The sequence below is a fragment of the Chaetodon auriga genome, chromosome 2, assembly GCF_051107435.1.
Source record: "Chaetodon auriga isolate fChaAug3 chromosome 2, fChaAug3.hap1, whole genome shotgun sequence".
NCBI lineage: Eukaryota > Metazoa > Chordata > Actinopteri > Chaetodontiformes > Chaetodontidae > Chaetodon > Chaetodon auriga.
Window position 1 is genome coordinate 9,892,147 of NC_135075.1, and position 281,734 is coordinate 10,173,880.

At 41.7% G+C, this 281,734-nt stretch overlaps 20 protein-coding genes and 13 non-coding genes across 45 annotated transcripts in view; 13 read left to right on the forward strand and 20 right to left on the reverse strand.

Moving 5' to 3' along the window:
- The first annotated feature begins 425 nt into the window (after positions 1–425).
- Positions 426–8,001, forward strand: LOC143334388 (bactericidal permeability-increasing protein). Its single transcript, XM_076753168.1, has 17 exons — positions 426–496; positions 1,349–1,453; positions 2,183–2,290; positions 2,380–2,494; positions 2,603–2,734; positions 2,825–2,980; positions 3,084–3,147; positions 4,159–4,219; positions 4,299–4,390; positions 4,514–4,690; positions 4,767–4,826; positions 4,907–5,074; positions 5,162–5,229; positions 5,334–5,376; positions 5,458–5,521; positions 6,576–6,652; positions 6,807–8,001. Exons 3-17 carry the CDS (start codon positions 2,188–2,190, stop codon positions 6,846–6,848), a joined length of 1,422 nt encoding a protein of 473 aa, XP_076609283.1. The 5' UTR covers positions 426–496; positions 1,349–1,453; positions 2,183–2,187; the 3' UTR covers positions 6,849–8,001.
- cdk5rap1 (CDK5 regulatory subunit associated protein 1) lies at positions 6,349–12,449 on the reverse strand. The gene is made up of 13 exons (XM_076753159.1): positions 11,952–12,449; positions 11,763–11,866; positions 11,647–11,681; positions 11,360–11,460; positions 11,072–11,282; positions 10,833–10,953; positions 10,057–10,287; positions 9,849–9,946; positions 9,703–9,758; positions 9,389–9,519; positions 9,130–9,279; positions 8,409–8,549; positions 6,349–7,782 (listed from the first exon to the last, which is right to left on the reverse strand). The coding sequence occupies exons 1-13, from the start codon at positions 12,235–12,237 to the stop codon at positions 7,633–7,635; spliced, it is 1,815 nt and encodes a 604-aa protein (XP_076609274.1). The 5' UTR covers positions 12,238–12,449; the 3' UTR covers positions 6,349–7,632.
- A 1,302-nt stretch (positions 12,450–13,751) lies between these two features.
- Positions 13,752–16,062, forward strand: ghrh (growth hormone releasing hormone). Of its 3 annotated transcripts, none has more exons than XM_076750105.1 (6): positions 13,752–13,798; positions 14,026–14,134; positions 14,915–15,019; positions 15,429–15,533; positions 15,653–15,784; positions 15,904–16,062. In XM_076750105.1, the coding sequence occupies exons 2-6, from the start codon at positions 14,058–14,060 to the stop codon at positions 15,914–15,916; spliced, it is 432 nt and encodes a 143-aa protein (XP_076606220.1). In that variant the 5' UTR covers positions 13,752–13,798; positions 14,026–14,057; the 3' UTR covers positions 15,917–16,062. The 3 variants fall into 3 exon arrangements, with proteins under 3 accessions (XP_076606220.1, XP_076606229.1, XP_076606237.1); XM_076750114.1 differs by having other exon boundaries at positions 15,653–15,778; XM_076750122.1 differs by having other exon boundaries at positions 15,465–15,533.
- Positions 16,063–17,659: 1,597 nt separating this feature from the next.
- Positions 17,660–24,211, reverse strand: rpn2 (ribophorin II). 2 transcript variants are annotated; one of them, XM_076753182.1, is made up of 18 exons: positions 24,148–24,211; positions 23,613–23,803; positions 23,364–23,459; positions 22,978–23,153; positions 22,783–22,858; positions 22,489–22,623; positions 22,214–22,390; positions 22,007–22,125; positions 21,785–21,890; positions 21,558–21,649; positions 21,346–21,460; positions 20,968–21,162; positions 20,765–20,851; positions 20,556–20,651; positions 20,035–20,110; positions 19,531–19,660; positions 18,793–18,889; positions 17,660–18,333 (listed from the first exon to the last, which is right to left on the reverse strand). In XM_076753182.1, the coding sequence occupies exons 1-17, from the start codon at positions 24,158–24,160 to the stop codon at positions 18,838–18,840; spliced, it is 1,932 nt and encodes a 643-aa protein (XP_076609297.1). In that variant the 5' UTR covers positions 24,161–24,211; the 3' UTR covers positions 17,660–18,333; positions 18,793–18,837. The 2 variants fall into 2 exon arrangements, with proteins under 2 accessions (XP_076609297.1, XP_076609305.1); XM_076753190.1 differs by lacking the exon at positions 18,793–18,889.
- Positions 24,212–24,867: 656 nt separating this feature from the next.
- On the reverse strand, positions 24,868–31,481 carry mybl2b (v-myb avian myeloblastosis viral oncogene homolog-like 2b). 2 transcript variants are annotated; one of them, XM_076748406.1, is made up of 15 exons: positions 31,234–31,481; positions 30,715–30,811; positions 30,540–30,611; positions 30,361–30,453; positions 30,028–30,248; positions 29,804–29,936; positions 29,656–29,715; positions 29,265–29,477; positions 28,059–28,331; positions 27,849–27,991; positions 27,441–27,540; positions 27,241–27,351; positions 26,374–26,490; positions 26,157–26,288; positions 24,868–26,053 (listed from the first exon to the last, which is right to left on the reverse strand). In XM_076748406.1, the coding sequence occupies exons 1-15, from the start codon at positions 31,251–31,253 to the stop codon at positions 25,925–25,927; spliced, it is 1,914 nt and encodes a 637-aa protein (XP_076604521.1). In that variant the 5' UTR covers positions 31,254–31,481; the 3' UTR covers positions 24,868–25,924. The 2 variants fall into 2 exon arrangements, with proteins under 2 accessions (XP_076604521.1, XP_076604511.1); XM_076748396.1 differs by having other exon boundaries at positions 29,265–29,480.
- Positions 31,482–31,976: 495 nt separating this feature from the next.
- On the reverse strand, positions 31,977–36,494 carry ift52 (intraflagellar transport 52 homolog (Chlamydomonas)). Of its 2 annotated transcripts, none has more exons than XM_076753201.1 (14): positions 36,360–36,494; positions 35,795–35,956; positions 35,569–35,656; positions 35,239–35,368; positions 35,046–35,121; positions 34,827–34,898; positions 34,610–34,736; positions 34,434–34,517; positions 34,252–34,320; positions 34,010–34,164; positions 33,841–33,928; positions 33,607–33,715; positions 33,343–33,488; positions 31,977–33,261 (listed from the first exon to the last, which is right to left on the reverse strand). In XM_076753201.1, the coding sequence occupies exons 2-14, from the start codon at positions 35,911–35,913 to the stop codon at positions 33,220–33,222; spliced, it is 1,305 nt and encodes a 434-aa protein (XP_076609316.1). In that variant the 5' UTR covers positions 35,914–35,956; positions 36,360–36,494; the 3' UTR covers positions 31,977–33,219. The 2 variants fall into 2 exon arrangements, with proteins under 2 accessions (XP_076609316.1, XP_076609325.1); XM_076753210.1 differs by having other exon boundaries at positions 36,206–36,381.
- Positions 36,495–36,857: 363 nt separating this feature from the next.
- On the forward strand, positions 36,858–36,929 carry trnad-guc (transfer RNA aspartic acid (anticodon GUC)). The gene has a single exon. It is a non-coding gene; the product is annotated as a tRNA-Asp (tRNA).
- Positions 36,930–37,151: 222 nt separating this feature from the next.
- trnav-cac (transfer RNA valine (anticodon CAC)) lies at positions 37,152–37,224 on the reverse strand. Its single transcript has one exon. It is a non-coding gene; the product is annotated as a tRNA-Val (tRNA).
- A 1,826-nt stretch (positions 37,225–39,050) lies between these two features.
- Positions 39,051–39,122, forward strand: trnad-guc (transfer RNA aspartic acid (anticodon GUC)). The gene has a single exon. It is a non-coding gene; the product is annotated as a tRNA-Asp (tRNA).
- Positions 39,123–39,336: 214 nt separating this feature from the next.
- trnav-cac (transfer RNA valine (anticodon CAC)) lies at positions 39,337–39,409 on the reverse strand. Its single transcript has one exon. It is a non-coding gene; the product is annotated as a tRNA-Val (tRNA).
- Positions 39,410–41,194: 1,785 nt separating this feature from the next.
- Positions 41,195–41,266, forward strand: trnad-guc (transfer RNA aspartic acid (anticodon GUC)). Its single transcript has one exon. It is a non-coding gene; the product is annotated as a tRNA-Asp (tRNA).
- Positions 41,267–41,484: 218 nt separating this feature from the next.
- trnav-cac (transfer RNA valine (anticodon CAC)) lies at positions 41,485–41,557 on the reverse strand. Its single transcript has one exon. It is a non-coding gene; the product is annotated as a tRNA-Val (tRNA).
- A 2,048-nt stretch (positions 41,558–43,605) lies between these two features.
- On the forward strand, positions 43,606–43,677 carry trnad-guc (transfer RNA aspartic acid (anticodon GUC)). Its single transcript has one exon. It is a non-coding gene; the product is annotated as a tRNA-Asp (tRNA).
- Positions 43,678–43,887: 210 nt separating this feature from the next.
- Positions 43,888–43,960, reverse strand: trnav-aac (transfer RNA valine (anticodon AAC)). The gene has a single exon. It is a non-coding gene; the product is annotated as a tRNA-Val (tRNA).
- A 1,058-nt stretch (positions 43,961–45,018) lies between these two features.
- Positions 45,019–45,090, forward strand: trnad-guc (transfer RNA aspartic acid (anticodon GUC)). The gene has a single exon. It is a non-coding gene; the product is annotated as a tRNA-Asp (tRNA).
- Positions 45,091–45,724: 634 nt separating this feature from the next.
- trnav-cac (transfer RNA valine (anticodon CAC)) lies at positions 45,725–45,797 on the reverse strand. Its single transcript has one exon. It is a non-coding gene; the product is annotated as a tRNA-Val (tRNA).
- A 1,440-nt stretch (positions 45,798–47,237) lies between these two features.
- On the forward strand, positions 47,238–47,309 carry trnad-guc (transfer RNA aspartic acid (anticodon GUC)). The gene has a single exon. It is a non-coding gene; the product is annotated as a tRNA-Asp (tRNA).
- A 210-nt stretch (positions 47,310–47,519) lies between these two features.
- On the reverse strand, positions 47,520–47,592 carry trnav-aac (transfer RNA valine (anticodon AAC)). Its single transcript has one exon. It is a non-coding gene; the product is annotated as a tRNA-Val (tRNA).
- A 1,527-nt stretch (positions 47,593–49,119) lies between these two features.
- acot8 (acyl-CoA thioesterase 8) lies at positions 49,120–55,193 on the reverse strand. 3 transcript variants are annotated; one of them, XR_013077734.1, is made up of 7 exons: positions 54,984–55,193; positions 53,205–53,341; positions 52,827–53,052; positions 52,513–52,670; positions 52,197–52,388; positions 50,427–51,187; positions 49,120–49,998 (listed from the first exon to the last, which is right to left on the reverse strand). XR_013077734.1 is itself a non-coding variant. In XM_076741691.1 (7 exons), the coding sequence occupies exons 1-6, from the start codon at positions 55,181–55,183 to the stop codon at positions 51,069–51,071; spliced, it is 1,032 nt and encodes a 343-aa protein (XP_076597806.1). In that variant the 5' UTR covers positions 55,184–55,193; the 3' UTR covers positions 49,120–50,957; positions 51,034–51,068. The 3 variants fall into 3 exon arrangements, 2 of the variants coding, with proteins under 2 accessions (XP_076597806.1, XP_076597795.1); XM_076741691.1 differs by having other exon boundaries at positions 49,120–50,957; positions 51,034–51,187; XM_076741680.1 differs by having other exon boundaries at positions 49,120–51,187.
- A 9,964-nt stretch (positions 55,194–65,157) lies between these two features.
- phactr3b (phosphatase and actin regulator 3b) lies at positions 65,158–109,842 on the forward strand. Of its 2 annotated transcripts, none has more exons than XM_076753225.1 (13): positions 65,158–65,384; positions 82,732–82,890; positions 83,045–83,119; positions 83,272–83,412; positions 84,894–85,124; positions 85,203–85,410; positions 85,873–86,063; positions 86,725–86,878; positions 105,684–105,739; positions 107,615–107,676; positions 107,869–108,009; positions 108,784–108,860; positions 109,293–109,842. In XM_076753225.1, exons 1-13 carry the CDS (start codon positions 65,276–65,278, stop codon positions 109,306–109,308), a joined length of 1,620 nt encoding a protein of 539 aa, XP_076609340.1. In that variant the 5' UTR covers positions 65,158–65,275; the 3' UTR covers positions 109,309–109,842. The 2 variants fall into 2 exon arrangements, with proteins under 2 accessions (XP_076609340.1, XP_076609348.1); XM_076753233.1 differs by lacking the exon at positions 65,158–65,384 and adding an exon at positions 78,955–79,243.
- Positions 109,843–114,108: 4,266 nt separating this feature from the next.
- Positions 114,109–115,032, reverse strand: ppp1r3db (protein phosphatase 1, regulatory subunit 3Db). The gene has a single exon (XM_076756138.1). It carries the CDS (start codon positions 115,027–115,029, stop codon positions 114,109–114,111), a length of 921 nt encoding a protein of 306 aa, XP_076612253.1. The 5' UTR covers positions 115,030–115,032.
- Positions 115,033–119,664: 4,632 nt separating this feature from the next.
- Positions 119,665–135,173, forward strand: LOC143334436 (solute carrier family 41 member 1-like). The gene is made up of 10 exons (XM_076753245.1): positions 119,665–121,080; positions 122,953–123,060; positions 123,506–123,577; positions 125,442–125,586; positions 125,726–125,872; positions 126,242–126,386; positions 126,535–126,614; positions 131,340–131,474; positions 133,182–133,330; positions 133,452–135,173. The coding sequence occupies exons 1-10, from the start codon at positions 120,886–120,888 to the stop codon at positions 133,629–133,631; spliced, it is 1,356 nt and encodes a 451-aa protein (XP_076609360.1). The 5' UTR covers positions 119,665–120,885; the 3' UTR covers positions 133,632–135,173.
- Positions 135,151–154,754, reverse strand: LOC143334445 (carbohydrate sulfotransferase 11-like). Its single transcript, XM_076753257.1, has 3 exons — positions 154,288–154,754; positions 144,293–144,372; positions 135,151–136,672 (listed from the first exon to the last, which is right to left on the reverse strand). Exons 1-3 carry the CDS (start codon positions 154,379–154,381, stop codon positions 135,827–135,829), a joined length of 1,020 nt encoding a protein of 339 aa, XP_076609372.1. The 5' UTR covers positions 154,382–154,754; the 3' UTR covers positions 135,151–135,826.
- Positions 154,755–163,232: 8,478 nt separating this feature from the next.
- On the reverse strand, positions 163,233–176,657 carry txnrd3 (thioredoxin reductase 3). 3 transcript variants are annotated; one of them, XM_076753277.1, is made up of 17 exons: positions 176,553–176,657; positions 176,260–176,424; positions 175,549–175,609; positions 174,253–174,362; positions 173,220–173,327; positions 172,894–172,966; positions 172,687–172,806; positions 172,402–172,544; positions 171,882–171,997; positions 171,001–171,226; positions 170,391–170,483; positions 168,921–168,997; positions 167,699–167,855; positions 167,234–167,341; positions 166,181–166,276; positions 165,927–166,061; positions 163,233–164,467 (listed from the first exon to the last, which is right to left on the reverse strand). In XM_076753277.1, the coding sequence occupies exons 2-17, from the start codon at positions 176,374–176,376 to the stop codon at positions 164,405–164,407; spliced, it is 1,803 nt and encodes a 600-aa protein (XP_076609392.1). In that variant the 5' UTR covers positions 176,377–176,424; positions 176,553–176,657; the 3' UTR covers positions 163,233–164,404. The 3 variants fall into 3 exon arrangements, with proteins under 3 accessions (XP_076609392.1, XP_076609384.1, XP_076609401.1); XM_076753269.1 differs by having other exon boundaries at positions 172,624–172,806; XM_076753286.1 differs by having other exon boundaries at positions 172,624–172,806; positions 176,260–176,574.
- A 1,851-nt stretch (positions 176,658–178,508) lies between these two features.
- bin2b (bridging integrator 2b) lies at positions 178,509–191,639 on the forward strand. 2 transcript variants are annotated; one of them, XM_076741261.1, is made up of 12 exons: positions 178,509–179,044; positions 181,170–181,250; positions 182,425–182,479; positions 182,947–183,041; positions 184,615–184,710; positions 184,880–184,987; positions 185,084–185,169; positions 185,766–185,841; positions 186,023–186,105; positions 186,290–186,995; positions 189,543–189,635; positions 191,140–191,639. In XM_076741261.1, the coding sequence occupies exons 1-12, from the start codon at positions 178,952–178,954 to the stop codon at positions 191,251–191,253; spliced, it is 1,686 nt and encodes a 561-aa protein (XP_076597376.1). In that variant the 5' UTR covers positions 178,509–178,951; the 3' UTR covers positions 191,254–191,639. The 2 variants fall into 2 exon arrangements, with proteins under 2 accessions (XP_076597376.1, XP_076597386.1); XM_076741271.1 differs by having other exon boundaries at positions 178,808–179,044; positions 191,143–191,639.
- A 9,406-nt stretch (positions 191,640–201,045) lies between these two features.
- On the forward strand, positions 201,046–241,220 carry LOC143330738 (integrin alpha-5-like). Its single transcript, XM_076747493.1, has 30 exons — positions 201,046–201,298; positions 208,150–208,274; positions 210,379–210,479; positions 211,389–211,512; positions 212,683–212,744; positions 212,910–212,955; positions 213,141–213,266; positions 214,520–214,564; positions 214,881–214,924; positions 215,085–215,141; positions 218,421–218,473; positions 219,520–219,728; positions 220,760–220,951; positions 221,044–221,089; positions 221,177–221,290; positions 223,068–223,123; positions 223,661–223,818; positions 225,355–225,492; positions 229,480–229,547; positions 233,408–233,558; positions 234,008–234,100; positions 234,476–234,555; positions 234,726–234,806; positions 234,922–235,027; positions 235,427–235,585; positions 235,681–235,788; positions 238,728–238,841; positions 239,384–239,485; positions 239,621–239,743; positions 240,376–241,220. Exons 1-30 carry the CDS (start codon positions 201,099–201,101, stop codon positions 240,457–240,459), a joined length of 3,165 nt encoding a protein of 1,054 aa, XP_076603608.1. The 5' UTR covers positions 201,046–201,098; the 3' UTR covers positions 240,460–241,220.
- A 2,717-nt stretch (positions 241,221–243,937) lies between these two features.
- Positions 243,938–249,820, forward strand: fbxo2 (F-box protein 2). Of its 2 annotated transcripts, none has more exons than XM_076753297.1 (6): positions 243,938–244,021; positions 244,971–245,041; positions 247,308–247,434; positions 248,539–248,631; positions 248,716–248,854; positions 249,300–249,820. In XM_076753297.1, the coding sequence occupies exons 2-6, from the start codon at positions 245,005–245,007 to the stop codon at positions 249,432–249,434; spliced, it is 531 nt and encodes a 176-aa protein (XP_076609412.1). In that variant the 5' UTR covers positions 243,938–244,021; positions 244,971–245,004; the 3' UTR covers positions 249,435–249,820. The 2 variants fall into 2 exon arrangements, with proteins under 2 accessions (XP_076609412.1, XP_076609419.1); XM_076753304.1 differs by having other exon boundaries at positions 243,948–244,021; positions 244,976–245,041.
- svbp (small vasohibin binding protein) lies at positions 249,808–253,330 on the reverse strand. The gene is made up of 3 exons (XM_076753314.1): positions 253,193–253,330; positions 252,536–252,670; positions 249,808–252,384 (listed from the first exon to the last, which is right to left on the reverse strand). The coding sequence occupies exons 2-3, from the start codon at positions 252,647–252,649 to the stop codon at positions 252,298–252,300; spliced, it is 201 nt and encodes a 66-aa protein (XP_076609429.1). The 5' UTR covers positions 252,650–252,670; positions 253,193–253,330; the 3' UTR covers positions 249,808–252,297.
- Positions 253,331–255,880: 2,550 nt separating this feature from the next.
- On the reverse strand, positions 255,881–261,138 carry LOC143334502 (interferon-induced GTP-binding protein Mx). Its single transcript, XM_076753325.1, has 12 exons — positions 260,870–261,138; positions 259,674–259,811; positions 259,393–259,547; positions 258,292–258,430; positions 258,005–258,203; positions 257,824–257,902; positions 257,611–257,733; positions 257,331–257,472; positions 257,098–257,256; positions 256,904–256,980; positions 256,516–256,782; positions 255,881–256,399 (listed from the first exon to the last, which is right to left on the reverse strand). Exons 1-12 carry the CDS (start codon positions 261,054–261,056, stop codon positions 256,175–256,177), a joined length of 1,890 nt encoding a protein of 629 aa, XP_076609440.1. The 5' UTR covers positions 261,057–261,138; the 3' UTR covers positions 255,881–256,174.
- A 2,252-nt stretch (positions 261,139–263,390) lies between these two features.
- On the reverse strand, positions 263,391–268,794 carry LOC143334530 (interferon-induced GTP-binding protein Mx-like). Its single transcript, XM_076753358.1, has 12 exons — positions 268,547–268,794; positions 267,897–268,034; positions 267,606–267,760; positions 266,176–266,314; positions 265,821–266,019; positions 265,647–265,725; positions 265,431–265,553; positions 265,159–265,300; positions 264,794–264,952; positions 264,618–264,694; positions 264,279–264,533; positions 263,391–263,848 (listed from the first exon to the last, which is right to left on the reverse strand). Exons 1-12 carry the CDS (start codon positions 268,731–268,733, stop codon positions 263,594–263,596), a joined length of 1,908 nt encoding a protein of 635 aa, XP_076609473.1. The 5' UTR covers positions 268,734–268,794; the 3' UTR covers positions 263,391–263,593.
- A 2,078-nt stretch (positions 268,795–270,872) lies between these two features.
- On the reverse strand, positions 270,873–270,955 carry trnal-cag (transfer RNA leucine (anticodon CAG)). Its single transcript has one exon. It is a non-coding gene; the product is annotated as a tRNA-Leu (tRNA).
- Positions 270,956–271,189: 234 nt separating this feature from the next.
- LOC143327065 (uncharacterized) lies at positions 271,190–274,550 on the reverse strand. Its single transcript, XM_076741215.1, has 3 exons — positions 274,359–274,550; positions 273,679–274,081; positions 271,190–273,150 (listed from the first exon to the last, which is right to left on the reverse strand). The coding sequence occupies exons 1-3, from the start codon at positions 274,548–274,550 to the stop codon at positions 272,303–272,305; spliced, it is 1,443 nt and encodes a 480-aa protein (XP_076597330.1). The 3' UTR covers positions 271,190–272,302.
- A 6,659-nt stretch (positions 274,551–281,209) lies between these two features.
- The window catches only part of synpra (synaptoporin a), a 23,067-nt gene continuing 22,542 nt past the window's right edge, over positions 281,210–281,734 (reverse strand). The window contains exon 6 of the mRNA XM_076753367.1: positions 281,210–281,612. Coding sequence (XP_076609482.1) covers positions 281,361–281,612 — 252 coding nt within the window. The 3' untranslated portion in view covers positions 281,210–281,360. The remainder of the gene's footprint in view (positions 281,613–281,734) is intronic.

Below are 281,734 nucleotides of genomic sequence, written 5' to 3' on the forward strand. Positions count from 1 at the left end.
CCTGTTGAAAGAAGAAGAAGAGCATGACTGGATGTTTTATCACCCTTTATGTGTAATGATGGAAACCACTGAAATAGGAAAATTGTCAAATACTATAACACAACGCCCTGTTTCGTGCTTAGTTCCTCATGGATTACAACTGACTGGAAATTTACTCAAGGAGATGAAAAGCAAACCTACTAGCCACAACACAAGCCAGAACTTGTTCAAAACCACGTCAAGCTTTAAAACTGTAGCTTTCAGTTTGTTCTTAATGCAAACAACTCTAAGATAAGAACAGTTAGTAGTTTGTGCTTTTGAAGAAATGATGGGAGTGCACGGCAGTGAATTCGTGAAGAAATTGATCAAAGACATTGTTGCTTCATCTGGGACAGTCCCCAAGCCAGCTTCAGTTCCTGCTTGAGTGAATTAAAAGCCTTGTGCCAGCCCTTCCTCTTTCACTCTGCCTTGTTGGTGAACAGACTGACACAGCAGAAACTGCCTGGTCCTGCTTCAGGTAAGAGTAGGCATATATGAACTGCATACAGCCAGATTTACACATCTTTATCACGATTGTCCAAATTTTTACCATATTAGCCTCAATATGTGAACCAGCCTTGAACTATAGGTATGGAGAAGCTGTACTAAGGTGCCATTGATTGTGATGTGTTTGGTGGGAAGGATGTGCTGGTCCACCTCTGCTTCAATTGTAGTGTTAAGTGTATTTAGTGAAGATTATAACACTCTACTTGAATACTTTAGTTTTTGTTTACAATGCATGTGCAGAAAGATTAGGTACATATAGAAGTCAACAAGTATTACATAATGAGAATTTGTGTTAAGCGGCTGCAACACGGATTAAGAAAATGTACCTAATGTTTTGTGCAACAGTGTTTTGGTCTCTACATTCAGATGAAACATAACTGCTAAGGGAGAAATTAAATGCTGATGTCTTGGTATGCACAAGAGAGTTTTCCACTGACAGTCACATGCCTCATATTTTGTCAATTCAGTCTGTTCTTAGACAAGTCCAGAGCCTAAATCTGTTCTTCGCAAATGCAGCATACTGTTCAAGTTCAAGTAACATCACCAAGAGCAAAAAGCATAAGCTACAACTGGTTAGATGTTTTTCATTCTCAGCACCTGATGGAGCTCTTGATTGTGGGGAAAATAGCAATGGACAGCCAAAGTGTTGGCTGACCCTGAAATACTGTAATTATGTCTTGAAACGTAATTATTTGAATGTTTTCCGTCGGTAAAATCTTGAAGGTTTCTACTCTGATTCAGACATCCATATTGAAAATGGACTAGACCTGAGCCTGTAATCTCAGCCTAATTGAATCATGTGGTCATGTGGTTTATTCTACAGCACTGACAGTCACCTCTTTCACAAGCCTCCCCTGAAGAAGAATCCACAACCCACGGCTGTGGTGGAAAGTACACTTATTCAAGTACTGTTCACTACAATTTTGAGGTTTGCACTTAACTTACTAACTAACCAACCATTTTATAATACTTTGTACTTCTACAGAGTTACTTTTCATATTAAGATCTTATATTTGAAAACATATGATAAGCTTATAAAACAACAATCTGTTGTTAAAGATTACACCAGTGGTTTTGTGGATTCATGGCTCAGGGCCCCTTGCCACATTTAAGGTGTCTGTATGAGTCCCGGGGCCCATTTTTCTGCAATAAAAGTGATTTTACCTTTGATACTTCATGTATACTTTGTTAGTAGCATTGGAGTATTTTTGCATGAATACATTGTTATATTTAGTTAAGTAAAGAATCTGAGTAATTCTGAGTACACTGTGGCTCTTCAAGTCTTCATATTGTTTGGAAAAAGTACTTTAAAAAACCTACGCATGCAACTAAGATGCATGCATCCTCGATGGTCTTGATGATGGAGAGTAGTAAATGTGGACAATTAATAAAAAAGGAAGGGGCTGTTCTTAAAGTAATATACATGAAGGTATGCTTCTCATCCATGAATGGGATGCATACATGAAGAATAGGGAACCAGTCATTTGTGATAAAGAGGAAACACACAGCTATAGATGAGGAGGCCTTTATCTCTTGCTTCCCAAGCATTCCTTGTTTAACAGCATGCATGCAAAGCACACAAACATGGACACTTTGCCTGGCTTATGGTCAGAATCCTAAAAAAGCTGATGACCGTGTCCTTTTTACCTCTCAACAGTCAAGATGTTCCTGTGCTGGTGGGTGGCTCTGGTGGCTTTGATTCCTACAACCCTGAGCACCAATCCTGGGGTAAAGGTGAAACTAACAGAAAAAGGCCTTGAATACGGTAAGCATAACAGCACCAGGTTCCTCTTTGAGATGAATAATACTGATCTCTCCAGTGTTTCATCATCAAACCCTCTTTTCTTGTTCTAGGCAGACAACTGGGGATGGCTTCAATCCAGCAGAAACTCAAAAGCATCAAAGTCCCAGATATTTCAGGCAAACAGAGGGTGTCTCCCATTGGCAAGGTCCGGTACAGCCTGTCAAAGTAAGGCACCTGTTTATCAAACACTCCTGTACATTCTGTTGGAAAATGCAATACTTAAGGTATTTTTCCCCCAAGTGTCTTTATAAAGAAGCATATTGTTTCTTCCAGTATGCAAATAGTGAACGTGGGACTGCCAGTGTCTGCAGTGAACCTGGTGCCTGGGACTGGTGTCAGACTGTCCATTGGTAACGCCTTCATCGGTCTGCACGGAAACTGGAGGGTCAAGTACCTCCGAGTAATGTGAGTGAGAAGACATTTCTTCCTTATATAGAACACTTAAATCTATTTTGTGACATTTTTGCTACAGCAGTGACCCCTCTGTCTTTACAGAAAGGACAGTGGCTCTTTTGATTTGAATGTGAACGGACTCACTATCGCTACAAGTATTGCCGTCAAGAGTGATGAGACAGGCAGACCTGAGGTCAGTAGTGCCAACTGTGATGCCACTGTCGGCAGTGTGCGCATCAAATTCCGCGGTGGAGCAAGGTAAAAGAAGACCTGTGTGCTACATTTGAACCCATGTGGATTTTCTGCTTTACTTATCATGTACTGCATCATCCCCTAACTACAGTGCTTGGTTTTGTTTCAGCTGGCTGTACAATCTCTTCAGAAAATTCATTGAAAAGGCTTTAAGGAATTCACTGCAGAAACAGGTGAGAGGAAAAACCAGTCTGACAGGCATGTTTTTCATGACTGCCTTTCCTGTCTGGGGTTGTTTACACAAAGTATTTTATTCTACCACAAGGACACCAGTGAAGAAGTATTCATGTCCTTTACTTAAGTAAAGTAACAATGAAAAAATACTTATTTACAAGTTAAATTACTTCATTCAAATTCATACTCAAGCAAAGGTGTAGAATATTATCAAGTAAATGTACTTAAAGTATCATAAGTACTGGTTTTGAGAGTGTTGTCAATTGTTAATATCAGTGCATTAATGCATGAATAGCATTTTATTGCTCTAGCTGGTTGAGGTGGAGCTACTTTTAACTACTTTATAGACCATTTCGTGGTTCAGTCCAATGGTTCCCAGCTTCAAGGTTAGGCTGCTCCAAAGAGTCACATGATAAATGGTCTTGTGATGATTAAGAGGAGATGAAAGGAGGAAATCAAAGTGTGACCGCAAAAAATGTTTTCATTTTTTAAGGCTTGTCAACAAACTTTTTTTTTTTTTTTTGCAAAATGTTGGACAGTTTTGGACAGTAAAACTGTCCAAACTCTTTGGGCCTTGAACAGTTTTTTTCAAATGAACCCATCTGAGAAAGCTTAGGGGTGAAATCATTATGAGGCAATTTATTGTACTTTCTAAACTTACTGAGTGTATTTTTATGTTAGGTGTTATTTTGTGAAGTAACTACGAGCTAAAACTGTCAGATGAACGTAGTACAGTAAGAAGTACAATATTTGCCCCTCAAATGTAGTGGAGTAGAAGTATAAATAAGGAAGATAGACATGGGAGCGCAATACTGAAAGAAACTTCTGGTCTGAAAATCAAAAATAACAAAATAGTGATATGAGTGGATGAAGTATTCATTGATTGTGATGTGCTTTCTGTCCATTTTGGGACATCATTTAGGAATCGTCTTTTCTGGTCAGAAATCACCTTGTAGCACAGTTTCTTTTGGAGTCTGAGTAAACAGCTTCTCTGTTCTTTATTGTTGCAGATCTGCCCTCTGGTGGTTGATGCCATATCAGACTTGAACCCTAAACTCAAAACTCTTAATGGTAAAACACTGTCTTTTTATCAAGTATTAGGATGCTTCATTGATGCTGAATATCTGAGAGACTCTCTACCTTCCTACAGTTGTAGCCAAGGTGGACCAGTATGCAGAGATTGAGTATTCCATGGTGTCATCGCCCACAGTTTCTAATTCTTCTATAGACTTCAGCTTGAAGGTAAAGAACTATACTATTATACAGTACATTTGATATATCTGACACCTCAGTCTGGTTATCAAAACAGACAGTTGTGGGTCACGACATAACCTTTTCTATCTCTGCTGTTTCTTTGTCACTTAGGGGGAATTTTACAACATCGGGAAGCATCAGGAGCCTCCATTCTCCCCCGCAGCCTTTTCCCTGTCACCCCAGATCAACAACATGTTGTACATGGGCCTGTCCACCTTCACCACCAACTCTGCAGCCTTCGTCTACAACAAAGCTGGAGCCCTCAGCCTGTACATCACCGATGACATGGTGAGCTTCAACCTCCCTAATCAATCTACTTTCATCATCACACTGATCTAAAAGCTTCCTGGCTCTGTCACCACAGATTCCACAAAGCTCTCCCTTCCGCCTCAACACCAGGACGTTTGGAGCCTTCATCCCACAGGTGACCAGACGTTTCACTGCTTTAAGAACAATCATTACCTTCACTGGCAACCTGTCAGCTATATCATCGTGTGTTTTCAGATTGCCAAGCGCTTCCCAGGTCTGATGATGAAACTGATGGTGAAGTCGGTGAAAAGTCCCGTCATCACTTTTGAACCCAACAACGTGACAATTCAGGCCACTGGCACGGTGACGGCCTATGCTATCCAACCCAACACAACACTTACCCCTCTCTTTGTCCTAAACTTGGTAGGTGACAAAGCTGTCATGATGTTAAAGTCATTTGTGTGGTTTTGAGAAACACTAACACTTTTCTCACCATCTTGTCTTTTACAGGAGGCCAGTGTCAGCGCCCGAGTGTTCGTCAGCGAAGCGAGGGTGGCTGGAGCCATTTCCCTAAACAAGTGAGTTACTGAAAAATAACTACTTGCTCTCAGAAGAGAAAAATGGGGCCAAAAGGTCCTTGCAAAGATGAATATCACAGTCTAATTTTACCTCATTTGCACAGAATTGATCTGACCCTGGGGACAAGTTATGTGGGAGAGTTTCAGGTGAGAGCTGCATTCTAAAATGAGTCGCAATGTGTACCATCAGTACCAAGCTAACAGGCTAACCCTAACCCTAACTTGCAGGTCAGGTCCCTGGACAACATCCTCCAAGCTGTCCTCAAACTGGTCGTGATACCTAAACTGAATGGTGAGTTCTGGCATTTTCAGTTTGTACTCTCTAACAACTAGATGCCACGTCATTAAATGCTCTATTGCCAGGCTTCAGTTGACTCAGAACTCTGAATTTGAAGAGCGCTACTGTGTATAAAACAGAAACAGGTGTCAAGCTAGTTGTGGTCAGGTTCCCATTTCCAAATTCTCAAATGTGTCATTTCCAAATTTTCCAAAGGTGTCAAATGGCAATGTGAAACCAATGTGACAACGTGAAAGAGGGCATTTGTAGCGACAAACCTACAAAGAATTGTGATCTGAATCTACAGCTCCCCTCAGCTTTACAGAGTTGTGACTTTCAGCTCATTGTTTAGCTGTCAGGCAGGTGTTTTTAGCACAAAGCTCTAAAATCTGACTGTACACTACCTGCTCATCACCAATCAGCAGACACAGTCAGCAACTAGCTGCTGAACACATCATAGGAGCTTGTGGAGACAAAAAAAAGCTAAAGGAGATAAAAATTGGACTTATATTCTCCAGATGGCTAGAAACGCAGCCCCAAGTGAATGATAATGTTAGCTGTAACTGCTGAATGTGTAAATAAGCAATTGTTTACGAACAAGTTAAAAAAAATCAACTTTGATTTGTTGATGTGTCAATTTTGAGTTCACAACTTCTTCCTGCACCCGGGTGGCTTAACAAAATGGTTAATTGCAGGATTAGACATTAGAAAGGCAAACCTGGTTGCCCTTTTTAAACAACTTTGTATTTATTAACATGATATTTATATATTTAAATAACCTCCATGCACATTGCTGGTGTCAATATTTCTGTATTACTTCCCTTTTTTGTTTCTTCATTTTTATCGTCAAGAGATCACATCAGTTTTAATTCTTCATTAATTCCTCTTAATTTTTATTATAATCTTGTGTGTCGAACTTGCTGTATTTCGTGTTTCTATCGATCTATCTTATGATTATTTTTTTTTGTCAAAATCTAACATAAAAGCCCCACTAATTGTATCATCAGAGTGTTTGCCTTGTTAGATTTTTGTGTCTAGTTTATCTAAATTCATGAATTTTGCTTCATAGTTCAACTTGCAAAGGGATACCCGCTTCCTACACTTGGAAAGATGAAGCTTGTGAACACCCAGCTTCAGGTCCTGAAGGTCAGAAACTGGATATTTTCTATAAAACTGCATGTTTTTGAGCGGCATTTATTGTCCGACATGGATTTTAATGAAGGCAGAGAACTTAAAATATCTTAAATGTCTGGGTGACAAAAGATGTTATTAACTGCTGCTGTGCTGTGTTTTTCTCTAGGATCATATTCTGATTGGGACAGATGTTGAGTTCACGAATTGAATGGCATTTCTGGAAACTCCCAGGATTCATTTCTGCACTTGGGAATGCCACCGTGAAGACATAGTCACAGCCAGAGTACAACTACCTGATAGAAATGTAAAAAAAATGAATCATGCGCTTTTATAGGCCTGAGAAACATGGAAACAAATCTCCCATTTGTTTCCTCCTTTGATTTTTGTTATTTTGCAGTTTTTATCCTACTTTTCTTGTCTTTTAAAAGTGAACTCAGACCAGGTTTTCTACATATAAAGTATAGATGGGGGTTCCTGCAGTCGTATCATAACAGGACACAGTCAGGACAGGGTTTGCTGTGTGTCACCACAATCATCTTTTTGTAATAACATGCTCCTTCCAAAGCAGATCACAGCACTTTCTGCTGCTGACTTTGACCAAATTCTTTCTCAAACTTTCTGACTTCGTAGCTCACGGAGCAATTCTACAAATGTGCTGATCCATTGACATTTTTACTGCAGTTTGCAGAATCCCATAAAGAACGCCAAGACATCAATCAAGTACCACAGCTTCAGACAAAACAAATCAATCACAGCAGTTTGTATTGGACACTATAATTTACATCATCCTCACAGAGTTCCCAGTCTGAGGTTGTTCATTATGTACATACACACTGTTAGTACTGTGTATAAATAACACAATGCAGTTTTCACAGCAGTCCAGTGTGACTGTAAGATGACCAAAATTCACGTAAAGCCGCGTCGATGCACCTTCAAAGTCACTCAAGAGAAGACGGAAGTGTGTGTGTTTCCTGTGGTGTCACCTGGGGCGATCAAGGGCACGTGTCAGTCATGGTCGAGCCTGAGGCCACGTGTCCATCAAGCAGGTGTCTGGGCAGAGTCTCACAGTGCTGCGCCATGTCTCTGAGGGAGCTGTGACGGAGGGCTCGGCCTCTCAGGCTCTGGGAGTTGGCTGACAATATCTACATCAAAGACACAAAACATCAGAAATCTCAGTATCAGATAATGCCTTGACGTACTTGGCTGTGATGATTCTGAAATGATGTCCACCTACTGAACCTCTGACTGGAAGGAAATGCTTTTTTCATGCTTGAATCTTGTTACCTTGTTTGTGATGTGGGGTGTGTTACAGCTCAACATGTGTTTTACATGATGTGATTAAAGGCGTGTCTAAATCTGAACACCTCTGAGTCAAATGTTGTTATATCCTGATTGGTGCCTCACCCATTTAATCTAGAGAGAAGAAAAAAAAGAAAAGCAGAAATCTCTCCTGCGAAATGACAGACAAGTTCTAACTTTGGCAGAATATTGTGTTCGTGTAGGACTCCAACACATATGATAAGAAGCTGACTGAGAAAACATGTTGTGCTGACACTGAGTGGGACATTTTACAGCTGAATAAACTTGTCAGTGCTCAGGGTGGAAAACTGTTTCACAGTTTCTTAATTACCTTAAACACACCTTTGGCATTTCTGTACTGATGATAATTATCAGCCAAGCAATACCAATGTATCTGTAATACCTGATAGTCCAGTCAGGCTCTGTTTTGACTCTTTAAAGAAGCGTTATGTGTGCGAACCAACCCTACCTTCACTAGGACATAGTCTCCAGCATTGACCGGTGCACTGTCGGACTTTGCAGGCTGAGCAGCAACATCTTCTTTGGGGAAAATCACTTTGATATTGCCGTCAGTTCTCCCACACATGTCCTTGGCAGATCTTTTACTTTCCTGCACAAAAATGGAAACCAGAGATGAGCGGTGTTGCCTGGTAACAAGTTACAGTAACCCAGTAGGGGTGCAGGACTATTACTTTTACTCATGGTGAGCAGTGTTACACATTCCTAATTCAATTTCTGCATTTCTATAGGAGCCACTCAGCCCTCTCCCTCAAACACTGGAATGAGGTTAAAGCTTCAATCACAGTGTGCAACCATGCCAGTGGCTCTGTGAGGCTGCATTTGCACAGAGCGATGCTTGAATTTAATGCTAATGCTACCATGCTAACATGATGAGGCTAAGCAGGTGTAATGTTTGTCATGTTCAACATGTTAGTTTAGCATGTTAGCGCGCTACCATATATTAATTAGCACAAAACACAAAGAGCAGCTGAGGCTGATGGGAGTGTCATTAGTTTAGCAGTGGGTGTACAGAGAGACAGCAGTACGTCTGCCTTTGGATCTGTATTGAGAGAAAATATGTGTTTGAGCCGATGTCCTATACTTGTGTTTAAGGTGATAAATATCCATTCATGCATTTTCTAAACCACATATCCTTTGAGGGATGCGGCAGTCATGCGTGCAGTACTCACTCCCTCCACCAGAACGAGCTGTGTGCTGCCGATGAGAGCAGCGTTGACCCTCGCAGCCTCCTCTCTGAACACACTGATACACTCCTCCAGCCTCTGATGCTTCACCTCTGCCGGCACATCATCCTGCAGCCGATGGAAGGCGTGGGTTTTCTGAGCGACAAAACAGCAGAGACATTTAAAGCTGAGGAGCTTGAATTCAGTTCTAAAACAGAGAACACTGTTATGGTCCAGCAGACATTACAAACACACTAGAGCTCACCTGTCTCATACTGTAGGCAAACAGGAATCCCACATTGTAGCCCACCTCTCTGATCAGAGACAGAGTCTGCAGGTGGTCGTCTTCTGTTTCACCACAGAAGCCTGAGATGAAGTCACTGCTGAGACTCACCTCTGACACACAGACATGTCATTTGTGTTAAACACAGACCACACACACACTTTTACACAAACACTTTTACTTTTATCGTAGCAAGATATATTTAAAGTAAGAGTACTTGTGAGTAAGATATTCTAGTTCTCTTTCCATCCATGTGAATTAAAGGAATACATTGAACCTAGGTTTTTGGAGCATACCTGGGATAATTTTCTTGATGTTCCTCACAAGCTCAAGGTAGGCCTCTCTCGTGTAGCTGTAAATTTTACACGAAAATATTTCTTCAGCTTTCCAAACTGAATTGCTTTGATGATTTAGATTGGAAAACAGTGCAGCGGTCTCTTACCCACGGCGCATTGCTTTCAGGACCTTGCTGCTCCCACTCTGGGCTGGAAGGTGGATCTGCTGACAAATGTTTTTTCGCTCCGCAATCAGATGCAAAACCTGTGAACAGCAGCACGAAGACCAGGTCAGCAGGCCTCAATCAGCCGAGTTTAAACAGGGAATTCTACACAGACAAACAGACGGCTGAACATCTGCATTTGGAATTCAACCTCGTCAGGGAAATCCTTGGGATGAGGGGAGGTGAACCTGATCCTCATATCAGGGTCGATGCGTGACACTCGGTCCAGCAGGTCAGAGAAGCGCAGACCTCCCTGTTTTGTCCTGTAGACCGTCTTGAACCCCCGGCTGAGCTGAGTCAGGTCTGAGCCACAGAACTGTTCTTCTGACATGTCTCTGTAGCTGTTCACATTTTGACCCAGCAAAGTCACCTCCTTCACACCCTGAACAAAGCACACACCAGACACACACAAGTTAGAGACCGCTGGATGTATTCATTCACTAATACACACGTTCACTTTCAGAAAACATGAATAATGTTGCAATCATATGCAAACAAACTGTATTCACCAACAACGGTTTTACAGTGTTCCTGAGTCCATGTATTGACCTCCTCCTTTATACAATCATGTGTTCACAAAGTGGTGAACCTCGCTCCATCCTTGCTTGTGAACGATCATACCCAATCATGATACTATCACCTGTTACCAATGAACCTGTTTACCTGTGGAATGTTCCAAACAGGTGTATATGTCAGAAAGGATTAGCTAGCTATCACATTCTGTTTTATTTCTGTTTTACACAGCGTCCCATATTTTTTGGAATCAGGGCTGTACATAGACTTTGGCTTTTTGAAGCACCACATGGGCAGAATGGTGGACAATGTAAAAGTCTTCCTTCCTATTCTAGTATTGCTAAGAGAGCATGTCCACTTGGTGTCCACCAGGTGTAGCAGTTGAACTGAGTAGTGTTGGAGGTTCTAACTTACCTGCTCAGACAGCAAACGAACTTCCTCTAGTATGGAGCTGACAGGTCGACTCCGCTCTCTGCCTCGGGTGAATGGAACAATGCAGTAACTACACATGTTGTCGCAGCCTCGCATGATGGATCTGCCAGCGCAAGAGATGCACACAAAGTCGACAAAGGTTAAAATCTAAAGACACGGTGTTGCTGTAGAAAATACGAGGTAAAAACCACAGCTGAGTGGTAAACAGCTTCCACACTTACACAAAAGCACTGTGCCCCTGAGGAGCATGGTGGACAGGCATGACGTCAGCATAGGTCTCCTCTAACGACAGCAGCACGTTGCTTGCCTGCTGGCCGCCGTCAGCTAAAGCCAAGAGGCGGGGGAGGTCGCGATAGGCGTCTGGACCAGCAAGAACATCCACCAGCTTCTCCCGCTCCAAAAGCTCCGTCTTCAGCCTCTCTGCCATGCAGCCTGGACAAACACAGCCATTGCTATATCATTGTGGCCTCTGTTGAGTCAAATGTGTGCACGTCAGTGGACTTATTAACCTAAAATCCCAATTTTCATCGGTGTGTGGGTCTTCAATCGCCTCTTCTTCAGAGCTGTTAGTTGTTGTAGTCGATTCCAAATTGTTTGTTCAGCTTTGTCTCTGGAAAGAGAAGAGGTGAAGTCTCTCCATTAGTTGGTGCACCTGATAAAGTTTGAGTGCTCTCATGAAAACCTTGTAATGCCAGTTTTAGCACTTTGGGTTAAACAGCTGTGATCGTGTCATTGCAGACAGCAGCTTCTCATGATATTCCTGAGACATTTTGAGGATTTTGCAACATGATCTTACCTGATAGAGCAGGTTACCAGGAGGACGACATCTGCCTGTCAGCACAAAGGATCGTTTAGTGATTGTTTTGACATAAATGATGTAAAAGCTGCAGAAAGAAAAAAACTCTTCTGTACCTGACTGAGGTCTATGGTGCGCTGGTACCCCTTCCTCTGGAGTATGGACCAGGCTATCTCTGTGTCGTTCACGTTCATTTGACATCCATACGTCTCAAAATACACTGGGGTGTTAAAACAAGACACCAGTTTAGCATTTGGCCCAAACAATCAGAGTTAACTTGAAGGTTTTCAGAGATGCAGACCAACCTTTCCGTGAATCCCCCATGTCCAGCTCCTCAGAAAGATAAGCATGTCTGTGGGAGGACTCTCCATCTGCAGCAGACGTCTGACCAGCTGAAACTCCTTTGATGAAATCCTGAAAACTTGGACCACACGAAATCTGGGACTTGAACTTGTCTCTAGTTGTCCTCCTCTCTCTTGAAGTTACACTGCTGTTAGCTAGATTAGAACAAGATCTGGGTTTGATGCACCTTATGGGTCTCCAGTGTGGGGCAATGCTAAACAAGGGCTTGAAAGTCCTGAGGTATTCCATGCTTCGGTAGCTACAAGAGGAAACCCAGGCTGTCGGCTGTCGCCTTTGGCTCTAACTGTGCAAAGCTATACTGTAGTTATCTGCTTTTAGCTTATTTAGTGGTCAACATGTTGTCCCTGGTTTGTCTTACTGAACAAACTGCTGTTTAAGTACTAGCTACGTTAGCTAAATGACATTTTGCCACTCATGTCATATGGAGGCAAAGATGTTTTAATATCAAGAGCGATATCTCCCCATTCCAGAGTAACGTTATAGAAACCCGGAAAAGCCTTAAGCTGCCAACAGTATGAATATTGCGAGATAATAATAATAATAGTTTTGAAACGGTGCTACAAATTCTACATTAAAGCAGCCACTGCATAACTACCACAACGACCATGAAAAATATTTTTCGTTCGACATTAGCTTGAATTCATGTGAACGTGCGTAAAGCACGCTGTCTCTTTCAATGATTTAAGGTTACAGACATGACGCAGCGTCACGAGGCAATCCATTATCGTACTCACTTTTTGTTATCAAACTGTTCGGTTCAATTCTAAAGACCATGACTGAAAAGGGGATCGGTAAGGACTTAATACTGTCCCGGGCAGCAAAGATGGACGTACGCGACAGAGAATACTCTTGCCTCCCGACTCTTCGTTTGCTAAAAGAAAAAAAAAGTCTCCCCGTTACGTCCAACTTCATGGTCCGTCTAACAACATTCTTCAAACAACGTTCCGGACATCGCCGACAGAGGTGAACCCGAACACGAATTTGTGAGAGTTCACACTTATTCGTCACGTAACGCTCCAAAACTCAGGTTCAACCTTTAAAACAATGCAGCCCTTAGCTGTGCAATTAATAATAGTTCATGAAACAGAATGTCAGCTTTTAAGCACGCTGACTACTTTTGTCTATGAACGTATTTCTGATTCGTTTTTGTTGTTTTCCCCACCAGGTTTCATTGAACTGAAATGAAGATCTGTGGATGTTTGTACTTTCTTTACAACAGTAAACACTATTCTAGAGAATAATTTGCATAATGGCTGTATAAATTGTATTACATTTAATTTTCTATACCATAAACTTTTTCTCATCCTATCATATGTTATTCTTTGAGTTTGATTAATCGTTTGGAGCAATTGTTTTTTCTTTGGTTATACTATACTATGTAGGCCAGCAACATGTTCACCAATTGTTGTCATTTTTCCTACATTCTGAATTATTATGCTGGTATTGCAAACCTAATACAACACAGTTCAGCATGTCTGTGTTTAATTAATTTAGTTTAATAATTAAATTAATTGAGAAAGCCAGAGAATGACAAAAAGGAGGAGAGAGCATGCAGACAGCTGAGCTGGAGGAGAGAGAGGGAGGGAGACACACAGATCATGTGTGATGTGGGAGTGACTGGGAGCTACAGGTTCAGTATAAACTGACCATGCATGCAGGGATGACAGGCACAGCTGTTCCAGTGTCTCTTTGGTCCAGTCCTTTCCTGGCAGTGAGAGATGATGAGAGTGGAGGACTCCAAATAAAGAGGAACAGCAGGGACACTCAACATTTCACACAACATATCTCGGTAACTCTTCCACCACATGTGCAAATGTGAAGTGTATATTAACCTTTCATATGCGTGCTTTGATCATTTTTAACATCTGGAATGAAATGTTGATGTTTTCTGTCATAGTATACATCTCTGCCTGCTGCAACTTCAGTGCCTTCTGCAGAGCGATGAGGCTGGTTGAGGAGAAGTGTGGTTTCAGCATTTTTTTCTAATGTAATTTCTACTCCTGTCATTTATTCTAGCCGTCCATTCTTCTCCAGGACTAGCTGTGAGGATGGAGAGATCTGCATTGCTGCTGTTTTGTTGCCTGGTCATGTCTTTATCAGGCTCCCCCCTCTACCCATCCATTAGGTAAGTCCTGCCAGATTTACTAAAATTCCTTACATGGTCTTCATTTACATAGTGGTAGTTTTTAGTAGAATATTTAAGTTATTTAAATGTTTCATGGCTGGTCAACTCATTTTTTCTGATCTGTACACAGCTGTCGATGGCAGCAGAAATACTGAAAAGTGGTTGACGATTACTACTTTGAATAATAAGAATTTACATAGAATTCTGACAAATGAAAACTCACTGCATAGACTCTCTGTATCATGAAATATTGCTCAGCGTCAGAGAACGGCTGAAATGGTCAGAAAGCTTCACCAAGTGAAATGGAAAGCATAAAGTTATTGTAACATTTACAAGCAGGACGTAAGTCTGACTTGATTCACGTGTCGGGTGAATAGAACGGCCACATCCTTGTACGTTGCCCACGATGTTTCAGACCTTTCATTGGTTACTTTGCATGTCATAGCTGTGCCCTCTGCACTTGTTATGCTAAAAAGGGTCAAGATGTCTGCATTAGTCACCATGTTACATTTCCACTCGGTGCTTTCATCACAGTGTCCTCTGCCAAAGCATCAGAATGTTTAATTTTACAAGAGCTTTTTGCAGTAAGATTGTGGATCATTTTTTTTTCTTTTTTTGTCTAAAATCTATCTTCACCATCAGAACTCTGTGTAATAATTAAATCAGTTTCTGTTCAGGGCAAGAATTTGAATACATTTACATATCAGGATGGTATAACGTGCGTGGAGATATTAGAGTATGACATCCTACATTCATTGAGTGAACGGGGATATTTCACAGGTTTGGCCAGAGGGACACATCCATCCTGATGACATCTTCTATGAAGAATCCAGCCGAGCAGCTGGAGGAAGACACGAGTCCTCCCAGGGAGCTGGCAGAGTTACGGTCAGTTAGTTAATATGGACTGAGCCGCTGATCTCAAATATGGCTTAAAGGGTCAGTTTACTCCAAAAAAAAAAACAAAAACAGATTGCTTCTTACCTCTAGCTGTATCTACCAATGCAGATAGATTTGATTCATGAGATATCAGCCTCCAAGATTTCTGCCTCCACCCCAATAAAGGAGAGGGGAGTAGACCTGCTCTTTATTTATTTGTTGGACTGTAAGGATATCTCTACACCTGGATGATTAAAACCAAAACAATCAGCACAGCTGGACCGTCAGTCTTAAGAGAAGAAATGTGCTTTTTTATAATTCAGGTGAACTGAACCTTAAAGCTGGATATTTGTTTTGAAAGCTACTCAAGAGTACTGCTGTGTAATATCTGAACAGATGGTCCACTTTCTGATTTTAGCTCAGGACGCCACGCTGATGCCATCTTTACAAACAGTTACAGGAAAGTCCTGGGCCAAATCTCTGCCAGGAAGTTCCTTCAGACGATCATGGGCAAGCGGCTGGGGTAGGTGGCACAAGAGGCGCGACGTCGCTTCAGTCTGCAAACCAGCAGTGCCGTGTGTTAGCAGGTTACCCACAGGAACGCACAGTGACGGGTGAATTGTTGATGTTTTCTTCCCACAGAGAGGAAAGTGAGAGCTACGTGAAACGTCAGTCAGATATCTATGAAGGGACGTACAAAGAAGATCTCACATCCATCCAGAGCAACCAGAGATACAGAGGAGTGCACGGGAAGGTCATGAGGCCAAGGTTAAGGTTAATCAATACCTTTCAGCCTGGTACACAGCAGAGCTCTCATGGAAACATTCAGAAATACTAAAGTGACTTTTCAAGTGTAGTCATGTTAGTCTGACCTGAGTCTTTCCTCTTCACAGGCCGCTGAGTTGAGGTTGTGGACATGTTGAAGCTCCTCGCCGCTGCACCATTCATAACATCACTGCTTTTTTTCTTCCACTTCCTCCAACCTGTTCTCTCCACATGAAAATGATTCTGTCATTTTTGTATTGCCATTAAAGCTGTGAAGAAAACCTGCAGCCCAGCTCATGACTGTGGAGAGAATGCCGATGATGGTTTTCACTCACGCACCAATATGAAACAATCTTCAGTCCAGACTCTGAAAAGCACCGTGGCCCTGCTGACCTGAGCAGTGGTGGAAAGTATCATGAGTGACTTGAGAATTTCCATTTTATGCAAACTTAAACTTATTCTTCACCACCTTTCAGGGGGAAATATTCACATTTTTACAGCACTGTGTATATTTGACAGCTAGTTATGACAACTGTAAAAAGGTTGGGACGCTGTGTAAAACATAAATAAAACACAATGTGATCATTTGCTAATTCTTTTGGACATATACTCAACTGAAACAGCACAAAGTCAATAACATTATGTACTGACATACATTAAATTACCCAATAGTATATAATATACATACATTTACACTAGGTACATGGGTACATTCTGCTGATAATATATGTACTTTTACAATGTTTTCATAATTTTTTAAGCCTCAGAAAAAACTGCTTCAAATCCGAAGTACTTGTTTTTAATATTATATGTTTTTGAAGAAATAAGCAGCTATCACAGTTAAAAAAAAAAGAAAAAAAAAACATCTTTAGGTTCAAAAACGCAGCCAATCTGCTTCATCGGAAGTGTTTGGGTGTAGTTTGACACGCAGCCCACCCACAGTCATCAGACTCTGATTCGCATGCTGTCAGTTCCTGATTGAAGCACACATGTGTGACATCACTTTTTCCAGCTGAGCCCCGCCCCCTTCAGAGCAGTACAGGACTCAGAGGAGCACATCAGTGACAGAAAGACGCTGATTGAGGAGGTGTTTTCAGCAGCTTTGCCTCTCCTACACACAGGTGTTTGCGCTTACGTTGCTTCATTTGACCTCTTGTCAGGACTCGGAGCACTTTGAGAGTGTGCTGCCCTGCTTGCACTTCTAAATGGGAATCTTTAGATCTCAATATTGCTCTCTAACAGACATTATCAAGTCAGTTTGCTTACTATATGACTCTTTTCTACTTATGCTGCTGTTGCTCTGTGCTTTTCTCATTAACATTACCCTGTGATTGTCACTTCTGGCCACAGTGGCCACATCACATTTTCTGAGCAGTGATGTGAGCAGTGATGTGAGCAGGGAGAAGTGTGGCTCTGCAGGCCCTTTAAATTCTGCCCTGAGACTTGTATTGCATGTACAGGGTTAGTCGTTGGTCCATGCCACTCCATACAGGCCATAGAGACATTATTTCCTAATGTGACTGTGAAACAGAGACAAAACAACCCTCATTCAGTCAAGAAATGTATTCAAGTATAGATGAAGTTAACATGAAACTTCAGCAGTCCGGGTTCACCAAATCAAGTGGCTCTTTAAAAGTTATGGTCTTTTTATTCTCGTTAGCCCTGCACAGCCCCTCAGTGAGGAAACATAAAGAGGGAATTTTGTCAGTCAGTTATTGGTATTTTTATTCCAGTAAAGAGTCTGAATACTAATTCTCCTGCAGCTCAACCTTCACAACTTCAGTCCCTTCAAAAGAGACACTCAGGAGGTATTTAACCTTGGACAGAAAACGAACTGGGTTCTTATTTTTCTCTACTAAAAAAAAAAAAAAAAAGACAAGCAACTTAAATTCACCTCAGATTCTTTATTTCCTCTCCTTCATTACAAAAACATCATATCCTCAAATTGCCCATATTTCATTATTAACAATCTTTCTTGGGGACACTAAATCTGTATCAAACAGGAGACTACAGCCTCCCTTACACATCTGATGCACCAAACAGGCAAACACACTGGCATAGTTAGTAACGATCAAAGTATCAGTGCTACCGCCAATGGTTTTTATCAGCTGAAACACGCTGACGAACAGCTTCTGTTATGAGGTGATATGGGCACTGAGTGACAACAGAGAGGAATGTACAAAAAAAGAGAACCACAAGTCAACGAAAAATCCATCAAGAAACCACAAATAAAAATCCCAGCTCACTTAGAAAACACTGGCATGTCGGACAATAAGAAAACAAATCTCACAGGAAGATGAAGTGCAATGATCAGTAGCTTTACAGCCCTCAGTAGGAGTATCTGTCAGTGAGCGCTTGTCCTCGGAGACGCTGTGATGTCTCAATTTCTTCCATTTGGCAACAGACACGCTGTGAGTTTAGACTGTCGATTGGATTCTTGAACTGCCACGTCATGTTTAAAGTCTGATTTGATGCATTGTTGAAAGACTCCTTGGAAACAAATAATGAGCTTTGTCAGTGTCTTCTTTTAATTTTCTTGCCCTTATTTTTTCTCAATTCTGTGGAGGACAGAAAAAAGACAAACATTAGTGACAACAGCAGACGAATGAAAACCTCTGTGTCTTTATTTAACACCTGATCTTCGACATGTCATGTAAGGGGTCGACCATGCATTTTAATGCGCACCCATCCAGAACAAACCGCACACGAGGAAGGTGTCATGACAAATGTCTCAGATCTGGACAATGCATAGCTTCACTCATGAACACAAAACATGACACTCAAATGTAATGGCACAGCCAGGACCACGGGTGTTAGACCACAATGGAGGGATTACCGAAGTGCTGGCATGGCTATGGCTGTAATGATCATGGTGAGATGAGTGAGAGGCAAACTGGAGGGAGGCGGCAAGTACATGTGAACACTCGGTGTTAGAATGAGTGAGCACCGCACAGCCATGCACGCTGCCAGCCATTATGGATATGCACTGTGGATGCAGTCTATGAGGGCGCCCTTACTTCAGCCTGGAAGCACGACCGACTCATTTCTTACAAATGAGGGCTCTATCGTAGGCTCCTATACTTTGCCAACCTACTACTTTGCTCTGCAGCAATCCTGAAAAAGGAATAAAGAGACAGCGAGGTGTGGATAGAGGGGTTAAAAAGACACTGGCACCAGCTGCACGGAGACAGAGATTAGCAGGACAGAAGGGACAAAAAGTCCTCGCTGGCAAAATGACATTTGGGAAATCATTAATTGCAATATTCGACTTGCTTGAAAGGGTTAAATGGGCTGTTGTAAAAGCAAGAAGTAAAAGTGAACAATTACAGAGTGACGTCGGGAGTCGGTGACACAGGCTACAAATTGCTCACTCTGGCTCTCTGAGGGCTCTACATATTGATGGTGAAGAAATTGCCCACTCAGATCATCGCTCTTGCACATCCTGCCGCTGCACTTCTTTCCTGGTACAAGTACGCACGAGCTCTCCTGGCAGAGAGCCTGGTATTGAAATCAGTCTCTGGGGAGCAACTGAGGAGCTGCCGATATGGAATAGGCACTTTGACTCAGGTTTAAGGCTACGAACGACCAAGAGGCCTCAAAGCACCAGAGTCCTCGTCGTCTGAGAGGGGCCAGGCTGTCTCTCTGGGATTAAGACTTTCGAGGAACTACAGTTGTCAAAAAGTATTGATACTTTTCTGGTATGGCGACAACATCACGTGGAACTATTTGTGCCAGGCGCCATCGGGAACACATACCTCTTCACTGCTTTCTGGGCCAGCATGCGGTTCCCAGCGAGGAAGGTTACACCGCCGATAATCGCCAGGTACTTCAGAGTCTGGAACATGTTCAGGTGGGTCCAGTAGACGTACATCAGGCCGAGCATGGCTGAAACGAAACAACCCAGCAAGCTTGAGCATGAACATCCAAACAAAACAGCTGCTGGAAAATAACTTTATAATCATTTCCATAGTAAGTATAATGATTTGAATATGTATAGCGAATGAAACACACATTAATTAGTTTTCTTTTGAGGATTTTCTGGAAATTCTGTGAACATTTTTGCTAAATTTGGATGGAGGCTCAGCTGTTTGCGAGATGTTATAGTCGGCGGGGACAATTCATAACGAGACTTTATTTGCGGAATTTCATGAATAATGTATTTCTGAAATTTATTATGATAATGCACAATGTCAAACACGGTCACTACTGCAATTCATCACATCTGTGATAAACACTTCATCTCAGAGACTGGGACTAACCTGCGTGTCCTACATGGAACAGAATGGTGCTGGGAGAGAAGCTGAAGTTGGAGATGTTGGCTCCGAGCTTAAACCACTACAGACGAGAGGGGGAATAAAAGACAATGTGATTTTCATCCCCTGCAAGGGCTGCAAACAAAAGGGCTGAAAAATTGTTTACCACCTAACACACAATGCACTGATCCACTGCAACAATTACTATTACTCAGCACTGCAAATGCCAGAGAAAAGAACACACCGTAGCTTTTGTGATTCCAAATTAAAACAAGCATTATATTCATGCAGTACTGGAGCCTCATTCACTGCGTATGAAGGCTTCTGACTGAAGAGCTTTTCTGGGAACACGGTGCATACGACAGGAATAACAAAGCTTAACGCTCGATTAAAACAGCTTTTGATCAATAATGGAAGTAGGTTAGTTTCTAGGTGTGCCTCTAAATACAATTACTTTCTAAATAATTTCCATAAATAAGTTGCTAACTAAAACAGGAAGCCATTGTGCACAAGATTTGCAATATTACCAGGATGAGCAGAAGCAGGAAGGGAGACAGGATGAGTGCAGTGAAGGTATTGGAAACCACCGTGGGAGGCTTCTTCTCTGGTTCTCTGAATAAGTGCTGCAGGGACAAGAGGAGACTTTAAACTTCTGGACTGGGAGCTCCCGCATGTGGCTTGATTTCCCATCAGCATGCAGTATTTCTGGTATAAATAAGGAGTACGTGAGTGTTACCTGGATCTCTGGTTTGGGTACATAAAGAGTCTTGGGCTGAACGGTAGCTGGAGCCTCTTCATCCACAAACTTCAGGACGACATCAGCCTTTTAAAAGATTACAACTCAATTTTAGAGCCAAACATCAGCCGCTCACTGGCTGAGCACTTGTTAGATCAATAAATAATCCTTATTACCGCCACCAGGTCTGAACACACACTCACCACATTCCACAAGATGGGGTTCTCCAGGGTAGCGTCCCCAACGATGAGGTAGAGGGAATAGGTACCAGAGATGGAGTCGAACTCTGATTTCCGCTCTGCTGTGTCCAACTCAAACTTGTAGAGATTCTTGCTGTCAGGTTCAGCCACAAACACAACCTCTTGGCCAGTCTTCTGATTGTGCAGCCGGACAAAAGTCTGGGACAGAGAAGGCAAATAGGTCTTAATCTGAACTAGAGCTCAATATTTCCTAACTGGTCACAGCAGTTTGCTGTTTCCATGATTGTTCTCGCCAACCGGGTGTAAAATATCACAAATGTACGGTGGTTAAAGTGTTTATGAAACCAAATGAAGTGCTGATGTCTGATGCTGATAACACACCTGGTGAGGTGTAAGCTCCACTCCAGTGTTGACATCAACCAGCTGGAAGGACATAGCGAAGTTTTGGTGGCTGTCTGCTGTGAAGGAGCTCTTGGCTTTGGAGGGATAGTCCACCCTGAGTCATTTAAAAAAAAGAGAAACGTTTAATGTTCTATTTTCATGCTAAGAGGGGTCAGAGAGAAAGGCTTCACATGGGAAACTTGTCTCCTTACCTGCTGGTCTTTGTGCCGATACTCTGGTCCTTATCCACCACAGAGAGGTCCATGTTAGTGACAGCCACCTCAGTGGACACCTTCACTTTAAGCTACAGGTGGACAGAGTCACAATACAAAGTTAAATTATGTAAGTATGACTGGTATCAGCCAGTGGTTCACTGGATACACAGTGCTTTTTTCCACTTTACTAAATGTTGTGACTCCGATATCGACTGTCACCTCACCTCAACATGATTGGCAACCAGCCGACTATCTCCGGTCACTGCGACGGTAAACTGGTAGTACCCGCTGGCTGGCTGGTTGGACATGAAGTTCAGTTCAAAGACGCCACTGAAAATCAGGGGAAAGAAAGAATAATAGTACTTTTTGGGGATTTTGGGCATTTTTGGGATCATTTTCAGGGAAAGTAGTGTAAAGCTAACAGCTATCTCTCCAATGATACATACTCATTAAGTGTGAAAGGTGCTTGGCTGAGTATGACGCTCTTGGAGCCCACAGCGTACGCAGATTCCACCAGCACGTTGGCAGAGGCCAGAGGTTGAGACATGACATCAGTAACAAGGAGCTGTGAATGAGACAGAGAAACAGCATCGCTATGAGTTGATTGGAAACCATGCAGAGGACTGTAGCTAGGCCCAGATCAACATCTGTACCTGCAGGGTTGGCTGGCTGTGGGACACTGTGGCTGGGCCCTGAGCACTGACGATGACCGGCACATGGAAGCGGTTGTTGGAGAGTGCAGCTGCAGCACTTGCCACACTGAAGGCCTCAGCCAGAGAGTCCCAGGATTTCTTGCTGAAGATAGAGTTCACCAGCTGGATAACCTGGTCCTGTGTGGAGAATACATCTTCTGTCAGTTTCAAAGAAAGAAAATACATGCAGAGAAAAGCCAAAACTTGAAGTAACATCTGATGAACAGATAACAAACCTCCTTCAGAGGGGGCTCCATATCCACATGATCTGACAGGGAATAGGCAGCAGTCACAAACAGGGCAGTCGCCTCAAGTCCCTCTTCAAACTGGAGGTAGATGCCACCAAGATCATCCAAACGAGCTGTCAGATCCTGAGTAGAAAAAGAAGAGTGGGTCAAAACTTGATTATTCTCAAAAAACAAACAAACAAACAAACAAACAAACAAAAAAAACACCTCTGTACATAATTATCTTGCTCTAAATCAAAAAACAGAGACACAGCACCCCCTGGTGGAAGTTAAAGAGCTCACCTCAATTTCCTCCAGTATTCCTCCAAGTTCTGCCTGCTGGGAGAGACGGGCTGCTGTGTGCAGAGCCAAAGTGATACTGTCCAAGGAGAACATATAATTGTAAATGAAATCGCTCAGATCATTTGCTCTTGACCACTGCAGGACCCTCCACACAGAATGCTACTGCACTGCCTAACCAGCACCACTAACACTTACGCCATAACGTTGTCCTCCTTGTTGATGCGACCTGTCAAGGCACCCACAACTTCCTGGGAAGCCAGAGGAAGACCGAGAGAGCTGATTGCGCTCACGGCCCGATGAATCTGAGTCATAGTCGAGTCTTCGCTGACTGCTGCCAGGAGGATGTCACGGGTTTCATTGGACACAGGGATCTATGTGAACAAAAATCTCGTTTAAAAGGTCTGGCACTTATGGGTCTGCAACATAGTACTGCACGTTCATGCCATGAAGTTCATGTAGGTTTGAAAAATGATTTGATATGAGAACAAGGTCCTTTTAATATTGTGAAATGAAATTCTTCTATTTTGCCCAGTGGCAGTGGGACAGATATGAAGGCCAAAGCAGGAACAATATTTTCATACCTCACATCCTGAAATGGCCTGACTGGTCTCAGCAGCAAAGAACAGAGAGTCAATGCTAGTGGGGTCAAGCTGGGATTTGACGAACTGGCATACTCCCTACAAACAAAAAACACAACAAAAGCCAAAGAACATCAACATTTCATGTTATGTGCATTACTGGTTTAACTGATTGGTGCCTTAGTGTTCATCTCAAGAGACCACGCTTCTATGAGCAGAACTACTAGCCGCATAATGGCGTGACTTTCTTACCTTGTGATCGGGAACAGTTGCTCCAAGCTTGGTCAAACCAACAGCAGAGTAGTATGCGGACTCCAGGTCGGTGGACTGTTGGCTCAGGAGGTTCTGCAGTCGGGCCACATCAGACAGGGAGAGGTAGTGCGCCGGTGTGAGCGCCTGAGCCCCAGCAAGAGCCAGGCTGAGGAGGAGCAACCCGAACAGCCCTGCGGTCACAGTAACACAGTTTAACTTTCGGGCTGGTCGAAAGGTATTTACCTTTTGTATTTATCACCGCCGAGAAGAGGGAACAATAATGCATTTTTCTACTGCACTCTCTTGTTACGATATGTATTCATTCATTGAGATAACGCTCGCCAGCTCATTGCAGGTTGAGCTAACTTGCGAAGCAAGCTAGCTACCGTCAGCAGGAGGCAACACACTGCGCCGTGAGGGATACTGTCCACCATTTCCAAAAGTGGCAATTCCGTAATATCATATAATAACTAAATAGCACGACCAAAATGCCTATCTATCGTTATATTCAAAATTTAATAAATAATTCACTTACTAAACCGGTCCATGTCTTGCCGTCTTATGCAGCGTCACCAAAACCGACGATTGCTTCCGGTGTCCCACAGAGTGAGCTGTCACCAGAAGTGTAATATCCGGTTGTATATTTGACGTTTCAAAATAAAAGCGATTTAAGTACACGTACACACAAAATCAGGCAGTGTGCCATTTAAAAATAAGAATGATGATTTAATCGCAATTGTATTACCGATTTATTGCCATAATTAATATGATCATTAGAAGGTAATAGCGTGAATCATTTGACAAACGGGCGTGATGGTTTACGCGTTTAAGAACCATTTGTGATAAATTGTGATACATTAATTATATGTACGTTAGAAAAAAAATCTCTGAAGAAAGTGTCTGTTGAATACAAATCACGTGTGGATGTAAAGTATGGACGGGTTCTGAAAAAAGCTGATTAAAAGCTGACAAACTACTCTTCTCTAACAGTCCTGTTAGTTGTCAGTCACCTGTTGAGCACATCATTTCACTTAGCTGAGCCTGTTATAACAACTACTCAAATGTCAGATGGCAGGTTTACACTTAATATGCATTTTAATTTAATTATTAAGCTGCTCTGTGCTCATAATTAGGAGGGAAAATGTGTATTGGACATATATTTTATTTAAGTTCTTAACAAAATGTTGTAAGATCAAGTAAAAACATACAACACTAAACACTTCCAAACAGTGCCAAAGAACATAATACCCTCAAAATCAATACTGGCAGAGCAGGACTGACCAGAGATGGCTCGGCAGGAAATATGTCATGAGGTTTGATTTGGCCTGCTAGGTTTTTCTAGCAGAAAAACAAACAAACAAAAACATTAAAATTAACTTAAAAATACAATATAAATTGCTGTTCATGCGGTTTTATTTTTTTGTGAGGTGCAATGCTCTTTATGTCAGATTCCTAATTCTTAATGATTTTTCATAATGCCAGCACAGCGGGCAGAGTGACACTTTGCACAGGAAGTTGGTCAGTTCAGGGAACCATGTAACATCATAACAATACAAGTAGAAAAGATTGGGCACCCCATTGGTCAGGCTTTCACGCCTCTGTTACATTTCAGCTACTTGGATATAGCAGAAAACTGTCCCCAGTATATTCATCACATTGACCTCAATAATTAGTAAACCACCTTGATGGATTATTGACGTGTGCTGCAGTTACTATCTGGAGCAGATGTCTAATTTTCCCCATGTGAGGCCTTCGCTCCTGATGTGTATTGAGACATATAAATCTATACACATGCTAAACTGATGTTACAACAAGACAATGTTCACTTAACATTTTCAACATGGATCCCTCATCTCTAAATGCACTACTGATCAACCAGGCTGAACGCACTCCATATTCTAGTTTTACAGCAGCACTTCAGATACAGAGGCGCAACCGGGGGGTTTGTACTCTCCACACGTTAAAAAACTGTTACATTACAGACACATTATGCAATGTAAAAACACGTCTTTTCAATGATAGCAAAAGTACATAACCGTGATTTTTCAATTTTACCGTCACTCTTTTCAAACATGTTTAGTGACAATAATACCATGACATGTGATTAACTTCTCTCACAACGCCACAGGAGTGAGACTAAACCTAAAAGCATCACTCTCTCTCTTAGTGGCAGAGCTTGATTGCTGATGACTTGTTCAAAAACTTTACTAAACCTACACATGACATGTTCTTTTCTCCACCACAGATTACAGCAAACAGCAGGGGGAAAAAAACAGCAAGATGAAGCTGTGTATGTGGAATGTGTTGGTGTCTCAGGACAGAATCAGGGCCCGGTTGGGAGCGTGGGATTTTATCGAGCGAAGGTAGCGCCTTGCTTTCTCCGTCATTATGAGCTGGTCTTTAGTTTGTCCACAAACGACCGTCTCCCATTCTTTTGACATCTGAAGAGAGAGGGAATAAAACACAGTAGAATTAGGTTCAAGTAGTAAAGTCATGTTAAATACTCCATTGATGAGGATATTCAAGGTTACAGGCGGAACTTACCAGAATCGGGGGCCCTGTGCTGGGAAATATGGCGCTGTCACTCGGTCCCAAAAGAAAGCCCTGATCCAAAATATTCTCATGCTGCTTAGTGCAAAATGAGGAGGAGCTGAGGGATACTATCACAGGTTCTTCCTGTGGCCAAAGAAATGGGACAAAAAAAGAATTAGGCTGCATCCAACCTAGAGACAGACGAATAACACATTTCCACACTGTTTACCTTGATGCTGTATTTGGCCTCAGTTTTGAGGGATTTGCGTTTGGATGTAGATGTCACTGGGCAGTCCACGACATCTAGGGCCAATGATTTCCGCACTTTCTTCATTGGAGGCCGATGCTGGGGATAAAGACGGTCAAAAAACAGAGATATGAATAAATAGCTTAAGCAAGAACAAGGTACAATTTCTGTCCAGGCAAAATGGAGCAAGGCCAGCACTGAGCTGTTCACGTTAGGTTCATTAGTGTTATAGCGTGGAAGCTAAAACATATTAGCTCAAAGCATTCTTGAATGGCTCTGGCAGCAGAGAGGTAGAAATATCTGGTTGGGTCAAGTGTGTGAAACCAGGATTTCACTCAGCTGCTCCTGTGCAGCCGCCTGCTGATCAGCAGTGGTAGACTGTCACTGTGCTCTAAGGTGTGAAGCTGTATGGATCTGAAAATCAGCAAGGCCTCAATGTTTCCAAGCAGTCAAACTTTCCAATTCTCCATCTACAGACAGTCTACAGCATTAGTAAGAGCTGATATTTGCATCTCTCCCTCTTCACAATGTAATTACACATTAGCATGCCAGATTCACCGTCCCTCCCGCCCCCCCGTCCCTCCTCGCCTTCCCTTTGTTCTGAACAAAAGCATAAACACCACCTGTTGCTGATTGGCTGAGATAGTGCTGTGCAGCTCAGTCTGAGCCACTTCACTTGCTTCCCTTTAACAGAGGTCGGGGTGGGTACAAAAACTGAATTTTTCCCAACACACACACACACACACACGCACAGAACAGCCTGTCAGCCGACCCTCTGACTCACCACACCTTTAACAGGGGTTGAAGGACTGAAAGAGGTGCTAAGCGTTACAGTTGAGTCATAGTTACCGCTGTTTTGCGCCTTTGTTCAGGTGGAGTAGAGCGTACAACAACCAAGTCAATCCCAGCGTCTCTTAGGATGACTTCATTTATGTCGTCTTCAAGGTTCGGAGTCTGAGGCTACGATTACACAGAAAACCCATGTTAATGCAGGGCTGCTGAAAACAAACTGAACTCACTGCTCTTCACTGACGGTCACAGGCACTCACCAGAGGCAGCAGAGCACCGTACTTCTCCATGGCGTTTTTGAACGGCGTCGGAGTTCGTGGGGTCGTACAGAGCTCGGACTTGTGGTTGGGTGTAACAAATCTACATGAAAACAAAATGTGAATCTTATTAGGTTTACCTTTAGACACTTGAAAGTAACTAATGTCCACAATCTGCATTTACAACCTCAAAATGCAGCTTAATGTATGAAACGCAGCTTCCTGCACATCACAAGCAACACATCCTGATTCAGAAGTACGAAGCTGATCACATTCAAATGTTGATATGATATGAAATAAACTGGCATGAGATGATCAGCTGATCTTTGCTAATAAAGAGGAGGGAGAGGAGACTGGAGGTTTGATTAGAGATTTCAAAATGGAATCAGTCCCTGGGTAGAGACCACTCACGCTGAGTTCTCCTTCTGAGTGAGCGGGGTCTTGTCACGCTGTAGCGGAGTAGTAACAATAGCTTTCTGGCTGCACACTGGTGTGGACGTGAGGGACGGGTTCTCCAGGTCGTGCGTGTCCTGCTTGGTCCACATGTTGAGGAACTGAAAAAACACATTAGTTAGTGGACCACCCCCTGTGACATCAGTGCTACAGGATTAAAGGACTTACTTGAGATGGAGAAAAGGGCAAGATTTTGACAGGAGTGCTCTTGGGAGTCATGGAGTTATTGGTATCAGGAGACAAGGCGATGCGTCTCCGGCTCCGGTGGTTCAGTATGGAGGGCGGTGTGACCCCTCTCGGAGAGATAGGGATGAGTTCCCCCTTGCTGCCTTTGCTCAGCTCCTGCAAGGCGCTGCCCTCCAGGCGGAACTGGTGGCGCTCTGGGCTCGGACTGTCTTCAGGCAGGTCAAAGGCTGCTAGGTTGCACCAACCATCGAGGTCCTGAGAGCAGAGGAGACATTTTACTTGTGAGTTGGACATCTAGTCACTATTCTGAAATATTACAGCTTTGTGTTTTAACACGTTTCCTGTGCCTGGATAAGTGTGGGGAAGTAAAAAGGTAAAAGGTCATAAAAGTTAATGTTCATCTTTTACAGTTTCAAATGAACAGAAAACCCTGCATGGCCAGTGCGCAGTAACACTGACACCAACAAAAGATGTTCCTTTGCAGACCTTTGGTGCTCAGTTTTGTGCTTCAGATGCAGGAAAGTTTTCTTCTGATGACTCTTCCATGAAGGGCATATTTGTGTTGCCTCACAGACGAACAGTACACCACCACTCCAGAGCAGGGGTCATGTTTACTGAATATTTTCCACAAGTGACTCATTTTTCTCTTACAGTGACACAAAAACCTGAAGGCCGTCCATCATTTTGACAGATTAGAACACTGAGTGTGATCTACCATAACGTTAAGTAACTCACAGCTAACTGTGAATAATCACATGTAAACCTCCTGCAGTAAACCCTCCGGTCCAGTTGGTGGTGAGAGTAGTCAGAGTGCTGGGCAGCTGCTTGGAGGAGCCCATGGCTGTTGAGTGTTGGGACATGGTTTGAGGAATAGGAGTATTTCTAAAGCCTTGAAATTTGCATCACCTCTCCTAATGATGACTGTGATCAAGGCATGGAGGTAATGCTTTATCTTTAACTTTATGCTTTTCACCAGGAGTGCCCAAACTTTTTCATGCCACTGCATCTTTCAAGAATGGCAATATATTAACACAGCACAGATTAGTAAACAGTCCCTTTTTGTGTCAACAGCGCTATTTGTCATTGATGGGTAAAAAGAGGTTGTAATGCAGCAGCAAAGATGTGTAGTATCAGCACAGCATGCATATTTAAATCACGTGCTATTGGTCGGTTATTAGGGGTACTTACACCGTCCACCATGTCCAACACTTCCTTCAGCACTGGGCCAGTCGGGGAGAGAAAGCCAGAGCTGTCCACCGTCCAGCTGGAGCAGCTCATTTCGCCTGTGCTGTCTGTCTCATTCTTGGGGCTTAAACTGTCCTTTGGAGAGGACACGGGCTTTGACGGTCCTGCCTTGCTTGGGTCGACTTTAACAGAGGCTGAGACCTGCGGCTCCTGCAACTGCTGGAAAAGGTAGATATCTATTACAACAACGACATTAAAAACATAATCACTGCTGTGTAGCACAGACAGTCTTTCTGTAGACTTCATTCAAACCAGTCTGTTGGCAGAGATGAAATTATCTAAAGCCAGTGTCTAAACTGAGACATTTTTCAAATTGCTGTGCTTGTTTGCTTACTGAAGGATGTGTTTGCTGCTCTGGGTCCTTCTCTGCACCATCTTGAGAGCAACTGGGCATCTACGTAATCAAAAAACAGGATTTTCTATCAGTACGGTTCAACAATGCATCCAGTGTTGGAGGAGAACATCGTGGGGGGACAGCTCACCTGCATGTCTTTATTAACACGGGCCAACAGCTCCTCAAGCTCGTTTGGCCTGAAGACCTCACCAGCATAGAAGCCCATCTCTAACTTGCGTTTGATGGTGGAATTCCAGTGATTCTTCACTGCATTATCAGTCCTGTGAATAAATATAAGAACATGAGTCCTCTGCAGAAGGGGGCGGCTTTATTTACACACAGCTGACTATAGCGCTGATGCAGAGTTTTTACCTTCCAGGGAGCAGCTTGGCGATCTCAGCCCAGCGGTTTCCGAGCAGGCAGTGAGCCTTGTAGATGATGAGGTCCTCCTCGGCCGTCCATGATGACTTCTTCACACTGGGGTTGAGGTGGTTGTGCCAGCGCTCTCTACACTGCTTCCCCAGTCTGCCCTTCAGATGCTTGGCTACCATTGCCCACTGTTTGTTGCCGTAAAGATTCACAAGTTCTATGACCTGAGGAATGAGGGGAAGGCATCTTAGTCACAACTCCTGATGAACTGCACTGGGTCTGCTGTTCTCACACCGATTTTAAACCTCTGCACTGCTAAGATAGCATGTCACCTACCTTCTCATCCTCCTCTTTGGTCCAAGGACCTTTAATCAATTCTGGATCCAAGACCTTATACCAACGATGCTGGCACTGGTGCTCAGTGTGACTCTGAGAAAAACAAATGGGATGGGATTAGAAAGCAGCTAAGCCCGAAAGTTTACTATGAGCAACCACAAAAAGGCAATCAAACTCACCGGTATGTAGCTGGCAATATATTTCCAATCATTCGTTCCCAGTTTTTGAACCAGCGCCTTGAGCTTGTCATCCTATAAACAGAAACAAAATGTGCACGTTTATGTCCGCTGTCCTACTGAGCCAGTACTTACTTTGACAGACATGCAAATGAGTGAGACAAGTCAGGGCAATCACCTCCTCTTGTGTCCATTTCACCTTCACTTTCCCACCATCTCTCTGTTCTGCCACATCAGAGTCGGTGTCTTGGTTCATGGCTTCCTCTCCATCCTCTCTGAGAAACACACAGCTGTGATGAGCCCGATAAAGCTGACAGTGAACGCAGAGACTAGCGTGTGAACCGCCCTTGTGGTGCGGCGAGGAAAAGTTGACTATCAGGTTTATTTCTTAGCGGCAATCCCTGCCATGAAGTACCGCTTGACAAAGTAACGTGCTCAGTGAGACAACTGTAATTAACACAAAGAGTGTCTGCGTTAAATCGGCCACTGAATCCTGCTGATCGTGATACTCCGGAAAAGGGCGGCACAGTCCGTGAAGTAGTCAGAAGCTACAGGAACGGGTCAAAAAGCAAACCTTTCACCTGAGCCAACTGACTGCCACTAATACTGTGACATGATTTAACGTTAAAATCGTCTGTGGTAAAATAAACACTATTCATGTTACTGTTAATTCGGGCAACAAAGATCAACATCTTACCCGCGCGACCACCAAGACATTTCCCTCTGTTTCTGTTGTTTACGGTCAGACGGTGATTTGTCCTGCTGCCGTTACCCGTCATGTACGTGTACATTCGGTATTATACCGTCGTGTTGTCTGTATGTCGTCTTTTAGAAGAGGTCAGTGGTGGTAAAGGAGGCTCGGAGCTGTGGTGTTGACCGGTAATGTTGCTGCTTGAACCCTGCTGGAGCGGAGCGCCCAGTTTGTCCGCGCTCCTGGATTCCTATCTCGCGCCCTTCTCTATCGTCGAAACCGGATAGTGACGTCGATGCGCATTAGATGTGCGCGTAGGGTCAAGCAGCTGTACGGAGAACTTCCGGTAGGAGCTTCAAAATAAAATCTTCACTAAAAAGTGCTCGTCCTAATGTCCTGACAAAAAAAGTTACATTTTCAAGGCCTACTCGGCAGGGTTATATTACGTCATAGCTCTACCTACAAATGGGATTATATTTATGCTTTTGACGACATATTGACAAACTCAATCCTGTTGTCATGTATACCCCCCCCCCCCATTATTAAAAAAGTGAGCAAAATGGAAAATAATTAAAAGAAACAAATAGATGTTTATAATATCAGTCAGAATTACGAAAAACCAATAATCTCATTTATTGATAATATTATATAACTTGTTGTCCGGAGTCCTAGTTTTATTTACTTGAGTGCTCAGTCAAATTTTTAGGTTTAAAGGAACAAAAACATTTTAAAAACATAACATATATAATCCAAATACCATTTTATTTAAAATGCTAATAAAAAGAACATGAAAAACAAAGGCTGAATGTTTCCACTCCTCCAGTCTGATGACCTGCTCAGCCTCCAGCTGGGTCAATTAACAGGCAGCTTCTGCAGTTTAAAACCCACCTGGAGTTCAGCTGACACTCACAGAGCCAAAGGAAACAATGGAGCAAGCTTTTGTTATTAAAGGTAAGAAAACTGGTTTTATTCCCAAAATGGATTTATTCATTTAAGTCTTATCAAATGATCTAATTCCAACTGGTATGAAACATTTTACCTCCCAGATATGAAAAGTTTTGAGTTTTCATCTCCATCAGAGCTTGATAGAAGGTTTTTTGAGGAACAGAGTTTGCTGTCTGCTTTGTCGCTGGAACAACTGTCCACCACAAGAGCGTCAAATGATACCATGGCTGATGGATCTGATGGCAAACAGTCCATCCTGGCTTCTCTCTGCCTGTCATCAGATGCCATTTCTCCCTCTCAGGCCTTTTCAATGAGCAGCTTAAGCGCTCAAGAGATGAACAATTGTCTCCTGGCTGTGCCTTCACAGGGAAAGTCCTCCACTCCCTTCATGCTCCTTCAAAAGCAGAAAAATGCTGCTTGTTTTGACCAGCTGTACAGTGATGTCCCAGCTTTTCAAATGCCATGGGATGTTTCTTTGATCAAACCTGACAGCAACAGCCCCAAACCCTACATTGAGTCCAGTGCTGTGGAGCTAACCTCAAGTCCAAAACCCCAGTCTTCACAGCATTCAGTCGCTGAAGTTTCTCCCTGACGTGGCCAAGAATGTCCCTCTACACAACCCTGAACATGGAGGAATTCCAAGGTTTGGAAGGAAGAAGTATGACGTTATGAGGCGTACATGATTGTTTGCCTCTGCAGCCACCATACATCGAGGATAATCTGACATGGATTTTAAAACTCTGCATGTACATACCAAGATGCTGTGTTTAGTTAACAATAAAGATTCATGTAAATGTCTTTAACAAAGATTTAAATAAAAAAAGTATTTTATTTAAGTGTATTTTACAATTTTTTTCCAAAATGGAATACAACCAAAAAATATAAAAATGAACTTGTACAGAGCTCCTCATCTGCACATGTTGATATACGGTCCATATCTACTGTAACAGTCCATTTACCTCCTCTGCTAAAAAATATAGTCATCTGCTCGGTCATGGTACACTGTATTGAAAAGGCAGAGTTGAAAATCATGTTTCATGAATCCAATCACAACGGAGTGAATCGTGCATCTGTGTCAACGTCATGTTCCTGCAGGGGGGAAATGTACATTTAGAGGAAGCCTTCAATGCAAGATACACTTTAATGGCAGGAGTTTTAAGAATGTCTCACCTGATTGAGTTTCTTGAATTCTACAACCTGGAAGAAAACATGTTCCAAGATGTGCTTGGCATCTCTCTGATCTTTATCCAACTTTGGTGTCACCCCCAGAATTTCCCCACATTTTCGCACATAGAATTCTAGATCATCGTCTGTACCTGGAAATGGAGCCGGTTTACAAAAAAAAAAAGGAAACAGATATATGTAGTAAGACCTTCTATCGCCAGTTTAAATCTAACCAGTGAATTATTTTGCTAAGTAAAGCACTGAACTTACATTTATTGGTGAGCTGTGCCAGTCGCACTTTCTCAGAAGAGAACGTTTCATCTAGATCAAACAGATCCAGCATGGGTGGAGGCAAATCGCTCAAGGCTGGTGGAAAGACCTAAAAGACAACACCCACTTCCTGTGTTTAAAGTTTTTGGACTTAAGAGCAAAATATTTGCTCCCTTAACATTTCAGCTGCATATGACTGGAGAAATGGATGTTAACAATGTGACTGAAACTTACAGCAGGTTGAAGCTGAGGCAGAGGGGTCTCAAACTGTGGTGTGATCAGCTGAAGTGGCTCATTTTTGACATTAAGCTGCTTGTAAGCACTGCAGAAAACATTTTAAACATGTTTTAGTGATAAAGAATCAGAGAGCAGCGACACGCTCAGGTGTATTTTGCATTCTCACCTGATGACTTGGGGTAAGGTGTCGGTTGACAAATTGAACAGAGACATATCAAAGAGAGAGGTGAAGTCCCTGGGGTTTTCATCACCCTCTTGTAAACACACTCTGAGCTGTTCGGACAAGCACCCGGTGTCTGGCAACATGGTGTAATCTGCAATCTAAGGGGCAAAAGGACAAGATGGGTGTTAGCTTATTTAAAAGACAATATTAGTGATGCTTTTCTCTTCTCAAGTATACTTTCTTACCTCTGGGTCTTCAGCATCAATCTGATTGAGCTGAATATTCTCAGTCATGAGCCACTGAAGAACAACATCCTGGAATGTAAAAGCACATTTATGCTTGACAAGTTCCACAACAGAGCAGAATACTCTTCTACCCATCTGATATATTAGTGGACAAAACATATTTAAATGTTAACTACACTCACCATGATTTTACTGTTCTCCTCTTTGTCTATGTATTGGTCACTGAACATGTGGCAGGAACCCAACACTACCAGCTTGCCAGCATCCTTCATAAGAGATAAAACAGCTTCCAACATCTTGTCACAAGTAGTATTATACAGTCTGGGAATGAGTATGAAAACAACATTGTGCCTCTGACCTTTCCTTGATGGAAGGCCAGGACGGGCCTGTTGAGGGGGAAGCAGACTGAGCCAGTTGAAAGAACAGCCACAGCAGGCTTCATCACACTCAGTGTGGCACCATATGGGTACACAAATGTGAGAGCCCTACACAAAGACAACAGTTTGCATTCAAAGCCCCTGCAAAACCGTAGCTGCAGTACATCACATAGAAGATTATGAAAGCAAATCTCTTACTGTGCATTGTTTCCAACATTTTCATCTTCAATGATTCCGGTGACCACTTTACCAGCAGCCCGACTAATCTCTCTGAAGAAGAAAAAGGCACAACATTGTGACTTTAAGTGAAGTACATTAATTAGACTAAATCTGAATGCATATTTATAGGCACAAACACTCAGGGACATATTCAGTACAAAATGGCTGTGTGGTAAAAAGAATACTGTGACAACAAACCTGTTCAACACACCATTGGACACAAGCGCCTCCTTAGGATGGAAGTATTTGTAATATACATTCCTCACAACAGCATCTGCAGCAGCGATGGAGAGAAAGAAATCCAGCAGCAGAGAATTCAATACAACTATCACAAACACCGATAAGTGCAGAGATGATGTCAACTGTCATTTCAACAAATCCCAATATGCACCATTGTTGACCATTATTCCAAACTCCTCCAAGAGAAAGTTGATATTGGTGTCATATTTCATTTCTCCTCCTTCACCCAGCATAACCAGGACATTTCCTCCTCCGTCCAGGTAGTGCTTCAGTACCTCCAGCTGAGAGAAAGTGGGACAACAGTGTGGAAATGTGCAGAATTTAAAAGCAGCACAGTAAAAGTTCATTTTGTTGTGGCTGGTAAGCTAACCATGTCTACCATCCCCCCATGTCAATGGCTGTTATGTAGAAATTAACAACACATATTTTACAACATTTTTAACTGTAAAATGCCATTTTTTTCTCTCTTTTGATACATCACCTCTGATGCTGTGAACTTCTCCCTGGGGCCTGCAGTTATCCACAACTTGACACCCTTCAGCTTCTCCAAAGACAGCTCTTCCTTCATACTAGGTGAGACGGCATTTAATTAGCAACCGAGGAGTTCCTCAAAAGTACTGTAAAACTATGGAGATTATGTCAGTTAAGTCAAAGAAAGTTGCCTCAGAGAGCAGAGACAGGTTAGAGTTATACCCCAAACATCATACCTTTGAATTTTCCATTGAGCTCTTAGTCTTTTCTGCATGGATTTGTATCCATTGTTCGTAGTAAACAGCTCTCTTTTCGAAAAATTGAAGACAACAGACGTGTGCTGCTCCTTCTCCATTCTTTCAATTACCAAAGTTCGCTCTTATTTGCATCCATACACCCTGAAACAGGTTGTGACACCAAGTTAGATACCATTTCATTTGCTATGTATAGTCTTCAGTACATTATTACCATTTTAGCCGATTGGTGATCAAGTTAGCATGGTGACTCGGTAGCAATAATTGACATTCCCATGAATAATTGAACAGTATTGACTCGCAAACGATATAATTCTTGGTCCCTGAAGTAGCGGCTTGCGTTCATCGACGCTAGCTAGCCATGTAGCTAATAGCTAGGCGTCGTTAACTTACGTCGGAGGTGGATGCTTACTGATAATGTTTCTCTTTTCTATGCATTTAAGAAAGTAGATAGCAGAAAGCTACGCTATCTGTTCACCTATAACACTAATTTCCACCTATTCCGCTATGTTGTCTTTTTTTAACAGGTTGACGTTGCCCAAGTTACCTTACAAAGCTCTCCCTACAGTGATGCATGATGGGTGGAAAGTGGTAACCAAGGGCGCTAACCACATAACAACCACTCAGCTCGTGCAGCACTGTGGCAAAACCAGGAACGCCAGGGATGGGTGAAGACATGGATTCACACAAGGACGGCAGTTATCTTCTACAATTCTAAACTGATTCAGAAATGCTGAAAACCGATATTTGTAATGACGTTAGATAGTTAATAACGTTGTGTCGACGGAACGATAAAGGGCGGAACTCAACCGCGAGGGCACCGTGCTACATCCGGACGGTGTACAGCGCGCACACAGAGGAGGAAAGGCGTATTCAGACCCATTTGTGAGTCCTTCTCTCACCTGAGCATCATCATCGCCACGCAGAATCTCAAGTGGGAGCTTCACGTCAGCTGAACATCAAGAAAAATGTTTCACTGTGATTTCCCTGTCTGCTGGAACAGCTCCAGCGTTCTGATTGGATGGCCATTTGTCCCTATAGGCTTTCCTCGTTAGTATAGTGGACAGTATCTCCGCCTGTCACGCGGAAGACCGGGGTTCGATTCCCCGACGGGGAGTCCTCTTTTTCTTCTTCTGCTGCTGCTATTAATTCACTGAGAAAGAAAAGTAGCTGAAGAAAACACGACGCACGCTCACTGTTCAAATGACCATACTGCTTTTACCACCATTGCGTCAGGTGCAAACAGGTTGCAGCGGTCTAAGCTACAGTACACCAGTGCGTCTGTTAGGCTCTTAATTGTTGGATTTATATCACGACTGTAACATTGGGTCAAAGAAGATGTTTCCGCCCGGTTTCGAACCGGGGACCTTTCGCGTGTGAGGCGAACGTGATAACCACTACACTACGGAAACTTCAAACACTTAACATGTGCAGCAGAAAAAATCGCAGAGAAATGACCGATGTACTGACATATATTAAGAGACAATGAAAAGAAATCTAGAAATCTGTTTTGTATCAGAACTCTGTTTTTCTTCTTTCCTCTCCCATGAATCATCTCAGGACCCCTCAGATTTGTCTTGTGACCCTGAATTGAACTGCATAAAGCAGTTTAAACACACTCCAGAGTGCTGCAGAGGGCTCTCCTGTTGCATGTGGACATTTGGCAGATAAATATAGGCTGTCCGTGCTGGATGGCCTTGACAAAGCGCACTGCGAAACTGCGACCATGTCGTGTGCGTCCCACCTGATACAACACTGGAATCTTGGGATCCCCTGAAAAACACCCACAACACTACATTCACTGGGACTGACTGTGGCCACATCAAATTGTTAAACTGCATTTGTTTGCTCATTTTCATCCTCCTATTTAGACTGACTACGCATAAAAGAAACTTCTTCCTCCCATGTCAGCTGCTGGACTGAAATGGCATGAAAACAAACAAGAGAAATATTGCTGCCCAAAGGAAATCTATATTTAATGGCCTCCCACTCAGTTCCCCAAGGTAAACATGCTTTTTGATGTGTAAACATTTTTGTTGTTGTTCAGAATCAGAATCAGAAAAAGCTTTATTGCCAAGTACGCTTTTACACATACGAGGAATTTGTTGTGGTGAAATTGGTGCATGACACATCTACTAAAATAAGAGCACAAAATATAACAATTTAAATATATATACACAAGTCTGCTTTTTGTTGTTTGCTATTTTCCGGAAACACAGTCTGTTTTTCAGAAAGAAGTCCAAGTTGAGCGTTAATGTAACACATAGAGTTGTATTTATATTAATGTGACAAAATGGTGTCGTCCGCAAACTTCAGGAGCTTCACAGACTGGTGACTGGAGGTGCAGCTGTTCGTGTACAGGGAGAAGAGCAGAGGAGAAAGAACACAGCCCTGGGGGGATCCGGTGCTGATGGTCTTAGCGTCGGAGACGTGTTTCCCCAGCTTCACGCACTGTTTCGTGTCAGACAGGAAGTCTGTAATCCACCTGCAGGTGGAGTCAGGCACGCTCAGCTGGGAGAGCTTCTCCTGAAGCAGAGTTGGGATGATGATGTTGAAGGCAGAGCTGAAATCCACAAACAGGATCCTAGCGTAGGTTCCTGCGGAGTCCAGGTGCTGGAGGATGAAGTGGAGGGCCAAGTTGACTGCATCGTCTACAGACCTGTTGGCTCTGTAGGCAAACTGCAGGGGGTCCAGGAGAGGGTCAGTGATGTCTCTGAGGTGTGAGAGTACAAGGCGCTCAAAGGAATACTGTGTCAGTAAGTCTGTTTGTAAGCATTGAAAGGAACTGAAATGTCAGTTGAAGAGAAAGAGATTAGTACATGTGACATGTTTACATGTATGTGTTGAAAGCAGTATTGTTACTTGAAGAGTGAGAGATGAGGGCAGTTGAAAGGTCATTTGGCATGTGACAACTGAAAGCAGTTAAGTGTCAAAGGTGAAAGCAATTGAAGCATCAGTTACACCGACTGCGAGACCTGGAACAGAACAGGTTGGAGCTCAAAGCTCTGAAGACATTGGAGATGGCTGTGAATTTCAGAAAGATCATAGCCCCACCACCCTGTTTTTGACGTCCACACTGTGAGTCCTTCTCTCACCTGAGCATCATCATCGCCACGCAGAATCTCAAGTGGGAGCTTCACGTCAGCTGAACATCAAGAAAAATGTTTCACTGTGACTTCCCTGTCTGCTGGAACAGCTCCAGAGTTCTGATTGGATGGCCATTTGTCCCTATAGGCTTTCCTCGTTAGTATAGTGGACAGTATCTCCGCCTGTCACGCGGAAGACCGGGGTTCGATTCCCCGACGGGGAGTCTGTTCTTCTTCTTCTGTTATTTATCCACTGCGAACGAAAAAGTAGCTCAGAAAAAGACGACGCACGGTCACTGTTCAAATAACAATACTGCTTTTACCACCATTGCGGCAAGTGCAAACAAGTTGCAGCGGTCTACACTACAATATATCAATGCGTCTGTTAGGCTCTTAATTGGTGAGTTATATCACCTTTGTAACATTTGAGGTCAAAGATGTTTCCGCCCGGTTTCGAACCGGGGACCTTTCGCGTGTGAGGCGAACGTGATAACCACTACACTACGGAAACTTCGACAGATGCAAAATACGCAACAGAGAAAAAAAATCTGCAAGTCACAAGTGAACGATGTACTGACAAAATTAAAAGAAGTCTGAAAATGAAAACAAATGTCAAATATCAGAAATTTGTTTTTTCTTCTTTCCTCTCACATGATTCATCTCAGGACCCCTCAGGTTTGTCTTGTGACCCTGAACTGAACTGAACTGAACTGCATGAAGCAGTTAAAACACGCTCCACCTCCACCAGCTACAGCACTTAAATACTGTTTACCCGAAATAATGTTTACTGATACATCAGTATTAACCTCATAATGTCATATTTAATATTCCATCAGTCAGATTGGAATTGTTTTTGTGGAACAAGTACCTCTGAGTACTTCTTCAACCACTGACACCAGCAGGATTTTATTTCATCACTTCCAGCATGGTGTGCTGTATGAAAACACACATTCAAACTGAACACATTTTGGAGGGTGCAAAATAGAGTTTACCCTCTCACACTTAATTTACTCAAGTACCGTACTTAAGTACAACTTTGAGGTATTTGTATTTTACTTAATTATATCCATTTCATTAATTTTAGGAAGATTCTCAAATATGATGAACCGCAGTATATCTAAGTAGAAGTGAAACGATTAGTCCATCAATCAATGAGTCAATTGACAGAAACATTAACTGTTAATATGTTGAGCTGATTTAAATCATTTTTGAAGAAAAAAGCCAAACATTTCATGTTTCTTAAATGTGAAGATTTACTGCCTTTTCATAATTTTAGTTTATTTAATTGCATTTTTTTTTTTTTAATCTTTTTAAACTATCAAAATATTTTTTGGACAAAACAAACATTGTGCTGCTGTCACTTTGGGTTCTGGGTAATTGTAACACTTTTTCAGTACGTTTACAAACCAAACATCAATTATCAAAAAATAATCAAAATATGCATCCATAAGGGACATAATCATTAGTTGCAGCCCTATAAGATGTAGACTAAAACGACCTCAGCCAACAGTAAAATGCTACTTCAGAATGAGGATGTGTTTGATTGGCTGCTAAAAAAAAGTCATCTTTCATGTGATTTTTCCTGGCTACTTCTGACCATTTGCTGAAATAGTCAATGTGGGTGATGGCAACTCTGCAGTCATAGTCCCCATGTTCAAATGGACCCACAATGTCAACAGCCACATGCTGGAAAGGGCCCCTGGAAACTCAACAGGCTGAATTGTCTCTTTTGCCACATGACTGACAGACTTCATGAGCTGAGTGTACTTCAGTGGCGACTCAACAGCAAGTTAATGTTGCACCAAGAGATTTGGCTGTGCATCACTTGGGGATGACTTCCTCACCTTAGGCCAGCCTTAAACAATGACTTGCTGCAGTCATGTCAGTTCAGTACAGTCCTCACATTCAGCCTTGAAATCTGCAAGTGTGTTAAAAGAAAACTGGCAATGCAGAAATAATCAATGTACTGTAAATTACAGAGAAACAGAAAAATAAAAAGCAATTCAAACCATGACTGAGTGAAGTTGCTAGTCCCTGTCTGTTGATGTCAGTGTACTTCATTGTGCTCACTCCTCTAAAAATTATTCACATTGTTTCCTAGTGTTTTGTAAAGTGCAGCTGAAGTTGTCAGTCACACCAACTGCGAGACCTGGAACAGAACAGGTTGGAGCTCCAAGCGCTGAAGACATTGGAGATGGCTGTGAATTCCAAAAGGGCACAGCACTTCCCTGTGTGTAGCTGTATACCGGAACAGCTCCAGCGTCCTGATTGGATGGCCAGTTGTCCCTATAGGCTTTCCTCGTTAGTATAGTGGACAGTATCTCCGCCTGTCACGCGGAAGACCGGGGTTCGATTCCCCGACGGGGAGTCTTTTCTTCTTCTGCTGCTGCTATTAATTCACTAAGAAAGAAAAGTAGCTGAAGAAAACACGACGCACGCTCACTGTTCAAATGACAATACTGCTTTTACCACCATTGCGTCAGGCGCAAACAGGTTGCAGCGGTCTAAGCTACAGTACGTCAGTGCGTCTGTTAGGCTCTTAATTGGTGGATTTATATCACGACTGTAACATTGGGTCAAAGAAGATGTTTCCGCCCGGTTTCGAACCGGGGACCTTTCGCGTGTGAGGCGAACGTGATAACCACTACACTACAGAAACTTCGAAAGGGAGAAAGAATGTTGTATCGGAACTGTTTTTTCTTCTTTCCTCTCACATGAGTCATCTCAGGACCCCTCAGATTTGTCTTGTGACCCTGAACTGAACTGCATAAAGCAGTTAAAACACGCTCCACCTCCACCAGCTACAGCACATAAAAACTGTTTACCCGAAATAATGTTTACTGATACATCAATATTAACCTCATAATGTCATATTTAATATTCCATCAGTCAGATTGGAATTGTTTTTGTGGAACAAGTACTTCTGAGTACTTCTTCCACCACTGACACCAACAGGTTTTTATTTCATCACGTCCAGCATGGTGTGCTGTATTACAATTAGTCTGTCGATCAATAAGTCAGTTGGCATAAATATTAAATGTTAATATGTTGAGCTGTTTTTAAATCATTTTTAAAGAAAAATGCCAAACATTTCATGTTTCTTAAATGTGAGGATTTACTGCCTTTTCTTTTCATAATTTTAGTTTATTTGCTATTTTTTAAACATTTTTAAAATATCAAAACATGTTTTGGACAAAACAAACATTGTGCTGCTGTCACTTTGGGTTCTGGGTACTTTTGTGACACTTTTTTCAGTACTTTTACAAACCAAACATCAATTATCAGAAAATAATTAAAATATGCATCCATAAGGGACATAATCATTAGTTAAGGAGCAAAGTGAGGTAAATTCTACATCTATTGGTGAGTTATCAAAGCAGACAAACGAACATGTAATCGACTTTGCTAAACTCTCAGCAACAGCTCACACCAGTCATGTACGTGGCTTCTTTTAGTTTTTCTTGACTCTCCCGCACTTGAGACTGACAGGCTGAGTGTACTTCAGTGGCAACTCAACAGCAAGTTAATGTTGCACCAAGAGATTTGGCTGTGCATCACTTGGGGATGACTTCCTCACCTTAGGCCAGCCTTAAACAATGACTTGCTGCAGTCGTGTCAGTTCAGTACAGTCCTCACATTCAGCTTTGAAATCTGCAAATGGCTGTGTGAAACAAAGAAAACTGGCAATGCAGAAATAATCAATGTACTGTAAATTACAGAGAAACAGAAAAATAGAAAGCAATTCAAACCAGGACTGAGTGAAGTTGCTAGTCCCTGTCTGTTGACGTCAGTGTACTTCACTGTGCACACTCTGCTATGAATTATTCACATTATTTCCTAGTGTTTTGTAAAGTGCAAGCTCACCAGCCAGACACTGTGTGTGCAGCGGCTGTGGTTTTAAGAAATGTAAAATAATCCATGAACTCCTCAAATACAGTTCATGAAATGCCCGAGCAGAGAGATGGTTGTTACACTTCAACCAGCAGCACCTGTCACTGAGCAAGGAGAGCCTACAGGCCCTCAAATTCAGCTCTATTGCAACAGTTTCATTCATTCAATTTCAATTTCATTCAATGGCATGAAAACAAACAGAGAAATAACGCTGCTCAAAAGAAATCTATATTTAATGACCACCCACTCAGTTCCCCAAGGTAAACATGCTTTTTGATCTGTAAACATTTTTGTTGTTGTTGTTGTCAGTAATACTGTGTCAGTAAGTCTTATTGTAAGCATCGAAAGGAACTGAAATGTCAGTTGAAGAGCAAGAGATTAATGCATGTGACATGTTTACATGTACGTGTTGAAAGCAGTATTGTCACTTGAAGAGTGAGAGATGAGGGCAGTTGAAAGGTCATTTGGCATGTGACAACTGAAAGCAGTTAAGTGTCAGAGGTGAAAGCAGTTGAAGCATCAGTTACACCGACTGCGAGACCTGGAACAGAGCAGGTTGGAGCTCAAAGCTCTGAAGACATTGGAGATGGCTGTGAATTTCAGAAAGAGCACAGCCCCACCACCCTGTTTTTGACGTCCCAGTAGACACTGTGAGTCCTTCTCTCACCTGAGCATCATCATCATCATCGCCACGCAGAATCTCAAGTGGGAGCTTCACGTCAGCTTAACATAAAGAAAAATGTTTCACTGTGACTTCCCTGTCTGCTGGAACAGCTCCAGCGTTCTGATTGGATGGCCATTTGTCCCTATAGGCTTTCCTCGTTAGTATAGTGGACAGTATCTCCGCCTGTCACGCGGAAGACCGGGGTTCGATTCCCCGACGGGGAGTCTTTTCTTGTTCTTCTGCTGTTATTTATCCACTGAGAACGAAAAAGTAGCTCAAAAGAAGACGACGCACGGTCACTGTTCAAATGACAATACTGCTTTTACCACTATAGCGTCAAGCAGCAGCGGTCTAAGCTACAGTACATCAGTCCGTCTGTTCGGCTCTTAATTTCTGAGTTATATCACCACTGTAATATCTGAGGTCAAAGAAGATGTTTCCGCCCGGTTTCGAACCGAGGACCTTTCGCGTGTTAGGCGAACGTGATAACCACTACACTACGGAAACTTCAAACAGTGCAGAATATGCAGCAAAAAAAAATCTGCAGAGCAGAAATGATCGCTGTAAAAATTAAGAAAAGTCTGAATATAAAAACAAATGTACAGAACGTTGCATCAGAACTTTGTTTTTTCTTCTTTCCTCTCACATGAATCATATCAAGACCCCTCAGATTTGTCTTGTGACCCTGAACTGAACTGAACTGCATAAAGCAGTTAAAACACGATCCACTTCCACCAGCTTCAGCTGTTAAATACTGTTTAGCCGAAATAATGTTTACTGATACATCAGTATTAACCCTCAAATTCAGCTCTATTGCACCAATTTCGTTCATTATTTCCTGGAAATAAAGTTGATATTCCAATCCTGAACAATCCCTAACAATGGCATGTGTAAAAAATAAAATGTATATGATGATAACGACAAATAATTGAAAGAAAAAGAAAAATGTGAGGCATGTGCTTATAGTCTGCTGGGCTTTGTGACAGGTGTCACTCTCATGACACCCTGGTGACGTGGTGCTGCAGGTAGCTCTCCTGTTGCATGTTTAAGGACATTTGGCAGATAAATATAGGCTGTCTGTGCTGGATGGTCTTGACAGAGCGCACTGTGAAACTGCAACCATCTTGTATGCCCCACTGTGGTGAAAAATACGGGACTTTATGAGGCTCCTAATGTCAGTGTGCGTCAAAGACAAAGCAGAAACAAAAGGCAGGCGGGGAACAAACAGTGTCCTAGTATCAGTCATGCATCTTCTCCACCCTGTGCTCTGTCTGGTAGGGAACACTTTACAACGTTTTCCTTTGACAAAGACTCAATGCTACATGCTAGAAGATAAACTTTGGGTTCCAGGTGGTTTTTCCTTCAACTTGCCAGACTTTAAGTGAACACTGAATACCCACCTGCTCCACTCTAACCACATCTGACCTTTGGACAAGAGTATGTGGGTGCTGAAAGGAAAGATGTTTGAGAAGCACAGAAGCCCTGAATTATTTTGGGGAAACTCCAGCAAAGAACTTTAACAGCTCCAGCGTTCTGATTGGATGGCCATTTGTCCCTACAGGCTTTCCTCGTTAGTATAGTGGACAGTATCTCCACCTGTCACGCGGAAGACCGGGGTTCGATTCCCCGACGGGGAGTCCTTTTCCTCTTCTGCTGCTGCTATTAATTCACTAAGAAAGAAAAGTAGCTGAAGAAAACACAACGATGTACGGTCACTGTTCAAATGACAATACTGCTTTTACTACTGTAACAGGGTTATTATAGATTATTGAAGTTCGCCAAAATTCATTAATATGTTCACTCACTGTTCCTTTAATTTTCTATTAAGTTATTTTGTTATTTTAATTGTTAAGGAAATGGAAGTAGTAGATACAAATATCCTATACCCTTGACTCTGTTTATTTGGTTAAAAACAGCGCCCTCATGTGGCGGTGGTGGTAATTATAGAGATCCGAGATCGTCAGCTCGCCCCTTTGCTTGCTGATGATCTTAATGACGGAGCTGGAGCTATGCTGTATGTTGCCACCACCAACCACATTTCTGTGTTTGTTTGACAGTTGTGTGTGGAGGAGTAAATGCTGTGAACCTGACCAAAAAGTCGCCACGTGATTCCTTCAGTCCATCAACGTAAATAAAAAGAAAAGGGGTTACACTACCATTGCGTCAGGTGCAAACAGGTTGCAGCGGTCTAAGCTACAGTAGTAGCTGTGCGTCTGTTAAGCTCTTAATTGGTGGATTTATATCACGACTGTAACATTGGGTCAAAGAAGATGTTTCCGCCCGGTTTCGAACCGGGGACCTTTCGCGTGTGAGGCGAACGTGATAACCACTACACTACGGAAACTTCAAACAGTGCAGAATATGCAGCAAAAAAAATCTGCAGAGCAGAAATGATCGCTATAAAAATTAAGAAAAGTCTGAATATAAAAACAAATGTACAGAACGTGCATCAGAACTTTGTTTTTTCTTCTTTCCTCTCACATGAATCATATCAAGACCCCTCAGATTTGTCTTGTGACCCTGAACTGAACTGCATAAAGCAGTTAAAACACGCTCCACTTCCACCAGCTTCAGCTGTTAAATACTGTTTACCCGAAATAATGTTTACTGATACATCAGTATTAACCCTCAAATTCAGCTCTATTGCAACAATTTCATTCATTATTTCCTGGAAATAAAATTGATTTTCCAATCCTGAACAATCCCTAACAATGGCATGTGTAAAAAATAAAATGTATATGATGATAACGACAAATAATTGAAAGAAAAAGAAAAATGTGAGGCATGTGCTTATAGTCTGCTGGGCTTTGTGACGGGTGTCACTCTCATGACACCCTGGTGACGTGGTGCTGCAGGTAGCTCTCCTGTTGCATGTTTCAGGACATTTGGCAGATAAATATAGGCTGTCTGTGCTGGATGGTCTTGACAGAGCGCACTGCGAAACTGCAACCATCTTGTATGTATTCCACCTGATACAACACTGGAATCTTGGGATCCACTGAAAAACACCCACAACACTACATTCACTGGGACTGACTGTGGCCACATCAAATTGTTAAACTGTGTTAGTTTGTACTTTTACATCCTCCTATTTGGACTGACTACGCATATAAGAAACCTCTTCCTCCCATGTCAGCTGCTGAGAGAACAGAGAAATATTGCTGCCCAAAGAAAATCTATATTTAATGACCACCCACTCAGTTCCCCAAGGTAAACATGCTTTTTGATGTGTAAACATTGTTGTTGTTGTTGTTGTTGTTGTTGTTGTTGTCGTCAGTAATACTGTGTCAGTAAGTCTTATTGTAAGCATAGAAAGGAAGTGAAATGTCAGTTGAAGAGAAAGAGATGAATACATGTGACATGTTTACATGTATGTGTTGAAAGCAGTATTGTCACTTGAAGAGTGAGAGATGAGGGCAGTTGAAAGGTCATTTGGCATGTGACAACTGAAAGCAGTTAAGTGTCAGAGGTGAAAGCAGTTGAAGCATCAGTCACACCGACTGCGAGACCTGGAACAGAACAGGTTGGAGCTCAAAGCTCTGAAGACATTGGAGATGGCTGTGAATTTCAGAAAGAGCACAGCCCCACCACCCTGTTTTTGACGTCCCAGTAGACACTGTGAGTCCTTCTCTCACCTGAGCATCATCATCATCATCGCCACGCAGAATCTCAAGTGGGAGCTTCACGTCAGCTTAACATAAAGAAAAATGTTTCACTGTGACTTCCCTGTCTGCTGGAACAGCTCCAGCGTTCTGATTGGATGGCCATTTGTCCCTATAGGCTTTCCTCGTTAGTATAGTGGACAGTATCTCCGCCTGTCACGCGGAAGACCGGGGTTCGATTCCCCGACGGGGAGTCTTTTCTTGTTCTTCTGCTGTTATTTATCCACTGAGAACGAAAAAGTAGCTCAGAAGAAGACGACGCACGGTCACTGTTCAAATGACAATACTGCTTTTACCACTATTGCGTCAAGTTGTAGCGGTCTAAGCTACAGTACATCAGTCCGTCTGTTAGGCTCTTAATTGGTGAGTTATATCACCTCTGTAACATTTGAGGTCAAAGAAGATGTTTCCGCCCGGTTTCGAACCGGGGACCTTTCGCGTGTTAGGCGAACGTGATAACCACTACACTACGGAAACTTCGACAGATGCAAAATACGCAGCAGAACAAAAAAATCTGCAAGTAACAAGTGAACGATGTACTGACAAAATTAAAAGAAGTCTGAAAATGAAAACAAATGTCAAATATCAGAAATTTGTTTTTTCTTCTTTCCTCTCACATGATTCATCTCAGGACCCCTCAGATTTGTCTTGTGACCCTGAACTGAACTGCATAAAGCAGTTAAAACACGATCCACCTCCACCAGCTACAGCACTTAAATACTGTTTACCCGAAATAATGTTTACTGATACATCAGTATTAACCTCATAATGTCATATTTAATATTCCGTCAGTCAGATTGGAATTGTTTTTGTGGAACAAGTACCTCTGAGTACTTCTTCAACCACTGACACCAGCAGGATTTTATTTCATCGCTTCCAGCATGGTGTGCTGTATGAAAACACACATTCAAATTGAACACATTTTGGAGGGTGCAAAATAGAGTTAACCCTCTCACACTTAACTAAGATAATTAACTCAAGAACGGTACTTAAATACAACTTTGAGGTATTTGTATTTTACTTATATCCATTTAATTAATTTTAGGAAGATTCTCAAATATGATGCACCGCAGTATATCTAAGTAGAAGTGAAACGATTAGTCCATCAATCAATAAGTCAATTGACAGAAACATTAACTGTTAATATGTTGAGCTGATTTAAATCATTTTTAAAGAAAAATGCCAACATTTCATGTTTCTTAAATGTGAGGATTTACTGCCTTTTCATAATTTTAGTTTATTTGCTATTTATTTTAAACATTTTTAAAATATCAAAACATGTTTTGGACAAAACAAATATTGTGCTGCTGTCACTTAGGGTTCTGGGTACTTTTGAGACACTTTTTTCAGTACTTTTACAAACCAAACATTAATTGATTATCAGAAAATAATCAAAATATGCATCCATAAGGGACATAATCATTAGTTGCAGCCCTATATGATGTAGACTAAAACGACCTCAGCCAACAGTAAAATGCTACTTCAGAATGAGCATGTGTTTGATTGGCTGCTGAGAAAACTGCTTTCATGTGGTTTTTCATGTCTATGTATATTCCTGATCATGCCTCACAATGTGACACCACTGTGGTGAAAAATACGGGACTTTATGAGGCTCCTAATGTCAGTGTGTGTCAAAGACAAAGCAGAAACAAAAGGCAGGCAGGGAACAAACTGTGTCCTAGTATCAGTCATGCATCTTCTCCACCCTGTGCTCTGTCTGGTAGGGAACTCTTTACACCGTTTTCCTTTGACAAAGACTCAATGCTACATGCTAGAAGATAAACTTTGGGTTCCAGGTGGCTTTTCCTTCAACTTGCCAGACTTTAAGTGAACACTGAATACCCACCTGCTCCACTCTAACCACATCTGACCTTTGGACAAGAGTATGTGGGTGCTGAAAGGAAAGATGTTTGAGAAGCACAGAAGCCCTGAATTATTTTGGGGAAACTACAGCAAAGAACTTCAAATGACAAAGATTGAAAGATGAAGAAGCATCACAGTGAAGAAGAATGACAGCAGTCAGACTGCAGCAGTTTTATTCTGAATGTGTGTATATATGTGTATATAGTCCTATGGTCACATTATTGGTTGGTCATGTTATGAGTGAGCCGGATTAATCTAACTGAAGGTGTTTGATCACATTAAAAGATGGACAAGAGTCAAATTGCAGTAGTTTTATGCTGTGTTATATATACACACACACATATACGTGTGTGTGTGTGTATGTGTGTGTGTGTGTGTGTGTGTGTATATATATATTCCTATAGTCACATTCTACATGCATTTGTTGTGTTGATGAGTTATCAAAGCAGACAAACGAACATGTCATCGACTTTGCTGAACTCTCAGCAACAGCTCACACCAGTCATGTACGTGGCTTCTTCTTTTGGTTTTTCTCGACTCTCCCACTCGCACTCTACTTGTCCCTCTTCTCCTCTCCTGTCTTACATCAGTCTCTCTGCTACCCACGGTCTCAAGTGTCAGTGTACTGTCTCTCTCCCATCACCACGTCGAAGGCTTGTGTGCACAAACATTCTGATGTGCTTCCTGTCCCAGTCTCTCAGGAACTTAGCAAAGGCAGAAGTAATGGCAAAGATGGAGGCCAGGAAGTTTCATGACTGTAGCTGCAGTTGCCATCGAAGGCTACTTCGCACCATTTGCTGAAATAGTCAATGTGGGTGATGGCAATTCTGCAGTCATAGTCCCCATGTTCAAATGGACCCACAGTGTCAACAGCCACATGCTGGAAAGGGCCCCTGGAAACTCAACAGGCTGAACTGGGGCAGGAACAGTCTCTTTTTCCACATGACTGACAGACTTCATGAGCTGAGTGTACTTCAGTGGCGACTCAACAGCAAGTTAATGTTGCACCAAGAGATTTGGCTGTACATGGTGGCACGGTGGCATGGTGGCAACACTGTCGCCTCACAGCAAGAAGGTCTCGATTCTCGCTGCGGGCACCGGGGGTGTGTCCTCCACCATGCCTTCAGTGCCTGCTGCTTGAGGAAAAAAGGCCTTTCTGTGTGGAGTTTGCATGTTCTCCCCGTGTTCACTTGGGGTATCCTCCATAAAAATATACCCCCACTAAAAACATGCAAGAAGATCACCACCTGACCAATGGTGACACAAGGAACTGGGTCCCCGGGCGCCGGTTGGATGGCTGCCCACCGCTCCTGGTCTGCCACGGAGGAAGGACGACCAGGATGGGTTAAAGGTGGAAGTTAAATTTCACCAGTGCATGGCGTGTTGGGCATGATGCATGTATCTGTGTGACCAATAAAGGGGATTGTCCCTCTGATTCTTCTAAAAACATCACTTGGGGATGACTTCCTCACCTTAGGCCAGCCTTAAACAATGACTTGCTGCAGTCGTGTCAGTTCAGTACAGTCCTCACATTCAGATTTGAAATCTGCAAGTGGCAGTGTGGAAAAAAAATGGCAATGCAGAAATAATCAATGTACTGTAAATTACAGAGAAACTGAAAAATCAAAAGCAATTCAAACCAGGACTGAGTGAAGTTGCTAGTCCCTGTTTGTTGACGTCAGTGTACTTCACTGTGCACACTCTGCTATGAATTATTCACATTATTTCCTCATCTTTTGTAAAGTGCAAGCTCACCAGCCAGACACTGTGTGTGCAGTGGCTGTGGTTTTAAGAAATGTAAAATAATCCATGAACTCCTCAAATACAGTTCATGAAATGCCCGAGCAGAGAGATCGTTGTTACACTTCAACCAGAAGCGCCTGTCACTGAGCAAGGAGAGCCTAGAGGCCCTCAAATTCAGCCCTATTGGAACAATTTCATTCATTATTTACTGGAAATAAAATAGATTTTTGCATGTCCTTTATAAGACAATCCTGAATTTGTTATCATATTAACAATGGCATGTGTCAAAAATAAAATGTATATGATGATAACTACAAATAATTAAAAGAAAAATGTGAGGAATGTGCTTATAGTCTGCTGGGCTTTGTGACAGGTATCACTCTCATGACACCCTCCTGGGAGCAGGAGGCAGCCAGCACCCCATCTCTTCTCCACAGTCGGCCTTGAACCAGCCCTCTGCTGCCCCCTATGGGACACAACACAAAGCACATGTTAGAAAGAAGAATATTCAGAAATACACAGTGATCGGCCATTATTAAGCAAATACAGGTCAAGGATCAAAAATATGTTTCAAAGTTTGAACCTGTTGTTTAATGGATCCACACTAACAACTGAAAAAATGTATTTCTACATAAATATTCTGATAGTAAATATGACACACAAAACACACAAGCTTCCTGAATCTTACATTCTTAAGGTTCCCGTTGAGCAAATCATTGAACTGTATGTGTGGTTAAAAACACAGATGGTGAAATCACATTGAAATGCATCAAATCGAGCAGAGTACAGCAGCACTGTGAAAGAATCTGCGGCTGGACAAAACAACAACCAAAACACTGTGGAGCTGCCTTTCATTATATATGAAGCCTTTTCTCCTACAGGACCTGAACGACCCGTAACTTCAGGTGCAGCCACAGTCACACTTTCTGCTTTTGTTTCCACTGTCTCCCCCCACTCTGAACCTACATTTCAGCACTACTTAGGGTGTCGTACCAAATCCAAGTTCCAGCCACTCTCAGGGGAAGGAATGAAACAGCTGTTTGCAACACAGCAAGCAGCACAATTATTAACACAGGACAAGTGTTTGGATAAACAGTGAAGGAGGTTTGCTTCGATATACGGGCGAGATTAACCAACATGTGTGTTCTGCTGCAATGTTCTGCATTTGTCTGTGTAAACTGCAGACTCAGCGCTCAGTGTCAGGCGTGTCAGGAAGTAAATTAAAAATCTTACTTGGACACAAAGCCAACCTCATAGGTCCTGTAAAGGGTTAAAGGTGAGGAAGGGTGAGGACGCGGACCAGAGTTGGGGAAGCAAGACACAGAGTGATCCTCCTGTACTGTTACCTCCACTCTCACGTAAAACATCAAGGTCCTCTGAACCTTCTTCAGTCTCGAGTTGACCAGCTCAAGATTTCTCTGACAGGCTACTTGTACATAAAGAACAGGCAGACAGGAAGTGCACAACATGCTGACCTGCCCACGGGCTCTCGCACTCATACAGCATCCACTCGTCACTGCGGAAAGTGCTGTGGAACCACATGGCGTGGTCTAGGGAGGCCATGAACTTGGCCCTGTAGTTGGGATAAGGCAGCAGCGCTGTGTCCAGGAAGGAAAAGTCTGACACATAAGCAGCGACGCAGCAATGCAGCTTCATGTTGCCTTCACCTGCAGACACACGCACATAAAATGCATAAACACATACTGCTCTGATTGTATTATACATTAGATTTTGCTTATATTTCCATTTTCACCTATTCTCATGTTACATAATGTTTTTGATGCGTTTTACCAATATATCCTCGCGCTCGCACCCAGAACAGCTTCTTGGGCTCAGCTGCACCAAGTCTGTAAAAGTGCGGTGGGTTGATCGGCTTTATCTCAATGGGGACCTCATTAGCCAGCAGTTTGTGCAGGCCTTGTTTTGCACTCTCTGCTAGGTCTGGTTTACTGTGAAACGATAGGAGGAAATACAGATCATGGCTGAGCACACCCATCTGCAAAGTACTTCATGGTCATTCGTGGAAAACTGGATTTACAGCGCGAGTCCACATGTTTGCTGTAGCTGTGACTGATTGATCAGTTGACTAATGGTAGCAGCTTTACCTGAGATAAAGGTGAATGAGCTCCTCTACAGTGAGGAGGTCTTCAGGCTGAGGGACCACCGGCATGGTGAAGTGGTGCTGCAGAGGGCTCTCCTGTTGCATGTGGAAGGACATTTGGCAGATAAATATAGGCTGTCCGTGCTGGATGGCCTTGACAGAGCGCACTGCGAAACTGCGACCATCTCGTGTGCGTTCCACCTGATACAACACTGGAATCTTGGGATCCCCTGAAAAACACCCACAAGACTACATTCACTGGGACTGACTGTGGCCACATCAGATCACTGCTTCTGATCACAGCATTGATTGTGGCAGGCTCTTCACTGTTGAATATTTCAGTTGCACCATCTCGGACCTTTAAACTCATGCAATATCTTACCTGCTCGTACAAAGTAGCAGTGGAGAGAATGGGCATAGAGGTTATCGCTGACAGATTTGGCTGCTGCTACGAGGGCCTGCCCGACTATTTGACCCCCAAACAAACGGCGGGTGCGGGGCACCCAGTGGTGCGTCCCTCTAGGGAAAAAAGGAGAAACAATTGAAACATATGCAATGCAGTCTCAATAGATGATGCTTATGCAGCTTTGACTGAATGGGTGATCTTTTATATTTACACTGAGTAATGAGTTTATTGGGTACCCCGATGCCCAAATTCATTGTGATCAAATGTAGTAGCCATATAATCAACCCAACCTTTGTGAAATGAATAATGTTGAGTTTTTCTTCACCACAGAGGTGCTGTCTTCTTTTTTGAGGCTGTGTATAATGAGACATCATAGCGACGGGAGTTTCTAATATGGTTTCATCCGTGTGTGTACATATGAGTGCAAAAACTGAACAATATAAGCAAAAATTGAACAATATAAGCTTCATAAACTGCATCCGCTGCACAGCGTCATCTCCAGGCAGAGGAGCAGCTTCAGTGACAGGCTGCTGTCATTTTGGAAAATCAAACAGAAACTATAGCAGCTACATAAACAGTTAAAAAAATAAGAATAATTTCCCTCTGAAATGTAGTTAAATAGAAGTACAAAACATGATAAAAAGAAAAGAAAACAATTTAAGTATTCAATTCAGTGTATAATTATAAAATTTTGCACTTGAATTTACAGGACAATATTTTTAGTAAAGTCCTACACACCATGTGTGTATTACAATGACATGTGCAATCTGTCTGTGCCAGTATCCATCATGGTCATATCTGAGTTTATCAGATCTATTTAAGATTCAAGAGATTCAAGATTCAAGATTGCTTTTATTGTCATTGAGCATAGCCATGTCAATGAAATTTTTGTTGCAACCCCCGTGTGAAAAAGAAAAGATAATAAAATAAGATAAAATAGAATAAGATGAAACACATCTAGATAAAATAAACTCACAATAAAATAAACTCACAGATAACATAAATAAATAAATAAATTTATCAGTCTCTTCCTCCACTTTTGACTTATGAGCTGCTTGTGAATTTCCCTAGTAGAGATTAATAAAGTTTATCTATCTTACCTCAGAGTTTGGTACACTGCATAGGAGAAATGTATTTTAAATGTGACACGGTGTAAGAGCAACAATTTGCTTCTTTTCTTCTATTAATCTGTATAATTACATGCACCGACTGTTAAACCAAAATAGTTGGAGCTAACCAGCTCAGTGGCTCCACTGTCTCAGAAAACATTGAGCCCTGAGGATTCTGTCAAAAACAAACATACAGAACAAGAAGAGGATGTGCTCAACCAGTTCAACCGTACTGGGATGGGTGGGGAATATCTCCATATTATACGTTTTTAGTGAGTGAAAGTAAACAATACTTCGTTGATGATGACAATACTTTTCTTTAGTTTTAACAGATAGCACAGTGGCACTGTCCAGTGTGCTGCAGGAACTACAAATCTGTGATGCGTTTCGTGACTTTTCTCTCCCCTCGACCAGCAGCCTCTGTGTGAAGACATGTCCTGCTTGAGCACTTACGTACTGTTAAGTCATCTTTAACTTAGCTCCTTAAAAATATCTCCGTTTCCCAGTCGTGATGGCGACTTTAACGATGACGTGAGCGCGATTTGCGAAACCAGTGATTGTCATATCTCCGAAAGCACTTGAACGCTGCAAGAAGTTCTGCGCTGTTGCCAAATGCGAAGTCAAAGTATCAAAGTCCAAGCGTTACCTGTACAGGTCTACGTCGAGCTTCTCCAGGTTTAACACGCTGGTGACCAGGACGCTTTTGAGGTCCTGAGCATAGTGAGACGCAGGGCTCTCCGAGCTTTCACCTTCAGGTGATTTCAGTGACTCAGTACCTGCTGAATAGTCACCATTATTCGTCGACCCGCTAGCGTCACTGCCATCATTCGCCTCTTTCTCCGCCATGCTTGTTTGACAATTTGATCGGCGTGTTTCAAAGGCTCCCTCCCCAGTGTTGACGCTCATTACTGCCACCTGCTGTTTGGACAAAATACATAAAACAAAAAGTGGCTGTGTCATTTTGAAAACACAACAGTTTTATCTTTAAGCTGTTCAGTTACATTTATTCTTCACATGATGACATTGTCACATATCTATAGCCTATTGTGTGTTATTGTTTCTTTTTCCAAATATACATTGTTATATTTTGCAAATATCCTCAGTATATCGGTATGTTCACACTGAAGGCCTTGGACTCCCACATGTGTGTTCTGGCAGCTCTCCATTTGACTGCTCTGTGCCGCCTCATGTTATGAAGCAGAAGAAGCACCTGAGGCCATTATGTTGTTTGTCTGACAGATGTTGCTGTAATGCTGCTGCTTGTTGACACTTATTTACAGACATACTATATCACAATAGAAACAACACATTAAATATGTGAAATCATTTTTTTCGGCAACTAGGTTTTATAGCCATTGAACAGTTTACAAGGATGTCAAAGTCAACATTCTGTCAGTCATGCTAAGCAAAGTAACTCGTAGTCAGTGTTTACAAAGCAGCTGGTACACATAGCATCTTGTTTACATGCTGCACAATCTGTTCATTATCAATAATTTGCATGGGTCATTCCCTGTACTGATTCCGATGTGTAGTACAGAGCATACTGCTAACTGCACTGTCATGTTTTTGAACCCACTCATGTATTTCGCCTTATAATGGAACAGAATTCATTGTTTTTTACAGCACATGGCAACAAGGAAGCCTTCATAGAATTTCAGGGACAAGAAATGATGTATGAAACAAAGTAAAATGAATAATAAGAAGAAGAACATACAGAAGTGAGAGATTCAGTCCACCATGAAACACTGGAAATGTTTGGCTATACGTGAAGCCCAAATAGGCACTTCACTGATCTTTAGTAGGTCCAAAAAAAGGCCTCAGGAGGACGTTCCATCCTCCAAACAACCTTTTAACCGACTGAGCATTGAGTCAGAAGATCTGGATTTACTCAGTCTTTTCTATGTGGAGTTTTAGCTGTTTTCCAATGCCTCACATTACATCTGCAGGCTGTATTCATTCTGACCATAATAACTGAAAATCCTGCACTTCCACCACAAATCATCCTTCATCAGCTTCATTCTGTCTTACTGGATTATGATAATATCTATGTAATATCTTTCATTGCATAAACTCTTTTTCTTCCTTTACATATTTATCCACAGTCTCCCGACATACTCAGCCATTTCTCATGTGTCCCCTCTCTTCTCTGATGTCTCTGCCATGACAGTTTCACATGAGATGAGTCATTTCTTATACAATTATTTGTCAAAAAACTGCAGCTGTGCAGCATATCCAAATATTCCACAGTGTGGTTGTCTGTAATGTAGAGGTTACACAATTTCTCATTTGTAGCCATTTCCACATTTTTTGTCACCTTTAAGACTGAATTGACAGATTAAATCTCCAAAGGACATAAATACACACACACACCTCCAGTCTGTATGCTGCTGAATGCCAATGCTTTCAGTATGTGGATGCATCACATCTTGTACATTTGGTGGATTTTGGACCATAGCTCCCTAGAATAAGTAAGAATGGGATTTTGTGTCACCTGACATTTAGATAATCTCTCACTTAAGAACTGAGATGAGCCACTCCATAGAAACTGTGTGACTGTGACAAGAATTTAGTATTCCACATAGGAAGAAATACAGTATTTCGCAAGCTCATACACTGATTTTTTCTTTATTTCGTAACCTCTTTTATTGACTCCATCTGGTGTTTTGGTGTTCTGTGATTTGACTTTTAGTATTTGTCATTTGTCAGAGTTTCTTTTCCATTTTGAAGTAAGATTTAAGTCAGCTCATAAATTGTTTGGTAAAAATTTGTCTCATCTTTTAATTGTCTCACATCGTTCATCCACCCTCACCATCTAATACTTCCTCTTTTTTTATCCATTTCATACCCCTTTGCTCATAGAAAGAAGCTGATGTTGACTGTTTTTCAGGGCTGGTCATGACCTCTGTGAGCCAATCACATTGCCGCTATCAGACTTTAGTATCTGTCACTTTCTCTGCTGCTGTCAGTTGTCAGTCTCCAAATTTTCTGTGTGTAAATTGTTAGACAAAAGTGGAAACACACAAACAAAACAGAAAACATGCATTCAAACTTGGATCAAAATGTATGCAATGACACCGGTGAGGAGTTCTGAAGCTAAAATGACCTTACAGGAGTGTTAAGACAAATGTATGCAAATCACACACCACTAAACAGATGGATATATTAAAGGTAAGTCACAAATTTGACCTTCACTGTGCAGAATGATGTATGATCAGACACTAATAGGATGTTCACATTCATCAGCTGCAGGGGGGAAGTTTCTCTGTGCTTTGAATGCGAGTTTATGAATATGTACAACATGCAGCTTCACAAGTCTGGTGCTGAAACTGGAAACCTCCAGTGCACATACGCTGAGAATGAGAGTGGACTTTTCAGTGAAGTAGGACACATCCTGTGTCCAGAAGTTAGTATTTCTGTTGTTAGAATTAACTCAACTAAACTAGCCTCAGTGTTCTGGCAAACCAGGTAAAAGCACTTTGCACCAAAGAGAGAGATACCTGTCCAATGCCTGCCTCACCCTGAGGTGCCCAGGTGTCGTCTCCCTGCTAGTACTTGGGGCTCTTGCATCCGCGGCTTCTGTATCTCTGGACTTCCCTTACCAGACCATGCTCCTGGATGGTGGAGCTAGGCCCTCAGTCCCCAGTTCCCTTTTGGAAACCCAGTATATTTGAGCACTGGACCATGGTACACCAGTTTTTCTTCTGGAGAAGGGGAAGACCTCCTGGCTTTGTCTGTCTGACCTTATCTGCTGACACATTTTTCCCAGTTTTACCAGCAACTCGTGATTTGAGAAACTCAGTTTTTGAAAACATAGCCCTCCACAGTTGACCTCAGTAGTCTGTGGCACTGTATTCCCCAGCGTGATGGACACCTTATCCCGGACACCATCACTGTGATATCCCATTACCTGTAGCTGGAGATCCAAGGCTTTACCCTGCAGAATTTGTGATTTCTCCTGCCCTGCATCATCACAGAAGTGACTCTCTTCACCTCTGTGGTCTGGTTCTCCAGTCCCTCCAGATGGTCATTGATGACAGTGCTGAAACCTGGTTCTCTTGCTATGGTCCCAAATCATTTTTGGCAGTGTCAAGACAGAGGGCCACCAATTTTTTTCAGAGTATCTGCATGGTTTACCAGGACTACCAGGTGTAGTTTACTCAGACCAGCAGCATTAAAATACTTTTTGTAGGTTTGGATTCACAGAAGATGCAATTTTGCAACCCTAACCTCCCTCTTGAAATCATTCGAGGTGAATGTCACAGAGACTGCTCAGCTGGTGGAAGGAGCACTTTGTACTATGCAGTCAAAATTTAATACTGTGAAAGGACAGTTAGTACTTTGAAATCCTGTACAGTTTCCTGCAAACAATACTGTGCTTTTACTTAATGAAATCAAATAAGACTTACCGCCGATGAAATATTATTCTGTTGTGACTTTGACACTTCTGTTCCTTGCACCAAACTACAGTATATGTAGGTTAAACACACTGTCTGACATTCCTTACATCACTCTGGTGGGTGTAAGAGCAGACCAACAGGAAAGACTTGTCCTTGTTGTTGAAGAGTATTTTGACCTTAAAATTTTAGACAGAAAATACCAAAACTAGTATTTTAGGTGGAGATTTGATGTGAGAAATTTTCACTTTCAAAACATTTTAATGTTTGAGAGCCCTTCTGGACTAAACAGCTGTTTCAATCTGCTCAGTTTCTTAAGACTCAGACTTTTGCTTTATTGATCCCAATCTGGGAAATTCTTTTGTTGCAGCAGCAGGTTAAACATACACAAACATAGAACACATACAATGAAAAGAGTAAGGATGAGAATAAAACTAAGAGGAAAAGAATGTTCTAAAAAATATAACTAGGTATATAAACATAGAAAAATAACTATTGTTAAAAATATAACAAAGTATAACTAAATATATAGTTATATAATATGTATTATAGAATATTATAATAAAATAGCAAAAATACAGTGGCACCAAGTATATAAACAAGTGTTAACAGCAGTTCTTGAGAGAGAGAGAGAGAGACTGAGCCAGAGCTATAAACTATATATCAGAAAATAAATGTGCAATTTGTAGATTAGAAATAAATGTTAACAATAAAACATATCGTGCAATATTGCAGTAGTGCAAATAAAATGTAACACTAATATTGGTGTTTGTGAGGTTGGTAGATTAACTGTTCAAGTTACTGTTGTGTAGTGTGATGACTAGTGGCAGGAATGATTTCCTAGTACTTTCCTTAATTGAAATTACGGGAAATTTCACTTTATCACTGTACTTAATTTTCTGTTTCAGTGCAGAAATGTACAGTCTCAATCTAAGAAAAGTAGTAAAGCAGTTTCTTAGAACAAAAGCTCCTTTTCACAGTGTTTATCCACCATGCTGAAGTGAAGTTACACCAGGTTGGATGGGTTGAGACTACCCAGTTAGATGGGTGGTGACAGTGTTCAGGTGACAGCTGGTATCTTTATGTTAATTCACACACAAATTTGCATCTTGTTGCACCTTTCTATTGACTTTCTCTGCAATTGTGCCACCTCTACAATTCACTTTGCGGTGTGTCTTAAAACACAGCAGGTGTTCAGCAAAGATGGTTACATGTAGCACCCCTGATGTGCTCATTACATTTATATCTGTTTCACAAAACTACAGAGTATTTGTTTTTGATTGCTTTTTTCTACTGTATAAATTTTTGCTGCAGTTTTTATGACTCTACAATCCATAGGGGCAGTTTCTTTATATCGCTGTATAATTCTCCTTTCCAACTCCAGCTGTGCACACAGCTGCCCAGAGGGCTGGGTCAGCCTGCATGAAGGAGTGTTTGTGGCTGAGAGTGATCCAAGCTGCGCAGTGGTTCTGGTAGACTGCTATACTACTCACTCCTCAAACCCCTCACTTACTCCAGACAATCAATCAGTAATCAATGCCTTGTAGTCAAACACTGGATATAGGTCTCATCATTCCACCCCCTCTTACTTCAGTTTTGCAGAGGAGGGCATATCACTCTTCAGAGATGATTTTTTTTGAAAGTATATTGACAGCAAAGGACTTCAGAGAGCACAAAACTAATTCTGACAGTCTGCAAGTCAACATGTGAGAGTGAGCAAGTACAGATTCTGGATTCATCTCTTTCTGAGTCTTAATTTTCTCCAGTTGTTTTGGCAGCTTCTGAACACGAGGTCACAAAAGGTTGCACACCAGCCATTTTTGACAAGAAAGCTGCAGCAGCACACACCCTCATCTGAACATCAGGTGCATGTCTTTTCATAAGAAAAAGGGAAAAAAGTCAGATTTTGAATAGATTGTTCTTTGTAAGTAGTGATTGGCAACCATGACTATTTCAGACAACATGAGATCTACATATTTTATGCCTACATGTCTTACCATTTCACTTACAATTTAAATCATTGTGGAAATCCATCTAATCTGCTTATAGTCACCTTGTTTATCCGTACCAGTATGTCAAATTTGTGCCACACCTACTCTGAAAATGCTCTCATTCTACATGTAGCCACATTTATTTAAATCACTCATGGAGTCAGATCAGATCAAAGTAAACCAAACCACCCCATATCATATTCTGAGGGCAGCATTTTATTCAGTGACAATGAACCTCATTCATAATGTTTTTTTAATAATGTTCTAAGAAATTTATTGAAATTATTCTTAAAAGCAGAAAAAGAGGAGAAAAAAACTACATCTATGCCTTCAGGGGATTCAGACTGCCAAAAGTGAGCACAAGCAGCTTTGATCATTACCATGAGAATCCCTGTTACTGGCTCAAATGTAGTTACACAATCACTCTTGCATGCTTAAACCATCTGTTAGGCTCATGAGTCTGTCCTTACTCGTGCACAAATCTAATTCTGTCCTTACAAATCTATGCCTGTGCACTCTCACTTCCATGATGTCTCAGCACTGTGAACTGTATTGAAGTTACAGTATAACAATGTTTCATTTTCCATCCATCTTGATCTTTGGGGCAGAGGTGACATGTTCATGAAGTGAGCTGGTTAACACATGTTGAGTGATTTAAATTAAATATAATCACCCTTTCCTGTCACTACATTTATCAGAAATGTGTCACAGACAAACAAGGGATTGAACCTAAACGCAGAACAAGAGGCAGAGCCGGTGCAGTTCAATAAATTGAAATGATCAATAACAAACGAAGACTTACAGGCAGGTGAGGATCAAAACCACAAAGTCCAATGTAGCAAACAAAATCCAAACCAAGGAAACAGAAGTCCAAAAATCACAGAATCATTGGAAAAAGACTCAAGGTAGAAACGCTTGACACAAGACGTAAAGGGACGAACAGGCCAAAATTAAGAGAAACACACAGACTTAAACACACTGGGAGGAAGATAAATGAGGCACAGGTGACAACAAATCAAGAATCACAAGCGCAGGAAAACAAAGGAAGTAAATCAAAAGATGACGCATGAGGAAACCTTTCAACATAAAACAGGAAATAACAAAACCAAACAAACCAGATCGTGGCAACATTATGAAGGCTTTGCTCAGTGCTGACTCTGTTTTGGCTCCCTAGCAACACGTTTTCATGTCTTAACTGTGAAAGAACTAAAATTAGTAAGGTGTGGGATCAAATTTGGGCAGCTTGTCCTGTGCACCAACGTTGGTACACATTATGATACAGTGGCTATGCGCTCTGTTATCCCTCTGAGGTGGACCATCTGTGACAGAGCAAGAGAAAGAAAATCAGATCATATACAGTGCTGACATGTCCGTCACAGAAGACTGGAATCTGATGAGTCGAGTGATTTCCACTTCAGAGTTTGATGCCACAATTAACCGCCACAAACAAATCATCAAGTAAGTTTTAGAGGTGACAGCTGTTGACGGGCCTATCAGCTGAAGGCACAGCAGAAGTTGTTTGTAAGTGATGAGGGTCTCAATATCAAAGCTGCTCTATTTACTGTGTGCAGTGCACGTGATCAATACGGCAGACTTCATGTGGGAGGTGATTGACCAACTAGCTAAGTGCAAAAACCTGGTCGGGTGCAACATACTTGTAGAAGTCTGTTAGCACACTCAGCCTTCCACATGCTGTACAAGAAAGCAAAACTAGATGGAACAGCAAGGCAGCAATGCTGAGCTCGTATGCCAAGCATCATAGGAAGATCCTGGACAAAGGGCAGTGCATGGAGGGCATCCAGGTGGAGGTTCTTAACACAACTGCAGAGTTCCTGTCCCCCTTTTAAAGATGCATCAAAAGATATGGATGCTACCCAACAATCAACACAGTCCTGTTGTTGCACCATTGGCTGAAAAGACATTGTGAGCCACATCTGCAACCACGCAGGAGTGTTCTTCAACGAGACGTTTACGATCACCTTCCTCATAAAATTGCCACTGTCCTCTCTCCATATTTCACGACATTGATAATGCTCCCCCCAAATGAAAGGTTGGCAGTCCAAGCCAAAGCACAAAGAGTGAAAGAAGACTCCATCTCAACCCTGCAGGCCTCCAATCTGAGTAAACTAATCAAGGTCAGCTTCAACCTGTAGTCATATTAACGCAATTTTATTTTTTAATGAAATGAGATGTTGGTCTAAATGCTAATTAATTTTGGGATACCATATGTAACACTAATGGGGAGATGAGTGCATCAAGCGTCCCCATGGAGGAGGATCTGGAGGGTACACATCCTGAATCATCCTTGCAATGATTAAAGTGAATCATAGGCCACAAAGGTAAGCTGATTTAAAACCAAAACATTTTATAAACATGTTAGATGTGTGTTTGGAATGGTTTGACTTTGACTTTGTGATGACAGCCAGTCATTCAGTCTTAACATTCATGGAGTGGGAAGACACCCCAGATGTAATTGAGGCTGATAAAGTACGGTGTTACCTGCAGTTACTTCACTGTTGAAGAGTCCCAGGAGGACGTCCTTATCTTTTGGAGGGATAACCTACACATACCTCCTCATCTCACACCAAGCCCATAACTGCTAATGTCATCTGACACCACAGTGGGTCTGGCGGCTGGTAGACATACAGTGCAGGCACACATGTTAAAGCTGACTTCAGTCTCTGCAAGATGGTCTACTGTGCAGGACTCCACAGGCTTCATCCTCAGCAACTACAGCAGTCTGTAGACGGGTTGTCCTGCTGTAGCGAGGTCTGGGATGAATTTGGGAATGTAGTTGACCATTCCAAGAAACTGCTTGAGCTATGATAAAGTTTGAGGTTGTGGGAAATTTTCCATCCCAGCCACTTTCTCTGGGTCAGGTCTCACGCAAGTCTTATCAACGACGTCCCCCAGGAAGCAAATCCGTCACTGTTTGAACTTTCATTAAGGTCTGTTCAATTTGAAGATGACTGCCTCGATCACTTTCAGTACATGCTCCAGGATGTCATCCAAATAGACTTCTGTTCCTTCCAGCTCCTGTATTGTTTCTGCTATTTAAGGCTGGAAGATTTCTAGTACTTGTTATCCCAAATGATCATTGACAGAAGACACACCTGGGAGTGATGAAAATGGTTAATTCGCTGTTATTCTCATGCAGGGGAAATCTGGGAAAATCCACTGATAACATTAACTCTTAGACCTTGAGAGTCATAGCACAACTTTCTCTGTTGTGCCTTGCACATACTTTTCCTGTTTCACTGCATGATTTAGTTTCCTTAGGTCTGCACAGCATCTGACCTCTTTTCTGTTAAGCTTGAGGAGCGGGAGCACAGCGGCACACCACTCTGTAGGCTGTGTCACCTTCATGAGGCCTTCCTCTTCCAGCTCCTTCTTTACTCGAGGCATAGATGGCAGTGGCATGCATGTAGCAGCAAAGCAAAGTGCTGCTGTTTCCTTTTATCACATCTTTTATCTTAGTCTCTTCCACACCAATATCTCATACCCTGATGTAAAACGAAATGAAAAATTACAAATTGCAAAATGTGCCCCGATGCCTTCAAAGTGCCATGTCTAAGGACATCCCAGTTATCACACCACACTTAGCATGCAGGTAAATGAAAAAGGATGTTTTATATTAATACATTTTAGAAATGTTTTAGAAATTTCATTTAAAAAAAGTTTTTCCTTTTTTTTTAGTTATGTTTTGGGTATGTTATGCTTGGCAGAGGAGTTCTTGAAAGAAAAATGTACTAATAGATCTCACATAATAAATCATGCTATTTGATTAACACATTTCCCATGAAGAGGGATGCATCCATGCCTCTAACAAGCACAAGATGCATTTAGCCTTATCTCACACATGAATGGGAGAAATGGTCAGAATGGACATGAGATAGTGACTATAGTTTAACAGAAAACAGTTGAAAATATGGAACTACGATTTTATTATTTAATTTATGCAGTGGGAAAATGTCATTAAGAAAGTTCTCATTTTCTGCCAATCCCAAGTGGTCATGAATCCTGCGCTGCCTTCATGTGCTGTAGGACATCTCGACTTTACAATTTGGCCTAATATGAGCCACCAGAAAGCGAAATTGCAAATCTTGCGTGCACCCACAAACATGAGCTGTGCAGGTCAGTAAAAAGCAGATTGCTTTAGCCCGAACATTTTTGTCTTTTCGTCTAAGTAAACCAGTATTGCGTCCAGTTTTCTGTAGACAGCACTTTTAATAAATGTATCTTTTTTTAGTTATTCTATATTATTATTATTATTTGATTCACAGACTTGATGAATCCATGCAATACCCGGTCACCTCTCACTCTTTTTAAACCAAAAGAAACCGTCGAGTCGAACTCGGATGTGCAAAAGTAGTGATTTACGAGCACCACTTGAAGGAGGCATGATGCTGCGCGCGTAATGGATTTCCCCAGTACTGCTCCTTATCGGGGACCAGGAGCTGCAGCTGCAGCAGCCCAACCACATTAAATCTGCTCCACCGGTGACCTTGGCTGACGGTGGTTACGCCTTTCGGTCTTGCGCTTTTCTGTTCACCATGGCATCATCGGACGGGCTGGATGAGGATTGCGTGCTGCAGCGGGGGAGATCTCAGAGTGACCCGAGCAGCATCACCGAGGTCCGCTTGGGTGAAGCGCACAGAGCAGGTAAGAGGGGAAGGGGGCCTAAACCCATGTTGGACATCTGTCATCTGCTCACTGGTTTGTGCTTTTGGCAGGTGGCTGACAGCAAACACATCACGGTGTCGGGACTCGCCTGCAGCCGATCACATCCGCGGTGATCCCATTGAATTTGTATGCAACAAGCGTAGGTTGTGTTGTACACGTGCGTCATTTACTATCCCCTACATGTAGCCACTGTGCTGTGCTGTAGGCCCTATATATGCTCTAATAATGCCATTCACAATGACATCATGAATCAGGAACATTTGTGTCATGCAACATACGAAACCAACTGGTGTCATAGTTTGGTCTATTCAGCTCTATGCATTTTGGGTTAATAATATCCTTCATTGATTTTCTGATCTTGGTCATTTGCATATCCATATGCTTACTGGGAGATTGCCACCCACTCATTGGCCAGAAATCTAGGCAATGAGTGGGTGGCAGTGATTGACATCCCTAAACAAACCGTATTGTTGCTGATTACTTGCAGGTGATGCCATTAGTACAGTCAGACTCAGCACGTCAAATCTGAATGCCCTCTCTGTGTTTATGATCCATTTTTTTTTGTATTTGTGAAATACGTTTATTTTGTTATTTTATTATTATTTATTTTGCAGCATTGGGAGACAGAATGTACAACTTGCCATTACACATGGACTGCAGCAGGCTATGCTGAGTCGAAGCTGATGAGAGCGCTGGTTGTGTATTTGGCTGTTTCCATGGTGATCCAAATGGCAGAAGGCAGCACTTGGCTCTCCAACTGTGAGCCGACATGGTGTTTGTCTGCTCCACTTACTGGTTGTTTTTTTGCCCAACACACTCGGTGATGTACAGCAGCCAGCCATATAAAGTGAAATGCCACTTAGACTGTGAATCGTGTTTATCTGTGAGGTGGGATTCACATTTCCACTGGGAATGACTGGGCAGGCATTCGCCGTCGCTCAGCAGCTACCAAGCAGCAGTCGTGAGATACAGCATTTTGAAAGGTGTTGATTTGTGGATTGATATGAAAACATGATAAATCACTCAATTTTAAGTCGCAGGCCCTCGACGAAGCTGTTCGCCAGCCGTCATCGCCCACGCACTGTAGATTCAACTGGTTTCATGACAGAGTGGCAGCAGAGAAAGTGACGAGTTGAACAGAGAAGTTGATACTCTACAGCTGTTGTATCTGTACAGATGAGGGGCTCAGTTACTGGATCATAGTCTGATGTGTGTGGGGGCTGCAGTGGAATATATGAGACAAGATCCCTGCCTTCATATTATAGCACACACACTGCACTATACTTTCATTTTCACTTGTGTGTGATGTTCCAGTCTGTTTGAGCATCAGACCATTTCACAGGTCCTGTTGTCTTTAGATATGAGAGCCACAGCAATACTGCAGAGAGGATCTTCAAGTTGTCTTGCCAACAGCTGATATCGTTGCATTCTTGCCCTCTGTTTCGAATCCAGTGCTTGTCACGTTGTCGTGGTTGTTATGGTTACGTAACAGCGTTGGTGTGAGTGCAACTCCGAGACAACGCTGGCAGGATTGTCCTGTGATGTACCGTTCTTTACCGTTTTCAACTTCACGTCAGATTCACCCAGATCCTCCTAAAGCGCGGTGGCAGATTTCATCCAAAGCTGACGTTTGCCGTGCAGCATCAGGCAGACAGGGCTCGGGCAATGCAGCAGTGAAAACCCGCCTGCCCTCCCCCACCCCTCCACCCCCTCCGCTTGGCGCTAACCCTTTCGTAGCTCTGGCACCCCTACTGCGGCTTTGATCCTGGCACTTGAAGAACCATCTCCATTAAAGAGGAGAAAAGAGGGATTGACAGATTTCTGATGGTGTCATTATCATGGCACCCAGCTGGACAATGTCACAGTTAATCAGCTGCACAATACACTCAATTTGCAGAGGAACGTCTTCTTCCATCGTCATGTTATGATAAGGATGTTGGAACAAGTGGAAGTATTTTCTCTGCAGCATGTGGCCAGAACCAAAACAGTGACATTGTCATTTGTGCTGAGGACTGAGCACTCACTGACTGCTTTCAAATCAGATTCTCTTGCTGCTCATTTTGATGCCATATAAAGCACACAGAGCACAGAGGACTCTGATTTAACCTGAATACATGTTTCGCAGAACTTGCCGCCTTACAGCCTGGTTGACAGTGGTTTGCTCTACCAGCTAAAGGTGGCAGAGTGAGAGCAAAACACAATGCTGTGGATTAAAATCTCTTTCTGTGGACTTCTGTGGATGCTTTCATTTGGTGCTGGTGGGAAGCAGCCACCTTGCACAGCACATACAGGTTACATTACTGGCTCTGTTAGAGATGATGCAGAACAGTAAGTGCAGCCAAAATGTTGTAGCCCAAAGGTGGAACTCATGCTGCATTCAAATGCTGGCATATGCAGTTGCCGGCAAACCGGATATTTTTTACTCTCATCAGGAGAAAGATGGCTCAGGTGCACTGTGACACTTAACACGCTTGCAAACAGAACTTGGCAGAATGACTCCAAGTCTTCCAACCGTTACAGTCTGCTGGCAGTGAAGACAAAGTGTGATTTTTAAAAATGAATCCGAATGGGTGTATCCACATTAGTTCTTTAATCAAGCAGTAACTACCGCATGAAATATAATAAACATCCAACATACACACCCAATTAATGGGTTTGAATTGAACTTAAGATGCACCAACCCATCATTTTAGATTAACACTGAATGAAATCACTACCTTTAACTGTCAAAGTGATGAACTCACAGAAAATTATCTCCCAGCTCTGTGATTCCCCTCAGCTCTACAGAGTTTTTCAGTGTCTTTCAACTCATTGTTTTGATTTTATGGCCTCTCTCTTTAGCATCGTTTCCAACTGCAGCAAGCAGCTGTTTTTAATGAAAAAGCTCGATAAACCTGCTACACTACATGCTCCAACAAACAGCAGACAAACAAAAAGCACAGCTATAGCTGGTGGAGACCAAAATGAGGATTATAGGATAGTGAATGTTGGCCTCATATTTTCAATGCAGAGAGAAACATAAATCCAGGCGGTCTGTATCTGCAGTAAATAAGCAACTGTTTGCTAGCAAAGTAAACCGCAGCATCTTTATGTCAGGGTTGTGTTTACAGCTTGTTGCATTCCTCCCAAGTGGCCAAATATAATGAATTAATACAGGCATAAAGGCCAATTATGGTTTATTGCAAGAGGTTATGATAATATTGTACTCACAAGTTAATTTCTAATATCAGGGAGTGCATCGACATTGCTAAGCAGAAGTCCAATGGGGCAAGGGTTGCAGTAAGCCAATTAGACAGGTTGGAAACAAGCCCTGAAGTACTGTGACTTGAAAACAGAGGTGAATGATAACATTATCACCCAGACTTCCTATTTCAGCCTATACTTACTGTACTCAAGTGCAAGTTCCTTACTGTCATATTCACAACAGTTACAGTGAAGTAGCCATTGGCAATCTCAGGCTCCCTACAATGCTCATACAAATATGTATGAAAAAGTCTTGTACATAAAATCTAATTAGAAAAATTAGACAACTAATAGTGCTGCAGCTAAAATAAAAGAATACATATGAAATAAATTAGAAGATAAAATGGAGTATAATACTGTGGCACATTGTGTATGTGTCATTGTTGTTGTTGTCCTGAAACACGTGCCAGTCTGTAGTGCTAAAGCTGTTAAATAGGGCTGACTAGGCATAGGAAGCAGAAGTGACACATGATCTGATTTGCTGGGGGGGAGTGTTAACATGGTCAAGAGCACTACCACCTTACCACCTGATGCGTTGGTGGTATGTCAGCAGGACTTTCCTCAGATCGGCGCTGTTACAGTCCCTGGCCACAACAGCAAACTCCGGCGATGACATCTCGGTTCTGTTGATAACTCCATACAGCTTGTCCAGCTTGAGAACAACTGACGTGAACTTCCGTGGAAGATAATAAAGTCGACATCTGATCATAAGGTGCTCTGGGTTAGGAGAACAGTCCGTAGAAATGAAGCAGACACCTTCCACCTTGCTCTTCCACAATAGTATTGTCGGGCCTGGCGGTGAATGGAGAGCTTCTGGAATGGTGGTCGAGCACAGCACTGATGGTACTGAAGCGTTGTGGCCTAAGTTGAGGCCGCTGTTTGAACACAGCATCAAACTGTGAGTATCTTTTTTGATGCACATCAATAGAAGTGATGGAGGTGTCTTGTCGGTCCCTGGTGTTGCCTCGAGCCTGAAGTATCTTCTTTTGCTCCCCTCATCTCCCTATTTGAACAGGTGCTGCCCCCCCTCCTCAGTCAGAGGAGGCAGAGGGGGACCTGATGAGGATATTAGTATTCCTTTTATGTGAATCAGGGTGCCTCATCTTTTATTAATCAGGAAGCCTATACATAAGCCAGTTTGTCTCATTCCATATTCAGAGCTGTGATTGAATGGCGAGAATAGCTAACCTGGCACCTGGCAGCCCACTCCTACATGCATGTTCATCTTAGCATGGAACATGTGCTACATCTCCCAACAGCCACGAGTCATTTCACAGCAACTGCAGTTAGAGATGACATTGGATAAAAGGTGGGCATAGCTGGCAATAGAATAATTGTATAGAGTCTCTATGGAAATGTCAGCTTTAATTGTTGTGTCATGGCACGTAGTAAATCCATGCCGTGTACTGGGAGCAAAACACAACGCAGCACGGCTGAGGCTGATCGGCTGTCAGCAGTTTTACATGTATTTGATCATGAAGCGCAAATTAAAAAAGAAAGCCACACAGAAATGTAAATGCTTAAGTTTTACTGATGAGATATAACTTAATCCTCAGCCTCTTATGAAGACTGTGTGAAAACAACATAGGATTCAACTTAATGCTGACATTACATGTTGGCTAATATGCTGTTAGCTTGTTATATATGGTGATATTGTTTGTCACTGGAGTTATGGCACCATTAACTTTTTATCCTGAATGGGAAGGAGTTAAATATTCTGGAAAATATGCTTTTAATTTTGTAATTTATCTGTATGTTCTGAGGCCAGTTTGAGTGTAAAGACACAGTATTTCACTAATATCAACACCTGATATTGAAAACACGAGAAAGGTTGTGTTTTACTTGGTTGTTCTTTTGCAGAGGGTCTATCAGAATCAGTTTCACATGGTTTTATAGGACTAACAGAAATGTTAGATGTGAGGTCTGCAGTTGAGCCCTCTTGAAAACACCAAACAGAAATGAGAATGGAGAATTGTTGAAAGGCATTTTTAACGTCTGTGTAGTGGGAGAGGTCCAAAAATGCTGTTAAGTGGGGTCAAGAGCAGTTGAAAGTGAATCAGTAGGTGAAAGTGCCACAAGAGGGCTCTATGTGGCAGATGGATAAATGTTGCATAAATGAGGTAAGCTGTCACTGTCACAAGGAGTCCAGCACTGCAGTCACAAGGAACAGGGACAAACGGTTTGTCCAAGGTCATGCTGCATATAGAGCGGGAATGGACAGACACTTACCTTGGATTACCCAGCACTATACTGCAAGGTTCAGATGAGTTGGAATTCGAATTAAGTGAGATGTGCTTGAAATGAACATTCACTTTACGCCAAATCAACTCTCAGACTGTGAGACAGGGATGAACACTGTGCAGGCAGCATGAGAAGGAATCTTTTGAAATTCAATCAGAGGACGTTAAAACAGAGCAGTCCACATAGAAAAGCGAACTTTGCTTAACTTAATGCCCCTCTGTGGGTATTTTTAGAGCTGGTGCAACTCCTCAGTGTTTTTTTGGATCTCATGTCTATTTCAAAAGTGGAACATCTGAAAACAGCGACCAAGGATTTAGCATGTACAGCGCGGTGATGATTAATGTGGAGCATTGCAGAAGTGATGTGATGCTAATCTAGGACTATAAATGAAAATGTGACTTTGCTGAGACGGTAATAGGCTGTTCCATCGCTGAGTTTACCCTTGAGTCTTTGGTGCAACATTGATTCTTTTTTATTAGCCGGCCAAGACACAGTGGCTAATTCAAAAGCACCTCTTTTTTTTTGTGCCAACTCATCTCTCATGCCATTATGCACTATGCAGAGCCGTCCCTGGGTCCCACTGACTACAGGGCCCCGCGGAGCAGCGCAGAGGCAGGACAAAACATGACATCACCCTCCACCAATATAATGAAAGGACAGAAGCGCCACTCTGTAGGTGACTTTCAGACTGTAGATACAGAGCTGCTGCAAGAATTTTAGAAATATTGAGGTCCTGACTCCAAATTATCTCAGCAGAACCCCACTGAATGACAGATATTTTAAGAACCGTCAAACTCTGTACAGCACTGATTGTCTCTTCAAAATGTGTTTTCTGGTCTGGGGAAGTACCACAGCATGTGTGAAAGAAAGGTTTACAGCCTTTTGTGGCGCTGTGACAATTGCTCTGTGCTGATCAGTGTTGTAATTCCATTACTTTGTCAGTGACTTGAAATATAACTAATTACTTTTTTCAAGTTAAACAGTGACTGGAATGTTTCTAATATCAACTGAAGAAAGTTGGGTTCATCAAATGTATTAATTTAATTAATACAGTAATTAATTTAATTACTGTAGTAAAACTTGGTTAATGAACAGTACATCCAGTACATCAGTACAGTACATCATCCATCATTTCAGTGTTGTTCTATCAAATCGTACAGTCTCATCAAGACAATACAAGTGTAGCTTACAGGTAGGAATGCTACTCATTGTTACCCTCTGGTGGTCAGGAGTGATTTTTTTTAACAGTTGTCCCACACTGCAACAGCGAAACTAAAATAATATAGCTATGTGTATTAATAAGAAGAGAAATGATGCAGGCATTTAAAAGTAAATCAAAAGCTACCAATTACTTAATTATGCAGAGATTGGTAATGTAATTCATTTACTTTTGAGAGACGTAACTAGCAATTGTAACTAATTAATTTTCAGTAACTTGAAAAACGCTGCTGCTGACTTCAACCGTACACTTGCATTAATTGATTTTTGAACACTTAGGGGCAGCAGAAACAAGCTGTAAGTTACATTTACCCATTGAGCTTTAATGTTACACAGAAATAGTCAAGATCATAACGTCAAGCTTTCAGGGGCTTTAAAGAAAGAAAACAGAAATAAAGGAATGGTTATGATTTGGAGTTCAAAATTGAAATCATGAGATTTGGATTACTTGGATGGTGCCAAAATGAGCTGCTCGCAGTGATTTGACCATCTGCATGAATCGGGAGTGAGCTGTCTGATATCACAGGATGTAATTAACATCAAAGCAGTAACATGTAATAATGTGCTAATTCTGTTCCAAGGCGGGTTCGCCCTTCAGAGAACAGAGAAAAAATGAATATAGATAGTCTTTGTCTGCCTGCACTGACTTGATTGAACGGCATCACAAACAGAAAACAGTGAACTGTACTAACCCCTCCCCCACTACACACAAACACACGCATACAGTGCACACACCCCTCCCCCAACAACTAAACATGGGATCTCTAAACAACAAGGATGTCACACTTGGACTTAAAAAATGCGGCTCTGGTGTGTTCAAGTTCCCAATAATCCAGGCAAAATTAAAAAGATTGTTGAAGCCGTGGCCAAAGAGATGAGGAGGGAACGGCTTATGGCCTGCACTGCGTGTTATCCACAGCCAACTTGCTGTTTTCTCTCCCAGCAGAGCTTTGCTTTCATGCTCCATTGTGCTCTCTATGTCTGTGATTTGTACTTGGGCAACACCGCCTTTATGGTTTTGAATGGATGCATGTGTTCCCTTTTGCGTCCTTATGGGGTTTAATATTCTGAAATTGTAGTCACATGTTTGGAGTTAGAGTGCGTGCTCCTGTGGATGTGCACATACCATAATATGAATTATTTTAAGAAAGGAAGACTGTGTGCAGCAGAGGCAGAGATCAACCCACTGACTGGGTTAGGCATGTTGGGGGGGGTGGGGGGGGCCTACGTGACTTAAGCTGTCAGCCGTTTACACATAATGTATCTTTTATGAATGTTTCATGTGCTGACCTAATTCCTTTCAGAGCCGAGTAAAAGCAATATGTTGCACATGAGAACACAACAGAGCATCCAGCTGATCCCTTTGACATCCTCATCCTACAACAAGGGGATTGGAAGGGCAGAGAGCCGTGATATGACCACTTGGAAGCCCTGAGAAGGCGAGAATAAAAGCTCTAGACCACCCTGGTCATTTGTTTTTACAGAAAGCTGTATTAAAAAAAGAGATACTTTGCTCTCTGTGGCAGCTGCAATTAGAGGAAACGCTTAAGCCCAGAGTAGGAATGGAGACACTGATCAGACTTGAATCCATCAGCAGTGTAAATAAAGCAAAAGGAGGAGGGTTGGTGGCAGCAGCTGCAAAAATCTGTCTGCTGAAACTGGTTGCTGGATTTGAAGCCCTGAAAAGTAAAAATGAATGTTACTGCGCTGGACTGATGTTCTGATGTGACTCAAGCTAACCTCATGAAATTCATGCACTTAAAGAGTATGGCTGATCGAAGGGAGCCACAAGATTCTGGTGTGTACTTTAGAGGAAAATTGATTCCTATCCCTTATGATAGTCAGTGAATCCTTTATCAATTATTTAAATAAATCGCTGGTTAGAGCCTTTCAGATGTGAGGATTTGCTGCTGTTCTCTGGTTGATACGATTGCAAACTGAATGTCTTTGGGTTTTTGACAGCTGCTCAGACAAAACAAGAAACCTGAGGATGTCACCTTGGGCTCTGGGAAATAGTGATTTTTCACAGTTTTCCGACATAATCAAAACAATGAAAGGATCAATCAAAAAGCATCCAGGGAGCAACAAGTCCAACCCGAGGAACCTGGCCTCCTCCCAACCTTGAACTATCCCCTTCAGTGGAATCCCAGAGACTGTTCTGTTTGCAGCTCACACAGTCAGTGGAGGCTGTGTCTTCCCCACTGCTACAGTCTGTGTCACTGTGACGCTGCATGGGCTCGCAGGCTGCACAGGCTGTGGCTGTACCTGATGAATGATTCAGCAGATTTAAAGGGAACAGTGCTGGAGCAGAGGAGCAGCTGGGTTTTATGAATGTAAGATTTATGCTTTTAAACTAATGCAGTACAATGTCTGTGTAGGAGTTAAATGTGAAACACGTCATGAACACACAGTCACTCTCCCTCTTAGTGTCTGTTGAGTAGCTCTGGGCCTTACATGACATCCTTGGGCTGGTTGAAGCACAGCTGGTCGTTACTTGACGTTCTAAATCTGATCTCCGGTTGCTAATAGTTACATTGGTTGCACCATCCAGGCTGAAAGATTCTTCTTGCTAACATATGGGCATAATGTCTAATGTCAGGAGCACATGTAAAGTCAAAATCTAGGCTGTGCATTGCACTAATATGTGCAGCTAATCAGCTGCTAAAAAGATATATCATTTATACAGTCACAGAGTCGCGCACTGTAACTGTGATTTTCTAAGGGAGTCTGTTATTACGTTGGACTGCTTGGCAGTCACTGTTTTCTTTAGCTGGCCTTTTCTTTATCATTGATCCTCTATAATGTTGCAGGAAAAATTAGAAATGATTAGCAACACATTAGCAAGACAGCAGGAGATTGTTAACAATGCATGCTGGCAATGCAAGCTGCTGGGCAATAGCCACATTTGCCTGGTCATTCACATGTGTGTGCATTGCTCAGACAGAGCGTAGTTAAGACTTAGCTTAAGTTCAGCTGGTGCAGCCCACGTAAAGTCCATTCTAAAGACTAGTCTTAACAGAGATTGACTTTATCAGTTAGGACCAAGCTTAGTAAAGACCAGTTGGTGCAACCCATCCCTGCGCTGTAGACTGTGATCCCAGCTTTAATGCTCTTTTGAATGTCACCAGTTACCCATTTTGCTGTTGTGTCCTCAGGCACAAATGAATGTTTATTGATAGAACACAGCAGACATTCAGCGCATTCATGCTGTACATATTTTGATGATGCAATATCTGCTGTCTAGCACATGGGTTCTTAAACAGAAGAAGAATGGTTGGTAGCATGAACACCATCATGAATGAACAGCTACAGAGAAGAGTGCCACCCTACAGGTCATCACGGAGTAGACACGGTAGCATTGATGATGATAGAACATAATTACTGCAACACTAGCAAGGTGCCACTAGTTACCATGCAAAAACAAAAAGACACTCTAAGCAATAACATCATACCAATGTTGAATATGAATCTGACATCGCAGACAGTAAAGCAACATGGATCACAATATGCTGTGGCAGCAAAGGCAAACAGACGCAGAGGACAAGCAAGCAAGTGAATGCAGATTTAAACAGACAGTAACCTGGAGACAACATGATGAAACAAAGGCAAGATCTTGCAGTCAGACACAGAACAGCAATCGTGTGTGTGTGTGTGTGTGTGTGTGTGTGTGTGTGTGTGTGTGTGTGTGTGTGTGTTACAAGGGACCTAAAGAGAAGGAGGTGATGTACTGCAATTTTAGCCACCATTGCAGAGCTACTGAGTTCTAATATGTCTAATATTAATGAACCATTACTTGTCAGTTCGGGACTTTACGTCAGGCTATCAACAACTGTCCTGTGATTCAGCTACTTCGTGGCTAATCTGAGCCACACAGACCGGCTCTGCACCATCACTGAGAATGTGAGTGACTGCTTTGTGATTGAGTTTCGCAATCAATTGTAAAATGCTTTGGAGCAAATTTTTCCCACAAATGGACTCTCTGTAACTGCAGGTTTGAGCTGTTTTTGCTGCTGATGTGGAGCATTTTCTGTCCTCTATCTTGTGACTGCACAACGCTTAAATGAATAAAGCTTCAGCCGCCTGACTTAATCAAATGAACTGTCTATTTTCCAGAGTTGCAGAACTCAGTTTTACTCATTTCAAATCATCCATACAAAACTACACAAAGCTGCAAGGAGACAGGTAGCTGGTCTGCTCATTGAGGATGTCTCTGAAATCAGCTGAACTGGTTCTGTTGGTGTTAAAATGGGATTTTATTAAGCTGCCAGCGATGGTCACTTTGCAGCCATGTTGCCAGCGGTTTGTTGACACCTCTAGTTTTTTTTGCGTGGGAGATGTTGTAGCTGTCTGAAAGACGCCGCATCTTTGATTCAGAGATACGGGAGGCTGAACTGTTTTTTGTTCGGCTGCTTGTAATTATGGTCTAAATGATATGAGGTGAACAAGTCGATCGCGGGGAAAGCAGAGGAGTAACTAATAACATTACTGACTGAGTTCCAGAGTCATTTAGATTAGTGTCCTGCTGATCCATGGCAGTGAGCCAGCACGCAGGTTCTGACTCAACCTACGTGGGATGCAGCCATCATTAATGTTATGAATTACAGCTGTGTTTCTCCTGCTAGAAGAAGTGTTTGCAAAGAATACAGTGCCTTTAGTTGATGTGAATACCAAAGACTGTGCCTGTGTGGCTCGAGCCACTGAGGCTCTGCCTGCTTACATTATGTGAACCATGCATGACTGCAGCCACATTTCTTCATCTCGGAGTTGGCAAGCTTCAGGTCATGTGTGATTTTTTTATGAAGTAATCATAATTTGTGTGCACACCCTTTTGGCACGCTCTCCATCGTCGGCCTTTTAAATACTGAATGAGATTCATGTCCGCTGAGTGGCCTATACCATTGTTTATACTCTTTGCTTACTGCTTGTGTCCCTGAGGAGAAATCCAGCCATTGACTTTTATCATCTCTGATGCAGCTCAGCCCTTCCTGCTGTTAATGTATGAGTGGCCCTCCAGAAAATCGATCTGAAACCACAAAGGCTTTGTTTACACACCAAGCGATGTTGTCTGAATAATTGATAATTAGTCTCCTGTGGCCATGGAGTGAATGCAAGCGGAGGAAAAAAGAGATTTAAAAATAGTTTTAAACAAGTGCATTTTTGGTTGGAAAAACGATAACATTGCACCAAATTAAAAACAGAAAGCAGTATTCTTATATTATTGTAATAGTGTTTGTGGTGTATGTGTCTGAATAGGGAGTTTGCACTGACCTCAGTGTGTGAGTGTACTACTTCTTGTATCACCTGTGGTATTTTCTGTGGTATAATTTTCTGACCTTAAGTAGCAGTCTGTCTGCCCACTTTGGTCCAGACTGAGAATCTAGCCAAGCCTGTTGATGGAGACATCTTAAGGTATCCAGTTATTAATTATGATCAGATATGTACTGAGTGGAACATTTCAGAGTGGAAAAATAAACTGGCCAGTGTGGACAAACTGTGTAATATATGTTAATGTTCATATATCTGCGATAAGCTCATATTGGCCTATATACTGTCCCCGATAATTTATCTGTATATAATGCTGATCTACAAACCCCCAATGTGCCTTTGTGAAAGCTTCAGTGTCCAGTTTGATCGAGGTGTCATGTTAAGTGCTTGAAGAGGACGTAAAACAACATGTCCTATGATATTTGGAAATCTTTTTCTAATTTTCATCCCTACTACATATCTGACATTATTTATTTCTTATCTAGTACTCAGTAGACTGTTTCACAAAGAATACATCCACATAGAAAGAAAGAAATATAGAGATGATTTTTAAGTGGGCTGTATCTAAATGACAGGGCTTTAGCTCAAGATAATTTTTGTCTATATTAAAATGATGATTCTTGTCTATGCAGTTGATGTTAGTTTCCAAATATGTTCGCATATACACTTGCCAGTATATTAGGTGCATCAAGCTAAAACTGAAGCAGTTTAATACAACTGTCTGTGAAACTGTTTTGGAGAAGTGTTCACTCAACTTCACGTTTCATTCGCTCATTTTTGGAGGCTGTATGTTGTGGTTTGTTGTGCCGTTAAGATGAAAGGATTAGTTCATTAATCCATCGGACAATCAGCAAAAAAACAAACTAGCAACCATTTCATTTGTTGATTTATTTGGGTCGTTTTTCCAGGAATGCCAGACATTGTTTGGTTCCATCGGCTTCTCAAATGTGGATATTTGCTGCTCTTCTTTGTCTTATGTGATGGTAGATTTGACATGTTTACGTTTTGGAATGTTGGTCAGATAAAACAAACAATTCAAAGATGTCAAATTGGCCTTTCATGATTGTGACAGACATTTTACACCACTTACTAACATTTTACAGACAAAATGATACATTAAATAATTGTGAAAATAACATTCAGAATGAAAACAATGGTCCGCAGCAGCCCTAAGTTATATTGCATTATGCTGGGAGGCGTCTTTAATATTTTGTCCACCCCATTTTCTATCAGTGAGCGTGGACTGAATATTAGAAACACTTTTCTGTATATGTAAATAGGCCTACAATTCAACTATACTATAAAGCAAAATGCACAGCCTCAGAAATGCCCAACAGTTCGAATCAACCTCTCGAATCGTTCATGAAGGGAGGATGTTACTGTAGACAGCACTAACACCCAATAAACTGCTTTAGATGAGCATGTTTTTATATGATATTTATGCAAAATACTACAGCAATAACAGCGTGTGTGCGTGTGAATAGTAACCTCCAGCAGGCAGCTGTAATACTATGTTTTGCAGCGGAGGAAGAGTGTGTGCCAGTTTATTTGCCCTCCTCCTCCCGTCCAGAGGGGCGGGGTCCACATGGCACATCAACACTAGCAGCTAGCCGCAGATGGAGCCCGGCCGCCCACACTTTGTTTCAGCTCGCTCGGGCTGCTCCCGCCGCCGATAAACTCACATTTGACAGCTTTTTTTCTCCTCGCTAATTGTTAGCCAGAGTGTTTCATTCGTGTGTTTGTTTCGGAAAGTGCGCCGCGGCTGGGACGCGTCAGTCTCCGCTCAGCGCGAGCCCGTCGGCGCTGTTTGGAACATATGATGTGAACACGCAGAGCTGGAGGAGGAGCGGAGAGCGCCGAGTCTATGATATGTGAGTGTTATCCTGACACGTTAGCTTTGGCCTCAACGCTGCACCGATTTTAGAGTCCATTTGCGGCGAAGCATCCCAAATATTTACCCTCAACATTATATTGTTGACGTTATGTGTCTGTTGGGACTTGTAGTGTTTGACTTTATGAGCATGGACTAGGCCTACTTAGCGGTGCTTTTTCCATCAAGGATAGCACTATAATATTCCTTTAATATTCCCACAGTGACTTGTGGTGTTCAGCAGAGAGTTTGTCGAGAGGAATATTTCTTCTTAGTGGTGATATAAACCTATAATGTTCCCTTGGGGGCTTTAATCATGGATATTCTATCAGATCCTTAAAACTTTCTCCTTATGATATAAACTTCTTTTATTTTATTCCAAAAACACTCAAGAGCAGTGAAGTCCTGATGGCAGGCTATGGGAGATGTGAGTAATGAGGATGCTGGGACATTTCCGGGGGCTGTGTTTGCCATGCTCAGCTGCCTCATGATGTGCAGCGTTAGACCTCTGCTTCAGGCCACAGCACAATGTTCACTATCTGACTTTTTTTTGGTGTTCATGCTTCAAAAGATAACTCTTTCACCTGCAGACCGAACATCTTAATGCTCACTCACACCCTAACATTTGAATAAATATTTCAGCATAACTTGCAAATTAAAAATACAGCAGCTCCCCGACTTGCATTATGCATCGTTCCATGCTCGGCCGCGATTGGCTGCAGATCTCCGTCTCTCTGTGTGGCAACAGCCTTCCAATCCACCCAGCAACTCCCTATTCCTCATGCCGTGGTGGTTCTCTCGCCTCTGAGGGCCTTTTCTGCAGCATCCAGCGTGGTAACCATGGCAACGGCGGCCTGACCCTGGGTGTGCTGCTGCAGCTGCTACAGGCTTGACCTGAATTCCTCGCCGCATCCAAGGCAGGCACACATGACTTGGGCGACTGACCTGCTTCTCATTGTTGCCGTTCGACAAGCTTTGGGTGTCAGTGAAAGCCAAGGCGCCGATGCCCTGCTGTGCATGTGCCAGTAAACTCTGTTATGATTGGCTCAGGGGTTTAAGTGCAGGCTATGTGTTTATTATGTAAATTCTTGAGCACCAGTCAAGGGTCTGCTCACATGCATTTGTACATGCAGTGAAAATGTTTGGTGAAAATAAGCTGCAGGCAGACGAGGCAGCTGGAACTGGGTCTCTAGATTGCTGGCTACTATGAAAAGTACAGCTTTTCAGGCCAAAATACCCAGAATTCTCTGGTTTTAGCCTCTCCAGTGTGAGGATTTGCTGCTTTTCTTTTTCTTCTGTGCTAATACGTTGAATATCTTTTGGTTTCAGGCTTTGAAAACATCACCTTAGGATTGCGATGGCTATTTTTCACTGTCTTCTAAGATTTTATTGACTAAACAATTAATTGATTAATCAGCCTTAGAAATAAATAAATCTGCAGATTAATTGATGAAGAAAATCCTCCCTGTGAACATCTTAACATTATGGGTTGTATCTGTGCTGAAAGTCTTGAAAGTTTAGATCTCTGGCTGCTCCCTGCACCACTTTGTGTAACTGGACAATAGTTTTCTGAGATTTTGACCTTGTTTTTAATGTCACTCTGTGAATATGTTGCCTTTTTGCTTGGGTTGCTATTAACTCGGCCGCCTTCCGCATGCCGACACCATCACCGTCAAATCCCTGCCAAATCCTTCCTCACCTGTGGAGTATCTCACCATGAATCACAATCCACTTCCTGCTGTATTCTCGTTATGTGACTGGGGCAGGAAGTAAGTGTATCCAGTTAGTTTCTTGAGGGATATAAATGAGCAGATGTTGTGGATTTAGACGCTGCTGACAGAAAATGAAAGCGTTCATGGAATGATCCCTGCACAGCCCACGGCTCAGCTGTAGGCTCCCTGAGGTGTCAGCTTGTTGTTGGAGCCAGACTGTGTGGGAGTGCCTATTTCTGTCCTTTCTCCAAGGAACGCCCCCCCGCCACTCCATGCAGATGTCAGCCTCTGTGGTTCTTCTGCCTGCCTGTCTGTCATTGTGCCTCCTCGACAGCTTAGCCTGCAGTCTTAAGAACGATTTGACTGACGGTATTTGAGAAAAGCTTCTGCACACGATTAGTTGAGTAGTCGACGTATCGATCAGCACTAAAAGACCAGTGTGTGGGATTTAGTGGCATCTAGTGGCGAGGTTGCAGATTGCAACCAACTGAATACCTCTGGCCTCACCAGCCAGTGTTTGATTTGTGTGTTCTGGGCTACTCCGCTGAAGAGGACCTCCAGAGAATTAGCACCTGAATCTGCAGCTCCCCTGGCTTTAATGAGCTTTGTAGTGAGTTTCAGCTCAGTGTTCACTCTCACTGCTCTCATAGCATCATTTTAGGCCTCAACAGGCAGCAGTGTTCGAGTGGCCAATAAAATCACTCATTGTACATTTAAAGTTGAAACTTTCTTCTTATTTTGAGCAGTGATTATTTTATTGATTATGCTTTTGATTAATTCATTGTTTAGTGTATATGCAGAGTTCAAGGTGACGTCTTTGAATTCTTTCTTTTGCTTGAGTAACAATCTAAAACCCAAACATATTCCATGTAGTGTTATGAAAGAGAGACAGCAGCAATCCTGATGGACCCAGAGACTGTTTTGCATGTTTTCTTTTGAAAAATCTTCAGTAGATTTGTTCTAAAAAGAATGCTGATAATTTATGCTGTCAACTGATTAATGTTGTGCTTTGACAATTAGTTGATTCATTTTTGTCTCAGAAATGAGACAAAAGAAAGAAAATGTTTGTGTAAATGATTTGAAAACACTTTTTAATATCTCTTTAAAAAATATTGTCAAGCATGATGTGAAAATGCTAAAATGTTAACCTCAAGACATCTTTCCCCCAAAAAAATAGCCCTTCCAAAACATTGGAATAAATTCATCTCAGTGCTCAAAAATATGACCAACATGGGAGAACAAAAGACAACAGAAACAACCAGTCCGTCAGCAGCACCGTGTAAGGTTCTGTCTCTGCTGTGTGATGTCAGACTGCTGTAGATTCCTTCATACAAAAATCAGTGGTGATTGCAGGCTGCAGATGTCTGCACCGACCTTTGAAAAGGCAGTTGTGCTGAAGCTGATTTTATTTATTCTCTGTGTGTCTTTGAAGAGGTCTTTTAAAAGCCCTCTATTGTCTGTGTGTTTGGGGCCAGGGAGGTCTGGCTGCCCTGAAACCATGTGAGTCACACACAAACAATGCAATTCTCTGTCTTCTCCCCTCCGCTCGCGTCTCCTCAGAAATGAGGCTGGAATCAATAAGGCATTTACAGCAAGTGACCCACATTTGCTCCTCTCACATGATGATGGTGTGTTAGTAGTATTCAGCCAGTTGTGTTAGAACTTCCCTCTGTCCTCACCCCGCTGGAGCACTGATTGATGGCACTGCCGCCTGTGTTCAGGGTGGATGTTGTTGCCTGCAGCCTGTTTTAAGACATCTGTTTGTTTTGTGTTGTAGATGTGATGGACCAGCAGAGGGTGCTGCATTCAGGTTACTTGGTCTCAGGGGTCCGTACGCCCCCCGTCCGCCGCAACAGCAAGCTGGCCAGCCTGGGACGCATCTTCAAGCCCTGGAAATGGAGGAAAAAGAAAAATGAGAAGCTGAAGCCCTCGACAAGTGAGTGTGATGTGAGACTCGTGCTCCCATCGGTGGCGGTAAACACCGGCTGGTTTGGGAGTAGAAACTTGGAGGCTGTATTTGCAAATAGACCCAGAGTGTTTCATGTTTTCATTTTGAGTGAATCGGTTTCATAGATGTTTGTGTTGTTTAGCGGTGGAGAAGAAGGCAGCTGTAAGGCAGAAGAAAGATGACCTCGTCAGGAGAAACCTCGGGGAGACAGAGACAGGTGCGAAATAAGAGATGAACACACACACACACACACACACACACACACACACACACACACATGCACAGATATGACTCCAGGCTGATCTCAGTTCACTTGTTCAGCCATGCTATGCAGACTCACTGTCCTCGTCCTGTGTGCGCTGTATGCAGAGTCAGATCTTGCCTGTGGGGGTAACAGTGAAGATCCCGACACCCCGACTCACTCTGATGGTGAGGACAGAGACGAGGAGCCCGTGGCACCTCTGGCCAGCACCAGTGAAGACCTGGGCAGTGATTTAGAAGCCTCAACAGGTAGAGTGCAGAACTGTGGTGTGAGGGAAGATGCTCACTTTTAAAGGGTTGAAGCTGCCTTGTGTTTTTGACAGTATAAAGAAATAGAAAAGGAAGCTGCTTAACTTAAAGCTGCTCTCATTAATATTTTCAGTGTATATGAACAGCAGATTATTGTGTGTAATTAACATGTGAGTCAGCCACCTTTTTGGTTCACTCTCTCAGCTCTCATCAACCTCGTCAGAGAAAAGGCTCTAAAAAGCCACTGTTCACCGCCTGCTCAGCACCAAATGGGGGACAGACGAAGTTAGTGACTAGCTCCTGAACATAGTGGAACATTTAGCAGCTAAAAAGTTAAATGTGTAAATAAGCAACTCTTTCCTAAAATGCTCAAGCAAGCATTGAGCTAGGCCATTAAATCCACTGATATTAGATGATCGCAGATATATCAGTGTATGTGTTGGCTGATAAGTAACAATAAACTGGAAAAGAGAAGTCCCCAACAAAGAAGGTTTGAAGTAATTTAGGAACAGTGTTCCATAGTCTGTCCACCAGAGAGCACTGACAACATGATTTTTCTCTGTTGAATGTCCTGCTCAGTATGTTGCTTGGCCGCAATAAATAAAAAATACAATTGGTTGATATATCATAATCAATACTGAATATTATTATTAGTATTGGCCTGAAATAACCCAGTTGGGCTGTAATTGAAAGACAGCCACTTAAAGTCATATTCACGCCAGTTAGCCAACCATGTCAATGGACTATGGGAGGAAAACCGTGACAACAGTCAAACCAGGACCTTCCTTCAATGAGGCAACACTGCTAACCACTGCTCAGTGGTTAGCGATCCTCCATCCATTGAAGACAGGAAAAATATGCATTTAGACAGCTGTTGGATAAAGGGAATGGCCTGAGGAATCTCACCATCTCACATGCTGTCAAGGCCTAGCGTGTGGTGAACAGTGAAGGAATAAATCATTTTAGACGGAGCCTTGTCTGTCGCTGGAGATGCCTCTTCTCTATGTCTAGTAGTGACAAAGGCAATGACAGGTTTTTTGGTTGTGTTTATGGATGTGCATTAAATGTTGTATGCATACACAACGAACACAATCAAAGGAGCAGATTAAATCTAGAAAAATAATGAAAATAGGTAAAATAAATCTCCAAACACTGATCAAAGAATATACTCATATTTAATAAATTAATGTCTTTTTAATTTTTTTTGTTGTAAATCAAGATGAAACACTTTTTGTTTACTTATTTTGTTTAATCTTATAAAAGTTCCTGTTTGTGGTTCAAGCTGATATAATGATTGATTACTAATAATAAAATGAATGATTGTGGTCGATTAAACTGGTCAAACTTTCACATAAAAAATTTCACTGCTGCAGCTTTAATGGTGCAGGTAGTTCGAGGCGCAAGGCATGTCTTGGATTGTCCACCAGGTGGAGACAGAGACTTCCTACTCAAACCAAGCCGTTGCTGATGTTTCATTTCAGTACAAGATATGACTGAAGATTCAAAGACAGTGGGAGATCCCAGCCATAGTGAAGACGGAGAAGATGAAAGCACCTCACTAAGCGACCCCAGCGACGAGCAGTCGATGGGGAAGCCGGAGGCTGTTGAAGGGAAACAGGAGGTGACGGCGGCCCAGCCTCCGAGACGAGCCAGCACCTCTTCTCCACCCAACCTGCCCGTCAAACTGCTCACCAGACTGGGCAGCCTAGACGGTGAGTTAACCAGGAGAGCCCTGATGTAAAGCCGCACCACTGTGCAGCAGTGTCTCACTTTGATGGTTCTCCTTCCAGCTGCTCCTCCAGTGCCAGTTAAGAAGTCCCCAGCCACCTTACCCAGGAACTTCACTCTCCCCAAAGACCCCCATGGCTCCCTGCTAAGAGGCAGGATCTCCACACCTACTGGGTCCCCCCACCTTGGGGCACTACACCCACAGCTGCCCCCTAGCTGCATCATTGAGGAATTGCACCGTGCCCTTGCCACCAAACATAGACAGGACAGGTCAGACACTAGATGTGCAGCGTCTCTAATACATGTACATGAAACACTGAGTTGGCTTTGTTGCATCGATTCTATATTGTAGGTATCATCACATGAGATATATTAAATAAAATCAATTAATAGATGTAATATGTTAATTAACTAATCAATTTTTTTTTAAATTGTTTGCATCTGGTCATTTTTACCTTTTTGCACATGAAAATAAAAACGTAGTTTTCTAAATATACAAGTTTGAAATATCTGTTTTCAATCATGAAACATTCATAATAGAGTAATCTTACAGTTTGGTTCATATGTGCAGTGTGAAGTGGATTTGATGCTTGTGTGTGATTTATATGAAGTTTGATAACACAAGCACAGCAGTAGACTGTTCATGTAGAAGTTGTATTGCTGTTGAGGACCAAAGAGAAGCAGCCATGGTTTAATAAATTGACAGGTTTGTTTCGTGATGTCTGATCTCAGTTTCCAGGCGAAGGAGACGCGCTCATCTCTGAAGCGCCGGCTGGACGGCCGTCTGTCACACACGTCCAGCACAGAGAAGGAGCCTGCCGGCGAGTCGGAGAGCAAGAAGGAGTCTGATGAGAACAAAGAGAACTGGCGTCTGGACGAATACTTGAGCGACCAGGACAGCTGGAACGAGTCCGTGATCTCTGGTAGGTCTGCTGACAGTAGGCACGTGGTGCAGTATTTGCTTTACTGTTATCTGCCTCTTAATGTACAAAGCCAGCAAAATCTGGGCACCCTGTCAGTGGATAATGAAGCAGCATAATCTCTGCTCATATTTGTTTACAGTCAGAGCATGACAGGGAGATTTACAGCTATGACAAATAGCAGACTTACTGGTGTTAAGTTTGAGCGGCCCGTCAACATCTGCTCTGGTGGCCTAATTCTTGGCCATTCATGTGGGTCAGTGGTGCACACTCATCTGCAGTTGACATGTCTGTGATTCTGGGGAAAAAACAACTAGACTGTAGACTGTGATGACAGACATGACGGGCGTGCACGCCACCGGCACGAGGGTGATGTCATACAAATGTCTGATGTCTGTAAATGAGAGGTGGCGGGAAAAAGCAGATTTACCAAACAGTTCCAAACAGAATTCATCCAAAACTGAACCAGAATCCAGAAGAAGAGTGACAAAAGCTGCTTTCATCTAGCTTTGTGGATGTTTCTGGCCAAAATGCACCCTGGGAGTCCAAGTTAACTTTAATTTATGTACAGAAGCTTGTACCTTTGCGATCAAAGAACCAGATACTTTCTAATGCAGTTGCTATTGTGTCGTTACTGACCTTGATTTGTGCTCAACAACCACAGGGACCCTCCCTCGCAGGATGAGGAAGGAGCTGCTGGCCGTGAAGCTCCGGAACCGGCCCAGCAAGCAGGAGCTGGAGGACCGCAACATCTTCCCCGTCCGCAGCGACCAGGAGCGGCAGGAAATCCGCCAGCAGATCGAGATGAAGCTGGCCAAGTGAGTCGATCTGTGTGGACCACCATTAGCCAGTGTCCCACATCAGAACCCCCCCTCCCGCTTCCCATGTATGTCTGTCATCACTAAACTAAATCACTGTTTACACTTTGGCTGCTTATCTGTTTCCCTTCCACCACCCCCTGCCACACACACTCAGTCCTTAAACATGTCACAAAGCCTTTCAATCTGGATTCTCACTGCAAAGCTGCAAATGGAATATTAACTGAGAATATTCTGAAAATATATTTTGATGTGCAGAAATGGTGCAGCGGAGGATAAACCCACCTAAACCATTTTCCATCCATCTAGTGCTTCTGTGTGGTATTTGTGCTTAAATTGTGGGTTTGTACATACGGTTGATGAACACAGGTTTTGACTTTGGGCTCTGTGTGGATACAGTAATAAATACACCTCACCTACAAATATGAGAAATATCGTATTCACGGCCCTCGCCCACTTCCAGCATCTGGTTGCAAAACATTCTGCTCCGCCCATCTCCATCACAGTTAGTTTTGTAGTTTTGAAAGTGTCTTGGTTTGTGAGAGCCTATAGCCCGCCATGCAGCGCAGTGATTCGCCTACCGAAATCTGACTCAGGGTCTTCTCACCTGATGTTGCCTTGGGGTTGGCCCTCGGAGGTGGGAAGCTTCCCATCAGCCACTGTGACCAGCTTTGTGACCAAATATTGTTCCAGCACAAAACTGCGCATAAAGCAAATTGTCGCTTTTATGTGTCTGTTTGTAATTGGGTTAAACATACAAACACACAGCATGTTAGTCACTTTGGTGCTGAGCATGTAGTGCACAGTTGGTTTATCCTCCCTTCACTGGGACACTGCTGCTGCTCGAAAAGGAGCATTTGTGGAGAGTGAATCTAAATATTAATGCTGCAGCAATAAAAGCAAAACAATGAGCTGAGGGATGCTCCAATGAGCTGAGGTGGACTGCAGCATTGGCGATAATCACATGTGGGTTTGTTACTGGAAGCAGCCTCTTTAACATCACACACAGGCATTTAATCCATTGTCGATATATAAAGATGTCGATTAGAGCAGCTTTAAATTGTTCTTTTACATTTTAAAAGCTCATTTGATTTTCATTTCTCCCCTTTAAAACTACTGTCTACGTTGAACTTCCATCACATTGACACTTTTTTGACCTCCAGTTCTGTGAAGCTGTTTGTACAAGTAGGTCCCTGTTTTGTTTGACTCACGTAGGCGCACGAGGATGCACATGGGTGAAACAGTACACGTTCCTGCCAACAGTTATGCCAGGATAAAAAAATTGCCACAAAGCATCTGTAGGTCTTTACACCTATCAGTGCATTGCGTGCTCATGTTTTATTGTGGGCCTGTTCGAAGAATTGACCATGTGTACTCGTGTCAGTGGATCATTGTCTGTCTCTCAATGAGCGTCATGCCTGATGTAAACCGTCCATGCATGACATGTTGCATTATCTCTTACTCTCTAACTCAGATTTTGATGCACACTGTCAGAGAAACGAAATCACGTGTTGACAACAGCCTCGAGTAACAAGCGAGAAACTGCAGAAAATGCTATCATGAATCAGTTCGGCGAAAACAGTCACAACAAAGGGTTTTTTAAACCGTTGTTCCTCTCCTTGGATGTAGCTTTTCTGGGTCAAGCAGTCTGATTTGTGGAGTGCGGAACAGGATTTTCTGAAAGGCAGAGGAGGAATGCAACACAGAACATAATCGTATTTGTCTTGTTATGTAAAAGGCCATAGGCTGTTCTGGTGGTGACTTTAATAGGATTAAGAGTCAAATCAGGTTCTTTTTTTAGTGAATAATACAGTGGCACAGTGTGCTGGTAGGCTCATGCAAAGCTCGGAGTGGGAGGACGAGAATGCAGACACAACACCAGACCTTGTTTGAATGTATAGTAACTTTATACTGAAGCAGTGTGGCTGCCTTCAGGGACATGTCAGGTGTGGGTGCTCTCTTGTCAGTGAATGGCCCTTTGACTTTTTAGACTCACACGGAGCTGAAGCTGCTTTTGTTGCTCTTTCCTCCGTACTCTATTAACACATGGAGTTGTTTTTCATACCTTTGTGAAAGCAGGCAGATGTGATAATAGCCTGTCAGTGAAACAGTCACACTTGACTGTGTGCCGAATGCTGCTGAGTGCTTTAACTGGAGCTTGACCCGCTTTCAGCTGCCAGTTTCGGTTGAAATGGGAGCTACTCTTCTCAGTGAGTGACGAACAAATTGCAAACTTCTAATAAGCATTTTCAAATGCATCATTACCTTCAGTGACTCATGGCTCCAAATAGCAGGTAAGCCTTGAGAATGAAGGCAGCTTGAAGACAGAAGGCATCACATTTGCATCTGGTAACGTCTGTTTATACACCGATTTACCTCATAAGAACGCATTGAGCACATTATAACTGCATCAGGAAACGTCAGACTATTACACAACATTAATCATAAATGTGGCATGAGCGCATTATGATGTATGTTTGTGCATTATGTATTTATCAGTGTATTATGTAATTGATAAACTAATCTGACTGCTGAAATAAGATAAAAGATGCATTTGCTGAGCTCGTGTAATTTCGCGGATTAACACAGTAAATATTGCACTTGTCAAATTCATGATGCTTTACAGCGTGTCGTGACATTTCCTTTATGATATCCTACTGTTCGTATGTTGTACAGGTGATGGCTACTATTTTGCTATAACCACCACTTGTTACATTAATTTACCTGAACTTGATGCAGGTGGCTTTGCTTTAAGGCTGCAGTTACTGCATATTTAAGTTGGCTGTAGAGTGAAAACGATAAGCAGGCAGCCACAGAATATAACCTAAAATTAGCTGTCGTAACTTTGCAAAGCAACTCCGGGAAAGTACACTCGTGGCTTGTCAGGAGTTTATGTAAAACTTTCACCGTCAGACTGCAGCATGTGATTTGGCATGAGGCATGAAGTTATTAAACTGGCCCAAAAGAAATGTTGTGTTTGCTGCTTGCATCCTGTTCAGGTGATTTAGTCAAATTTTCTTTAAAGGGGAAGTCAATCCCAAATGTCAGATAAACAGAGTAGTGCATTCAGTGCCTCGCAAAGTGTTTGCTTCAGGATGTTGTCTTCCCACGAGTCAAAAACGGATCCACGTAACTCACGTAGCTCACATAAGAGCTGGATAAAATGGTGGGAATAACCTCTCTTTCTTCCCATGAACTGTGTTTACTGTCTGTGCATGTCTGTCTGTAGTTAAAAAAGAAAGTGTTTTTTAATATTTCTAATGAGACACAGATGAAGAGCCATCAGCCTAAGTGTAGTATGGTATATAGAAAATATGCAGCACTCCTTGTGAAAGCAAAACAGCACACTCATTTCTTTCTATTTAGAAAGCTTTATAAACATTGCTGAATCTCCCCTGTCTGCTTTTAGAAACACTTGATGTTCCTTTTCCCAAGGATCCATGTTTTCATCCCATTTAACTGATCCCAGGCCCATTTTCTCTGCTCCAGGCTTCCTACACATGCCATCCTCAGAGGGCATCCAGGGAAGACAGTGTGCTGATGTTTACAATAGAGTCTGTCTGTGAACCCAGTGCACCCAGTGACAGCGAATAGGAGACTTTGCACTGGATCCCTGTGTGTTTTTTCCTCGCAGTGTGCCATAGCGGCTGCTGTAGTGTCATCTGTGAAATCAAAGTAATTTGATTGTAAGAAGTCAAACAAGCTTAAGTCAGTGTGTCTTTCGTCATCCCTGGAGCAGCTCCAGAAAGTGACAGAACATCAATGATGGTTTCCTTCACCGGGTCCCTCCTGCTCACATATATCTATTTTACTCTCAATCAAATCTTAAACCGAGATAGCCTGTAGAGTTAATGCCTGCAGTGTATTAAAAAGTAAAAGTAGCAATACCACAATATAAAAACTGTCTATTAGAAGCAAAAGGCCGGCATTTAAAATCTTACTTTAGTAAAATTAAAGAAGTATTATCAGCTAAATTTGTTATATATCTGGTAAATATCAAATTCCAAGGCTGTCAGATAAATGTACCCGAGTAAAAAGTAGAAGTATCAAGTAGCAGAAAATGGAATTACCTCAAATCTGTTAAGTATGGTACTACAGTACAGTTACTACTATAGCTAATCTAGTTACTTTCCACCACTGCATATGTGTAAAGCTCGTTAGGGTTAGGGAAGTAATATATGTAATACATGATTCTTCAGTTCGACCACAAAAATGTTTTGAAGCCCTTGTTTAAAGAAAAATATGGAAATTGAATTATTAATTGGCAACTAGAATGTTTTTAATATGAATATTAGTGCATCATTTAAATGCAAATTTGATGAATCACTTTTATTTATTTATTATAATAAATCGCTATAAAACCATGTGTGGCATGTTTGTGGGATAAAGGTCACCGTTGAGTCTGTGAGCTCCGGGGAGGTTGGCCCCCTGCGTGTCCTGGGTGTGGTCTCTGTATGTACCCAGAGCCACAGGTCAGAGCAGCTCATTACAGAGATGAAGACTTTGAGATGAGAGAGAAACAGAGCTGGTTTCCGTTCCTGCCTGACCACACTGAGATTTTGATGAAGCCTAATTAATTTACAGCCAAGCCGTTTGCTCCCCGCTTTGTAACTTAACTGTGAGAGATGACTAAGGCAGGCTGACATTCAGACAGGCTAAATAATACTGCTCATGAGCTTCTTTGAGCCTGGCATCACGCTTCTCCATGTGTCTTTTCCCTGCGCCTTCACCCGAGGCATTTCACAGCTGCGTGTCAATCTGGGTAGGCGGAGTCGCTCTGCGTGCTTCTGATGTATGTGACGTTAGCATAAACCAAAGCTGTTCCAAACACACCTCGCTCCATGTGAGCTTCTCCATGTGCACATGGACATATTCCAGCAGGTAAATGCAGAACAGCAAAAGGCATTATGCAGCATGGAGCATACTGTGCATGCCAGAGAGGATGCAGAAAGCACTTTGGCCTGTAGTCTGCAGGGGGCATTCTAGTGAGACCAGACTCCACCCCAAACACTCCAAACTGCTTATGTAAACTGAACTCCTGATTACTGTTGCATAATAAAAACAGGAAGTGATCAATTATGTGTCATAAGGGGGATGTGTGACAGTGGGATGCTGGGGTATGAACAATATGTACACAGTGCTTGTTAAGGACAGAGGTCAGAGCAGCAGGTCTGCTGTGAGCCAAGCTCCCCGCTGGTCGCACAGTTCACTCTGTGTGTTACATTAGTGCAGCGATTCAGTCTCTGAGCGTTTGGAACATCTGTGCCTACACTGCAGGTCAGTAATGAGAGGTCAGTGAGCAATGAAGATCAAGTATTCTTCTTTATGTCTACAGATCCCATGAGAAGACCAAAGCCAACAATGAAGTGACCCTCCGAACAAGATTTGTGTGTGTATCAAAGCCTGGTGTACCGTATCTCATTGCTCTGTGCCATAGAGCTCCACTGTTGTACAAAGACTATAAAAAGACGTCAGTGAGCCACACTGTTGCACTGGGTGACATGTCCCCTGATTCGCACGAACACACTCTGTGGTGTATTTTGAGTCAATCCCACATACACCATACTGCTGCTGAAAATACTCACGAGAGTGCCAAACGTATTAATCCACTGCTGAAAATAGTCCACAACCAATGTGCTGAAAACTGCAGCGCCCAGCTGGTTTCGAAAATTACCGAGCCTGATTTTAAGCGTTGATAGACAGACGAGCACGGTTTTGGTCTTTTCATGGGATTTGTTGACAATAAGAATGAACTAGCCTCAACCTTTAAACAGTCCCTTTAAGCAATTTATGATGATTGGTGATTGGCCAGATGTGAAGACAGAAGAATTGGTGATTGAGAGAAACTCTGACGGTGTGGGAAAAGCAGGTGTGACCGAGAATTGAAGGCAGGAGTGGGATAAGATATCAGTAATTCATTCATGGAGGAATACAAACAAAACATTATGAGCTGTCAGAGCAGGAATTCATGACAGTGTGACAGCGCGCACATCACACCTGAAACTGAAGCAGCAATACAGAATTCCACTATCATTGATTTCATTGTTTACAGTGTGTTTTCACCACTGTGACGTGATCGTGTCACTGGCCTCCTGCTCTCTCACTTCATATAAACTGAATGATAGAGCCGTGTGCTTACTTTAGAGAGAAATCCTCACAAGTTTACAACAGCGCAACATCATTCTGCTGTACTTCTCACGGTCTAGAAGAGAGAGGATGAAAGAAATGCAGTGTGCTGATGACTGTCCGCTGAGACCGGGAAAGTTTTTACAGCAGCAGACCATCGTCCAGTTCAGGCTATTCGGTTTCAGGCGTCTGGTAGCGTTTTCTCTGGAAATGTCCCAGGACACACAGAAAGTAATGGGTTTTATGTTCTTAATAGCAAAAGACTAAGAAATAGATAGTTAGCATTAGCAGTGAGAGCCACCGTGGGTGAACTGAAAAGAGAACCACCTACAGAAACTTAAACGTCCAAGTCCACGTAGGAGACATCACACCAGTGGACAAAGTTTCATCATTTCCAGGGATCTCTTTGACAAAACTACAGCAATTAGCACTCGAGATGGAGCCAACAGCATGCTACATCCACGCTGCAGATGGATTGTTTTCATGTAAAACATCTTCTGCTTGAGTCAGACATTGAAAGGGAAGGTTGCACAGCAGAAAGGCACATAGACACAACACATGTTTCCTGTTTACAGAAGCTTTTCCAGAGTGTTTGTAGCCCACAGAGGAATGGACAGTCGACGATCCTGTGCAACAAGCTAACAGTAAGAGCTTTGGCAGAGTTTTGCCACCCAGACGCTGTGTTTGCAGCCTGGCTCCGCTCTCTCAGGTGCCGCAGTGCTCAGCTCTGACTGTGACTGACGGCAGGACTGGCCGGTCGACATGGACTGACTCAGAGCTGTGGACAGCTGAGACATGCCATTGTTTGGGATGACGGCACCATGTGCTCGTCTGCCAGCGTCTCTGTCTTGCTGACCACATGGTCTGCCACAGGGCATGACCGGCCCCTTCTGGCAGTTCGCACAGCAACAACAAAAGCTGAAGGGACCCTCTCTAAACTCCGCTCTCTTAAACAGCCATCCTGCTCCAGCGATTGTGTGCACGCCGGATGAATCATACTGAATCTGTCGCATTGAAGGATTCCTGCTGAATGGAACAGAGCAGTGTTTGTGGAGGTGGCTAGCACGCTGCGTCCTGCCTGAAGCACTCGTGGCAGTGTTTGAGTGTTGTGAAGGGCCTTGGGTGGCGCAGCTGTTTGTACAACATCAGGAACAGAACAACCTCCATCACAAACAGAGAACAAGCAGTCATTTTCACCTCGACTCAACAGCAAACATGCCAGGCAACGTGATGCTGAGGCATTCACCTGAGTTACCCTGTGCAGCCAACACACATCCAGCCTTTATGTTGTCACTTTACTGTATCAATAATTGCAATAAGATTGGAAAACCCTTAAAATTAATCTAGTTTGCACATTGAATTAATAAAGCAAGGTATTGGAGCATTGCCAGCATATAGATTTTAATGTGAATACAGTTTTTGTGGAGCTCCTATAGACGAGTCCGATGGCTCATTTCTCTCTCTGTGGAGCTGAACACGTTTCCACTGACAGCGAGGTAAGAGATGTTTGGGTTTGTCACTGTCATTTACTCGCCCCCTCCGACGGATGAATGCTGTCTGCGTTATTGTGGAAGTTATTCATTCTCTAAACACTAGTCTGAAATATAACACAAGCTCTGGGAAGAAGTAACATTAACCTACCGCCTCAGTCCAACCTCCACAGTCTGGATGTCAAAGTGCTGTGTGGAATAAGGTCAGCTACACCCAGCAGGAATTACTAGCTTATGATTCGAAATGATCAAACATCATGATTTCATGCAATGTAATCAGAAGAAATGATCATTTAATACAAACTGGAAACACATGATGCTGAAAAACTGGAATTTTGACCAGGAAATGAACCAAAGGATATGCAGGGTCGTTAGTGGCTCGCCATTGTCCCCAGGCAGGCAGATGGCTCTGATATTAGCTGCTGGTGGCTTTGAAGTAGATCACACTCTGAGAATTTCATAAAGATTTATGACAGTAGAATTGATTTCATGAAGCTTGAAGCTTTAGTTATTGGAGCAGCTGATAAGAGCGCAGAGCAGAAAGACAAGGAGCTGTTTGTTCAGACCGACTGATCTGCTTTGAAAATGCTTGTTTTGTAGATTATAGCATTACGACTTCTAATGGCATGTGATAACTCTCGCCTGTTATTAAACTTCCCTCGTTAAAACTTACAGGGGTGCCTCTTCAGAGCCACGTTATGTGTAAATGTCTCCATTGCTGCACTGCAGTTGCATCGGACACAAAGATACGGAAAGCCACAGTGACCCTAACCTTATAAAATAACCACTTTAATCATCACATGCTAATAACACATTTAGATTTTTTTTTCATCTTCTCACAATTTATTTTTTTTTCATCACTTTGTCTGACATTTACTTCTTTAGACTTGAGTATTATCTTTCAAAATAGGCCTTAATCGTACATTTAATTCTCCCAAAACATCATTATGCCGTGCTATTTTCATTCGTGCTGTGATGTAAGACGTTCTGCTGATTGAAGAGCACATGGCATGTTGCATTGATTTACAGTACTTTAGCGTGGCACTCTGCAGCAGAATGCAGAGCAGTGGGCCGGCCCAGGATAGCAGAAGGGAACCCTCTCTTTCTAAATTTAGCTCTCACTGGTGAAATGCTGCAGCAGCAGCCATAATCAATGGCCTATCTACGTCACAGCCCAGCTTGCCTGCTCTCCTCCCTGGCCTCTGCTGTTAGAGAGATTGCATTTTCCTCCCACGTTCCTCTCTGATTGAACCATCCCTGCTTCCCTGCAGGGCTCTTCTGAGGAGCTAGATGTGGTTTATTGCAATGATCTACATCTCCATCTTTGTTCCATGCTTAATGCTCATGCCCTTAGCTGAGGACAGTGTTACATAAAAATGACACTGTGAAGACCTTCCTTTATAGCCCTGCTGAGATTTCCCGCAGCCCGCCTGATCCTCTGGGAGGTTGTGAAAGAGTAGCGATCATGTGTCTGCTGATTACTTAAAAATCCCTGAAGCATCAACGCCTTGAATTCCCAGCAAAAATGTGTGGTTTGTGTTTGTAGAAAGGCCAACTTTTCAGTCCTTTGTTTGTTACCTTGGGCCTGTCATGTGGTGTCCCTGTGGGAGACCACGCAGGAGAGGCTGGAAAGACAGCGAGGGAGGAGAGGAGCTCCTGAGTCACTTTTACCTAAGCGGTCTGACCAGATTGGACCAAGCAAGATTTCTCTAACACTTTGAACTCATTTCTTATGTTTTCATGACAGAGCAGTTTGTAAAAAAGGTTTTTTCTTCTCTCAGCATTACCTGCATAAATACATGGAAGCAGATGGTTCAAGACAGCCAATAAGCTCTGAAAATGTCCTCTATTTTTGACCTTCCAGCTTTCAGTTCCCTCAAAACATCATTGATCGCTATTGATCAATCCATGAATTCACTTTTACGTGAAAAAAATCACACAGATTTACTTTGTCTGTGAGCAAATCCAATAATCACAGCAGTTCCATTGGAATGGACTGATCTCAACAAAGTTGTTACCTTGAATGACGATGGGCTGTTTAAAAAAAGCGTCAAACCAGTGCAGAGGAACCAGAGATATCCTCTTTTTTATTCTGTACATTCTGCTTCTTTGTCATAACCTTGAGCCTACATTATCCACAATGCAACTGAACCGCTGACAGTTTGGTCAGAGTTTTTGAGTGTTTTATGGTAGTAGCAGCTAACCCCGCTTCTTTCTAATTCCACATGTCTGTATGGCCGAGAGAGAACAGGAGCTATGGTAAAGGAAGGGAGAGGCGCAGCAGTGACTGTGATGATGACAGGAGCCTACTCAGTATTTGCCACTGTCTACTGAGCAATTGTGGAACCAATAATTGGATATTTGTGGCACATAGACTAATTTCTGCTGACACCACAACTTATGACGTGAAGCAGGACAAAGCGGCTCTCCACAGCTGCTGTCCAGGATTGCTATAAATAACTCATTATTGCACTGACCGCTCAGCAGCTGACCGAAAGGCAGCAATATTCTCATTAAGGAATCCCAATACTTTATTTAGATTTAGTGGAAAATAATTTGTGCTGAGACAGATTTTCCTCTTCCAGCCAATGAGCAACGAGTGAAGAAAGATATATAAAAAACTGAAAGAGTCTGGAGCTGTATTGATCATTTCACTGTCCCCCTGCGTGTTGTTGATGCATGATCTTTAATCCCCTTTTCATTCACTTCCCTTTAAAATGATATTTCCATGAATGCGATTCAACACAATAGCAGTTTCCAGGCAACCAAGGCTGTCAGATGGCAGCTGGCTGCTCCTCTTGTGGAGAATATTTTCTGTTTCATAATCCCTTTCACCCCAGATGAAATATTAATGTATGCTCCGCACAGGCTTCCCTCCTTGTTCTTTTCCCTCCTGCGGGCAAGAAAACTCAGCTCGCCAAGTGATCGCTTTCAGAAAATCCAGAGATGCTGTGTCTGAGTGTCTGAGTGCTCAGCTCTCACAGCAGCGAAGAGCACAGTCATGTCTGTGACAACAAAGACTTGGCCTACATGGGCCAGAAAATGTCATCACCTAAAGAGGATACACTGTGTAATTGATGCAGAAAGCAGGTCCAGCAGTGTCAGACCAGCAGTCCAGACTGCGCCACCTATGGGCGAGAACAGTAACACCAGCATCTAAAGAAGTTAGAACTGCTGCTTTTTGACCCTTTCCACCTTGCAGGCATTTAGTGCTTTATTTCTTTTCTATAATGCTGTTTGCATGTTTGTGTGTGTTTGACCTGCAGAAGGTTGGGCTTCTGTTAACTGGAGCATATTTTCTGCTTAAGGGTGCAGAGAGTGTCCTCTGTCCACTTGGCTAGTTTGGAGAGAGATGGAAGCTGTTAAGAAATGCTTGGTTTCTTGTAACAGAAAAATGTTTAAACGAGATCCATTTCACAATAACAAGATATTTGTCAAGTTATGACATATTTTCTTGTTAATATCCTATACAAGATGAGTCAGTTTGAATAACAAACCACTTCATTTTGTCATACACAACATATTTAGTTAAAAAAAGAAACATTTCTCATTGCAATATCAGCTGGTATGTTGTTATAACAGGAAACTTCCATATATTGTTTTAAAGAGATCCAGTCAAAGCTTAAAGAGAGGACACTGTGGCCCAAAGTTCATGACATTTTTCACAATTTTTATATAACTTTTTAGGTTAAATGATATTACGTGTTAAAGTTACACATAATTATGGGCATGGCCGCTTTGAGTGACAGCTAACCACTATGTTTCAGCAACCAGGCTTCATTTGGCCTGCCTCGGCTCCACTCGTGCTCCACCTCTTTGCCCATTTTTGGATGAGCTGGGAGTTTGGTGGAGTCAGGCACTGCCAAGATGGCAACAGCTGAAGCCACTGTCACTGAGCTTCACAATGGCTTGACACTGAGACTATGTTTATGTTTTATGCAGTTTTTCGGCCACGTCTGCATGTCTGGACCGCTACTGTTTCTTACTTCTCCTAGCGGTTGCCCAGTTTGGTTGATGTTGGACTGTTCTTACAATGACCAAACAGAGAATCTGCCGCCTGTTAAATGGGAGTCAGTATTTCTGCTATTTATTTTATCATTTAGATGTTGCATCATTTTTGTGCAACGAATATGTTGCAGGAACACCAATGATTGTCAGGTTGCTGTTCTTGGTTAAGAACTGAATTTAACGAAGTCCCTTTTTTCGGGAGCGGTGTTCAGTATAGCTGAGTGTTAGTGCTGTAGGTGAGAAGGCGTCTGTAGTCAGCTGAGGGTTCAAATAATGAAGACAGTGTGTAGTTTTTGTCTCTGTGGTTTCACACAAGGAACGTTCCTCTCAGGATGTGCCTCTCCGGTTTCTATTTGTGCCTTTATAGAGAGCAGCACCAAAGCCGGGCATCAATCCAATTACAGGACTGGAGTTGGCAGATATTGTGAAGCAGTTGGGGAGACGTAAGCACCGGATGACACAGCCTGCACATATATGGCAAGAAGCGAAATCGTCAAATTACATGTTGTCACCACTGTAGACCATCCCTGTCCCACATGCAGTAATTAACGTTATACAATGGCTTTTTTTCGTGGGATCTAGCTGTGAGTACCCTCTAATTGAAATGTCAGAAGTCTCAAAGCCTCTGCACCCACTCACTGGCTGTTTTTCTCTCCTTTCTAACCTCATGCGAAATTAGGGTTAGATCACCAGTGATCAGAGACATGACCTGTGACATATGTGGCTAATTTTGCTTGCTTTTCTCCCACTGCTACATTTCTCAGGCTATAAATAAACAGACACAGTAGGATGTACAATTGTGGTCCCCCTCTGGACATTGTCCATCTCCACCATTGATTCTGGCTTCCCAGTTGAATGTAACAGCGTTCATTATGCAAACAGAATCAAATGGATTTTTAAATAGGTTACATCTGCCATGATGGCTAATGGATGTCCATTGTTTCAGAAATCAATGTTTGTTCAGTTGTTTCAGTACACTTAGTGTACTTTGAAATGATCAAACACTCAGCTCAAACTCAGATTTTAAGCCATGCTTGTGGCCTGACTCTGGGGATGGCAGTGTTGGTGTGTTGGTCCATCCATCCATCTGTCTGTAGTCAGTCCATTGCTTTGGTCTAGACTTAAATATGTCTGTCGTATGAATTACAGTTTCATTTTGATCAAACATTAAGATAAGATAAAATAGGACTTTATTGATCCCACACCGGGGAAATTTAGTCATTACACCCAGCAAGTTACAAAAAGCAAGCGCAGTGGCATAATAAAAATATAAAAGTATTCATGTTTTCAGTGACATGTAGTGACATTTTTATTAACTATTTGATCATTTATTATCGAGTGGCATAAAATTTGGTTCATGACCTCAGATGAAGAATGCTGATGATTTTGACTTTTCCTCTCGTGCCAGTATCACATTTGTGGTTTTGAGTGAAATATTTCCACTACTATTGGATGGATTGCCATGAACTTTAGTACAGGCATGCTTGTTTTTGGTTATACTCTAGTGTTATCTGCAGATCAGAATTTCATTTTGTCCATTACTTTGGTTTATCACCAAATACCTGCAGACTAATTATATTCAACAACAGCCTCAGCGGCACTTTTTGTTTTGTGCTAATCAGCAAATCTAAACATGCTAAAATGCTGTATATGGTAAACTTGCTTAATATCAGAATGTTAGCATTGTAAATGTGAGCATGTTAGTGTGCTGACATTGACGTTTACCTCAAAGCACCTCTGTGCTAGAATACAGCCTCACAGAGCTGCTAGCATGGCTGTCATAATGGATATGTGCTTTAGCTTACAGAGCCACCTGAAGTTTGTTTAGTGTGAAAGTTTATGGCTTACGTAAAGTAGCCTATAGTATTTGAAGCGGGACCGTGCTTTTTGAAGTTGCCTCCTCCACACTGTGCTCCCAGCGGGTTGTTCTAGAGCCAGACATGATCCCCCACATGATCTGTGGACCTGTGCTAAAGGGCAAAGCCTCGGAGACGAACAGCTGCCTGGATGAAGAATTGATTCTTGGTTTCATGTCTGAGTCTTTGAATGTGTCCCATTCATCTGTCATCAATAGCACAGTGAGCCTTTGAACAGAGGGACTTTTAAAAGGTAGGTGGAAGGCTCTTAAGTGATTTACTGGGCTTTTTCACAACTATATATCCAAATGTATATGAATATATATCCAAGCAGCATCGTCCTCATAGACACATTCTTTCATATTCATATGACCTAGTGACAGTAGGAGACATCCAGGTCAACACTCAAACACAGCAAGCCACAACCAAGTTACATAAACATCAAGCTTCTGGTAGGCAACCATTAAGGAGGGTTCCTTTAATTATTCCTGGCAACTACCCCCCAACTGCCTCCCTGCACCCCTCGCCCCCCGGGCCGTCCTGGGCTCACTCAGACCTCCGCATCCGACTGTGGCACTCCTGTCCTCGGGCTCTGTCACTGAGGGGAAGGAGCCAGGAATTAGGACACACCTCAGTGGGCAGTAGCAGGCCGCCGCCCGGCCCGTGGCGCCTGACTCATCCCATTCTCCTCCACTTTTCATGGGCTGACATTCCCATCAGCCCCTGCTCTTACGGGCAGCTCATTGCTTTGACATGCTGGTGAGTTCTCCAACAAACGAGGAACTTTTACCTCTGACCAAGAAGAGTGGGTGAGTACTTGTGAAGAGCAAATCGCTGCAGGAGGCTGTGACTAAAGGCCCAATAGGATTGTTTGGCAAAATAGAAACAGGCTGACTCACTCTGGCTTTTATGGTATTTGGATTTTGTTTTTGCGGTAAATCCACAGCACTTACATGTTCAAATGTAAAACACATCTGATGCAGCCCTGTTGGCTTAAAGAGTGTTGCTGCAGCAGATTTGATTCACTCTGTGAAGTGAGGCAAAGGCTATTGACCTGAAATGTTTTCCGCTGCAGACCACACACCCTACTATAGCTCTGCTCCATTTAGCACATCGACTCCCCTCAGCTTTCAATATTGCCAAGTCTGTGGTCCTGTTTTGTAAGTCCTCCGTGGGTCCCAGTTACAGCTGAAGCTGTCACAGGGCAGGAGGCTTATTTTAGATCTGCGCTCGAGGTGCCATCCGCCCTGTCATTATTTTCAGGGCTGTGGACAAAATGTTGCAGCTTCTAAAAAGGCTTTCCATGATTTTGTGTTTGTCATAGTCTGAGCTCAGCTGATTTGAAGTTCAGTACAAATTGGGTTATTATGTCTGTCAGCAAAATTATTTATCATGGCATATTACAAAATGCTTAAAACTCAGAAGGGTAATGAAAGCCAGACAAACATCTCAAAGAATCATGCTTTTATTGGACATTCAGTGCCAATGCTCTGGATGCCAACACCTGACTTTCATGCAAGAGAGCAGAGTTCACCTCCTGTAACAGACCTGCAATTAAAGATACTGTGAACGACTAGCAGAAGGGATGTCCCAATCAGTTTTCTTTTCCTTTTGATGTTTAGCATCTGCTGATACAGAGTCTGACCTGATACTTTTTCTACCTAAAGGACACACACAGTACACACTCATAATACTACCTGAAAATGAGAGAACACACACAAACCTGACAACATATTTGCTACCTGACCTGACATTAAGAAGAGACACTGAGCTGTTACCTGAATGTTTCATACACGGCTCTTTGCTCATAAGACAGAGCGATTTGTTAGCACCAGGGACTCCTTGTATTTTGTCAATCCCAATGTCAGACCTCGGAGTCACTTGCCATGCTGAGCCTAGATCATTTTTCACAGTCACATGCTTTAGCTTTCATTCACATACAGTATGTGGATGTAATGCTGGCACTGTACGCTGTCATTAAGGGGAGAAGCTGGCTGCGGTGGACAAAACACAATAGACAGGTTTTAAGCTATCCTGCCATTCAGTAGATGAGGTTGGTAACGTGCCAAGAAATGCAGCAGGTCTCCAGCAAAGACAGTGAGAAAGAAGCTGAAAACGTGAACTTTGAAGCTGCTCTGCAGTTTCTGTTTTTCAGTGTTTCTCACCAAAACACACTCTGTGTATGCTTGAGGTCTGACAAATGTATTGAACACATTTCATTCCTCATAAAACATTTGAGAGGCTGATTTTTGGCATTTGACATTTAAAAACAAGTCTCAACATTTGATGTGTTTTTTGCTGAATTGTCCAATATCAACATTGTTGTCTGTTAGTGTCTGTAAGGCTGATGCAAATTAAAATGATAGACCTAAATAAAGGTAGTTCCAATAATACATAGAACATAGTCAAAATAAATATCTGGTTTTTGAGGTTTTAAAGATTATATTTAATTACCAGTCCAGTGACCCTTTCTGCCACATTTATTCTAACTAGACTTGTAAAGAGCAAATTCAGGGTACAGAAAGTACTTCGGGGATCATTTTGACAATCTAAAGTTGATGACATCTTGCCCCGCTGTGAACCCAGACTTAAAAACTGTGTGTTCACCTTAATAATTTGGAAGATGGGGGCTGTCCTGCTCCTAAGAAGACACTGTGTTCCCAGTAAATGTAATGTCCCTTTCTCGGTCAGCACTTTAAGCTCCTGTGCTGGTCAGAACAACATCTGATCTCATTTTCTGCTCGCCCAGTCTGCTGTGCATCGTCCCTGCTGCTGGTGTGAATCATAGTTTCAGCTCCCGACAGTTAGAGTGTGAATACATTGTGGTCTGACCCCTTTCCTGGTTGATTATAAAAGTGGTTTTTATTATAAGCTAGCATCTTTTTCTCAAGTGAGTCGTGACTAATTATCTTTATTTAACCTATTCAGAGAAAGGTTGTTCCGTGCACTCACACTGTGATCAACAACACTTTGCATCACTGTAGTGAACGTGGCTTCATCAGGGAGATGCCCAGTAAAGCTACGTGTTTTTGTCTTTGAGCAACTGGACAGTTTATGATTAATTCTGCCCTCCAAAGACAAACAGCAGTAGTTGAGAAAAAAGAGTTTAGAGCTTTCCGGCTGGCTGGCAACCTACATAACAGATAGAGAGGTTCTTTTCATGGCTTTTTGAATTATTTTACCACAAAAATCATTGTAATAGAAACCACATAATAACCAAAAACTGCTGACACTGCACTCTGACTTTGGATAATCTTGATAGAATGCTCTTAGAAACTGCAGTAGAAGCTATTCTAATTTATTCCAATTATTTCATGTCCAGAGCTGAATTCAATGTCCCTAATTAGCTATGTAGACTCAAAAGCTATAGTGACTGCTACTGAGATCAGCTGAGCTAATTAACTTTATCAGGAGTTGTTCTGTCTTCATCGTCACTGAATGTACAGTAGCCACTGCCTCATTAAACTTTGTAGCATAACTGACTATCACTAAGATGTTGGTTCATCAGATTATATTGTTAACAGATAACAACTTGAAAAACAGTAATTGAGTGTTTAGAAGGCTAGCAGTGCAGTGTCTTTTCTTTGGCAGGCAAATTCCTAGAAATGACTCATTTTTGTGTCATAATTTTTCTTACAGTAAAAAGTCAGATTCAGTAATATTACTGTGTTTTGCCTTAGTAGGGCTGAATCGTCACGCGTCTTACTCAGTTTGACATCATTTTTCCTGGTTATGTTTAGTCCAGTGTCTTAAAGTAGCAATCTCCAACATACATTTGCAATTCTAAGTCAGCACTATCAGTTTTGTCCATATCACACATACGATCTGAGGAACAAGAAAGGGATTTTTAGTTTTTCTAAAATACATGGGGCCTGTGTTTGGGTACGATCTAAGCATGAAGCTCAAGTTATGTTTCCGATGAGGCAATAGAAGAAGTTCCTTTTCGGAATCCAGCGCTGTCTCGACAGGTGTGTGGCAAATTTAGTGGCAGTGGGTGTGTCGGGGGTGGGGTGGAGATTTATCCTGGAAAGTCATGTGAAGAATCCCAAAATTCAGGTGATGTGGAATGCTGAGAACTAACACAGGCTAAATCTGGAGTTGTCAAACCTCTCTATCTTGTTATACATGTAGGCTGCGTTCAATGAACACATAAATACGAATGCTAGTATCAGCAGCTGTGTCTCTGCTTTCATTTCATCTCTGCCCACACGACTGCATTTACACCACCACGAACACATTACAGTACTTGTCAGTGCTGAAATGATGAATCGATTAATCGATAAATCATCGTAATCGATTTACCACTGGAGCCATTTATCCAACAAAAATGCCAAATGCAGGTTTGAGTTTCTCAAATGGGAGGATTTTGCTTTTTTTTTAGGATTAAATCTTTGTCATTTAAATTTCATTGGGTTTGGGACTGTTAGACACTAAGTTTTTTAAAGATGCTAACTTGTGTTCGAGGAATCTGTGATTGGTATTTTTTTTTTTTTTAACTTTTTTAAGACATTCATACTGAGAACTTGGGAAACGAAAGTAACTAACTGACATCATGTGATCAGCTAATCAATAACACAGATATTGTACTTGTACTTTTACTTATAAACTATCTTCAGTTCATCATAGCATATTACTACATCCCATTTCACACTGTGCTCGTGCTTTATGAATGAATGAAAAAAGTGAATTTTTGATGGGTTTACTTTTCCTATAAACCTGCTTCTCCTCTTTGATAACAGTAGTATTGCATGGAGGCAGCACAGCTCTCGGTGCTGCAGCAGGTTTGTGTGTGTGTGTGTGCGTGCGTGAGTGTGCGCGCATGGGAATCTCCTCCTCTGTCCCACCCCTTCACATTAGTACTTTGCATGTGGTGAAAAGCTGTGCTGCACCCTCACTCTACTCAGAGAACAGCTCAGAGCGCTCAGCATCCTCCACACCGCCGCCGCTCCGCCGGGACTCCAACCAGCGCGCCTCTCTCTCAACTTCCATCTCACCGCTTCTGGAGCAGTAAAACAACCAAGCCTGCCTTTGTTCCTTCATTGAACTGGCTCTGACGCGTGAGATTCAACGCGCAGCCTGACTTTTTTTTCCCGATGTGGAGCTTTACATGTTATAATACCAAAATCAGCCGCTTTTTGGACTCGAGGTGGGACGCGGTGTTTGCGTTTTGGATGTGCGGATCTTGGCGCTCTGCGCACCGGCCAAAGCACCCAAAGTGCTAGTAGTGGTGAAAAGACTGAAAAGACTTTGCGCCGGCGGGGTTGAGGAGAGAAACCCCAGCGGAGGAAATATGGTCCAGAACGTAATTCTGGTGTTTTTCCGCAGGAGACTGAGCCAGAGGCCGGCCGTGGAGGAGCTGGAGAGCCGGAACATCTTGAAGCGTGAGTAGATCAACCACCGACAGGCTGCATGAAGTCCAGAATGATGTGGATCAGCTCTCTAGCTTTGTTCTGTTTGTGTCGCTTTGCAGACATTTAGATATCACTAAAAACTTGTAAAAGGCTTGATTTGAGTTTATTTTGACTTTATAGTTCAGGCCTCCGTTTAAAAAAAGAAAAAAAGTGATTGTCGACTGATGTGGTCTGCGACGGTATTGCAAAAAAAAAAAAAAAAAAAAAAAAAAAAAAAAAAAAAGACGCTCACACGTTTTGATATTGTAATTTGAACTCAGGATTATTATGTCGTTTTAAAGTGTTTTACAGCCGAAATAATTAGAATCAAAATGGCCTTCATTGGCCAAGTATGTGTGCACATACAAGGAATTTGACACTGGCTTAAACATTGCATTCAGTGTACTTGCATAGGAAATAAGGACATACAGCTCAACGAGAGCAAGACAAGACAAAAAAGGACTACATAATGAGTTAAATAGTGCAAAAATACAAAATAAACAATATATACCAAGAATGATGAGGCAATAAACAGTATATACTATTAAATTCACAATGTGCAGACATGTATGCTAGACAATTACAGACTAGCATACCGAAAATGATCAACCATTTGAATGTCAGTTAATTTGAGTCATCAAGCAGAAGCCCCAAAAATTCTTCTGAGAAGCTTTCATCTTCACAGATGTGAGGATGGACTTTCTTTCTCTCCCAGAATTGTAAAATGAGTATCTTTGGAGTCAACTGCAGAAGTCACTTTTGGCTGTGGAGTATTTTCTGAAATTATGAATACATAAAGACAATAATTGTCAAATTAATCAGCAATACAATTAATTGTTAGTCACAGTCCTACATTTTATTTTTACATATTTGCAGAAGAATGTTCACACAAGTTTGACCTCCTATTTGAATCCTTAATGACTTAAACTCCCTGTTGCAGCGGCGCCACTGTTTTATTCAGAGGAATAGCTTTATGTCTGCAGGGAGAAGGTGTCAGATCGTAGCACTTCAGTCTGTGAAACTAGTCTGTGAAACTGCTCGAGCTGTCCTGACAGTACAGAGCATTTATGAAAGAGCCATGTGAGGAATGAAGTCCCACATTTGTAGTGAACTGTGTCTCCCAGCGGAGACTGGCCACCTGTGAGCTCTGAGCAGCTGTCTGTTTCGTCACTGACCTCGTCTCTCTCAGCACAGGCACATGTGTTCGCGCTAAACACACCCCTTTGCAACCAGGACAGCAGCTCCTGAACCACAGCACACTCATCCGCCCAGTCTCATAACCACTAACCTAAAGCAAATGCAAATAATCATGCGCTCGTGCTGCAGTGCGTTCACCCAGAGAGTGAAATACACTCAGACTGTGACAGGTGCCAGCCTCGTTTTTAAGCTGCCAGAAAGCGAAAAAAAAAAAAAAAAAAAACTTGTCATGAAAAAAGGAGAGAGATTAAAAATAAATGAAGTGATCTCTCTGCTATATCTAATAAAGATAAATCCTATTAGCGCTCTAATCTGCCCACGCCTCGCTCTCAAACTCACATTCAGCACTGATCCAAAGTTCCAGTCAGTCCATGAGTCCTGTCCTCAGCACAGTTGCACACCGGCTCATGTAGGAGTATTGATTGTGAGGAGGATCAGACGTATTTGCTCTGTTAATCACAGACTTCATCAACTGTCCAGTCCCATGATATAAACGCTGACAGTGTTTACTTTCGTGCAATGACTGAGCGTTTCCAAAAAGCCTTGATAGTCCTGATTCAAGTGATTCCCATTTGAGCTCCATCATCGTGGTACTGTGGTCACTGTAATTAAATGATTTGGACTTTGGCTTTTTGGTTACAATAATTGTCTCTTTTTTTGCGTCAACAGAAAGAAATGACCAGACAGAACAGGAGGAGAGGAGGGAAATCAAACAGCGGCTGAACAGAAAGGTAGGTGGCCGATCTGAGCGGTTTCCTTAGATTTCATCCCTTTTAATATCATTTGGGCGACACACCAGCTCACAGGGACTGTCAACGAGCCAAAACAGAACCCTAATACCCAACCTGCTGTTGTTTTTAATATTTGCTTTCTATCTCTAGTCGCAGTAAGCCGATGCACTGACAGCTATCTTTATTTTCCAGCTGAACCAGCGGCCGACAGTGGACGAGCTGCGGGACAGAAAGATCCTCATTCGCTTCAGTGACTATGTGGAAGTGGCCAAAGCTCAGGACTACGACAGGCGAGCTGACAAGCCCTGGACCAGACTGTCAGCTGCAGACAAGGTAGCTAAATCTCAAATCGGCAGCACTGGCCTTTTCTATATTAAAACAGTGCAAGAGTTTGATTCTGTGGCCACACTGTGTTCTGACATTGACCTGTGTCAGCCTCTCTCCAGGGTTTCTGCAGGTAAATTCAGTTTCCTGTCAGGAGACGTTCCACAGTTATGAAACTATAAGTGGGATTGATGTGAGAGTTGAGCGTGCTGCAAGAGGCTGTTTCCTCCTTTTTCAGTCAGCGCCATCTCACCTACGTACTAGCTAGGAAGTTCCTATTCTCGTAATGGGGAAGTAAAGATTTTAGCCAGACTCTAAATGAATTAATCTTTTTTCATAAATATCCTTCCATCCATCTTCCACTACTTATCTAAGTCCAGTTTGCATGAATGTATATGATTATATCAGTAGGAATGATTGTTATATACTGCTGAGAAGGACTGTGATATCATTTCATCATACTCTAATGACCATGAAACAGGTATTCAATTTAATTCTATGTGATATTAAAAATGCCTTAAATGTAACTTGGGGAACCCTGCAGAAACCCTGTCTGTCACTCTGAACATTTCCCTGTGTGTGTGAACATGGGTTAATGCTGGCAGTGCTTGAACTCATCATCAACGCCGCCTTTTCTTTGACATTAAACCCAGCTACGCTTACATAAACTGCACCTGAACGACAGATGTTTCAGATGTTCAAAACGTCAGCCACCTGAGCAACTGCATCGATGTGTGAAGGGACACACGTGGGCTTACACTTGTTGTTGCCTTTGTTCTGCAGGCAGCGATACGGAAGGAGCTGAACGAGTTCAAAAGTAATGAGATGGAAGTTCATTCTTCGAGCAAGCATCTGACAAGGTCAGTTTGAGCGTGTATTATTATCTCCTTTTTGCTCTTTTTGTCTGCTTTCTTGTTTGCCGATGATGTCTGAAAGGTCAGTGTGACATTGTGCAAAGACTCAAAGGTGCACTATCCAACAGTCTCACACCAATGAGTGCACACCCTGCAGAGTAGGGCTTAAATTTAGCTGCGAGCAGGCCCCTTGAGATGAGAAAGGTGCACCCTTTTTCACCACCTCGCCTCTATAATAAATGTCCGCATATATTTAGCTTACGTTTTGCCTGTGCTGAGAGGGTGGTGCTTACGCAAGACCCCGTTTTTGAGGCAAGGCCATTGGCTTCTTTTAAGAGCACTGTCCATTGAGCTAATAATAGGACTCTTGATTGATGAAACTCTAGTATGGGAATATTTTAGCCCACGTCACACTTTCCCCTCTTTTCCTCCTTGCAGGTTCCACCGGCCTTAGAAAGGTTTCTTCTGTGAAGAGTTGCTGATAATCTGGTTCTGTCAGTGAAGACCTTGCACAGAGTCTTCCAGCGCCCTGGCCCACAGTCAGTGGGTGTCCTGGTATTTGTGTCCAGTGAACATTGGAGGCTATGTCTCTAGAAATGGAGCTGCCGGTAGATGGGGACGCATGCAGCAAGCTCCACTTCTGCTCAGAGGAACATGACCTTAACCCTCACTTCACCTTGTCAGAGGAGCAGGAAGAATCAAGGTCATGTATACGCCATAGACAAGCGGAGACTTTTTTTGTAAACAGACTCTTTTGAATGACGTACTTTTTGATGCCACAGAGGGGGAACGTGCATGTGACCGAGTCGACTAGTCCCACTCCAGTATCAGTAGTCACATCCCCGAGCTGTGTCTGAGTCTCTCTGATTCAGTTGAAGATGTTTCATATCAACAGTGTAAACAGAAACCTTGTCTGTGTAAAAGACAAAAATCCCTTTGTAAGCACTATTTATTGTCTGCACAATACAGGTTTTCAATTTGTAACAAACTGTTTGCTTGTCTTGTGTACAGCGTGATGTTGATGTGTTCTTCAAATCCTATTTTAATATCATAGCTCAGCAGAAAGGTGTGATATTTAAAAATGTCTCACACAGGTCAGAATTAAGATGATGACACTCCTGAATACAACACATAAATGGGTTGTAATCTGAGATTTCTCTCATCGTGTTTGTGCTTTAGATAATAAAGGCGCAGTAAAGCAGCAGTCAGTTTTACAAATGCAGGCAGTGACCTGTTTCCTCACATCACGCAGTGTTATTCTCTGACAAATGAGAACAGACATCATTTTATGGTATTGAGAAGATTAGTTAATCCCATCATGAAAACAAGTTCACCTGACACCATTTGTCCAATTTGGAGCCAGTTGTTGATCTGATCAGTGTTTGTGCTGCTGCACCACGCTGGCAGAGGAACAAGAATGAGAGAAACAAGCCATTGTGTCTGACTTACTATGTCGTGTCAAACTTATCCCTGAGCTTGTTATACCTGCACAAGCTCGTTAAAACGATAAGTACTGTAGGGGCACGTGAGGTCACTGCAAAGCCTCTTTCAGAGGGTAGAAACCTCTTACCTGATATTAAATTTGAAAAAATAAAAGCAGCCTTGGGTAGTGACGTCTCGGCGGGCATGTTGAGATTAGCAGTGCAGTTTTTAGCTTCTTTCCTGACATCAACATGCATGTTATGTGAGTCACAATGTCCATCCTGGCATGAGTGGAGGAGCAGATGGCAGCTGCAGTTTTAATTGTACTAGACTGCAGGACCGCTTGCTGTCTATAGTAATGACATGAGCTGCTATTGGCTGAGAGCTAACAGTGGTCAGTCCGGTCCAGCACAATCCAGTAACCTGTGGCGCTGCGTAGGAGGAACAAGGGATGCTCTCATAGGTGTGAGGGGGATGTCCTGACTTCAGGGTATCCCTCAGATGGGTGAAGGCCAACACACACGCTGAACATATGTTCAGCAGTTTTTAGCCAACTGCAAGCGTGATGACCTTCTGGTTCAAAAATAGGCTTTGGATTATAAATCCCGTCATATTTTGGACCATTTTCTTTTTTCCATATATTCCTGAAAGACACGTTGCCAGTAATTTAGCACCATTGCATAAGAGCAATACACAACGTCACTGTTAGTCCCTGAGCACACAGTGCTCTTATTTTGAACCACATGTTAGCTTTATATGAACAAAATGTTGCTTCTACAAATAAATATTCATTTGAGGAAATCAGTCACACCCTTGAGACTAACAATGAACAAATATCACAAGCGACACAGTTCTTTCATCCCAAAACACACAGGCCATAATGGTGTGTTAATGATGTAACTCATAATCGCTGGGACTCTTAATGTTGCATCAATTTTTGCATTTCACTCGCAGCCAGTCCCCAGAGCAAACGTCACTATTGAGCATCATGTTGATTCCTAATATGGTGGCTTCTTATATAACTACCGGCAAAAAGCACAAGATGACAGACCCAAATAAAGACACAGCGCTACGAGGCAGCATGGATGTGTGTCCCAACAACACACTGACATGACAGCCAAGACTGTTGAAGAACATCCGTACAAACGAGCACCATGTAAGAGCAATGAAACCCCAGCAGCCCTGAAGAACAGAGGGGATGTTTGACCTTGCTTCTGGTGCAACTGTAAAAGGAGAAACAAGAGGACATACTAAAGGACAGTTTAACAGTTTATTGTGATAAACATGCTTTTATTTTCTGCACCTCACAATAGGGACAAGTGCAAGAGACCACAACAAAGGGTTGCCAGGTTATGACGAGCCCTCTGAGAGTCCTGAATACAACATACATTTCTCTGGAGTGTGACTGTAGAATGTAGTATGTAACTTCTAAATAGATTAATTACAAATGTTTCTAAATGCAGATGGAGTTTTGCAGAACACTCAGTAACGCAGTCATAAGCTCTGAAATAAGAGGAAAAATTGTGAAAACAAACCACATTTATGTTGCATGGATCTCAAATAGTGGGAGTTTTAGAAACAGAGTAGTGTAAGGTTACAAAGTACATCTGCTCAAGTACTGCAGTTTAAATATTTGAGGTACTTGTACTTCACTTGAGTGTTTCCATTTTAGGTTACTTCTCACTTTGTCTAAACTGTGTTTCTAAAAAGTGACTGCTACTTTTTACTTCACTATATTTATTTGACAGCTATAGTTACTAATTATGGAACTTTGCACATTAAGATTTTACATACAAAATATATTGTTATCTTATAAAATATGATGCACTGTTACCGATCAAACACCAGCAATATTAAACTACTTTTTTACATGTTTATACATCAGTCCAATAACATAATAACCTGCCACAGGAGCTATTCTATTGAATGCGGGACTTCAACATGTATTTTTACAGTGTTGCATAGCTACCTTATAGTATAGAATATGAATACTTCTTCCATGTCTGGAAACAAGAATCAAATACACCTCGACATCTGCTATATTTTGAATGGAACATGGAGGGTCTTAGAATTCAGCAATGGTGCCATCTACTGTCCCATCAGTGCAACATCTGACTGCTTCAAATTACGGACCTGTCAGCATACCTGGAGTGACTGGAGTGATAGATGAGTGTATGGTGCTGCAGCAGAGTAACACTTCAGTCACATGCGTGCATGGACATTTTATAGCATCCCATAGGATTCGAATCAAAATTCTCCAAACCCTAAACAGTTTCCCCTAATTTATTAATTCCTAATATAGCCACATTCCTTTGTAAGGACAACATGCTGTTGCTTCTCATGAGATCATAATAGAAAATAGTGTACAGGCCTGTGTTTATTACTGATTTAAAAAATAATAATAATAATAAAACTGCAGAAAAGTTAAGTTTAGTTGTATTTAAGGACCTGTTTAAGAGTTTTTGCAGAATACTTTTATTGTTGGAGGTAAGGCTGACCTCTTGTTCATCACAGAGGGCGCCTTTAATCAACAGCTTTTTTTCAGTTTCTCAGATGGGTGCATTATGGATTAAGGTTTGACAAGCTCAGTAATGTTGTGGGTGGCCAGACAGCAGCTATCATGTTTAAAGCATCCAAACAGGTTCAGTGACTAAAGCAGATGGAAGAATGCCTTCCTATGAGCCAAACGTTGCAGCCTGCCAGAAAGTTCTGTGGAATCTGGCCTCTCATATCAGTGGAAACTTTTTAGTGAAAGGTCAGTGCTGTTGGTGATCTAAGGGAGCTGGTCACAGTGCAGCAGAGGGGGTCCCACAGCTCCCTGTAATCCCCCTGTAAAAACAAAACAAGCTCCAGAAGAATGAGGTCAAGCCCTGTTGATCATAGCAGAAAAGTACACAGTAACAGCAGCAGATCATTAAGTCGCCTCCATTTGTGTGAAATCAGCAAAGAATTTGGATTTTTAATCACATGTAAGTCCTTTGTTAAGATACTACAATATTGTCTGTTTGACACAGACTGTCAATCATTAAATGAGGTCACCAGACTCGCTAAAGTGCAAAGTGAGCAAATTCTTAGGTCTGTACAGAGGTGGCAGGGACTTAATCTAAATAAAAGCCCAGTAGGAACGCAGAAATCCTTCCAGGACTTGAAGCAGACTGGAACATTTTAAAGGGGCACTCCACCCATGCATTTTTAATACAAGAAATACACAAAACTCTCAGTTTTAGAGGTACAATATCTCAGATTTCATAACGTCTCTGTGTGGCTGTCTGTAACTCCTCTTTGACGTTTTTGGTACAAATCACCAAGGCAGCAGTTTCCATTCACTGACAACTAAATTTTAATGTTTCTCAAAGCATATACTAATCAAATGATTGGGAAGTATTCAAATCCCTTAACTTAATTAATGACCACAATAATGCACAGTAATACTTTATTACAAGTAAAACCTGCATTCAAAATATTACTTAATAAAAGTGTAGAAGTATGATAAACTAAATGTACTTGCAGTAAATGTGCATTAACATTTTAACGTTGGGTTGGTGAAGGTGCAGTTAATTTTAACTAGGTAATACTTTTTGGGTTGTTTACACTTAATAATACAAATTTTATGAACTGATCAGATATTTTGCATGTAAAGTTTGAATCTGAACAGTAACTTCAGACAAATGTAGTGGAGGAGAAATACAGTATGATGTGGCAATGTGCCCCCAAACTGTAGAAACATGGAGTACATTATGTATTTAGTTACGTTCCACCACTGCTTGGTGGTAAAGGGAAACAGAAGTACATTTCCGGTTATGCAGGTGTTCCAGCTCCCCCGTGTGGACACTCATGTAAAATGCAGCATACTGTCCTCACACTCCCTCGGCACAGTCACCTTGTAGCTGTGGCATGACAGTTTGTAATTGTGTCCATTGTTGTTGTCCCAGTAATTAGATCCTTTTACGTGGTAGCAGATGGCAAATTCTAAAATGGCTCCTGGCTGCAAAATGAAGGGTGGGACAGGCAGACGAAATCTGAAGACATCTGTCCCTAGAGCTTCAGACTTGGCACGGCACCCGCTTGATACCCAGGATGCTGTTGTTTGTGTGAGTGTTCTCCAGTTGGTGAAAGAGTAGCGAACTATGACCTCTTTCTCATAAGCTAAATTAAGTACTTGTATAGTGCCTGTTATCCCCTGCTCTGAACACAGGACCTGCTCCAAACACACACTCTGAGTGCAGAGACGCTTCAGGAAGTCTGGCTGAGCTCCCACATTCTCAGGGAAACAAGGTTTGAAGTAAGGCATGGACAGCTCCAATGACTTCCCAAATGCCAGTTCAGAGCTCATCAGTAGTCTGAACAGAACATGCTGTGGTATCAGGGGGTGCTCTTGAACCTTGAAGACTTTAACTTCCTCTAACTCGAGGCCCAATGAGTCCACGAAGCGCACTTGCAGGCTCCTCAGTTCCTTCTTCCTCTCTGTCGACGGAAGAGACTGAGCTCGTCTCCTCATGATCGCCTTGGTTGGAGGATCACTTGGCAAGCTGTGCTTCAAATAAAGTTCCTTTACCGGGGGAGCTCTCGGACCTGGAGGGCGGATCCGGACTGGTGCTTTGGGGGGCTGAGGCTTGGGATCATAAATGTCCCGAAGGCGGATGGTGGTGTTTTTAGCGATGGATGCATTACTGGAGCCACTGATGAACTGAGGCAGGGTCCCACTCCACTCGACAGAACCTTTCTGCTGCCTTTTCTCACAAGCCCCAGCCATGTTCATCACATTAAACACACCTTGAAAAACAGACCAACCAATGCATAATCTAATCAAACTGCACATGCAAATATCCTGTCACAATCATTCATTTTCAAAGCAAAACTGCACTCATTTGACAACACCATCAGTCAAACACTTCAAATTGAAAACAACGTAATGTTGCTGCATGCTAAACATATTCTAGGAGGTCCAAACCTTTTGTGTTCTGGCGTTGAGCTGGCCTCTTGCATTGATCTTGTTCGCTGTCTGTAAGTAAAGCTGCTAGAAACCCAACTGCCACCAGATGACAGACAAGAGCCTGCCTTTGCCAACAAATGTCAGGAACACTCCACAGGACACCAAACACAACATGTTGAGCAAGAACTAATTACAAGCCACTGACAGCAGATGATCTAGAATGAAGACTTAATAAATAACACATGAATCCATCAGTGACTGCAACGAAAACCAGATCTGGAGAGTAAACTGTAATCTGTGACTCCCACTGTCTGAGCTCAGTCCTTGACATATAACATGAGACCGTCAGTGGGGATGGGAGGTGTAGGGTGAATATTTATAGCAGTTACTGGTGGGCAGGGTCTGTTCTCTGAAAATGGCTTTATTGCTGTTTCACGGTTACTGACATAAAACTGACATGCTGTCAGACCAACTATTTAAATGAACAGATTCCTGTAAATTGACTTTGACTGAGGGCTAAATGTTGCAGGGAAGGGTTCACAGATTAATATGCACTGAGATACAAAAGACTAAAAACATTTTGACTTAATATCCTGGAAGTATCTCGTATTATAATACTTATTTAGTAAAAAATGTGTGCAACTAGCCAGTGAGGACAGTGGGCTAAAAGGACAGAAAAGTGTTGGACATTCGGTTGCATTCATTGGATGGAAGGGGTGAATGGATATGACACTATACAACTTCTCTCACCTTCTGTCTTCATTTGGAACAGTTGGTTTTATTCATGTTTAAACATTAGCATATAAATTCCATTACAATAGCATTAGCTCAGAGCTAACTTTAGAGTAACCTTGTTTGTTACAGCAGAGCGGGTGCCCTTCACTGTCTGCCCCACTTGTATTGAGTAACTTAAGGTAATCGCAAGAAGTGATATGAAACTGCCCATGGAGTTGAGTGTTGACTTGAATCATGTTTTGGTCACAGCAATGTTCGAGAAGATTGCATTGCTTTAAGATCAATCTCCGTCTACTTCAGCAAGTTTTTATTCTTATTTCAACAGTAAATTAATAAGTTATGATTCATAACTCTTCAGAACAAGAAGGTATTCATAACTTATGAATGCCTTCTTGTAAACTCTATTTGATAATCTCAACACACATATCTTTTCAGAGTCTGCATACAACACATGCTGCATCCTGCAGGCAAGGAATATTGTAACCATAGCAGTGGAAGGGGGTATGTGTTTGGCTGTCGCTCCCAATTTATTTGTGTTTGATTGGAGCTCATTAAGCATATGTGTCTAATAGTGATAAAAGTGGAGTTTAACCTACATGTTCATTTAAATCAGCCAGACAGGCCTGCATGAGAAAGATTAGATCAGAGTCATTTTAAATCTAAATGATTAAATAGAGTTTAGCTGGTGTTACAGGTCTTCTAACTTCCTGTTCATAGCAGTGGAGTAGTATTTCTGTTTTTCGGGAAACTGAGGTGTACTTGTGCCCTCTACTGGCTGACAAAGGGTCATTATTCATGTACCCACAGGAATATTTGAATTGATTATAAATTAATAACAGCACAATTTTTCTTCATCTTACATTAATCAACACTGCAGTCACAGTGTTGCTACAGCTCTAAATGACTAAAGTGACCCCATCAAGTGCTGGAATAACCATTTATTTGGTCTTAATACTGATAAAATGTGGAATCAGTGGTGTAAAGTAGTTCATTCTGTTAAACAGTAAAAAAAAGAGAAATATTTAGATTAATTCAAAGGAGTCGTGAACTGTCTAATTAAAATATGTAAGAGCGATAATAGCATTTGAATGTGATGTTAAGTATGTGAGTGACCACGGAGGTAGATAGAACGGGGCAGGGCAGGCTGACAGGCTGAAAGACAAACAACAGTGGGCTCTGCTAGTTGGCAGCACTTTGCTTTGAATGAGCACAGAAAGTTGGCAGCTCTTCAGACCAGACATGAATCTCAGCAGCAGTAGTTGTGCTGACAGGATGGAGGAGAAGCTCCATACTTCCTCCTCCTCCAGAGAGTCATCCAGGGTGATCTGCCTCCAGGTGCTACCCTCATACCTGCTGGCTGGGCTGGGCATGGTGACAGCCGGCATGCTGCTGGACCAGGTGCAGGTCAGTGACAGTTGAATAATACAGCTCAGTGTGTAGTCTGCACTCCAGTATGACAGGTCCAAGGTTATCTGCATTAAATGTCTCATTCAAAGTCAAAAGCATGGAAAATTTTAATTTAGTTATTTCGTTGCATTAATCTTAGCATATCTGATGCAGAGAGGAAGAGTTTCTCTTTGATTATTTCCCAAGAGGCCAACTAGGAAAGAGCTCATGATCACAGGGATATGATCAGATAATTATGCCACCTGGAAGTAAATCTGCCGACAAGGTATATCTGACCATCCATGTCTTCTCTGACTCTTGATGTCTCTCCACTCTGAGGTGAATGGACTGAGCTGTGAGCTGTTGGTGACAGTTGGGTCACAGTGACCTAATAGGGCTGTGAAGTGACTTTGACCCACAGGGAAAAAATGAACAGGTCTTGGCAATAAGACACATTTACACATGAATTTACCGATCAATTTAGAAAAATGTATGCAAATACGCATAAACTGGCCAAGGCCACATAAATATAGAAATAATGAGTCGCATCAGAAGTAATTGTGAATTTAGGCACAGTGAATAGAAGCAAGTAGTTAACTTGTTATGGCAACCTTTAATCTTTGTATCAGACTCTAGATTTCATATTAAACTCTGAACCACTGTGGTCAATATTGAACAGGGCCTTAATAATCATATAAATAAACTGTGTAAACTGTAAGAGAAATGAGGAAATTGTTAAAGCTCTACTCTCTAATATTATTTCTTCATTTGCATTTTCATAATAGAACATTTTATCCCTTGACTAATTTAGCTAGTCAGCTCCCAAATGTTGGCCTCATGCCGATGGGGGAGCATCACTCAGCCTGATTTTTATTTTACTAGATTTCAAAAAGGTCACGTTAACAGAATGTTTTATGTCAAGCTTAAGAACTAGTAAAATGTTCTTTGTTGTTAGGTGTGAACATAACACAATGTTACTTAAAAGTATCACCTGGTTGACATTACCTGCTGGACAAGCTAACATTTAGGTTCCATTAGCTGTATAAAACCATGTGAAACAGACTGTACATCTTGTAGAATAAACCTGAAAACATAAACCTCTCTTGTGTTGTTAGTGTCAGGGTTGGTTTTAGTGAATTATGTGCCTAAACTAAACACAAAAGAACTGTACACAGCAAGGTAATGTTTAACAGCACTAGTTGGATACTGTCTATTGTTTCCATATTTAAAGTCTGCACAATCCACACAAGATAACATTTCCATTCTAGTTTTTACACTGTTAAATATTTTGGAATATTTGCAATTTAATGGCAGTTTGTTTACTTGAATCAGAAACTTGAATCAAAAGACGAACGCACCTCCTTTTGTGTTGTGTCTCATTCACCGCTCACCACAGAGAGCTTCAGTGAATCATCACAAACACTGAGATGTGTTGACAGAAGCAGTTGCCACTGCTCCCACATTTGGACAGAGGCCAGTGACTTATATGAAAAGTAATGACAGGTTCAGGAATTCCAAAAAGCTGTGAAGGTTGCCTCACTGTGGTGGCCTGAGTTTAGCTCAACCTGCAAACGCTGATGCATGTCAGACCTTCTCACTCCGTCTTTCTAGCTTCTAGTTTTTGTTTTGTTTTTTACTTTACCTTTTTGACAAAAGCTGATCTTCAAAAAGACGAAAGACGATTCTAATACTGACTGATTTGACTCCTCAGTATATGTGTACAAACACCATAAACCTTCAGTTACCGATCTTTAGCAGCTGTTGCTTCACAATTCAAATTACATCCAGAAGTCAGAGGGGGGAGCTGCAGACACTGGAGCACCCATTCCAAGCCATGTCTCAAGGACACTTTTCAGCTGAGTCACTGCCCTTGTGGGTGTGTGGGTGTGCGTGTGTGTGTTTATGTGTATGTGAGGACATGGTCTTGCCACATATACTGTACAGGCATATATTCCTCACCTGTGTTACATTGTATAGTGTGAACGAAGGAGTGAGGAGAGGCCCAAAACTAAGTATTAGAATTTGTTTTGTTTTTGTCTTTCTTTTACACCGAAATAGCAGTTCAAGTGTAGGCAGAGATATTGGTTTTTATCTGTGCCAGACCATGGCAATATTTATGTAATATGGAATAGCAAATTATGTAACAAACACAGAAAGACTGAAACAGACTTGAGTGACGTAAGGAAGTCTGAAAAAGTCCAGGGGGATGACAGTTAGTGGAAGCCTGTGTGTTCTCTCCAATCAAAGAGGGTAAACTGTGTCCTTCCCAGGCAGCAGCAGCACCACGTGTTGGTGACAGGTACAGCACCTGCTGCTGCTCAGAGTGCGTCACCCACTTACAGTGAGGACATCGAAGAGCAGGGACAGGAGGAGCAGAGCACAACTGCAGTATCCTCTGGACTGGTCTAAAAGAAAGCAGGAGAAGAGGGAAACTGAAGAGAGAAGAGTCCTGATACGGTCGGGTCACCTTGTTTATACACAGACGTCTGCAGCATCATCCACCCTCACACACACACACACACACACACGCACACGCTGTCCTCCGTCTTGTCCCTCCCTCTACCACGGAGTGCTGTCACGACTCATCTATCTGTCTGGAAGCAGAGGGAAGCCCTGGCAGAGACACGACGGTTTCCGTGCCTCTTCAGACAAACCTCCGACGTCACACTGTCCATCAGTGTCCCTTCACACAGATCGCAGCCTGGACGGACATCCCGGTGTTCCCCTGATCAACATGAGGAAGGGGCTCCAGAGTGGTCAAGTTCACACAGGGCATCAGCACAGCGGCGAGGAGAAAGACAAGGAGGTGTGGAGGGAGCAGGAGGAGAAGGAACGACAGCATAGGAGGGCTGAGAAGAAATTGCTGGCCTTCTGGATGTCCTTGTCCCACAGGACCTGGACCTTCTTCAGGCCCCGCGAGAGACCGGGATTCCAACGCTCTGCCTCGGCCGCCCGGCTGCTGAAGAGTGAGGCATGAGGAGAGGAAGAGTGTGTGTGTGGCTGTAGTGTCTGCATGTGTGTGTGGCTGTGTGTGCCTGTGTCTGTGTGTGGAAGTCTGTCAGTAGCAGAGTGTCATAAGAGGCCTCACAGACCTGCAGTCAAGTGGACCCATGCGTGCGTGTGTGTGTGTGTGTGTGCATGTATGTGTGCTCCTGGATGAAAGCAGCTTCCTCTGTCGAGTCCACCATTTGCCAAAGTCCTTTGTGTTGCTGCCCCACCAGTGCTGGAGTGACAGGTGAAGGGCAAAACAAGCTTGTCGAATCCTTCTGTTGCAGTTTTTTTTGCAAAGTTACTTCAAGAAAAGCAGTTTTCAGGAAAAAAAAAAAGGAAGAAAGCATTTCCTGTGACTTTTGAAGGAGCCTGGGGTGAGGTGAAGACGGAAGATCTTCTTTTCTGCCTGGTTGTTGTTCCCTCTGTCGAAAATGGATCACTGCGTCCTTCTCAAATCAGCCTGACTGACTGAACAAAACGTGTGGAAGCTGTTTTTGTGGTGCAGAAGAGCTACCCCTCCTTACCAGCACTTTCCAGGCAGGGATGGGTTAACAGCGATCGACCATGGTGGTGACCCATCTGGCTCTGGAGCTGCGTTTCCAGGGGAAGAAGCTGAGGGGCTTCTCATGCAAACTGACCCGCTCTGCCTGCGGCGTCCTGCCAGAGAGCTCATGGATCATTGCATCCCAGGTCCTGCTGCCGTACCTGTTGTCCGGCCTGGGCATGGTGGCAGCTGGGATTGTCATGGATATAGTGCAAGTATGGAAAAAAAGTGCTCCAAAGTGTTTCTGTGCATGCGAGATTACATGATTACCCTGATGACAGTTTGTTAGGACACTAATTTCTAAACAGGATATTTGATTCTAAACACCTAGCATAGCTAATATGATGAAGCTTTCCGAGCACCACACATGCTCATGAATTTAAATTTTTTTTTAGATGTCCAGATGACTGATGCTGCACCTGTACACATGTACAAACAAACAGCAGAACATACAGGACACAGTGAGGCAGTCAGCAGCATGAGGAACCCAGTCAGATAGAAGCGAGCCACCTAAGAGCTCTCTCCCTGTTTAACCTCTTGTAAATACCTCACCAGCAACAATGACATGACTGACACCCTGAATTATGCAGCAGGCCAGCCAGCTGCTAGCTGAAGCATAAAGAGCTGATGCATTACATGGAAATACAGGCATTTATCAGTCATTGAACACTCACTGGTCAAACAGTTGAGTTTGTCTGAATTCACTGCTGCATGTGAGAGGTGGTAAGAAACATGAGTAATCATTTGGAGCATGTTAAATTCATATAGCACCTACGTATGACTAATAAGTGTCTTAAAGGCCCCATCTCTCTCAAATATTCATGACTGAAGCAACAAAGTTTTGAAAAAAATCTAGTCTGGTTCATCAGGGTGTGTAGGTTGATCAAATATGATTGACAGATATGACTGAGTGCTTTGAACTCAGGCAAACAACACCTGTCATTACATTTTGATTTAAATGTAGCTAAATTTGTACTGAAGGAGGAAAATATCTGACATTACCTTTTTTTACAGGAGTCTTGCCCACTTCAAAAAGAAATGCCTCATGTGAAATAATGTATGACCACATCACTCAAGAGTGAGACGTTGAGTGAAAAAATAGGTTCTCAGGGCCTTGAAAAAAGTGGAAACATGGTGTGTTTTTCAGGTTCTTTAGATTTCTTTAAAGAGGATAAGATTTTGATTTTTATAACAACAATACTTATATTGTTGTGAATGGCAGTGTGAAACAATGTGAAAGGGTTTGCTTCAAGTGATGAACCTACAGAGAAACACTGCCTGAATGTGCAGCTCCCGGGCACTTTACAGAGCCTTATAATGAGTTTCAGCTCAACCGGCAAACATTTCAAAAAAAGTTCAAGTCATATCTTAAAACATGACGTTGTCACAGGTTTAAAACATTTTGTCAAAATGAAAGTTGAACCAATGTCAGGTGGCAGTGTCGATGTCGTCTCACCTGCAGTCTTAAACGTCTGAACGACATTCGGTCACAAGTGCAGTCTTCAGCTTTTAAAAGTGAGTCAGTTTCTATATCCTGACATGTTGTGAATAATTTGCTGACGTCAAAGTGAAGCTCACAATATTCAAGAATTCCTGCACACGTCTGTTCACATTAACTTTTTCATGTAAAATAATAATTACAACATCCTACATGTTAATATACTGTCTATTAATTATAGTACATATTCATGAATGAATTAAAAGTCCAACCGTCAAAAAAACAGGGCCTGAAAGAGGCGTACGTCGCTTCCCAAACAAAAGCTGTTATCTAAAAAACAAACTTGATGGGAGAATGTGTGCACGCACATAAACATAAACTTTGAATTCATAGTCAAGAACATTTCAGTTCAGTTCAGTTGAACTTACATTCAACAGGTGCCCAGAAACATGACTCAACTGTTTGCTAACAAGCTTGATGTGTCAAAGCTATGTATAAATTCTGCTCCTCCAAGTGCCAAAATTGTTTATTGCGTGTGTAAAGACCAAATACAATTCAAGACTAAACATCCGGTAGATTCACTGCAATGTATTTGACGAGCTTGTTGGCAGCAGAAGGTGCATTCAAAGACCGCTGTGGTGTGTTTCAGCACTGGGAGGTGTTTAAGGAGATCTCAGAAGTGTTTATCTTGGTGCCAGCCCTGGTGGGGCTGAAGGGGAATCTGGAGATGACATTGGCATCCAGACTGTCAACAGCAGTGAGTGGAAACACACTCACTCACAAACAGAACACACACGCAGACAATGGAACTCTTAATGTAGGACGTGTGGCACTGCCCACACGATCGGCACCAACTTCCAACACAAGCTGACTAATTGTGTAGGTAACACTTCCTCTTACTCTTACTCTCCTAAAATCAGCAAATTTCAGCCAGTTCCACACAAACCACAGAGAACTATATGCGTTGGCAGCAGGAGCCATAACTTCAGCATCCATAGATAACAACTGATTATCAAAGCATGTGACTGTCACACAGCAAGCAGCCTGACTACAGAGAGATAATCATTAGCTATGCACACTGTGGAGAAATCAGAACATTTGTCAGGGTAATTGCAAGATGATGTTGACGATTAGCGGCCATTAAATTTCCGAACACCATGTGACTGAGAATTGTGATGACGTGAACCCGTTTCCATCCGCAGGCCAACACGGGGCAGATGGATGAGGCGCAGCAGCAGTGGAGGATGGTGCTCTGTAATCTGGCCCTCATTCAGGTGACACGCTGCTCCACCGCACACTCACCGTTCTATTAATAAGACACTCCATCACTTTGGTCCATCTGTGCTGGCTTCAAGACAACTCCCATTTAACTCAAGAAGCTTTGCTGGCATGATAAGTTCATCCTCCCATTCAAAACACTTCACTAATGCATCTCAGCCAATTAAACACAGAAGACAGGAGTTGGAGATGCTTTCCAAGTGGTAGTTATGATAAGATATTAGAGCATAAATCAAAAATTGCTCTGATGCTTCCATTGCTTGCTATGGCATTCTTTGTATTAGGTTGTACTCACAGCAGGCTACATACATTATATTCAGTGTTTACCTTTAAGATGAATCACTGGAGACTTCATCCTGTGAGTGTTGGTGGTTTTCAAAGTTTGATACACAGAATATTATGAGCCAGAGCTAAATTTAAAGGTGAAGAAGAAAAGAAATTTCATGATAGCTATAACTAATGCTTAGCTATTACCATTCCTAATGTCTTAGTTTTATTTCCCTGTGTAATTTATTGGCTGGTCTTGCAGCTCAGTTGTGAAGTGGGCAGTAGAATATGATTAATATGTGCATGCACATACCCATGAACAGGCAAAGTGCTAGTGAGTTTATATTAACAAGTGTATGTGAAGTGGCAGAATCACTGCTAAAACTGACACAAATAACGTTCAGAGAAAGAAATTCAGATAAAGGACTTAATAGGTCAGCTCAGTCTTATCTACTTCCAAAACCACAGCAGTGGTGAATAAGAAAGGCACAGACACACAGTCTTGTGAATAGTTTTCATTTTGAAATGGAAAGTTGAAAGATTATCAAGGAGTGGAAGTAAGATTAATCAGACACACTATGTCACTGCTCTCTAGTTGAGATTCTCCATGATAACATGTGTTTTTCATTTATATCACTTTGGCAGAACTGAAATTAGGAGAAAGCATTGTCTTACTTTATCTAGTAGATTATACAGTGTATCAGTGTGTAGTTATAATGCTGCCCTTGCCAGATAATGACCTCTGGAACCTCCATGTTGGATCCTGTCGACTAAATTTGACCATTTCTAGATAGCAACAAGCTTTGGCTGTCTGGAGCTGCAAAGTGTTCAATATTGAATAAATAAATAAAATAAGAATTTGAAGAAAAATTGTAAAAGATATAAATAAAACAATGCATGAAATAATTGTTAAAAATCGCAAATTGTTAGAACGTAGCATTAGAATGATCATTCTAAGGAATAACTCATTATTAGGAAATGTTATTTTCAGAGTAACAGTTTCATATTTATACCGGTTTTTGTTCCATTACATCACTTTCCATGAGAGTGGTCTTGTCACCACACTCTTCTTTCAGCCAATCACATGTGCTTTGCCTCTTAAGACAGCAACTTTAGCAACTGCTACCAGAATTAGCCACTTAGCTACTGTTAGCTCGCGCAGTAACAATGTTAAAGCAACTCTGAATCAACCAACTAGATGCTGCTGTAAATAAACTCAGACAGAAACTAACTTCTTTTTTTCGTTAGTTTAACAGGGCTGATGCTGCGTTCAAGTCCTATTATTTAAAATGTAATTAAGTACAGCCAAGAGGGACTCCTGTTAGACTCCTTCAAGAATTTCTGATGTCTTTTTTTGTTTTTGGGAGTCCATATGTTTGTGTCTTGCACTGCAGTTTGTCTACTTTTCTATCTGTCACACATTCTCCACACACACACTTCTCTTTCAGTGTCTTCCTGTAAATATTTTATCCATTTGTGTCCTCTTCTCTCTGAGACAGACAGAGGAGGAAACAGATGAGTGGACAGACACATAATGCGATATATGCTATGGATGATTAAGCCTCACGTCTCTTCTCCGTCCCTCATTCCCAGGTCCAGGCCACAGTTGTGGGCTTCCTGGCAGCGGTTGCTGCAGTGGGTCTCGGCGATCTGACCAGGGGGAGAGTGGATGTTACCCAGGCTGCTGTCCTGTGTGCCAGCAGCGTCACCACTGCTTTCATTGCTGCACTGTCTCTAGGTCAGACAAAGGCACAAACTGCTGCAGAGCAATGAATGGCTGAGAATGCAGTACATACATGGAATAGAGTGTAGAGCACAGATGGAGTTTATGAGCTCACTGTGTTTCACTTCCATGTCTCCATCTTGTGCTTTGTCAGGTCTGGTGATGGTGGCAGTGATTATTGGATCCAGGAAAGTGGGCATCAACCCAGATAATGTAGCCACGCCCATCGCCGCCAGCCTCGGGGACCTCATCACTCTGTCTCTGCTTGCTGGGGTCAGCAGCCTGTTTTTCTGTTACAGAGGTCAGAGGTCACACGTTGCATCAAGAAAGCTCCATGAGTCACTTTCACTACACTGTTTGTCTGCACCTGCGACACGTATGGACACTAGTCCCATCTCAGCCAGAAGAGGGCAGCATAGTCCACCTTTGATGCCAGACAGCAGCACTGAATCACCTGCTCTATATGAAAAGAGAAGCACTATATAATTTCCTGTTGTCTTTTTTCATTTCTGTCATGGTCAGAATCTGATATCTTTGTGTTGTGATGTTTCTCCCCTTCTCAAAAACAAAACAAAACAAATTAAATCTATCCACACACGAATGTCTGTATCATATGAAGAGGATAATCAAAGGTTTTGACAGATGTTTCCCGCGCTATGTTGCTCTCCAGACATGTGGTACCTGCCTCCTGTGGTATGTGGCTTCTTCCTGCTCCTTATCCCAGTGTGGGTTATCGTTGCCAGGCGCTCTCCACCAATCAGAGAGGTCCTAAAGTCAGGCTGGCAACCTGTCATTTTGGCTATGTCCATCAGCAGGTGAGCTGAGCTTCTCTGATCACTACTGTGTTGAAATATTCAGATAAATGTTTATGTCATTTAAATAAATCGATAAAGTTAGGAGAGTAATAGATTTTTTTACACAGGTCTTCCACTCGGGCTCATATTTATATTGTCTTCTTCCCAGTATTGGTGGTCTGATCCTGGATAAGACAGTGAGCAATCCAAACTATGAAGGTATGGCAGTGTTCACACCAGTCATCAATGGTGAGTCTTAATGGTAAAACTTTAAGTCTAACTTTAACCCCTATTTAACATTCACAGGCAATACATAAAAACCAGTATATAAACAGTGAATAAATACTCTTTATACTCATGTACAAATCATTCACTTGGGCTTTAAAAATGTTTAAAACCATGAAGATTCTGAGCTTTAAGGTTTCTTCTTCATATTGTAAATAGTAGTTTGAGAGAAAAAAAAAACAAACACTAAAGTCTTAAGTGAAGCTCCATTTAATAGATTTCGTACCAGTTTTAATCTGAGAACTTGAAATTTCTATCTGAATTTGTCAGCCCCCCCCCCCCAAAAAAGTTTTTGAAATTGCACAACTTGAAATTGACCACTGGGAATTTCAGTGTTACAGACACACAGACAGAGAGTAAAGGAAGACTAGGAATTTATTAAATGTGCACTGAGGAAACTCATAGCTGAGAAGTCCAGGGAACAGCTCAGGTGGTCAGAGTACTTGTGTGGTGAGCATGAGGTGATGGAGGCACAGGTGGAGCAAAGTGGTTGTGGTCAAGGGTTGGAGGCTCGAGGCAGGTGGAGGCACTGGGAATATACACTGGAAAACAAACACTCAATGATAACTAACACTTGTAACTGGCCAACAATACCACTGAGCAGCAGAAACAATCTGGTGATAAGTCTTCAGCAGTCCACAGTCTTTATGCTGTGCTGATTGTGATGAGTCCCAGCTGAGTCGGAGCCAGCTCCCAGCCCCCTGGAGAACCACACCCAGCCTCTGCCAAAAAAGGAAGCACAGCAAACAAAGCCCCACACCTCTCCACAAAGCACAATGAAGACCAAGTTTTCCAAACCACCACACAGTGCTGATTAAATCTAACAATTTGGTATTGAAATGCTTGTAAGATTAAAATCTTTTTGCTTCCATGCCATTTGTCATGAGAGTGAAATAGAAGCATTTATAAATAAATACATGCAGACGAGTAATGGACTACTATAATTGATATTCTGTAAATGATATATGCATTCTTCATATTCAAATACAACCCAGATTCCAAAAAGGTTAGGACACTGTGTAAAACATATGAAAGAGAATCTGATAAGTTATTCATAATTTTCAACATAATCTTAATTGAAAACAGTACAAAGACAATACATTTAAGGCTTGACCTCATCAGCTTCATTGATTTTTGTAAATACCTGCGTATTCTGAAGTTGATGCAGCTACATGTTTCAAACATGTTGGGACAGGAGCAACAAAAAACTGGGAAAGTTGTGGAATGCTCCAAAAACACCTGTTTGGAACATTCCACAGGTAAACAGGCTCACTGGTGACAGATGATAGTATCATGGCAGAGTACTTTATGAACACATGACTGTAGAGAGGAGTTTAGGCGATCAGGAACACTTTGTAAAACTGTTTTTTTGAACTTGTTTTGTAAAATATTAATCCAATCTTCTGATCACAACTGTGCTACACAACATTGTAAAGTATTCCGTCACTGTTTATACATTATAAAGTTATACAGTACTGATGACAATGAATGACTGACAAATATCATTACAACTACAGTACAGAGCGTTATCGTGTGGTAGGTATGTACTGCTTAGAAATTGAAGGTTAAAATAATGTGAGTGACTTAGCTTTCTTCTCCATCTTGGCAGTCTGTCCGGTGTCCTTTCATTGACAAACAATACTAAGAGTCCTTTTGCAAGCAAGTCTGTGATGGTGTACTTAGCATAGAGTTGCCATCTTAGTTTAGCATAAACCAAAGCACTGGACAAATTGAAATTTGGACCTGATGATGAAACATGAAGTTCCTCAAATGGCCACTTGAGGCTGGCTCCAACAGCAAGTCACTCCCCATAGAACTCCATATTACAATGCCCAATTTTACAGCAGAAATAAACGTTTCCAGCTAGGTACAAAAAACAGTTCTGGTCTTTATAGCGAATTTCCCCTTTCATGTACGTGGGATAAATTTTAATATAAATCTCTCTTTAAAAATAATATTAAGGGTTAAAGTTATGCATAGTTGTGGGCATGGTGGCTTTGAGTGACAGCTAACCACTAGATTTCAGCAACCAAGCTTCACTGGGCCCATTCAGCTCCACCTCTTTGCCCATTTTTGTATTAGTCAGGAGCTGGAGCCACGGTCACTGAGCTCGCAATGACTCTTCAGAAACCTAAGGGTACATACAGTTTTTATACAGTCTATGCTCAGATGTTCACTACAGTCAGTGCATTTTTCGACAGCTATAGACACTGGTTACTCTGCAAATTAGAAGTGCAGAGTTGTTGTCAAGTACTGTAGGTCATCAGACCTCTGTTCAGGTGTCAGTTCAGTGAAGCTATGCAGGGATTTTTGGGATTTCACCAAACTCTATCCACTAATAACAATGATAACAGGTTAGGTTGCCACATACAACCAGCAACAAAAGGGTGAGGGAGATTAAGGGTCAATCAAGCACAGCACAAATTAGACAGAATAATTGAAAATACCTGTGTGGTTGAACTATGGGTGTGCACGGCCTTTAATATTTTCCATTCAAATTACAAGATGCATGTATAATACGTAGTTAGCATTAGCTTCATCTTGGCTAGCTTCAACATTAAAAAGCTGCCTATTCTTGTATGCATCACTAGTAACAGTAATGCTTATTAATATAACACTGACCGGGTCCACTCTGCATAATGCCTACCTAAAAAAGTACATTTTTTATGATAATACATACACAGTGTTACTTTAATAATATCTTGAAAGCAGAACTTCTACAACTAACAAAGTCATTTTGCTGTGTTATTACTACATTTGCATAAGTCATACATTTTAATACTTCCTCTGCAACTGATTTTTAGCAGGACTGAATGTGCTTGAGCACTCAAGTGACTGTTTCTCAGAGAGGATCTTTAAAAGCCCTCGCATAGCGAAACTCGGATGATAACTTTGATTAGTTCTGTCTACAAAAGACATTATTGTGGATATAATCCCCTTCATTGAAGCTGAAACAATTTATGACAGTTCCTCCACATGCTTTAAGCAAAGAAATTAACACTGACATATTTTCCCGAGGGAGTAAGCAGAGCTGAGATTTGGGGTCATGGTGTTTCAACAGTTATAATCTCTGAAGAATGGCATTTAAGCTTCATTATTAGCTTCATTATTATCAATAAAAAAAAAAGCATCATTCCAACTGACATCATGTGGAAAATGCTGGAGCATGCAGACGCCCAGCAGCTAATCCCATTATTATTTAAAAGGGCCTCAAATTTGAGCTATTAATCAATCATGAAGTATTTAAAGTGCTGTAGTTGACTAGTCTCCTCCCTGTCAAAGGAACCTCAGAGAGGCATATAGGGCCAGATCTTCACTGACTGAAGTTTGCTGCCCACAAAGTAGCATACTAAGTAGAGGGGAATAACAATGGTCTTTACATAAACCACAAGCCTGATCAGAATGCCAACTATGCATTCACTGGCTCCCGTTTGTGCAGCATCTCTGCCAGCCTCAGTGCTATCAAAAGACTCTGACATGTATTGCAATCCAAGTACAGGAAATGCATTTGCATTCCAATTCAGTGCTCTTCCTAAACCAGTGGCGGAGGAAGTCACATCTTTTACTGAATTAAAAGTAGAAACACTATAGTCTAATAAGGAACTCCCTCACAGGGACATGTTCTGATTTCAAAAATGTGACTTAAAACTAAGTAAGTAATGTCAGTAAAGTGTACTTAAGCTATCAATAGTAAAAATACTCATGAGGCAGAAGCCCTCCTCAAGCCGTGTTACATTATTTTACTATATTCTATTCTAGTTTTTATCACTAAATAGAAAAAGCTGTGCAGAGTCTTGTTTATGCAGCAACAACCTTCTCTGATCCACGTGTTGGACATTTTTTAGTTTTATTTATTCGTCTGAACACAAAACATCCATAATAACTAACAGAAACTATAGAAAGTAAAATGAAAATTGGCAAACTTTATAAAGCAAACATATAGGGAGGGAAATAAACTTCAATGCAACTGTGACAATTACTTCCACACACACATGCATGGAAATGACAGCTAATCTTTAACTCACAACTAAGAGAAAGGAAACACCAGACAAATTGTTGAGGTGGCAGAGTTTTAGTAGGTCAGAAATGTGTTAATGTTGGTACTGTTAACCTAACATTTGCACTTAAGTACAGTACTTTACATAGTAATGTACTTAGTTACATTCCACCACTACCAGAAACACTCCTGTTTTGTCCAAAATGATCCATGTGCTCCAAAACTCTGCAAACCCAGAGGTTTTGTTTCACTCCAAAGGAAATCAGCCAGCAGTGTTACAATGTGTATGGCACAACATCCAGATTGCCTTTTCCAAGCCTTCAGAGAAAAAAGTCCTGTGGGATCCTGTGAGTTAGGAATGACTGCTGAATAGATTTCAAGCATAATTACTCTTTGGATGGTGAATCGTTTTTCCAAGAGTGTTTACTCTGATATTCTATATTCTATAGCTGCTCAGCCTCTCGTATGGCTGACTTACTGTAAAAGTGAAAAAACTTGATTTTATTTGAGTATGAAGTTCTGGAACTTATCTTGTTTTTTTTTGTCTCAGAGAACAAACACAGCTCCACCGTCACACTGCCACGTTCAGTCTAATCTTGAAATCCAGTTGTAATTATCATTGTCTTATTCCTAGTTTTATCAAATGTTTGTCATGGAATTGACATGCACTGTACTCTTCCACACCCATGCAGGTGTAGGGGGAAATCTGGTGGCCATCCAAGCCAGCAGGATGTCCACCTATCTCCACTACTGGAGTGTTCCCGGAGCACTTCCATTTAAAATGAATGGGAACTGTCCTGGACCCTGTGCTACCTTCTGCTCCTCAGGTGAGATTAGAAAAAAATACATGATTTAAAGCCCTCGATCAAGAAATAATTACCAAATCAAACATGTGACAGTAATATTTATGAATATTTTATTCATTAATGAATCACATAAATGCAAGTGAAGTGCTGCAACATCTCAATAAGGCTTTAACTTGGCAACACTGTGTGTAGTTCTACTGAGCTTTCTAGTCTGTTTAAGGTAATCAGTTTGGTTTTGTGATATATTTACTGTTTAGTCATGTTTCCAGGAGCAAACTTCAGCAAACTAGCTCCATCAAACCAACTGTACACTGCCTGCCCAGCACTAACTGACAGATATAAGAAGGTAGCTGGTGAATAATACAGTGAAGAAATATAGCTGATGCAGTATCTCGCCTAAGCAACCACTGGAGACAAAACCAGAGGCAAACAGAGTGAATTAGAAACTTATTCATCAAGGGTCCAGAAATACAACTCCACAACTCAATATGAATGCTGTTCTGTGTTTGGGAGATGTGTATGTCGGCATTTGTTTGCTCACTTAAACCACAACAACTTGAAAGGCCAATAATAGCCATGCCAGCTCCTTTTGGATTTCTTCTGGCCCCAAGGTGTCAAAAAATGATCAATACTTCTTTAATGTAAAATATAGACAACTGTCAAGAAAACTGTTCAGTTCAATTCAGTTTTATTTTTGTAGTGCCAAATCACAACAAAAGTTATGTCATGACACTTTCCGTATAGAGTAGGTCTAAACCATACTCATTAATTTACTGAGACCAAAAAATTCCCCTATGGGCAAGCAGTTGGTGATGGCAGCCAAGAAAAACTTCCCTCTAACAGGCAGAAACACAACCAGGCTCTGGGTGGGCAGCCTATAGCGGCATAACTAGGGGACTGTCCAAAGCAAGCCTGAGCCAGCCCTAACTATAATCCTTATCACAAAGGGAAGTTTTAAGCCTTCTCTTAAACATAGAGAGGGTGTCTGCATCCCAGACCAAGGCTGGAAGATGGTTCCACAGGAGAGAAAACTAGCACCTATCTTTTACCTCTACAGAGTTGGACGTCATGTACCTTCAGCTTTGAGTTGTAGAGAATCTTCTCTATTGCTAATTGCATAAAATAAGAAGATGTGGTTCATCTGAATTAAATAGAGATTAATCTGTCAAAGCTTCTAGCAGGAGTAAACAAGTAAAGAAAGGAGTAAAAATGAGTAACATTTATCCTCTTTAGTAAATAATAAGAGATGCGCTCATTCACTTTCTTGCTGAGAGTTTGGTGACAATAACAGTCTGGAAAATATGAAGCTGCAGCCAGCATTAGCTTATCTTATCACCAATATTGGAAACAAAAGGAAACAGTTAGAAGCCCATGGTTCTGTCCAAAGGTAACAGTTTGTTAGTTTGTTTAATCTGTACAAAGACTGAAGTGTAAAAATGGCACTTTGAAAAGGAGATATAACATGTTAATTATTTAGCTTTTTGCTGGTAGGCAGATTATGTTACCATGGGAGAGAGACAAGCTACCTGTTTCCCAGTTTTTTAGTCTTTATGCTAAGCTGGTTAGACCTTACAGACCTTACAGACTTTGTAAGAAGCAGATGAGTTTATTTCCAAACTCTCGAACTATTCTAGCCTGTACTGCTTCCAAAAAACACAAGAACAAATCTTTGGAAGTTAACTGAAAGTGGACATACTAGCTTGACACTGCTCATTCATGTTTCTGCAGATGTGAACTCCAAATCGGCCAGAGTCCTGGTAATCCTTGTAGTACCGGGTCACCTTCTTTTCTTGTACACCATCCACCTCCTGCAGGGAGGCCATACTGCCATGACACCCACCTTCATCGTCTGTTACCTGTCTGCAGCTCTGCTTCAGGTCAGATTAACTGATAACAGCTTTGTGTACTCTTCCAAGACTTTGTGTTTTGTAAGAGTCTGTTTTACACCAACCTGAGATACTGTTTTTTGAAACGTGTCCAACTAATGTCATTATCCAGGTGGTGATTTTGCTCTATGTGGCCAGCCTGATGGTGCAATGGCTGTGGCGAAGGGGCCTGGATCCAGACAACTTCTCCATCCCCTACCTCACAGCTCTAGGTGACCTGTTGGGGACTGGCTTCTTGGCTCTGAGTTTCAGACTGATTCTGATGTTCACTTCTACTGGGACTGGAGTTTGACCCAGACATGCAGTCCTGTACACATTGAATGTATTGTTCTCTATTATGCAAGTGGCTGAAACACACTGCAAAGTGCATTGAATTTAAGAAGGAAAGTGAGGATGAAAGAACACAGGAGCCAAGTATGATGTCATAATTGCGCCTCAATACTGTGCTTGCAATGGCACACAAAACATTTTTTTTTTGGAAGCCTGCCAATTTTATTTTGTAGAGAAATTATTATGCAATGGAGCTAGCAACAGGTACAACTTAGCTGATGGATTGTCACCAAATAAGCAGTAGCTTCCAAAGCAAGCGGGCTAACTTGATAATCAGAAGTTCCTGACTTATTAATGTATATTAACCACCTCGTAGCATACTTTTAAATGCCTTGCCCACTAACTTACTTGTTTATCGAGCAGAGCAGAGAATCATCAAGGAAATGAGTAAAACTGAGGGACAGATGTTATTATTGTGTGCTTACGTAGATACTCGAATAGCAAACACACAGTTATTAAGCACAGAATAGGTTTTGGTTTACACAAATTAAATCACTGATAGAGTGATAATAATTTCTCCACAACATAACAGCTTATGTGCTTCAAAAATATTGTTTTGTTTTCAAGATTGAGGCACAAATATGTCACCATAGATAAGGGACTGAAAAATGAAGACGTGGACACACTTTGCACTTTGGTCTCCATATTTGCCAGCTCACTGTGGTCAGTAGTTGCACACTGTTCCCTGGAGCTACACTTATCTCAATACCAACACCACCCAGCTTGGCTCTGTAGAAACAACATCCATCAAAAATGGATGTAAGTGGGAATACTGTAGAACCACTGTATTGTTAACTGTTGACACGTGTATACCTATTGTCAGCTCTTAAATGTTAGATGGCAAATGACTGTATTAAGGCAATAATAATATATAATTGAGTCTAAATGTATATTAACATAAATCAGATGCTGCACTGTCTGGATGAATGTTAGATTTTATTGTGTTTATTTTATGTAGATTTGTGCCTTTAAACCGTGATAAGCCTTCAGTTCTCTGATGTGTTCTTCTGTATGACCTCTGAGTTTGTTGTTGCCAAATTTCTACTGGACATTTTCTTTTTTTGTGTAGCACAGTGCCACTGAATATATCTTGATGTACTTAACTGTCTCTATGTTGGTATGTGTTCCAGGTATTGACAAGATCCAGATATTTCTTTCTGCTATTTTTGTGAACAAATTATTTAGTATGGATCTCTCTGTCTGGGGCCTTTTCAATTGTTCGATATGCACAGTCTTTACTGATCTGAAAATAGCATCCAAAGATCGTCATAATCCTATTTTCACAGTGACATCAAGCTTGACTGGACTTTGTAGATAATATCTTTGCAAATCATGATTTGCCATTGAAATAAAACTCTGACATGTAAGTCACCATTGCTGTATTCTGAAGGAAACTGAATAGCAGTGTGTCAAGTATCAGGATTGCTGCCTTCAACACTTCTAAAAATGAATAACTCCAGTATTCAAATCAATAAACAAAGTCTTGTTGAAATGCATTTATTTGAAAATTGTGAGAGAAAGTATATCTATTTTGGTTTGTCTGACTTTGTAGAGTCCAAAATAACACAATAAATTAAGACAATATCATAGTTACACAAAAATCTCTTCCTACAGCACAAAATAAACAGTCACAGTTACAAAAGTTGTCATTGTCTGCAGGGGTAAAAAAAAAAAAAAAAAAAGGCCCATGTTCAAAGGCACATACGTTTGGAGACATTCACTGTCTAAATAACATTTCAATACTTTAATTGTTCTTCTGCACCTTGAAGAGATTACATTTGTCGTGCAGCAGACAACAACCAAAATTAACCCAAAGGTTGAATGGCATTTCACACATTGAAAGGCAGTGTTGACATCCACTTATCACTGTATACAGCAAAATATCAGTTACCTTCTTTAGGCAAAAATTTTGTGATGAAATGTCCTCTCCTACTTTTTACTCTATTTTTTGTGTGCACAACTTCTTCAGCCTGATCTTCTGTTTGTAAAAATAATTCATTTAACGTGGAGCTCTAATCAGGAAACACATTCAACAGGATTTGCAGTGCCTGGAAGGCCAACAGCGAGAGAAACATCCCCCCAAAAAATACTGTACGTTTACAAGAGTCCAGGCTCCACAAGTTCAAGTCGAGTCCATGGATGAGTGACATCCCAGCCTCATCTAAACTTGAGGTAGGCTGGTATAGAGTAGTTGAAGAGCAGGAAGTCCATTCGATAGAGGTTGTACAGCTTCTTCTGGTAGAAGGGGCTGATGTTGTGGAAGAACTGGGCTGCCATGTCTCCTGTAGTCCTGGTGCTCTTGGAAGAGGATGGGAAGCTGACCTGGTCCTCTACCCCTGCCAGCTGTAGCACGTAGTGGGAGTCCTGCTCCAGCGTCTCGTATTTACCCACCACATCGTAGTGGATGAGGCAGGGGTGGCACAGCGAGTGTACCCGCTCCCAGTGCTCGTTGAAGGGCTCTTCTCGCTGGGTGGCTGGGTCCACGAGGTAATACACAAACTCCTCAAAGGAGACATCGTTTCCTCTCTCCAGAGCTTCTGGCTGTGGGTCCATTCTGTGCCGCCGCACAATCTTTGTGCCATATCGTTTATGAAAAGCTGTGTTGTAGCTCCGTGTAAATTTATTGCGGTATGCAGACACCAGCCGCTCGAAGGGCTCACGTACAAAGACGAACTTCAGGTAGGAGCGCAAGCGCTGGTTAATTTGGGAGGTGGAGTATTCTGACAGAGTGCGGAGGTTTCCTGGGACATGGGCCTCATTAGCAGGGATTGCCAGTGGGTCTCGGAGGGACCCGGCGACCCCTGTGAGAACCATGAGCACCCTCTTCCAGTTGGTGCAGGCCACTTTGGGCACGTAACAGTACAGCAAGCTGTGCTGGTCGTCCACGATGACATGCTTCAGGTCCTCAGGGATGAGGACTCTGCGTTTGCGGGTGTAGGAGCGGCAGGCTTCTTCTAACACCTCCCGTCGGCCCTGATGGATTGCCTGTACTGGTGACTCAACCTGCACCAAAAAGGAAAAGAGGAATTAACAAGAGGAACTATTCATCAGAAATAAAACCTATAAACAAACATATTTGTGAAAGAAAACAATGATGAATGGGAAGATTATCAGCCAAAGTGCCCAAAAACATCCCTCTGACTTCCTGTCTAATCTTTGAACTACCACACAAGTGTGGTAGTTCAAAGATTAGACAGGAAGAGATGAGAATGCAAGATTAGGCAGTGACTCATCACTGATGAGCAAGCAATGATCAATTGTTGTCAAAGAGATGTCAAATACAGCGAGTACAGGGTTAACTAATGTAGGCAGGACCAAACTGGCGGTAAGGTAAAACAGCAGTCCTTGATTGGCTCTAAGAGGCTGCTTACAATCTGATTGGACTAAACCCCCGTTCACTTGTCCGAGCTGGCGATACTGTTTGACTGCAGTAACAACATGACTGCTTTCTTGTACTGACAGCAGGAGTCCTTTTCTTTAGATACCTTAAAAATCTGTTTATTTAGCACGGCATTAAACATAGAAAGTAATTGAAAGCTTATGTCATTTCTGTGTCAGCCATACTGGGGCCATACCGAGAAAATCAGAAAATAAAAAACAGAATGTATAACATAAAAGTTAGCCAAGTGGAGCCAATATCCTGTGCCAAGATCTACTAAGTTCTCTGTGTGTGAGAAAGTAGATATGTCTCCTCGGGAGGTCTTAATCATGGTCAGATACTGTCTTGATAAAATCACGGGTCAGCCAGTTCAGCTTGGCCTCCGCGTGGCACAAATGCCTTATTTACTTCTTTCATTTACTCAGCCTGGCTCACCAACGCAGCGGTTGGAGCCTCGAGTCTCTTGGTTTGACTCGGGGCCTGACACTATGTGTGGCTCTCTGTGTTTACTGGCAGACACATTAAGGATACTCCGGACTGGCCAAAGACTCTCGAGCCAACACTGACCCTTCTCTCAGCAGAAGTTTCTGTACTATATGTGTACAACACTGTCTTTCCATCTCAGACTTTAATCCCTTCATGTGAGCCGTAAGCACCATTTAGTAGCGTTTTCTGAGGATCTTTAAAAAGCCACCAGTATGCGTACATATACATATGCATTTTAGCCAAGATTCAGTGGGTAACCAAATCCATGCATTGCACTTTTCACCAAACCAAAGGCAACCTTATCTATGTAACATCTTTTTGAAAGCAGTGTAAAAACAGAAGAACCCCCACACCAAAAAAAAAAACTCAAACGACAATGTGAAAATGGGGTTTGTAGTGACAGAACCACAGGGAAGTTTCACCCAACACTGTAATTCCCCTCAGCCCTATGCGCCTTTCTTCTTTCTTTCTTTCTTTCAACACATTTTTTTCTTTTTTAGATTTATGGCTCCAGATTTTTCTATTTTGGTTCTCTTTCACTATTCTCATGATCATTTTCAGGTGCAGCAGGTACGTGTAATAAACCTGCCCAGCACCAAACAGCGCAAAGACATAGTTAGCGACTTGCCGGTGCACACAGTAGAACATGCAGCAGTCAAAGAGTGAGATATTTTCCTCAGGAGTTGAAGATTACAACCAAGGAGAGCGAACATTGGACTTAATGTAATTTCTTCAGGTGGCCAGAAACACGACTCCAAATGAATGCTTTGTTGCTTCCTGTCTACCTGAAGTGTAAATAGGCAGTTTGCTGACATGACCTATAAGGTAAGGTGAGTGTGGTATTTACAGCTTGTTCCACTGCCCCAAAGTAGCCAAAAATAAAAAGTAAAAATGAATAGATGTTTGACTGTATATGGTCTTCTTACTGTGTGTCAGATGGTTTAGGCTGCCGTTCTAAATTATCTTCAAGCCAATCACTTCCCACATTTCTTCATTATGCTGTAATCCTTAAAGGTTAAAGCGATGATATAGATGTGTTCAGCGGTCTATATAGCTGGATTTATTCTGTCATCTGCACAGGATGCTAGTCTGCAGGCCATTATCCTTTTCCTTTCACATAATTTCCTGCTGCACATCAGAAAAATGCAACAAGCATAAGGAAATGAAGATGAAAGCATTCACATACTGTCTTTACGTATGTCAATACAACAAGCAATATTGTATTGATCCTCCTCACTTCCCGTTTCCATTCTGACAGCTTAGCGGCTTCCTCTCACCGGGGAAGCGTTTAAGTGGAAAGGAACAAAGGAAATATCACAAGCAATTAAAAGTAAATGATGTCCGCTGGAGCCACTTTATTTTCTGGCATGTACACATTCCTCTTCCTCACAGGGAGATTTAACTGGAAGCAGCTGCTACAGAGCCGCTTTTACTGCACTCAGTCTCCAAGAACAGCTCTGACATAGATGCATATGTGAAAATATGTATGGATTTATAGAGAGATGAAGTGGCTGTTAAGAGCCCCACTCAGGGGTGCTATGGTGTTAGGGGTGTATATTAGAGAAAATCCTCTTTTTTAAATAAGGCATGTTGAGTTTTCTGTGCAATCAGTATGACATTTTGTTACAAAACACAAAAAGGGCTGACAAGGGAAATTTAACATCGAAATACAGCGTGTCATCACCCAGTGATGCATCCATGCTATTGCTGCTGTTATTAAAGTGAGAAATGCAAGTGCACATAAACAAAGTGAAATAGGATAATAAATTCAAGGCCGGAGAAACTCATGACAACAATGGAAATAAAGACTGCTTGTGGTCACATATCAGTGTAATTATGAGCTCCAAACACATCTCACACTTGTCACTGCTTTTCCCTCGAGCATTCAGTGCACATCCACTGGTAGACGCCGGGTGAGCTGGACTAATAATCGAAGAATGCTCTCATTTATTGCATTTTCTCACAGATAAGTGTAATGTCTAGTGCTATGGAGGACAGCTGTCCATCATCAGCACTCAGACATGAGGTACTAAAGGAAGATCGGAAGCTACAAATGATGGAAGAAAGATTTCCGGCTTGGTTTTTAGTGAAAAAAACATTTTGTTGTTGCATAAGATATGTTATTGTGATTAAACAAATAAGATGAAATAATGTGTAGTGTACCATGTTTACTGTCTTAGTTTAGCATGTTAGCTTGCTAATAATCACTAATGAGCACAAGTAAAAACAAGTAGCTGAGGCTGATGGGAATCCCAGTTTTGCAGGTATGTGGTCATTATTTAAAGTACTGGATAGATGGGCAAATTGAAATATTGACCTTGCAGCATGCCAGATGAAAAGTTGAAGAATGACCAACATTATCACAATTCATCTTGAGGGGAACATGAAATGAAAATCCATTCAATAGCTGTTGAGGTACGTCACTAAAAAAGTTAACGTCATGCTGGCGCTAGCAGAAAAGTCAGTGGGATTTATCCTCTGGGACCTTCAATGTCTGTACAAAATGTCACAGCAATCCATCTGACAGCTGTTAAGATTCCAGACTGAACCACAGTGATGGTCTGATCAACACTGCCATCCCAGAGTCGTGTTAGGAGCTTGGATAAAAAGCAAAAAAAAAAAAAAGACAAGTTGTGATAGCACTAGCGTCCCTCACACAGCCAACACAAACCTAAACTTTATGCAGTTGTAATGCCCGCTGAGTTGGCTAGTTAATTCACTCCTTATGCGCCTACAGTAGACTAATTGTTCATGTGTTTTTTATGATACTACCTCATATTGTATGTAATCAACACATGGAAAAAAAAAAAAGTCAAATGCCTGCATACACATATTGTTTCTCTTGCTCTCATCACATGCAGCTCTACAGTTAATGAGCTCTTACTTGTCAGCAGTCTGACAGTGCTGGTACAAAGCCATGAATCCTCCTCAATAAATGTCACTGGCGTAATTCAAGAAAGATGGCTGACCTTTTCTGCAAGGTTAAAACAAAATCAAAGCAGCTGTACCTGAAAAGTATCATCAAGACTTCACAAAGAGGTGATGTGAATTGTGTATCAGCTACTTAGTTACTCATATCAGGAGATACTTTCCTTAAGGTTCAACGAGACAGGTTTATAAGGGCTGCTGCAAGACAGATGGAATTCACAGGACTGGATTTAAGAAGCTGATGGCTCAAAGTCAGGCATTTATTCCTCGTACAAGCCTCTGCGAAGTCTGACTGAGGTTCCTACATGGAGACTGAGCTTGTTCTACCTGGACGGACGTTTAAAGAGCAGTGGCTCGATGACTCACACCATCATGCTTACATTTTCTCAATGACCTGTTTAGTAATTAGAATATTTACCACCTTAGCTTAGTGTGTTAACTTGCTAACATTTGCTAATCACTGCTTAACACAAAGTACAGCTGAGGCTGAGGGGAATGTCAAATGATGACCTGATAATGGCGCCACATGAAAAGTCAGGGGATCAGTGTTTGTTTACAATTCATCCCCTGGGGTCCATGAATGAGTGTACCAAATTTTACAGCAATTAAAAACCTGCTAATGGGGACAAGAGGAAAAGTCAGGGGATCGCCAAAGAACACAGAAGAACACATCCAAAGGAACCATTTCACAGCAATCTGTCCAATCATTGTCTAGATATTTCAGTCTGGAACAAAGCAGCACACTGTCATCTCTGGAGCGTAAAGCACATCCCATCATTTGACTTGTTATACTGTCCGCTGCCCTTAATGGCAAAACAGCAAAAATGCACAAATTAGGCTTCTATATTCACGCTAGAATGAGTCACTTTTAACCAAAGACCAGAGTTTGAGTGTGTCACCTGGTTTCTGGACATTTCATTCATGATTCAGCTGTTTCAATGACCACTTTTTTACAGTTCCTCCGCAGCAGCTTCTTCTCTCGCTCTCCCTCTGCTCTTCCTCCTCTCTTTAGACTGTAAATGCGGTGTAACACCCGAAACCTCATTAAAGCCTCTTTAATGTCAGCTAACCACACTCACCAGTTAGCCGATTAAATGTTTAAACAAACATGAAGGAACCATCAAGAAGTCTGATGCAACTTAATAAAACCACAAAATAACGTTTCCACAGCAACAAGCTTGTGAAGTGACCTTCTAAAGAAATTATGTATTATGCCGAAAATTTCTCTAAACCATAAAGGTCTGGTTCAAATTACACATTGTGTAATCTGCCAATTTTTCTGCTTTTTCAGGTGAGATTTTAAGATATCCATCTGAAACCTCTACTCAAACCTCGTCCCAGTAACATGGAGGGTAATGGAAGTTCTTGTAATGGAATATCGGAAAATTCCATCTGAAAAACACAACAGCAATGTGTTTTTCCAGAAAAAAGTCCCAGCTACAAAAAGATAATGCACAGACCTCACTGTGAACAGCTTTTATTGCTCTGCACTAAACTCTACCCAGAGATCAGTCCTGATGCGAACCGTCCACAGACATGACGTCATCACTCGTTAAACAGGACCACGGTGGGCTTTCTCACAATACTAAGTACCAGAATAACAGCAAGCAGTAATAATACACGTAATAATTATAGTGGGCATGGGTTTATTTGGCCCTAAAACTACATTTAAATGTCAATTAGGGCCATAAAAAATCACTTTACACAACTGGACATAGTGCATTGGAATACTTTGTTTTTAATACTGTGTGCATAGTTCACCCCATGCAATTTAAATTAGTTTTAAATTAGTTTTTCACAAAATTTGAATGAATACAAGGTTGTGCTGCCAGGAGCGAAAGGTGCATGGGATAAGCTGGAAGTGCTGCAGCAGCTGCTACACACTGTGTGCCTTTTCTACCCACCTCAGCCTCTACCGGCACCCATACATCCACTGCATTAACAGCTGCTGTAGCCATCAGCCCATCACACTTTCTTTAGTTTCTAACCCTGCTGCCAACCTCCCTACTGAACAATATGTACACCAATATTCATGAGAGCTTTGCATTGTCCATTCATGCTTGATTGTGGGAGTGTCCTGGAATATGACACTCAGACACCATTTCTGTCTTCAAAAACCTGTGGTACGGATCCTGAAGCCCCAGAACCCCCCTGTGGTAAAGGGAAGAAGGGAAGCTGTCATCAGGTTAGGAAAAAGAAAAAACTGCAGGAACAGCGAGAAATAAACCCAGTCGTGCACAAACTAATGACAGCAAACTGTGTGTAAATTTTGAGCTGACAGCAAAGAAATGTTTCCGTTTGTTCCAGTTTCTCCACAGATGTTAGCCTCGATGCCTCTTGTGACTTGATCACACTGTAGATGGAATGTTATGGACTGTTAAACACCCAAACAACAAGTCACATAATGCAGACACAGTATCCAGTAGGTAGGCTGGGAAACAGTGACACACTTGGCCGTGAATGCAATATAGAGGATTGACAAAACAATGTAAGGCTCATGAAAAAGGGAGTTAAGGTCATTAACTTTAAAATAACTTTGAAAACAGTCCCACAAAGAAGGGTTACATTTGCGTTCATGGCAGATAGCAGCATTTGCCAACCACCTGTGTACTGACACGTGAGCTCATTCGGCCTCTTTTATGTTTCAAATCATGGCAACATCTGATAAAGCTGATATGGTATTATAGATTTGAAATATGATCTGAAAATCAGGATTTAAAGCATCTGTTTGTCTGTCATCATTAAGTCACTGTGTCAGTTTATTGAATATGACAAAAATATGAAAAAACTATGTTTTAGTTCATGTTCTGAAGTGAGCTCAACCTGGAAGGTCACCTGATGCAGCTTGTTATGACTGAAGTTTTGCCTCTATACACTGCAGCAATCTAATCTCAGTTTTTGCATTCATGTATCTGTTAATATATGCTATATTTGAGGAAACAGAATGATTTTCATACAGGCTGACATGAATGCAATATCCAGAATAAGGGAGGTTCTGTGGTCTTGTGCAGCACACAACACGCTTCAGTGCTGTTGATCCGTGCAACCAGTTAATGTTTTGGGGCACTCACAATTAAATTCTCACTACCCATAGAGCTAATTTTGTGTGTCTGTTAGTATTATCATTGCTATGACATATGATGCCGACTGTGAACTGTTATTAAAACCTCTGTGAAGGGATGAAAGGACGACATTGTAGGTGGGAGATAAGTGGTGTCATAGACCTCCTCTGTTGAGGGACGGCTTCTCGATTTTTACGTAAAAAGCCTCCGTGGCCAAAATATGTACGTTCTTGTGGCTCCAGTTAGGGTGTCCACAAGCTTTAAGAGTATCCCTCAGATGTTTGTGCTCTGCCTCTTGGACTTGGGCACCCGGAGAATTAGTTTTGTGAGGTCTGTCAAAGATCGTACAATGGAGGACAATCATGAAAAATCTGCATCAGGCTCTTCTATACTATTAAACATATGGTGATGCTTGCCTGTGGTTAGTGCTGTCTGCCAGTTATGGTCTGGCCTCTCCATGCACCGTCCTTAGATACCAGAGACCAGCGCCACGAATACACAAGGAATCAGGATCATAAACTGTCCATCCATCATTTCCTTTGCCAAGAGTGCTTGTCTGAATTTATCAATCCCAGCTCAAATTGAGTTTGCCTTCTAAAATATGTACAGAAAGTGTTTTGCCAAAAATGTTTGACTGTGCCTGAATAAATACTTATAAATAAATATTTAACATATGCAAAAAAAAAAAGTCCAGGCTAGGCTTTAATAAGGAGTCACACTGCGGTGTGTTTGCAGTGAAGTTGGGGGTCGTGGTAGGAGAGGACTGACCTGGTCGCCATCATAAAGCGTCTGCAGAGGACTCCTCCTCGTCTTCTGCCCGCTGCTTCTTTCACCGACTGGCTCCGAGGCTGAGGAAACACAACACATTTGTCAGGAAATCTGACTGAAAGAGTCTCCAGAGCACAGATGTGTTTAGTCACGGCAGCGATTAGACTAGCGCATATTCAGCAACAATAATTATTTGTGGCATACCCTCAAGTACAAACCAGCTCTTTTGTCTGTCATAGAAAAGTACAGTTTTTGGATAAAAAAAAAGACAAATTTGTTCTTAACAAGTTTTCTTCCATCTTTTGAGTATCTGATGCGCCTGTAGGTTTGAAAGATGACTGTAATAAGCATGAACCTATTAATACTAAACACAAAGGGTCATGTGAAGACGTAAGTTGCTCATTTCGCCTTGTTTCAGTACAATCATGACTGGAATATATTGATCACACAGATGAACAGAGGAGAAGCTGGTTACACTACTTTTTTCCACAGTAAATGTAGGTCATGACAGGAATCCAAGTGACAAGCGTCCAAACTGACCACAGCCTCTGTTCTTTAAAAAGGAGAAAATCTTTTTGTATCCACTTATCAGTCTGAAGGCCTCAAAGATAGATACTGCGTGGTGTTCCACTTTAAAGACTAGAAAAGACTATGTTATAAATGTAAAACAGTAGAAACTGTAACAATACAAAAAAAAAGGTTGTGTCCTTGGTCTGTTATTGCAGAAAGAGAAGCCCAAAATACAGTGCGGGTAGCTAAGATGCATTGTTGGGTACAAGCTTGAGCTCTTGTTTGTCGACAGGAGCTTTCACCTCAGCATCAGATTACACAGCTACACAGAGTTAGAGCCACAGTACAGTTTCACTACCAGAACCTCGGATTTCAATTAGGCAAACACGTCTAAGAGGCCTCTAAGAAGCAATGTGGCACTGCAGCTTTGTAATCCAAAGTTAGGTTCACCTCAAACCTGCAGAATAGAACTTTTGTCTCCCCGCTGCAGACGTGCTTATGACTTCACAGGCTCCACTATACTCCTTGCTGCTATAACTTGCTCCATAGCTATGGTCTCTGGTAAACCAATCACTTCGGGTTGACATTAAATCTGTTGATACCACTCATATCTATTCAATTAAAAAGTTATGTGACAGACATCCTGGAATATCGATGCTGAACTCAGCCAGGTGTCTCCTGGCTGTAGATTCATATTTGGCAGACAGATATGAGAGTGGTACCAATCTTATGATGTAACCTTCTCTGCAAGGAAGCACATAAGCATATTTCCCAAAATGTTGAACTTTTCCTTTGTGAGACAGAAATGGTTATTACTTCTACTGATTCTCTGATACTTCTTCGCTTTCCTCTCAGATATTCCGCAGTAACTCTTGGAGCTGTCACTCTAACTGCAGATGAGCAGGTACTGACTGGTCGTGATACACTGATATGTTCAAAGAGGAGTCTTTCAAACATTGCCAAGACACTATGAACATCTCCACTCCTTCATGTCTTTTTTTCTTTAAACAATTCCTCATCCTTGAAGGCATCACATTGCGGGCATGCCAGCCACATGTGATCTATGTGAGGCTGAATCAGCACACACAGGAAGCTGTGTTGTTCAGAGAGGCTTCCAGCAGATCTGTGCCACATGATGTAGCCTGTGGATACGGCTGGTTTTCGGCTCTAGATACTGTGCGTGATAACTGAATGATAAAAGCAAGCTGGCAGCCTACATCACATGGCAGTAATTGCATTTAACATAGCTATGGTCCCTAACGAAAAGAAATTAATAGAAAAAAAATTAAATAGATCCAAACATGCTGGTGCTGATTAGTTTAATATTTTGAGCAATGTGCTTATTCTTTTTCTTGCCAAGAATTAGGTGAGAAGATCTAAACCACTCTCGTAACTCAATCAATCAATCAATCAATCAATCAATCATTTTTTATAGAACACTTTTCACACAACGTAGCACAATGCCTCACCCCCCCTTTTGTTTTTTTGGAGCCAGAAGTGACAATATTTGGACGATCCTGATTGGATATGAATGAACACCCGAGGACAAGATGGTGACTTGTCAATTGCAAGGCAGCCATGTCCTAAAGCATACCCTGTTTTATCATCTATTTCACTCTAAATGGGACTGCAATTTACCACATGAACATCATGCTGAATTTAAGAAGACTTTAGCTTTAGTAGTGACTGAGACCATAAATTCATTAGGAAAATGTCTGCTGAGGTAATAAATCAAGAGAGAAGTAGGATCAATTTCTCATACGCTTACACACAATCGGACTTCTTTTTGCAGCCGGTGGACTCTCCCCCTGCTGGCCATTCCAAAGAACGCCGGTTTAAGACACTTCCACATTGGCTTCACTTCTCAGACCTGCAAATTTCATCCTCTTGCATGTCTGGCTTGATGCCCACTTCAGCACTTTGTTCTGTATTTAAAACATCTATTTGAAGCAAAATCCACAGAGAGTAAAAACATAAAAGTTCCTACTGTATGTCTTGCCAATGCTTAAACAATAAAACGACACCTGTTTCCTCACTGACAGGAAAAGCTAGTTTTCACTGGAGTAAACATCTGTAGACAGAGGCTGCGAGTCCGACATCAGCAATCCAACTCAATGCAGCGTCAAAGACGTGTGCACTCTACAGATCCTCTGACCGCCGCTCTGCATAGCCATCATTCAAACCAATGTAAAAGTCCCATTAACTTCAACATGTTTTATTGCTTCATAGAGCATTATTAAATAATCCATATCTTCTCTGCAAGCAGCCATTAAGCTCCAGAGTTACTGAGACAGCAATAACATTTGTCATCTGTATGGAACTCTATTTACAAGAACACAGGATTTGATGCTATTTAGCGGCATTCACACAAGAGCCCAATTATGCCCAGAGAATGATGCACTGACACAGTTTTGAGACTGCAGGGAGACTCAGCTGACTGACCGGGTATGTGTGTGTGTCTGTGTGTGTGTGCGTGTGTGTGTGCCTCTTTCCACACTGTGGTATGATTGGGCCAGTCACGGGTGCCAAGCAGCTTATGAGCTGTAAAGCCACTGACACACTCGAGGTGTAGACAGCCAGTGAGACATGTACAGTACTGAATGTGTAGTTATGACAAAACTACGACAATCGATTGAGGATACAGGGTTCTCAGTGTTACAGGACTGGACCTGTATCTTGTAAACATCAGCCACCAACTACAGATCACATACTGTGGCCAGCTCAAAACTACTGCCAACTGCTCCATCCATCACAGTGAACAACTTGGTGTGAGGGGAAACTCTGTGCTGGCGGCTGAACTGCGATCAGCTTTATGCACAAAACAACAAAAGTCACAGTACTGAATCCTTTTTAGAATGCGTGCTCATTGCTTTTATTCCAGGTTGAGTTTCTGACACCACAGCTTGTGAATGCAAAGTTTTTCAGCTGTCCACTCTCACTCCTTCAAGTGGTTCCTGAAACCAACAGAGGGATGCCTTTTAAAACCATTTCAGCATGCAACTGCATTACCAAGAGACAACAAAGTAACTCAACAAAGGGTTTAAGTGTAAACGAGGTCAGAGTGTACTGAATTAAAGTGACGCCAACAAGTGTTTAGAATGTAAGACATGAATATAAAACTGTGAGGTGTATTACAGTAAAGGCCTGGTCTATTCTACTCGGTAGTTGGAGTCAACTGTGCACTTAAAGATGATGTCCCTGGCTGTGCAGAGTACAGGGAGGCTGCAGCTGCTAATGCACATACTCAGTCCTTTTATTAAGTGACATCTACTCACAGATGTTAGTCGTGGCCAGTGATGTGCATCTGTTGCATTCTGTTAAAAACACAAAAATCTTTTGGATTCTAGTTTTGAGTCATTACACCACTTTCCATGTTTATAATGTATAATCAATATGAATTAAATACAAAATGATATTGCATGTATGTTGATAAAGATTTACTGAGATTTGTACTGCTTTTTGAAGCCTTATATATTGATGTTTTGTATAGAAAGAGGTGTTAGGTTGCTGCAATTTACTGTACAGGCAAATGAAGAAGACGTCTGTGTCTTCTTGTTAAGGTTTGGATGGTGCCCTCTATGCATCATTAATGTCCTCCAGTCACATGCCCGTTTGAGTGATGAACTGTGCTACTTGCGGCGTGTTGTTATTTGTGTCAGAGATGGTAACAATGTTTTATACTTGTGCTATAATTGGTGGTTTGTGCTACAAAACTTTTAACCTCTGTAGCATCAGTGCTGGGTGCAAAAGAAAGTTAACATACAGGCCTGATGGTCACGAACTGGATAACAAGTTCACACACTTTATTCAACATGTATTCCACTGAAATAAGGTTAAATAAACATGAATGGTGCAGCACAGCTGATAAGCTACCATAGCTTCCTCTGTGTTGGACCCTTCTGCTCTCTGTCCCCTCAAAGTTCAGCACTGTCAGGACAGCTTGCTATTGGTCAGTGCCACAAATTTGCAGGTCAAAGTTCACAAATCTTCAACTGGATGTGAAAAAACAGCCCCAAAGGCAAATCCACTAATCGCTGTTTTAAATGCTGGTATGTCCAGGCCTTCATGTTAATGATTGCACATTCTGGTGAAATTAATCAATAAATACTGAGTAAATACTTGAACCACGGTAAAATGTCTGTTCATTATAATCAAAGCTAATTCTTCAAACACACCCATAATTCTCACTCAGTGGACTCACCTCTGCCACGATGCCAAACTATGGCTTATTACTGGATGCTGCTGATGCTGCTGCTGAAGGAAGATTTTGTTCTTTGTGTTGTGCGACTCAGGTGAGCTGTGCACTCTGCTAAAGTACTGCTTCCTGACATCACTTCCTTATGGAAAGTACCAGCGACTCAGGAACACATTTCCAACATGACCACACCCAAAGCGATCTTTCTGTGGACTTTTAAATGAAACACCAGTCAGAAGAGGTAACATCAAGCTGAGATGGCACCGACTGGGCTGAAAGGGCGCATTGTGTGGCATCACTGCTAATGTAGCAATAATCAGCAAGAGAGGAAATCTACAGTCCACATTTTGTCAGGAGGTATTTCACAAAGAGCCAGATGAAGTTGTCAGGGTATTAAGTGACTGAATTGTTCAAGCTGAGCAGCTGGATATCAGGTGAAGCAGATAATGGGAAACTGTGCACACTGTCAAGAAGAAGACTTTTTAAAATGAGTCTGGAAATGTGAAAAATACTCCAAAGACATGCACAACTTCTCAAGCTATGCATATGCTATTCTAACTAAACACTGTCTCAGCACTCAGCTGAAATTCCACCACTGAGGAGATTCACCAACCCCACCTAAGGCCTATTCAAAGAAAGGAGCCGTCCTGTTGGTTTAACCCTGTCTAGACCCAGCGCTGCAGCATTCCTCCTGGCCCGTATAGAAGCGAGCGAGGGCTCAGGAAATGCAAAATATAGAAAGGCTGATGTGTGTTCCTCCTGTCCAGGCCATAAACGGAGCTCTGTGTTTAGGTTCCACTGGGAAAACCGGGGCCCCCTCCCCCCTCCTGGGCCTCTCCTGCCAAAGAGCAGCTTTTACTGAGAGACACACTGTCCAAGGGAAAGCCTGATCCTTTAGGCCACAAATGTGTGTGTAAAGGGTGTTAGTGCAAAAACAGAGGGATGTGGGTGGTGTAGTGTCTGTTTATTTAGCCTTAGAAGAATGTATGCAGATGTGTGATATGAGTCTTTTTGATCCGAGGGTCCATAGGGCCAAAAGGGTCTGATGTGGACTTGTAGGCTGACACGTTAGTTGGTGTGCTGGTTATCTACTTGTATGTTGCAGCACACCTGCATTTAAATGGTTACAAGTGCAAAAATCTGCAAATTAATAGGGTGATGAGGAGAATCACATGTTGTGCTCTGACATATGGAGCTGTTGCATAAGCAGATGTCACAAGCAGGGTGGCTTTATGTATCGCGAAGGGAAATTTGAACTTGAAACTGAACAACATATTAAGATTTGCAAAATCAGCGTTACATTACTAACCTGAGGAATGGCTGCTATGATCGTCATCAATGGTCCCCACACGCTGCATCCCTCTGCTCTCACATCTACCCCATCTGTCACCACATGCTTCATGACATTTGACGTGTTTCCTCCTTTACATGCAATTGTTCTTAAACATTTCTGGCACAAAACGATGTTTGGATGCTTTCGAGTGAAATAAAGTCACGTTAGACCATTTGGCTTCAGGCATTTTAACCGTGTTTAAGCTAGCTACTAGCTAACGGTAGATACCTGCGACCTGGAGAGAGTGCACCAGTGCAACTATTCCTATAGACAGCTCAGGCATTTAAGCAGCACAGGTCCAGTGAACATCTGCAGCAAATTTTGTGCCAATCCATTAAGTAGACATAGAGATATTTGGCTGGATAATTGAGTTCTTTGACCTGATTATGTAGCTAGATGAAGGGTCAGTGGGATTCATCCCCTCGGGACCTCGACTGTCTGTACCAAATTGCAATCCATCCAACACTGCCATTATTGTCAAAATATTTCAGGGTAGACCAAAGTAGTGGACTGACTGCTAAAAACTATTTTGGTGCCACACAGCAGCCCTTTAATACAACAACAGAATTATGCAGAGTGAAGGTCTTATTGAGCGATATCAACACGGAGAGAACAAATGTGCATATTGAATCACTCGAGGACTCCGGCTCTGAAAGCAGATGGTCTTAATGGAATAAAAAAACACGCTCCAGAGTACTTGCTGAATCATCGGCTCCTGCGGCTCTGTGTCATGAATATGCAGCTGGCTGGAGCAGAACAGGCTGGAACAGCAGGGCCACCCTGACCTGTCGTAAGATGGGCCCGGGTGGCCAGGAATCTGACAGCAGCAGAGACCGGAATGATTTCCACTGGCAACTGCGGGACATCACATGAAGATTAGGTCATGCACTGTTCCGTTGAGGATGTTTTGTTCTGCTTTTAATTGGATAATGTCACATCAATAGGTCTTCACAAGGCTTCAGTCAAAAGCAGCTCTGGAGCAACTTAGTTTAGTGTGCTGCAGGTGTTCCACTGAAGCTGGAAGGCTGAGCAGTTCATCTTTATGACTGCCATGGCCTCAAGTCAAGCCCAGACAAGGAAGGTATGAGGTGGGGTACCTCTCCAGTGATAACGACAGCAGCCCCAAGCCCCAAACCATCGTCTCAGGATCTCCTTGTAATTAAATAGCTAGAACCAGCACCTGATAACCATCAACTCACATCTGTATCTGCAAATGTTACTGGCAACATATAGATCAGAGTTCCTGAGTTTTATTTGGAGGGGGATGTACAGAACAAGACACTGACTATAAAACTCAACATACCGCATTCCAGGCCATGCTGCACCACAGACGTCCACCTCAGTCCTTGTTTCTGTGCAGACTTTGTGGAGAATCCACAGCTGCGCTTGTCATAAAGGCCCACACTCCTGAAGAAATGCCCATCTAAACGCTTCACTTCTTCAGGAGCAGAGTCAGAATTTCCTGTAATTCTCAAAGGATTGACAAAAATCTGCCAGAGCTGAGACAGCTTGAGATTTGTAAAATACAGTTTTCTCGCGTCAAATATCTAAATATCAAGGTGCATCGTCTGGAGTGACGATAATGCATGAAACATGTTGATCTGTATTGGAAAGGAGTGACATAATGTCAGCCCAGCAGGCCCAGTTTTCACTTTTTAAGAAAAACTGATATGTGGGTTAAGAAAACAGATGTCATGACTGACTAAAATGGTCCATTTTTCCATGTGGGAGGTAATTCATGTTCAGAAAAACTACTATTTCCATCCTCTGTGTCTGTAAGAGTGCAGCATACACGACATGTACAGTAAATGCACTGTGCAACTATGTTATTATCCTAAATTTAGATGAGCGCTGTGAATCCTGTCTGCAAGCAGAGGCCAATTTAAAAACACGGCAACGTTATAGCGTGGAACTCTGACTTGGCAGCTCATTGCTTTGTTATGCGGCTGCTCTCTTGCAGCTTTATATAGTCTTTGAACAAACACTATGACCTTTACCCCAGATGGAGCAAGAGAAGGCAGGTGAAGGTGTTTGAAATGCAAACAGGACAGAGTGGCTGCATAATTAAAACCAATTTAAGCTGATTTAAAGCTGACAGACAGAAAAAAAAAAATAAATCACCCAGATGTTTCACCATTCATTGACACAGTGCTGGCAGACCTGCTTTTATCTATGCATTTGATGACTATGATGAGTTCCCCATGTGTCTGGTTGTACTCATCATCAAAAATGTACCCTCAACGTCTGCAAAGTGCAATTAAACACATGAGGAGAGTGCAGGCAGTGTATCTGGATGTGAAGCAAAGTCAGCAGGAGACTGAACAAACGGTGGCTGATCGTTTCAAACAGAACCTAACAGAGCCTGCCACTTTTGTTGATCTTAGTATTAACAATAACCTCCTCTTGTGTTGTGCTGTGGTTAAACTCTGCTGTCAGTCAGGGGTGATTTGGCCCTAGTTTACCCCTTGGTGGATATACTTTTAATCCTCCAGGTACATCTAAAGAACAACTTATCTTGAGAGTGTTAAACTGTGATGTGCATCATAATTTGCATCAACAGTCGAAGTCAGTTTTTACTGCTTTGGCTCTTCGCGTTTCTCCGTCACAGTCAAAGAGAAAGTGATGCAGAGGAGGGCAATTCAGGGGGACAAGGCACATCAAAGCTCCTGAAAATGAAGCATCGCCACAGAAGGAACTCCTGGAATGCATCAAACATCAAACTGATGCACCGTGCACAACCATCCAAGGAACTCAAGGTATTTTCTTTAACCTTGAATGCTACAAATAGCCACAAAACTTCACTCAAATGGTGTAACAGCACACTTCAAGTGGACTTTTCAGGAGTATGATAGTGTGGAATCCTTCTGGTCTCCTCAATAGGCCATTCTTTCATGGATTCTTAATAACCCCGAACAGCCTTCGCCCCATGCCACACATCACACACATCCAGAACTGACTGACCTCTCTCTTAAAAACCCTGACTCCTCACAGTATGGCCTATACACACTTATTTGGTCCATGATATAGCTGGGCATGTCTGAATGAGGCCATTGTATGTGGCAGAGTGGGACCTGGAAGAGGTGGAAACCGATCTCAGCGAGGGCCAACGGCGCTCCCAGCCAGCTGCAGCTTCTCCCGGCCTTCCTCCACGTAGCAGAGGAAACAAACCACTAATCAGTTCTGCAATGAAACTGTTCCTCAACCGAGATCTGGGGTTCTCAGGGAAATCCAGACACTGGGAGGGATGAACATGATGTTAGGGAGGGAGGACACCAGTCACACACTTAGTGATAGTGACTGCAGAGGTGGAAATGATGAAGAGAGGTGGACATAAAATGAGCAAACCTTATAGAAACAGAATGGGACCACAGCTGAGATCAAACCAGAAGCCCATCCTGTTAGACAAGCTAGACATCACATGTAATTTGATACCATATAAAAACACATTTCTAAGGACCATAATGTTTTAAATGTGTGAAATCTATATCTAAATATATATGAAGTGTTGAGGAAAAAACAACATATTCTGTCTTATGGGACTTTCATTTTCTAGATCCGACTGCATTTTTTAAATACTTTCACAGTTTCCAGTTTCAGTGTTGCTGGGATCAGTCCAGTACACTTGTGTGAACATGTCTCTACATCCTGAGACTGACACAGATCTTATCAGTAAATTCTCATATTGCTGAATGTATTTTGTTGCCGATGGATGGGAAAACTTAGACTTAAAGACCAAATCTTATTGGCAGAGGAGTGGTGAGAACTAGTGGAATCAGCTGTAATATCTGACATAAGTGAATGCATGCGTGCGACTACTGAGGAATTATTATTATTATTATTATTGTCATCATTATTATGATGAATACATATTTGCAATGGAGGCTGAATATGTTTGTCGTGAGGTCATAAATGAAAGGAAAAAATGGATTTTGATTGACTCGTAGACTTTCAGCTCACCTGGCCTCAGACTGCAGTTGAAGTAGAGGATTACCATGATGAAACATCCCAGACACAAGGCAAAAACCATCCGAGTGACTTTGGGTTTCCTCATCCTGAGCCTCTGGAGACGACCCACAAGCCGCGCAGCTCATGCGAAGAAGACGCTCTATTTGTTCTCGCGGCGGTGTCTACTTTATCCCCGATAAGAGCATCGATCCGGCGTGCTGACCTTTGCTGCTCCTTTTCTTCTTGTACATCCTCGGATGTCCAGCGAGGGAGACGCAGCGGGGATGGAGGACAGGACGGAAGCAAACGGGCCAGGCTGCTGTGATGGCTGCTCTGTCTCCCGGTCAGTGTCACATCGTGCGCTGCTTCACACAGACCAGAACAGACTGCAGGTCTGTCCGCGGGCAGAGGCCACCGCTCTGTTTGTGTGAGGGGTGATTGTTAACCCCCCCTCTCCCTCTGCAGCGCCTCAACGAATCAGAGAGGAGCTCGGGGCAGCAGCTTTTTACTACACCGTTTCCGCTTAGACCTTTCAAAGTAAAACTCCTCCCCAGATGCAGAACAGTGTCAGCCCAAATGAATTAGATCTGTTTGTGAGGATGTGCCACAAAATGACACCATCAGTGCAAACGTGGCAATTTAAAAAGGCTCTGTATCATTTCCTGTGCTTTCACATTTTCAGTATATTCCATTGTATTGTGCTCACTCTGAATATCTCTGTATTAATCAGCTGCATTTGCTCTGAGAAGGCAGAATACACACATGATGAAAGAGGTGTAGTGGTGGGATTCATAAGAGCCATAACAAATTTAACAGAACTAGCTGTGAAGAACCAATGAATCATCTGTTTATTGTTTACTGGCCTTAAAACAGTAGAAAACACACAACTAAAATGATTCAAAAGCTGTTTAAAATGAGAGAAACCAAACCCCAGAGGAAAATAGGCCAACATGTTTAACAAACAAAGAAGCAGAATCATGTAAATACAATTCTATTAAGGTTAAAGATGAACTGAAGATGTGTAGTAAAAAGTAAAAAATGTTTGAAACTAATTTGATGAACAAATTTTGTGTATTGTAAAAAGGGAAGGCCCAGTAAGCTGCAGACAATGTACACCTTTATTGAAAAGCTTTATGTTATTATTTCATTTTACTGCAGGCTGGACTGAAATAAATACACTTAAAATCTAATCACTGTCTGAGCGGCATCACTGGGATCTCAGGCAGATGAACATGGTCATGGCCATAGCTGTCAGTGGGGGCATGGCTCCTGTCCTCTGTCTGTGGGTATTTTATTTTACAAATAAAATCAAGCACTGGACAGTTGTGTACATTGGCACAGGCAGCGTGGCAGTGAGCTTGTGCATTTTCCTGCTTTTATTTTGAAGCCACAATGAGCACATTTCCGCCGTGGTTCTGTTTGACTCTGGCTGTCTTTAGTGTTGCAAACATCCACATGTTAGTCCAACATATGACAAACTGATGGATTGTTCTGTAGTGAGTCATCTGCTGTTGATTTCTCCGCTCATCTTCTCAATATCACTTCATCACTCACCATTAAATCATTGTCTCAGATTAATTGCTTTATTATCATTATTTATTTATTTATTTATTTATTTATGTATATCTAATCATTTATTTTTTGTCCTCCTGAGTTTAATTATTGGCTGGATTATCCAATAAAAGTATGACAGTGCCTCACTCAACACAAACAAGAACAAAAGGTTAGACAGTGGTCAGGTCACTATAACCCATCATTAGCCACACTGACCTGAACTGTCAGTACAGGATTACACAGCAAATTCTGGTATTTAACTCTTGCCAGAGAAAAGAAATAGGATCATTTCATGGGATAAGTCAAATGGAACAAATGTCATCCAAACCTTAATCTCTTGATACACACGGGAGCTTTGACTCTTGCAACATAGTCGAGCAACAGAAAATATGAGTCTAAGATTAAGAAAGTAACTCATAAAATGCAGCCATGTGTTTGACAAACAACCTGTCTGATGGAGGCATCTTTGGCAGCTTAACCTCCACAGGAGAGAGCGCATGACTGCGGCAAGTGTGACTTTAATCTGACGTGTGATACGACTGCTCCCATTCTGAACCTTCAGGCTTAGACGGCACCTTGTAGCTCCATCCACTGCAGGGCAGGAACTCGAGCTTAGCTTATTAGAACAGGGAGGACGTCGTGCAGAGCTGCTTTTGACCTCTGATCTTTACCACATTCCTCATGTCCATCTTTCCAGACATCATGGATCAAATCCCTGGGAGAAGTCAAGATGGGTTAGGAGCCACGCGACTGATCAAACCACAGACCTGATGGTACGACAGTGTGAAGCCTGTCAGTGTTTACTGTCTGAGAACGGAATGATGAATGTGGGTTACGGCTGGTCAGGCGTCAGCACACAGCCCCTCAGCAGCGGACCAATCAGACAAGAGGTGTTGAGCAGAATCAATACATGGTCAAAGGTTACAGAGGCACTGGCTGTAGGCGTAGAGGAAAGTCATAAATGAGAGGAACCGACTTTCTCTCCCTCTAAACATGGATGAATTACGAATGGGCTCACGGGGCACAGACCCAGGGGCCCAAGGGGTCAGGAGGCCCCCTGGTTTCACCTGCAATGTGTTACTTAAAGAGAGGCAAAAATGACTACAAAGAAATGTAAATTGATCATAAATAGATTTAAAAAAAAAAAAATACACACAAACAAACACAGAGATGCGAAACAACTAAGAAGAAAAGCAAAACAACCACAAAGAGATGCAACATGGTGACAAAGAGATGCAAAACAACCAAAAAGAGACACAAAACAGCCAAAAAGAGACACAAAACAACCAAAACGAGAGAAAACAGCCCAAAAAAATAGACACAAAACAGGCAAAGAGACACAAAACAACAACAATTGGCCTCAAAATGACCACCAAGAGAGGCAAAACAACCACAGACATGCAAAACAACTGCAGAAAGATGCAAAAGAACCGTAAAATGATGAAAAATGACTACAAAGAGATGAAAAATGATCCAGAGATGTAAAACAACAAAAAGCTGCTAGATGCCTACAAAAGGATGCAAAGTGACCATAAGGAGGTGCAAAATGATGAGATGCAGAACAACCAAGGACAAAGGATATGAAATGACCACAGAGGAACATAATGACCACAAAGAAAAGCAAACCAACCGCTAAGAGATGCAAAATGAGTGCAGAAAGATGTTTTTATATGTCTGTGCTTAGCTGCCATTATCTAATAATCCATCCAAAGCTACTGTTAATGAGAAACACAACACAGTCTTAACTGCTTATCAGTGGAACAGAGCGTGGAGCTCAGCTCACATTCTCCTGACGGTTAATGAGGACGTCAAATCTCATGACACTCACCATGAACTGGAGCTCCTGGCTGATGGAGTTGTTAAAGGTGAAATAATCCTCCATTTGACCAAGTCATAAAATGTTGCTCATATTTGGGAAACAAAAGTAGTACCTAAGGTCAAATAGTCCACAACTTTCCTTTGAAACTACAAGTACAGAAAGACAAAGAAACTGGCACAATGATTCTCCCTAATATTTGTTTGACAACTGCATTCAAGTTTATGAAGATATTCAAACAGCTCTTGAAGAGAAGTGTAGTATTGGCTGCTTTGTGTTCCTGCTCTGTGTATTTTAGCCACCTGTGGCTCTCTGGATGGCAGCGTCAGTCAGCTGGTCCACCATCTTCTTTCAGACTGAAATACAGCGGTCTTATATTTACCTTGAACTGGTAGTGATGATAATTTTGCAGCCATTTTGACACTCGCTGTGTTGACCCTCCGCAATTTTTTCTGCCAAATAGGAGATATCACAGCACTCAAAGATTCCCAACATCTTCAACCCAGAATTTCAAGTGGAAGGTTGACATCAATGTTTTTTCCCACCTGGGTTCTTGTATTGTGCATCGTGTTTATACACCTCTGCAAAACTAATGACAGTCCCATCATCTTAAACTGTACTGTATGTTATATGCTAATTAGCAAATGTTAGCACGCTAACATGCTTAACTGGTGGTGAATGTGGCCGACATCAGCCTGTTAGATTTATGAGCATGTCGGCATGCTGACGTTAGCGTTTAGCTCAACAAACTGCTCCAAAGTACGGCCTTCCAGACCCAACAGCAGGACTCTGTGGACTCTTTCAGTCTTCTTTTATCTATGTGTGTATGCACGTGTCATTTGCTTGCACTGCTTTGTCTTATCTACTGTTCTAAAGTTAGGATTCTACATGTCAGTGGGCTGCAGATCTGCTCAGCTCACTTCTTTCGAAATCCACACATCCAGATTTTTTTCTTTGTCAGACTTGTAGTCTTCACACCCAACTAACGCTGACATCACTTGAATGCATTTGTCAGACTTTGCTCAGGTCCCTGTGGAGCCACAAAGGGCGTTACACAAGTTTTTTTTTTCACATGCTGCAGAACTCCTCAAGACCTGAACACAGACTTTGATGTGAAAAATGGGTGGAGTTCCTCTTTAATATGCACAGTCCCTGATCAATAAATAATCCAGTGTCATAATGCAGAGAGAGTCAAGGTGTGTTCCCTCTGTCAGTGTCTGACGAGTCCACGGCTCAGCTCCCAGGTGGAGAGACACCCCACAGTACATGCTGCAAGTCATCGTCTCCCTCTGTTAAACCTACCCTGAAGATTCATTACACATTTTCTGCAGCAGAGGAGGAGGAGGAGGAGGAGGAGGAGGAGGAGGAGGCACACACTGGTTTATGGGGAACATCATGTACAAAAGGAGCAGACTGTAGCAATGCAAAAGAAAAGAGACTCTAAAATAAGTGATGATGTCTTGTTTGTGTGCAGTGTGTGTGAAAGAATAGAATGACATGTACTTTAGTCAGTTAAAGTCGTTGTGATGTAAATAAGTTCATGACAGCAGAAAGCATTTCTACTGTTTCCATGGTTAGGTGTTTGACATCGTGAGGACATAATGGACTTGGACAAATTATGGTGTAAAGTCTAAGATGCTGTAATATATATAGTATTATAATATACTGTTGGAGCACATATCAATATGGAGTTCAGCCCAGAGAAAGGCGCCCTCTAAAGGCTTGCAAGGCCACAAGAAGATGCGGACATATGTGAGGCTGGGCTGCCCCCTACAGGCCAATGACTGCATGGCCACAGCGTGTGAATCAAAGCAGCTGCAGATCATCTACATCTGTCACAAGTGAACCTGAATTCAGATTTAGTTTGTCTAATCTGCCTTTTGTTAAATGAACAAAGTGCACAATCTTAAATTGCACAAGATCATGTCGACCACAGGGAGAGGAGGTGCGCACTTGTTCAGGGATTGTTTTCTAAGTGTCAGGTTCAAAGTGGATCAGACGGATCTTGTTCCCAGTGATGTAACACGCCACAGTTTGTAACTCCTGGAGCTCATACTCTTAGTTCCTGTGTTAAATGATACTAAAGTGTTGATAAAAATGAATGACCCAGCCATGTCATCCACCTCTGACATGATTGCAGTCAATATTTCATTTATTTGATTTTTTTTTTTTTTTTTTTAATTGTGATTGTTTAAATGCTTAATGGATCCCAGAATTGGACAATGGACCATCTGTCTTTACAAAGCTGTCTGTGATTTTGATTTTTGATTTTTTTTTTTTTTTTTTTTTTTTTTGCCCTGTAATTGTGTTGTCCTGTGAAAAAAGCAGAGAGCCTCCAACTCTGCAAACTTTTCCGATCCTTACAGGAAATTAACACAGAAATGTTTCGACTGGCTGCATGACTCCTTTTCACATGGGTTCATATTTTATCAGTCAATGACATTACACAGCAGTCAAACTAATAGAACAGAAACTGTCTGCCCAACTTGAACTAATTTCATTTCACTGGGTTAATCATTTCAAGCAAACACAACATCAATGAATTATATATCCACAGTTGTAATAGATGTGAGATTTCATTACAAACAGCACCTGCTGGCCACTGATGATAAGGAGTGTGTTGTGAAAATAGCAAGTCATTGTGAGACAGGGATGGCTTTTGACTCCTGAGTGATCACACAGCGCAGCAGAGTGAGCAAAGGGTTGAGTTTCCTTCTGGCAACTGCAAGCTTTTCCAGGACACTTTATCCTGAACTACACCTGCAGCAGGAGCCAAAGGGAGCTGCCTGCTCGCTCAAATGAGGCTTACATTAGTGTCAATTTAAAACAGCATTACAAAGCTCTTAGATTTCTAAAGACAGATTATATCTGCCCTGAGCAGGGAAGCAAAGAGCTTTCAGTTGCTTGACAGTGGAAGAGGCCAGAATGAAGTCCACTGTGTGCTTTAGTTCCAACATGAGCTGTTGCAAATGTAACTTCCTCATTGGAGGGTGGTTGAGTAAAAAGCTATAGTTTTTGCAACAGTAGCAGGCTGATTGTTGCAAGATATTCCATCCATCCTGCTGTACTATTCCTGCTGCTTCTTTGCAATGTTAACCATCTCCGACAAAAACAAACTTACCTGACACACACACACACACACACACTGCCTCGATATGAACAACAGCGCCATCACATCCTTGTCCTCACTACAGAAAATAACGCTGATCGCCCCTCAATCATCACGTCATTAGAACATCAAAATGGAGACAAGCTTCAGGAGGATTATATCTGTGTGTTTCTGTGTTGTGTTGGCTGTGACAACAAATCTCCCTCAATGAATCTGAATCTTCCTATAGTCTAAGAAATAGAGTCAAAGAGTAGTAAGTGAGCCACAAGACAACTTTGAAGACCTTTGTCAGAGGCACAAAACAACCAGACACAATACATGTGTTCATTATTTTGACCGTACACTCAAACCTGGGAATAAAAAGAACACAAAAGAAGCCCAGGTACCCAACAATGATGCACTGCTAAGGCCGTGAGGGGACAGTGAGACCCCATAGCATTTGCTTTTTTTGATTACACCAGAGCAGAAAAAAAACTTCTGCACAACTGACTTTGCTTTACGGAAGGGAGTCAACTGTACATGAACTGTGGCTCTAAATTCACTGTAAACGTAGGTCACATGGACACATAAGTTGCTGTTTAACCGAGCGGTTGCAGAGACATGCAATAAATTCAGTGATTGATGTCTGTCTTTAAAAACCAGCGTTGTCATGATCAGTTGGCAAAATGAGTTACTCCTTCCTAATTCCTTTGGTTGTATGAGGATGTAATAAAACTTTACATAAAGAGAGTTGAACAAGCGTTATGTAAGCAGCAGGAGCTCGGGCACCTCTCAGCTTTGAACCCCTCAGCGCAGCCTCACAAATGTTTAAACAGGCCTCCGCTTTGTGTGCTCGTCGAATAACAAACACCAGTGAATCAATTAGCTTATATCACTGATAGAAAATGGGCCTCAGCCAAAAAAAAACCCCATCAAAGCCTGAGTTGTCATGGCAGCCTGTGCAGGTGACAGTGTTTTCAGATGTGAGCTGCTCAATCCAACAAAGGCTTCACACCAGCCCAGACGCTATTGATCAAAACCGCCACTTGTGGAGGCTGAATAGTCCCACGGAAACAAAGGCACCCAGAGGAAATGATGCTATTATTTCCCCACAGCACTCTGATGTACAGGACATGAATAGGGGACGGGATGATTTTGATCCACTGTACCTGTGAACGAGTGTCCAAACACCTCGTCTCTTTGTTACTTCAACTGTGCTGCACACAGCACCTGAAGTGTTTAATATGAGATAAATAAAACATTATGGGGTAAACAATGTCAAAAATCCAATGAACCAATAGATCGGGAAATAATTTAACAAACTATTCAGTGGATTCATCATAGTGACAGTTCATTTCCTTAAACTATGGCATTCCTTCATTCTTATCTTATGACCTCTAGTGATGTCATAAGCTTTCAAACAGGCTCACAGCCAGCTGGACGGGAGCAAGCACTCAGACTGTCCTTTGGTTCTTCTTTCTCTAAGGAACATCTTTAATCATCATAACAATGCTGCCAAAATACCTCAATCACCCAGATAGCTGCTGCCAAAAACACTGGCTCATCACTTTGATCAACAGTAATGATGGAGGTTCGGCCAGCTGAGTGGTATTTTTTAGCATGGAAACAGCCTTTAGACACTTCATAAAGGAGAGGTTGGGAGCAGGTAGAGTCAGTTCAGAATCATTTTCATATTGCTGTTGCTTTAGCTAATGGGAGCTAGGTAGCAGTTGCTGAGCCTGCCATTGGAGGCAGGAGCATGTGATTGGCTGAAAGGTGAGGGCCGGTGACCGGTGATACCTTCACTGTCACAGAAAGTAACGCTGTGAAATAAAACATTTTGAAATAACAGGGAAAAATGCCTGTAGGAAATTAAAAGAGGGCATTTTGAAGCTTTGTGACAGTAATTTTAAATCATTTCACAACATATTGGTTCATTGATATATTTTGCACAAAGCATTTGTTTTATTTATTATAAAACACTTTAATATTAGGCTACATTAAGGACAAGACAGACAGCTGGAGCGAATGTGAAGTCTAAATTTTTGTAATGTAAAAATTAATTAAAAACTTACCGTATTACCAGTTAACACAAATAGTCACCATTTACATAAAGTGTTGGTTCATTATCAGAGGCCCAAATGATGTCTCAAAACCCATAGCTGTCACATAGATGAATGGAAATCTTTGTTGTTGTAAATCAGAAAAATCATAGTCGTCTAGGTGGTGCAATAAAACCCACAGAGCAACACAGGTTCTATTATAAAGGCGAGATAAGCTCTACAGCTAAATGAATACGTATGGCTCTTTTAAATCCATAGATCCACCTTTGGTACTGCAGCACTGGGAGAACAGGACACGTCACTGGTCATATCAGTTTTTATTGAGGAAAGTGATGAGCCAGGTTTCTAAGAACACTGACTCAGCAGAAAATGTATGAAAGGAAAGTCAGAGTTTATGGATTCAGGTCAATCAGACAGTGAAACAGTCTGACAAAACTGATGGTGAACTCATCCTTTATTAAATCTTGAGAGAGAAGTAATCTACAGTGGTTTGACACCAACAGAGTCCTTTATACAGATGACCAATGCCACTCACTGACAGCAGCCAGAAGAATGATATATTTTACATACACATAATGCAGAGGCAAACAGCAAGATCCAACAAACAAGCATTAAATTAACTGAATAAAAGCTTGGGATGTTCCTTAAAAGACAACATCCAGTACAATTCAGGCTGTATTTTCCATTCAACTCTATCCTACAGTGTTGCAGCACATCAGGGTTTGAAAGGCGTGCGTCTGTCGGCTCGATATCTCTGCAGACTTGTTTGGATAAACGCTTTGGTAGAGAGTTCTCTTTAAGGCAGAAAACTCTGGTGCCTCTACACAGCAAAGACAAATATTGACAGCAACATGTACACACCTGTTTCACCGTAAAGACCTGGTAAGAGGAATGTGTGGATGAAGAAGGCTCAACAGAGGAGACATGATGACATTTAATCCACACACACACACATCAGATTAAATAATAAGTTTCCATCACAAGCTGGATCAGAGTTCAGAGCCATGCAGCCATTCAAACCCTGACTGTGTGCCTACTTAAATCCATCAATTTCAGTCTGTATGTCGTCTGTACACTTGGGGTGCATGAGAAGTGTTTGAAGTTGGGGGCTGGACGAAGAATTAGGACCACCACCGGGTACTTCTGCAGAGGGACATCGATCCTAGCCCACCTCAGTATTTCAGGTTACGGGCCAGGACGTCACAAACAGCCCAAACACACACGCGTACTCGACGGCAGCGTGCGTGTGTTGGTGCTCCTCTGAGAAGGACACACAGGTGGAGCCCGGAAAAAAAAATATCAGCAGAGTAACCCCGCTGTTCAGCAGGCTGCGCTCATATCAAACCACCTCAGCCAGAGCCGGACTCACATCCTCTGCTCTGGCCTCAGTCAGTCACCTCTCAGCTCCCAGCCAGCCTCAACGAGGGTCTTCGCCGGCCATGTTCAGACGCCGGCAATGGTGTTAGCTTTGTCCTGAGAAACGACTGCCCTGAAAACTGAGCGGCTGGAGGTGAGGCTGAGCTTAAAGGCTGACTGGGAACTAAGATGACAGGGGATGGTAGAAGAGTCTAACATGAGAGCAGCCCGCTAAACGAGCAGGGTTTAACCTCAGCAGCCGGCCTGGGTGATGTTTCCACCGGAGCTCTTGGTCACGTCCAAAGTGGTAAAGATCTGAAGGATAAAGGGGATAACGGACGTCAGGCAGTGCAGCTTTTCCAGGTTTCAGGAGTGGACGTTGAACATTTTTAAGGCCAACAGGACTTTAACAATTCAAAAATACACAAGTCACTGGTTGAAATGAGGTAGTTTCTACGTGAAAACTGATGTTTGGTGTTTAGAACTATGGTTCAATAAAGGAATCTCGAACTTGGCCTTGGGCATCACCTGGTTAAATTGAGTGTCCTGCATTAGAATGAAAAGATGATATGCGGCCACACTTTGTTCAAAAATGGAAATTCATGTGAACATCAAACAAGAGGCAATTGAGCAGCTTAACGTGCTGCAATTATCTACCACTACATTAACATACTGAATGTATAATACTGAGGTCTTTAATTGAGCTAATTACTGCACAGCTCAGACAGAAGATATCCATGATGATTCATCTTAAGATCAGCAAAAAAAAAACTAAACATGATCAACACACTCTTCCACAACATGACAAAAAGAAACTCGGGCCTGTTAAGACTGCGGCTGCCATGTTTTAGGTTTTATGTTTGCCAAAGCAAAGATTTGCTTTGGACAACATGCTAAATATGGAAAGTGAAAATCTACACGCACAAACAGTTTTCTGTTTGAGTTCAAGCTGCATGCTGCTACTGCTAAAATCTATTTTGCTGTGCAGAATTTGGCAATTTCCTGCTCATTCTTCCTGGTTAGGCAACAGGACACCAGTGCAACATGCTGAAAAATTTGAATTACCCCTCTGGCTCTCTGATTACTATTTTAAGGCAAAAAGTTAGCCACCCTAACCCTAGGCAAACTCTGAACTAAGAGCCCTGTTTCCATGGCAACAAGCAGTGAGTGTATTTACATGCAGACTAGTATCCACATCAGTATCCAGCCTCATCCTGATTTGGATCATATTCGGCATATGATGTTTACATAGAGCATAAGACACCGGGCTACTCATCTCCCTGTGAACGTGACAGTCAGATGCTTACACGTGGAACACATAACCAGGATACGCCAAAATCATAGGAACCAAGATACTAATGTGCATGTCAGCACAGTCGGTGATACCTGCTAATCAGACCAAAAAAAAAAGGAGGAAAACAAGTAATTTGTGGTTTTCTAACAATATTGTGGAGCAAGTAATGAGGAGACAGATTTTTAGAGTGCAGTGACCTGCTGGAAATACAGAGGAGTGAGGACATCCAGAGCCTGATGAGTTAGCACAAGAACTGAGTACTGCCACATTCAGAGGCACCGAGATTTTATGCTTCTGTCAGTTTTTATATCCTTACAAATAATTGCTGAATTTTCACAGTAAAATGTCCCAGAAGGCAAACATTTTCCAGTCAGCCATAGTCAAAGTCTCAGAACTCAATCAGGCTGATTTTACTGAACACTAGAATTTGATAGAAATCTACATCAGATCTGACACGTAATGACAGAGCTGACTTCTTACCTCGGCACAGGTTGGGTGGATGCCGATGGTGCTGTCAAACTGCTCCTTGGTGGCACCACATTTCATTGCTGCACCAAAGCCCTGCGTCACCTCTCCAGCATTGGGACCCAGATAGTGGAACCCAATGACTCGATCCTAGAGCGCGGCCGTAACAACAAAACACCATCACGCATGTGACACAGCAAGGGCGCAAGTTTGCTGGTTGCTGCTGGTTCAAAGCTGATGAAACACTGTAAAAGTAGAACTAATCTTACGCTGTCCAGTTTATTGCAGATGAGCTTGGCGTAGCACTTGTTGTTGTCTCTGCCGGGCACAGTGAACTCCAGAGGCCACAGCAGACTGTGGAACACCTGAACATAGAGACCACAGACACAGTGATGCTCTGTTAGTGTGCAACCAGCTACAACACATACGCAACGAAGGCAGGCTTTTTTAATATTTCCTAATGACAGGTCCAATAACACAAATCCAACATGTCTGCAATTTCTTCTGGACCTTAAACATAAAAAACATAAGGCAAGTTTTCAACTTCAAGTCTGTTCAACTAAATCTGCATCTTATGTCTGTCTGGACATACTGACGAGTTCAGATTACTGTAAAATTGTGTACAAATACACCACATTTTTTCTGGTTTGCATGCTGACTTTGCCTGCACAAACAAGTAGAAGTTTGTGCAGGATGATGACAATGGCTAAACTGTAACAGGCACATTCAAGCTGCAAGCAGCAACTAGAAGGAAACCGCAGACAGAAACCAATCTGATTGGACGAATTCTTTAACTGTTCAAGGGCAAACTCAAATAAATCCAACATGAAGACAATCATTTGTTGCAGTCCCATACAGAATAGTTAAAAATTTGTTCCACCACAACCAACTATAAACAGTAAAATCCTGCTTTTAAATGCATGAGTAATAATAATAATAATAATAATAATAAAACAAAGGGTACATTTCCCTGATTGTTTTACATACTTTGACTTAAGTAATATTTTCAGTGCAGGACTTTTACTTGCAAGAGTACTTTTTGTACTTTTACTTAAGGATCTGAATACTTGTTGATCACTGAAGACACCCAGCTTGCATGACAGCATAAAGGTTTACGAACATGTTCAGCTGAGTCAGCGACGCACACACAAGTGAGAAGTTTTATACTAAAGAGAAATACTGCAACCATCTTTCTAGGCTACTCGTGTATTACAGTTACGTTACAATGTAGAACTCTGGAGCCAGTCACAAGGTTCAGCTGAACCAGATGGTCAATAAATTATTTAGATGACTCTGTCACTGTGTGTGTGTGTGTGTGTTACCTCGATGTTGTCCTGTCCATAGAGCTCAGTGGCTCTCTCCTCTGACAGACCACAGGCTCCGTACTCCAGTGGGGTGAAGACAGTGGTGGGAACGTTGATGTAGTCACACTGCACAAACACAGAAGACGTGATAAAATCAGTTTCATGGAGAATGACTGTGTGACAAGTTGGACCGGGAATTTCTCTGTGCTTCACTATTAAACTTTTATTCAGGATGCAATCAACTCTCCATCTATTTTGATGCACCATTTTTCTTTATTTCCACACATTTTATCACTGGATGACCACATTGTGTGTTTTGCTGTTAATGCAAAGTGTCACTGTGATGGTGTGTTGTACAGAGTAAACAGTTCTGAGTTCGCTACAAGTTTCCTCTTATTGTTATTATGTTAAAATCAAACATGCTAACAGGAAATCAGAGAATTTGCAGGTCTGAAGTGTTAAGTGTCTTTTATGCCAACATACCTTTATTTTTGAGCCCCCGAAGAGGCGTCTAGCCAGCAGCTTGCCAGCCTGGATGGCTACAGGTGTCAGCTCCCACTTGCCTTCCAGAATGTCTCCAATGGCGTAGATGTGGGACACATTGGTCTGCTCCTCATCGTTCACTGGAACTTTTCCATTCCTGGACGATGGCACAGAGAGGTCAGTGAGGACGAGAACAAAGCAAACTTCATTTCAATTTCATGCCTCGTTGGGAGGGTGAAATTACATCTTTCCCCACTACTAAATAGAAAACATTTGGATTCTGATTAATTTTATTCACTATCTATTCCAATTTATTCTAAATGTCTTGGGCATCTATAAGAAAAATAGATATTTGGCCAAAGGAACAACACAGCACCTCTATCAGTGCACCTCCTATCACAGGGCAGAAATCAAATGAATTGGGTCTGAATTCACGTCGGCCAGAATGGGCAAACACAACTGTAGTAGTATTTAGAAATTAAGTATAAGTCACGCTATATTCTAGAGTGCACAGGAGCAAAACAATCAAACCGGCTGTCGGCCCCTGAACCCAGTGGTCCTCTGACTGTGTGTCGATTTCATCTGAATACTACTTAGGTCATAAGACTGGGGCATATGACTCACCCAGTGCTCTTTTAAGCTGGCCTCGTGTGGTCTTAATCCCTGTCGGCCTCATAGGCTGAGCCGTTCAGTCATTCACAAAATAGTGAAAAGACAACACCCTCAGAGAAAAGGCTACACTTTCTAGGTGCTTATGATTGGAATAAAAAATCAATTGCAAAATATACAAATTTATAAGATTATTTTTACTCTAGTTTTCTAACTTCACATCTGAAATTATAAATGGGCAGAAAAAAGGAACACAAGAAATACATTGATGGATAACATGAACCCGACTGAGGCTCATCAAAATCAGAGCATACATTCATACAGAGCAACACAACACGACGACACCAGCATGAGAAGCTCTTACACTGAGATAACTGACTTTACATGTCCGATACACTGTACAGAGACTAACAAGACACCCCTCCTCTCCCTCTACCAAATCCCCCAGCGCACTCACACACCACCCCTGCAGAGAGCCATGGGATGGCAAGAACTGCTGAATCACCATGACTGTACCACGAGTCTTAAAGGCACAGGCCGCCCCATCTAGTGGGACAGACTTGCAGAGTGGAAAAAAACAAAAAACCAATGAGATAATAAACTATAAACTTACTTGGGGTTGACTTTGACCCCTGCCTTGTCCAGGCCAATCTTGTCTGTGCATGCGTCTCGGCCCACTGCTATCAGCACCTGAAGAACAAAGAAATGTGTGGTTACGTTTAAAGGAAGTCTGCAGGTCATTTCCCGCAGGGAATCTGCTGGCGTGTTATTTGCTCATGAATGACTAAATGTAGGCTGAACAAGGAGTGGAAACATGAGAAAAGAAAAAGCTACTAGAACATATCAATTTCTCAATTGATTAAAATGGATAATTTCCACACTTACATCCTTTCACACTGTTTGGTAACAACCCCATGTGGCAGCTGAACATTAGAACAACATGGTAGCTCACTTGCGTTTTGATACTGGCAGCAAAACCTGGTGCTTAACTTTTAGAACTTTTATTTTTAAAGATCAAATTGCATCAAAATCTGAAACATCACATCTGCATCATGAACCCACAAAAATCAGCTCATTATTATTAAACGTTATTTCATCACTTATTCTCACAGTAATAAAGTTTTCTGAAAGTTCATTGGTGTTCCATATTACAAGTTTTGATTTCAAAATACCATTTCTTCAAGTCTCTTTTCACACCAGTGTTTTCCCCAAAACACTTTTATGTCATGCTACTTTCGATTTCATAATGTCACTTTTCAGTCAATCATACTGCCTCTGAAGCATGCAGGCTCAACAAAATGCTACCAAATTTAGCCAGTTAGCTCCTGTTAGCTAGAACAACACAAATGGTAAAGTAGTTCTGAGTCAACCAAACAGCTGCTGCTGTAAATAAACACAGCACACAGACACTGAAGCCAATGTCTCCTTTCATTTAGCTTAATAAGACTATCTATGCTACCTAGCTGGCTAACTAGGTCGACAGGAAAGAGAACACATTAACATTCATGATGCCTTTATAACGACCAGCAATGATTGGTCTGTCAGTAAGAAGCATCCAAGAAAAGTTTCTGATGCTCCAGATAAAAAAGAAACTCAGAGAACGATTAGGAGAGAACGTTCCAGCAGGTGTGGGAGATGAGGGCGAGCTCACCTGTAGGCATGCGTCATAAGCGCATGTCCACAGTGTTTGTAGAGGGGGCAGACAAAAGTAACGAACTGCAGGTTTAAGAAAGCCAGGGGGGATATGTGATTGGCTGAAAGGTGAGAGGGCAGTGACAACGCCATCATCAAGAAAAGTGACGTGAAATAAAAAGTGACATTATGATATCAACCATTATGAAATAAAAAACATTTTGAAACAAAAACTTATACAATGAAACCACAGCTATTAAAAAATAGGAAACATTTCCAAATAATTTTTCAGTTATTTCAAAAATTGTTGGCCAGTGTATCTATTTACCATAATATACTCATATGGTTATTTATGCCATGTCTATTTATTTAATATTGAACACCATAGAAAATTAGCCCACAGCATCACAGACAGGAGAATGACAGGAAGAACAAACTGGCCTGTACATACAGTGTTGTACTCTCCTTCGATGATCTCATCAGTTTCTGTGGACTTGGCTGTCACCTTCAGCCTGCCAGGAGTGCCTGCCTCCAGCTCCTCCACCTGACACACACAGACGCAGGGACGTCAGAGAAAAGAAAATCTTTGTGCTTCTGTCACATGTCCAGCTGATAATACAAGGTACAACAACAAATCTGATACTGTGCAATGACACAGATCAAAAAGTCTGCTGACAACATATTGCCTGAGCACAATGTGGTTTAATTCTGCATCAGTTAAAAGGCTGTGAGAGACAGAGAGCCACTGGGAGCATATTTACTCAGTGACCAAAGTGCACATGTTGCTGTTGTATCTCAGAAGCTCAATGCGTTTGAAGTGGTCGTCAATCATAGAGTTTCTCTGTGAGGTGACCAGGTCGCCTCTCTGACCGAAGAGACGCTGGGCAGGGGCTGTGGATTGCAGGGTGGTGCTGTATTTCTTGAAATTGTCCAATTAAAAAAATTGGCATGAAGCATATGCTGTAATTTTGAATGGCCACAAACGAGCATGCTTTACATTGTCCGTGTTTTAGTTGACGCACACTTTTCACCTGCCACACAGGACTCGAGTCAATACTCACCTTGATAGGGACATATTTGCGGAGGAACTTTACACCGTGCTCCTCCATGTGCTCTCCAGCACGGTTGGCCATGTCCTGGTCGAAGCCCCTGAGCAGGATGGACCGGACCATGATGGTGACATCGAGACCCAGGCCGGCTAGGAAACCCCCGCACTCCAGAGCCACGTACGACGCCCCGATCACCAGGGTCTTTCCCGGACAGTAAGACAACGAGAAGAGGTCGTCACTGGTGGACAAACACAGACAGACACACAGGAGATCAAACAGAGCGAGGGTAAAACAAGAAGCCTGAGTGCTCTTTAGCTACTGATGTCTCAAATGTCCATTTGCCTCTTGGCGATTATGGTGAGCTAAGAATAATAACATTATCCACACAATTTCATGGTGGCATTCCCCTTTCCAGACTAGACTGCCTATCCTGAAAACAGCTACCATGCCTACATACAGCACACTGTGAGACATTGCACACAAAATCCATAAGTGCTCAGGCTGGGGTTGTGCCTTGTGTCACACAACAACCTTTGGTTTGAGGCTTTGTACGACTAAGTGAGCAGTATGAAACCATGTGTGGGTTGCCAAAACAGCATCATAATCACCAAAGACACCTGAGGATAATCTTACACAACATTTAGACAGCTGGGAGATTAGTGGATGTCCTGAGGCACAGCCACCTGCGGAGGATACAAGCGCCTAGATCATTAAAGGGTGTGTTTGTGCTTTCAGAGATCAAACACTATGGCATGAGACACCTCTTCAGACACCTGCTGAACCCACTTTCTGGTCTAAATATGAGCTCTGGACGGGGCCTCCACTAACACAGCATGTCATTAGGTCGGGCTGGCAGTGTCCGAGCCACCGAGCAGCTGGCACTGTGCTCTCACCTGGTGATGCAGTACTCCTTGTCTCCAGGAATGCCCAGGTAGCGAGGCCTCTCACCTGTAGCTAAGACAAACTTAGCTGACGTGTAAAATGTCTCTTTCCCACGTTTGTTTGTTGCCTGTAAAAAAATAAAATAAAATAAAAAATTAAAAACAAACTTGATGAATCAGGTGCTACACACAGCTAACAATTTGCATTTTGACTCATTAAGTGAAGCATATCATTCATCAGTCATGTGCAGGATGTTTTTAAACATCTCCCATTTGCTTTGGTTGTGACTAGATCTACTGATAAGTAAAAAAGAAGACAACAACAATGATAAAACAAAGAAAACAAAACGATCAGCCGCTAAAACAGGCTAGACCACATTTCAGAGCAGAAAGCTTATCAAGATTAGTGACGAGTAGTTACAGAAAACAGTCTGTCAAGTCTCCTAAAACTGGAACCAAATAAAAAGCAATCCCAACTCAAGATCCGTACAAGTACACTGAAGGTCCCTTGACATCACAAACACTTAGTTACCTTGATTTTGTGTGGTTCAATGAACTCTGCATAGGCATTGACATAGTTGACATTCTTGTCTCTCAGTGCCACCCGGTAGCCCCAGTTCAGTGAGCCAATGTAGTTGTTCACCGCCGTCTTCATCGTGTCCCAGTTGTGTTTCACTGCGTACAGACAGATGGCATCAGTGGAATCAGTGGAAATAAAGCGAGTGACTAGTGACAAGGCTTGCCTTTGATTTACCACAGCAAACTGGTCCAATGTCCCCCCTTCGTGACCTTCTGGGTCTGTGCCCGGAGCCCTCACCTGTCTCTTCAAACTCCCAGCCGAACTTGCGTGCGTCCTGCATGGCTGTGCCCAGCAAGGCCGTCTGGTGCATCAGCTTCTTGGGAATGCAGCCCACGTTCACACATGTTCCACCGAGACCTGATCACCACAGCAGAACTCATTAACGACTGGATTAGATTCAAATAAATACTGAATCACGGGTATCTGAAAGTGGAAGATTCATACCCCAGGAGGTTCCCTTTGGCGTGGGCACCACATAGTCCAGTACCATGACCTTCTTCCCCAACACAGCAGCTTCCTATTGTCAACAGAGCCAATGTTACCGCAAAATTACACAAATCTGTACTTTACCAATAAGTGTCTGAAGTCCGTAAGCAAGTGGAAACGGTTAATGGCTCAAACATAACTGCAGTTACTGATTACAGTATTTCGACATTAGCTTTAGTTTCACTCTGATTCTGTTCAAACCACAAAATTGCACAACAGAGCAGCATCCACAGCAATTAAGTTTCAACAGGTAACACTGTGAATGTGTTACTTGATTCTGTCACCTTTGAGCAGGCGAGACCTCCAGATCCTCCTCCAATGACGATCAGGTCATAGTCATAGGCTTCATTTTCTCCACTTAATAGCTGCTGCAGGCTGCCGTCTTTATGAGCCTGACAGAAACATTAACATAACGATGTATCAATATAACGCTTGTGTACGTTGATTGTGTAGTGAGTGTGTCAGGTGTGGCCACAGTCACACTTTCTGCTTTTGTTTGCACAGTATTCAGCCAAGTCTGAACCTACATTTCAGCACTTCTAAGGATGCCGTACTAAATCCAAGTTCCAGTAACTAACAGGAGAGGGAATGATACAGCTGGTTTGCAACATTGCAAACAGCACAATTATTAACACAGGACAAGTGTTTGGATAAACACTGAAGGAAGTTTACTTCCCAGTAACTTTCAAGTAGTATTGGCATTTTCAAAATAACACTTCCAGTAGTGAACTATTTTTCACACTTTGTAGCTGGAGAGCTGCTCAGTGGTGTGGAAGCGTCTCTGGTGTCGGCTCATACACACTATTTTTGCTCAAAATTGGTCCCAGTGTTCTGGTTTATAAAACACAATGGAAAACAAAGCAGAACCTAAAACCTTGACCTTAAAGATTCTACAGATTCAGGTTATGGAAGCTCTGGGTTACGGATTGGGGAGCTCTCGTAATGGAAAAGAGCCAACGGATAAATTCAAATGAAAAAGTCACTGTACTGTCCCATCAACACTTCAAATCTGTGAAAAGGTGAAGCTACAATTGACCACAGTGCACATGTGAACTACTGATATTTGATTAAGAGTTCCCTCCTTTATAATTAAGTCATTTTTAAGCAAATCAAACACTAGTGGGCTGAGCTTCAAACGTGACTTGAACCAAACAGGCTCTTTTTTCAGTTTCTGGCCTCTGAGCAAGCCACTTGACTGAGTGATCATCGTGTAATGAGGAGACATACATCATTGTAAATGTTGCCAATCACAAAACTTTGAGCACCAAAGAATGAAATGCCTTGAAAACTTTCTCTTGACACACACTGGTTCCTCACCTGCATTGTTTTGTCACAGCCTCCAATGTGCATCTTGTTGATGAAGACATTAGGAACAGTTTTCTGTCCAGTCATCTCGAGCAGCATCTCCTGGTAGTTGCTTCCATCCTCTGGACAGAAGGGTTAATGTGTTATATATATAATACATTATGTATATGTATTTGTTTTGAATGCCTGCCCACGGTAATGCCTTACTGACAAACTGAAAATGACATATGCAAATAAAAGAGGAAGCATGGCATGAGATGAAATATTCACACGTCACTCATCATTTTCTGCATCAGCAAATCTCGAAGTCTGTCTCTGAGCTAATACCACAGACACTTACAGTACACAAACCGAGGTCGTGTTCAAACGGTCATCTACTTTTCAAAAGGTTGTATGTAGTTAGTTTAACCAGTCGGAGTTTATTAATAATGCAAAGCCATTGCTATGTTTACCTGCAGTTTAATAGTCCCACTAATTAAGTCGACCTTTGCTTTAGGTGTCTGGTTGTATGATTTTAGTGGACATCAGCCAATCAATTTTCCACAGCCATAGTATAAATCAAGACTATTATCTGTAGCAATAATAGGAAGTGTTATATTGTATTAGTTCTAGCCACCAGCTGTGATGCAACAGGTTGGTCAAAATCATGCACTGCACAGTGGAAATGCTCTTTTCTGTCTTAGCAGCAAGACACGACTCTGACTCTTGCAATATTTGAATGTGGTGAACTGAACCTTTAAAATCACATTTTGCCAGATTTTATCTTCTTAAAAGATGATTAATCCTCAACATCCCTACATACTCCCCTCAACATACAGCTGAGACTGTGAGAGAAAGAAAGCTGGAGCACAGAGGTTGGAGTTTGCTGAGATATGGCACAAGGCCAAGATATCTTCGGTGAGTGACTCAGCAGGTTTTGTGTTGCTGCAAAGGAAGCCTGCTGCACAGTCTGGGGTAAAACAACATCCCTGCTACACCATGCAGGACGACCATCTCAAATGTGTTTGCAGAAAATTGTGTGTGGTTTATACCACACTATAATGTAGTTGTACATAGATATAAGGACATTTATGTTTATTAATGTACAGTATTTCTCAACTTCCTCTGTAAAAATCAAGAAAACCGTACCAAAGATGAACCCTCATACAACATCCAGACATTACACCAGTGGGTGCACAGCCCAGTGTCTGAGTTTGAAAGTGTTGACCTGCTTCTCCAAGAAAGCTGTATCTCCAACCTGCCACTGAACTTTAGACATCAGTGAAAGAGACATGACCTGTAGCTTTGTACTGATCACCTCCATCTTACCTATGAGGTCCAGCTCCACCACATTACACTCGACTTTCAGCTCTTTGAACAAGTCTTTCACCTACAAAAGACACAGATTGGACAAAGGTTTCCTCAGTTAGGTGGTGCATATTCTCCTCATACACAAGACACCAATTTAAGACGAAAAACCTTCCCTGTTAGCAAAAAGTCACTTTAAAATCGCGGAGCACTGAGGTACTCCACATTCATAATTTACATTAGTTACAAAGCATTTGTTTCAGTAAAATCCTGTAAACATGTTGTTAGCTAAGCTCCTCTGCGTGTAACATATGCTGGCGATAGACAGACTTGAACAACAAGAAACCAAATTATAAAAGTGACAACTTTCCAGAAACAAGTGCTGCTTTGTAAACATCGCGCGTGCCGACAGAGCGTCGTATAACGTTGTTAATTAGGTATCGATGTAACCAACATTAAGGACGTGCGGGCACATTAATCGGCAAACAACTTTCTGATTTAACGTGATATAAAGTCTCAACCCAAGGTGAATTCTGCTGAACGGCTCGACGTTAAATGTTTTGTGTGGCTTGGCTAACATTAAAACCTTGTATAGTATTCAGCCGCTGACCGACTTCACACTGCAAAGGCAGACCAGCAATTAGACCAAGCCCGCGTACTTCGCGGAAGAAGATGGAAGTTTTCGGCCGGCATCAGTAAAGTCCCCCCGCTTCGACAAAATGAACACCTTACCTTGACACAATACGGACAGTAGCTTTTGCTGAAAACAATCACTTGATTGGAGTCAATAAGCTGCTGTATTCGAGATTTGAGTTCTTTCTTCCCGGTGTCATTTTCGATGGGAGGCATTTTGAAGGTATTTCCGTCTGCCTGGGCAGGGCAAGCTTCGATAGACGGCTGTATAGAGAATGAGGGGGAAAAAAACAAATGAAACCGCACCAAGTTTCTCTTAGTAAATGTATTACTGTCCCTCGGTACTTTGTCCAAGAGAAAAAACCAGAAAGCATATGAACTGCGGTTCTGACCTCGGTTCCTCTCCTTCTGCTGTCAGCGGCTCCTCTCCCGACCGCGCCAAACGTCGTTTACCATTTCTTGTCTCACTGCTTTAGGTGCACTCGATTAGCTTCACCTTCTTCACCGCATGATCGGTTGCTCATCATTGACAACAGGAAGAACTCCGCCCGCACGGCCAATCCCGTGCTTCAAAACGTATCTTCCTACAGATAACGTCACAGGGTTGCCTATTTACATGCCGTAAAAGCACACAAACTATTATTCCCCAGAAATATTCGTATTCAAACAAAGGTATTTACTTTGACTCGTTTTTACATAAAAAAAAACATAGACTTCATACTAGTCGGGGCGATGATAATGGAAATGCGGGGGCCTACAGGCACCTGTGGAAGACAGCTAATCCTAAATTAACAGAGAAAAAGAAAGAATATCATGCATGTGTTATTATTTAATATTGATAACAGCATAATATAAAGCCGATCACCGATCATGTGATTCTTCTGATTTTACATTTCTATCCCTACGTACCTCTACTTGTGTTGGTCCATGAGCTAATAGTCTGTTATGTAGCGCCATCTGCCGGTGAAAATAGATCATGGCAAGTCACAGGTGCTCTGCATTCCCATATAACTTCTTATACGCTGTCTCATAAGGGGGTCTCCTCCTCATCTCCCCAGAAAAATATTTATATTTTCTTGGTGACTGTTCCCATGATCTTTTCAGTATTTTCTTATTTAACAGACAATCTTGAAACACTGTAATTACCCAATGAGCGAAACCACTTATTCACTCTGTTTATTTTATTGAATAGTGATGGGAAATGTTAGTAAATCATAGACATCATAGACATAATGTTGGGGGACTCACAAGAGACAGGTTAATAAAAAGAATGATACAAATTAAAGCAGCAGAAGAGGAAATTAGCTGATTTTTAGTCCCTAATATGAGTCAAGATCCAAAAACCTGGATCCTACACTTCCCATAAAACAACCTGATAGCATCTTTCGTTAGATCCATATGGCCAGTCACTGTCTGTTAAAAATTTGAAGTCTCAGGCCCAAACTGAGATAACCCTGATGATGTCATCAAGTTATGTTTTTAATTTCAGATATAATTCCCAGCAGAGAAGACATTATCCAGCTCTTTTACAGACTGAGAAGCACTCTTCATAACAAGTAAACTGATCTACATGTTTAGAATGAGTGGAGGGTCCATTTAAGAAGATCACAAATAAAATAATCTTAGTGACATATGAACTAATCTTTACCTCTTGGTTGTATTTGTTATTTAATCATTAAAGTTGGGGACATTATGTAGACTAAGATTCTTTTCCTAGAAACTTACACTAACCTTAATCTAACTCTAACCTTATCCTGACCTTAGGCCTTGTGCTGTGGAAGGCAAGTCCCCACAATGAATTATTTTTACATGTCTACAACCGTTTTAAGACTGCGTAAGACTGCGACGTTTTAAGGCTTCCCCATTCATGTTTACATTTACACATTTTAAAACCAATATAATAAATGAACAGTAGGTTAGCAGGAGGTTGGGGCACTATCATTGTAGCTGTAATTTCTATGGTACCTTACTGAAAATGTCCATTCTTAATATAAAGTGGCCTCGGGCACACTGGGTTGGGAAATATGTTACTCATATTCCTATTAAGAGAAGCAAATGTGTCAACAGTGGCCCACTGGAAAACAACGCTCAGGTCACCAACAAAAAATAAATCAGTTTCAGTTATGAAATACGGGAAATTAATATCAGATGAGACAGCATGTATGTCAAAATGTTCCGCAGATATTTTACAATAAACTACAAGAGTTGAAAACCCATGGCTGCCATATAAAGCCATGTATAAACATTTATTTCTGATTAATGGGTTAAAAAAAACTGAGTTTTTGAGGAACATTTGAAGGCAGCATGTCAGCCACTACCGCTATCGCGCGGCTCCCCTTGCCTACGTCACACTGCTGAATCAGGTATGTGTCATCAGAGAAACGCAATCTGCACGCATAATTTCCAGGTGAGCTGGATGACTTCCACCTTTAGCGGAGAGCAGCTGGGGGCGATTTCAACAGAGTTCACGATGATTATTCAACAGATGAGGACACACAGAGACACTCCTCAGTCATTCCTTTAACAAGTTTGAACAAGAGCAGATGATGATGATGGTGGTGGTGGTGGGGGGGGTGTGAAGGACCCCATTCTCAGCTGTGTTTAACACCGCCTGTTTGTGTATGTGTGTGGGTGTGTATTTATCCGTCCCTGCCTGTTTCTTGACACTTGCACTGTTGCTCCACCTCCATCGCCTTGAGCTGAAGTCTCAACTGAGCCGCGGTGAAGCACTTTCTGAGGAAGGAGCAGACAGGAGGCGGACTGGTGAGGACAAACCGATAGACATTTGACGATGGCAGAGAATAAGATGGGCCCAAACCTCCAGGCTGGAGCTGGATTCCTCGCCAAACGGGTCCAGAAGTCTTTGAATCGAGCTCAGGAGAAGGTGAGCCAGGGGAATCAACTTTCTAAAATGACATTTGGGTGTATTAAACTTCAAAACCGTACACTAGAGGCACTGTCATCACTTTGGTAAGCCACGAGACAAATTTATTTAAGATTGTTTTGTCATCCAGCCTCATATCCTGCGGGTATATATTCCAGTAGGAGCCCAGCTGCAATATGAAACAGACTTTTCTTCATAATTGCTCTAATAAGGTTTTCTTTAGGAGCAGACCGTAAAGCATATCTGAAGGGGATGTAGTTTAGTATAAGATTCACAAGAAGGCTCCCAAACAGGGACAAGTAGCTCCTTCGGAGGGTGAATGTAGCTGCTATGACCTTAGTAGAAAGTGACAAATGAGAGAATTGAAGAATATCTGTATTGCTTATGAAATATGTTGCCCTGCAGCTACAGTCCTGGTACTTTCCCAGTCTCTACTTCTGTTATCTATTTGAGTACCAAATTGTAACTCATGATGAAATACTCCCAGATGAGAGGATAAAATCAGGTCAAGCCTATTTGCTGGACCTCATCATTACAAAGAATCAGTGATACTGACTGTGAGAGGAAAGGAAATGCTCTCTACGCAGACAATAAACCACATGCTCAGGCGTTGTCTGCTGTGTATATCTACCTCTGAGTGATTTGGCTTGAGTGTGAGGCATTAATAAAACAGAGACGTGGACTTTCCCACTCTGAGCATCGTGGTGTTGTTCAGCGCTCTACAGCTGTGTGCGGACACAAAAGCTGCCACTTCCTGACTGTGCACTTCCTCTTGCTTGCTGAGGCTTTCTCACTTAGTTCGTGGTTGATTTCGCTGCTCCACTTCAAAACAGCAGCTACAGAAGTTTGCATATAGTCTGATGCAAGACAAAGCCTATTTTGGGGATTCAGGGATTTTTTTTATCGTGGAAAATGGCAAGACAGACATGATAATGACAGCCTTTGTTGCAGATTCATAGTTGAAGGTCATTCAGTGTGGGATTAAGGCTTTCAAACAGCTGCAAGCAGTGGACTGTGAAGGATCCTGTAATAGTTGGCCATGTGTGTCTTGTTTAGAGGAGGCGTAGCAGAATGTGGCACTGATGTGTCCTGACATTATCTTATTGCAGATTCATCAGTATCTGCAATACATATACTGTATGTTGACCAATAAGAAACAAGACACTGCGGTGCAGGGATGCCCAAGATGTGTTTGAGGTTATTTAGAAACAGTGGCACCAAGTCTGTCCACCAGAGAGCACAGAGAAGTTTGTTTTTTGAGAGAATGAGCTGTTCAGTACATATTGTAGTCACAATTCTTAAAAAAATGAATGTAAGGGATCCTTAATGGATCCCAAATGTCAAAGTTGGTTAGACCGATATTGAATTCTTGTGGCTGATACAGATTTGGATATTTTTGAGAGTTTAAAAAAATCTGATGACAATATGTTATCATGATACGATGTCATGAGAAGGATGTCTTACTGTTGGAAAACTCAACTTGTCAGTGCTCTGTACTACAATTTCTTGTTTTTGGCTGACGTTTACATCAGGACCGAAATGTCTGCAATTATCTGATATGAACCCATATTAGCCTTCAGTTAAAGTACCAAATTAACGTGGCACTTCTATAACGCTCTCGAACTGACAATGGGCAGTTTCAGATATAGGATCAAAATAGATGCAGCAGAACCAGAGATATCAACTTTTTCAATTCTATGCATTCTACTTCCTTGTCAAAAACCTGGTACCCACATTGCCCACAATGCAACTCAACTGCAGACAGTTCAGTCAGAGATTCAGGTGTGTTCTGCTAGTTGCAGCTAATGTAGCCATGAGGAGTGGGTTACAGGGGTCTGCTAACGCCACACCTCTGGATTTTATGGCATTTTCAAACATAGACTTCAGATGCTGACTCAAGTGACATCACTTGAGGATGTTTGTCAAACTTCACACCACTGCCTCTGGGGGCATATACAGCTTTATACAATTTTTCCCACTTATGCAGTAGTACCCCCCAACACCAAGTAGAATTTGATTTAAAATCAGTTGAGTTATATATTAACTAGCTAAGCTTGAGGTATCATTAAATGCTTGAAACTTTAGTCTGTCTAATGTTGAAATTTGCTTTATTGTCCTCTCTTAGGTTCTTCAAAAACTGGGCAAAACCATGGAGACCAAGGATGAACAGTTTGAGCTATGTTTCCAAAGCCTCAACAAACAACAGGTACACCAACATGGAACCTTTTTAATGTGGTAGTCATTGCTATTTACTGCCAGTGTCATGGAAAGGTACTATAAAGTTTTTGCTTCAATCCTTATTTAGAGTTAAACAGCTCATTTTATCCCCCTTAGCAGAAATCTCTAGTTAAATGGAGCACTGCGCAGTCGAGGAAAAAGAATAGTGTCTTGTTTTTGCTTGTGAGATGCCAGCCCACAAGTTCACACAGTCAGCTTGGCCCTGAAAACAGGAAACACTTGAAACAAGATGGAGCTCTTTCTTATTTTCTCATCCATTCTGCACGAATACTGCTTTATCTGTCTTCTCTAGATCCCTAAACACAAACATTACCCTTGATACTAAAAGAAATGAGATAGTGTGTGTGCTCATATTCAAGAAACTATCCATTTTAGGTGTTACCCACATGAAGTCATAGCTTGGGCCAGTTTTTGAAAGGATATAAAGTGATATTATGTAACATTTGAAAGAGGAAATAAGATAATCTTCCTTTTACAAATGAAATGTTGAAATTTTGAATGTGTTGAAAAGCACTAAAATGCACCCTTGTCCAGTGTAATACACTCTGGGTTTTGTTGCTGCAGCCTCACTTGGTCTGGTATGACCGTTAGCTTGTGGGCTAATGTTAGCAAACTTTTGATAAATATTGCTTTACAAACTGAATCAGCATGCCTGTTTTCTTCTTGTGCTTCTCGTGGACTATGTTTTAACGCTCATCATTATCCTGTAACTCACTTATGGCCACAATTGCAGCTGTCAGACAAAAGCTACATATGTTAACTTTTAAGTTGCTCAATGCTCATTCAGTGTTGAATGCAACAACTACAGTGCATATTGGAGGGAAACTGACAGGGAGCAACAGGAAGGAAGTGTAAGGGCTGACAAGACACGCTGCTTTCACTTCACCACTACTATCACCACAATGCTGGGATTGTTATTAAATTTGAACTCGACACTGTGATCAGTTGAGCGGGTATTGCGGATCGTATGAAACAGAAAGTTAAAGCAGAAAGAGTTACAGTGCAAACAGAAGCACACTGATTTCATCTCTTTAGGTTGTTAAGGAAATGATGAAGCATAAATGGCTGATCTGCCATAGAGATACTGTTACTGGGTGTAACTTTTCTGTGTTTTCTCCTTTGTATTTTGCCTCTGCACTCAGATCGATGGAAACAGGTTGTTTAAAGATGTCAAGGCCTACCATACAGCAGTGAAAGGTAGGTTCTGAAAGCATATACAGATCCACAACACAGCGTTAACAGAATGCCACTCTTTGCTCAGGAGAGTTGAATAATAGGGAAGTGACTTTCCTCTATTCTTGGATCCTGTGTCGACTTTTGCAATTCTGTCTGTGTTGCTATGTTGTACGAGAACAAATAAAAATCCTGCAGTGAAAAAAGCAGACTCAGCATTGAATATGTGACTCATGTGCAAGAAACTGTTGTTTTTCTAGTGCTGTCAGCTATTGCTCCTGCATCGTGAGCTCCGGTCAGGAAACCAGTGTTGTTCTGACCTTCTCGTTGTGGGTGTAGCAACAGCGCCGCAAACCCTAGAAACAATACCGCCACAATGCCCTGTGCTGCTGATGTTAGATGATAAGTTGATCCTTAAGGAGTCATGGTATATTTTAAGATTTTGTTTTTTTTTTTATTGTTCTCCCACAATTTCCTGTTCCTTTGCACAGCCGTGCATGAGACGTCCAAGCGGCTGTCCCAGACTTTGCGAGACATCTACGAATCGGACTGGAGCGGAGAAGGAGACCTTTCTGTCATTACAGCGGTATGTTCATCATGTGTGTTTGTGAACGTCTGCTCGATTAGTAATCTGAGGGCTAATCATTCGATAAGATCGGTTTGAGTTCAGCAGGGCGGACTTATTTTCAGGAAATTTGGTTTCATCAAGCAGGTTTATAGAAGCTTTATCACAGATACCATGAAAATATATGCATCTAGTCTAGAGTGGTCCACATTTCGCCAACAGGCATATACTTATAGTACAAGTCAAAGCAGCACCAGTCTGGTTTTTATTTATTTATTTATCGGCTACTTGGGGGCAGAACTTCAGAACAAGCTGAACATCACATGTCTGACGTATAATGGCCTTATAAAGTTTGATGGCTAACATGTTAGCAATCAGATATGTATTTACAGATCCAGCTGCAACATTAGCGTTCATTTGGCATCATATTTCTGAGTCCAATATTAACTGTCTTTTTATATCTGCGAGAATACTCCCTAGGATAATTTTTCTATCTTCAGCTGCTAAATGCTCCACATAAATGTTCACCAGTGGTAGTAGCTAACAGGTAGTAGCTAACATTGTCTGTCTATATAAAAATATAGATAGGTGCACCTTTAAATACAAAAAAGTGACCAATCACAATATACTGCAGACAATGTAGATCTAAATGGATACCTTATTTCAACACAGCCAATCAAATCTTAAATAAGATGGTAACCTCAGCCTTCTATCAGAGGCAGAACAGATGGTCACGGTGATCCAGACAGCAGCCTGCTACACAACACAACAGCCACAGACTCTGAACAACCACATTAGCTTTCCTCTTAAAGTCTCATTCGGCATGAGTGGACTGTGAACAACAGTTTGCAGGCTAAACAGGACTAAGTAGAAACCTTGTACATGACTGGACCATGTAGGTCATGTGTTGTCCTTTATTGTGGCCAGACTATTACACAGATAATCAGCGGTGGTTTCTATAATGTGAATTCCTGGCTATTAAATCTGCAATTTTCTGTAAGTGGTCCCAGTAATATTTGTTGTTAAAGTGCACTGAAGTAGCATATCACATGACATGGTTAAGATGGGTATGAATGCCGTTGCATGCACAATACTTTCCAGTCATATCATAAATGTTTGATTTGAAAGAGAGCTTTCTCTCTGACTCTGCTCTCTGCTGGACTGTTACAGTGCATGGCCATCATCTCTGTTTCTCACAGCAGCAGGATTTACGTTGCTAGAAAAGGAGTCTGTGGTCACAGGCACAGCCCTCTGAGCTCACCAGTTCCTTTAACTAGTTGAAGAAAAAGCAGATTTGGGAGCCAATAGTCTGGTGTCAGCTTAATTTATATACGACAGGCAATGAAGGACACTCGATCGACCAATGGTCAGTCAGGTACAGACTTTTGCGTTTATAGTGCTGGCCCTTGCTTTGCTGCAGTCCAGCCACAAATTAGCTGTTCAGCTGCAGCACATTAAGCAGCATGTAAACGTACCTGCAAATCTCCCTTGGGTCTGAGTAGATACTGATTTGCTCCTCACTCTTCAATACCACTAATGCTGTGGTTGCGTTTAGAGAAACTTGCATTGAGATGGTTCCAACTGTGTCTCTTAGAGTGAGGACTTGTTGTGGAACGACTACGAAGAGAAACTAAGTGACCAGGTTGTCCGCACCATGGAGAACTATACAAGCCAGTTCCCTGAGGTCAAGGTAACGTGATGCTTTTTAACTTGAATCAGTTCCTTTTAAACTGCATGCAATGCTAGGCTAAAATGGCTTTCAGTCCCCTTAGATACCACCAATCTGATTCTGATGACTCATGAACAGATCACGCATTGTCTTTCTGGTGAACACCATGTTTGCTTGGTCTGTGTTTCAGGAACGAGTCGCGAAACGCGGCCGCAAACTGGTGGACTACGATTCAGCACGACACCACCTGGAGGCGCTACAAAGTGCTAAGAAAAAGGATGAAGCCAAAATAGCAAAGGTAGCATTAGTTTCAGAGAACACATAGCACAGAAATGATAAGGGCGGTTTCAGTTGTAATTTTTGTTTTAATCTACCTTCAAATCCTCATTAACAGGCAGACGAAGAGTTCAACAAAGCTCAGAATGTCTTTGAAGAAATAAATAAGGAGCTGAGGGAGGAGCTGCCCGTTCTCTATCAGAGGTACGTTTGACCGGTCACAGCGGCAAATGAACATGGTCTTAAATAACAGAGGAATCTCACAGTGGAGTTTCAGGTCATGGCAGGATAAGTAAAGGGTCAATATCTGTGTATGAATAAACAGGTTAGAAGCTGACATACAGGTGTATTGTTGGTATTCTAGACTAACAAGACATACTTGAGCTATTTGGAACACACAGTGTGTGAGAAGTGTATACAGAGGTGCAAAAAAGAAACTTAAGTTGTTGTATTGCAAAAAATGTACAGAGAGATTTTCAGTTCCAGCTTTTCTAAACCTTTCAGGTAAGGGTTCAGATACTGAGTGGGAATAAATCTGAAATCCCACACATACGCATTCTTAATGTAAGTTTACACAGCTCCTTATATAGAGAAGTAGGATATTTTTATTCTTTTTTGGGGAACGTTAACATCTATATTAGATAACAGATGACAGCAAATGAGGCCAAAAACTTGTACTGTTCTGTAACATTTCCAGAGGGAATCAGTCCGAGCAAAGCTGAACTTGACTTGTAATTTATTTGAGAAGGTCGTGTGGATGAACTGAAGAAACAGACTGAGAGCTGTCTTTGTCTCTGTAGCCGAATAGGTTGCTATGTGACGGTGTTCCAAAACATATCAAACCTGAGAGATGTCTTCTATAAGGAAATGAGCGTGGTAAGATATGGCACAGGTCATTTTATTTCCTCACTCTCATACCACTAATGTAAAGTATTTAAGTGTGTGAAAAAATAAAATGAAAACTCCTTCAACTTCATCTTTAAATAATACACTATAGAGGTTCTGGTATTTGTGTTGCAAGTCAGTTCATGTGCTTATGTGTGACTTTGTCTTGAAGCTGAACCGTGAGCTGTACAACGTGATGAAGAAACTGGAGACTCAACACTCGGGAAAGGCTTTCATCATCAAGGGTCTGAACAGGTAAGGTGTTGTGTTTCTTCATCAGTAGTTCCAGTGTTGCAACATGAATGTCTTGTTTAGTAAGTGAATAACACTCATACCTAATGCTGTCTGTCTGCCAATTATGTTCAGTATGATGCAATATAAATATTACAATGCTGTATGCAAGGCCAAAAATAAAAAAACATTCTTTTTCTTCAAACAGCTCGTCAAGCAAGTCAAAGAAGAGAAAGTCCATAGTTATCTCCAACCCCATCCCCTGCAATACAGCTTTCCCAGCTGACCACGTCTCCATCCATTCTTCCACTGAAAACGGAAAGGACACCGTCCCTTCTTCCGCTATCCACCGCACTCAAAGCATTTCTGAAGACACCAGCCTACCCGAAGAGAGTGGTGTCTCGTCCAAAGATGTCAACTCGTCAGACTCCGATCTCAGCTCCAGCGGCACCAACACCCCTAAGAGGCAGTCAGTATGTGACAATGAGAGCGGTGATGGGAGCGCAGGCAGTCAAAGTCCAGAGGAGGTGACGGCGGAGGCGGTGGCCGAGGTGGAGGCAGAGGCAGAGGCAGAGGCAGAGGCAGAACTTGCTACAAACCAGTCGGATGACTCCGGGGTGGGAGTACCAAAGTCAGAGGCTGCAAGTCAGGAAGTGTCCAATCCGTCTGATTCTGCAGATAGTGACGCCCCACAGAGTCCAGAGCAGGACAATGTGAGCGATCCACCATCAGAGGAGGCCAAGCCCAAACCTGCACCAGTTCCCGCCCCTCGCGTCTCCTTCCGCTGCAAAGATAGACACCCCCTCTTAAGGGCTGAGGGGCAGGAGGAGACAGAGGAAGCATCAGCCAAACAGGAGACAGCTGACTCAGGAGATGATTCCAGCCCTGACAATCCTCCAGGCTTCCTTTACAAGGTACACTCAACTGTGATTTAAGGAAGACTAACATTTTGGTGAATAGAATTATTTGCTTTGTTTCTGAGGGTGAGATGAGAAACTATCAGTCACATGTTTTGTCTTAACGTAGTACTCTGAACATATCATATCTCATTCCTTTAATCCATACACACAGAAATGTAAAAATGATTAGTTTTTTATACATAGCTTTATAGATTGGCTTTGCTTGTGTCCCCCAGCTTCCATGGAGACTTACCATGTTCCAACTCCAGCTCTGTACTTAGCCAGCATGAGACTGATATTGACTTTCACCAAACATATTTCCCAGAATGTTGAAGTATTCCTTCAGAGTAAAGTTACGTAACAGTGACCACAAGTGCCGATTACAGGATAATGGTAAATGTTAAAGCCCAGTGTAACAACAGCATAAGTAGAAGGGAGTCATGAAGTCAGTGAACTGATTGAGTCAATGACCCACAAATGTTTATCTAAAGTCATATGCTACTGGTCATACCAAACCAAGTGAGACTGTAGCTGGAAAACCCCTGAACACGTTGAATTGAGAGAGTGTGTTTTATCGCCTTTTGACAATATGTAGTAGCTTTCTTTAAAAGTTGCAAAGCCTGACTGAAACAGACTGAATACATTTACATTGGCCCATTTGGACCAACAGTTAAATAAAGCTACATACAAGTGTGTAAATCATATGGATTCATTCAGCTCGAGGACCTCTCATACACAACCATTGTTGTGAAAGAAGCATTAGCTGTATTTTGTAGTAGCATTTGTCTGCCTGTTCAGAGGCTGCAGATGGAGAGTATTTAGTACCTCAGTCTAGTACAAATTCAATCAATGGACTTTTTTAACCTAGAACACAGGGGCGTCACTAGGTTCTGAGGACAGGGGGGCTTAGCCCCCTGGAGATGCACAGGATATGAATGAATGTAGTAGACATTAGGAAATCAAAAAAACAAATAACGAACAAGAACCGGGATATAACTTTCCCACTTTTGGACAGATTTAGTAGAGATACTCAATTGTTTTAGGCCAACATTAAATTTTAATGAAAACACATGCCGAATTTTTTTTTTGGATCACATTAACACCATCAACAAGAAAAACACAACAGATTTAACAGACATACTCTACTGCAACAACAAAAATAAACAATAAACTCAGGAAGTCTGTCAACAAAAAATACCTATAATCATTATTATATTATTAATTAGCCTATTATTATTACTATCATCATTATTCTTCTTCTGATTATTACTACTACTACTACTAGTAGTAGTAGTAGTAGTAGGCTAGTATTAGCCTGCTTATTATTACTATTATTATCATTATTATGATCATCCACTCACGATAATGATAAATTAATCATAGTGGAATCAGCTCAACTCAGTAACCCGCAGTGTGCATCCATAATGTGAGAGAAACACAACTGATGCTGTGCCCCCAAAGGCTGAAGAGAGCGCAGGGCACACTGGACACTACAACCAGGACCATGATATTAGCTACTGGCTAGCTAATTAGCATATGCAGTGTTCCTTTATGGCTGGAATCTACCTCTTGGCCGCAAAACAACAGAAGTAAAAGACGTGAGCCGAGATCGCCTATACGTCTTTTTTTTCATTTAATTTATTTATAATTTTTCTTTTTTTGTAAAATGGGAAATGCTTGGTTCATGGTTCAATCTGCTGTTAACTGTGGGCTGGAGCTAACTAATTGCTACCAGCAGTGATGAATACTTACTTTTTTGAAAAACCTTCGTATATCCATTCTTCTCCTACTGCTGCTCTAGTCAATAGTTGGCTCTGTGTGCTGCAAAGGTAGGTACACACGCTGCAACGCGCTGCAGGGAAAACATGGACTGGATTCTCAGTGATGTGGGCGTACTCTACATGGCCAAGTGGAATGGACTGGGTAATGGCGCAGTGAAGGGGCTCTCTACCTTACACCATGAAATAAAGGGAAATGGACAGATTTATGATTATAAATTAATGACAGGTAATGTGAATATTTATTTTAACTCCTATTCTTGCCCTATTATATAAAATTTGTCAGAGATTTTTTTTGTAAAAAAAAAAAAAAAAAAAAAAAAAAATCAATAAAAAAAAAAAAAAATCAATAAAAAATATCAAATTATTTAGGGGGGCTTAAGAACATTTTAGGGGGGCTGAAGCCCCCCTAAAATAGGTCTAATGACGCCACTGCTAGAACAATCATAACGTCAAGTTCATTTTGATTGGTTCACCCAAATGACAGTAAAAGAGAATAAGCTCTAGAGGCATCTAGCTTTGCACATGGCTGTGGTTTAATCTGTCAAGCTCCTTAAATATCTGCCGCTGAGATTTCTGCCTCCTCTGCAGTACAAAGGAGGTGAATAGAAATCTCTTTGTGGTTGCACACAACGCTTAGAAGAACTACTGTTGAAAACTGAAACGTGAGCACCACAAACAGTTGTTGTATTGGGTTGGGGGAAATGAACTGCCCGTCAGACGTCAGAGTAGCAGTCACGCTCAGTATAAAGCTTGCATTAATGTGACCTGTGCTGTACACCAGGGGGTGGCATTGGAGAGCCACGCAGCTTCTGAAGACGGCCTGCTCCAGTTTGATGAGGGAGACGTCATCCTGGTGCTCGCTGACACTCTAGAGGTTAGTGTGTTTTTGTAAAACCTGAAATATTCCACATTTCCTGTAAGGTGTGCTCCTTTTTCTGAATCTGAATCTGAATCTGAATATGTAGTTCAGACCAGTTTGAGCCCTGTCAGCATCCTCTTGGTGATGTATTTTTAATCACATCTTTTTTTTTTTTTTTTTGCTAAATGATGATTTTTTTTTATTTTCCTGCGGGTAACTGGCCAAACAGATTTCCTGCAGTGGAAATATCTCAGTGGCATGTTTTCACTATTAAAATGAAAATATCTCTGCTAAACACCAGCAGCCATATTCTGAAAGCATTTAGGCGAAATATCTGGCCAAAGCGTTTGAGTGCTTAAAGCCTCATCAAAAAGATAATGAATTTTTAAAAGCAGATTTTGATGATGTTGAATATGAAAAAGGATCTAATGAGCTCAGCAACACCAGCGATGACTGATTGCTTTTGACACTGGAAACATGCTCTCGGCAGTGCTGGTGAACTTGGAATATCTCAGCTGTCTGTGAGAATTATTCATCAAACCGAAAACGCTCTCTTCAGTTCCACATTTGTTTGACAGTTCATTAAGTGTGTACAGTAAATAAACAGCAAAGTAAATGAATAAAACACATTTTCTGGCCGCTAATGAATTACCTGGAGAATAAGTGAGAATCATCCCATCAGTGGAAGAAGTCACAAAACAACTCCATGTTTAAGTTAGTTTAATATATTATATCAGATTTGATCTTTAACAAATAGTTTGATGTAATTTAATGCAAATTTAACATAGTTTAATCTTTAATTAGATTTACTTCTTAATCAGATTAGATTTTTTAAATTAAGATTTCAATATAATAGATTTTTTGAGTCTGATTAAGAATTGCATTTGATTTTTAATTTAAATTTAGAATTTAATAACATAAGTTTAAATGGGCGGCACGGTGGCGCTGGTTCGATCCCCGGGTTGGGCAGGGCCTTTCTGTGTGAAGTTTGCATGTTCTTCCCGTGCATGCGTGGGTTCTCTCCGGGCACTCCGGCTTCCAAAAACATGCTCATTAGGTTAATTAGTGACTCTAAATTGTCCGTAGGTGTGAATGGTTGTCTGTCTATGTTGCCCTGCGATCGGCTGGCGACCGGTTCAGGGTGTACCCCGCCTCTCGCCCATTGCTAGCTGGGATAGGCTCCAGCCCCCCGCAACCCCGAAAGGGATGAGCGGGTACAGAAGATGAATGAATGAATGAAAGTTTAAATGGAAAATGTAATTTAATTTAGCATTTAATTTGAAAACGTTTCATCTAATCTAATCTAATCTGATCAAGTTCTCTCAGCAGCTTTGTGATTCTTACTAATACTAACATAAGACACTTTGTGAATACGGCCCCAGATTCTTTTTCTCGCTGCACAGAAAGCAGGACGTCACATTAAAAGTCAATTCTAACACTCGCACACAAAGTATCTGATCACAGGGTGGATTTGTTTTCTTGAGATCTTAGATGTGTTACATGTGTGTGTGTCTCGCAGCAGGAAGGCCTGCTGAGGGGGATCAGGGAGGAGAGCTGGACCCAGCACCGGGACCTAGAAAATCACTCTGGGATCTTCTCGGAAAAATTCATCCAGCCTGTTCAGTCAGAGTGAGGCAATAGTCACTCCTTAATCTGTAATACTTTCTCCCTCCATCAGGCAGTTGGTGACTCACACACACACACACACACACACACACACACACACACATTAGCACACACCCACGCACAGAGGGAGTGAACCCATATGTTTTGGGTGCAGAAGCTGTACAAACAGATGACGTGACAAACACGTGGTTACTCGCATGCTCCGATGTTGCAACTTGTGGCACAAAAGTGAACATTTTAGAACATTTTGTGAGATGTTTTGATTGTGGAATGTTACAGTATTTTTCTCTTTTTGTATCTTCAAAGTCTTTATGCGAAACACTGTGAAACCAAAAATCTTTTTATACTGATGATATGAGCTTGTGTAAAATTTCCTAATAAAGATGTAAATAATCGAGAGGAGGCTGTCGTTCTCGTATGAACAGGTTCCATATCACGCCGTTTAGTCAGCTGATCTGGGAGTATCCAGGCTAAAAGAAACGAATAACATACAGTAAATTTGATTTGCATTTTGTAAATAAAGGAAATTGTTACTTCAAGAGTCCAGATAAGCAACCTGAGCTTGAGAGAGGACTACGATGATTCACCAGAATGGAATGTGAAAATATTGTCAAGACCTGGAAACTGAGACACACTGACTGATTGAATGTGAGTTTATGAAAGAAAGGTCTGAGCTGGTGCTCACTTCCCCTAGTTTAGCGGTTCTGCTCTGTGGTAATGAGAAACTGAAGGGTTTTGGAGATTCTGCATATCAGCAGACTATACACAGACATCACCAGTTTGTAAATGAGCTAGCACCAAAAGGGGGAGTTAAAGGACAGGATACAGGAAACTGCAGCTGCATGGCAGCCCTGCATCATGGCTGTTTCAGACAGCTTGCTGTGATTTGCCAGTTGGGTTTTAGGCTTGGGTTTGGTGTGGTTACAATCAAGCCAAATGGCGGGGACAGTCAACATGCCCCCACTCCACCAACCTCAATTTCCCACGTATCAAAAGGACTGACACAAGGAAGAATCAAACATTTAGTCTGAAAACAAGACCAAGAAGAGAGAGCTACCATTCCTGTGGTGCTTTGCACCACTGGGCTTCAGAGGGAACACTCTTTTCAAACAGCATGCAGGGTGTTCGAGCAAGGCAAGGTGGCAGAGCATTCCTATACTGCAATTAAAAACTTGATGATTTCTGCATAGATATTTGCCATTGCAGGTAGTTGTCATTTCAAGGCAACTTGGCCAAGTTTCATGCACTGATTAACAAATTGTAGATCACTGCTGTGAGACTAATCACCTTTTTGTAAAGAGTCTACAGCCATGCTAGCAGCTCCCTGATGACCTGTGTATCAGGCAGTGGTACTTTGTGCTAAATGCTGATGTCAGCATGCTAACATGCTGATGTTAAAGTGGTATAACGTTTACCATCTTCACCATCATAGCTTGGTGAGTTAGCATGCTAACCTTTGCTAATTGGCTCTAAATTACAGCTAAAGCTGATAGGAGTGTCATCACTTCAGCAAGTATTTAGTCTATAAACAAAGGTTTTTGGGGGTGTTGCTATCACCTGTTATTTTGAAGGTCAAGAAAGAACTCTGAACCTCAATCAACACAAAATAAAGCATTTTTATGCACAACTGCACAGAACATTTTGAGGAACAAGGTGAAGGTAACTTTGTACCAATGATCCTGTGAAATGACTTGAAGTTATCAATGATGCAAACTTCTGCAGTGTGGGGCCAGTCCTTCAAAATGTGTGTTTCAAAGTAATCAGTAACTAAATGCAAGAGCTGCAGTTGATGTCGTGGAGGCCGGAATAAAGGCTGGAGTGAAAGTGTGCCTGGGGACTCTTCTGTTCCAGAAGAGAATAAACTTCTGCGTGACTGTCAAAGTCTCTATTATTGAAGTAAACTTAATTCTGCTCCATTCCTGCTAAATGAAGTCACCACAGTGACACAGGGACTTGCTGTGATACTGGCCTCACTTGAATTAGATCATAATTCCTGGAAGAAGAGCATGAGAGCAGTAAAAGTAGCAAAGTTTGTTTTGTGATTTTCTAATGAAATAACATCTGGATATTTAGTATCTTACAACTTACACAGCCTCTAATTTACAGCGGTTGTTTTTTGCCAGTGATATGGAGAAAGCATTTTCCTTCTCTGGAACATTTTCCTCAATGCAATGCTAAGATATTGACCACAATTAATGACGCTTTTACCTTACAGGAAGTCTTTTCAGATGGATGTAGGCATGACTCCCAGTTGATAAAATAATCCTTTCTGAATGCCACAGCGGGGGAATTTGCAACAAAGATGTTACTGATAGACCAATTTTTTAAGGGGTGAGGTCAACAGGCAGTTTTGGTGAGGGCTCATCCAGGATGTCTCACAATCTAAGCAAGAATCATACCCCTGGGCCGACAAGCCACACAGCAGCTGCTTTTAAATTTCCTTGGTACTTCTCAACAAAAACAGAGTAATGAAGTATTTATGTTGCATTTCCTCTCTGAGCGTACTCCGTCCTCAGCTTCTTCAACAAAAACATTCTAATCTTGGTTTGATTCTTTCTGTTGCAGTGAAAATGTGCCTGTGATTGAGGGACTGACAGAGAAACCAGACATTGCTGCAGATTACTGTAGACACTCCTCAGTGGAATATTTTCAAGGCAACCTGTGGGAATACACACTGAGAGATTAGGACAAAAGACAACCACATGCAAGGCCTCTCTGATTGAAGTCCAACCGTAACTGAGATTCTGTTATTTATAGAGTTGCTCATTCACTGAGAGGTTAATATTGAAAGGTGATATTCACAGTGGAAGACTCTGGGCTCTGCTCCAATATGAATATAATGCATTGTAACTTCTCCTTTTCTCAATGAGGGGCCTTTATCTGGGTGAGAACATGTCAAAGATCTGTTTCTTCTCCACCAGCCTCGTGCTGGTCTGCTTGTTTGCAGTGTGAGTTTTCCTCATGGCTCCTCCGGGGAATAGGTGTGTAGGTCACACGGGACTAACTGCTGTATTAGTTTGGGTCCATTAACAAGTAGTGTTGTGTTGACATGGGAGATGATAGATAAACTTGTGCAAGGTCTCCGGGAGAGCTATGGAGTTTCAACCACTGCTCGGTCATATTCATACAGATGCATGCATGTCAAGGCTCTACAGTTCAGCTTGACACTGCTGTGTGTTCATGAATAATTTCAACAAAATTAAAAGTTGCACTGAGATAGTGTAAAGACTGCAGAGGCTCAGGTATGAAGACTGAAAAAGCATGAATGAGTTACTCTGTGGACAAGACCTTTAACCTTTATTCCTTCCTGTAATGATATCATTTTTCCTCTTCTCAAGTACTAAAAAAGATTAGAGGTCAGGGAAAGGTCAGAGGTCACACTTAGCAACACAAAAACATCCCTGGAGCTGGTTGTGACTCAACATTTCAGCAGGGTGGACTCTTGCTCACACAGGAGATTTTGATCACACGTGAGGTAAATGAACGAGATTCTGTGCACAAAGCTGTTCTATATGTTCTACCCGTTTTGAAAATGTTCTTAACCGAAGTATTAGTTGAGGATCTTCAAACCTGCATTAAACGTTTTTTACCACTTGGGGGCAGCACAACAAGATGTATAACACTGACATACTGTGTGCTTAATTGTCAGCTAACTGTTGCTACTTACAACAGAACAGCATAAGCTTTGATTTGGAATTGTGTCTGTGTCCACCTGACGAATGCACAACCAATATTCACTTCTCCTTTAGCTCTGCTTTGGTCTCTACCAACTCCTGAGTCAAAAACTTAGCTAGCTGCTAACTTTGTCAGATATGTGATGTCAGAGAGGTACAGCGGATTTATGGATGCAGTAAAATCAAAACAATGGGTTGAAACACTGATGATTCCCTTTAAGTTTATCCATAAGAGTGACACCTTTACAGTCATTTGATCCATTGTTCCCTGTAGAGTTTTTGACATCTGGTAGCACCATGGAGCTATTTTTCTGTCACGGGGTCCCTGTTTTGTTCATCTCATGGACGTGCACATGCACATGTGCGGCTGATGAAACAAGTTCCTGACAGTGGTTTCAAAGTATACCACTGATTTACAGATGGCAGTAACATGACAAGTTACAACACTCCAAAAAAGATGGGGAGAAAAACACTACAAGCTGCATTTAGGGGTGTAAACAACGCTAGATTTTAAATACTTTTCAAAAATCGGCTTTGCAAATGTTTTTTAGGAGGGAAATGCACTCAGTAGGTTTGTTAGACCTCACAGATGTTTTAGTGAATAACACTGAATATAAACACAACTAGTTTGTTTACAAGAAAACTCCACAGGGCACCTTTTTACACTTGTTTTGTCATCCATGATGGCGAACACAAAACCTGCTATACCATATATACACACAGGGGAAAGCTTTGATCAATTAGATATACTATAGGTTGATATTAAGTAGATCAGCTGCAAATAGAAAGCTGCATGAAGGGTATAACCTTAGTATACTGTGGCTCTGTAGTGTTACAATAATTCCTTTGGCACTGATCCCTTACCTGTTTTAGCAAATATAGTTGCATAAAGTCATGATGCTTGGCATCTGAACCTCTGGAGGCACACATTAGCAGCCTTGCTATTGTTTTAATTGTGGTAATCATGTGGCTTCCTGTGTGTGTAGGTGGCCTTGTGCTTGTATGTGTGTGCAGGGAAGAGTGCTCTTTCCTCCATCTTTCAGTGCTTCAGACAGCATGCAGACACTCCTAGTAGGTGTGTGTTATGTCTCTTATCACCTTTACTCTGACATAATGCAGACAGTTCTGTGTGTGTGTGTGTGTGTGTGTGTGTGTGTGTGTGTGTGAGAGAGAGAGAGAGAGAGAGAGAGAGAGAGCGTTGGGGGAGTTGGGAGGTAATTTTGGCTCTGAAAAGACATAAATAAAATCCCCCACATGGCTGGCAAGTTGACCAGTGGAAAATGAAACCCTTTAAACTTTACAAGCATTCACATAGCAAAATAATTGCAGAAACAGTGAAATAGGTGTTCCAGTTTGCTCCTTCTCTCAGGCTTTTCCAATTAGCCTGCAGATGTAACTAGCGCAGCAGGTCTTTGAGCTTTTGCAGCTTCAGCGTGCTCCTTGTAGCTTGGAACATGCTCTTTTTCCAGAGTCCTGAGCCAAATTACTAAAGGTCACACACATGTTCACTTTTCCTCTCTTTAGTAAAACAACACACTGTCCACACTGCGGTAGGGAGTCCAGCCATCAGACAGCCAACAGTGCACAGACGTCAGCTCCACTGTTTGTCCTCTGTCAGTTGCAGGTGTCATTAATACCAGTCAAAACTGAAGCTGCCTGTGAGGCAAGTCTCCAGTTCATATTTGAAACCCTCCAAAATATAAATCTGATGCTTGATCTGGACCAGGGAAAGTATTTATACCTGATCAGTAAGTTTAAACACACAGCCAGGGATTTAATGTTTGGAGGAAACAGCACTTGAAAGTACTGCTACTGTAATTTGACATATTTCAGGATTTTAATACATAAAGAAGAGGAAATGGTTCAAGAGGATCAGCGCCATCAAAAGTTCTTATGATGAACATGTTAGCAAGGAGCCAGCAGATGCAGCAGAGTATTGCCGTTCATTTGAAGCCTTGTTTCAGGCCACATGATGGATGAATAGTCACTTTTTATCTCTGGTTTGGTCTGCGCCAACTTCCAAGAGAAAATATCTAGACGTTTATCTGCTAGATGCTCCACAAATTAACTTGTTTTTTGATACCTTTGTCTGCCACTTGCCACTGGAGCTGCACCAGTAGTGTACAGTGGGTTTATCTAAGCTTTTTGCTAAGAACAGCTGCCTGCCGGTTGATGAGAGCAATGAGAGTGAACCAAAACAGTTGCAGACCATAAAACCAAAACAGTGAGCATTAAGATGCTAACACACTGCAGAGCTGATGGAAGTCTGTAGGTTTGTAACTATGCGTGACACATTTCACATTGTGAACCATTGTTTATATGAAAATATTGATTAGTTCAGAATTAAATTGTGTTTATTTTAAAGGTCCAGTGTGTAGGATTAAGGGGGATTCATTGGTAGAAATGGAATATACTATTCATAAACATGATTTTATTAGTGTTTAATCATCAAAAAATCAGAAGCTTTTGTTATCTTTGAATGAGCTCTTTATGTCTAAAGAGGGAGCGAGTCCTCTTCTGCAAAGTCCACTGGATTGCACTACTGTGTTTTCTACAGTAGCCCAGAGTGGACAAACCAATCACTTCCTCTGTAGAGCACCTTTCATGTTTTCAGTGGGCACTGAAGGGGAGGGTGAGGTGAGGTGTATGCAATCTGCAACCTCACCACTAGATGCCACTAAATCCTGCACACTGGTACTTAAAGTAACAGTGTTTTCCAAAGTTTTCTAATGTTTTTTTCTCTTAAAATAATGAGCATATTTTCTCATCTTCCATGCAAAATGGGAAAGAGTTTAGTTCTCTTGTAACAAGCTAGTATGTTCAATATGCAGCTCCCATTCAGGAACCATGTTAGAGTTTCCCACAAGCTCTTGAATGCATCAACACAAAAGCTGTTTCAGAGTAGGCTGCTCTTTTTCATGTTTTGGCTTGCAGCAAATTACACAACTACGACAAAAAACAAAGTGAAACCATTATTTATATCTCTGTAGGTGGAGTTTCGAAATGGACAAAAATGTGGCTGCCTAGGCAAAAGGAAAAACGGCATCAGCTAATGGTATGCCTTGGCACTGGTTACAGTAATGCTAACTGTACGAGGTACAGTAAAAGGATAACATAAACATCTTGCTTTAGAGGGATACTACATGTTATTTACTGTCTCTGAGTGTAGGACTGCTCTTTGTAAAGATTTTGATCAATACAAAATCAGCTGTTGCTTCAAGAGGTAGCTATCAAGATACACAACTTTATCTGAGAACTAAACTTCAGAGTTTCTCTTACAGGTTTATATTATGAAAATGTCTGTGAATGCAGCTGTTGAGCATTGTTAAAACCTGCGGCTGTACTAGGAACTATAGATGGTTGTTAAATGTTGTGCCATGGCATATTGCAGTGCATACTTCATGCCAATAGAGGTCAATAAAGGTCATAGGCTGGCTGATCTCTTCTTAATCACAAATGGGAAATCCTGTATGTTATTTTTTTAACTTACGGCTTGCAAGGTTTTGTCTCACAACCGTGGCTCTGACTCTAATTTTAACCTGTTTTACAGCCTGATTTTACATTCAACTGTGGGGCAACTAGCAAATAATAGTTTAATGACTTCAATGCTGTTTCTAATAACTTGTCAAAATGTGAGGAAGTGCATTTAAATTCCATATTTTTATAGTTATAAATGTGTCTGTTTAAACCTTTTCATTATATTAACTGCTGGATAAAATAACACGCAGCATCCAGCCCATTACCACATCCACTGGCATTTAATTTACGAGGGGAACTAACTGTTGTATTATCAACTTGCTACAAGTCACAGTGTACTGCCTCGGTGCCATGTGAAAATGTCTTTTTACAGAGAGAAAACTCTCTTTGTCCAAGCTCTATTGCCTTTGGCAGCAAATGTTTCTTGACTCACAGTGCCTCAAATGTGGGGCCCTCTTTTCCTATAGGCTACACGCACACGCACACACACACACACACACACACACACACACACATATCCATGAGGAGACCTACAAATAATCACGTACTGTACGCTTGCCTGCCTGTCAGTCTGCCATGATAGCAAGTTCAGTTCCAACGAAGTGATGAGAGACAGAGCTGAAGATGGATGTCTGTGTGTTTTCCAGGTTTAGTCACACTGAATTGTGTCTCGACATGTAGAGTATGTAAGAACAGAAACAGAATTTTCTGACAGTAAGCGCCCTGCCTTTCTTAACGAGCTCCTTCTTATTCAGTTTACATCAAACGGACTGAAATGTGAAACACTCACACCTATATGACGTTAATGTGGACTGTTTTGAGTATCAAAAGTAAAACAGGGACAAAGTCACGAAGAAGTCTTGGCTGTGAAGTTCAGACTGAAGTCCCAAGTCAAGTCTGCGTCCTAAATGTGTTTTGAGCCTCAAAAAGTCACCAAAACTCTATTTTTAAATTTCAGTCTCAGTAGTGATAAATGCTTTTCAAAATTTGTGTTTAGTACTTTCACACTAGGTAACATGTAAATGTGTGCCTTGGTATGTTATTGTTGTAACACTGTTACAGTTATTTGTCATTTCTGAGCTGATTGTGTTGCATGCTGCTGTCTACTTTTTGTGACCGCTTCAGTCTTTACATCCAAATATGATAATCCAAGACGTTGTCTTTCTCCTGGTCTGCACCTTCTCCTCCTGCTCATGCAACATGACAGCTCTCAGCTTGATTCAAAACATATCTATTGGCAGATAAATGAGAAGTTGAAGAGTCGCTAGATTCATCATCATCATGTTAATTATTTGTATAAATTGACATAGATTGTTACTATTAAACAGCTCAAATCAACATTTTTCAATGCTAGTGAAAGTGAAAGTGAAAACAATGCGTCGATGTGAGAGGTGTTGCTCATTGTTCAGCCTGCTGTTGTGGTTATTTAAATATAGCAATTTTGTAGCAAGCTAACTTTAAAACTGCTGTAGTTAATATCATTATATCAACACTGAATGTAGTAACAGCTAATAATGAAAGAGGCTGAAAGTGACAAACTTGCAGAGAATTATCACCTGAATCTGCAGCTCCTCTCAGCTTCACTGAGCTTTTTATTGAGCTTCACCTCATTGTTTCCCCGTCTGACTGCAACCTCATTGTTTTGGTTCACTCTCATAGCTCTCATAACATCGTTCTTGGTAAAAAAGCTTTAAAATCCCACTGTACACCTGTTCAGCGCCAAACAGCAGACAGACATATTTAGCAACTTGCTGGTGAGCAGTATGTAGCAGCTCATTTCTCTCAGCAGTTGGAGGACACCAAAAAACAGAGCTAAAAGATGGCTAGAAGAGGCAGACAGACACAAGAGTGGAAATGAATGATAATGTTGCTCTGTAACTGCAGGATGTGTGAAGCTCACCATGTCAACTTAAGAGGTGATGATATGTCAATATCTCACCACTTGTTTCCACTTCCCCCAGCGGCCTCCAAAAATCAGTTATTGTACATTAAGTTAAACTTCATTGTAAGACTGCTGAAATAAAACATTTTCACAGCACAGTAACAAAAAGAGTAGCTCACGTTAATGTTAATGGAGGCTCAGAAAGACCCAGAGTCCTGGAACTGACGAGCATTGTTCATGATGTTAGTTATAATATCTGCCATGAAGACCACTGGAAAGGTCTTATTCTGTAATACAGGTCATTCACACTGGGCTGTAATGAATACAATCAGAAGAAGCTGCACATGTCTCAGTATGTGTTGTCTCAGTGTATCTAACAAGCTGATCTCAGTGTGTTTGGAACACTTGATGAGTTTGTATTGACTTTATCATTTTCCATTGTCTGTCTCCTTTGACAATAGTCTGTTTTGAGATTGTTTGTCTTGGCGTCTTTTACAGAATTACTTTTTTTCTTATTCTTTGGAGACCAGACAGCCTGTTAATATTTAAAGCTCCACCCCAATGAGGCTGCAATCATTCCCCCTCCCTCACTCCCTCACTCCCTCCCTCACTCTCTCCCCTTCTGTCTGACTCTGTCCTGCCTTTCTTTTCATTTCACCATTCACTCCGGATCAGTCCACCGGACCTGTTGGTGTTGAACGGAGTATTCAGGACACCAATTTATGATCGCGACCCAAACTGTCCTCCATAAGGAACAGCACGGATGACGCGTGTTGCGCTTCAGCTATTCAATGAAAGAAGAGACGCGCAAAAGAAGAGATGGGCACCGCTCCTGGACTTTCACCTACGCCGTCATGGGGAAAATGTTGTCAGTCCACAGTGTGGGTTGTACCTGTAGTGGTGGTTTTGGTCCAGCTTTGCGCTGCTTTTAACTTGGACACGGAGACACGCGTCGTTTTCAGCGGCGCACCGGGCAGTTACTTCGGCTACTCAGTGGAGTTCTTCAGTAACTCATCCAGGTAAAAGTCTTTCTGCATCATCACAAAGCCTGATGGTCTGCCTCACTGTTAGTCAGTGGGAGAGAGTTTACAGCAGTTCTGCAGTTCAAAATCACCACTTTATGACAGCTTGCACTGTAATATACTGTAGGGAGTGTATGAATTCAAGGACTAGCCTCTGCAGTGGTACTGACTTATTACCTTAAAGTCTTCTCCCGTATACATTACATTATACTGTGGCCTTTACATTCCGCCTCTGTGATGGCATTATTCCAATATTCCTACAATATTCTGGTTGTGTCTGTGTTTCTGCAGACATGCAGAATATTTTTTTTATGTTCTACAGTGTCTCCGTACAGTAGCTTTGGCTATTCCTGTAGTGTTTTTATGTTGTCAGCATTCCGTTTAAAGTGTTCTCCTCATGCAGTTTGGATAAACTGATCATAATATACATTCATTCTACATTTTGTTTGTAAGTCTACTATAAACTTTTGGACCCAGTGATACAGTGGCGGAAATGTTAGGGTGTAAACTTCAATGTCACTAATACCATCCAGCGCTCTCTCTCTCTCTCTCTCTCTCTCTCTCTCTCTCTCTCACACACACACACACACACACACACACACACACACACACACACACACACACACACACACACACTGGAATCCAGCCCATGTATGATTGGAAACAGACAAGTCTGTGTGTGATTCAGGGAGGAGGGGGTTAACCTACAGCTCAGTAAGAAATATGCTTATCTTCCTCTGAACACGCTAAGGGGACAGTAGGGGTTTCCCTCTGGTGTTTTTGGTGACAGATGAAGAACTGCTCAGTGAGATGAAGTCAAACATCGCGCATCTTCTTTCTCACCTCCAGACACAGCGTGTGCCATCACCTGTGTGCAAACTCTATCTGTCCACGAGTGTGGAAAACAGACACAGTCCTAATCCAGAAGTAGGATGATGGTGCTCCGTTCATGAGCTGCACACAGACAGTTTGTGCTTCTCATGTGTTACCATTACATTTGAGTCACAGAGCCATGCATCAGACCACCTGGTGATTTTGGAAAAGCCAGAAGGTCTTTTAATGACACTTAGGTTTGCTGCTGCTCTGAAGGTATTTCCACTTAAGTGACTCATCTAAACATCTGATGGAAGAAATATTTCTTCTACTGCTTGATAGATAAATAAAAGAAGATTTCAACCTGTTTGCCAAGTTCTGCTTCTTTTTCCCCTCATCCAAACAAAGATGGTAGCCGGAAATGATGGAGGCCTATCTCTTTGCCTTGTGATTGTCATTTATGCTGTTGTATATTGGTGTTATGTTCTAGTATCTTGTGTTCTAATACAAAAGGACATGCTCCTAATTTGTTTGTGTTTTAAGAAATGACATCCAGATGTTTAGAAGAGTCTTTGGATTTTAGAAATAGCATTAAGTTTTGTCAAACAAACCTCTGGGTCTTTCAAAGATCACAGGGTGTTTATTTTCACTTGAATGTAATGGTAACACATGAGAGGCACAATATGGGACGGCACACCGAGACAAAGTCTAAAGACAATATTCAAAAAAATACCTGACGATGGATGATGGTGTGTTAGCACGGTCATGTAATAACTTACAGGCTCCTTGTAGTTAGATAAATCTGTTTCAGTGGATTTGTTTTTAAATGCTACTGTGATGGAGAACTGGCTGTGCTTCAAAGTCTCCACTAAACTTAGAGAAAACTACTACTGACTACTGACTGACTGCTACGACTACTGAAGCTGTTTTACTGTTTGCCATCATCCCATAATCATCACTTGATGCCACAGTGACCATTGTTCAGCAGTTACATCAGTATCACTTTAAAGTACGCAGACTGTTTTGCAGCTAGCCAGCAGGCTTAATTAGCAGACAGCCTCCGGTAAATCTACACGAACAGCACTCTGTTAGCATAAATCACACGTAGACACACCAAGTATTTATTCATACACAATTTTAAAAGGCTGGTCCTTTACTGTATTTACATTTTAAGTTGAATTTTTAACTCCAGTTAGAGATAAGCTCATAAAATCTGTTTGCTGTAGCTGAATCCATCAGTCTAATGGAGTAGTTAGAGCGTCACTTGGATATTGATGTAGCTTCTTCATCACTTCAAGACATAAAGGCTTGCTGTCCAGATACAGTAACCCTCTATTAACCAGCTAACAAGCTGATTGAAATGTACAACAATCTGTCTGATCACCCTCAGTGTATTTAAAGTCTGTTGAGACAGTCAAATACATTTCGGCTTGTCCAGCCAATACACCCTCTCAGCCAGCTGTTCACAGCTGCTGCTGCTGAAGAGCTGATGACCTCTAGAATGTGTTACATCCTAAAAACTCTTTCAGATAGTAGCAGAAATAGTGCATATCGGTTTCATTTCTTTATCTTTCTGTGTGATAACCTTCTGGAGCTGAGTGAATAATATTTGGCACACAGCTGCTCCCGTAAAACATTAAACTGCTCAGATCGTTGCCATATAAATCCCAGTCACACCTTATCAGCTCTCTGAGTCTCAGTTTTCCCTCACTAACATCCTCGAGGGCTCACCGAGTAAAAGCAATGTTGGTTTAATGAATGTAGATATTTTCCTGTGAGGAAATTGGTTAAGATTCTGTCCGTTTGCTTAACTAAGCTCCTGGCAGTTAGAGGGCATGTTGTCAAGTAATTACTGAGATGTTGATTTAGACCAGTTTGTACAGACTAAGCCCCCTTCTGCCTGCCATAACTTTGCTCACACTGAACAATACCACATTCTGTTTTTGGTCAAATTCATGTATTGAGACAGCCCAAGATTGCTGTTGAACATCTGCATGTGGATTGAACAGTTCTTGTTTTGTGGTGGATAAACAGCACAGCAGGAAAAGGATGCTTTCCTGAATGACGGACATGTTTTCTTCTGTGCTGATGGGATTGTTTCTGCCGGTTGTCATGCATTCTGATAATTATGGGGCTGTTTGCCTGGAGGCAGCCTTGTTAAGAGCGGCTCCTGTTGCTTACCATGCCATCTCTGTCTTCAGCGTCTCAGGACATTTTAAATCAGCGGTTTAGGAGGCAGGCATCAATGTGTCGGCGGCGCTGTTTCACATTCAGAAATGACTGAGGTTCTGAATGTTTCAGCACATTAAGTGGACTGGGAATAAGGCACTGAGGATTTTTTTTAAATTGACATTTTGTATTTATTTTGACATTATTGTCAATGCTACATGGTTTCTTTAGCTTTCTTTAACAAAACTGGACTGAATAAGTTTTAAAAACTGAAAAACTGAGAACAGTGTGATATAATACACGTGCTGACGTCAATCAAACTGCGACGTTAGAATTTCACTGCCAAAGAGAAATCTACAGATTATTGCTATTATTTCTTTGATTTCCGAGATCTTCCTCAGGCTGGTTGACCACTAAATGTTTCTTATTTCAATTCTTGGCAGCTTTGAGGAGCCTTTAATCTATGCATTGCATTGTGGGACGATAGTGTACATCAACAATAAACTCCAAATCTTTTTTAGCATGCATAAATGGACTTTTCAGCCACACTAGTGTCATGACTCTAGGGATGAAGATGTCGGTCAGTCGGTCCACCGCTGAAATGTTCAGAGAATTATTGAATGGATTGCTGTGAAATTTGGTACAGACTTTCAAGTCCCCCTCAGGCTGAATCCTACTGATGTTGATGATCTCCTGACTTTTCCTCTGGTCCCACCACGAGGTTTAATTTTTTTTTGGTTTTTTATTGAAATATCTCCACAACTATGAGATGGATTGTCATGAAATGCATTATACATACATACATTTATGGTCCCCAGATGGATTTTAAAAACTTTGATCCTCTGACTGTAGCACCAAAGTCAGACAAAGGTTTCTGTTTGCCTGATACTGCGTGGTTCAGTCATCTTCTCATAATAGAGACAATAGTAAAGAAAACACATTGAGTATTGTGTCAGATTATTCCTGGCCACCCACGTATTATGTATGAGTTTAATGAATGTATTTACATGCTTACCAAACAAAGCAGATATTCAAGTTGGGGGTCTGGCTCATATAAGAATCATATCCTGTTTATTACAACAACCCAGATAAAATCTTGAGAAACCTGAACAGGGTTAGTGGGGATTCAGAGACTCTGTTGCTTTCCAGAGACATGTGTTGTGTTCATTACTGAATGTAACTGTACTGAAGATTATATCATTATTCCTCAGTGGTTCCCAACCTTTTTGCCTTGAGCCCCTTAAAATTAAGCGATGTCTACATGGGACCCCCTGTTACGTTTGATACGACTACACATGATGAGCAGTCAAACCAAAGCCATTGTTCCTTCTTAGATGTTTCACACAGTGTTCAGAATTTAGAGAAAATGAGATGAGTAATAAGAGAAAGGAAAAATAGTGAGGAAGAAATGTTTTGAGTAGGTTATCATGCATATGAGCAGTTCAATTGAGTAAGACCTATCATTAGGATATGACTTGTTTCAGAATAATGTGGCTATGTAAATGCATTCACTGGAGCTCATAAATCCTTTAGTAAAAATTACATGTTGCATCCTTGACCTCGCCATGCCTCTCGGCCATTTCCCTGTTTGCAGATGTTCCCATTGAACGTGAGTTAAGGGAAAGGAATTCTTATTTCAGGTCTCAAGGGAATATCCATCATCCCACTGATACACTTCGTATTGTTATGTAGGCTATTGTTGGCTATTAAGATTTCATTACAAGTGTTTTTTTTAATTGGCTCAAAGGTATATCTTACAAATACACATGTGCAGCCCTCACAGGGGTGGTAGTGGGTTAAAAGTCCTTTACCTTTGAAAGAGAAGGCCATTGAAAGCCTGCACCCTCGTCAGCTGAGTGGCTGTGGAGTGAGTGGTTTATAAGGAAAGCTCATCCAGCCATGTAAATATTCCTCTTGTGCTCTCCAGACAATTTGGGGGATGGGGGCGAGTCTGTCTGATCTCTGCAAATGTCATCAGTCACCAATGTCTTAAGTTGTGCCATTTGCTCTGGGCCAGGCCTTTTTAGCAGGGCTGTCTGAAAACCTTGACAGTGTAATACACACTCATATACACTACACTTGCACATGTGTGTTTCCATGCGGTAGCGTGTGCATGATAGTCACACATGCATCCATGCAAACAACTGCAGCGATAATGTTTAACATGTGTTTTGCTGCGTCTCTCTTGAATGTTCTTGCCGTTTTATTCATTTCCAGACAGTCATTCAGTGAAAATATGCAGTGATATCTCTGGATACCTCTTGTTTAGTCTCCCAGTCTTCATTTCCTTACACATTTTCTTTTGAAACCTTTTAGAGGTAAGATGCTTAAAACCACCTTCCTAGCTAACTTGCAAACAGTCTAAGCAAGAATGGCAATAGCAGTTACGTTATATGTATTTTTGAAAAACCTGAGAGGTTTGGTAGTGCAGTTGCAGAACTAAGTTTCACTTGAAATAGCCTCCCTTCATCTCTAGAACAATAAAAACGATCTCTGTGTGGATCACAGTGTAAACTCAACAAAAACCATGACCAAACAAGCAGTTCCAATGAAAGACTGCCATTCATTACGCTATAAAGAGCTACAATAATTGCACTCAAGTCACTACCACTCAAGTTTCGACATGTAGTCATTCAGTCAACTGTTGTAGGTGCTTCAATATAGTAATTTTATAGCAAGCTTAGCTGCTCTAGTCAATATGTTATAACAACGAATTACATAATTTCTTACAATGTCAAAGGGCTCATAGTGACAAACCTGCAGAGAAATATCACTGCCCCTCAGCTCTCCCCTTAGTTTTTAGAATCTTTCATGCTGTTTTGGTTCACTCTCACAGCTCTTGTCAGTATTATCTCCACCAATAATGAGCAGTTGTTTTCAGCAGACAAGCTCTGCTTCGCCTGTAAACCTGCTCAGCACCAAACAGCAGACAAAGTGAGCCACTAGAAGGTGAGCAGCAGCTAAAGAGCCAGATATGTCTCTCAGAAGATGGCCCAAGACACCAAACAGAGAGCGAAATGGAGAGTGAATATGGAACTTACTCTGGCTTTATGGCGTTGGCCTGCCAACGCTGCTCCATGTCAGCTGGCTGTATAAACAGGTTACTGTTTGCTAACACTGCATCTACTCTGTGAGGTGACAACATGCCAGTGCCCTGTTTACAACTTGTTTTGTGAGATAATAGCTGCAAACTGATCTTTTAATGTACACTAAACATCCATACAAAACATTTGAGGGCTACCTTTTAAGGTATAAACAGGAACTTGGGACGATCAGAGAGAAGTCAGCCTTGATTCGACTTCTTTATGGTCGTGTTTAGTGCTGTTTGTCTGTTGTTGTAGCCTGTTGTTAGTATGTTCATGACACACACAGGACTGAAATACACACACAAGCTCACACACTGTACCTATAGACATGCATTAGTGGAGGATGTCAGAGTGACATAATCGGTGGCCCATCAATTAGGGGTTTGGTGCCTTGCTCAAGGGCAGGTTAGATGTCAATATCAATACTAGTCTGGGGCCTGTATGGTAAGAATGAAGCTACAGCCAGGAGACAGGAGGCAAGAAGGCAAAAAAAAATATTTTTCTTTTGACAAATTCGAGACATATGTATGAAAACTTGTCGGTATCAAGAATCCAACCAATCACTGCTGGCACGTTTACCTTTCAGCCCCTTTTTACCCTTCAAAGTCTTTGTCCGGATTCCTACTTATTTCATCCACTGTGTGTATGACATGTTTATAGGACAAGTTAAGTCCATATGATTTTAGAGGAAAGCAATTGTCTCTTGGTGTAATGTCAGACTTTTCCTGGACTCTGTTCTTAACCACAATGTAACATTTTGTTTTCCTTTCTGCTGTCTAGTATCAGTATTTTGATCGGCGCTCCAAAAGCCAACACCAGCCAACCAGGCATCACTGAAGGAGGAGCTGTGTACTTGTGCCCCTGGAGGCAAGCAAACTGCAGCATGATCGATTTTGACAAGCAAGGTAGGGTGTGTTGTTAAATCGAAATTGATGGTTGGTTTTCTTTGTATCCACACAGATAAAAATAGGATCTGTGAAAAGACAAGCTCAATATTCAGAATCCAAGGGTGAGAATTTTCCCTACATCATAAGCACAGCAGTAGTTGGTAACTCACATTGTTCCAGGATATAAAAATGTCACTTTCCCTAACAGCGCTGTTAAACAGTGGAGACAGGCTCGTGTGGTAAACTCTTAGCTGTCTCTTACCAGCCATAAAAGTAGCTGAGAGAAGCTGTAGGTAGCATCCTGAGTTAAGCACCACAGGTTTGACCCTGAGGTCAGAAGTGCAGCTCCCTAGTGCGCCGTGGTAACCGATGTTTGTTGCATGTCCCCCTGTCTGCCTCTTCACTATTACTGTCCAATAAAGAAAAAAGTAACTCTTTACCCAACAGTTCTCTGTTTTGATTCAAACCAGCTCTGATTTCTCTCCTGTGTTTTAATGGTGACCGATGATGCTAAGGTCTCCATTTCGGGACAGGGGCAGTGTTTGCATTGCTTTTTGCCGAGCTTTGATTTCCTGCTGGACTCAGGCCCAGTGTTGTGAGCACTCTTTAATTAGGCTAGAGTCATCATGGGGACAAGGACCCCAGAGGACCCGGGCTGCCCCCAGCTCTGCCAGAAAAATAATCACCTCCATCAGAAATACAGGAAGTGATAAGGACCACCGTTTGAGGATCACAGGGTCTCACTTATCGTACCCTCTCACATGCTGATACCAAATGGCGGTTTACACAGATTGAGAGCTGCGGCTGCACAAACTCTGCTATACATAAATACACACCTACAAACTGTTTATAAACTGTCTCTGCAGACAGCCTCTGAAACACGATACATCATAGAAAAACATGCAAAACCACACTTATGTTCACACACACTCATATCTGCACACACATGCTCATACTTCTACACTCAACAGTCTTGCTTCTCCTGTTGCAGGCCCCAGGATTCATGGTGTGTTTGAGGACACAGCCCAGACTCCATTAACCTAACAGGCACGCTGAGTCGTAGTCAGGAGAGTTTAATGTCACCACTCTGCGGACAGAAAGCGTATTTATCAGAAAATACACCACAGTAAAGCTCACACACTTACAGGCGCATTCAAGTATGATTTCTTTTTTTTGTCTTTAAACTCGGACGAAAGGCACGCTTCCTCTTTCAGGCACGTTGAAGGCATCACGCTTAGTTAAATCACTTTTCAAGGACGATGAATGGCAAAAGTATTTAATGGTTACTGTTTTTACTGTAGGCGTGAAAAAAATCCTGCATGTAGAAGAAATTAGGAACTGACAGCCAACCCCAACATCACAGACTTTTATTTAGTACCTGGATAAGGATGTGAACTGGTTTTCCAAGTCAGCAACGTGTTTTCACAGCGTTCCATAGGACATAAATGTAACCTGGCTCACCTATCTGACTCAGAAGTGAAGTTTTGTGGACCAGGAATAGCAATTCAAGTAGAATTATTACTGCTTTATTTTTCAAAATTAATTCTTATAGCAGCATGTTGTTGAAAGCAAGAATCCTGGAGGTGTAATGCTGCTGAAGTTGCAAAAGTAAAAACCTTTGGCAGGCAATGATACACAAACACACATGCACGCACACACACACACACGCTCACACACCTCTAGCACTCCATCACCCCCTCCCTCATCACTGTTCCTTGCCTTTGCACTGCCAGGGCCTCTTCTTAAAACAGTTCCTGACGATGAAGTACAGCCGTTTGGGTTACAGTAACAACAAAGTCCAAGTCCCTTTGAGCTGTTTGATGTCTGCCATAGCATGGAGGATGGATTAAGACTGCAGACCCCAGGAACAAGGCCATAAAATATCCATGTAAAAAGCCAAGAACATGTGGGGAAGCCTTTCAAATGAAGCCCTGACAGCACAAAAATCAAACACTGATGACAGGGGGATCTTTGACTCAGTTAAAATAGCAACTCCTGACATCACTGAAGTTTCTTGTAGGTTCCCGTTTCTGTGGAAAGTACAGCAGCTATAAGTTATCCAGTCACAGAACTCTGTGTAAATGTGCTCTTAAATGTATTTTTCTCCTCTATGTTCTTGCAGGTGATCGATATTTTTATATAAATGATGTGAACACTCAGGTTGAGTTCAAGTCCCATCAGTGGTTTGGAGCTACTGTGCGCTCCCACGGTAACAGCATCTTGGTAAGAATTAATCTACTGTTGACAGATGTGTTTCAGTTTGCATTGTCATCAAATAACAGAGTTTTATTGTTGCTCCAGCTTTGGGACTCCTTGTGGAGTCGCATTACGTGCTGTACAGAACAGGTTGCAGAATATTTCTCTGACTGAATCCCTCTGTGCTTTGAAAATGCAAAACAAAATCCAACTCAATGACAATCTGACAACTCTCTTACCATATATTTTGGTAGTAAAAATATCACTGTCCGGGAGAAGTCAGCGACAGTAACAGTAACCCTGCAAAAGCATCCACGGTTTGCACATGATGGCTGCATTCGTCACATGATGCTAAGGCCAAGTCAACAGCTGTCATCCTCACTAGTTGATAATTCTTGTAGAAGACATGGAAACAAAGGAAGAGTATTGCAGGGTAGACGAGTTGGCACTGCTAGCATAATCTTGCCTCAGTTAACACTTTGCAGGTTTGCAGTTATTGTAATAACTTTCAAACAATATGCCTCACTTTTACAAAATAAACAATAACCCATGAGTACGGCATATTACAGATATGTTTCCGCAAATCAGATACAGAGCAGCACACAGCTGCTGTTTACAAGTTGGCTAATGCACAGTAAACATTTGATATGTCATTCTTGAGTAGGGGTATTTCTAACAACCTGTTATCCCACAGAGTCTAGTTGGCTCATGCTGTGGTACCCCCAGGCCATCAACATAGGTACTTCAAAACACGCATTGATTCATCTTTAACTTCCTGGTTCGACAGCTTCAGAATGTTTAGAAGTTAGTTGTTCAGCAATGATTGCACAATCCATGTTTGAGGGAGGAGTTTAAGGAAGGGTTCATTTAACTCTTGTATGCTCAAAAATGTGCTCAGGTTCTTTTGTCATCGGCTTGTCTCTCTGTGATTTCCAGGCTTGTGCTCCCAGGTATTACTGGAGGGCCGAGCATGACACACCCCTGGCTGATGTCACAGGAACCTGCTACCTCTCTGTAGACAACCTCAAAACGTTCGTGGAGTACGCCCCCTGCAGAACAGGTGAGTTACTGCAACGACAGCTAGCCTCCAGTGGAGGTCTGGCCAACAAGTTAGCAAATTTAGCTTAATCCAACAGACATGGAGCAACATCAGCATTCATTCATATCATGTGTCTGCCCACCCGATCAGTGTAAGATATTAACTCTTCTTTTAGCCAGACTGTTAACAATTATAGGCTGAAAAAACTGTGGGCTAACTGACTCCTTGATAACGTTACACTTCCTGCTTACATCCCCCAAAGGACTTTCACAATTTCCCGAAAGATGAACATGTTACCTGAGAGATGGGTAACACTGCTCTGACGACTGAAAGGAACCAAATTCACTGCTGTTTTATTGCATTTCTTCAATGCAAATGTAAAGCGAGTTGGGGCTAGTCCTGCTGATGTTTCTGTTGCTTTGGAAATGTTAACGTCTTTGCCTCAAACAAACTGGGTGACTTTTCATAAAATTTGCTAACTGATGACATTTTTGTTCCTGTTAATGCTCATGCTAGTTTGATCATATTGTGAATATTTCCCCCTTCGTAATACCTGCAAAATTTCAATAAAATATGTCATGTAATGAGAGAATAGCAGCAATATGAATATTAAAAATGTCTGTCAGCCGTGGGCCTGGCTGTCCTCTGCGATTGTTGCTGCAGTCTGCTGTGTTGGCTGCAGAGGTCTGTGTGACTGTGGGGTAAACAGGGTCTGTGAGCATGACCGCACTTCTGGCTAGCTAGCTACCCCCGCAGGTGCTTATGGAACTTCTGAAATCCATTGGGACACTTTTCTGATTTGTCATCAATTTTCAGAAAACTGCCAATATTCGAAATCTATGCAGTTGATTTTTCGCCTCAGAAATTGTCAGAAGCAAATTTATTGATGAAAACGTTTTACACTTACAGCTTTGCTCAGTTCTTTAGACTCATCAGCAGAAACACATTAAATATTAAAACAAAACTGTTGAGAATGACAGTACATCCTTCACTGACACTTTGCTCTGTTCTTCTCTTGTTTTCAAAGGGTTGGCCTGGAATTCAGTTTTGGGTCAATGAACAATTGACATGTGACAAAAATTACGCTGGAGATTGTTGCCTGTTCGACAGAACAGAACGTTTTGCTGTTTCAGTTTTCATGAAACAGGAACATTTATTAGTGTTTCCCATGTTTTGTGCTGTTCATTGCAGAAAGACATGGACCTGCTGGACAGGGCTATTGTCAGGGGGGATTTAGTGCAGACTTCACCAAGGTAAGAGAAATATTTTGAGTTTTTCCTGGTTTTTACATAATCGCATGGTAACTGTTTCTCAGTGGAGATTTCACTGTGTACACCAGATTTACAGAGTTTGTTTGAAACTCATGATGACTGGTGGCACACAGACTCCTCAGCTCTGGCTACTGTTGTGTGTTACAGGATGGAAAGGTTGTGCTTGGAGGACCAGGCAGCTTTTACTGGCAAGGTGAGCTCACAAGAATGTGGAACAGCATGTATTTTTAGGAGATATCTTCCAACAGATTTTTCCTTTGAATGAATCATTGTAGTTGACCGAACTACATTGGAGCAACTCAGGAGCAACAATTCAAAAGTCATATATATTATTTTAACCTCTGACCTTTAACCCTTTGTTACCCATCCTTCCTACAGGTCAGCTGATCTCAGCCACCACAGAGGAGATTGTGAAGGCCTATTACCCCTCGTACTTTCTACTGTCAGTCGCCGGGCAGATTCAGACTCGACAAGTGCAGGGAAGCTATGATGACAGTTATCTAGGTGAGGAAGTACACTTGAGTCAAATGGGATTATTACAATTAGATGTATTATTAATGTACATGTACTGCTACAAATATGACCAATACTACTTGTACTACTACTGCCTGTAAGCAACAGGACCTCATGATCCATGTTGGTTGGTTTTTCTGACTGTCTGTCTTAACTGTTTGGTTCAGAGCAACACATTTCAACAGCAGAATGTCATGAAATTTGATATGGATGTTCATTGTTCCCAGAGGTTAACAATGTAAATGAGGAGCTAACAACCCGCTGACCTTTTTCTAGTACCACCATAAGGTGATCTTGAGAAGTAATGGTTGGATTTTCATTCAGTTTGGTTTGGATATCTGTGGTCTTGAATGCAAGAAATATAAAAATTTTACTGGCTTTCCCTAAAATTCTCTCATAACATTCACATTGCATGAAGGAAGAATTATTTCCATTTTGGACACTTATAACTAACAACACCCTCATATCAAATTGTCATCTTTGTGCAGAGAAAATTGAAAAATGTGTTGGATTCAATTTCTTGACCTTTCCCTATTGTTCCTCTGTCAGACCAAAATATCAGCGCACACATGACTCATGACATCACTCAAGATACTGAGTGATCTAATAGGCAGATTGCCAGATGTATTCCTGAGCACAGTCATGCTCCCAAGAGTGACAAAGGTGACATCACGCAGTTTAGCTTTCTCCAAAGCCATAAAAAGCTTTCTAGAACTTTTTTCACATTTGCGGCAGAACTCCAGAAGACTAGAACTCTTCAAGTGGAGGCTAACGACTTGAAACTACATCTGTCAATGATAGCATAGCATACTTGAATCTGTGACAGAGCTATTGCTGGTTGAGTTGTGTTGTGGTTAATGTTGGCACCAGCTTTTGACGAGCTAGACGAATGGACAGAATAAAAAAGATGATTCGATTATCCATTTGATTTGATTTGCTGTAGAGGCGCAATGCTAAACTGGTGGAATACTGTCGTAATATCATCAGTTGACGCTGATCAAATGATGAAATGCTTTCTGACACTGCCTGTGCGTGAAGGCTTGTTGTTTTAGTAGTAAACACCAATACCACAAGAACAACACACAAGTGCTGCATGTTGTTTTGACTTTTAATAATGAACATTATACCCAATGGACATTCAAAGAGATTTGGGTGAGTTGTAAGTTCAGTGATGCATGATGTATCATAAAACTTTTCATTGTATCCACTTTCAACCTCATCTTTAGTCTTCATTCTTCCTGCAGGTTACTCTGTGGCTGGTGGCGAGTTCAGTGGGGATGATGAGGAAGGTGAGGGTCATATTTACAGTACAGAGAGCCAAAATACATGGCTGAGTACAGGCTGTGCTGATCCCCCACCCCGAGCTCTGTCTAATATATAACTGCTCAGTCTCCACACACATGATTGTATTGTGACGGAAAGGGATTATTAAGTCTTTCAGGAAGCAAGAACGTTTAGAGACACAAAGAATGAAAAAAACAAATCTCATCACTGTGTAAACATTGTTTTTGTTGATCGGTCACAGGCTTTGTTCAGTTTTTAATTATCAGTCTTGTTTTGAAATGAGCCCTCCTAACTTTTTGCCCTTTGCATTTCTTGCTGCAGATTTCATCGCAGGAGTTCCAAAAGGACTCATGCTGTATGGTGTAGTAAGGAGTCCCCACATTTTTACTTTACACCATTTTACCACAAATACTCTAGAAATCACAGAGCTGAATAAACCTTATTAGAGTCATTAAGTATGCATTTTGGAGTTATGAACCACAATTTATAGTTGATAATGATCTTTGTCTGTCTGTTTGTCTGTAGGTGTCCATATTGGATGGAAGGGATCTGAAGTCTGTGCTCAACGTGACAGGGGAACAGGTATGTGCACATCTGGCTGGAGATTTTCTGTATTAGCCTGGCCCCTATTTTCATATGTGGGCACACATTTAAATGGCATGTGTAAAGGGGGTTTGACGGTGAAGGAATTTTGCCCCATGGAGAGGAGGCCTATACCAGGGTCAGAGGTCGGGTTTACAGTATGCAGAGCTCATGGTCTCTACAAGCTGTAAATCAAACCCAGAAACAGCAGAATAGGATAGTGTTCATGTTGTCACTGTATTGATTCAGCCTGTGCTTTTAAAATGGGCGTTAGTCAGACACTAGCTGAGCTTCAGGTCATATTGCTTTAAATATAACCCACAGATAAATCACCTTTAAAGCAAAACATTAACTATCAATAACTCAGTTCAGCAATTTTTTGAACATTTTCAAATGCTATTTCACCTCTGATTTTCATAATACCTCATTATTGAAAATCATTTTTGTTTCATGGCACTTTTCATAATGTTACTTTGTTTCACGTTTCAAAAGTGAGATTATGAAATAAAATGTGGAATGAAATACAAGTGTCATTGGGGAAATGTAAGCAGCCTGTGGATTTAATGTCAAAATGAGACCAGAGGTGTGTATGAATGTTTGAAAAAACACTCGTGCATTTAAGGGTTAAAGGATAAGTTTGAATTTTCTGAAGTCTATTTTAGAAGAGTACTGACATACCCATATATACTTTGAAAGGGTCATTGGTAGATGCAGTCATTGTTCCTCCTTCTCATATTGGACACAAATAGATCCTTCTGCATAGTGATTTCAGTGGAAGCCAGCCACGTCATGGGGGAACTTGTTCCTTTCTAATGTAATTTAACTAGACATGACTGTGTACAGATTGCAAGATGTAAGAGCATGTGAGCATGCACACACGGGAAAGCAGGGTCTGTGTGTGTTTTCAGTGTGGGAGGTCATAACCGACTGCTCAGAGGTGTCAGTGTCAGGGTGGAGGGTGATGAGTAAACTGTTAAGTCGTGGTGAGAGTGATCTGAGGTAAACTCCAGGCTAATTGACTCTCTGCACTCTGTGGGTGCTTGGACTATGTTGTCAAAAGTCAGCTGCGAAAACACACCAGAGGGTCTTGAGCAAGAGGCCCCGTTCATTTGGTGATAGAAACCTCAAATATTATCATTTGTTAAACTATATATTTCTTCATTCAGCCATCTTTCATTGGCTTAGCAACTCATTTTAAGTTCAAATTGCACATTTAATACTAGGATCAGGCAATTTGATGTGATAGAAATGCATTGTGGGCAAAGTTGCAAATCAATCAGCTGGACGACTCTGCTCTTGATTTTCCAAGTATTTAATTTCCATTTCCATTCGGTTATTTTAACTATGCATTGTTTCTCAGGAAAAAAAAGAAAAGAAAAAAGAAAATCCTGTTATTTATAAAACGATTAATTTCTTGTATATTTATCCAAAATGGTGTTTTGGTTCGGGGTTGGATATGGACAAAGTTGCACCTGAATTGTGGCCAGTTTTGAAATGTGGATTTTTTTACTGCTTTTATAGTGTTAGTGGTTTCTGTTAGCATAGTGAGGGAGCACAATTAGGTAAATTTAAAGCTGCTTTAATTACATTTTTTTGGCCAGCAGAATAAGCTAACACCACATTGACATATCTTCACCCCATAAGGCTGATATGGGGAATGCGTTAGCAAAAATATTTGCTTATTTGCTGTATTGAAGAAGACTTGAAACTAATGAGAGACCATAAACCCATTAAGAAACTGTTTACAGAGGTAATAATTCCAGTGAGAAGTAGAGTCATTTTCTCCAAAGCTAACATACAATCAGACTTTTTACAGCCTGTAGAGTGTCCCCCTGCTGGTCATTAGAAAAAATGCAGGTTTAAGCCACTTTCGCATCGGATTCACTTTTCAGACCCGAAAGCTACGTCCACTTATTTTATACAGTCTATGGCTACAACTTCTTAAAGTGGCTATAATGGAATTTTTTCTAATAACAAAATCAAATGATTGCGAAAATGTGAAATGAGGCGGTCGTAGTGCTGAACGTACAGAGAATGATCACCTGAATCTGCTGCTCTGCTCAGCTTCACTGAGCTGTATAGTGACTTTCAGCTCATTGTTTAGCTTTACGGTCCCAACTTTACAGTTTTGGTTCATTCTCATCGCTCTCATAGTGTCATTCTTAGCCACAGCAGGCAGCTGTTTTCAGAGAAAAAGCTCTAAAAAGCCACTGTACACTACCTGCTCAGCACTTAAACAGTACACAGACCCATTAAGTGACTAGCTGGTGAACATAGTGCAGCGTTTAGCAGCTAAAGAGCCTGATATTTCCCTCAGGAGTTGGAAGAGACCAAAAACTGAGCTGAAAGAGAGGGAATGTTGGACTTACATTTGCCATGGATGGTGACAAACACAGCTCCGAGCGAATTACTCTGTAACTACTGGATGTGTAAATAAGCAAACATTTGTTAAACTGTTCACCATAGCAATTTAAAAGGTGATGATGTGTCGATGTTTTGTTCACAACTTTTCTCCACTGCCTCCAGACAGCCAGAAAAAACTCATTTATTGCAGGTTTAAGCAGTCCTGCCATTACTTCCATAAAAATTTCAGAAACATCTGAAATACGAGGATCAGACTGATCTGTGGTCAGCTTTTCTCCGCCTGCTGATCACCTCTCCTCAGATGAACATTCCTGGTGGTTCAGCTCTACGGGAAGTGTTGATCATATTTCTAAGAGTGTGAATATATCTGGCAAAGCAGTGCTCCTATCACAGTAAATTTGAACTTTGTCCTGAGCCAGTTTGATTGATGTTGATTTGAGCTGTTTTGCATGTGCGATACAGGAAAATAACCCCAATATTCAGTCTTGTTTTTCACAAGGGTCTTCAAACACACTGCTGTGTAGCTACACTACAAATCACTTTGAAGTGAGAGTCACCCAAGAATGTAACGTGAGCCTAATTTATCATACATGGTATAAAATTAAACCGGAAAAACTCAAGCCCCAGGAGAATTCTCTCAGAGTGAGTTTTAAAGTAGTTTGAGTCTGCAATCCCTGGACCCCCTACCTCTCCTCAAGCTTACAGAAGCTCTAGCACTGAGCTCCATGAAAAGGGAGAGGAGGAGACCCCAGGGGATTGCTGGATTCAGAGATTGAGGAGGAAAGCCTCTGGAGGTGGTGGTGGTGGTGGTGAACGGTATGAAAAAGAAAAAGGACATAGAAAAAGAAAAGATGGGGATCTATGCACCGTGATATGATTACAGGCTAACTGGCTCTTGTTTGTAATGCCTTCCAGATGGGGTCCTACTTCGGCTATGCAGTGGCAGCCACCGACATCAACAACGACGGGTGAGTGACTGGAGGGATGGTGAGACAGATGATGGCAAAAAAATGGTTAAGAGAGGCAAAATGGGGGCAGTGACAGAGAGGGGAGAGAACTGTAAGCTAAAACAAGAGACTGAAAGTGAAGGGTGAGGTCACTGAAACAGAAACAACAGCGTGACTTTTGGAGGTTTCCCACACTTGATCCGTCACCCTGTCACTGTCAAATGTGTCATGGAAAAAACCCTGCACTCTCATTCTGTGTGTAGTTCCTCTGAGTGTAAGGTTCTCCTTTGGTCAATTTCATTTCCTCACTGCTGGCAGATGCACACCCTTTGACCCGTCCTGTATTAATTGTTTTAAGATTCAGTGTAGCCTTTAAACTACTGTTTGTCCTTTGAACTGATTCTGCAGTGTGGTTTATAATTGGAGCTGTTATTAAGTCTTTTTATATTGCTATTAATTTAGTGTCAGTGAGTCAGAGGGACACATGATTTTTAGCCACTTTCATCATTCTAACATGCATCTTTCAATAGAAAATATTCCCTTTTCTGTAATCACTAAACTTTCCTTACTTTCCTGTTTCAACCATAATATGAGATTCAGTGTTAACTTCTCAAATCCCACTGCCATGCTGGTGGTTTATACAGACTCATGTTACGCAGCATTGTTCAAATGAACACACAACTTCATTTTACAGTAAACACTAGTGGAGATCCTTAAGTTTTCACCAACTATGTCTGGCTGAATCAAGGGGAAACTTGTATAACATGCTGCATAAGTAATTGAGAAGACATCCTTTTGATGAGTCTTTGTTTTGACTCAGTGAAATATCATGTAGCTTCACTGAAGATCTGGGGCAAACTCTCACACTATGATACAGCCAGACACTGTGGAACAAGATGATTTTTCCAATCTTAAATCTGCTTAAGGGGAATTACTGAAAGGGGAAAACCGAATGTTAGATCACTGTTAGATAAGACACTTGAATCCTAAAATGCCCCCTTTTGTTTTATGTCCATATCAATAATTCCTCTTCTTCTTCCATCTTGTACCATTGCTTGACTCCCTAGTTTGGACGACCTGGTGGTGGGAGCTCCAATGTTCATGCGTAGAGGGGCCAATGGGCGTCTGGAGGAGCTGGGTAAGGTGTACGTGTACCTCCAGAGAGGCCCTCTGCTGCTGGAGCCAAGCCCGTCTCACCTCCTCGGTCAGCAGGCCTTCAGCCGGTTCGGCACCTCGCTGGCTCCACTGGGTGATCTCAACCAGGATGGATTCAATGGTAGGTGTGCTACATACAGCAGAGTTTTGCTGACCCATGAAGGTTTAAATTAGGAGTGCAACTAACAATGACTTTTATTAGTAATGAATTTGTTAATCGTACAGCTGCAACAATTAATGGATCAATCAATTAGTTCAGTGACAGAAAAAATAATCAGCAACTATTTTGTCAACTATTTGTACTTTGTCATACAAGACAGTAAACAGAGTGTCTTTGGGTTTTATACTCTTGGTTGGACAGTAAAAGATATTTGAAGTCATCACTTTGAACCATGGGAAATTACAATGAGAATTTTCACTATTTTCTGACATTTTATAGACAAAATGGTTGACAGAGTGATCAAGAAGATAACCAACAGATGAATCAATCAGGAAAATTATTCTTATTTGCAGCACTAATTGGTTGTTTATTCTATAACAAACTTATTTACGGCCACCTTTGTGAGGAAATTAAGAGAGAAAAATAACAGATTCAGATTGTTTCTTTCGTCTGACCGACAGTGTAAAAGAGAAATATGTTCCATTTATAATGGTATAAAGCAGGGGAAAGCAAATCCTCACATTTAAGAAGCTGGAACTCACAAAAGTTTGCTTTTTGTAAATTTGATAAATGAAGTAATCAGCAATCAAAATGGTTTTCAATTTTCAGTCAATCTACTGATCAATTTAATGTTTCAGCACTGCTTTAAACTAGCTCAGATACAATTCCAAATGTGAAAGACATTTTGGCAGCACCAACTGGTATTCAATCAGGATTCAGCCAAAGTCTAAAGAAGTAAATCAAAATAAACAAAGGAAATCCCCACAAAACAATAACTCAGGAACCATCAATAACTTCTTAACTGGCCCACAAAACTGCTTTGATTTGTCCATGTTCAGTTGTGTATACTATGCTATAAGCTGCTCTGCATGTCAGCTTCAGCTACATACACTGAATGTAGAAGTACATGCAGTACATATAAGGGCTGAGTTTACAGAGTGTGAGGAGACATGAGATTCCTCACATGGTGTGTTTGTGCTGTTTATAATCAGACATGGCCATTGGAAGTCCCTATGGAGGAGACGACCAGCATGGATTGGTTCTCATTTATAACGGCCATGCTGGAGGACTGATGGACACGCCCACTCAGACTCTCTCTGGCCAATGGGCTTCCAGCTCTTTTCCGGCCAGTTTTGGCTTTGCTGTGCGAGGCAACAGAGATCTGGATCAAAATGGCTACCCAGGTACTGCAGAAAGTAGTCCACCACCAGGCGTTTATGAACACTTTATCCTCTCCTTCAGTATTCTTCACTTAACTCACTTTGCCTTCTTGCAGATCTGATTGTTGGTGCTTTTGGGGTTGATAAAGCAGTGCTGTACAGGTATGTTAAAAAACACAAGAATACAGTAACAAATATAAAGACAGTTCTTTTCATTCTTATCATTTCATGGTCTGTGTCTTCAATCAGGGCTCGGCCAATAGTGAGTGCCAGTGCAACTCTTACAGTGCAGCCTACCATGTTCAACCAGGAGGAGAAAACCTGTGAGGTTTTCACAGGGAATGAAACCATTGCTGTGTCTTGGTATGGACGTCAACTATTTTCCTTAAAACATTTCAACTCCACAAATGTCTTAAAGGGCAGATTGCACAAGGTTTAATCCAAAGCAAACAAACAGTTTTTTTGTCATTGCTACTTAATGAATTAACAAAAGAGCTTAAGAGTAGTTAAAGAGCTCTGTGACAAGAACAGAACATGGAAAGTCTTGCAAATGTTATGTAACACACATCTTAGTTCAATTTCAGCTTTCCAAACTTTACCTCACGAGAATGTCAAATGACTTCATGTTTGCCAGTTTCCTGTCCAAGCTGCTGTGAACTACACACTCAGTATTCTTAGATCCAGTGAAAAAAAAGGGGAAAATTCACCCCACTTTCAATGTCAATGAAGCTCTTTCCACAAGGTCACTTTAACCATGGTATTAAATGTGGAACATTTTTAGGCTGCTGTTAGGAGCATTTGCCAAACTGGCAGGCGTTTTAGTATCTGCCCTGTAGGTTGATAAAAGTAAGACTTGTTTTCATGTTTATTGGTGTTTTTGCTGCCATGGAAACAAAAAGAAGATGAAGGGAGCAGAGGAGAGGGAGTGGGAGAAAGGTGGAGTAGTTGTATGGAAAGATGAGTGCAGTTATTAACATTGAAAAGGTTGGAAAAGGGTTGTAACTTTCTGGAAATGAATGAGATATTGTTTGGCATCAACAATACTCCCCTTAGACAGTACAAGGTTATCCTCCCTTCCTGTAAACATTTATATGACCACAAGCATATCGACATCTATTTGTTTATTGTTTTTTTTAGGCATTCTGTTCTTTAAAGTTGTAATGCTTAAGATTTCAGCCCTGATTTCAGTTTAATTTAATACCATAGCAAACACTCCTTGAGCAGCTGCTTTGGCAGAAATACATCAGAAGATGTATTTCCTGTGGCTCTTTCACATTAAAAGTCACCCCATGTTTCAACAGTTAAATGCTGTTGTAACCTAAAGCAGCCACAGTTAATACAGATGTTATATTTACATTAGCAATAACAGCTTTGATATGATGTATGAGGCCAATTCATGCTTGCTGCATCCCTGTGGCTGCAAGGGTAAGTGTGGGTACTGCAGACAAATTCCGTTATGTCTGAGCAGGTCCTCACATGGACTGTTTGCACTGTGAGCACCAACAGCCCATGGACTAGAAAAGTAAACGGTACACTTATTTCGTGTACTGTATATATATACTGTATTCCCCATTCATGATTCCTATTGTTGCTAAGCGGTCACACACATCATTGTCTTTTAATTCAGCCAAATTTGACAAAGAGGCTCTTCTTGCAGTGGGTTACCCATCTTGTTTTATGTGCACGTGTGGAATGCAGCCACAGCTGTCCACATTTGTTTTCATTTAGTATATATGTGTAAGTATGGAGAAAGCTTTTGAGAGTGTACAGTGAACAGTGAGGCTCATATCAATGAGTTAACATTACAAAGAGAAATGCAGGATTACATGCCACATAATGTGAATCCCTTGTGCTTAGGTAGGCAGTTTGAATCTAGCATGGGAATGGAGGACCATCACTACCACTACAGCCACTACTGATAAAAACTGCTATTTAGAGAGATATTTACTGAATGAATGATTGACTGAATGGGCCAACCATAAATAGTATCAAACATGGGAGTTAAGTTTGTGAAAATCTTCAAGATTATATCTTTAAATAAAAAGGACTAACAAAAGTACCCAAAAGCAGTGGAAGCACAGCTCGATAAGCTCAGTCTTCATTGTTTTTCCTCATATTTTTGTCTATGTTCAACCTCCAGTGTCAGCATCGGTTTCTGCCTGCTGGCTAATGGGAAGCACCTCCCCGCTCATCTAGGTGAGGCATGCGCGCGCGCACACACACACACACACACACACACACACACACACACACACACACACACACACACACAGATGGTCTCTATTACCTTGCTTTCTTTGTGTAGCCACAAGTATGCTGGACCTCACTGTGGTCAATTTGGCAGTTAAGATCAAGATAAAAGAACAATCATTTAAATACAGGGTAACTTGGTGGGCTCCAGCAGTTTAGAGAAGTGTGTGTGTGTTTATTACAATTGCGTGGGTGCGTATTGTCTGTTCTCTCTGCATAGTTTATGTCATGTGAGTCACAGCAATACCCCTCTGTGACTCACAAAAATAGAGCAAAATGGCACATTAAGGCACTTTACCATAATAATGTTTACCACTGTATGCGTGTGTATTTGCATGCAGTCAGGCATGCATGTAATATGTCTGTGCAAATACGTTTGTGCCCATGCATACATCAACATACATTTTTGTGTTTAATACAGGCATGTACTGAATGTACAGACTATGCATATTCACTGTTTTCTTGCCTTGTGTGTGTGAGTAGGCTTTGTGGTGGAGGTTCAGTTGGACAGTGTGAAGCAGAACCAGAAGGAGTCCATCAGGAGGACTCTGTTCCTGGACAGCCAGCAGCCCAGTTTGCTGAAGACCTTCAGCCTCTCCAACGGAGAACGTTCGTGCCATGACACTAAGCTGTATCTACGGGTCAGTCACACTGCTTGTTTTTCCACCTTAGTGTCAGCAGGTTGGATGTACATTTTTGAAATGCTGCAAATAGTAAATAACTATTTACGCATACATCTTTGAGGTAAATTGACAAGAATAAACATTAAATACTCCAGTAGCTCTGTGAGGCTGTACTCAGGCATGGTGGTGCTTTGACCTAAATGCTAATGCTAGCATGCTAACATGCTGATGGTTCTCAGGTATGTTCACTATCTTAGGTGTGTGGTAGCAATACTGTTGATAACTGGGCTCCTGGTACCCTGTGGAGTTTTTGAACACTTGCAGTACCATGGAGTAACGTTTGGGTCCCCATTTATTTTTTTGTATCTTGTGCGTGGTCATAAGCACACACATGCACATTGACAGCCTTTTTACATAATGCACCAAGAAACATAGAAACCCATCAGAAAAAACAGGGACAAGAAAACTGCACATAGTATCTATGAGGACTGTTTGAAGGCTTGTGTCTGCATGGACTCCATCATACAGCTCCTTCCAGATGACCATCTGTGTCAGTGTAGTAACATTGCGCATGAGCAGTCGTATGATAAATAGACAGATTTTTCCTTTAATGTCAATCATTTTATGTCGTCTCATGATGATGAAAACAAGGGGGCGATGCACTGAATATTTCTTAAGCCAGTCATCTCAAGTCTATGCCTTTATATTTAACAAATTTTCCGGTTCTTAATCCGGGCCCTCAGGAGCCAGTGCCCTGCTGGTTTGCATTTGAGCCATCTAATCAGAGACTATTTTGCACCTGTGACACCAGGTGAGTGTAATTAGCTTGTTGGTAGGACAGAGGTTAACGTCATATCCTAATAGGCAGGGTTTGAAGTTGCTGTTTGAAGTGCTATTTGAGGTGAATGAGGTGAAACTACCACAGTACCAATCTTCTCATCACTCAGTGGTGACCTGATCAAAGTGAAGGCCTGCCAAAAACACTTAAGTCAAATGTGTAGATGTTCCCTGTAAGGACATAATGATCAGAGCACTTTGCTCTTTGACAGGATAAGATATGGTTTGAGCAGAAACTGCCAACCATGCACTCACCTGTCAGTCAACACATACGTGTTTGTATGCGATTTCTTCCTTTTGCTCTTTCTTTAAAGGGGCCACATCATTGTGGCTGGTCGAACAGAATTCATGTCATGTCTCAGAGAAACTTAAAGCAGACTAAATCATTTAGGCTGCATGTAGGTTGCTGTAACATCTGCTTTTGATTTTGTGACTTTCTTCCTCTACATTTACTTGGAACAGGGTTTCACAGTAATCTGCACTTAAAGGCTTGAACTGTCTACCCTGATGACAAATTTTTAATCATCTTTTGCTGAAGTGTCAGTTTGTTTCAGCAAAAACTAGCAAAACAGCACATAAATACACCAGACAAAGGGTTCTCAGTCTGTGGAGACAGCAGACAACATGTGGATTTGTGCCATTCACATTAGTTCCTCACATAGTTGTATCTCTCTCTCTCTCTCTCTCTCTCTCTCTCTCTCTCTCTCTCTGTTGCAGGCTGAAGATGAGTTTCGGGATAAACTCTCTCCCATTTACATCAGCCTCAACTTCAGTCTAGATCCTCATGCCCCAGTGGACCAGCATGGCCTCAGACCAGTCCTGAATTATCAGACAGTTCAGCATATAGAGCAGAAGGTGTGTATATTAACTCATGCTACAAAATCACTCATAAAACCACAGTCAAATAAAGGGTCTCACAGTATGTTACATCATGCACTGTAGATTGGTGGGTTCCAAACTTTTTTTAAACCATGGCACCCTTTCATAAAGACTGTTTTTCATTATTTTTTACTGTTTTGTTAAATTTTGCACATGGTGGCCACCATTTATTTAGCCTGTAGTGTAATTATCAGAAGTGTATTATTGTGCGATTTGTGTACTCAGCTTGCTTCAGTATTGGCAATATGGACCATGATGTGAACTTACTCACAGACACCTTATTAGCACGTATACAGTGACAAATATTTCCATCACGTGAGCTAACTGGTCTTATTTTACCTGCTGTGAACCTGAAAAACAGCACGTTGTATTACTATGAGAATTGGCAAGCGTGAGACATTATGTCACTAACCTTAACTGTGGTATAACTGCTTATTTAAAAGGATTTTCCCTGAAAATCCAACCCGGAAATCCATGACGCACTGCTCTATTTCAGTTCTTCTTGGAAGTTCCACTTCCAAAGCTATGAAGTATATATGTGTAGTGTAGTAAACTGTATCTATATATAACATTACCACACTGAACATCGAGCCCACACCACTTAAATGGCCACAAGCCTTACATTTTATGAATTAAACAGATACCAGTGAAAGGAGCAGAACAGATGGTGTGATGAACATTTTCACAAAACTTGATCAAATTATCTAAAATCATGTACAAATAGCTGTTACAGAGTGGTTTTCTGAACTATACGAGTTTAACTTCACCCTGCATACCACAGCACCTCACCCACACCTTACATTTTGCATGCAGGGGATTTATTTGACTGGCAAAGACGGATGTTACAGGCCACCATTTTGAAACTGAAATCAAATGTAAGGCCCCTCTATATGGTTAGAGAGTGAGGGTCAGTCCTGATAGAGCAAGAGCTGGTTGCTGCACTCTGGTCTCCATTGGTAGTGTCTTTAGTTTCCTATACGGAGAGATGGAAGGTTTATGGAGGACTGGCGAGTCATGGCTCTGCAAAAACACAGAGGGATGGCTGACAGCTCTGTTTGGGTGGGGCGGCACTCAGCTCTCACACATCTGGTTGTGGTTTGTTTATGTATGTTGCCAGTGGTCTCGTCCGCCAGGGCAGAGCCACAGCCTGAAAACGTGCACATGTTTCTGTGAGTGATATAAGGTGAAGGGAGTGGGTGATGTGGATGTGTGAGTGTGTACATCATGTACTTGTAACTGGATGTTTTTAACAGAATATACCAACTTTTCTGGCATAAAAGCCTTGAAGGCAACACTGTGAGTTTCATCTGTTGTTGTTCTAGCTTCCCCTTATGTGAAAGGAATCAATTAGCGCTTCATCCATTGATCAGTTGACTAGAAGGATGAGAACCTCACTGAGACACTGAGAAATACCAGCCATGTTTCCACTGGACTCTCCAGTGGACTAACCCTGCTGTTGACACTGTGCTGAGTGACACAGGGCTCCATGCTGACAGTTTAGCATACACTACGTTGAGTGACAGTATAGTTGTGGATATCCTTACTGCTGTGTCTCTCCAGTCGTATGCATTTGAGTGACTAATCCACCGCAGTGCAATGCTACATCACTGCTGGGTGTGGTCACGGTGCAACAGGCCACAGTTCTGACCACACCTTTGGCTAAAATTATACTGTGTAAAGATTTTCTTCATGTCAAACCCTATTATACACACAATTTTTCACTAATAATCATATAATATAATGAATAATTAGACCAGATTTGGAGAAATACCAGGATCTCAAGTCCTTGCACTCCACTCATGCAGAGGGTTGACAAGAAATCATACGTTCATGTACATGATGAAAAAGACAGTTGATGCTTGTACACGTCATGTGATACAGAACACAGTAATTCACTGCCAGTTTTGTTTAAACAATATAAAGTGCTGAATCCTCTCAGCCCACAGTTGCTCTTCTTTTGTTCCATTTCTGAGGACCAAGTGCCCCTAGTGGTTGATGCATGCAGTACTACCAATTTGGCGCCTAGCAACAAATGTAATGACTTTGGACAGACCTTAAGTTTCCCGGTGAAAAGGCGCCCATGTGGCTGCGTCCAGTGAGTGCGAGGCATGGTTGTATACTGGACCCAAAGATGGCATCCTTTCACTTGAATGAAAATTGCTCACCAGTCACATTGGCGAAAAACTTTCTGTAGCTTCCAGATTTACTTCGATGTTATGGCCCACTATATGTGCTTGTTAGTGTTTCTCGCACGTAGCACAAAAACTTTCAGAGTGAAAACCTTCATGGATTAAAAACTGGATTTAAGGGGAAAATGCTGGGCTGCAGGAGACTCGTTCATTGCAGTAACACAAGTAGCCACTTGGACAGAATAGCAGCAAGACTGAGTGGTGGCGCTGTAATCATCAGTCACACCGAAACATGAATGAGCTTTGAATCTGCCAAGTGACCAGTCACTCATTAATCCCCATTGTATTTTTCAGGGAAAACAAACAAACAAACAAACCTAAAACAGCGATATATATCACTAATAATGAAACTAGTTAAGTTTGACTACATTTTTCAAACTTTCTTCTTTTTAATCTTTCATATAAAATGCCTAAAATACAAGATGTAACAGTATAAACTACAAGGGATTATTTAATGTGTTTGCATTGCAGGAGAAGGTAGTGAGGTAGTCCTAATCAGTGCTCAGTAGACATGATTTCACACAGTGAAGTACAGAAACTTTATTAATTTCATGTTGCTACAGCAGATACCGTTTAACAAAATCATTTCCAAATGGATATCATTAATGATAAGTATTACAATAATTCTTAATCGAGACCATTACGCTTATTGCGCCCCACAGTCACTGAGCATAGTCTTAGCATGTGCCATAGTGCTCTACCAGGTATGATTTCTGTGTTGTCATCACTCCACCTCTTGAAGTTGACCAACACAGCAACAGTGTGCTCTGCTCCTTTAAGAGCTGGAGGGAAACATAGGTCACATGGATCAAACATATGGAAAGATGCAGAGATGAAAGTGAAAAAGAGATGAAAGTGGTTGGAAGAGAGGGAAGATAAGTTGGGACTCATCACTTGATCTCAGTAAGTCTATTACTGAGTGTGTGTGCTCCTGTCTGTTTGGTGTTAAATGACAGATAGCCTCTTGAGTCTGGAGTGAATGTAAAACCAGGGACTTGAATGAGGAATCTCCACTGAGACACTGTTAACTATTGCCAGGCTGAGTCTTTGCTCTCTGTAGCCCTCCGAAGCATTCTTTTGGAATCTAATATTTCCCATATGTTGGAGAGAAGAGAGTATGGCAACAATGACATTATGGAGCTCAATGGAAGAAATGGTGGAGACAGAAAAGGAGAAAAGAGAATAAGGCAAAAAGCTCCAGAGACCCACTGGAAAAGACAATACCGTCAAATCAAATCACATTTATCTTTTACTGTGGTTTTTACCAATTCATCTGTCACGTAAGACTAATGAGGAGATTAAGCTCTATTCTCTTTTAAATGTGAGGTTTTCGCTCCTTTTGATCGAGCTTTTCCACAAAAATGTCATACTTATTTCATTGGAATTCGTCATCCTTTCATTCCCCTAAACCTTCACCATGTTTTCTCTGTTCTTTCTCTTCTTCTTTTCCCACATGTAAAACACATATTCCTTTCATCCTGCAAACATGAAAGGATGCTGCTTTCATACAGCTTCTTGGTATCTGGTTGTTGCAAATACTGTTACAATTTTGTGCATATATGGAGGATATGTACAGTCTATATCCTCTCTTATCCTCTCATTAAATCATGAGTCCAGTGTGCCGGCTTCTGTAAACATCCACTTCCTCGAGAGCTCTCCTCTCTCCATACCTTTGGGCTCTGTTCCCTGGATACCTCTCTCCCTTTCACCCATCATAACCATCCCTTACTCCTCCCCCTTCCTCCATTTATCTCTACCCTTCTGTCTTTCTCAGGCCCAGATTCAACTTGATTGCGGAGAGGACAACATCTGTGTCCCTGACCTCAAACTGGCTGTTTATGGGTGAGAGCAAAGCACCTTTCTATTGCTTTACCTGATTCAACAAACAAAACTTAAACCCTCCAGTCATGCAAAGCTAATCTGTCACAGTTTGTGCATCTGTGACGTGTAACACACAATAGAGATTTAACCTATACCAAGGATTCTTACGTTTGCCATGCCAAACAAGTGGGTCTGGTGGGTCTTTCCTCTGCTGAATTTGAAGTGATGCATTTTATGTTTCTGGTTAGTGTGGAATGAAAGCAAGAAGAATTGCAGTGTTAGCATAAGCAGTCCTGGATGAACAGACAAAGTAAACAAAACCACTTACAGGAACCACACACACACACACACACACACACACACACACACACACACACACACATACAAAATTCCACAGCACAGGCTCACTGCTCAAAGCAGTTGTAGTTTAGTTTTCTGGCCACTTGAGGGAAGCAGAACAAGCGGTGAACATAATATTAGCATAAAGTTGATGTGGCTGTCAGCACAGTTGCCCAAACCTTCAGCACAGAGCAGCATCAGCATTCATTATGAGTCGTGTCTCTTGCCATCTGATGAATATAAGTTCAATATTCATTCTCTTTCTGCTCTGTTTTGGTCTCCACCAGCCCCTGAGGGACAGAGCTTAAGCTGCTAAATGCTCCACCATGGTCCCCTACAGTATCAGCTGCTAAACTCGTCCATATGTTGTTTGGTGTGTACAGTAGGCTGAAAACAGCTGCCTGCTGCAACTTAAAACAGGGTCGATGAGAGCAATGAGACTGAACCAACACAGTAAAGGTGCCGGCAGTAAAACAATGAGCTGAAACATGGGGACAGAGAAGGGTATGATATGCCCCAGCCAGTGTCCCTGACCAGTATCAAACCGTGGACTCTGCAGTCATGTGGTACAAGCATGGAGTGTCAGACTTCCAGGTCACCCCAGTTATTCATGATTTTAAAGGTCTCATGAGAAAATGATATTTCACGACGTACACAATGAAAAAAATAACACCATAGTTCCTCACATTGCGGCGTCTGCTCCTCAGAGTCCTTTATTTTCAATGTTGGTTTAGTTTTTCATCACACATATCTTGGCCAGTTAACAGACTGCATGTAAATCTTCAAAGGTTGTTTTGTAGTCCATTGATGGTACTCTGTGAAGCTTTTGACCACTGGAAATGCTGTGGAGCATTGTTTTTTTCAGTGGATCCCAGTTAATGTATCACATGCACACGCATTAGGAAGTACATGCATGCACATTAGCGCATGAGAATCGCAATAAACATTTCTGTGGAGGGTTTCATGTGTTCCACTGATCACTATGGCTTGCACGATAAATTACTGCAGGCAAAAAAAATCAGCTTTCCAAGTCTTTTATGATAGTGATAGATAATTTTTAGGCCTCAAGGACACACATTATGTCTTCCAGAGAGTACATTTAAACCTGGGGTTAGTTTCTCCAGTGAGCCAACTAGTGATAATCAGTGGCACATAAATATTGTTGCTATGGTTAGCAGAAGAGTTTACTTCATCTGCAGGGAGGGACCATGAGTTCAGTCAAAGATAATCAAAGAGAGGAAGCTTGGGAATAATATTCAAAGGAATAAACATGATTCTGGGAAACAGATCAAAACAAATGATAAGACTCTGTTAACAGCTCTTAACACTGTCCACTGTAGGCATAGTGGAGTACAGATATGATGGAAAGATTCCTGACTCTTGGCACACTCACTTAATTCCTCGTTAATTAATCGTGTATCCTTGTCTGTGAATGGACATCAGCCAAAGATGTGGCAACGTCTCAGTCCATTCACAAAGCGAACACATGCTCACACTCGCTCCTCCCAGGCAGCTCTGTTATGAGGAGTGTTTTGCATTACATGGCCATGTGATTTCTCTTAGCTGCAGAAATACAATCAGTGCAAAAAAGTCTCCCACGAAAATCTCACAGATCTGCATTTGTAGTTGCATCGGGACCGAACTCGAATGATTCAGCACTTTCACTGAACAGAGTTTCCCTTCACCAACATACCATGAGACACAGCACTTTTCTCTTACTAGCCAAGAATTTGCTAAGAGTGGGATGTTTAACATTCACAACCAAAGGTCTGTCACTGGTGTTTGAGTTGTATCCTCTGGCTTCAATTATGATTTTTATGAGCTTCATGATCCACAGTTACATTTTCCCAACACATGAAACTCAGTGTAGTTAACATCTCAACAGCACGCTGCAGACTTCTGCCTCAGCATCTGCTCGGTGTTGGTGTTAGGGTATCAGTGTTGCTTCCTCTGCTTTCCCTAAACTTGCCTGGGCCTAATTGAATTCATCTGGTGGCTTTCTTACCTAGCGAGGGGTCACTGCGTCCAGACCCTCTGAAGGCGGGGGGGAGGGGAGGAGGAAGTGGGGAATGAAAGAAGAACCCTGATTCTGACTCTCAACCAGACTCTTTCTGCTCAATAGAAACATGAATTTACTGCCACAAAGTGTAGCCGTTGGGGGAGGGCTGGAGTCAGAGGGTGTCGAGAGGATTTATCACTACGCCACTGAAAGCGTGTTTGCACACAGGGGTGTCACTGTGAACATGTGGAATAAGGTGGGGGTCGGTTTCCTGAGACAAATCACAGTGATCAGATTTGGGTCATTTCCCAGGTCAGTCACAGACAGATATGCAGGAGAAAATGGCCTTTGGGGACTTTCCAAAACAGAGATGTATTGTCTGGAAAGACTTCACGTTCCTGCTTTTCATTATGTTTTACTTGCTTCTTGGGTATGTTGGTCAAGTTTCAAATGAACGCAGCAGCAGAGGTAGCACAAAGTAAAGCGTGCCAGCGAATGGAGTCTGAAAGTGGAAGCTGCTGTTTTCAGTCAGTAGATAAAAAGGCTTTTCAAGACCGACAAAAAATAATGGCTGGGTAATAGATACTCATGGGAAATACAACTTTTAAAAAAAGAGCATACAGCCATGCCAGTGGCTCTGTGAGGCTGCACTGAGGCACGGCTTTGAGCTAAATTCTAACATCAGCATGCTAATATGCTTACTATGGGAACATACTGATGTTTACTAGGTATATTTATGACATTCACCTTCTTAGTTTAGCGTATTAGCAGACAAACTTTCTGACCTTGGAGACTCCTAGTGGACAACAAAGCGAACAGCATAAACATTCAAGCACACACTCAATCAAATATGGAAAAGGGACTCTGAGAAACATCGACCAAACCCCCACCTCTGCACCTCCAGGATTCGCTCTTCTTCAGAAACCAAACCCAGCTGTCAGAATTATTTGTAGGATGTTACAGTCACATGGAAAATGTATATATAAGGGCTTTAAGATGGGATTACAGCAAAAATAATGCAAGCTAATTTATGACACCTGGTTGTTGCTGTGACGAAGGAGGTTACTATCTTTTGCCATTAAAAATGTTTCTGAAGTTCTTTGCTCAAAGAAGGAATGTGAAGTAAGTTAAAGAGCACAAAATGGCCATTATGTACATTAGAGGTGTTGATAATGCTCCTCAAGCATTAACTTTTTAATTCTGCTTTTAAAACTCACTTTCCCACTTGCTGTGTTTGGTGCAAACCATCCACGCTCGAGTTTCAAGACACATCTGTACGCCTTCCTCACATTTTTCAGTAGCTTTAAAGCTGCACTCATCAATCATCTTATATCAGCCATGGATCAGTAAGATGATTATCACCCCACTCTGCAGTTTCCTTGTAGCATTTTGTCATCTTCCAGCTCATTGTTTTGTTTTTATGGTCCTCGATTTCACTCTTTGGGTTCAGTCTCATTGGTCTCAGCCTGTAGAGAACGGATCAGTTCTGACTGACTGTAAAATATTCAGAAGTGTCCTGATGGTGTTGTGGTTCTCCTCTCAGCGACCGAACAGAGGTTTACCTGGGCGATGAAAACTCCTTGAGCCTGACCTTCAACGCCAGGAACGAGGGAGAGGGAGGGGCGTACGAGGCTGAGCTCTATGTGGTGCTCCCCCCAGAGGCCGACTACAGCGGGATAGCACGCAGCAATGTGGTGAGCAGACAGCTGTCACTGTTACTTTACCTGAAACTACAGATAAATATTATTTTTTCTTTATTGCTGGATTATTGTTATTCTCCAATTGAAGTAAATGTCAAAGCAAATGTCTGGCTTTCATAACAATCTACAGCATGTTTGCTTATTTTTTCATTTTTGTTTGATTTTTCAACAAAGCAGCACTTGAATGCAGCATGAATGCACAGCAACTGATGTGGAAAACCCACAGTGTGTATATTCCCACCAACATCAGAGCAGAATAGAAACACAGCATCAAGGAAATAAAAAAAAAACAAAAAACGAAGTGATGGCAGAAAACACATCATAAATCTCGTCATAAAATCTGTCTGTGTAAAACATATTGGGATGCCTTATTAGAAGAAAGATCTGGTAATTGTATCATCAGAGTGAAGAGTTGAAGTATTTGATGTTCTTGTGTCCTGCAGAGCTTGACTCAGCTGACGTGCAGCTATGAGGCGGAAAACCAGACCCGCTATCTGGTGTGTGATCTGGGAAACCCCATGAAGTCCGGTGCCAGTGTAAGAGCCAACAACACCCACATGTTATCTTTGGACTTTCTTGTCTCAGTACAATTTAGTCAAGTCAAGCTGTTCCTGCGTGGTGTAATTCATACACAAAGTCAAAACGTTTCTACAGGCTCTGTTTGTGACTGTTTACTATGTGTTGTGAGAAAATGTTTCTGTTTGGAACTTGACAAGCAAAAGCTGCTTGTCAGCTTTTCGTTACCACCAATGGAATCAGTTGCACTTATGAAATATGTTACTGAGCCTTGGAAGCTTTAGAGGGAATGGAGAAAAGTGCATGGTTAAAAGAAAATGAAATACAAAACATCTCTTTCATTTTTATGTGATTCATTGCATGAATTCAGTACATTTTCTGTGGGTTATTTCCAGTTATGGGCAGGCCTTCGCTTCACTGTGCCCAGACTGAAGGACACTCACAATACTGTAGAGTTTGAGCTCCAAATACGAAGGTAGGTCTATTTTCAGAGAGTTCTGTACTCTGTGGTTCATGTGCGGTGTCTGCAAGTCCTTAAATGTCAGAAAATGCATTGAATTTAGAAAATGTTAGCAACCTTGACAAGACGTTTTACACTGTTCCATCAAGTGATGAGTGAATGTTGTTTCCGTCTTTCCACTCTAGTAAAAATGCAAATAACTCAGAGAGTGAGGTGGTGCTGTATGAGCTGGAGGTGGCTGCGATGGCTGATGTCATTCTGCAGGGGTGAGGCTTCATTGCCAAGTCTTCCACTGCATCATTACATTCTCAACATATCATCATTCTTAACATAGTGGTTCCTGCCAAGATAACGGTCAAACTCTGTGTCTTTCTGATGCAGTGTGTCTCGCCCAGACAAAGTCATCTTTCCCCCTCCTAACTGGAGTGTTCGGCAGAGCCTGAGGGAAGAGCAGGACGTAGGCCCTGAGCTTCAGCAGGTCTATGAGGTACGCCAAGATTTCTTACAAACCCTCCTCACCCCTCTCCTGTAGCTGCTTGTTTTCAGTTATGTGTTAAATTAAAGGGTGGTTAGACAAAAATTGTGGTCTAATGGTTATTTAGGGACTGTATGAAAAAAATTATATTGATAAATTCTGTAAAATATATAATTGGCCCAATAATTGAAAGTTATGTAATCATTTTTATTAACGTAACAATTACACTAAACATATTTTACACAATTCTTTTGAGATATCGGGGTGGAAGGCAAACACAAATCCATTATACTGTAAGAAAACTAATTCATCTTTATATAACCTGCATCAGATGTGCATTGCAGCTGATTTATTTCACCTCCTCGGGCCCTTTGTGTTCAGCATCTAAGTTCAAACTGTCTCTCTGTCTAGTTGGTGAATAACGGTCCCAGTGTGGTCAGCCAGTCCACGATAGAGGTGAAATGTCCTCTCAGGGCTCACGGCCATGAGCTGCTCTACCCTGTGGAGGTGATCACCGAGGGACCGCTCAGCTGCTCCTCCAAACACACCTTCAATGCACTGAAACTAAAGGTGAAGACACACACAACAAACAGCGTGGTTGACATGGAGAGGCCATTAGCCTGTGTCTATTCCTGGCCTCATTTGATTGTGTTTGTTAATGACAGCTCCAGCCTCCAGCAGCAGCGGGTCCCACGTCACTGAAATCCAACACTGAGCATCACATCCAGAGGAGGGACCTGTACAGAGACCTTCTGGCTGAACAAGGAAACCTGGTGAGACAACACGGAAAGAATAGGAACTCCAGTTGTAATAAGAAAGAGAATATATTTTCCACCAAGCAGTTGTAACACTGGTCCCATTTACAGATGCACACACATATACATGATATATTTCTATTGCTCCACTGCACTCTCTTAACATTGTGACATAGTCGTAGGGGCAGTGGAAAAAAAGATGGAGCAGAACTGATAGAGATATCTGTTTATTCTAAGCATTCTTCTTTCTTATCAAAACCTGACTCAACATCACTTTAGACATTTATCAGACTTCACACAACTCCACCTACACAAAAGGCTTTATGCAACATTTTCACAGATTCAGTGTTATTCCTCAACACAGAGAAACAGACATTGATGTGTAAAATTGGTGGAATTCCCCTTTAATTCCATAAACCTAACCACCCCCTGAACCACAGTCGTACATGCCTAAACTTTAGTGTATCTGAAAGTAATATCCATTGTTGTGCACGTTCACACTTCACTAGAGTCCAGCTCAAAGTGCACTTCACGCAGACTAAAATATATTACTGCACATTCATTTCTTTCTTTCTTTCTTTCTTTCTTTCTTTCTTTCTTTCTTTCTTTCTTTCTTTCTTTTTTTTCCCCATGAGCTGCAACAGCTGCAGATCTCCAACAGTGTAGTCTAGTACAAGTCTGTATACTTGTTATTGGTGGTAACTTTTTAGAGATATTGTGTTCTCACAGGACAGAGACGTTACAAATATATGATGATTTTACTTGCAGTGGAGTATTGTCACAGTTTGATATGAGTATTTAAGCAAAGGGTCTGAATGATTCCTCCACCACTGTTACTTATTGGAAAACAAAGGTAACCGGTTCTTTACAAAATGCTGAGTTTGACTTGGGTGGAGAAACTTTGTGGCTGTTGGCCAGGGATGCTGGAAGTCAGCCATAGTTGTGGTTGCTGATAGAAGGTCAGTCTGTGTAATGACATCAGACTAAATGCTGTATGATATTCATGTTTTTTGAGAACGATTTCCACCATAGCAAACAGCAAACTTGAACATACTGTATATCAAAGCAGCCAAAGCAGCTACACGGTCAGCAGCACAGAACTACATGGGAAGTGCGAGGAGATGAAGAAGATGTGTTTGTTAATTGTGATCATCACAAATATTTCCCAATACTGCTTCAACTCAATTCGTTGTTTCAAATTGGCTGTCGATATGACTGATGTTTGTTTTTCAGACATGGTGAGCACAATGTGCATAAGAGTGCGAGTACTGATTTGTTCATCAAACTCCTTCACAGAGTCATAGCTGTGTCTGAATTGCCAGTTGCCAGCCATGCTGGCATGCTAGAAACAATGTGTGAGTGAGCAGAATTACGTTAATTAGTTGCAAACTACACTTTAAGTTCATCAATCACCAAAACCATGAACAGATTCAGTGAAATTGCTCATGTTTCTTGCACGTTCACTGCGAATATCAATTTCATATTTGTGTCCAGAAATCGTTGGATTTAGCCAAGCTTAGCGCAAAGACAGAGCGAGGTGAAACTATTAACCCTAGCTCTGTCGAAGTAAAAACCATGCTTTCTGCCAGCTCAAAAAGTCTATTTTTGATGGGTTTACCTTTTCTTTTTTAGCTGCATGAGAACATTTGTTCCTCATCAGGTTTGTACTGTTACCTTCATGTGTCCCATAAAGACCCCAGGAGGTGTTTGTTTTTCTCCTTCTCTTTCCTGCTTGACTCAGCATGTGGAGGGAATCATGGTGACGCAAGTCTGTAGAGCTGTTCACTCCACAGCACACCACAACAGAGGCTCTTACATAAAGTCAGTGGCTCTTGTGTTGGGTGTTCTTATGGGAGTGTATTTTCATTAGTATGTGGCTCTTTACTGAAGTGTACTGTGCCTGTCAGTGGGCTTTGGACACTCATGTAGTGCACTCAAACCAAATATACTCCAATCAGATTGTAGGAGGAGGTAGCTCTGGCCTCTGAACACGAAAAAGATCTAAATTATGATGAGATTATTTCTTTCAACAGAGGAAATAGATTTACAGTAATGAGCTCTGGACAACATCTCCTGCTGCTTGCTGTAATTGTTGGTGAGATGAAGTTAATTAGGTTTGTGATTTACAGGGTTGCTTATGTGTGGCTTGCGTCACTTTCTGTAATGTTTGCCAGCTAATCTCTAATGGCATTCATATGAGCTATCTCCAAATTGAAGAATCTAACCACATGTTGAAGATGTTTCCAAACCCCCATGCTCCACTGTTTGAAAGCTGATGGGTAGAAAATACTTTGAGTTAGTACCAACTTAAAGGGACTGACTCTTGACAGACTCCCAGGTTTTAGGCCAGAGCCTATTATGTAAAATAAACATTCAAAACGTGTTATCTGGGTTTATCTCTTTGAAACAGTTTCAGTGTTAATGGAGTGGTATCCTAGCCTGGGATACCACTAACAGAAAGTCCTATGAAGAGATCCTGCCCAAACTGGCTAGTGAGTTCTGAAGAATATAGTGCAAAACACCGTATGAAATAATGCTTACTGCTGTAACAAAGACAGCCACAGCTCACAAAAATGTAAAAGTGATCACTTCCTGTGTACCAGAGGTCCCTCTGTGTTTTGAACATCCATTGCAAAAGCTTTTACTGGGTGAAAGTTAAAACACTCTAGTTTCCCTATATTTACCATACATTTTAATAATGAAGCTGCAGTGTGGACTTATCGTTTTAAATGGATAGGACTGGACAGTGCTTTCAAATACATATGCAGGCAGTGAATTGTAACATGTATATGAAGAATTCTGCTATTTCTGCCGAGTCCTGCAGAAGAAGCTACACCAAATCACATTTTGGTGTGAAACTTCATGGCCAGTATCTGCCAGACCAATCACTAATGAAACGAAATGGTTCTGAATTAGGGCTGTGCCATGTGTTTGACTGTGGCTCTGTCCCTCCTTAGACGTGCTCTGCAGTGGAGTGCTGGCAGCTGCGGTGTAACGCTGGGCTGCTGGAGAGAGGAGCCAGTGTCATCCTGACTGTTCGCTCCAGACTCTGGGCTGAAACCTTCATTGAGGTGAGAATACAGGGCACAATGATCTGCACTGTTGCTCATAACTATTAGTACAGGATGCTCAAATCTAGAGGATAACACAGTGCAGATAAAAAAAAAAAAAAACAACATAAAGTCAGGCAATATGTGTTCTCATACTGCCCTCTGCTGGCTGCCTCTGTTGGGGAGGTCACCAAACAGCAATTACAGCTGTGTGTCCCAACTCCATACTGCATGCTAATTTTATACAGTGTATACTACTACCTTCAAGAAATGAATGTACCTTCAGGTTCTACTAACAGCTAATGATATAGCATGTCCAAGTCTGTATTAACCTTAAGAAATGCCAAGCAAAATAGTCTCCGACTGACATCTTCCTGGAGCCTTCTCACTACCATCAACTAATTTTTAGCAGTGAATATCTGTAATTTCACCTGGGACTGTTTGGTGTTTAAGGGTAAACTCTGAACATAGTGACACAGAATATCAGGTATTGGCAACCTTCAACCCTTCAGTGCAGCCTTTATTAAGATTTGTCTTTCCAATTGTGTTTTGCTTGTCCACAGAGGGCCTATAAGCAGTATGTTTTGGAGTGCTCTGTTCAGTACAAGGTGGACAGGATGCCTTATTCTATTCCTCCCAAATTCAAACCATCGGGATCCAAAAAGGTAACTTTATGAGATTTTTCATTGGATCTTTACAATGTAATGAGCTTGTAAACTTCAGCTTATTATAGTGTCAGTGTGAGTGAGAGCTGAAAGCTACGTAAGCTCATCTGAATGCTGTGGCTTCCTGTTGTTCAGGTGGTGACGGCTGTGATGTGGAACAAGCCGGACAGTCTGTTCTTTGTTCCAGTGTGGATCATCATCCTGGCTGTGCTAGCTGGATTGCTATTACTCTCCCTGCTCATATATCTACTATACAAGGTAACAAGCTGACAAATATTGAGGGGACTGTTAACATTTCTTGTTGGAATGGCCACTAAAAGACACAAAAGTAATACAGAAACACTCAAAACCCATACAAACAGATTTAAAATGATAACAAGGCGACCACAGACACCAAAAACAACTAGAAAGGGAAGTAAAGTGACAACAAAAAGACACAACGGGACTACTCAGAGACTCAAAACCACTACAAAGAGATGAAACATGAATATGATGAGATGCAAATTGACTACAAAGAGACACAACAGGACTACAAAGAGATGTAAAGTGACAACAAAACGGCAACTGATCAGAGATGCAAAAAATGACCACAAAGAAACAATCACAAAGGGACACAAAAGCATCAAGAAGAGACAATAAATGTACATAAAGAATGAAATGTCAACTCGCTCACAGTGAATTCTGTGGACAATGACCTGCTCAGCTGGACATTACCTAGAATTTGTACTAGGGAGCTGGCAGAGTTAAGTCCAGTTAATATCTGGTTCAGGCTTCTGTAAACAAGCAACCTCAATGAGTTAAACCCATGAAAGAGACAGGGAACATTAATTTCTACAGATTATGTCAAATTGATCTGTATGTGATCTTCCTCTCTCTGTGTTTCTCTCCAGATGGGCTTCTTTAAAAGGTCAGATCCATATGGTACAACCATGGAGAAGGCCCAGCTCAAACCCCAGGCATCCTCTGAAGCTTAGATCCATGAAGGAGCCTCAACTGCAGCTGTTCCAAAGAACTGGAATTATTGTCACATTCGCAAACAAATAATGAAACTTGCTATTGATAAGCAGGCCACCCATGTATGAAGGGACACTTATGGGTGCTGTATCACTGGAATACACTATATCTGGTGCTGCACTAAAATGCCAAAGCAGGAAAGACTACAGGGGTCATGCAGTTGAATGTGCACTGCTGTTTTGGACATGAATTTGTACAATCAGAGCACGATTTATGAAGCTTCTGTAGAAAGAGCAGCAACACGGATTTGCTACTTAGAAGCTCATCCCCGTGGAGAAATGTTTTGTTGGAAAATACTTTTCATTCTTGATATGCTGACCAGGAAAATGTTTGAACTTCGCTGCCCATACTGATACAGGGGAAAAAAATGCACCTCCAACAAAAGGCACTAAAGTTACAGTATTCCTTCATTCCGAAAAGGCGTATTTTAAGCCATGTTTGCAATCCTAGTGTTTGATATTTCTTGAAATTCCTGCTTTTGTATGATTTATACACCACTTTTTATTTATGGCACAATGTTTTTCCTATTGATTGTCGAATGTTGTACTGTACTGTCTGCAGGACAATCCTGATGAAACTGCAATGTCAACTTGAATTATTCATCTCCCATATTGGGAGGTATTTTGTGTTGTAATGTATGTAATGTATTCATTGTGTTATGACCCATTGGTGTTATGGCCCAGAATAAAGCCTAATTTTGTATACCCACCAAAAATAATGATATGAGTTGTAAGTAAACAAAATAAAACAGAAACCATTGCTACTGAAATTAGATACTGTACTATATTATACTGTTTGACATTAAAGGCACAATGACCAATGAAAAATAAGTAACATGTAGATTCAGCTTTTTTTCTTTCTGTTTTGAAAACTTTTTTTTTTTTTTTTTTTTTTTTTTTTTACTATTTGACAATGGAATAGGTATTCAATGAACATTCCAGGGTTTTTCTATCTCATGATTTGAGTTGACAGATAATGTATATGCATCTCATGATTTGAGTTGACAGATAATGTATATGCATTTTATGTATTTTATCAGTTTTTCATATTTAGTAATCTAAAAACTGAATCATGCCACTCAGTCAAATGTATGAGCTGTCCATTACTCCCTCTGCAGGTTAGAGATGTTACAACAAGAATCCAGAGCCTATCTTCTGATGCCTTCAGAGTGCCTTCAGAAGTATTAGTAGTTTAAGCTGACTGCCAACAACAGCCCGAGGAAAGTGATGAATATGACCCAGATGTCAAGATGAGAAATTTAGAGTCTTATTCAGTTAAAATCTTTATCTTGAAAATCATTGAGGCTTCCCTCATTTGAAATTACGTTGACATACAGAGAAATCTGGAGTCTAAAAACAAAAAAAATGCACACTGAGGTGAGCTGGTTTGAGATCATTGTCTTAAACTGAATGAGCGCAAATACAAATAGTTACTGTTCTGGCAAAAAGTTGTTTGTTGCCTTTCTGGGAGTTTATTCTTACGCCTGCAGACGTAGTCCTCCTTGCCCCCTCGATTGAGATGGCAAGAAGTGAGCCCAGAACAGGGAAAGTTGTCATGTTATATGCAGTACATTATCTTGTAAATAGGATGACATTACCATCAGAACAATGTCAGCACAACAGGCATGTCATAATGTGTTGTTTAATCAGGACAATGGTCAATCAGTTGCTTTGATCATGCAGGATGTTACCCTAACCAGTAGATGATACGTGGTGTCATGGTCAGCAGATTAACGCGTGCATACACCTAATCAAATGACATAGTTAATCATTTGGATTTAAGGTAGTCAATGCTTACGACTGAGTCAAGAGAAGATGGAATCATTTGGTTCACAACTGAAGGTCAGAGAAGATGAATAATAAAAAATCCTATTACAGGCCTATGAGAGATTCTCCATGGTAGACCAGTGGTTCTCAACTAGTCTGGCTTCGGGACCCACCATCATCCCTTAATGACAAGCCGCGACCCAAATTGAGGAAAAAAGACGGCACTCCGCTGCATAAAAAATCCCCTTCAAAATAAAAGCACTGAATTTTTTTTCTTAACATTTGTTTGCCCAGGTAAAGGCCCGTGACCCACTGAAAATGGGTCTGCGACCCAGAAGTAGGCATGCGGCTTGTCATTAAGGGATAATGGTGGGTCCCGAAGCCAGACCAGTGGAAGAGCCATTGGTCTAGACAACTTAACAATTCACACAGACCACAAGCCTCTGGTCCTTCTGATCAACAACAAAGACCCCATTATGGTTCTTCAGAAGTGCCAATGCCCGCTCATGCATGTGATGAGGTACAACCCCACTGCAGTATGAGTGCAGTAAGAGAAAACATTGACAGTACCCGACACACTGTCCAGGCAGCTTATATCAGTAATGCAGAGTGAAGTGTCAGAACTTACCTATGAGGTTTCTGCATTTGAAGCCCTGAATACATGTAGACCATAACAAGTATCAGATGACAACACTGCTACCTTCAAGGCCCTGGCAAAAGATCAGAGTAGACATCTGTGAATATGCAAAGCAGAACTACTGGCCAACCTTTATTCCTGTTTGACAACAGAGTGAGACAGAGAGTACACAGGCGAGCAAACAACCGTCACCACCCCAGCCCGCAGAGACACAGTTCAAACAGAGCATTTGGGGCATCTTCCTGATTGAGCTTAGGTGGCATCCAAGGGAAGAGTCATCCATTCCCCTTGAAAGATTTCAGCACTTTGTATTTGCTTGATACATAGCTTGCTAAAACTCTGACATCAATGGAGATGACTGGGCAGGCTACCCCATCACCTCAGGTTAGGGACAAGTATGAAAGAAAAATGTTGATGTATGTTATTTAAAGTCCTTAACTACTTTGTTCCTAAGTCACCTGCTTATGAAGCATCATTGAATATGTTATATTAGTTGCTGAATGGCCTTCTAACCTAGACTGTTTGGACTGTGGTTATTTACCTGTCCATGTGGCTCAGTTGCTGAAGAGACACTATAAGAGACGTATTAGTATCTGCATTCATGTGTGTTATCATGTCTGTGACTCAAAGCAGGGGAGATGTTATGTGAGTGGACCATCCAGGGACTTTTTCAGGTATATGTCTACATGCACAGTGATTAGGCTACCATGGAGTGTATCACATAGTGTCACATTCATTGTGACAGTCATTTACCAGTCAAGCTGTATCACTGGTTCAGCAGCTGTCATGACAAAAAGACATTAAGTATGGAGTAATGTAGTCTATACTAAAGAAGAGTGGTGAATGTTTTTTGTTGGTGTTGATGTGTTGGCTCTGACTGATATTTGTGCTGAGTATGTGCATGTGTGGTTATGCTGAGTTCTGCTGGATGGATGCTCCCTCCCAACCTGCAGATGGGGTGTTTTGTGTCCCTCCTCCTTCTCCTCTCCCTCCCTGCCCCCTTCCCTCTCTCTCTCACTGTTTGTGTGTGGGCTCCCTGGCTATAAAAGCCACACCGTCACGAGGTCACTATCTTGCAGAGGAGCTCAAGAAGAAGACTGCACTTGCTTTTCCCCTCCTGTGAGTAACATTTGCTTTCCTTATGTATTGACACAGAGCAGAAGGTATACAGTAGAGCATGACATTAATGTGCATGTACTGCATCTTTTATGATGATGACTTTGAGTCTGCAGAGGCAGATGACTCAGCAGTTTCAGTCTGAAGTCTCAGTGAGCTGTGAAATGCGACAAAAACATGCAACTAAGTAGTGTTTAATGCACAAAAATCTTCAAATAAAGTAGACCTCCACAGACAAATCTCTAAAAAGAACCAAAACTGCTATTTCCACTTTTCAAATAGTTATTATTGTTTGTGTGAGTTATTTTAATGTTACAGACCCATATAGGTTATATAGAAATTAGAAAGTTAAAAAAAAAAAAAAAAAAAAAAAAATCAAGTAAATTACATTTGAGTGTCTACATTGCGGCACACTCAAAACAGCCTTCCAATATCCCGTTGAACCAGTTTCATGCTATCCCAGGTTGTTTTCCTGCTGACTGATGTCTATCTGATGACTGGTTGATCCTCTCTGATACCTCCTATTGAGCATGTAAAGAGGGGTGGCTTTTGCCTCATTTATTGTGCTATGCGGGGTATTAGTGTTTAGGTTTGGAATCTGTGTCCCAGATTCGACCCAGAGTCCCAAACTGGGTCAGGCTGTTTTTATTTTTGACCTCTTCATCCCTGATACATCAAACACTATGCTTTTCAGTAGCTGCATATTTGTGTAGCCAAGAATTGCTCAAATCCACTAAAATTTATCTTAAATCCTACAAAACAGTTGTTCTAAAACAGTCGGTTGTTTGCCTTTGTATATGCATGTGTGTTTGAGACATTAACGTGAAGACATGGTTGCAGATGCAGTTTAGAATTAACTAAATCTGGTGGGAGCAGACGGGATCCGGATTGTTTGATCGACACTGCAGCAGAGACAGTTATTGATCCATGTTGCTGTTTCCTGTTTCTCCTGTGCAGGCCCTCTCCTTTCTGTATAAATTGCAACCATGGCCAGAAACTTGCTGAAGAATCCCAGTGGAGAGGGTAAGATGAGGATTCGCAACCATCTAAGTTGTGACTAGGTCAGAGGTGGATCTACTGCGTATTCCAGCTACTAACACAAATGTTTCCATGGCAGTGTTGTTTTTTTTTTTGTTGTTTTTTTTTAGGTTTTACAATGTGTAAGAATTCGCCATCTGTCAAAACTCACTTCAAACAAATTGGGGACAACCTATAATCAGTGTAATCGCTGCTTACTGCACTCTGCTTTTGCTAATTTTGGCTACTAGCTGCCATCAGCTAGTTAGCTCAGTTAGCTGTGCTGCTAATGGACCAATTGCCACTGGCCTCAAGAGCCAGCTCAAGAGAGCTTGAAGCACTGAGGGACTGTTGATGTTTACACCTTGGGTAATATAACCAGGCTCAGCAGCCACCCTGTGAGCATGGCCTGATCAGGACTGAACAGACTCCAAGATGGACTGAGGCCAGTTTGATGACAGGGAATACAGTACAGGTGATTTACAGCATCTACATCAAGGACTCTTACTCCAGGGATGACAAAGCTATGGCAGGCTGGGAAAAGGAGAGGCATGAGGTGGGAGAGGAGCGAGAGGAAGGTTGGGCATCATCAGCAGAAGGGATTTTCACATCTTGGTGAATTCAGGGTTTATTTCCACCAAACCAGAGTTGGTGGAACAGTGGAAAGACAAGAGGTTTTAAGTGAGTTTTATTTTGCTTCTGGGAGTTTGAATGAATGTATTTGAATGTATTTTATGTTGAGTTAGCAAGGTAATTAAGCTTTCTTAGTTAGAGAAAAGACAGAAACTTATTTATTTATTTTTGTATATTGTCTGTTTAATAGGTTGTTTGCAGATGACATCACTCTTGTGGCGCAAACTGCAGATGGAGGGCCAGAAGTGATTTTCTGCATAGGAAACATTATAACACACCCTCAAATTGCCTATGTTTTACATAGTTTACGGTTGCTCAGGTGGATCGAACCAAGTAATCAGGAGGAGCTTTTTCTGAGTACCAAACAGAAACTGATCTGAAAAATGTTGGGAAAAAAATTGCTTGTTGACTGTCTGAGGTCGGGAGGAGCTGAGTCGGCTAATGGTGGAAATTGTGTAACATTAGCTATTGTTTTAACTCTAGGGTGAAAGATTGAAAGTAATGGCTACAAGCAACACAACTAACACCTGTTAAATCGGCATTAACGAGTTCATATAAGACAGCTGAACATAAATAACCTACCCTGTCTTGTTTTGAGAAGATCCACATCTTTCATGATGTTTCACTGGACCTTTGCGAGTGGTTAACCTCGCAAACGTCAAAATGCAAACATCAACATTCAGCACCGTGGCACTGAAAGTTTGCTGCTCAGGACAATAAAACTGACGCACCCTTGAAAAAACAAAACAACTGTCATCCTGGTGCACTTTGATACCGACCCAACCGCTAACAAGAAAGTTGCATGCCTCCATACTTTTATGTGCTTTCATTTGGTTTCTGGAGTAGAACTCTGAATGAGCAGGTAGTTGTTATATCTACAGCCTCAATAGCAGTAAAACATTCAGTTTAGCTGAAAATTCGCTCCTTTTCAAAACGTGAAAGTCACATCCAACATATCTTCTGATTTTCTGTGTGTACCTTTCTCATAATTTCATATAAACTAGACCAGTAAGAATTTCCTTCATCTCATCAATTGCAGTTTTCACTTCTAGCCCTCCGTCAGAATTTAATGTCACGTGACTGCAAACAACCTGTAAAGAAAGAAGGTGTAAGAATATTTCCTTTCTTGACAATTTACTGTTTATTTATTGCATACATCTCGCAGCTGAAACCACAGTGAGCTATAGTATCTGACTATGGCCTTGTGAGGTACAAAGTAATATTACAAAGTAATAATACAGACAGGATGGCTGGGGCTAGCTGAGTAACATGCTAATTTCAGTAGATGCAAAATAATACACGGACGTTTTTGACATGCCGTCAGAGCTGTTACTTCTTCACAGTCTGTCGATAATGTTTGTTCTTTTGACTTTGAAAACCATCTCATGCTGTTGATCACCTAGCCCCTTAAGATGTGGTCAATACTCTGAAAAAAGACAGTAAATGGATCTTGGGCTTAGATTATTTTGTCAATCCTAAAGTCCTTTTACATTTGGAGAAAAATGGAACTGGATCAGTTCTGGTCTTGAGCCCCTTTTGTTGCTGGTCAAACTTAATAAAAAGGTAAAAACTTGGGAGTGTACATAGTAGGAAATACGTAATTGTACTATTGACAGACACTGTGCTATTCCCCACCCAGAGCAGCTGGAATTCTGGGAGCTGACAGAGAATGGAGGGAGTCAGTGGAAAGTGGAGGACATGCCAGGAGACTGTGGCTACGACCTCTGCTATGACGGAGTGACAAAATACTTTGCAACCTCCTTTGAGTAAGTGTTGATTACTGCATGTGAAGTCAAGTGACTGCATTTACCGTATCTACTCAACAACTGTCTCTAAACAATAGGTATAAATAAATAAAAAAGAAATTGAACAATATCTTAACAAATGTAAATGGTTCCACTATCATTATTAAATATAAAAACAATAGGAATGCATATGACCACAGTTCTTGTCAGGGAACAAGCCAGAGGGGGCTGGGGGCCACATATGTCAAGTCCCCCAAGACTCTGAGTCTGATCTGCATAAAAGTTTGCACATAGAATCTATTGACCGTGATGATCAAAAGTTATTAAAGACTGCAAGTTATAAAAGAACAGCAACAGGGGTCAAAACGGAAAGGGTTGCATATCTAAGCAACAATCACTCCTATTAACATAAAACTTGGGCCATTTAGAAGGTAGGTCAAAATGTGAGCCTGCAGTGGTATTCAATGTCTTGCTGTAATTTGTATTGAATACACATTTTTATTTCATCTCATTTTTAAACAAATTTCACCAAAATATTTGGCAATACACCTGCAATGAGTAGAATGCTTCCTTCCATGTGACAAACCTTTGAGCTGTTATGGAGTGGGAAAGAAGAAAAGGGTCAAAATGGACGTCTTGAATTTGGATCAATTATGAAGTGGATTTGATCTTCCAAAATAGCAAAACAATTATTATGTTGCTCAAACTCAGATGGATAGAAGGTTGAGGATGATGCTTAACTAATCAAGAATGGCGAGAAGTATGTATAAAAACACATACAGCTCCTGCATCCAGTTACTGGACAGAACAGGCAAGGAAAATACATTTCATCACACCAATGCAACAAGCTATACTTTATTAGTGTCATCAATATACTGAATATCCCATTCACACATTATTCACACAGACATTAACACACATCTGCAGTGTGCACTCTTTATCCACCTTGGTTTTTGGGGTTGGGCTTGGTTTTTATGTCTCCTAGGCCCCGGCCATTATTTAAGACCCAGCTGTTATTTGAGAAAACATTATACAGTTTCTCAGTTTGTTCCATTTCATTTTCATGTCAAAGTGTATTGACTGTTTCATCAATCCTCCTGGTTTCTAACAAACTGTGTGTTGTAGGCTGTGTCTGAAGAGACAGGTGATCGACTTGTTAGAGGAGGGTTTCTCTTTGGAGCAGTTGGATGCCCAGCCTCCTGTCACAGTGGAAGACTGGTAAGACTGAGGTGGACCGATGTACACTTCCAAAGCTTCTTTAAGTGACTAGTATCACTGATTAACGGGCGTCTCATCCTGCAGGTACTCTGGCAGGAGTGATTGTGGCTGCACCTACCGAATGACTGTGTGTCTACTGGATGAGAATCATGAGGTCATACAGGAGTTCAAACCCGACCCGGTGACTCTTGATCCCGATTGTGATAACTGCTTTTGGAAACAGGTAGATAGAGGGGAATGCACTCTACACTCCTGGGCTCTTCTTTGAGTACAGGGTCTTTGAGTATCATGACTCTGCACCATCCAAAACAGCTACAAATCACTGGTGAAAATAAATCGGTTTATGTTGTGAAAACGCTACAGTTAAGATTTAGCCAGATTTCAGGAAAGAGACATCTTAACGTGTGTAAAGGCCTGTCAGAGGCCAAAACACAGCAAAACTAAAAAATGATCACTGTGGCAATTATTTTATCTTTTGTTGCAACGATCATGAGATAAACAGTAGAAATAAAATGGAATCGTACAATGTCCACGGCCATGGTTAAACACTGATTGTTAAACTGATTTTCTCCTTCTGTCAAAATTACTATGACCACTAGAGGCTACTGCCACATAAAGGCATGTTTTAGAACATTTACTAAAACACTTTCTCTCTGTTTGAACTCCAGATCAGCCATACGTTTTCTAACTATGGCCCTGGAATGCGTTACATCTCCTTCGAACATGGAGGACAAGACACAAAGTTCTGGGATGGCTGGTTTGGAGTCCGTGTCACTGGGAGCTCTGTTATTGTCGAGGTCTGAGCAAGAGCAAAAAGAGTGAGAGGAGAAGGGACCTAAGACCTGAGGTTTCAAGAGGACCAGCTTTGCCTTATGCCCTTACCTTACACCTTTGTATATCATGCACAATGCTGCTCATGCTGTGGAAACGTACTGCTGCTGCTATGAAGATCCTACTTGCAATTTTGGGAGAAAAACTTGTGGTGGCACCTCAGCTTTACTAACCTCAAAATATTAAAATTACCGCTTGCAACACAGTCATTAATTAAGGTCTATTCACTCTGCACAGTGACTTACCCTGGTGTTAAACTAAATGACATATTTTGTGGGTAGGGGTGATGTAAGTAGTCAAGTAACTGATCATTCAAATTGAAATTAAAATCATTAAATAAATTGTCGGCTACATCAATGCCTGTTTTGTCAAGTTGGCCTTATATTTTCAGATCTTTTCAACAGACAGTGACTATCCGCCATCCCAAGATGACTGAATTGTTATTGTAGACGCAGGGTTCAATCATGTGGTTGTGGTTTGTCCTCACCTACAAGAAAATGACTGTAGGTGGTTGAAGAAATGAGGCAAAGCACACGCAGACTGTTATTACCAGTCACACATATGGTCACAATAGCTTTTTGGCACACAACTGTGGAAAGTGACTACAGGTAAGTACAATCATTCATGTATTGTTCGTAAGTACAATTTCAAGGTACTTGTAGTTTTAACTTGAATATTCCCCTTTTTGGCATGCAACATTTGCAAAAAAGCAAATGCCCTTTTTCGCATCTATGAGTTGTTGACAGTCCCACCAAAGAGAGAGTTCCACAGCAAACAGTGTTGGAAGAAGTATCAGATCCCTTACTTGAATAAAAGAAACAATACATTAATGTAAAAGTACTTCATTTCAAGTAAAAGTCCGGCATTCAAATTCCCACTTCAGTAAAAGCACAGAAGTATTATTAACACAGAGTACTTACTAACATATCAACAGCTAAAGCACACATTACAAAGAAAAATGGTTCCTGTGACTGTTACATATAAAACATTATTGGATTGTTAACAACACATAAGAAGACTCAGTCTATTTCCCTAATGCATGCTGGGTGTCTTCCCAACCCACCTGTGTCAAGTAAACTGATCAGCACTCAGCTAAAAATATGCATGCTGACAATGGTTTCAACACTCTACTCATTTTGCCTTTGTTTCAAAATAAGAGCACACTGTTGTTAAAGATAAGTGCATCCGGGATTGACAAATTATTTCTCAAACGGTGTTCAAAGACCCAAACTAGCTGGAAGAGAATCACCAGGATTCTATTAGCCTGTTCACAGCATGTTATCCTGAATTAGTGAAGCGACATCTGAAGACCCGGGCTCAGGAGATACAATGGAAGATATAATGAGCTGACAGTAAGTAACGTAACCACAGCCATTACTTGACTATTTTACTTTAGTATGTGGACAACATGTAGACACTATCACATAAGAACACGTTGTAAAAAAACGCCCACATTTTTATTTTCATTAAATCAAAATTGCATAACTCAAGTGAAAGTGGATGTCATACTGCACTAAATATAAATATTTAACAGTCGCCAGACAAAAAAAAGTTGTTGTTTAGATTGCAAAACTTGTGAAAATGACAATGAAATACAATATCATTCATGAGCAGACCAGTTAATACTGCACACAACGCAGACAGCGTTCTAAGTGAACACCAATAACACTGGCATATGAAGACAACTGTCTGTGTTCAAGCTACAGTTAGTATTGCTTATCTTCACTGCAAAACAACTTCTTTTTTCGCTGTCTACACTTAAATCGATGTCTGTGGCTGTGAACTGCACTCTGTCAACAGTAGCTGTATTTTGTCAGTCGAGTCTAACATTTGTCTTTATCCTGGCCAGCAGTCGACAGTGTGGTACTGCATCATTTAGATCCTCTAGCCAACAACGGTGAGGTCTCTGTAGTACTGTCATCAATGCCATCATAAGCTGCTGCCTCAGTGTTGCTGCTTAACAATATAAGCGATCCACATATTGGGACAATAAGAGAGAATAACTGAGATCTACATCAATGTGCACAACAAAGATATAATAAGTATGAGAACATTTGCACCTTGTCCAAATAATAAGGTAACAAAAGTAATATTTCAATTAATATCGACCTCCAATCACTTCATTTTGTCTTATTTAAACAAGACAAGTGCTCAGAGTGCACACTGGCCCTAAACTACACCAATAATGTCCATTCATTGTGTCAACAAAAATATTTTATATGTCGACTTTTTGGACTGAAGCACTGCACAAAGACAAGTGCCTTTCCTGCAGCATTTCCGAACAAGAGTATTACAGAAATAAATAACACACAAGCATCATCACCCACGCTTTTTTTTTCTTGCTCACATGAGATTGAACCTAGAAAACCAGCGAGGTGTTTGTGCTTTGGCTCCAGTCTTGAAGGCCTGCTGTGTGTAAGTGCTGATTGAGTTTAAAGCTCCAAAACTTCAATTTCTTGACAGTACTGAGAAAAAGAGCACGCAAGCTCACTTTAACTTTTACACTAGTGTAACAAAAGTTGATATTTCAGCACAGGAAAGGTCAGTGACTTAATGTGTCAGTAGGAAATATGCAACTCTGCTTTCTGTTTGGACATTTTTTACCTACAAAGCTTTCAGTTAACGGTCACATCAGCTAATTATAAAAACACTGTCTGACATATTCAAGTTATGGAGAATCAGAAATCTGAACCAGTAAAAGAGCAAAGATTGTCTTCTTGAACATAAGTAGAAGTATGTGGTTGTGTGTTGCTCATAGTGTGCGTACACGGTGTTTCTGGAGGCTACCAGGTCCTGGTTCAGATGAAAGAGGAAGGCAGAATAAGCAGGAACTCTTCATTCTCCTTGTGACTGCATCTGTTTACAAAAGGCCTCAAACTGCTGCTGCTCCAACTCTGTCATCACCTTGTTTAAGGCATAAATCTGTAAATAAAGCAGAGAGCAAACACAGTTGATTATACAGGATTGAGAGGTTGACTGACATATAATACATCTGGCACACGAGCAGAATGTCTTGGGGAATAGGATAGCACACAGTGTGAGTGCCAGATTTAAAAATAGTGACGTTGGTCACCTCTGCTCTCTGTCGTTGTTTCAGCTCTTGCTGGGCCGATTTCTGCTTGGCTCTGTCTCCTCTGGTCGGGGTTGAGTTCAGCTTTGACTTGTCTTTACGGCAGGCAGGCTCCATGTCCACAGTCCTCCAATCAACCTGGGAATGTTAAGGTATGATACTCAGTCGATCACTTACTGTAAACAACAGAGATTTTTATTTATTTATTTAAATTTTTTTGAGGTAAACCCGACACCAAGCCCTGCGGTTTGCTTTACATTATTTGCATACTGCTAGCACACAGACGTGCCAGTGGCATTCAGAAGTGATGTGACTGATGGCCTCATGCACTTCTCCATCTTTTTCTGGGAGACTTTATACTATGACGTTTAAACTAACTTAATGTTACGTTTAATTCACACACTCACAAAACGCATCACCAAAAGAAACGTCAGTACCACCAAATTTGTAATAGCAACGTCTGTAAAAGGTATTTTCTAAGATAAGTAAGATACGGTGACCAGATGGAAAGCATGTATTTCTTCTATTTAGCCAATTTAATCATGAGACGCACATTTGCCCTGTTAGCTAATGTTAGCTAGCGAGCTAGCTGTGGTTTACTTTTTTAAGTCACAATTCAACCAACAATAATATTTTCATTCCAGATAATGGCGCACTTACACGTGAAAGACGAAAAGCAGGAAACAGTTAAATAATTTGATGAACGTCAAGTTAACTAGAAAGTTGGCTGTGGCTAGCTACGGTCAAAACAGCTGTCCCACGGTGTTACGAATAAACAACTCCGTGTTTCGCGTTAAGCATTTGTATAAAGGTTCCGGCTGTGTGACATTGGTTCCGCTTTTACCTCGTTCGTGGTGGTTTGCTGGATTACCGCATTACCGCCATCCAGCGTTGTGGAATCTGGAGTACTTCTGCCCTCACGAATTCATTATGTCTTCAAAATGATATACTACTACTACTACTACTACTACTACTACTACTACTAATAATAATAATAATAATAATATGTTCAGCATTGCATCATTTTTTTTTACATAAAGTATTTATGTAATAATTTATTTATTGATTTGAGGGTCAGCAAGGGAGGCCAGTTAGGTGGACAATGTTCTTGAAGCATCCAACCTGACGTTAGGGCAAGACGTGTCTAAATGTAACCTTGTCTGTGCTGTGCTGTGCATTAAAGCCATTAACAGACACTGATTCTAATAATATTCATGCAGACATGTTTGGCAGACCAAGAGACACCTAAAATCAAACAACAGCTGACAGAAATTAAATATAAGAAGACTGTGATTTGATGGTGAGTCTGGCTTGTCGGTGAGCACAGCCACAGATCCAGAGCCAGTCAGGAAAAAAGAGAAACATCCATTTTGATTCAAACTGTCCAAAGCAAACTTCCTCTGAGTTGGAGGTGATGAGTGGAGCAGCAGCAAAGGCAGATGGAGGGAAAACCTGTGGGAGCTCATACAACAGCTTTCCATTCCTACACAGATGAAGAGAGACAGACAGCTCCATCAGGGAGCCTCACCACTGCTACATTGTTATTCTGGAGACACCAACACACACACAAAACAGGTGATTAGATGAGCTGCAACGATGTCATCTGTCCACCAGGTGTCAGGATTTCCCCTCCCTATAAACACTAAGAACTGTTTGAATGAACCGCTGTGACATCTGTGGAGGAAAAACACACGTGGGGAATCTGCCACGGGGAGGTATACAATCATAATATGTCTGAATGTCTCTGCTGAGGGTGACAAAGGTCAAAGGTCAGGAGTGTGTTTTCACGTGAAGGTCATGTGTCCACAGTGGCAAAAGCTAAACCAGTTATTAAAGCATTCATGCAGCGTTGAATGAGTCCTGACTTGATTAAAACTGAGATCCAACTGTGAATGAAAAATGAGCTGATCTTTAAGGGGAAGTAACATCCACCTGTGAACTGTAGCTTTTAGATTCAAATGTGTTTTGGACCTTCATCTGTATCTGTATGTGTATCAATACAGGTATTGATCTACTCTTGATCTATGTTGAGTTCCAGCCCAACAGGAACAGGAGGAGGAGGTGTCGATGGAGCAGGTGGAGGGTTGGCCAACAGGTCATAGATGGCCGCCTCAAGAGTGAAAACCACCTCTCCCCACTCCATCTCCTCGACAGCACGGTCGACCTCTGCTCTGAAATCCATCTCAGGAGCAGAGACGATTGTCCCGCTGTTTGCTGTCCCTGATCTACGCCAGAAGAAACTGGTTGTCTGATTACTGGACTCCTGTCACACAATTTGATAGAAAGCTGCTTTTTAGACACTTGACACTTTCATGGGGAGTAACATCATATAGTATAGAGCATTTTATACTCATTTAGTTCAAAACATTTATGCAGCAGATATAGTTATTTTACAGATATAGATTTTACATGAATTTAACGACTCAGTAACATATAGAGTTGTTAAATTTAGCTTCAAGTGGACCAGCTCCAACATTAAAATACTACACATTCATGCATCGATAATAATAATACATAATTTGAGTCTTTGAAAGGAGCTTCAAGAACTTTTACTTTTAACACGACATTTCTCTTTTTTTTTTTTTTTTTTTAGCTCTGTAAGATTTGAAGGCAGCTGGAACATTTACTAGTATAATGAAGTATTTGCACATTATGGTATTAGCAATTTTACTTCAGTAGAAGATCTGAATATCAGTGATGTTTTTCAGTCAGTATAGTTTTGAGGTACTGCTCCATTTTCTACTACTTTATATTTCACACATTTCAGAGGCATAAATTCTACTTTCTATACTAAATGTATGTAACAGCTGTAGTTACAAGTTACTTGGCAGAATAAGATTTAACATGAAAAAGTAATAATTAATTTATAAAATATAAAGCATTGTTACAGATGTAACTGGATCTGTTCCTGCATGTGAAAGTATGACAGTCAGTGCTGTTGAAGTACTTACTGAAAAGGTTTGATGCTCAAGGATCGCTCAGTTTGGTTCTTTGAACTTGTCTTACGATACAACGATTTCTGTGTTGTCGGTGTGAAAACTGTGAAATCTTCTGGTGAAATAAAGCGTCTCTCTCTATATATATACACTTGGTTCAGAATGGACATTATGATGTCATGTCATGTGTTCTGTCTTGAATTCTGATTCTGTCCATTCTAAAGCATCACCTGACAACCAGAGTTCATTTGTAAATATGGCGACCATTATCAATGTCCCCATGTCCTTCTGTCCCCAGTGGAAAACTCTTGATTTCAGTGTATGTGCACAGTTGTCCACTCTGAGCAGCAGGGGCAAATGTTCACACTAAACCTTCATTATATTCAACACTTCATACGTGAGATGCAGCTCAATTAGCAGAAGTACAATCTTTTCTTGGGATATCAAAGTTTCCTGACAAGAACTGAACTTGGGTTGTCTCAGAAATACAGCATCATCAAATTTTGCTGCCAATTAAAGTTGTGCAATGGCAATACATGTTACAGTACATTTAAAACAACTCCACATGGACCCATGCATGACATTGACCTGTTCTCACATAGCTATTACATCCTATACTATAACAATCCGACAACCACTACTGTACTACACTATTTGACAAATGAAAGAGGTACAATAGACTCATGCTGTCAGCCCTTGAGCCCCTCTAGAACTCCACCAGGTATGCACGAGCCTGCGTGAGGCGCTTAAGGCGACTCTGCAAAGCAGCCCTCTTGCTGCCGATGTCAAGATCCTCCTTCAGCAAGATCTCTGAATTCTCCTTGTCCTGAAGAATCTGCAGCATTTCCCTCTGCAGCTGGACGGCAGACTCCTGCAAAATCTGGTAGCGGATAACCAGGGGGATCTGGTCAGCCAGGCGCTGGCTGGCAATCTGAATGAGGAAAAATAAAGAAACATTTAACTTAACAGCCCCGTTACTGAAAATGTACCCTCTGCATTGCTGTCGTTGCTTTTCTTCATGAATCATTGTCTTACATAAAAACTTACTTTGTAATATGATTTAAGGTGCAGCATTAGCTCCTGAAGTGTTGCATGATTATCCATGCTGTGCACAATAGTCTTGACTTTAAATGTTGGCACGTCACTACGGTGTGAGCCACTCTTTTCATCCTCATCCTCCTCTCTCTTTCTGTCACTCAAACTGCTGCTGTAGGTCCTGTCCTGAGAGTAAACAAGCAGCTCCATCTTGAACTGGGTTCTCAGCATGGATTCAGCTGTGGACTCTTTTTCTTGCTTAATGGCTTCGATCTTGGCCTAGAAAATAAGATTCTGGTGAGTATGAACACTCCCAAAATGAAGCAATTTAAATTCTGAGAGCCAAAATGCTGACAGTGACTATCTGAATGTCACCATCAAACTCTTAGAAGATGGCTACCTTGGCTGTTTTCACAAGGTTGGGAAATCCAGTGAAGCTGCTCTGGGCCAGCTGAATGAACACCTTCCTAACAGCATCTGGAAGAAATAGAAATACAAAAAGATACAGCAACATGATCTCCACTCAGCACTCCATGTGTGGCTGTATGATATAAGCAAAAACACATTTAATCTGTCTTATATTCAGTCATATACCTCCAATGTCCTTGAGTCTCTTGACAGCTGGTTCTTCCAGCTGTTTGATTTGCTCCTTGACCATAAACTCGAAGGTCTTGTAGTTGATGAAGCCCGGCAGTTCTCTCCCACGGTACCTCTCTTCATACTCCTCCACCTCTCTCTCAATCCTCTTGTTAACTGCAATACAGAAACACATGTTTCAGAGTCCCGCTGATAGACAGCTGTCGACCACATCAAAATGCTACACTCACAGTTTTCTCCTGAGCGGTCAAGGTGGGCAATCCACTTCCCGAACTCTCTTCTGAGTGTAGAAAAGATGTTGAGTCTGTCTCCACACTTGAGTTCCTCTCCTGTAGTCAGACTGATGGCATCCTGAGTGAAAGCTGTCACTTTCTGCAGCACACACATGACAGCAGACACAGCTGTTTACAGGTGTTCTATGTTTATTCAGCAAATATATAAAATTCATAGATGGTGCTGAGCATTTGTATTTGTAGCCAGGCAAATGTGATGTAGAGAGTGGGAGCTCACGTCAATGAGAAACACAAGTCTCTCAGCTGCATCTGATGGGGGCCCATTTCCATATCTCTCCAGCTCTGCACAAGTCTGTGCTAGTTTCTCCTCTATCTGCTCTTCCAGTCGAGGCAGAGATTTCTGCAAATCACACAGGGGTTAAAACTTAAATGCCTACAGTAAACAAAGTAAGGTATAGTAAACTCTTTAGGTCATGCAGTAAGAAGTCACCTCAATGTGATGCACCAGCTCAAGTGTGAGTTTCTCAGCCAGTTTGGGAACAGTGGCATGGCCTTCATTGTAGAGAGTGCTATGAAAAGAAAATAAAGGTGCTGAGTATGTCATTACATGTACAACTGCATAAATCACCATGAAAATGTTTGTTAAAATTACCCCAAAGGAATGAACTTACTGGAAATACACATGATCTCTGAAGAAGGCTTTCTCTTTTTCTATTGCTTCGCCAAGAGACACCTTATCTGTGATCTCCTTCTGACCTCTGCACCTCACGATCATGTAGCCCTTCTTCAGGTGGATGACCTCATTATGGACAATGTCAACCACTGTCTCCTCTGTGCCTTTGTCCACCAGGTCAGGCTTGGTCAAGATACCTGAGACAGAGAGAAAGACAGAAAGTGAACAAACGAAAAATTAAGTGACCTGGCCAAGAGGCCCTTTCTGAAAATCAGCTCTATTTACCCAAACTCCTCTCTCCATCCGGATCGACTTCCTGTGCCATCTTTAAAGCCTCTGTGGTTGCTATGTCCACGTTGCATGGAACAACCACCAAGCTGATGGTTTCTTGTTTTGTGATGAACCTTTGGATCAGGCTCTTAATCTGAAATGATTCATTCACATTGTACATCAGGTTAGAAATTGTGCAATTATCAGTTGTGCTTAAGGCAACTCTATTCATATATTAAAGGAATATTAAAGGACAAAAAGTCTACAGCCTTGCGACCAGCCCCTATGAGGCTGCAAAGGGATAAAAGTGGTCAGTGATTTTCATGGCAGTCTTATTTGCTTTTGGCCTTTTGACTGGAGAGTCTCGTCAGAGGAATGGTCAATGTGGGAAGTAATTCATGAGATGTTGTGTAGGGGTGGGAAGCACAGAGGCCAAATTTGATCTCACTGTTCATACTTTTCCTGATACTTTTCGCGCTCGTGGGGTAATTCATGAATACAAAAAACTTTTTTTTTTTTTCAGCAATACAAGAAAATGACAAAGTAATAAACTAACATGTCCTTCTGAGTGATCCCTGAAGGCAGCATGTAAGTAATGGTTGATGTCACTTCAATGCATCACTGAAGCCCCAGCCAGCTTCTCAGCTTTCGGCTTTCAAATGTGAAAAATGATGAAAAGTAAACAAAAGGAACTGATAATACTTGTTAAACAGTTTAATGATGAACCAGCTGATGTCCTGACAACCTACAACATGAAATCACTGAGCTGCAAAGCAACAAACTATTACTGAGAGCAGGTCTTTTCAAAACTGACTCTTGCAAAGACAGTTCTGCTCAAAACTGACCCAAACCTGGAAAACCAGCTAACATCATCATCATCACCATCTTCACTACCATCTGACATCAGACACCTCACCAAAGAGAAGCAGTTCCAGTCATCACAGAGGTTATTGTGATGTATGTGTTCAATAATTTAGTGGCACTCAAAGGATGTTCTGAAAGTTGAAACGGTCCTTGATAGAAACTAGGTTCCCCACCCCTGCTTAGAACAACTTCTATACTTTCTTTGTATGACAACTGCTGACAGCATGCTTTCAGGACACGGTACAAGCCTACCTGCTCTCCAATGTTCTCTGGTTGTCCCTTCACAGCCACCCTGGCAATACCGGGCAGGTCAATGAGCGTCAGGTCTGGAACATCAGGAGAGGCGATCTCCAGACTGATGAGGTCATCACTGATCCCTGATCCAACCCCTGCCATTTCATCCTGAGCTGGAGACAAAAGACATGATGTGTGATGATTTCAAAGGATCTAAGTGCTGATTGCTAAAACCTAAAATAGTTAAGTTATATCAATACTTAGCTTTTGATAGGGGTTAAGAATGACTTATACTGTACCTTGTCGAATCAGTTTCTCCACATCTGCAGGGTCTTCTATCTCTTCTGTATAGCTCTGGTAGCTTATCTTTCCATACCATTCCTCTCCTTCTTTCTTTCTCTTCATCTTTAGTTCGAGAGGACATCTTGTCACAATGCCTGAATTACAAAAGAGCGAATGATGAGAGGGGAAAATTCATGAAATCAAGTGTGCTTGGTGAAATTATGAAAAGCAGTATGCCGTCTCACAAAACACAGATACCATCTTCATGAAAGTGAGATCTAGCTGTGTCAACCAAGTATTAGGCCAAAGTAATGGAGCTGCCAGTCCAGCGTGTCAATGTCATGTGAAACATGTTTTCATTCTGCATCAAGTTAGCAATCATTAATATGCACTGTGTCGTTAGAGTCCGCTTGGGTGGTGGTGTGGAAGAGTCCCCCACACCATTCCAAAGTTGATTGTTTGCACAACCAAATGCAAAACCGTGGATGCCTTTGAGAGGAGACTGACTGGAAATCTAGGGTGCTATCTCCATTTGTATGATTCGTTTCATCAAGACTATAAAAACAAGCAAAAGCAGAAGTCACAAAGTTCTCGGATGACTGACAGGAGGCAGTTGGATGCAGCCAAGAGCTTCCTTGAAGCCATGCAGGTTCTGAGATTTCGATCTTCCAGTTGATAATGGAGCCATAGTCACAAAGAATTACATTATAAATTAGAAGTCTGCCCCAAAAGGCAGATGGACAAAATTGAAGTGGTGAACACTATGGAGCATCAAGCAAGATAAATCCTTTCCTCAGCTACTTGGAGGAGACCAAAACAGAGCTGAAAGGAAAATGAAAACAAAACTCTCCATTGAGAAAACAACTTAATAACGTGAATATGTCTCAGGGCAGAGTGTTGTGGTTCTTCTGCCCCATGGCCAAAAATGAATGAATGCAGCTTTAAATATCGTCTGATGCTGATCTGTTACTGTTTATTTTTATTTTTCTTCTTGCAAATTTGGCACTTTTTTTTTTTTTTTTTTTTTTTTTTTTTAATATTGCTGCACTCTAACTGTATCTCTGCTCTCTTCCATTTGTGTTTTCTTTCAATTCATCTTTACATAATAATGGATTATTCTGTTTTTTTTTATTGTTTCGAGTGTCATCCTGTTTTTAGATAGATAGATAGATAGACAGACAGACAGACAGATAGATATTGTTCTCAGTATTACCGCTTCCTCTTGGCAGAGCCACCCCTGACAGCGCCTCCAACACGGAGCTCTTCCCCGAGCTTTGGTCTCCAATCACGGCGATAGCAGGCAGCGCCAAGTCCTTCTCCACACCCAGAGAGCGAAGAGAGTCAATGAGGTCAATGCAGGGACGCACCTTCTCCTCATACTGCTGGTTCAGAGTGTTCATGGTGATGACTTCTTGTCTACTGCTGAGACTCGTCCGTGTGGACTGAAGAGCAGCAGCAGTCGCGGAGTGCGTCGGATGGAAGCTTCGGGCAGCTCAGTGATAGAGTTCAGTTTCGTTTCCTCGACTTTCCTTTCTCTGGAAATGAGACTGAGCGCATGCTGAACGCGGATGTAATCATCTACTGGGAGAAAAATATTAATATGACCTGTAATGCTTTGTTCTACGTGCCATGTGGTGAGATAGAGTTACTGTTCCTACATGGATTTACATTTGATTTAAAAATCTGCCTGGCCATTCATCAGCATCAGCTCACGAGCATCTCGGCTGTTAGTTTGTTCAACATAAGTGTTCTTACTTTATACAGAAACTTTTTAAACAGTACAAAGATTGTAGTGGTTTGTTAATCAGCCTTTAATAAAAGAATATTATCATTTTTTATATGCATATCAACTCTTTTTTACTATTAACCCGCATGTTTTTCTATGCCCTCAAATAAAATTCACCTTGTTTTAAGACAGACGAGTCCGTTCTCAGTGCGTGTGACCTGGAGGCTACAAGTTTCCTCATCACACTTGAGCTATGACTGCAAACTCCAATCTTACTTCAGTTTCATGTACGGACCTATTGTCTTTATTTTAGGATTAATTAATAATGTTTTTCAAGGGTTTTTTGACCTGGCATCAGTGGAAAGTGACTGTACATTTTTCAAGTCCTTACATACAATTTTGAGGTACTTGTACTTCACTTTGAGTACTTTTTATGCTAAAGTCTTCCCTGCGTCTCACATACTGTACTTTTTTCTACATGTATTGGTACTTCAGTACCTTTCCACTCTCACTCCCTTGCCAGCCGCACCCACCTGCCCGCTCACCTGATCACACACCTGAGATTCATTCCGAATCAGTCTAGTATTTAATCTGCTCTCCCGCCCTCACTCAGGGCCCAACTGTACTTTGTTTCCGTCTAAGACTCTCCAACACTTACTATTGGACTGATCTCTTGTTGCCTAGCCTGCCTGCCTTTGACCACGTCTGTTCTCCTGTTCCCCATGAATACCTCAGCCTTTTGTCTCCAACCACGAGTCTCCGACCTGCACTTCCTGGATTCTTTGTTCACCTTTGACTAACATTTACAGACTCTGAAATTTGATGTTGTGCACTTCCTGGGTCTTTGCCTGCCTGTGATTTGATGTTTGGCTCACCAAACATTTCAAGAGTATCTGTATTCCACTGAGAGGCCATTGAACTGATCACTGAACTACATTGTTGCTCATTGCACTGCCAAGCCTGAAATGAAAGTTGCTACAAGCCATACCTGTGTCCTGGTAGTATTGCAATTGGGTCCTAAATCTACCTGTTACAATATTGCCAGAAATTTGTGTCCTTGGGTTATAGCACAGTAATACATGCACACACATATATACATTACATTGCATACATGTTTTATGCATTTGTTAGTACTAGTCACCAGATATCTGTGCCTGAGCTCACCATACCAAGCTTGTTAGTGTAACTTCTTAGCCAGCTAATACATTAGCCTTGGGTTAGTCTTCACATGAGATGACCATGTGCTCATGAACCCAGACGTTGTCCCTTATGGTCATCATGTTTTCACCCTAAAAAACTAAATAAATAAATAAATAAATAAATAAAATAAAAACTACGTAAGAAGAGATGGTAATAATGAGGAAAATTATTACACTAGTGCTCATGTCATTTTCCACAGAAATCAAGTGTACAACAGAGAAACAGAAACCTCCCCTTTTCCTGGTGTTTCTGTCTCCTTTTCCCCTGTGTGTTGTCTGTCCCTCCCTGTCTCTCTGTGTGGGTGGGTCACACTGACAGGAGTGGCTCCACCTGTCCACGCCTCCTCATCACCTGAGCACACCTGAGACTCATCAGCCCATTACCTGCCTGCTCTCCAGTATTTAAACCCTGGCTCTCCACCTGCTTCTGTGGACAGTACTAACAGTTGTCTCCAGTTTGTGTTTTGTTTGTATGCACAGCTGTTTAACAGGCCTGCCTTAATGCTAAATGTATCAATGGTAATCTTCTTCAAAAAGCACAAAAGTCAATAAACATATCTAATCTAATTCTTTATCAAGGCAATACAAGAGAAATGTAAAGTATGTTTTCAGTTTGTTATCAATGAGTAGGTTATGCAAACCTCTAATATCATTTCCTTTATTTGCTAACTTGTTTCTTTCACACTGTACACACCTCCCTACTGTTTATAACTCTTAGCATAATGGTTAGAAGATGCCTTTGTGGTTTCATGCATGGCAAAAAGCACAATGAACAAGCATTGTATATGTGTTTTTATTTTTGGGCTTTTTTAGACATGGAATAAAAAGTTTTGAAATATTTGTGAAATACAAGCAAAATGACTGAAAAATCTCCAAAGCTAATGAGACATGGATATAAAATGTGATAATATAACGAGTCTTTATTTGACTTTTATATTTACATTAAATGACTGAAAAACATAAAAATCTGCACAGAAATGTTACACTTCTACGAAGCTAGTTTGCACTGCAGTTATGTGGTGCTGAAGTTGTATGTGTTCATACTGAAGTCGGTCAGCAGAATGCGTGCCTTTGACAGGCGCTTGAGGCGATTCTGAAGGTGGATTCTCTTGGTTTTAATGCCAGAATCCTCTTGAAGGAGGGGCCCGGTTTTGTCCTTGTCCTGAAGCATCTGCAGCATCTCCCTCTGCAGCTGGATGACAGACTCCTGCAGCATCTGGTAGCGGATCACCAGGGGGATCTGGTCAGCCAGACGCTGGCCGGCAATCTGTGATTCAGATAACATGTTTGATTTCCATAGAAAAACAGATTATTTCTATGAATTATTAATGTTGAATTAATTCTTTGGTAAGTACGTATGTGTTCATGACCAACCAGATTACTTACTCATTATAAATGAAACAAAGAGTTCATCATGATCAGTAGCATCATTACTAAACCATAAATAAACTACTTATAGATTACTTATAACTTCATTATGATTTAAGTATTCAAGAAAAACTTAAAGACTGATTTTAAATTGTTGCCTCTGGAGAGTTTATCATTTTGGCTATTTTTGACTGAGCTATCTTAAACAATTACACTAATAAATTACAGTAGTTCTTGAAAATTATATAGCTCAAATTCTTTCCTAGCTTTATAAAGTATCTACAATGTGTGCGATGTATTATTTAACATACAACATGTAAATGACATACTTGGTAGTAGGATTTAAGGTGTTTGACCATCTCTTTCAGGGTGGCCCCACTGTCGTGACTGCTCACAGTGCCGCTGGGGCCTTTGTTCCCTTGTAGAGTACCGAAGAAAGTCATTTCATCTTCCCTCTTCCTCTTCCCTAACTTCTTGCTGTACGTGCTGTCCTGAGTGTAAACTATCGACTCCATCTTAAACTGAGTCCTCAGCATGGACTCTGCTACGATCTCCTTCTCCTTTTTGATGGCTTCAATCTTCACCTGAAGGACATAAACATTTATCTATGTGTCAGTAAATATTCAACAATGTTAATTCATAGCTGCAAAGGTAAATCAAAGTGACACCTTGGCTGTTCTGATGAGGTTAGGAAATCCAACAAAGCTGCTCTGTGCCACCTTAAACAGCTCTTTCTTCACAATTTCTAAAACAAACAAAAATCAGACAGACTGAACAAGATCAAATAACTCAAATGTATTACATATCCAGTCTGCAATTACTGTAGCATCATGATAAGACATGCCTGCCACTTCCTTGAGTTTCAGGACAGCAGGCTCTTCCAGCTGTTTGATCTGCTCCTTGACCATTCCCTCAAATGTCTTGTAGTTGATGAAGCCTGGTAGTTCTCTCCCACGGTACATTCGTTCATACTGAGCCACCCCTCTCTCAATATTCCAGTTGACTGCAATACGGAAGAAAAGATGTAGATCAAAACTTGTTTGGCGGGGGTCATTTCTGCAGTCTGGAGCAAAACTTAAACATAAAAGTGACCATCATTTCAAATTTAAAATAGGATGCTAATGTTTTACTATCTTACTCAAGAGAGATTCAGTTTTTTAGTACAGACGTCACAGCAAAGACATCAAAAGAAAGTGTTGATGCACTTACATGTTACCCCGGAGCGGTCTATGATCTCTTTCCATACCAGAAACTCTTTTCTGAGTAAGGAAAAGATATTGAGCCTGTCTCCATATTTGAGGTCCTCCCCTGTAGTGAGGTTGACAGCATCTTGTGTGAATGCTGTCACTTTCTAAAATATAACAGGTTCATGTAAAAAAAGAGGGTAAATGAATTTTTTCAGACACTCAAATCACTTTGGTTCGACTTTTGGGTTGAAGGTGCAGTATTTTAGAAGTGTAAAAAGTGTCAAGTAAACTCACATCAATGAGAAACACGAGCCTCTCAGCTGCATCGGGTGGGGGTCCGTTGCCATATCCGTCCAGCTCTGCCTGAGTCTGCATTAGTTTCTTCTCTATCTGCTCTTCCAGTCGAGGTAGAGATTTCTACAAGTCACACAGGAGTCAAAACTTCACCGCGTGATGTGCGCAAAGTAATCTGCAGTGAACTGTTAAGGTGAAACACTAAGAAGTATTCACCTGGATATGATGCACCAGCTCGAGGGTGAGTTTCTCAGCCAGTTTAGGAACAGTGGCATGACCTTCATCATAGAGAATCCTCAAGAGAAAATAAAAAGCTACTGAGTACATGCTGCACAACCTGTCAAACTGCAAATCACTGTTTGCATAATTACCTCAAAGGAATGAACTTACTGGAAATACACATGATCTCTGAAGAAGGCTTTCTCTTTTTCTATTGCTTCGCCAAGAGACACCTTATCTGTGATCTCCTTCTGACCTCTGCACCTCACGATCATGTAGCCCTTCTTCAGGTGGATGACCTCATTATGGACAATGTCAACCACTGTCCCTTCTGTGCCTTGGTCCACCAGGTCAGGTTTGGTCAAAATACCTGAGAGAGAGAGAAATTTAACAATGTACAGACTGAGTGGACACAGTCTGGCCATAGAAACAGGCTCTCACAGGCATTAATGTAACTGTAATTTGAATTTATATTTGACATTTGAATCACAAAAGAGTTCAGTTCACAAAAAACGATTCTATTTACCCAAACTCCTCTCTCCATCCGGATCGACTTCCTGTGCCATCTTTAAAGCCTCTGTGGTTGCTATGTCCACGTTGCATGGAACAACCACCAAGCTGATGGTTTCTTGTTTTGTGATGAACCTCTGGATCAGTCTTTTAATCTGAAAGTATGAATTTATATTATATCAATTATACATATACAGTTACAAACTGTACAGCTATCAAGTAACGACTGTTTGGGGTTGTGGTACTCAAACAATGAACAAATACATTATTACAAGAGTAAAGCTCTCTACCCACGTTAAAGGTCTTGTGAGGCTGTAGTGGGCATTACATGTAAGAGAACTAAATTGTTGGATGGATTAGAAATGGAGATAAATCTTAGATTCTTACAACTTGTTGTGCAACAAAATATAAGAATGTGGCCAAAAAAGATCTTATTTCAGTTGTTTCAAGTATGTCGTCAATGACTGACCATTACAGGATCCTGAACAGTGATTGTCCAGTCACAGCTCAGCAGCTGGGCATGGTAAGCCAGTCAAGCATTTGCATTTGTCCACATGATGAAGCGGTGTGCATGGGATATATTAGGAGTAATATTGTATATATGGAGGATGGTGTCTTTTTTTCAGCCTTTTCAAAACCAAAAATACAAGAGAAAATGTAAAAGGAATGAATTGAACTGCATTTTAATCAGTTTTGAATTATGTTACAACTGTTAGCATGTCCGGTTAATTAGCTTGCTACCTGTAGTAGTGACCTGACCCAGCAATGCTTTCAAGAATAACTTTATAGAGCTCCAAGTTTTGTGGGATTTTTCTTCCCTCAAACCTTGTTCCACCATGAATGAATGAATGGCTCGTCCACTGTGTACTATCTCACTGTGAGGAAGCATGTCTTGGATGCTACTATAATGTATTAGAGTGTGGGCTCCCGTCATCCTCTTCCAAAATGGGGAAATTTTCAACCCAAGCCAAACTCAAATTTACCAAAATGTAAACAGATTTCTTCAAAAGTTCTAGTGGATTCAAGTTGGAGCTCATAGCTAACTAACTCTATGGCAACATAGTACTTTATTTTCACCATTATTGCCAGAGGGGAGAGTGGCAGCGTGGAAAGGGGATGACATGCAGCAAAGGGCCGTACATTGGAACCAAACCCAGGCCGGTGCAGTAAGAACACAGCCTTAGTACACGAGGTGCACACTCTACCAGGTGAGCTTCATGGGTGCCCTGACAAGACAAGACACATTAATCTTTTCCCTTCACAAAAGTCTCCAAATTATAGGAGTTCCAAAAGGCAAAACATAATTCGAAGTTGAGAGATCAGCAAAGTCATTAGGATTCATCATTTGAGGGCCATGACTGTTTGTACCAGATTTCATTAAAAACCTGTCCAATCGTTGGCAAGATATTTTACACTGGACCAAAGTTGAATGCTGAACAACCATACCTGCTCTCCAATGTTCTCCGGTTGTCCCTGCACAGCCACCCTGGTGATGCCGGGCAGGTCGATGAGCGTCAGGTCTGGAACATCAGGAGAGGCGATCTCCAGACTGATGAGGTCATCACTGATCCCTGACCCGACACCGGCCATTTTATTCTGAGCTGGAGACAAAAGACATGATGTGTGATGATTTCAAAGGATGGGAGGGCTGATCACTGACAAGCACATAAAACCCCACCTCACCTCCTTCAGTAAGTTGTTTTTGAGTGAGACATTTAAGAATGGCGTATACTGTACCTTCTCTAATCTTTTTCTCCACGACTGCAGGGTCTGTCATCTCTTCCTCGTGGTCCTTGTAGCTTAACTTTCCGGACCATTTCTCTCCTTCTTTCTTTCTCTTCATCTTTAATTCAAGAGGACATCTTGTCACAATGCCTAAAGAAAATCAAAGTGAAATCCACTGTATAGTTGGATCAGATCATTGAGACAATATCTCAGCATAGAACTGGGCTGGTTTAAAGTGAACTTTGAACTGGTGTAACACTGGTCCACCAGCGGTCTGCTGCATCAAACGCAAACCTGAACTAATGTCACCTATCAGAGCTAAGCTAAATCAAGACAACCGCAGCCTGGATTTTGATGCGCTTCTGTTCATGCAGTGACAATACGAGGACGTCTAAAAGGACAAAGAAAGACTACTAGAAATCATTCCCCATGTTTTTTTTTTGTTTTTTTTTTGGCTGTGACTTCGTCAAGATTCAGCAGTTTTTAAAGGATTTCACAACTTTTCTCAACATTTGTGATTTCATTTCCGCTGTGGAAGTTAACCTATTACTTATTCCTGCTGGATCCTTTAAGGAAAACAGAGAGATGATAAATGACGGACACAAAAACGTTTTAATGCTTTGTCGTCTTTTTCATTTATCAAGTCAATGTTTATGTCCTACCGCTTCCTCTTGGCAGAGCCACCCCTGACAGCGCCTCCAACACGGAGCTCTTCCCCGAGCTTTGGTCTCCAATCACGGCGATAGCAGGCAGCGCCAAGTCCTTCTCCACACCCAGAGAGCGAAGAGAGTCAATGAGGTCAATGCAGGGACGCACCTTCTCCTCATACTGCTGGTTCAGAGTGTTCATGGTGATGACTTCTTGTCTACTGCTGAGACTCGTCCGTGTGGAGTGAAGAGCAGCAGTCGCGGAGTGCGTCGGATGGAAGCTGCAGGAAAAGTTGATCTAAGTTTCGTTTCCTTGTCTTTGGTTTCGTTTCGTTTGCTATGGATGGGTGAACTGATAACGCACGTGAAGCCATCTAACGGCACCGACCTCGTGGGTGGATGAGCTGAGCGGTTGGCCTGACATTGTGCCATCAATGATTGTGATTTAACACAAACCGATCTACGCCTGTTCCGTAATGATCAAAACAACAATCACTGCAATCCCTGCATTAAGTCTGTAATCCAGTCAGCTGAGACTTGCTCGTATACCTCAGGCTGTATGAGTCACGGAAACAATCAGAAAAAGTCCACTGTGCAAAGGCAACACACTACAGGGATGCAACCATAACAACAACAACAACAACAACAACAACAACAACAGAACAGGGTGTGAGACATCTAGACTTAGGTTTCGTTTCGTTGTCTTCTTTCTCTGTTGTGTTTCCGTTTAGGTGTTGTCAATGCAATTTCATGAATAAAGCAATTCTTCATGTGACAGATGCAGCCCAGGGTGGGTTTATGGATGAACTCGTTAACATTATCTTTACAGTGAATTCACCTTAGATAATTCGGAGATGCCCTCCCACAGGCTACATCTCATAGAATTGTTCATAAAGTCCCCAAAAATATTTGTGCTCTGTAAGTGTGTTCTTATGTGAGCGCTCTGATTAATATAAGTATTCTTTATTTATATAGCACCTTTCGAAACACAGTTGCATAAAGATTCACAATAAGCACTCCATCTAGTGGAGTGAGCAGGCCACCGAAAAAACAGGTGACTGTGATAGAATATAAATGATATGAAATCTTGAATTACCATTAAATTACCAGACAGGCTTGCAAATATTGAAAATATCAGAATTAGACTGCGGCCTTAGCGGAGCGCCTTCGACCGCTCGGCCATGCCGACTGACTCTATTTGGAGATGATACAAAAATCATGACAGATCGATGATAAAATGTTTTCAGTTAAGTTACACATTGCCATTATGTGAAACGTAGTGACAGCAATAAGTGGTCGTTACCTAATTCAATTAAGAGTGAACCCTTTGTGATTGTTGACTTCATTTGTAGTATTCCAATCTAATAGCAGTTTGAAGCTACTGAGCAACTCTTACATTATGGTTTGTCAGGGAAGTTTTACTGTCAAATGAATAATACTGTCTGTTTGCATCACTGCAATATGTCTGAACGAGTACGTGAGTATATAGAGAGGCAAAACAAGTAAAATCCTTAAAGTATTTTACAGGATTCAGTACTGGTTTTGTTTCAGGAAAATATATCTGTTTCAAAGGGGACTTCTCTTAATTCTCTACATTTTAAATCTTTAAGACTTTCTATTTTTATACTTTGCCTCTTCAATACATCAATGAAGTCATCACAACACTCCTGTCTCAACAGCTCTATCTAGTGGAGTTAACACGCCTCTGAAAAACAGGCAACTTTGTGATTGAATATAAATGACTGGAAATTATTTTTAATCCACCTGTGTGTGCTGTTTATGATCTATATTGTGTGTCTTTTCTTCAAAGTATTTTTATTTCAATCAGCGATTATTTTATCTTTCTTTCATTTTTATCTTTCTGCTTTTAAAGAAATCTTTAGAACAAACTATAAAAGTAGCACTTAAGGAAGAAATTACAAATTATCGTGGAAATAGAAAGAATCATGATGGGAATGATTTTGCTATAATGTTGAGATTACGTCTCTTAACACTATAACATCATCAGACCTATCAGATTTGACTGGATATGCCTGTGTATGTGAGATTTCAGAAATTGTTTGAGCTGTTTGGGCTAAATTCAGCATACCACGGCCTCACATTAAATGGACTTTGACTTTTATACCAGTTTTTCCTGCCCTCCAGTCGATTTTCTTAGTAAACATTCTGTCAATAGACAACGCAGGTCTATATGTCGCGTCTTTTACTGCCTTTACGATTTTTTTTAATGGTTACTTTTTCGTAGCTGCTGCGTACGTATCATATCATGGACGTTATGTCATGTTCGGCAGAAGTCGAGTTATAGACCTGCACCTGTGGGGATACATAGCTTGAAAATTACTGTCAGAAGTGGGATTCGAACCCACGCCTCCAGGGGAGACTGCGACCTGAACGCAGCGCCTTAGACCGCTCGGCCATCCTGACTACATGACGTTTCATCTGATTGGAGTGGTTAATAGTGAATTGTGAATAGTCCAAAAAGACGGGATGAAAAATTTGCGAAAAAATGTGTCCTCCATGACAGACAATGACTCCCACCCCCTCCAACACACACTCACTACGCTGAGGAGCTCCATCAGTGACACGATGCTACATCCAAAGTGTGTGAAGGAGCGGTATCGCAGGTCATTCCTCCCTGCAGCTGTCAGACTACACAATAAAAACTAGTAATCAGTGAAATAATCTGTGCAATAAGGTGTGCAATAAAACATGTAATAACAGTCTGTAAATACAAGTACTTTTTTTTTTTTTTTTTTTAACAATTTCCTTTAGGACATCTCTTTTTATTTTTTATTTAAAATTCCCACTCTTTTGTACATACTGCTGTTTTTACTTTACATGCACTTGTTATATTACTTGTTTTATTGATGCTGTTGTAATTTGGAATTTCCCCTCGTGGGACTAATAAAGGAATATTGATTGATTGATTGATTGATCTGTGTGAATTAACCACGTCTGAAGCAGAAGCTGAGATATTTGATAATCTCACTGTGTGTCTGTCAGCTTGTTCTGAAGGTCTTCAGCCTCATAGCATCTAGAAATCAATCAATGCAGTTTTCACCTACCCATTTAACTTTCTCCGGCAAATAAGTACTAAAAGAAGTTGAGTATATTTTCTATGTTTGTTGCATATGTTTATAGTGAAGTACATCAACCTGTATCTGATTTGTTGGATTTGGAAAAAGTGGCCCCTGATCCAGAGCACAGTGTCTATTACGATAAAAGCAACCTTGTCTTGTGAAGACTGATGTACGTTTTAAGACATCCAGCTCTGCTGCCGTTGCTGCTGTACGGTGCGATGTCCTCAGGCAGGTGGTGTTTGGCTACTGGACTGCTGTAAATCAGACAGATTAGCAAATTGAACACAGCTGCAGCCTGTTTAATAATTCAGAAAGTTAATGAGGGGTCCTTTTGATTAGACGTGCCACTTAATGAGCAACTAATTGACAACTGTGAACATTGCTGACTGGCACAAAATCAGAAAGTTTTGCTTAATCCTTCATTAAACCTGTCCTCAGTGAAACTCTGAGAGGAACTTTGTGGACTTGTGTGCGGATGTAAAGAGCAAATTCCAAACCAGCCTGACAGTGCAGAGTGGGACCTTAAGCTTTGGCAATATTTAACATGGTTGTGACACCATACAGCATACAAGTTAATAAAACGTCCCCTTAAATGCTCCATAGACCTGATTGGTTCTCCAGAGCCAGCTGGGTCTCAGTGTCTTGTCAAAAATGAGCACTACATGTCATGTTTTTCATTGCATAGAAACAGTCACAGTGGTTGAGTGTAATCCATGTTGTCCTCTGCATGAATCTTCAGGTGTGTGTTTAAGTTGTTCTTCCTCTTGAAGCTTTTCCCACACACCACGCACAGATGGGGTCTTTCCCCTGTGTGCGTCACCCTGTGAGCTTCCATGTCGCCTTTTCGATTGAAGCGTCGTCCGCAGTCGGTGCACTGGTACGGTCTTTCCCCCGTGTGGATTCTCGCGTGCAAAGTCAAAGCTCCACTCTGTCTGAAGTTCATGCCGCATTCCTTACAGCGGTACGGCTTCTCTCCTGTGTGGATTCTCACGTGATCTTTCAAATGGCTCGACTCTTTAAAACGTTTTGCACAGATGGGACAGATGTGTCTCCTCTTCCTGGTGAGGTCATTCACATCTTCTTCCATGCCAACACTGTCCCTTCCTTCAGTGCACGAGTTGTTGTTCTTTGGCCTCATTCCTGTTGGTCTGAGCGCCTTCATGCACTCTCCATTCACCACACCTTCTGTAATCTCACCATATTTGCTTTGATCTGCAGAGCAGAAGTGCTGAGAAACTCTGGTCAGTCGGCACCTTCCTCCTTTAGCATGTCTTCTCCTTTCCTCTGGTGTGTAAAATGTTTGGCTTGTCAGAGTCTGGTTGTGGTTGAGGCTGGAAGATTGAGGCTCATCATAAACTCTCCTCTCTGACTGAGGAGGGATTCTGTTGTCCTGGCCAGTGTCTTCCTGAGGACTAGTACACTTTTCCTCTTTAATGTGAGGGGGGTCCCGGTCCTTGTGGTCCTGACAGGGGCTCCAGTCTTGTTCAGTGTGTGGCTGCTCATCAGGCCCATCCTGCACATGAGTGACCTCAAGTGGATCTACAAGGACAAAGGTGTGAAAATACAGTGTACCATACTCTTATCATTTTAGTTATATTGCAGGAGGACAAATACACATATGTGCCTACATCTAAGGCTCTGTTCACCTTCTGTTACTGTTATCCAAATGAAGGTTGACCTCAAAGATGGGTGTCGCCATCAGTTCTCATGTAATAATGTAGGAATGGCCACTGAGTACTCATGGGTCAGAACATCAGCTGTTGCGGCTGGTGTGATCCCATCACATGGTCTCTAGTTTTACCTTGTTGTTGATGGCAGGCAGTGAAAACTTTAACTGATCAGACAAAATCAATATATATATATATATATATATACACTATATTATATTATGAAAAGATGATTTACTGTGATGCAGTTTGGTTTTAGTATTGTCAAATGGACAGAGTCCAGTCAAAGTGTCTCTCTGCCCACAAAGGTTTTAGTGTTTCACCACATTCCAGCACACAGGTGGATATAATAAAATGGCTCGCCTCTGCTGGATGTGTTCTTACAGAGTCCTCGTCTCACCTGTCAGGTCTTCTCTCCAGGATCCAGAAGACTCTGGATTTACTCCCCGGGGAGCCTCAGCCTCGCTGGTTGATGGAGATGATGGAAACTCATCAGCATCAGGCTCAGCTTTGATATCTGCTGTCTGTTCAACAGTTAACAGTCTGTAGAGGTGTGAGGACGACTCCTCGTGACCGTCTCCTGTCACAGCCTGAGGGGACACGGTGACATCACTCTGCTGCCTACAGGACGGTCCTCGCCGGGCAGCCCTGTGCTCAGGCTCCTCTTTAACACTCAGGGTGCTTGGGTGATCCGGGCTCACATGTGGGGTCCGCTCCTCCTCAGGGCAGCATTCAGGAGAAGCGTCCTTATCACAGCAGCGAGGACTGAACTGATGAGCTGCTGAATGACATGAGAGTGGAGACTGGAGATAAAAAAAACACACTTTATACTCACATTCAAGTCTAAAATGTGTCATGAACACATTGTTTTTCTTTTAGTGTTAAAGGTCACACATGTCACCTGACTCATACTACTTTAATTTACAAAACATCCTCATGAGAAATGGAATATTTTCACAGAAAAACTGAAGGGAGCTGCATCATGTTTCCCACAACACCTCATCTCATGGAATGAGAGTGAATCTAGTCTTTATCACTGAGTGAAAGTCTAATCCACACACCTGATCGATGTAATCTGACTTGAGGCCAGAGCACCAGTTTTCGCAGGTGATCTATCTCCTGCTTGGATCGGCTGATTTCTCCCTGGTACTCTATCAGCGTTTTCTGCACCGCCCCGAAGATCTCCACGGCCGCCGTCGTCAGCCGCTGGGAGATAAAGGCGTTCAGATGCTGCAGAGAGGCCATGTCTGCTGCTCCGGCAGATGCACACATCCCGGTGTGAGACTTCCTTGTTGTGAACGGTTTCAGTGGTTTTGTTAAACGCGGTGGAGCGCTGGGACGGACTGCTGTCGCCTCCTGCCGGTCGTTCAGGAGGATGTCTAGGACTTCCAAGAAACTTGGTGTTTTACCCGGACGGGAGTGATTTTGCAGGTGGTTGCAGCACACGCTTCAGCAAAGTATGGGCTGGATTTAAAGTCTGAATAATGAAAAAGACTAGGCTTAATAATACAATACGAGATCAATTTATTAATACATGTCAAGAATGAATGCAGATAGAATATACTAGGGGAGAGTGAGGTAAAGTGAGACACTTTTTACATTTGCTCCCCTCTAAGTGAGATGAAATGATATATCAGTAAAATTTACACATTTCCCATTAATTCAGGATGTTTCCTCGCAATGGAAATTGTCAGAAGGTATTCAGGATGAAGGGAAGTGAAAATATGATTGTTTTTAAAAAAAGTGGTCTTGTGTCTCACTTTACCCCGGCCCAGGGGTAAAGTGAGACGAACCCGAAAAATCAGTGGGGTAAAGTGAACCAGCTGGGGGTAAAGTGATGGGGATTGGTCAATTAAGCACATTTTTTCTAAACACTTCAAAGTAACTCTGAACAAAATTGTCAGGACCTATTAGGTTTGTTTAGTGGTATGTTCTGTTCTGTCTTGTCTCTTTTTATCTCCTGTTTTATTTTGATGAGCTGTCTATGTCATATCCCTCTTCCTGTCGAGTTTCTGTCATTGTCTCCCCACCCCTCCTGTTCCTAAGCTGTGCTCTCCCTCCCTTCTTTGCCAGATCGCCTCATCTGTTTCAGTGAATGTATCCAGCATTTCTTTGTGTATTCTGTGACCTTGACCCAGTTTCAGTTTGACTACAAGTTTAGCTTAGTGATTTTAATACTTCTGCCTGTGTGGACTGATCTTCTGGTTTTGACTCTGGTAATAAACTGACTTGCCCTCTTGCAAATTGTTTGTCTGTGCCTCTGCTTTGTGCATCACCCTGCTCTGATCCTTACAAAAATCAAAATACAACATAATATAATTCAAAATGTTTTAATTAACATTTAAATGACAATCAGTTAGATTAGAACACAGTCAGAACCAGCTATTAACAGCCTGAGACTCGAACACTTAACCAGACCCATCTGGGTGGAAACATCAGCCTATAACCAGGCCTAGCCTACTCTACATTACTGGCAAAGATGAGGAGTTGCTCACTCCATGTGGTTCTTCCAGGCCTTCCCAGGGATGTTGCCTCTGGAGTTCGGACAGAGAGATGGCGATGCGCTAAAAAGCTGCCAAACTAAGCTTCACCTAAAGTAGACAGTTCATTATTATAAGATTTAGCTGTGTGGCAAGATCAGTTGGCCTTAGTTAATCTACCAGAATCATGTGATGCACACCCTAGCCTACCTGCACATTGTGCCTTTGTCCAATTGGCAGGGACAGGGACATTGTTTTTTTAACTGCATAGTCAAATGCTAGTTGACGGCACTTAGATGGAGAAAGACCGTGGAACTGTTCCGCTAATTGTTTTAAGTGTTTTGCAAGCTCCTCCTCCATCTCATCTGGGAGAATTCTTTTAGCCTCGGCTACTGCACCCCAGCCCACTGCTGTTGTTTCTCCTTTCTTCTCTTTCTTTATAAATCGTAGGAGGCTTGATTTATCAATGTTTCTGTCCCTTGCAACAGCTCTTAAGGACTTTTTTCCCCTCCTTGACCTCAGTGGCTGCACTCTTCATCTCTGTGAGGGGTGTTTGGCCCCAGGCTGTCTTCCTCATATATTTCCTTGGCATGATGACTTCTCTACAATGTTAATTACATTAAAAAAATAAAACATACATAATGTAATATTACATTAGAATATGTTCAGGACTAAACTTAACTTGTGCTTCATGGTGGGGTAAAGTGAGACACTGTCTCACTTTACCCCACAGCATGTGTCTCACTTTACCCCACCCCCACCATTTTAGGAAAAACAACCTCTCTTAGCAATTCAGGCTAATCTTTAGCTTGCATCATCACATGGTTTCATATGTTGGTAGTACATCAACATGTGTGATATAAGTTTTTCTTCCTAAATTAATTTGCTTTGGCACAACAGTTGATTAAGTTGAGCGCATATTATTTTTACTTTTAACTGCAAAAAATATATTTTTGTGAAAAAAACATGCTTACCACAGTACCATGAGGTCCTCTCCTTCATGACCATGGGGAAATGGGAGGGGCTTGAAAACACAATGGTCACATGACCACAAATGTGTACCATTGTCTAGATACAGGGGGTGTGTCACATTACCCGGTGTCTCACATTACCCCTCTCTCCCTACTCATTTCAATTTGTAGAATTGGTCTCACACCCACGTCCATGAAAATTGATAGTCTGCCTTTAAGCAAGGCAGTTCATGCAAGATATATCGGAATATCAGAATCCAGACCCTCCAAGTGACTAGATTTTTGTTGTTGGACATACTTTGGTCCATCTAAATGCCACTGTATTTATCGCGACTTAGTTGTGGGTCAGTTTCAGAATTTGTCAACAGTCATGTAAAAGTAATAAAGTTTGAAGGATAGTCTGGTCGTAGCAGCCGCGCCCAGGAATAAAAAAATGCAATCAAAATTTAAAAAAGCAAATATTAGGTGAATAAAAAGCTTTTTACGTTTGCAAATTTATCCAAAAAACGACGACAGAATAGGCTCTGTGCACAAGCCTCGTGACGTACTTCCGATTCCGCCTGAAATCGGCAAACCAGTTTCCGGTTTACTTCCCTCTCCAGTCAAAACAGCGCTAAAATAAATACAAGGAACGAAAAATGAATCAACATCCACGAAAGAAGACGAAGTATAATGTGAGAGGGACATTTAAGTTCCAGAAGACGGTGGGTGGCTCTAATGAGCACTGTTGTGTGCCACTTTGTGCCAGCTCAAGTCGCTATAACAGCGAGCTTAGCTTCCACTGCTTCCCGAAGGACACCGAACTTCGTGCACAGTGGCTGCAGAAAATATGCAGGACGGGATTTTCGGTAACTCAGCATACGAAGGTATGCAGCCGACATTTCGAAAATGCCCAAATTCGAAATACCCCCAAAGGTAGACGGGTTTTAGCAGCAAACGCAGTGCCAACACTGTTTGAATGGAACAGTTACACAGCAACCAAGACAAGAGCCGGTGTTTGGGATCGCCGCCCTCGACTGACATCAAGCCCAGAAACATCACCTGTGCCCTGATCTTTGTCTGACACTGAAATGGAGTTTTGTGTTTGCTTCGTATGTTCTTTACTGTTACTTGTTGTGCTAACTGTGTTGACTTTATGTCCATTTCAGTGTCAGACAAAGATCAGGGCACAGGTGATGTTTCTGGGCTTGATGTCAGTCGAGGGCGGCGATCCCAAACACCGGCTCTTGTCTTGGTTGCTGTGTAACTGTTCCATTCAAACAGTGTTGGCACTGCGTTTGCTGCTAAAACCCGTCTACCTTTGGGGGTATTTCGAATTTGGGCATTTTCGAAATGTCGGCTGCATACCTTCGTATGCTGAGTTACCGAAAATCCCGTCCTGCATATTTTCTGCAGCCACTGTGCACGAAGTTCGGTGTCCTTCGGGAAGCAGTGGAAGCTAAGCTCGCTGTTATAGCGACTTGAGCTGGCACAAAGTGGCACACAACAGTGCTCATTAGAGCCACCCACCGTCTTCTGGAACTTAAATGTCCCTCTCACATTATACTTCGTCTTCTTTCGTGGATGTTGATTCATTTTTCATTCCTTGTATTTATTTTAGCGCTGTTTTGACTGGAGGGGGAAGTAAACCGGAAATTGGTTTGCCGATTTCAGGCGGAATCGGAAGAACGTCACGAGGCTTGTGCACAGAGCCTATTCAATGGGAACTGAAGCACGCGGGTGAAATACCAAGCTTTAAGGGAGTCCTGTTTACTTCAGGTGCTCACGGATATACTGCCGCTAGTTAAGTGACTGTAAAAACGACATAGTGTACATTCAAATGAAAGTCATTGTTTGACATTACATAAAAAAGGGCATTTGTTGACAGTGCGTGTCTCAGTTGGAACCACAAAGACGTCCTTTTTTCTGAAAAAGTTATTTACTGCTTTTCTGAAGGTATTTTCACAATCCTAAACATCTTAACATCTCTGTGAATCAGTATTTGTGGATCAAAAGTACAGCTGTGTGTCTCATGTAATAATACAAGAGAAGCACAAACTGTGGCTAGTTGTGTGTCTGGTACAAAACATTGACAAAGTTTAAAATCAGCGGCAGGCCTGGTTGTGAAAGTTTATTTGGTCACCCTGTCTTTTGAAATAATATTTTTCGATTACATTTGAATCACTATAAAAAAAACACAGGGGGGTTTTATCAATCAGGAGAGCTTATCATTTCCATGACCAACCCTTTGAAAAATGTCCCCTTCTCAAATTAAGGTAGCCAAAGTCACCTGTGGTGTCACAGATGTTGGTCTAGACCAGTACAGACACACTGTGGCAGGGATATGCATTCTCACAAAACTACCAAATGTAAACAGGCTCTCCTTTCTCCCCCTCTTAGTTGTTTCTACACTTTCACTAACAGTACACTGACAGTACATTCAGATGCTGTCTTGCTCTAAAGGGAGCAGCCACTACAGACTCATCAGTGTAATGAATGCACTGCTGCCACAAGATGGCGTCACGATTGCAGCTATTTTGTCTATGTTTTCTGTTCGGTTCGGTTATTTTGTACAGCGTGCTGACTATTGACACTAGAACTAATAAAAATAAATAAAATAAATAATAACACTCTGTAGCTCTTTGGGCCTTTGTCTCTGTAGTCAGTATGTTTGTCAGTATACAGTTTAGTTCATCTTCTGTTTTTTTTTGTTCTCTTATTACATGTTTTATTACATGTGGCGACTCCACTTCTTGTACTGGTGTCTGCTGGAGATATGAGACTGCCAAGGACATTCATTGTTATTTCATTCGCAACAATTCAGTCTCAGGATGAACTGCAAGATTATTGTCGCCTGCATGTTTTTGTTTCTCACAACTATTAAGTACAACTATTAACACACAAATAATTTAATAATTTGTTTTTATTCGTTTCTATGCCGGTCCGTTCGTCTATTTCAGAAAGAGCAGATGACATACTTCCCTCTGAACCTGGACTGGACTCCCATACACCCCTCACACAGGCTATCCCTGTTTCAGTGGAAACCTAAGCCACAGGTCAAAGGTCAGGGGTCAAAGTGATTACAAAACATCAGGAATACAATCTAATCTTTTTTCAGTTACATGTACCTTTTCACACAGATCATTTAAAGAAATCTGAGCAGACACATGAGGAACAGGTTATTTATGAGCAAATTTGTGCTTTATTAGCATGAATGCCTGGAAAATATCCACACTCATGATCTAATTGCAACTGCCATTATATGAACCCATACACATTTATCATGGATGGCAGACTATTATACATACATGGATGTTCAGTCTGCTTTATTACACGGATGCAAGCCACATGCTTAGGAGGTCAAGAAACAGGGTTGCACAAGTCATATTAATGTAAACAAACAGCAACCGAGCATTAACCTTTGAACATTACTATATATGAATTGCACAGATTTATTAAAGTTGTACAAACCTGAATTGTGATTTTAAACTTGACAAAAGCTCAATATTTGTTATGTACAGATGAGCCCGCTGTTTACTTACTCATGTATAATCACTGTGTTACTGATGTGCTTTTTTGATGCGCTTTAGTGTAAATGAATACTCTGGACATGCTTTAGAGAGGTATAACTTATGTGTATAATCTCCCAGTCGTCTGAGGATAGCATAGAAAACAGTCACAGTAATTTGTAGCAGGAGCAGCCACTTGTAAACAATGAGGGAGACAATCTTCCTCTTTACACGATTCAAATAAAAGTGTGATATCGTCTCTGCAGATGCAACTAAGAAGTGGAAACCATGGAGAAAGAAACAGCATGCTGCAGTCGTTGCATACTGTCCTTTTTTCTTGCACAAAGCCTGTATAGTGTATTTTGTAGTATACAGCTATTGTCTTTAGACTTTTTGATGTGATCAGTGACAGATATGAGTTGGAATGTGTCTGTGTTAACAAATATGACCCAGAAATGTCACTACATTATATTTTGAATCTGTATCTGAATAATAAAATACGCGTTATCAAAATATACTGTAGTTAGATTCAGTTAGATCAAAAAATAATGTACATGTAATAACAGTGATCTGCACACACCTTCAGTAATGAGTCATGGCAGTGTGGAGTTTGTAAACTTTCAGAGATAAAATGCACGTTTTTTTGTTTTTTTTTTCTAGTTTCACAGAGAGCATATTAGCACACATACAATATCATGCACTTAGTTGTCACCATTTTACAAACTTGAGAATTGTACAAACATAAAGAACTTTTTCATCCCACAACAACGCAAACCAGTTTGAAAAAGACATCCAGTCGTGACAGTGAACGTCAGTTACCAAGCACAGAGAGAGAAACTGTCACGTATGTGTTTCAACCTACGAGGAATACAACATTCAGCAAAACAACACCTCTGACAGAGAAGACGTAAAAGACTATATCTAATAATTTTGTACAATACCCAACAATACTTGTATCTACAATGGGTGTACTTTGACACCTCTGATACCTTTTTTCTTAACCATCTTTTTTGTTTTTTGCACAGACAAACTGATGACAAACTGAGCAGAGGAGGAAAGTTAATTCTTAACCTTCCTCCTTCTACTATCACCCCCTGATTTCCCTGGTTTAAAATGCAGAAGTGCCCCTCACAAAAGGCATGGCTACATTTGATTGGAGTAGGAGGTGGGTCCTCCCACCTGGCTGTACTCGGACGGCTGGCCGAGGTTGCCCTGGGCGTTGTAGCTCCCTGACTGGTCAAAGCTACCCTGGTTGTACGGCTGCTGGCTGAAGGTGCCGGCCTGTTTCTCAGACGCCCCGCCTGCGAACCTTGAAGCACCCTTGTGCCAACCGGTCTCCTTAAAGACAAACCAGATGTTCCCAGCCCATAGAACGAAGTTGAGAAACCCGAAAACCTGAAGAGAAAGAGAATGAGACAAAGCAATGCTAAGCAGGGATGAACATTCATTTTCTTGCTGTATTTTTCTATTGGATGCTATTTTATTTTTCAATGACTTCAATTTACTTTCATGTAGAA

Bases quoted from the DNA above. Each gene is read 5' to 3' on its own strand.
- ift52 (XM_076753201.1), bottom strand. From the start codon at position 35,913: ATGGAGAAGGAGCAGCACACGTCTGTTGTCTTCAATTTTTCGAAAAGA. The intron at 35,122-35,238 runs GTGCATATTGGG...TCGCTGCTGCAG, and splicing joins TGGAATAATGGTCAACAATG to ATGCTGTTGTGAGGAATGTA. The intron at 34,737-34,826 runs GTAAGAGATTTG...GTCTTTGTGTAG, and splicing joins AATGTTGGAAACAATGCACA to GGCTCTCACATTTGTGTACC.
- LOC143334388 (XM_076753168.1), top strand. From the start codon at position 2,188: ATGTTCCTGTGCTGGTGGGTGGCTCTGGTGGCTTTGATTCCTACAACC. The intron at 5,075-5,161 runs GTAGGTGACAAA...TGTCTTTTACAG, and splicing joins CTCTCTTTGTCCTAAACTTG to GAGGCCAGTGTCAGCGCCCG. The intron at 5,522-6,575 runs GTGAGTTCTGGC...TTTGCTTCATAG, and splicing joins CGTGATACCTAAACTGAATG to TTCAACTTGCAAAGGGATAC.
- acot8 (XM_076741691.1), bottom strand. From the start codon at position 55,183: ATGGCGGAGAAAGAGGCGAATGATGGCAGTGACGCTAGCGGGTCGACG. The intron at 53,053-53,204 runs GTAAGATATTGC...GGTGTTTTTCAG, and splicing joins CTGCTACTTTGTACGAGCAG to GGGATCCCAAGATTCCAGTG. The intron at 52,671-52,826 runs GTAAAGCTGCTA...ATCGTTTCACAG, and splicing joins CTCATTCACCTTTATCTCAG to TAAACCAGACCTAGCAGAGA.
- rpn2 (XM_076753182.1), bottom strand. The intron at 22,391-22,488 runs GTTTGTTATCTG...TTCTCCACACAG, and splicing joins TGGAGCCCCCTCTGAAGGAG to GACCAGGTTATCCAGCTGGT. The intron at 19,661-20,034 runs GTTAGTCCCAGT...GTTTCGTTTCAG, and splicing joins GTTCCATGTAGGACACGCAG to CCATGCTCGGCCTGATGTAC.
- fbxo2 (XM_076753297.1), top strand. From the start codon at position 245,005: ATGGCCAGAAACTTGCTGAAGAATCCCAGTGGAGAGG. The intron at 247,435-248,538 runs GTAAGTGTTGAT...TGTGTGTTGTAG, and splicing joins TACTTTGCAACCTCCTTTGA to GCTGTGTCTGAAGAGACAGG. The intron at 248,855-249,299 runs GTAGATAGAGGG...TTTGAACTCCAG, and splicing joins ATAACTGCTTTTGGAAACAG to ATCAGCCATACGTTTTCTAA.
- LOC143334436 (XM_076753245.1), top strand. From the start codon at position 120,886: ATGGTGGTGACCCATCTGGCTCTGGAGCTGCGTTTCCAGGGGAAGAAG. The intron at 123,061-123,505 runs GTGAGTGGAAAC...TTCCATCCGCAG, and splicing joins CATCCAGACTGTCAACAGCA to GCCAACACGGGGCAGATGGA. The intron at 126,615-131,339 runs GTGAGTCTTAAT...ACACCCATGCAG, and splicing joins GTTCACACCAGTCATCAATG to GTGTAGGGGGAAATCTGGTG.
- ghrh (XM_076750105.1), top strand. From the start codon at position 14,058: ATGGAGAGATCTGCATTGCTGCTGTTTTGTTGCCTGGTCATGTCTTTA. The intron at 14,135-14,914 runs GTAAGTCCTGCC...GATATTTCACAG, and splicing joins CCCCTCTACCCATCCATTAG to GTTTGGCCAGAGGGACACAT. The intron at 15,020-15,428 runs GTCAGTTAGTTA...TTCTGATTTTAG, and splicing joins AGGGAGCTGGCAGAGTTACG to CTCAGGACGCCACGCTGATG.
- LOC143334445 (XM_076753257.1), bottom strand. From the start codon at position 154,381: ATGAGGAAACCCAAAGTCACTCGGATGGTTTTTGCCTTGTGTCTGGGA. The intron at 144,373-154,287 runs GTGAGCTGAAAG...GTGTTTCCTCAG, and splicing joins CAACTGCAGTCTGAGGCCAG to CCTCGGAGCCAGTCGGTGAA. The intron at 136,673-144,292 runs GTCAGTCCTCTC...TTTTTGGTGCAG, and splicing joins CGCTTTATGATGGCGACCAG to GTTGAGTCACCAGTACAGGC.
- LOC143334502 (XM_076753325.1), bottom strand. From the start codon at position 261,056: ATGAACACTCTGAACCAGCAGTATGAGGAGAAGGTGCGTCCCTGCATT. The intron at 259,548-259,673 runs GTACAGTATAAG...TTTTGTCTCCAG, and splicing joins GGAGAAACTGATTCGACAAG to CTCAGGATGAAATGGCAGGG. The intron at 258,431-259,392 runs GTAGGCTTGTAC...GAATCATTTCAG, and splicing joins CAGAGAACATTGGAGAGCAG to ATTAAGAGCCTGATCCAAAG.
- cdk5rap1 (XM_076753159.1), bottom strand. From the start codon at position 12,237: ATGGAATACCTCAGGACTTTCAAGCCCTTGTTTAGCATTGCCCCACAC. The intron at 9,947-10,056 runs GTTGAATTCCAA...TGCTGTTCACAG, and splicing joins CCAAGGATTTCCCTGACGAG to GTTTTGCATCTGATTGCGGA. The intron at 7,783-8,408 runs GTAGGGTTGGTT...TCTTTGATGTAG, and splicing joins GAGACTATGTCCTAGTGAAG to ATATTGTCAGCCAACTCCCA.
- LOC143327065 (XM_076741215.1), bottom strand. From the start codon at position 274,550: ATGTGTGCATCTGCCGGAGCAGCAGACATGGCCTCTCTGCAGCATCTG. The intron at 274,082-274,358 runs GTCAGATTACAT...TTTTATCTCCAG, and splicing joins AACTGGTGCTCTGGCCTCAA to TCTCCACTCTCATGTCATTC. The intron at 273,151-273,678 runs GTGAGACGAGGA...TTGTCCTTGTAG, and splicing joins CTGGAGAGAAGACCTGACAG to ATCCACTTGAGGTCACTCAT.
- LOC143334530 (XM_076753358.1), bottom strand. From the start codon at position 268,733: ATGAACACTCTGAACCAGCAGTATGAGGAGAAGGTGCGTCCCTGCATT. The intron at 267,761-267,896 runs GTACAGTATACG...TTTTGTCTCCAG, and splicing joins GGAGAAAAAGATTAGAGAAG to CTCAGAATAAAATGGCCGGT. The intron at 264,534-264,617 runs GTGTCACTTTGA...TATGTCCTTCAG, and splicing joins ACCTCATCAGAACAGCCAAG to GTGAAGATTGAAGCCATCAA.
- mybl2b (XM_076748396.1), bottom strand. From the start codon at position 31,253: ATGTCTTGGTGGTCGCGCGG. The intron at 27,541-27,848 runs GTGAGTGGTCTC...GTTTTCATGTAG, and splicing joins ACTCAGAAGGAGAACTCAGC to ATTTGTTACACCCAACCACA. The intron at 27,352-27,440 runs GTGAGTGCCTGT...GTGTAATCGTAG, and splicing joins ACGGTGCTCTGCTGCCTCTG to CCTCAGACTCCGAACCTTGA.
- bin2b (XM_076741261.1), top strand. From the start codon at position 178,952: ATGGCAGAGAATAAGATGGGCCCAAACCTCCAGGCTGGAGCTGGATTC. The intron at 179,045-181,169 runs GTGAGCCAGGGG...GTCCTCTCTTAG, and splicing joins TGAATCGAGCTCAGGAGAAG to GTTCTTCAAAAACTGGGCAA. The intron at 184,711-184,879 runs GTAACGTGATGC...TCTGTGTTTCAG, and splicing joins GCCAGTTCCCTGAGGTCAAG to GAACGAGTCGCGAAACGCGG.
- LOC143330738 (XM_076747493.1), top strand. From the start codon at position 201,099: ATGGGCACCGCTCCTGGACTTTCACCTACGCCGTCATGGGGAAAATGT. The intron at 211,513-212,682 runs GTGAGTTACTGC...TGTTCATTGCAG, and splicing joins GTACGCCCCCTGCAGAACAG to AAAGACATGGACCTGCTGGA. The intron at 235,028-235,426 runs GTACGCCAAGAT...CTCTCTGTCTAG, and splicing joins AGCTTCAGCAGGTCTATGAG to TTGGTGAATAACGGTCCCAG.
- phactr3b (XM_076753225.1), top strand. From the start codon at position 65,276: ATGGCATCATCGGACGGGCTGGATGAGGATTGCGTGCTGCAGCGGGGG. The intron at 65,385-82,731 runs GTAAGAGGGGAA...TTTGTGTTGTAG, and splicing joins GGGTGAAGCGCACAGAGCAG to ATGTGATGGACCAGCAGAGG. The intron at 86,064-86,724 runs GTAGGTCTGCTG...CAACAACCACAG, and splicing joins GAACGAGTCCGTGATCTCTG to GGACCCTCCCTCGCAGGATG.
- svbp (XM_076753314.1), bottom strand. From the start codon at position 252,649: ATGGAGCCTGCCTGCCGTAAAGACAAGTCAAAGCTGAACTCAACCCCG. The intron at 252,385-252,535 runs GTGACCAACGTC...CTTTATTTACAG, and splicing joins AACAACGACAGAGAGCAGAG to ATTTATGCCTTAAACAAGGT.
- txnrd3 (XM_076753269.1), bottom strand. From the start codon at position 176,376: ATGCCTCCCATCGAAAATGACACCGGGAAGAAAGAACTCAAATCTCGA. The intron at 171,227-171,881 runs GTGAGAGCACAG...TTTGTCCACCAG, and splicing joins AAGGAGTACTGCATCACCAG to TGACGACCTCTTCTCGTTGT. The intron at 168,998-170,390 runs GTATGTACAGGC...TTTGTTCTTCAG, and splicing joins TCGAAGGAGAGTACAACACT to GTGCTGATAGCAGTGGGCCG.
- ppp1r3db (XM_076756138.1), bottom strand. From the start codon at position 115,029: ATGGCTGGGGCTTGTGAGAAAAGGCAGCAGAAAGGTTCTGTCGAGTGG.